Source organism: Sarcophilus harrisii, chromosome 3 (genome assembly GCF_902635505.1).
Source record: "Sarcophilus harrisii chromosome 3, mSarHar1.11, whole genome shotgun sequence".
Lineage (NCBI taxonomy): Eukaryota > Metazoa > Chordata > Mammalia > Dasyuromorphia > Dasyuridae > Sarcophilus > Sarcophilus harrisii.
The window spans coordinates 15,389,227-15,677,584 of record NC_045428.1 but is presented as its reverse complement, the minus strand read 5'-3'; the positions used below and the strand labels follow the sequence as shown (position 1 = coordinate 15,677,584).

At 43.2% G+C, this 288,358-nt stretch overlaps 2 protein-coding genes, 1 long non-coding RNA gene and 1 other non-coding gene across 6 annotated transcripts in view; 2 read left to right on the top strand and 2 right to left on the bottom strand.

Moving 5' to 3' along the window:
- The window catches only part of CCNL1 (cyclin L1), a 13,417-nt gene extending 5,829 nt beyond the window's left edge, over positions 1-7,588 (top strand). The window contains exons 4-11 of one of the 3 annotated variants that reach the window (XM_031957561.1): positions 2,617-2,737; positions 3,096-3,160; positions 5,014-5,113; positions 5,219-5,323; positions 5,410-5,551; positions 5,749-5,860; positions 5,948-6,046; positions 6,743-7,588. In XM_031957561.1, the coding sequence (XP_031813421.1) occupies positions 2,617-2,737; positions 3,096-3,160; positions 5,014-5,113; positions 5,219-5,323; positions 5,410-5,551; positions 5,749-5,860; positions 5,948-6,046; positions 6,743-7,091 (1,093 nt within the window). In that variant the 3' untranslated portion in view covers positions 7,092-7,588. Of the gene's footprint in view, positions 1-2,616; positions 2,738-3,095; positions 3,161-3,403; positions 4,753-5,013; positions 5,114-5,218; positions 5,324-5,409; positions 5,552-5,748; positions 5,861-5,947; positions 6,047-6,742 lie in introns of those variants that run through there. The other 2 variants (XM_031957563.1, XM_031957562.1) reach the window with 2 other exon arrangements.
- Positions 7,589-89,981: 82,393 nt separating this feature from the next.
- LOC116422188 lies at positions 89,982-94,596 on the bottom strand. The gene is made up of 2 exons (XR_004232738.1): positions 91,358-94,596; positions 89,982-90,283 (listed from the first exon to the last, which is right to left on the bottom strand). It is a non-coding gene; the product is annotated as an uncharacterized LOC116422188 (long non-coding RNA).
- A 21,996-nt stretch (positions 94,597-116,592) lies between these two features.
- Positions 116,593-281,057, bottom strand: LEKR1 (leucine, glutamate and lysine rich 1). The gene is made up of 13 exons (XM_003766208.4): positions 280,548-281,057; positions 274,065-274,154; positions 259,413-259,627; positions 202,826-202,945; positions 194,240-194,418; positions 173,666-173,851; positions 151,659-151,740; positions 144,763-144,840; positions 144,331-144,534; positions 137,200-137,293; positions 132,784-132,948; positions 131,100-131,399; positions 116,593-117,247 (listed from the first exon to the last, which is right to left on the bottom strand). The coding sequence occupies exons 2-13, from the start codon at positions 274,110-274,112 to the stop codon at positions 116,834-116,836; spliced, it is 2,085 nt and encodes a 694-aa protein (XP_003766256.1). The 5' UTR covers positions 274,113-274,154; positions 280,548-281,057; the 3' UTR covers positions 116,593-116,833.
- On the top strand, positions 230,239-230,348 carry LOC111720096. Its single transcript, XR_002769951.1, has one exon. It is a non-coding gene; the product is annotated as a U6 spliceosomal RNA (small nuclear RNA).
- Positions 281,058-288,358: the final 7,301 nt, after the last annotated feature.

Sequence of the window (288,358 nt, the reverse complement as noted above, 5' to 3'; positions counted from 1 at the left end):
ATAAATTGAAAAAGGTTAAAAAAAATAGCATTCAGCGCAAATTTGTGATCAAATTAGGGGTGGGCCCAAATTGAACCAGGACCCTGGGAGGTTTGGACAAACTTCAGAAGCTGGTTATTATTAAATAACCAGCTAGTTGGTTAAATAGAAACAGTACTTCCTGTTAAAGCATGAATATATAATGCATCTAATGAGCAATATATCCATCATTTTACTAGAAGTAAGATATTAGTCATTCATTACAACAGACTCCTATTTTGAAATGGCTTATTTTTTTACTTTAGGGTGTGCTTAAATCTTTTCTAGAAACTTTATCTCAAAAGAGGAAATTTTATATTCTCCAGTACCAATCTTATGGGGGAGATATTTTAATAGTGTTGTATAAGAATATGAGACTGAATTTCTTAGCATGAGTACTTGCTAACCAAAAAGAAAAAAAATATTAGCATTAGAAAATGTTTTTACCATATGGCTTTGTTTGGAGCTTTAAATGTCTGGGAATATTTAGCGTATGCATACGTGCATATATGTGTATGTATAATATATATATATGACCATGATGAGTTCATATTGCTTTTCTAAAAGAAATGGTTAACTTTATTTTCTTTAACTTGACTAAAAGAATTCGGTACGACTGAGATCTTTCTCATCTGTAAGCTGGTTTTCCTATTTATACCAAGTTATTAAATTTAATCTTCAGCATATAGGCTGGAGAGAATTTGGGTGAGCTTTTTGACAATATTAAAATAAGAATTAATGTCTACATTATCAACTTCTGTTTTGACAAATGTATTTACTAGTGAAATTTCTTAACATGTTATGACTAATAACTTAGGATGTTGAGCAAATTCCTTCACTCCACTGAGCCCAAGTTACTTAATCTGTCAAATGAAGGGTTGCACTGAATCCTCCTAAGGTTCCTTCACATTTGAATCTGTGAAGGAGAGGAGGGGGTGTTTGAAAGAAGACTGGATTTAGAGTCAAAGAAACTGGTGGTTGAATTCTTCCTCACCTGCTCCATGTGGTGGGACTTTGTTAACCTCCATTGAAGGTCTCTTGTAATTGTAAATCTGTGATCTATGATAGGTAAGAGGTATGTGGGCATTTTTAAGAGCACAAGTTAGTAAAACACTTTCCTTTCAGGAATTGTGATTGTCCCCATCCTCTTGATGAAGGAGGAATCCTCCCCAGTAAAAAAAGGGAGACCAACAGATGGCTCATTGGCTTGCAGCTGGCCCACATACTTATTGCAACAGAATGATTCACACCATAGCAGACCAAGAAAAGTTTTTTTCCCCTTTATATCTGCTAGAAATAGATGTTCTATACTTGACCTTTGTACCGAAAGCTAAACATGATGTTTACCACGATAGAAAACATTCATGTTTTAATTGTGAAAATCATTTGCCTAATATGGGGAAATTATTATTATGTCCATGTCTTTAAGAAAGATAAATTGTGGTACTTCATTTACATGGTATGTATTTATAGAGGGTATTCAGGTTAACAGCTTTTCCTTCATCTTATGTCAACAGAAGCTGTTACAACATCAATATTTCTGTAGTAAAGAAAATTCAATCTTGAATATGTAGTGATGGAAAAAAATACTTGATTCCCACAGTTCATGGTGTGTCCTTTAAAAAAAAAAAAGCAAGTATGTGTAAAATAGGGCGGAGTATCTGTTTTGCCAATGTAGCTTTACTCACAGTGGAGAACTTTGTGTTCTCTGCTCTTAATTTATGCCAAGTAACATTGTATCCAGGTTCTAAAAATTGATTAGATGCTGCCTCTTGACTAGTTTCTGACAAATTTCCCAACAGATGATTGAATGTAGTGGTTTACTCTTCTGTATGAACGTAGTCATTTACTCTTACTCAGATCCTTAGCTTTTATGAGAGGTGTAAGAGCTTTCTGAAATTGGTTCATTAAGTAGATCATCGAGATCATCTGGGCACCTCAAGGCTACTTAAGTGGTTGAACTAATTGTTAACTTGCTAACAGTTCTTTTATCTGTTTCTTCTTAAGATCAGCCATGTTAGGTGAAGTTGGAATTAATACAGATCATCTGTTTATATTATTACGTGTTTGTGCTTTTCAATTTACAAATCACATTGATGGGTACTTGTTTATGCTTTAAAGGTAAATCCTTTGTCTTAAATTAAACTACTGCAATTAACTACTTGTATTTCATAAGGAAGTTTATGAAGAGGAAACTTTAAAAGTAACGATAACTTATATCACAAATATTTTTAAGCTTTTATAGAGTCTGAGAATGAATTTTTTACTTTTGACACTGAGAAGCATGAAGTTTTTTTAGACATAAACAACCAGGATGCATTTGTAAGTAGATATTAAGTTTCTTTTCACGTTAGTAGATATTAGAACATAAAGGAGTAAGTGATTTAAACAAAGTCACTTTTGGAATGAATGTAAAGTCGGTCTGTATGTTTGATTAGCTTAACTTGGACAGCACAAGATCAATGCTTTAACTTGTTTGCAGGAGTTTAAAAAGCTGGTTTCTGTTGCCAATAGTTGGTTGGAAGGGAAAATGGAGATGCCACAAATAAACTTGTTTGAATGTGCAAAACAGTTGTGATTTTATTTCTTACAAACTAGGACACCAAGCCCCCTGATCCTTGATCAGAACTACATAAACACCAAAAATCAAGTAATCAAGGCAGAGAGAAGGGTATTGAAGGAATTGGGATTTTGTGTACATGTCAAGCATCCACACAAGGTGAGTTACGGGAATGCATGTGTTAAGTTTTCTGTTGGTTTGATAGTAAATATTTTTTTAATCATTAATATGTAGGTGTTGAGATCTGTTGATCACATTGAGCCGTCAATGCTTGTTTAGAAGTGACGGGGATGCGGTTTTGGAGTAAATTGCTGTGTTGTCTGCAGATAGTTATAAAAGTTATTTTACAGTCATTCTTTTTTACTGTGCCTATGAAGATAAATTATTTGGTTCTTAAAATGTTAACTTAAAGGCTTTTAAATTTTTGGTTTGGTGCATCTGTCCCGTTTGACAGAATTAACTGGTGGAACAGGAAACGCCATGTGTAATCATTCTGTGTCTCTTCCTTTTCCCCTAGATCATTGTTATGTATTTACAAGTCTTAGAATGTGAACGGAATCAAACCCTGGTTCAGACAGCCTGGTAAGTCATCCTTTGCACACTATTTCCTAGCCAGGAAAACAGTAGCAGAAATAACGTAAGTTTTATTTTCTATTTTCAAAACAATGAAATGTAAGCTACTTTCAAAATGAGCTATTTTGGGCAAAAAAAAAAAAAAAAAGGTAAATAATGCTTATTTCTGCTTACTGTTTTCTTGGTTTGACTAATTACTTTTTACGGAGAACTCAATTTAACTTTGTTCTTTTTTCTACTCTTTAATTAAAGGGTAGTCCATGATGGTAAGTCATAGAACTCTGCCCTCTGCACCTCAGCCCATGACCTCAGGATGGCCTGATTGGCTGCCCTTCTCTCCAGCCAATCCAGTGCAAGCTCTCATCCGAGATTCACTGAAGTGGTCCATATCCATCTGGCAGCATCTTCTAGTTCTGTCGGGGTGTCAAAAGGATTTGTATATTTGTTTCTAGAAGTAACTATTCAACCTGCATATGTATTTAATGTATACCTGTTACTATCAAAATGATCGGCTCATTTTTGATAGACTTGTTGTTCCGGCCATTATGAATTGATTTTATTAGTAGTTTGACTAAATTCGGATCATTAGTATGTACAGCATGCTAACCCTGCAAAGGAAACGACAGTGGGCACCATTTTATATCCTACAACTCCTAGCAGTTGGGCTATTGGATTTCAGATTTGCATTTCAGGCAATATAAAATTTAGAGAATTTGTCAGGCCTTCCCTTGTTTAAAGGGAAGTCTTAATATTGCTTGGAGACTTTAAGCAACACTTTTGAGATGCTGATTTTCTGCGAGGAGTGCTGGCTTATTTAAAGGTAAAATGAGTATTATTTTGGTGAATTGTTATAATTGTTACTCTGCTGTCCTTTATTCTAAAAGTTAATTATGTATAGGAAATTATTGGCAGTAACAAGTCCTTTGCCAAGTAACGAGCATAAATGACTTAAATTTCCTCATTATGTCCCATGCACCTGTTGGGCTTTCATTAAAGAATAATATCGTGTACTGGTCTTATTAAAATCTATATAAGTTAATGTTTGTTTTCATGTATGTTTCATGAAATCAGATTTCATGGATCAGTTTTCTTAGCTAAATGTTAAGGACACTGATTCCATTTTTCATTTATGATAACTTGAAGTAATTGACGTATTGTATATTTATAACCATTTTGTATGGAAGAATACAAATGTCCAACATATATTAAGTAATTGGAATATATTCAGTCTGTTTAACTGCTGCATAAACATTAAAGATGTGTTTGCTTTCAATCTAATCAATTACCTTTACAAGGTTTGAAGTTGTTTTCCCAAGCAGCAAATTTAGTTTCCTTACTATTTGAACTAATTGTCAATCAGCAGCCACTTTGAAGAGTATAAATATTTTTTCCCTACCATTTTTTCCCCCTGAAAAGTCTTGTGAGGTTGTTTTGTACACAGAACAGACCTGCAGTTCTGAGACATAATTCTGAGACACATTCTGAGACATAAAGTATGAAGAATTGTGGAAAGCAACGTTGTAAGGCATTACTTTTTAAGAATGAAACTGTTATCGCTTTAAAAACTTTTCTCCAAAAATAGCAAATATGTTTTTTTCTCCTTTGTTGGGCAGAGAAGGGGGGGGGTGGGAGGCTTTTGGTTTCTTATTGCTTTTTTTTTTTTTTTTTTTTAAGCAGAGGGACAGATTTAAAATGTTAAAATTCTTATCGCTAGAATTTTAAGATAAGAATGCTACATCTTATAAGACAAATATAACTAAAGAGAAGGAAAAAGAATAAAGTAGATTGAGTCTCCAATTAAGTTTAAACTCCGGAAGAAACATTTGTTCATCTATAAAACTTAGAGTTATAATGTTTTCCAGGAATTACATGAATGACAGCCTTCGAACCAATGTTTTTGTTCGATTTCAACCAGAGACAATAGCATGTGCTTGTATCTACCTTGCAGCTAGAGCGCTTCAGGTGAGCATGTCATCTGGGAACTCCCCATGACACCAAGTAGACCAAAACCCAAAAAGAATAAAATGCCCCGATTTCGTCTAAACTCAACTATTGCTTCTTGTTTAGATTCCACTGCCAACTCGTCCTCATTGGTTTCTGCTCTTTGGTACCACAGAAGAAGACATTCAGGATATCTGCATAGAAACACTTAGGCTTTATACCAGGAAAAAGGTAAGACGTCCTTGCTCGCCTGCCTGTGACTGACTTGTTATGGGACATCAGACTAGAAATGTTCATTTCCTTTTCCTTTTCAATAGCCAAACTATGAATTGCTGGAAAAAGAAGTAGAAAAGAGGAAAGTAGCTCTCCAAGAAGCTAAATTAAAAGCGAAAGGATTGAATCCTGATGGAACTCCAGCCCTGTCGACACTGGGTGGCTTTTCTCCAGCTTCTAAACCATGTAAGATTTATTTCATATTTCCATAACCAGGAGAGAGGAAAGTTTTGATTATAAGCTTAATTCCTTTGTCTGCTAATATTTAAAAGTGTCTGAACAAATATTGTCAGTTAAAAACAAATTTAGAACCACATGGCCATAGTCATTCCTTAGGAGAGCAGCCTTAGGCTTTTTTTTAAACATGATCTTTCTTTTTTAAGCATCACCAAGAGAAGTAAAGCCAGAAGAGAAAACGCCGATATCGACCAGTATGAAGACCATCAAAAAAGAACCGGAAGATAGACCGCAGGCATCCAAGAGCCCTTATAACGGGTGAGTATTATGGGCAGGAGACAACTGTCCAGTTCACAGACTTGTGAGAGAGAGAATCTGACCTTTCCCCTCCCCTCTTTATTTCAGTGTTAGGAAGGACAGCAAGAGAAGTAGAAACAGTAGAAGCGCCAGTCGGTCGAGATCACGAACAAGATCACGATCTCGATCTCATACGCCAAGAAGACAGTAAGTAATTATTTCTGGGGACCCATGAGAAATATAGATTTTTCTTAGTTTAAAGTTGCTGTAGTTTATAGCCAGAAACTTGGAAATAATGGATTAGACATTGGAATGTGTGGCCATCCTTCTAAAGTCCTTTGTTCCCACACTTCCTCCCCCACTCCCACCCTCCGGGCAGTTGGGGTTAAGTGACTTGCTCAGGGTCCCATAGCTAGGAAGGATTAAGTGTCTTGAGACCAGATTTTGAACTTGAGTCCTCCTGACTTCAGGGCTGGTGCTCTGTCCATTATTCCAAGTAACTGGCTTCCCCTTTCTTCGAGTTTAAGAACAAAAGAAGCAGAGGTCAAATTGATACAGCTGAATAATTAGTAACTAAGGAAGAAGAATTAGAAAACAATTTCATTGTCCTTTTAGAAAAACTTTTTAGCTAGACCTCATGAAGGCTCTGTAACTAGATTGTAATGGCAAAACCCTCCCTTGCCTTCTGCAACTTGATTCAGTTGGCGTGGCCCTCTGACCGTGGGGGACCCCTAAGGTGACTGGCAAGACCCTTGCCGGCCCTTTGCTGCTTGGAACTTAGTCTAGTAGGAGTAGTGGAGCGAGGAAATGCCAGAGTCTGGGTGGGTTTGTACCGCTGGGGGGGGTAGTCGCTTGTTGTGTGGAAAAAGCCAAACCTAAGACCGCAATTCCTCCTTTTTTAAGTTATAACAACAGACGGAGTCGATCGGGAACATACAGCTCAAGATCAAGGAGTCGCTCCCGCAGTCACAGCGAGAGTCCCCGGAGGCACCACAACCACGGCTCTCCACACCTCAAAGCCAAGCACACCAGGGAGGATTTGAAAAGCTCAAACAGACACGGCCACAAGAGGAAAAAATCCCGCTCCCGCTCTCAGAGCAAATCTCGGGATCATTCCGACGCTGCCAAGAAGCACAGGCACGAACGGGGACACCACCGGGAGAGGCGCGAGCGCTCTCGGTCCTTCGAGCGGGCCCACAAAGGCAAGCACCACGGCGGGAACCGCTCTGGACACGGCAGGCACAGGCGCTGATCCTCGGCTCGGAGCCTGCATCATTCCTTAGTAGTTACGCCTGTCTACATTATGGTGTATGGACTCTTAATTGAAATATTAGAAACAAACTGATTAGGAATTGATTTATTAAAAGCCCTCTAGGTTTTTAGAAACATTGAGGACATTTTCTTTTGGAAGAACTATGTTAATTTTTTGCACATTAAAATGCCCTAGCAGTATCTAATTGAAAACCATGGTCAAGTTCAATTGTACCTATTATAGTTGTGTATTGTTTATCAATATAAGAACTGGAGAGTGGTCTTCTGTAAAAATGTATCTTATTTTTATACGGATAAATTGCAGACATTATACTATTTAAGTATGGTTATTTGTTTAAATGATGGTGGACACTTTCTTACACTGGTTTGTCTGCATGTGTAAAGATTTTTACAAGGAAATAAAAATATAAATCTTGGGTTTTTTTTAAAACTGCCTCTTCAAATATCTTATTTAAATAAATTATTAAACTGAAATTTGAATGTTGAATAGTTACTAGTTGGACTGATTTCTCATTCTTTGTTTCTGCTACTTGAAAATGGCACCATCCCATAAGTGACATACAAATTGTACCTCAATTTAATAATGCCGTCTTTCTAGGCTTTTTCTGACAATTTGGAGCTGGCTTTTTAATTGTTCTACTCTTAAGGTTAGAGAGTGCTCAGAGACCTAAAGATACTGGCCATTAAGACCACCAGAACCAAGTTTCTTGCTCATCCAGTGACATGTAGAGTTGGTGCTAGATTAGGAGACTAGGAATTGGGATGTGTCTGAGGAAGGCTGCAGAGATGGAATTTTATGTCCCCCTTTAGCTAAGGCATCACATCAGCCCAGACAAAAAGGCCAGGAACTCTCATGCGAGAGGGCTAGGGCCGGAACCCTGGATCCTGAAGTCACTCCCTTTCTTTGCCTTAATTTTCTCATGTAAAATGCCCATCTCAGACTAAATTGGTCTTAAAGGTCCTTTGGGAAAGCAGACTGGTCATGAAACCCCCGGGTTGCACCATTTTCTTTCACCTTCAGGCAGCCGGCCCCTCGTTTCCTAGAGTTTGGAAGGAGGCTTCAGAGGGTAACTTGCGCCAGCAACGGAAATGGGGTTTTAACGCAGATCTGGCCCCTCGGTGACAGGACCATGCTGGAAGTAAATGGGGCAGATTTTTTCCCCTATTGAACTGGAACAGAAGGTAAGGATTCTGGTTCCGAGCATGATCTGGTCCAATCCCTTCATTTAGAGGTGAGGGAAAGAGCCCAGAAAGCACCAGTGCCAGACTTGCCTCAGTTCCTTTAATTACCACAGTCTAGACCATTTTGGTCCCTCGGTCTTCCCATTGTAACCCAGCGGGTTCCCAGCTTGTTGTTTCACTTGCCACTCTTAACAGCTCTCTTGACATTGGGGGTTCTTGCCCTGCAGCACTGATTCTGGGCCCACCTTATTTTCTGTGACGCTGTGGGCTCTGCTGTATTGATTCCTCATTGCTAAAAGTGGGGCTACTCTAGACCCATTCCTTCATGTCCCATTAACTCCCCAACTCCCGTGGCCTTAGGGATCACTGTCGGGGGTCTTAAACCCTTCCCCCATCGTAGCTACCTGCTGCAGCTCCAGCTCAGTAAGTCCACGATAACTCCCATGTTCCTCCAGTACTGTTTGTGTGGAGAATGTTCTTCAGCTGGGAGGTTTGGGTTGAGCCCATCTCATTTGGTTTACTTAAGTGAATTATGTGGCCGCTTATTTCTCCGGAGCAGGCTAAACAATGTCAGACTGGGACTTGAAGTCAAGATTACTTGGCTAAACCTCTACTTTATGAATCCAGTTCGGCCCAACAAGTTTCTGCAGTGTGTAAATCACTGAACAGAAATTTTGGGGCCCATGAGGGGAAAACCCCAAACCTTTTTAAATTTAGGGCAGGAGAATGTGTCATAGAAGTAAATAAAATCCAAGGTGAATCATCTGGGACCATCAGGGAGGTCTTAAGTAAGAAAGATGTTACTGGGTAGGGGGATTGTGAGAGGAAATGAGTGGGGGAAGTTGAGAAAATGGGTATTTTGTCCAGAAAGTCATGGGTGCTTCTGAGGATCTGGGTAGTTGGCAGTCCTGGACAGGGGGCTGGAGCTGGGACATATGGGATGGGGCTGGAGGGGTAATGAGCCATTGGATACATAAAGCAATGAGGAAGAGCAAGGAAAGGGAAGGATGGATGAGGCGACAAAGATGGCCAATCAGTATCTGGAAGCAGGGAGTCTGGGCATTTAGGTTCCAGGGACTGTGGCCCTGGGAAGATTTGGCTGGAGGTCTAGATTGGCTTAGAGATGACAGTAACGTTCATGGGAACCAGTGATGTCAATGGTGAGACAGAGGAGGGGACAGTGGAGGGCAGGGGGTCGGAGCCTGGGCTCTGGGTTTTAAAAATATTTTCCCCTTTGAATTTTGTTCATTAAATGGGATTCTCTGAAGGGATATGTGGCCTTCATCCCATTGCTGTCTCTAGTGCTGTCCGTATAGATGGGTGTATTAGCTGGACGTGTAGTGTGTACACACGCAGGCCCATGTAATACCACGTGAGGGGCTTTTTCAAGGATACAGGGGCCCGGGTCAAGGTCAGGTGGCAGTGAAAGGTCACGGAGCAGGCTCCTGGCTTGTCTGAGAGAGTCTCTTGGGGAGTTCCAGGACGTGGCTTAGCTTGAGCTCAGGAAAAGGCCCAGAGCAAAGGAGGAAGGTAAAGCTGCAGAAAAAGCAAAATAAGTTTCCCCAGCTGCTGAGGTCACAGATGTGCTGGTGTGTAGAGCATCCTGGAGTCGGGGCCAGAAAGGGCCTTAGAATTCTTCTCATCTGGGGTTTCTTAATCCTTTGTGGGCCCTGGCTCCCTGTAGTAATCAGTCCGGCAAAGCCCCTGGACCCTTCTCAGAATCAGGATTTTAAATGTCTAAAATAAAATACTTAGGACTACAAAGGAGACCAATTATATTGAAATCACAATGATCAGAAAAACAATTTTGTTTTTTGTTTTTGTTTTTTCTATTCACAGTCCTCGGGGAAAGAAGCCCTGATTTCTGGGCCATCCCCCTCTTCACGTCACAGATGAGGAAGCAGAGGTCGTCCAGAAAGTGAAGCAGTTCGCTCATGGTTCCTCGGGTAGAGTGTGACCAAGCTGGGACACGAAGGGGGAACTGGCCGGGCCGCTCTCTGCCCCGGAACAACTGGCCCCCAGGGCTGGGACGGAGGATCTTTGAGGACAGGGACTAGTGGGTGCTTGTCAGGGCTTGGTCCCCAGTAGGTGGCTGATGCAGGATTGTGGGTGGGCCGATTGGACAAGTGTGGGCAGAAGTGAGCGTGAGGAGCACTGGGCAGTCCCGGGCCTGGCTGGGATTTGCAGGATTCACAATCTATGAATTCCAGGATTTCTCTTAGAACGACTTCTGACTGGTTTTGAAAATGAAATCCAGCCTCCGAGCTTAAGAAATCATTCTGCCCGAGCTCTGAGCCAGGGACACAGAAATACGTGAGGGGCTGACGTTTCTGCTGGGTTTGCTATTTGTGTGGCTTGGCGTCCCAATTTCCCAGGCAGTTAGTCCCTCTTACGTGAGGTAGCCAAGCTGGACTTGGGTTTCCCCACCTAGAAAATGGGGAGTCTGAGCTAGGTCGCCTCGATGAGTCCTTTCCAACCTGATGGGCTCAACCGTCCCGAAGAGAACGCATGGGCTTGTGAAAACTGCTCGGGGAACATCAGGGAAGTCCTCAGGGAGGAAGGGGGCACGGGCACTAAGCGAAGTGAGACTGGGCGGCAGGCAGGTGGGAGCCAGGACCCAGAGGGCCGCGCTCGCCAAGCCCGGGTGATGTTTGTTTGTTTCTACCTTAGAGGCCAGTGGGAGCCACAGAAGACTTCAGAGCAGGCGAGTGACCTGGGCCTTATTGTGGCAGCTGAGTGAGGAAGCAGGAGCCACTGGAGGCAGGAACTCAAGCTGGAAGCTATTGCCACAGTCTAGGTGAGAAGTATGGGAGGTCTGAACCAGGGTGGGGGCCAGGCGCGTGAGGAGGAGAGGACAGAAGGGAGACTATGGAGGGAAAAATGTCTGCGATTATGGACCCTCTGGGTTTTGTTTTTATTTTTTTCAAATTTTAGTAGATATTTTTATATCAATTAGTTTTGGAATCCATCTCTATCAAATCTCTCTGTCTCTGTTGTTTCTTTTGTCTCTGTCTCTGTCTCTGCCTTGCTGTTTCTATTTCTCTGTCTGCATTTCTGTCTCTGCTCTGTCTTCTCGTTCTTTGTCTTTTTCTTTTTCTCTCTGTCTGTTCTCTCAGCCTGTCTCTGTTCCTCTGTCTCTGTGTGTCTCTGTGTCTGCTGTTTTTCTGTTTCTCTCTCTCGGCATCTCTGTCTCTGTCTGTCTCTCTGCTCTGTCTTCTCTTTCTCTTTTTCCTTTCTCTGTCTCTCTGTTTCTCTCTCTGTGTCTGTGTCTCTGCTCTGTTTCTCTGTTTCTGTCTCTCTCTCTCCTGCCTCAACACGACACCCTCATATAAAGAAGAAAGGGGGGAAAGCCGTTTAATAGCGATGCTGCCTCGATGACGGAGCCTCCGGTTCTCCCCAGGGGTCCCTCCCTCTCCTCCATGGCCACACGGGGCCATCCTTCTAATCCAGAATCTCTCCTTTTCCTCACCAACATTTCCATTGAACGTCACACCTGTTAGCGGCAGTGGGAGGGAGAGGGACGTGTCAGGCTCCTTCCTGAAGCAGCCCCGTCCCCTGTGGGTGGCTTTCCCAGCCTGGCTGGGGCAGGGGAGGCCTTTCCCGGTAGGGAGAGCTTGCCTGGGTTCTGTCAGAACGTCCACCAGCCACGTTTCCTGTGTAACCAAGATGCAACTAGAGGCACCTGCACAGGCTTTTGGTAAGATGGCATCGGAGGGGCCCCCAAAAAGGCGTCCAAGGTGAGCGATCCCTAAGTGAACCAAGGGATTGGCTCTTTGTTATGTAACTTTATTATTATTATTATTATTGTTATTGTCATTGTTTTTTTTGGCTGAGGCAAATTGGGGTTAAGTGACTTGCCCAGGGTCACACAGCCGGGAAATGTTAAGTGTCTGAAGCCAGATTTGAACTTGGGTCCTCCCGACTTCAGGGCTGGGGTTCTCTCCACTGCGCCCCCCGGCTGCCCCTATGTTATGTAACTTAAAAATCAGCAAAGGTGCAGAAACCCTAAGTGTCAAATCTGGATTTGCTCCCTGTGTGAGCAGTGCGATATGGCAGCTGAACCACTAATGAGCCAGAACCTCAGGGGGAGCTCCGAGGGAGCCCCTGGCCTCCTCTGCCCTCGCCTGGCCTTCTGGGAGCCGTTCCGGGACAACGGGGGCTCTGAGGAAGGGGAGTTCTGTGTCCGGCTTTCTCGGGGTGGGGGTGGGTGGGGGTATTTAACCTGATCAAGGGGACTGAACGTTGCAAGGAGGGCAGCTGCCGCCCCCCCTTTCAGGATGCACTTCTTCTTGCAGAGCCAGAACCTGCGCTGGACTTCCTACTCCCCGGCAATTGTGTCGTGCCCAAGAACAAGGCGAAACCCTCCTGTTCCTCTAAGAGCTGAAGGCGGCCGGACCCTCTCCTCCCGTGGGCTCTCTCACTCCTCCAGGCTGGCCCGGCCGGGCTCCTGGGCCTGCTCCTGGGCCTGCTCCTGGGCCCGCTCCTGAGCCCGCTCCTGGGCCTGCTCCTGGCTGCTCCTTTCTGGGCACCCCTGCTTGGCAAAGTTCCCCCAACGGCCAGGCCGGGGCAGAGGAGGGGCCAGTATGGGGCTGCTCAGCCTCGGTGGATCCCCTGTTTCATCCTTATTCTGAGCAGGATTTGCTCTGCTGTCAGTCTTATCAACGAGTGATTATTGAGGTCTCTCCTATGGACCCGGGGCTGAGCGTGGGAAGGAGCCATTCCCAAGCCTGGCCCTCTGGAGTTTGCCTCGTCTCAGGGAGAATAACCCAAACACAGAGAGGCAGATACACAGTAGGTACAAAATAACTGCATGCTTCTCTTCCCTAACCCCTTCCCCCATCTTCCTCTCTCTGTCTCTGTCTCTGTCTCTCTGTCTCTATCTCTCTCTGTCTCTCTCTCTCTCTGCCTCTCTCTGTCTGTCTCTCTGTCTCTGTCTCTCTGTCTGTCTCTGTCTCTGTCTCTCTGTTCTCTGTCTCTGTCTCTCTCTCTGTTTCTCTGTGTGTGTGTGTGTGTGTGTCTCTCTCTCTCTCTCTCTCTCTCTCTCTCTCTCTCTCTCTCTCTCTCTCTCTCTCTCTCTCTCTCTCTCTCTCTCTCACACACACACACACCCTGAGGGCACCTTCCTCTTCTCATTTCCTCTTTGAAAGCAAAGGCCCCAATGCCACATTCTTCCCACAACCCCCCGGGCTCTCATCATGTCCTGACGGCTTCCAGCCCATCTCTGGGCCCAGTTCTGCAGCCCCTTCGGAGGAGTCTCTTTCAGAGCTGGAGGCTCCCGCCTCCCCTTTTCCTGCCAGGCCCCTGGTAACTGACAAATCAGTGGATACACGAGCATTCCCCAAATGCTCACCGGGTGCCAGGCACAAGCTGGGGTCCAAGGCCCCGATGGGGCCCTCGCGAGACTCAGCCTGGAACAGAAGCTATTAAGGAGAAGAAGGGAGGGGACCTTGTAGGTGGGACCCCGACGTCGTCTGCATCTCTCTCCCCTTCTCCGCCCGGAAGCTGCCCAGACTCTGCCTTTCCCTTCCCCAGGAACCTTCAAGGCTCAGGAACCTTCCCATCACCCCCACCGCTAACTTGGAGATTCTGCGGCCCCAACTCTCCTCCTGCCCCGGATCTGACAAGCTGATTGGAGAGAAAGTGCGAAGGGCTGAATGACAACACGTGTTTGTGTTTCAACTTTGCTCTTCAGTTCTTTCTCTGTGCCATGGGGAGAACTCCCGGCCCCAGTCGGTGGGGTAGGAGGGGTATGGGCTGGGGGGGAGGGGCAGAACTACCCCCTGGGGCCCCGGCTTCAGCGGCCCCCACCATGGGAGGCCTTCCTTGGGGGACAAGGCCCTTGTCTCCCGGCCGGCTCCGAGAGGCCCTAATTTTAAATAAATTCTCATCCCCACATGTAATAAGCAGAAGAAGCCACTGGGGGTCACTCTTGTAACACTGGAGGTGCCAGAAAGTAACTCTACGGTCACTGCCTCCCACCCTGGGACCAACGCGGTGCCCGGATGTCTCGGGTCTGTCCCCGGAAAGAAACAAGTGGGAGCAGGTCTGGTTTTGGTCAGAGACACTCACACTCACACGCAGAAAGACACATACATATAGAGATAGATGTGTGTGTGTGTGTGAATGTGTGTGTGTGTGAATGTGTGAGAGTGAGTGTGTGTGAGTATGTGTGTGTATGAGAGTGTGAGTGTGAGTGTGTGTGTGTGTTCTGACTGGCCTGCATACACACACAATCCCTGTGAGTTTGTGCACTAAGGTCAGATTTTTGTATTGGAAAACAAACTTAGATGTCAGAATGCACAGACGTGTCCACTTAAGCATGTGTTGATATCAATTAATTAACCACATCTAGGAGCATTTATTAAGTCTTCCCTGGGGAACGCTAGGGATTATTGTGGGTAACGGAACCGGCATTGGGGGAGGGGGTTTCCACACTGGGAGGGGCACGAGCTGATGGAATCGGGCCCAGAGATAAATGCAGTAAGAACTGACTAGTCACGGGACTCACAGCACCCGACTCCCCCCTGGCAGCACTGGGGCGTTGACCAATCACTTCTCCAGGGCTTTGGGACGCGGCTGGGCCACGGTTCCCTCTGTTTTGTGGATAGCGGGGGTTTGTTCAGGCCGAGCGGGCAGCAGGTTCCGGGCTTTTTGCCCCCCATTCCCCTGGGCGGGCTCCTGCCCACCCAGGAGCGGAGGGAGGAAGGGATCACGGGAGTCAGTGCTCGGGGTCATTCTCCAAAGAACTTCTCATCTTTCCCCTGCACAAGGAGGTGTCCGGGTTCGTGGTGTCTGGGACAGACGGGAACGCCACAACCGATGCCCTGGCTCCGAACCCCCCAGAGAGAACACGGCATTCGGCCTCGGGCCTCGGTGAAGCATGACAAGCGTCACAGGCCGCTCCAGGTCGGTCATTAGTGCAGAGTTTATGTTTTCCCTTCTTGGAAGCAGGAGCCCTGATGGGGAAGGGGGGGCTTTAAAGGCTTGCTAACCACGAGGGGACACTGCTAACCAGAGAATCTCCCAGCAGGATTCCTAGAGAATCCCCCTCAGTGCGGGGAGTCGGCCCCCGGAGGCTGCCTGGGTCCAAGAGCCAGAGAGGGGAAAGGTGCTGACCCCAGGGCCAGGAGGGGCCCGGGCTGAATCTTGATCCTTCCCTGTGACCAAGAGGAAGCCACCGGCTCCAGCCTCAGGAACGTTCTCTATTAATACAGAAGCAGAAAGCGGATGGCATCAGCTGTCCGGGGCCGTCATGAGGATGGAACGCAGCAGTCGCGCAGCTAAACCGCCTGACTCGGCAGCTCCGGTCAGAGAGGCTCCCCGGGCTCCTGGGCTGGGGGATTTAAAAATAACTCTCTGCTGTGCCTGCATTTTCCCGTTAGATCCTCATTTTTACAGCTGGAGAAACCGAGGCACAGAGATCACCTATGCCAAATGTTGCTCCCGTTATCATTTACTCGCTGAGCCCGAACCGTGAGTCAGGCCCCGGCCATGGCCTAAAGCAGCCTTTCTGAGGAGGGGGAGTGGGTTAGCAGGTATATTAAGGCATGATTTGTATTCAGGCCAGTCCCGACTCTGAGAACAGGGTTCTGTCTACCAGCCACAACTGGATGAGCGCTTACTCTTAAGTGAAGGAGTCGAGAGAGCTGGATATAAACTAAAAACCACTTGTTAAAGTCATAATTGCCCCGAGTCATGGATTCCTCCACCTCTCAGACCCACTGGTTGAGGGCAGTGAACCGGGTAATGGGAACATCCTCTGAAAGCCTGTGGACCAGTGACAGAAAGGCGAGACCTCGGCGAAGCCTTTGCCCCCTGGTCTGGGCAGGGAAGAGCTGACTTAGATTTGCTGAAGCTGGAAGAAAAGCCAAGGCCTCTCCCCTGTGCATGAGATGGCCTTCGGGCCTGACTCTAGGGGGGCCGCCATCTTTACTCTTGGGGTGACAAGGACTGCCCCAAAGGAGCCCAAGCTCCCCGAACTCTCCCTTGGAAATCCCGTGGTTGCTCCTGGAAGGCAAAGCCTGGGTTGGTTCCTGGCACCTTTGTAATGCCTGGCTCACAGTAGGACTCTTTACAAATCCTTGTAGAATGGAAGCGACAGCCTTGGCAGGAGAAGGACAGCGCGAGTCCATCCAGCTGGAACGGAGCCGTGGAAACCACGGTGAGACGGTCCTCGGCCTTCCTGGCTCAGGAGAGGAGCCTCTTTCGGGCTGGCCCCAATATGGCTCCAACCAGCCAGGAGAGGAGCCAGCCTTTTGGGGGCTTGCCCCAGCCCGCTCTGTTTGGGGGCCTCTGCTCATCATGGCCTCCTTTGTAGAATGAAATCTGCTCCCTGCCTCCCTCTCCCATCGCCATCTATTGAGATGCTTCCCTTATCTCAAGGTCCAACTTTGTCATGGCCAAAGGGCCCCAGGGATTGTGAGTAGCTCTGCCTGATTGTTCCGACCGGTGTAGACAAGAAAGGGCCCTGGGGATTGTGGGTAGCTCAGTCTGATTGTTCTGACTGGTGTAGACAAGACCTTGGCCTGTGTGGTCTTGATAACCAGGAACAAAGGGAGCTCTGTAAGCGAGTGATCCATTCGCAGCCATGTGTGAATTGAGTGGCTGATGGAGCAGAAGTCTTGGAGACCTTCCATCTCTGGCCTGTGCGGGCTCTGAGGCGACAAAGAGAACTTTCTGTTTTCTAAAGAAAACTTTCCATTTGCCAGCGGGGAACTCGGCCCAGGGTTTTGGGGCAGGGCCAAGCTGAATGGGGATGGGGGGGGGTGAGGAAAGTTAAGTTACGTATCCCCGTCCCCGCTCACAGACTGCACAGCCGTGGCATTTTTAGGTCACATATGAAGCCTCGCTGAGAGGGGCATCAGGGAAAGCTTTAAGGGGGAAAGGGGAGGATGGTGATGTCACCAAAACCCCGGCTGTGGCCGGCAGGGAATTCTGGGAAATCAACATGGCCCCAGGGATGGCCGTATTGTAGACTTGGAGCCGAAAAGGACTGCGGAGGACCTCTGGTCTGACCTGATTTCCTTTGACATAAAAGGAAACTGAGGCACAGAGAGGCTAAAATGACCAATACAGGGTCTCATGGTAGAAAGTGGTTGAATCAGAACTTGAACCCAGGGCCAAGACTCCAAATTTGTCCCTCCTTCTATTGTAATATTTTAAGGGATTCACCTAACTCTTATTTAGAGAGCTGATTTATGCAGGTGAAACGCATCTGTTTTATCACTATTCTTTTCTCCCTCCCTTTGGTTTGAGGTCTGTCTTCCAAAGTCCAGAGCCCTGAACAATTCCCACAGTGGGCCTCCAAGAAGTTTGGGGAAGGACTCCAGTAAGCTCTCAGAAGAAGGGCCGTAGAACTATGGATTTGAAGTAGCCCTCGAGATCAGTCAGTCCCGAGTTTTACAGATAGGGAAACCAAGGCTGGTGATCATCTTTTGCCTTGTCACCTTGCTTGCCTGACCCCTGCCATGGTGAAGACAGAGACAAGGAAGATTCCTGTTATTCTCCAGCTTTTCTTTTTTCTCTGCAGCCCCAGCTTCCCACAAGAGGCTTTTGGGGGGCTTTGGGGGCAATGTCTCCTTGCATCCCTCGAGTGAATGACTCTTTCCAACCTCTCCAGAGAGAAAGTGACTCATTACTATCTGTCTGCTCTCTCTGCAGGATCTGGTAATGTGGCTTCTACTCAGGTCAGCACTTCTTGAAAGGAATTGAAAGAGTCAAAAGGCAGGCAGAGGGACACAGAGAGAAATAGGAGAATAAAAGCACAGAGATACAGAGAAACAGAAAGAGAGGTGAGTAATCAGTGCCATGAAAAGAAATGATTGTCTCCTGAGGGCTCCGAGAAGAAATACTATGGCTAACATCTCCTCCCTTCTGGTGCTCCTCACCCTCACTTCAGAAAATGAATGGTTTCCTTCCTTTGTTTTTTAATTATAACTTTTTATTGACAGTACATATGTCTGGGTAATTTTTTACAACATTATCCCTTGCACTCACTTCTGTTCCGATTTTCCCCCTCCCTCTCTCCACCCTCTCTCCCAGATGGCAAGCAGTCCTATACATGTTGAATATGTCACAGCATATCCTAGATACAATATCTGTGTGCAGAACTGAAGTTCTCTTGTTGCACAGGGAGAATTGGATTCAGAAGGTAGAAATAACCCAGGAAGAAAAACAAAAATGCAGTTTACATTCATTTCCCAGTGTTTTTTCTTTGGGTGTAGCTGCTTCTGTCCATCATTGATCAATTGAAACTGAGTTAGATCCTCTCTTTGTCCAAGAAATCCACTTCTATCAGAATACATCCTCATAAGTATCATTGTTGAAGTATATAATGATCACCTGGTTCTGCCCTGATTTCACTCAGCATCAGTTCATATAAGTCTCTCCAAGCCTCTCTATATTCATCCTGCTGGTCATTTCTTACAGAACAATAATATTCTATAACATTCACAACTTACTCAACCATTCTTCAATTGATGGGCATCCAAAATGAATGGTTTCCACTGGAAAAATCCCAGAGTGAGTTCAGGTTGTTTCATGAACTCCACCGGAAGCACTCTCCCTGATCTGTCTAATTTATTTCTTCTTTGAGGGCAAATCTAGGGGAAAATACCCCTAGGTATGTGATCCATGTTTACTTCAGCAAAACCTTTCCAGACTAGGTAAGAGTGCACATTAACTCTTGTTTCTCTGCCAAATAAACAGAAAGATATAATAATTTGACTCTGTTTATTATGTGTGGATGAGCACCGAACAAAGAGTGGAAGCCTTGAGTTCATATGGCACCTTTGCTAGGTAGGCACTAACTCTACTAAATAAAGGACCTTAGGCAAGTAAGAACTTCTTTTGGCTTTATCTGTTTAGTGAGAATTACAAAAGACCCTTCCCCCGCGGGTGCAAGCCTAAGTACTTGTTTAAGGAGGAAGAAAAGGGAATGAACCTATTCCTTTCTCTCTTAAGAGAGAATTTTTTGAGAAGTAGCTGAGAATGAATGATGAGGAGAGCACAGGTTATAGCAGTTCTACTAAAAAGACAAAGAACAGGGAATCCAAGAGGTCAGTGAAAGAGTCAGCAAGAACCTTTAATGGAGAGTCAGAATAGCTGGAGGGCAACATGGTGAGGGTCCAATGGGTGGCCAGAGCATCTTCATGGAAAGTTGCTCCTGGTGTGCCTTGAAAAGGAGCATACGGGTCCCTTGGGGAGGCTGGAGATAGATCCAAGAAAATGGGACAAGAGCTCCCTTCATTTTCTATGGACTTGGACTGGAATTCTTTTTTGTGTTTTTAATGGAAAAATTAAACTTCATCTATGTTTTGAAGCCTTAAGAACCTGAGTGCTTGTAAGAGGAACCTAGTGACTACCCTTTGTGAAGGATAGATGATGAAGTAAGTTCCTAGGTTTTATGTGATTAGGAGCAATAAGCCAAGGAAGGAAGGAAATAGGCACATTATAAGCACCTACTGTGTGCCAGGCACTGAGCTAAGCACTTTACAAATATCATCTCATTTAATCCTCACAATTTTGTATGTCATTATCCCTATTATACAAAGGAAGAACCGAGTCAGACAGCAGTTCAGTGATTTGCCCAGCTAGTGAGTATCTAAACCTTCCTGATTCCTGGTCTGATGCTTTTTACACTATGGCACCCACTAATTGCACAGACTATATTTGAGCTGCTTGTGTCTAGAGTCAGCCTCTTGATGCTGGACTGCCTCCAGCTCCTGCCTCTATCCCTCCTAGCCCTGATCACGAAAACCAGGTAAGAACTATGGGATTTCTGTGACTTTCTTTGTGTGTTTGGTCCAGCTGTCTGTGCAGTTATTGGGTAACTAGGCGAGATAATAAAGCATCGATCGCTTAGATAAGGTTGTCTGGCTATGCTTAACCTGTGAGAACGAGCTAGCTGTGTTATCATTTCACTCAGGTCCCCAGATGACATCAGGAACCAGAAGAAGCAGTTCTGGCCACTTTCTTGATAAAGGAGTTTGCTTTATTTAATTGTTCAGGGACATATGAGAATGGCACAGAGGCAAGGGGTGGGAGTGAGGGGTGTGAATTTGGAAGCAGGAGGCACGAGTTCAAATTTCACTTTTAGCTGTGTGACTTTGGATAAATCATTTCAAAACTCTCCAGGTCTCATTTTCTCTCCTCTAAGTAAGATAAGGGAGCACTGATGGACCTTGCTGTTTTCCATCAGCTTCTGAGCTGTAATCCTATGAGGAAACCTTCTCAGTTGGGAAACTCGGGACACAAAAAAGCAGTTTTAGGTTGATGTGTTAGGGTTCTGTGACCACCTAGCTTGCCCTTGCCACAGTTCAGATCATGCCAGTCTCACTTCAGCATCATTCACACTCATTTCATCAAAGCAGAGGCAGCACATGACAACCAATAGAAGTTACCATTCCCCCAGACAGTGGAAAGACCAGATCGACGAAATCTCTGTCTGCTGATTATTGTACCAGTCCTAGGAGGGTGAGAGGAGACCAAGAAACAAGGTAGAGAAGAAGTGAAAATGGAAGAAAAGACTCAGGAGAGGAGCAGCTGTGGCTCCTGATATGTTCAACCTCAAGAAGGGAGGGAAGTGGGTAGGGTAGAATTGCTGCATAATAATTCATCATAATCTGGAAACTCCTGAAGCAGATGGGAAATGTCCCTTGATCAGATGATGTTCTTTTTGTTTGTTTAGCATTTTGTTTTCCCCCAATTACACGTAAAAACAAATTTTTAAGCTTTTTATTTTCAAAATATATGCATGGATGGTTTTCAGTATTCGCCCTTGCAAAACCTTGTGTTTCAAATTTTTTTCTCCTCCCTTCCTCCTACCCTCTCCCCTAGACAACAAGTAATCCATATATGTTTGACATGAGTAATTCTTCTAAACATATCTCCACAATGATCATGCCACACAAGAAAAATCAGATGAAAAAGGAAAAAAAAAATGAGAAAGAAAACAAAAAGCAAACAAACATCAAAAACGTGAAAATACCATGTTGTGATCCACATTCAGTCCCAAAAGTCTTCTCTCTGGATGCAGATGGCTCCCTCCATCACAAGATCATTGGAACTGGCCTGAATCACTTCACTGTGGAAAAGAGCCACATCTATGACAGTTGATTATAATATAATCATCTTGTTGCTGTGTATAATGTTCTCTTGGTTCTACTCACTTCACTCAGCATCAGTTCCTGTAAGTCTCTCCAGGCCTCTCTGAAATCATCCTGCTGATCATTTCTTATGCAACAATAATATTCCGTAATATTCATGTACCACAATTTATTCAGCCATTCTCCAGCTGATGGGCATCCACTCAGTTTCCATTTCCTTGCCACTACAAAAAGGGCCGTTACAAACAGTAAAAACAAATTTTAATACTTGTTTTTACAGCTTTGAGTTCCAAATTCATTCCCTCTCTCTCTTCTCACCCCCCTCACAGAGAAGGCAAGCAATTTGATTTAGGGTATATGTGTGTAGGCATGCAAAACATATTTGAATATTAGTCATGTTGTAAAAGAGAAAATGGGCAAAAAAGCCTCAAGAAGAATAAAGTTTAAAAACGATACTTCAATTTACTTCTCTGGAGATGGATAGCATTTTTCATCATAAATCCTTCAAAATTGTCTAGATGGTTGAGAATAGCTAAATTATTCTTCATAGATGATCCTTTTACAATATCATTGTTACTATTGTTAACTGTATTTCCCTCAACCCCATTTCCTTCCTGTTTATTCTATTCTCTCTCTCTCCCCTTTCATCTTGTTCTTGCTCAAAAGTATTTTATTTATGACTACCACTTTCCTCAATCTGCCCTCCTTAACCTGGGAATTGAAATTTGGCTGTAATATTACTGGGAATTTTCATTTGTGGATCTCTTTCAGAATGTGATTAGTAGATTCTTACAAATTATATTTTACTTTCTGGTTCTAGACTCTTGGGGAATAATTTTCCTTGATAATTCCTTGAAAGATGGTGTCCAGACTTTTTTTTATTATTATGGCTTCCAGGTAATAAAATAATTAAATTATCTCTTCTGTACCTATTTTCCAGGTCAATTGTTTTTCCAAGGAGATATTTCACATTGTCTTCTATTTTTTCATTCTTTTAGTTTTGTTTTATTGTATCTTGATTTCTCACAAAGTAATTAGTTTCCATTTGCTAAATTCTATTTTTTTTTTGGAGGGGATGAGGTAACTGGGGTTAAGTGATTTGCCCAGAGTCATACAGCCAGGAAGTGTTAAGTGTCTAAGGCCAGATTTGAACTCAGGTTTTCCTGACTTCAGGGTTGGTAGTCTATCCACTACCTACTAGCTACTCTTAAATTCTAATTTTTAAAGAATTATTTTCTTCAGTGAATTTTTGTAACTCCTTTTCCAGTTCTACTTTTCAAGGCATTTTTTTTTCCTTCAGTGAACTGTGCCTCTTTTTTCCATCTTGGCAATTTTGCTTTTCAAAGCATTCTTCTTATTGGCTTCATGCTCCTCTTTGTCCATTTAGTCTATTCTATTTTGTAAGGTGTTATTTTCTTCAATACCCTTTGCGTTTCCTTTACTAAGCTGTTGATGATTTTTTCATTACTTTCTTTCATTGCTTTCATTTCTCTTCCCAATTTTTCTTTTCTTCCTCATATTCAATTTTCAAAATTCTTTTTAAGCTCTTCCATGGCCTGAAACCAATTCATTTTTTTCTTGGAAGCTTTGGATGTTAGAGCTTTGAATTTGTTGTCTTTTGAGTGTGTGTTTTGATCTTCTTGTCACCCTAATAATTTTCTGTTGCCAGAATCTTTTTCTGTTGTTTTCTCACCGCCCCTCTCCCCAGTCTATTTCTTGACTTTTAACCTTTTTTTTAAGGGGCTCTAATTCCAGAGTAGAGGGAGTACTGTCCCAGGCTTCAAGGTTTTGTGCAGCGTTTTTCATAGATACTTCTAGAGACCTGTAAGTGTTCAGTTCTTCCAAGGTGGTATGTCCTAATGAGAGGTGTGTTCACTACTCTCCTCACCTGTGCTCTGGTCTGTGAGAGACCACACTCTTCTGCCCTGGAGTTGTGAGGAGGGTCCCTGTCTAATATGGCCACAAGCTTTGGTGTACAAGTGCTCTTCCTTGCCTTGGGACTGCCGTCCAAGACTGTGACTCGCATTAGAGTATGGGCAAAACAACAGGTTCCTGCCTTGGTGTTAGCAAAGAGACCCTGTCATCTCTTCCTTACTAGTTGTTCCTGACTGTCTGTGGGCTGGGAGTGCTGAAAGCAGAGGCTCCCAAGGCAGGCTCCTGGTTTGCTGGGGCTTGATCTACACTGGCACAGCCTGCCCTGCACTGTGCTCTACTCTTACCCCAGGGTGACAGATCTTTCCTGCTGATTTTCTAAATTGTCTTTGGCTGGAAAATTATTTGGCCCCATCCTTGTGTGGGGTCTGTTGCTCCAGGAATTGTTTTATGCCATTATTTAAAGGTATTGGAGGATTTAGGGGAGACGTCTCAGCCTTTTCTCCGCCATCTTGGTTCCATCCTCCCAGATGCTGTTCTTTATGCTGCTGCTGTTGCGGTTTGTGGTTATTCAGAAACAATAAGATACAAGCATAGAAGAGCGGTCCTTAAAGAAGTCAGGAAGAACTGGCTTAAAATCCTGCCCTGACACATCCTGTCTGCCTGATCCTGGGCAAATCATCTCACCTTCTAGTTCCCTCATCCACTTTCTAAAATGATCAACTGTAGAATTGCATTAGTAGGGGTTTTCTCATCAGATGTTCCCTACACTGAAGAAAACCTGGGTTTATACCACCACGTACACACACGTAATAGCCAATATCCCATTTCCAATCTGTTGTCAGGGCCTGCCAATTTCCCTTCTGCAACATTTCCTTTAGATTTCACCTGTGTAACATCTCTTGTCGATTTCCCTTCAGTTACATTTCTTGTAGCTTTCACCTTGTGAGCTCTCTGGTCAATTTCATCTCTCTAACATCTGTTGTAGATTCCATCTTTGCACCACGTCTCGTAGATTTCACTTTTGCAGAATCTCTTGTCAATTTCACCTTTGTGCCTTCTCTTGGCAGTTTCACTTTTGCAGCCTCTGACACGGCCTCTGGCTGCTGTGGATCTTCATAATCTCCTGTCTGGACTGTTTCAAGGGGCGGGGGGAGGGGAGAAGCTCCCTGCCTCATGTTTCTCTCCACGTCATTCCATCCTCCATTCAGCCACTAAAATGATTTTCCTTAAAGCTGAAATCTGACCCTGTCACTCACCTACTTAATGAACTCATGTAGCTTCCTATGGCCTCCAGGATCAAAGGAAAAATCCTTTCCTTGGCATTCAAAGCCCTTTACAACCTTTCTGGTCTTTTTATATCTTACTCCCCTTTGTATTTTTGGTCCAATGACACTGGGCTCCTGGATGTTTCATAGGGAAAACATTTCATTTCTTAGCTCCAGGCATTCTCTCTGACTGTTCCTGGTGCCTGGAATGCTCTCCTTCCTCATTTCCATTCCCATTTATTTGCTTCCGTAGCTGACTTCAAATCCCTAAAATTTAACCTTTTACAAGAAGTCTTTCCCAACCCTTCTTAACCCCAGTGCTTTCCTTCTTTTAATCTCTTAATTATTCTATACTTGTTGTCTGCACATGTTGTTGGTGTGTTGTCTCCCCCTCTAGATTGTAAATTTCCTTCTCCCTCTTTTTATATCCCCAGGATATAGCACAATGTTAGCAAATAATAAACCCTTAATAAATGACTGATTATATACATATTTACATAATACATGCATATATGTTTATATGTGTGTATCTAGAATTGCATTTATATAGTACTTCAAGGTTTACAAAATCCTTTACAAATGTCTCATCTCTCCCTGCCCAACAGTGGAAGTCAAGTGCTCTTATAATCTCCATTTTACAATTTAGAAAACTGAGGCAGACAGAAATTAAATGATTTGCCCAGGGTCACACAGGCAGTCAATATATATATATATATATATATATATATATATATATATATATATATATATATTTATGGTTGAGAGAGCCCTTTTCCTTTAGGAAAGCTGGAGAAGCCAACCAAAATATTATCTATTAATAGTCAGGAGGCTCAATTTACTTCTTTGGAAGAATTATGTCAGTTATTTTCCAAAGTGAGTTGTAATCACAAAAAAGTGTGTGTGTGTGTGTGTGTGTGTGTGTGTGAAACTTTTGAGGCTTTTCAGAGTTTCCTGCACACAGAAAGGACTTGTACAGGGTTCTATGTATTAAACTGGATGTCATCCCAACCACAAAGAAGCTGGCTTGAGATAGTCTCTGTAGTGAGAGGTGGGCCTAAGGATCTGGCAGAGTAAAGATATTCACCTCCCCTTCACCCCGGCTCATGAGGGGGTACTTGGGGACCCCCAAAGTCCTCGTATGAGGGCATTGTAGTGAAGATGAATCCACAACCAACCGCAGTCTCATTGGAGGGAATATGGCAAAAGACAGTTAAGTAAGTTAAGGAAGCACCTAGTGCCAGATACAGTGTTTAGCACCAGGAAATCAGAGGCAAAAACCACGTTTTTGCCCTGGAGAAGCTCCCATTTCAGTGAGGGAGGTAGCACACAAGTAGGTACCTACAAGACACATATGGAGGAAATGAAAGGTAATCTGAGCGGGGAAGGGCCCAGCAGCTGAGGGAGAGAAGGACAAGCAGAGGCCTCTGCAGGAAGGTTTTTAAGAGAAGTATGGAAGGAAGCCTGGGAAACAAAGAGGCAGAGGCAAGGACTTCAGGAATTCCACCCTTGATGTTGCTCTCCAGACATATCGCTCATTCCTTCCTACCACCAGGAAACCCAGAAGTCCCAAATCAGCAGCAGTAGTTGCTCCCCACTGTTGCTCTCTTATAGGTCAGAAAGTCCATCCCAAGGTCAATGGAACATGCAGATCTTGTCCTTTCTCTTCTATCATGTGACTTTTTTCTTTTCACTTGTACCTTCTCCAAAATATCTCCAGAGATAGAGGGGGGATATCCACTCTCCTATGGGAGATAAGCCCAACTCATCATCATCAGAAGCCACCCTACTGGTCCCTTTTCCCCTCTAAATCATTATCACCTCAGGCCTGGAGGAAAAGAAGAATTCAAAGAGACAAAGGTAAAGTATATATGTAAAGTCCTCTGTCTCCTTTGCCCACGGCATGGGTATATATTACATGTAAAATGACTTCAGGCTCTTCCAAGGCTAAATCTCTAATACTTTTGATTATATATGTGAATATATATATGATATGTATATAATGTATATGTATATATTATTATACATATATATATAATATATACATATTATATATTATTATACACACATATATAATAGATATGTGTGCATATATAGGGATATATATGTATGTATGTATGTTATATATTTTTAAGACCAGAAAGTTGCAGAATCTTGAGACTTGAGCAGGGAAGAACTATTAGCCATCACTCACCCTCTCACTGAAACCTGAGAAAAAGGTTTCTCATTTCCCGAGATGGTAGCAGAAAGGTCAAAGGCTCCCAGGAGGCATTTCACTGGGAACCCTAAGTAGTACAGGGAGAACCTAGAGCCGAGTGCTTCAAGTTTTCGGGCCAGAAAGGACAACAAAGCAATGGGGACACAGAACAAACCAAGACAAGACAAATTAGGGAATGGACTGATCTCTGTAAAGAGGATTTTCTAGCTTTTCAAAGGAACACAGAGATTTGCTGCCCTTAGCAAAGTGTACCAGGAACATTAGGCTGAAGAGGCCTCCCTGGCCTGGAGAACTGAAGGACACAGAAGTTAAACTTTAAGAGGAAAAGATTTGTCTTTTTAATGAGACTGAGCTAGAACTGCAGGGAGAAAATGAGGGGAGGGAAGGCAGTCAGTCCCACGCCTCCCAAAATGCTCGTGCAATGAGCAGGCAGGTGGAAGGGGCCCAGGGCAGCAAAATGGCACAGTGGATAAGGGGGCCAGTTCTGAAGTCACACTCGTCTTTGTGAGTTCAAATCTGGCTTCAGACACTGAATAGCTGGGGGACCCTGGGCGAGTCACTTAGCCCTCTTTGCCTCAGTTTCCTCATCTATAAAATGAGCTGGAGAAGAAAATGACCAATCACTTCGGTATCTTTGCCAAGAATAATCCAAATGAGTTCAGAATAGACAGACATGACTCATGTTTAAGTCTAAAGAAGGTAATGAAGCTATAATAGAAAAATGGGGGGAGAAAATCAGGAGACCTGAATTCAAAGCCTGGATCTTATACCTAATTATTGTGTGATGCTGAGAAAGTTTACTTCTCTCAGTTTAATTTCAGCTATAAAATGGAATTAATAAGAAAGAGAGGAGCTAAAATATCTTATTTTTTTAATCATTGAATGTAAACTCTTGGAGAAAAGGATTTGGTTTTTTGATTTTCTTTTTTGATTCCCAGCATCAAGTTCCATGCCTGGCATTCAGTAGGTGCTTATTAAACACTTTTGTGGTTGCTTGATTGGGGAATCAATGGGTCAAGGGGTCAGAACCAAGAGACCCAGAATGTTTTCCATGTTGTCAGACAAAGTCTCCATCTTGGTAGGATCCATTAGCTGGTCTTTGTTGGAGACAGAGCAGGAAATAATCATGGTTTAAAAAACAAGACACCCACACAACTTTTTTAAAATGTAAAGGACCATGAAATAAAACCCAGCTCCTAAGATTTACCCTCTGGTCCCCCTGGAACTGTTGGGAGGAAAAGCCCTTAAAGAAATAGACTTTAATGAAGGAAAAAACCAGCCTCACAAACAAGCTCTATTCTCCTTTATTAGATAGCTGAGAATCAATGAATCCTGTTTTCTCAGAGGATTTTGAAAGATTCAAAATCACGAAACCGGCACATTCCCCAGCATGGTGTGGAGTCAGGCGAATCCCAGAATACCTCATTGGGGGGTGGAAGTGCCTTGAGTTCTCTGTCAAAGCAAAAGCCTGACCATCTCCTATCAAGCTGAAAAGAGGTCTCCAAGTCACGGCCCAGTGGCTGACCCTGTGCCCGTCATACGCGAAATAGCTGCTCAGGCTCCCAGGTTCATAATCTCAGCATGACTCGCCCTCCAAGCCGGGTCATTGGACCTTTCTACCCTTAAACATCTCTGAGAGCTTGTTACTGCTCAGTCAGCTAGTGCCCTAGTGCAGACCCTTGGTACCTCTTGACTGGACTCTTGAAACAGCCTCCTAATGGATTTTCCTGCCTGTCTGACTCCTCACAGCTGCCAATGATTTGAGCATGTCACTCCCTCACCCTATCCCTCTGTTCATTAAGATCCAGAGGTTCTCCATTGCTCATAGGATTCCATGGAGATGCCTCTTTACAAAGGCCTTCCTAGCTTGTCTCCCACCTCATCTATTGCTCCCTTCCTCCTACTCTGGTCCAACTAAACTGACTTTCTTGCTGTTGCTCACACATGATGCTCCATCCTGCTCCTTTGGATTTTTGCTAACAGTCCCCCACACTTGCCTTGTTCTTCCTCAACTGAACCTTGTAGAATTCTTTATTTCCCTCAAGAAAATCCAGATACCACCTTTTGCATCAGGGTTTCTTAACCTACAGCTTATGAATTTGTTTTTAAAATTTTTGATAACTATTTCAATATAATTGATTTCCTTTTAAATTTTATTTTATATTTGTTGAAAAAATATTTTGAGAAGAGACTCATAAGCTCCTCAGGCTATGAAAGGGGGAAAAGGTTAAGAACTTCTGTTGAACATGAAGCCTTTCCTGATTCCTCCCACCCCAGCTACTAGCGCTCTCCTTCCCCAAATGACCTTTTGAATTTTGTATTTATTTGTTCTGTATTTATATCTGTACATGTTATTTTAACCTAAACTGGTCCAGGCAAGCTTCCTTTTTGTCTGTATTTCCAACGCTGTTTCTAACCCAAGTTAGGGTTTGAATTTTGCATTTATTTTTTATGTATTTATATTTGTACATGTTGTTTTTACCCTAAAATGGTCCGGGCAAGCTTCCTTTTTGTCTGCATTTTCAATGCTGTTTCTAACCCTAATTTGGCACATAATTGCTGATTGAGAGATGCTTGTTAAATGACCCACTGAGGGTCTTCTTTTCAGAGAAACTTAGAAGACCTGGACTCGGCTTCAGGAGGGAGTACCCAGGGACAAAACCAGCGAGCTTGGGAGCTTGGAGCCGTTCCCAAGCCCATCCCTGGCGGGGAAAGAAAAGAACACGAGGGCCTTTGAGTTTCACAGCATCTCCCAGATGGAGGCCGGGCCATCCATCTGAGTGACAAGGACACTCAGGCCCGAGAAGAATTGTCTTGCCCCTGGTCACATGTGTCAGACCTTGGACTGGAACCTGATGTGCCGTTTTCTGCTGGCACAACTTCCTCCCTCACAGAAGGATGCAAAGGTGAACTGAAGGCCCATCCTGGACTGCTGGCCAGCTCCCAGCTCGCTGAGCGGAGCAAAATGTGCTCAGCTTTTGGCCCTGCTCAGACCCCTCCCGACTTTTTTGTGACCTTTTCTACAGAAGTGCTTCCAAGCCTCCCTTGGCACATTCTCAGACCCAAGGCTTAACTTGTGCCCTCGGCTTCACAGACGGACGGACTCTTTGTCTGTGGCTCTTCACCCCCTCTCCTCCCCAGTTTTGCCTGCTACTAACTGGTTAGTAGACCCCCAGCTCTTGACCTTTTTTAAATGAGTTGCCATCGAGAAGTAAAGAGCAGAGGCTTTGGATGACCTTGGAACTGGTCACTTAATTTCCCCAAGCCTCAGTTTACTCATCTGTAAACTGAAGGAGTTTGAAATGATCTCTCAGGGGCTGGACTGGGATTAGGTCTGGAGAAGATGGCGATTCCAAGACTACCCATTCTAAGTCCTTAATCCTAAGGCCTTTGGTTGGACTCATTGGTCATGGTGCTGGCCACAGGACAAAGCCATTCTCCTCTAGGGCCTCTTGACCCAGGCTGCCCTGCTTCCCCCCAGCCTGGTTTGTTCTTCCCCAGCCCAGCCTTTCAGCCCTGACTCAGAAGTGGGAAAACAGGAGCATGTTTTTAGTAGAATCAAAGGAAGCACAGAGGTTGGACTGTTTGCCCAAAGTCAATGTTAACAGGCTCTTGGGACAAGTCAAAGTAAGGGAATAACTGGATAGTTCAGAAAAATAGAAAAGCGCTTCATGGAGAAAGCAGAGGATCACCAATGAATGAATGAATTAGGGGTTTAAGTGCCCAGGATCATACAGCTAGTGTATGGTTCTAGGCCCAGTGCCCTCTCCACCAATGGAGAAGCTCAATTTGTAGTTTAAAAAAACAAAACCAAAAAATCTTAAATTTACTTAACAGTTCTGTTTACTAACTGAATTACCCAAATCACTTTGCATTTCTGAGCCTCGGTTTCCTGATCTATGAAATAAAAGAATTAGATTAGATGATTTTATATATATATATATGAATTAGATTAGATGATTTTATTTATATATATATATATAAAATCATCTAATCTAATTCATCTAAATATATATATATATATATATATATATATGACTCTGAGAACTATGGGTTAGGATGGTCTTTACCAGCAGCAAGTTGCAGTGGGAAAGATATAGATTAAAAGTCTGGAGAGATCTAAGATCAGTCACATCCTGCTTGGGGGGAAGAGTCAGATTCCTCCTCTGTAAAATGAAGGCCCTTGGTCTTGATGACCTCTGGTTTCCTGCAGATTTAAACCTATGATCCCACACTATCTACTCAGCTACTAGGAAGAGAGGATGGAGATGAGAATCACAAGGGGAAAAAGCTAGAAAAGCTTCATCCAGGTCTTTGTTCTATGTATAAATGAAAGGAAACCATGTAAATTTCATCATATAACAATCCTAGAGCTAGAGGGGACCTCAAAAATCCCGAAGCCCACCCCCTTCGTCTTACAGATGGGGAAACTGAGCTCCAGGGATGTCAGGTACTTTGCCTGTGGTCATATAGAGTAAATATCAATTGCCCCCTTCTTCTTTGATCAGTTTGAAAGTGGGAGCAAAGGAAAAAAATAGCGAGAATGTAATTTCTTTTGTCTTGTTGGCCCCAGTGGGTGGCCCAGAGTTCAGTAAATGCCTTTTGATTCCTAGCTTTTGAATGTCCACATGCCAGATTCGTGTGTGCCCAGGATCAAAAGGGTGTTTCAAGACTCAGAGTTTCTCTGTTGGTCTTGGGATGGTTCAAGCAAATACTCGTCCGGAAAGTTCAGGTGAACCTTTTTTTGCCCCCATTAATCTCGGGTTTTAGCTTGAAAGCCCTGTCAGTCCTAGAAAGGGAGTTTTAGGTCATGAGTTTCTTCCTTTCTCTTTCATATCCTTCTGCAAACATGTATAAAACTGAACTGGATCAGGGCGAAGAGATGAGGAGTGCAAAGGTGGGGGATTGTGGGTTTGGAACACTGCATATACTGGCAGATGTGCTTGATTTATTGCTTAGAACCGTGGAATAACCCTTCCCACCCCCTACTTCATCCCCCTCACTTTTCTTCTCCTTTTTTTGTTACTCTGGGCAGGGTACAGGGTAGAACCCTATTTTTAAATAAAAGTGACACCAGAATCAAATATATTGCTTTAAAAAAGCCGTGATCTAGAGTCAGGCTGGGCTAGTAGCCTCAATCCCATCTCCAAGTTCTCAGAGCCTAGAGAAATTCCTGGATTCTTTTTGGCTTTGGCGGGTGGGGGGAGAGGGGATGGAAGGGGGGGGGGGGAGGGACGGGGAAGAGCTTGCAGTCTGTTGGACCTCGGGGCTCAGTTTGTAAAACAGATGAAAAATCATTCAAAAAGGCAGGAGAGCCCAAAGCGGGGCGTGCTGGGATTCACATACCCAGTGTGGCAGCTGAGGGAAAAAGTCAGGAAGATTACAGCATCCTTAGAACCAAACCAAACAGGCTCTCCTCTAGCCATTCAGTTTGTGAATGAGACAGCACACCATGCTTGCTCTCTTCCAGCTGCATGCATAGAACTTCAGATCAGAGGGAGGGAAAAGCATAATTCCCTGACACAACCGGGTTCTCTGCCCATCACTAGCCTTTCTGGTCAGAGACACAGAGAGACAGAGACAGACATGTATAAAGAGATATGTGGAGAGACACACATAGAAAGAAAGAGACAAAGGCGGACACATACCCACACAAAGAGAGACAGAGACAGATGTAGAAAGAGACAGAGAGACACAGAATGAAAGAGAGACACAAGCGTAAAGCTCCTCCTGTCAAATAAGTATTTATTCAACAGTCCTCAAAGACAAGCAGCTTTTTTCAAATAGGGAGATGAGGGCCAGTGTGTCGCCCCTCCCCTGCCCTCCAGAGGTCCATGGGAAGGGGTCTAGGCTGGCTCTGTGAGGGCTGGAGCTGTCGGGGATGAGATGCAGGAGATGAAAGGACTTTGGGAGCCACTCAGAGATGGAGAGGAGCACAGAGTGAACGAGATGGAAGTGAACGGGGACAGATGGCGAGCAGCCACAGAGAGCCACTTAGCCTCTGGGATTGAGCCAGAGCAAGTCCAAGTGGGCTTCCCTCCCACCCCCACAGCTACAGGTGAGAGGCAGACGGTGTGGTCGTCCCCCCCACCCCAGTCCTTCCCTCTGCAGAAGGAGAAGCTCCCCTAGAGCTTTCTGCCCTCATGCCTGGGGTCTCTCTGGACAGCAGTGGGTTTTGTTGCTGATCTCTGCTCATCAACATGGAGCTCGTCCTTGTGTAGTTTTATTGAGTTTGATGGCGAATGTCACCTGCCTGGGCCACAGAGGGCGGGTGAGACTCTCCATCTTTTACAAAATATATAAGCTGCCAGGACCTCACTGCAGGCTTGATGCTCCAAGAGCCTCCCGGGGACAGACCTGAGCCATTTTGTCCTGTGGATTTCATAGAACTCCAAAGAGCAGGAGTTGAAGGACCCCAAGGTGGGCTGCTCTCTCATCTGTATAAGTTGCAGTGACCTGCTCTGGCTCCCATGTCCTCCACTCCCTGAGGTCCCCTCCTCTACCCACAGTCTCTAGAAAAAGCTGGGGGGTGGGGGGAGAGTAGGGGCTGGGAGGGCCTGGGGGAGACAGTCTCCCCCAGGCAGCCCAGAGGTAGAAATGGAAAAGCTGGATGTTTTTGACTTTGCCTTTTTCTAGTTTGGAAGGGGACAGATGGAGAGATTCCAGCCACCCTTGGAGACTAAAAAGCATATACAGCGAATAAAAGCCGTTACAGAGTAGATAAGGATGAGGTAATTTGGGAAGAGCCCTGACTGTTGGGGGATTTATAACGAGCTGACATTTATACAGTGCTTGCCGTGTCCCAGGCACTGTACCCAAGGATTTGTGATCACTTTGTCATTTGATCCCCACAGTCCAGGAAAGTAGGTTACACTATTATCCCCATTTTTTACAGAAGGGGAAACTGAGGCAAACAGTGACTAGCTCAGGAATTATAGCCAATAAGTATCCGAGAATGGATTTGAGCTCAGGTTTTCCTGACTTGGCTCTATCCACCCAGGAACGGCTTCATGAAGCCTCTGAGCTGCATCTTAAAAGACAAGGAGGTGAAAGGGAGGAAGGAGGCCATTTTAAGTAGGGGGGACAGGAAATGGAGGCTCCCACTTGAGGAACAAAGGGGAGGCCATTGGCTGGATCCCAGAGGTTGGGAAGGGAAAATCATACCAATGAGGCGGGAAAGGGAGGTTGGGGCCAGGCTGTGGAGGAATTTAAAAGCTAAAGGGGGAGGTTTTTTTCCCTGTGGTTTCTAGAACTAACAGGAGGGCACTTCCAGAGTTACTAGGACAAATCTTGGAAAGCCCCTTCATTCCTCTGGCCCTCACTTTCCTTATCTGTAAGAATAAAATGACTGGATAATGAGACCTCTCCCTTGCAGCTCTAAATCTTTGCTCCTGTGAACCCTATAAGGTACTAGTTGGGGTGGAATTATCCCCACTTTATAGAAGATGAAACTGAGGTTAAGCTGGGCTATATCTGAGGAAGCCCGGGCTTTGCTGACTCCAAGTCCCCGGGCCCTTCCTGCTAGACCGCGCTGCCGGATGTCCCGGCGTCCTGCATTCCCCGGCTGGCCGGGCACTGCCCGGTGTCTGCCACGCTCCTGGTGCTGTGCTGAGGCACAGAATGGTCAGCAACAAGGACCCCCCTCGGGTGGCTGGCGGTCCCCTTGGAGAGACGGGATATACGTGGGAGACGTGGGAGGATGATTCCTGGCAGTGTCAGGGCCGTGGGAGCTCGGTTTTTGGGGCCAGTGACTCATGCCAGGATCGCCGAGGAGCATCTGGGAGGGGAGAAGGCCCTGAGCCGGGGACTTTCTAAACCATTCCCCATTCTGCTCCCTCTCTTTGCTGGCAGGTTGTCACCCTGACCCCGGATACCAAACAGTGAAGTAAAGGACATAGTAAAGGACAGCAAAGAACAACTTCCTGGTGTGTGTGCTCAGTCGCCAGGGCCCGGCCCGGGTTCCTGCAGCCTTTATAAGGGCATGTACCGGCTCATCGTCTCCTTTGGGCAACGAGGTCCTGGGGAAGCTGGCATCCGGAACCCAGAGAGATCTCTGCCCCCCACGGGGCCACAGAGGAAGGGTGGTCGAGGTGGCTCCAGGAGCTGGGCCGGCCCCTGTGAACCCAGAGTCGCTGCCCTTGGTCCCCAGCCCAGCTTCTGGGCTCCAGGCCAGCTCCTCCCATGCACAAAGCTGCCGCTTTCCCCTTTTTGGGCGCATCACTTTCTTCTCTTCTTTTCTTTGGCAATTGGAGTTAAGTGACTTGCCCAGGGTCCCACAGCCAGGAAGTGTTAAGTGTCTGAGGCCATATCTGAACTCAGGTCCTCCTGACTTCAGGGCTGGGGCTCTATCCACTGCACTACCAGCTGCCCCCAAGGACTCTTTCAACATCATGTCAACCCGTCCTTGCTCTCCTGGGTCAGTTGTTGGGCCAGTCACTCGAGTGCTCTGGTCTCAGTTTCTTCATCTGAAAAATGGGGATCTAATGACCTCTCACAGCTATTCCCCTCCTACATCTGTGAACTAGGAACCAGCCTCTGGACTTAGCAGCCTAGCGGGTCCTGCGAAAGATGGAGACCCACAAGCCTGTGACTTAACTGCTGCCTTCATGGAGCCCTCAGAAGTCTACCTGTGCACAGGTAGCCTGTGGCTAAGCTACGATTAGACAAGCAAGAGCCCAGGAAGGAAGGCACTGCTGAGGGTGAGCCAGGCTCCCCAGTGAGCTGGCAGCAGTTGCTGGGGATTCGCATCCTCGGCCTCATGAATGGGCCCTGCTCTCATCAAACCTCCCAAGGAGGATTTACAGCGTGTCCTCCCTGCACCCTCCCCGCACCCTCCCCCCCGCCGCTGGCCGGCAGGGCCAGGAGAGCCAAACGCCCAGTTGTGCAGCAGCATCTCCCAGGGCCAGACCAGGTGACCAGGAGGGCAGAGAAAAGAGAAGCCCGTCTGAAAGGTGTTTGTGTTCCCCATTGAGTGATCCCCAGGGCGTTTATGGCACCAATCTTCTCTCTTGCGGCTCCGGGAGGCCCGTCCCTGGCCGGACAGATGCCCAGTGTGTGTCTGAGACAGGGTTTCACCTCACCCTCCCCAGCCTCCCCTGTCCGGGCCCACAGACTCTGTGGGGCCCACCCTGGAAGCCCGGGCCTGAGGCCACTTTCCTCACAGCCTTTCTGGTCTCTTACCGCATCAGAGAATCCCTGGCCGCTCTGAGGGTAGCCCCGCCACCAGGAGACCGAGGGACGGAGGTCAGGCTCCTAGAGAGGCTGGGCCCAGAAGAGCCACCCAGGGCCCGGAGGCACCGGATCCAAGTCTGTGTCCCTTTGTTTGTCAACCGGAGTTGCCTCCCTGAAGGCGGGGACTGTGGTTCTTAGAGTGAACCTCAATGTTCTCATCCCTTGAACAGATTCTCTCTCAGGGTCACTGCCAGTCACAGCGTTTTATGACCGATTCTTTCTTAATGCACTTACTTGTTCCCGGTGCCTGGTACAGCGCTTTATACTGTTTTAACAGAACCTGGTTTCATTGCTATGGGAATTTCCAGCAGGGATCCTCCCCCTACTAAGATGAATTCTCGACCAATGGGAGTCTCAGTGAGTGGTTTTGGGTATCAACAGGCCCTTCCGACTTTCTCACGAAGCTCACCCAACCGGGATCCGAGACAGGGCTGCAAGAGAAATCTCCCCAGTTACGAGCTGTGTCTGTGTCCTCCCCACTGGACTCTCTCCCCAATGGGGGACACATGCTTACTAATACTCCCTGACTCGAGATCTGCCCTTGCTGTCCAGCAGGGAAACAACATGGTGGCCCCACGGACCAAAGCGAGCAAAGCGGCTGGTAGTCCTGCCGCCCTCCACCCTGTCGGACACTTCTAAAGACCTGGGCCCGGTTGTTCCCCAGTGAAGGAAGGAAATGGTCCCACTGAGGAAAGAGAGAGTCAGGGTTTTCATAAGGAGCAGGGGATGGAGAGACTGGAGAAGAGAAGGACTGAGCAGGAGCCTCCCGGCAGCCACTGGGCGTTTGCAGAGCTGTCCCGGGGAGGAGGGCTAGACCCCAAAGGTGGAAGCTGCAGAGACAAAGTTAGTCCCTCCATCAGAAATAGCTCCCTAATGTTATTGTTCTGTAAGAAATGATCAGTTGGAGAAGCTTGGAGAGACTGACAGGAACTGAAGCTGAGGGAAGGGAGAAGAACCAGGAGATCATTGTACGCGGCAACAACAAGCCTGTGCGAGGATCAATTCTGATGGACGTGGCTCTTTTCAACAATGAGATGATTCAGGCCGATCCAATGATCTTGTGATGGAGAGAGCCAGCTGCACCCAAAGAGAGACTGCGGGGACTGAGTGTGGAGCACAACATAGTATTTTTACTCTTTTTGTTGTTTGTTGCTTGCATTTTGTTTTATTTCTCTCTCTTTTTTTGATCTGATTTGTCTTGTGCAGGAAGATAATTGTGGGAATATGTGAAGAAAAACTGCATGTTTACCATATATTGGATTACCTGCCATCTAGGGGAGGAGGTGGGGCAAGAAGGAAAGAAAACTGGGAACACAAGTTTTTGCAATATCCACATATGGACACTGCATCCATACACAGGTATAAACATACCAATCTATACCTAAGCCATCCAGACATTTGGAAAATAAAAAGCTTTGATTAAAAAAGGAAGTCACTTTGTAGTAATTAGAACCATCTGAGTGGGATGGCCTTTCTCCCTGGATAAAGAGCTAATTCTCACGAGAGTAAACAGCCACGGCTCCCTCTCATTTAGGCTGGATACACTGAACATAAATCTCCGTTTGCAGGATGGGGGATGTTTTTCTTTCATTCTATCCCTTGGGCTCACACATAATGAGCCCTTCATAGATGCTCATTGGGTTCCAGATGGACACACACCTAGTAGAAGAAAGTGCAGAACCAGGGATTTGAAATTCAAAGGAAACCTTCCTCCCCCTCCTCCAGTGCTCCCCCCGCTTTGATCCCAGAGGGAGAATGAAACCTTTACCCTCAGGGAATGGCTTGGGCGGATGCATTTGTTGGGTTGGGATTCTGACACCTCAGTTTTTCATTTTCTAGCTCCTTCTTTGCAGGAGACTGTGGCTTGTACCACAGCAGCTACGGGGAGGAACTGAGGAGAAGGACTCTGGGCTCTGCCCATAGGTCTCACTCCCACCCCCTCCAGGTAGTGGGGCCGAAGAAAGAGCAGGTTTGCTCAGGGGGCTGATGGTAGAGAGTGTGTGTGAGTGTGTTTGAGTGTGAGTGAGTAGAAGAAAGTGCAGAACCAGGGATTTGAAATTCAAAGGAAACCTTCCTCCCCCTCCTCCAGTGCTCCCCCCGCTTTGATCCCAGAGGGAGAATGAAACCTTTACCCTCAGGGAATGGCTTGGGCGGATGCATTTGTTGGGTTGGGATTCTGACACCTCAGTTTTTCATTTTCTAGCTCCTTCTTTGCAGGAGACTGTGGCTTGTACCACAGCAGCTACGGGGAGGAACTGAGGAGAAGGACTCTGGGCTCTGCCCATAGGTCTCACTCCCACCCCCTCCAGGTAGTGGGGCCGAAGAAAGAGCAGGTTTGCTCAGGGGGCTGATGGTAGAGAGTGTGTGTGAGTGTGTTTGAGTGTGAGTGAGTGTGTGTGAGTGTGAGTGTGTGAGTGTGTGTGTCTGTGTGAGTGTGAGAGAGTGTGAGTGTGTGTGTTTGTGTGTGTGTGTCTGTGTGCGTGAGTGTGAGAGTGTGAGTGTCTGTGAGTATGTGAGTGAGTGTGTGTGAGTGTGTGTGTGTGTGTGTGTGTGTGTGTGTGCTCACACTGGAGCAGGGACGGTGATTGGGAACCTGGGCCACTTACTGAGATCTGCTTGGAGAGGGCAGGGTCCCAAGCCCACCCACAGCCCCTTCGGCTTTGTCCCCAAGGAAAGATTTGTCCAAAAAAAATCAACCAGGTTAACAACTCAATGGACAGGCTGTGTGAGCTCTTGGGCAAGTGTTTCTGGGTTCAGCTCCTTGATCTGTAAAATCTGGGGGATGGACTGGAAGCCCCCTGAAATCTGCTCCCACTCTCAAAGTCTTTGTTAGCTATTCCACAAGGTTCCAGGTGACTCTTGTCCCGTGACCAGGAACTCCTTTCCCTGTGTCTCCATGGCAGATACTCAGCCATCACTTCTGGGGCCACAGAGTCAGACCACCAGGAACATGTCCCCTGCTCTTCTCCCCTTCCTCCCCCCTCTATTTCCATATTCCTGGCACACCCCTACGTTATTCAGGTGGAATCTGGGCCGGGACTGTGGACAGAAGAGAGTCAGGAAAACCTCAATTTAAATCCTGCTTCAGAATCTTACAAGTTGTGGGATGTTTCAGCCTCAGTTTTTCCATCTGTAAAACAAGAAGAGTAACAACCTATAGGAAGCATAATAGTACTTATCGTAAAGGCTTGTTGTAAGGATCAAATGAATAACATGGAAAGTGCTTTGCAAACATTAATTGCTGTTAAACATTCATTGTTGTTGAGTTTATTCTAATTACCTCGCCAAGTTATTCCCCATGTAGACATCACTCTCCATGATTACCTAACCCAATTTGTAGTAAGGGAAAAAATGTGGCTTATTTTTCAATCCCTACCTCTCGTTTTATTCTTTCTAATAAATCGCACTTTGGGGCCAGTGGGCAGGAAAGGGCAGGATCGAGTTCCGAGTCGGGGCTTTAGAAGCAGGATCTTGCTCAGAAGATGCTCCAGGAGTGTCTCGTGATTGATCTCAGAACGTTTTACTGTAGGTTTGGAGTCATTTCTCTGAAGAAAGGCCCGGGGCTGGGGAGTTTGGGGGCGTGAGGGAAGGCGGCCCAGGGAAAAGCCCTCACCACAAAAGGTCATTGTTTTTCCAAGGAACAAAACAGCTCAGCCCCAAGGCTTTGTTATTGAGGGGCCCTCTCCAGTAAAAGGATGTGATCCCAGAAAGGGCCAAGGTTGTAGAGAGGGAAGGGCTCCCCTCTCTTGCCACCCCCACCTCCGCACGGAGTCCTTTGTTGCTGAGAAAGAACCTAAATTGGGATTAGTGAGCACAGGCCATTTCTGGGAAATGCATTGATTTGCTGTCCGTGGACAGATCCCCAGGGCAGCGAGGTGCTCAATGAAGAAGCATCTGCATGTGTCGGACCCAGCCAAGGAAACATCCTTGCTTTTAGGGGCCCGGATGCAGGACGTGCCCTGAACCTTCCTGCAGGGGCCAGGGCCACAGCCCAGAGGCTGAAGGCAATATTTTGGCCTCTCCCCTCCTTCTCTCCTTTTTTCCTTTCTTCTCTCCCCCCCTTTCTTATTTCCTTATTTCCTTCCTCCCCCATCCCTCCCTCCCTTTCTCCCTTCTTTCTTTCCTTCTTTCCCTCCTCCTTCCTTCCTCCTTTTCTTTCTTTCCTTCCTTCCTTCCTCCCATACTTACCCCTTTTCTTTCTTTCCTTCCTTCCTTCCTTTCCTCCCTTCCTTCTTCCTTCCTTCTCCCTTTTCTTTCCTTCCTTCCCTCCCTTCCTTCTTTCCTTCTGTCTTCCCTTTCTCTCAACTTCCCTTCACCCATCCCCCCTCTCCCTTTCTTTTTTCCTTTCACAACATCATTTCTGAGTGCGATTCCTATCACGGGAAGCTTCTAAAAGAAGCTTATGTGATCATTTGTCAGGGCTATTGATCCATGCTTCAGCTTGGGGTTGGATTAGATGCCCTCTGAATTTCCTTCCAACTCTGTGATTCTCTGATTCAACCCAGAGATTCGGTCATTAAATCCAGAGTTGAGTTCAGAATTTTTCTTTTTTTTCCCCAGGTTCTAAGACTTTGACATGTAACCATCTTTCTTAGGAAAGAGATACCCTTTATTCTTTTAAATTTCTTCATCCTCAATCAGATCCCATAGGGAAAATGCACCACATTTCATAATCGCCTTCCCCCATCTCACCTTTGTATTGGACGAGTGGCCCGTCCATTTCAAATATACAGCAAGAGGGATGCTCTTCTGAGATAACAGGAAAAATGAATATTTCACCAAGACCCCAAGGACAGGGAAGAATTACCTGCACATTCATTCATTAGGTTCCCAGATACACTCGCTCTGAAACCGGAGAGTATGCGTTTGTTACCTTGAATTAAGCCCTCGGAGGCCACGCGGCACAGCGGGCACCGTGTGGACTGGGCGTTTTTATTGTTGTTATTCAGTTATTTCAGTCGTGTTCGGCTCTTCTGGACCCATTTGGGATTTTCTCGGCAAAGGTACTGGAGTGGTTCGCCGTTGCTTTCTCCAAGACTTGACATGAGGAAGACCTAGATGTGAATCCCACCCAAGAGACTTAGGACAATCGTCATTTACCCATTCTCAAACTTGGTTTTCTCATCTGTAAAATGGGGCTTATTATGATAACTAATGCTTCACAACTCAAACTATAAGCAATTGTCTATTATTATTATAATTTTACTTCTAGTGTGACCTTGAACAAAGACTTGTCCTTTTCTGGATCTCAGTAAAAGAAAGAGTTGGACTAGATACTTGTCTCTTCTGGGCAGTTTGAACACTTTGTGAGACAGAATTTATACCTTTAAGTGTTAGGATGAGGAAACAGGGATCCCTGAGCCTAGTCAGAAATGCAAGGGAGAGATCTGGGGGTGGGGGAGGCAGCCAGGCCAGACTCCTTATTCCTTTTAGCTCGACAGACATTTCTGAATAAGCACCTTGTATGTCCCAGGCTGGGCACGGGATTCGGAGACCAAACAAAAGGGGTTTTGCCCTCAGGGAGCTTATTAAGACAAGCTCATGGTGTCACAGGCTCCCGGAACTAGAACTAGAAGGGAGGATGGAGGCCGGTGGCTCAGTCTCCTCGTTTCACAGATGAGGAAACAGGGAAAGGGAAGCCCATGTTCAGTGCCTTGGACATGTTGGTGTTGGAGGAAGGGTGGCTGCTCCCCGAGCTGCTGATCTCTCCCTGGCTGCCTTCTAGTCCATTCATCTTTGTTCAGGAACCGCAGAAACTCCAGAGGTGGGTGTGGGGACGGGCCTGATTTGTCCTGAGGTGGCCAATCTAATCACAGAGTGGGAGCGGGCAGCAGCCGCCCACAAGACCCACATGGTGGAAGGCGGGCGTCCCTAAGCAAAGGCAGGGATAGAAATCATCTGGCTGCTGCTTTCCAGTCCCTCCCTCCTTAGCAAAGCAGCCCACCCCAAGTCCAGATCCCAGGGAAAGAAGTCTCACGCCGGTAACTGAGCTACCTGAAGAGAAGCAGCTGGAAAATTATGCAAATGTCACCTGGCGGGGCACAGAGTGGGGGCCAGAGTGTCTCCCACCCTCCCCAGGACCCCATCTGCCCTTTCCACTTCTCCTCAGCCCCCTTCTCCAGCCCCGGCCTCTCTTGTCCCAGCCCGTTGTTTCCAGTTCTGACAGCCGGGTTCTGGACCACATCCTGGCAGTAGCCGGTGCCCTCCTTCCCGGGCAGAGTGGGGAGAGCCGCCAGGAGGCAATCTCCCAACACCTGATAAAGGTGGCGCCAGAAGGTGGGCGCCCAGACCGGGGCAGCCCGTGGAGGGGGCAAGGTGCTGGAGCAGCCTCTGAGACAGATAACTCCGAGGCCGGCCTCTGACCCGAGCTGACATGAAAGAAAATATTTGCTTGATTTAAAGAAGCAAACCCTTTAGTGGGGAGGGGGTTGGGGGCTGGAGGCAGGGAGGGAGGAAACCTGCTGAGACATTCAAACACGTCAGGGAGAAAGCCGGATCCAGAGGAGATAGCCAGAGAAATGGTGGGCGGAGGAGGGGCCGGGGAGACCTCCCCATCTCTCCCCCAGCCTCCTTTCTTCCTAAGGATCCCAGAATTGAACCTCTGGCTTGCCCAGCTCTGGATATTCTGAGTCTGAAATGAGAAGCTGGTAAGTATTTCAAGGGAGCAGACAATTGTCAGGCTCCCCATAGGGTTATAATGAATTCCCTCATTTTATGGATGAGAAAACTGAGACCCGGGGATGTGGCGTCATTTACCCCCGTGTCATGTGGGGTAAAAACCTCCAAGCTTGGGTTCGAGCTGGGTCTGCCTGTCGCTGCTGTGGATAAATAAGGCGGGATACTCCCTTCCCACATCCTACAGACGAGCCGGGATCCACAAGACAGGGGCTCAGCAAATCATTGTGGGAGAAACTGAGTCAGCATTTGGGCAGAAACTCCCCTCCACTGGGAGACTCTCCTGACCCTGACAGGATCATTTCCCCCGAAATTATCTCGTCAGTCAGCCTGGGACTCCATCAAGCCACATTTGTCAATGCTCCGAGCCAAGCCCTGCGCTAAGCTGTTAATTCAATGTCTGTTTTGTATTTATTTTTATATGGACAACGGTCTCCCCCTTTGGAATATACGCTCCCCGAGGGCAGGAAATGTGTCGTTCATGTCCCAGTTTCCCCAGAAGCTGACGTATTGTAGACACCTACTAAGCGCTTGGGAAAGCTTGCCATAGGGTGGAAGCCACATTGGAGGGGAGCTCTTGGTACCCTGGTTTGGGAGGAGTGTTCCTGGCAGGCCATAATTCCGAGCCTCTCATTTGTAGGATGGTTCTAACTCCCCTCTTTCCCATTTATTCCTCTCCCCTCCTGGGAAGGGACAAGGGAAGGGAGACAGATCCCCTATTCATTTCCCTCCATGTCTATGGCACCCTAGGAGCATCATGGGAATGATAATCCCCAAAACATCCTCGGCCACCCCGGGAGGAAAGCAGGGGGTAACGGGACTCCCAGGGGCTTCCCCAAGGATGGCCGGGGACCTTTTCTGGTCAGCTCGAGCATTAAAGGAAGGGACCGCCGTCCTTCTGCCAGGGCTTTGTCCCAGTGTCTTAGTGTCTGGGGCCCCTGGACCAGAGCCCGCCCCTTAACACAAACAGGAGGTGATGTGTTTATGGCCACGGGGCTTGGAGGGAGGAAGGAAGGGAGAGAGGCAGGGTCGGTGAAGAGATAAAAGGAAGGTTTACGGAAGAGGGATCCTCTGGAACGGGCTTTGAAGGTAGGGTTTCAGCTGGGTCAGGGAAAAGGGCAGAGCTTCCAGGGAAACAGTCAGGAGGGTGTTTCTGGTGACATCGTTTTGCCCACTGGATGGATGATGGATCAGAGGAGGGAGAACAGGGGACCAAATGGTCAGAGGCTGTTATAATGTCGGAGGAAAGGAACTGATGGGGATCTGCCGGGAGGAGAGCAATCACCGGATCTCAGAATGTGCTTTATGCTCCATCTCTGCATAGAAGGCCCACGGGAAGTAAAGTAAATACACCCAGAAGCCTTTTCTACTTGCTTAACATGTGTGGAATGGCCACATCCCGGACAGAAGCCGGTCCTGAGGGTGGTGGGTGCGCAGTGGATAGTGGCCAAATAAGTGATGATGTCATCATTCCCAAGACCTCCCTCGGATGGCAACAAGCAAAGAGACCACGTGTTTTTTCATCTCCCCAGCTGTAGCCTTGTACCATAAGTCCTAGAAACTTTAAGAGATTCCTGGTTAGTGTAACCTTTCTCAGAAAAGGGGCTTTCTTAGACCCAAAGCATGTCAGCAATAGGCATGACCTCAGAGGAAGGGACCAAGCATTTAATAAAGACCTACTGTGTGCCAGGCTCGGTGCTAAGCTCTTTACAGAGATGACCTTATTTGGTTTTCCCTATAACCACGAGAGGCGGGTGCTATGTCTTTGTGTCATCGACCCCTTTGGCAGCGGGTGAAGCATTTGGCTAAGATGGATGGGGTGGTTTTTTGCATTTCTTTATTAAAGCTTTTTATTTTTCAAACATAAGCGTGGATAATTCTTCGACATTCACCCTTGCAAAACCTTGTGTTCCAATTTCCCCCTCCCTTCCCCCACCTCCTCCCTCAGATGGCAGGTAGTCCAATATATGTTAAACATGGCAGAAATATATGTTGAATCCAATATATGCATATATATTTATCTTGGTGTATAAGAAAAATCAAATCAAACCAGAAAAAATGATGAAGAAAACAAAATGAAAGCAAAGAACAACAAAAAGAGTGAGATGCTGTGGTGTGAACCACCCTCAGTCCCCACAGTCCCCTTTCTGGGCGCAGATGCTCTCTCCATCACAAGACCATTGGAACTGGCATCAATCATCTCACTGTTGGAAAGAGTCACATCCCTCAGAACTGATCCTTGCATAATCTTGCTGTTGCCGCATACCGTGATCTCCTGGTCCTGCTCATTTCACTCAGCATTAGTTCATGTAAATCTCTCCAGGCCTTTCTATTTTTTTCCTTTATTTCTTTTTTAAATTAAAGCTTTTTATTGACAAAGCATCTGCCTGGGTAATTTTCCCAGCATTGACCCTCACAAAACCTTCTGTTCCAAATTTCTTCTCCTTCCCCCCACCCAGTTCAATACATGTTAAATATGTTCAAATATACATTAAATCCAACATATGTGCACATATTTATACAGTGATTTTGTTGCACCAGAAAAATCAGATCAAGAAGGAAGAAAAACCTGAGAAAGAAAATGCAAGCAAAGGACAACGAGCGCGAGATGCTGCAGCCCACCCTCAGTGCCCACAGGCCTCTCTGGGTCTCAGGCCTCTCTGAAATCCTCCTGCTGATCATTTCTTACAGACACTAATAATAACATGCATACGCCCTCACTTATTCAGCCAATCCCCCCCCACTGAGGGGCAGCCGCTCAGCTTCCAGTTTAGAAGAATATTTTTAGATGCACAAAATAAGACCCACAGCTTTACAAGGAAAACAATCATATTGAAATATGGTGATCAAAATGTTTATCAAAAGTTAATGAGGGAGCAGCTAGGGAGTGATAGAACCCCAGCCCTGGAGTCAGGAGGACCCAAGTTCAAATCCAGCCTCAGACACTTAGCACGTCCTGGCTGTGGGACCCTGGGCCAGTCACTTAACCCCAATTACCTCAGGGAAAGAAAGAAGAGTTTGTTGATCCACCCACAACAGGAGCCCCTCCAGCCTCAGAAGCCGGGATTCCTGGTGTCCCGAGCTTTTGATGTGATTTGGCAGTAGTTTGACCCTGAGTCCCCTGGAGCAAATGAATCCTGGGTTTGTCTTCCTTGAATTTCTAGGGGGAAACTGTCCCGCAAGAACGATCTCGCTCTCCCCACCCTGGGCTCCTTTGTGGCAGTTCTGGGGGGTTCCCTGTCCTCTGGGCTGCTGTTCCATCACCCACCCTGGGATGTGAGAAGTGTGGAGGGCGTCCCTGGGGGGCGGAGCTGGAGGGGAGGGGGCCCGGCGGGTATTAAGAAAAGAAACTAAGAGTCCAGTTCTGTGGAGACCTCCCGGGGAGGAGAGAACCTGGTCCCAGCTCCCTTTTCTGACCAAGCTCAACGGCCGGCTCCACCTGGGAGGTGATGTCAGGGGCGATTCGCTGGTGGCTCCCAGATGGTGACAATGACCAGAAGCGGTCCTGGAGCACAAAAAGCTCAGCGGGAACAGTGACCTGCTGGCTCAGCCACCGGCCCTCTCCTGAGTCAGTCACCTGAAGGTAACAAAGGCCTTACCTCCATCAGGACCCGTTCTCTCCGCTTGGGTGCTCCTGCGCCCGCTCCCCTGGGAGTCCCTAGAGGATGTGCGGGGACTCCAGCCCTTTCTTGCCCCTTTAAGGGTCTCAACTCCCTGTGTCACCTTTGCCTCCTGGGCATCCTACCCCAACAAGCGCTTTCTCTGGCTCCAGACAAGCCCACAAGGGCACATGTTCTGGGGATTAGCCACTTTTGCAATGAGCCCCGGGATTAGATTTACAAGGGCTCCAGCCGAGCTCCCATTCACTCCCTGCCGTGCCCTTCCCTGGGTAAACAGCCTAATCTCGGTGAGCCGGAGTTTGCCTCGTTTGTGCAAAGGCTTCTGGGAGTTTGTGGACAATGTCTCCTTTCCCGTCACTCCCAGAACCGCCGTTGGATCTGCCCCCACCCACGGCAAACCTTTGCTTCCTCTTAGATTCAGGGGTTAACAAGTCACTTAATCTTCACGTAGTCAGTGTAAAGGGCAAGAACATTTTGCTTAAAATAGCAAGAAACTAGATCCTCCCAAATCCTCAAGACGGGGGTTGGAATGCCCCGTCTTATCTTCTCTGAGGCCTTCCGGAAATGTAGGCTGTGAACTCAGCCCAGCCCCAGACCCACACCCGGGGGCCAGACCCTGCCCTGGACCTTATTGCCTTGCTCTGGCTCAGACCTTACCCCGAGGCCCAGGCCTGAGGCCACACCTTAGACCTGGTCCCACATCTCAGCCTTGGAGAGAGAGACAGAGACAGAGACAGAGACAGAGAGAGACAGAGAGACATATACACAGAGACCTAGAGAGATATGCACAGAGATAACGAGACAGAGACAGAGACATAGAGACACAGAGCTTCTTCCTAGATGTAAAGCTTTCAGAGACGCCGTCCCTTCCATTTTAGGGTGGAGAAACGAGCCCTGTTTCACAGAACCGTGACAATCAGTGGCCTCCGGTGTTTGTGTCCCACCCACTGGAAGGTGTTCTCTCAGTGGGAGCTGCTCACACGCTCCTGGCTCCCCTTTCTTCCCCTTCCTCAGGGTCCAGTTCCTCCACTGGAGCATCTTGTTCCTCTCCTGCTGTTTCCTTCCTGATTTCTCCGGCCATGGCTCTGGTCAGGCTTGTGCTATGGCCACTTTCCTTCCGGTTTCTGGGGTCCATCCAGCACTGGCTCGCCCTCTTCTTTGGCCATCCCAGGGATGCTGCCCCAGAGGCCCCGTCCACATCCGGGCAGCGGGTGATCACACTCGCCTCAGTCCTCACTGAGGAGGAACTCATTCTTCCTATTTTGTCTCTTTCTCTTTCCCTGATTCTGTCTCTCCATCTCTGTTTAGTATTTGTCTCTTTTTCTCTTCCTCTGACTCTGTCTCTCCTATCTCTCCATCTCTATCTAGCTGTCTCTGTGTCTTTCTCTCTTTCCCTGACTCTGTCTTCCTGTCTCTCCTTCTATCTCTCTATCTCTGTCTAGTTGTCTCTGTCTCTTTCTCTCCTTTGACTTTAGTCTGTCTCTGTCTCTTCATCTCTGTCTCTTTCTCTGTCTCTCTTTCCCTGACTCTGTCTTCCTGTCTTTCCTTCTATCTCTTCATCTCTGTCTAGTTGTCTCTGTCGCTTTCTCTTTCCCTGACTATCTTTCTCTGTCTCTTTCTCTCCTTTGACTTTAGTCTCTCTCTGTCTCTCCATCTCTGTCTCTTCCTCTCTCTCTCTTTCCCTGCCTTTTCCTGTTTTCTCTCCCTTCCTTCCTACCTCACCTTCCCTGCGCTCCGGCTTCTGCTTCAGATCCGCCAGTGACACCTGCGGACGTGAGGAGACCTCTCTGATAGCAGTTAACAGCTGGTTCCCGTCTGACTCCATTTTCCCTCCTCACTTCCCAACGCCCAAGCACGGCACCTTGGGCCGAAGGGCGGCCGGACCTTGGGACAGTACTCCTCCATCATGCCCCCTGCCCTGCCAGTCACTGAATACTCCCTGGTGGGGGATGTGTCACCTTAGCCACAGTGTGATAGGGAGGGAGAGATGGAAGATCCTTCATTCACTTTGCCTTCTCCTGGTCAGCTGCCTGTGATCTCAGGAGCTTCAGATCTGAGATTTCCTCCGAAATCTCCCTGCTCCCACTGCTTCCCTTGGGGGGCTCAGGCAGCCCCCTCCCTGGCTCAGCAGCCCATTTCCCTGTTAGGCTTATCAGGAAACATCAAATCTAAAAGTTCCTTGTTGCACCCCTGGCCCCACTTGTGCCGTCCGGGGCCACACCAACGGGTCTGAGCTCGCCTCTCCTGTCAGCAGCGGCCTTTCAGACGCTTGGCGACAGTAAGCGGGGCCCCCTGAGCCTTATCTTCTCCCGGCTGACCGTTCTTGCTTCCCTGAAGGGATCCTCTCAGGCCAGGAGCCAGTCCGAGACCGGCCTGTTCTTTGTCTCTCCAAATGTAAAACAAACATCTCCAAGGCCCCGCTCACCAGACATCCCGGGAAAACAAAGGTTAATAATGGAATCCTTGTCCCGGGGAGGCTCGGGGAACCTCAGTGTGGACCAGGAAATGCTGGACGCTTACGGGAAATACACATTTCGTCACAGGCCTGAGCCTGCAGGAGGCACACAATCAAACAGGGCCAGTGAGGCTGTCCGATCGTGGTTGCTGGGCCAGACGTCTTTCCAAGAAAGTCAGGGACACATGTGTCATGGCTTCTATTTATATGAAGAAATTCCCACCAGGAGATTAGGAAATAGAGTGTCAAGGCCCTGTGGAAAATCCCTCTTTACTCAGGGGTCTCCCTTCAATCCGCCAAGTCCTTTCCAAGATGTGACACGAGGTCCTGAAGTGGATTTATTCTTCCAGTAAAACAGAAGGCAGAGAAGCTTTGTCAGCATCCCGAGTATCTGGCACATAATATATGTTTAATAAATGTTTGTTGAATGAGGGACTGAATCCAGGGGTTTTCTCTCAAAGGAAATTAGCGTTACCCTAAATCTAGCAGTCAGTCTCAGTCAGACACAGTGTCTGTGAGGCCGCTGAAGCCAGATTAAAGTTATCCCTCCCAGATCTTGGGGGGTTCGGGTGGGACACCCACAATCTGGAAAATCCACAGAAAAGTTTTGAGCCTTCCCTTTGCACCAGAGAAAAAGTCAGAACTATTATGGTAATAAAAGATAAAATATATTGAAATTCAGTATTTCTGACTTTAGAAACTCCTTCTCCGTCATCTACTGGCTGCAGCACAACTCCCCCCAAGTTTTCCCATCTAATTTCCAATAGTGACACACAAATTGTTGCCACCATGATGGAGGAAGTTGTAATACAGGAGGGACGACTGTACTTTGGAAGCTTTGGAAGCCTGAGCAAGTTGCTTGTGTGCCAGGATGCCTCCCCGGAGAAGGGGGGAGCCCCAGTAGGAAGGAATAGAGCTCACCCATCCATGGTTTTCCAGAGAATTCATTGGACACTGGTGAGAAGAGGAAAGGAATAACTGGAAGTTATCCCCATGGGCTCTGAGGAAAATGGCCCCGGTTTCTGAGACAGCCCGAGTCTGACAATCCCCCCATGGTTCTGCCATAGATGAGGAAGGATGTCAGTGTCGGTGACCTTGATGTGGCTGGGAGCGGTGCAGTGGGCACTGAGCCTGCGGCCCGGAGGGTTTAAGTTCAAATCCCGCCTCCTACACTTGCTACCTGGGTGATGCTGCCCAGATCACTTACCCCTTTCTGCCTCAGTTTCCACATTTGCAAAGCCGAGAATGGAGAGTCAGACAGGAATGAAGTGACCCCACCCTAACACTGGTCACGCCGGGTCCTCCCAAAGTCGAGACATTACTGTACAAAAGCCAAGTCCATCAGACTGGAAGCGAGCCCACCAGGGTCTCTTAGCAAAATGAGAGACCAGTCACCCAAAGGAGACCCCACATGGGAAGGCAGAGAAAGGGCTGTTGCTCTTGTGGTGCCCTCCAGCTGTCCATATGTTACGTGCTACTCTAATTAGACTATTATGCTCATTTGCCATTGATGGTAGTGTGATTGATTTAACCAGTTCCCTTACACTCCAATCCCTGAAGTGTGTGTTGTGTTATACACGTCCGTGTGTGTGTGCTAAGTATGAAACTTGTGATGCACCACTGCCCATGAGTCACAGACGCCTTGCCATGACATGGTACCTGATCCCGGTTCTGTGCTCATAAGACAACCAAAGCTGATGGTCAGAATAAGCATGGGGGTATGTAGTAGAGAGGGGACAACGGAGCCCGAGCCCACAGGCTTTTTCTAAATTTAAAGTCCTGACAATTTGTCTCTGCAATAATGGTGATGAAAATGATAAAAGCTGCTCGCACTGGAAAGTTTGTAAAACAATACACACGTATAATCTCATTTGGTTCTCCAAACAACACTGTGAGGTAGGTACTGTTTTTTTAAGCTTTTTATTTTCAAAACATGTGCATAGATAGTTTTCAACATTCACTCTTACAAAGCCTTGTTTTCCAATTTTTCCCTTCCTTCTCCCCCCCTCCTCCCCTAGATGGCAAATAATCCAATACAGGGTAAACATGTGCAATTCTTCTATACGTATTTCTATAGTTATCAGGCTATACAAGAAAAATCAGATCAAAAAAGAAAGAAGTGAGAAAAAAATGAAATAAAAGTAAACAACAACAAAAAAATGAAAATGTTACGTTGTGATCCACACTCAGTCCCCATAGTCTCTCTCTCTCTGGGTCCACACAGCTCTCTCCATCACAAATCCACTGAAACTGCCTGAATCACCTTGTTGTTGAAAAGAGCCACATCCAACAGAATTGTAAAATCTTCCTGTTGCTGTGTATATGATCTCCTGGTCCTGCTCCTTTCACTCGGTATCAGTTCCTGTAAGTCTCTCCAGGCCTCTCTGAAATCATCCTGCTGATCATTTCTTAACGAACAATAATATTCCATCACTTATTCAGTCATTCTCCAACTGACGGGAAGCCACTCAGTTTCCAGTTTCTTGCCATTACAAAAAGGGCTGCACGTGGGTTGTAGGTACTATTTTTACCCCACTTTACAGATGAGAAAACTGAGCCTGAGAAAGTGACTTCTCCAGATTTCATAGTTAATAAATGTTTGAGGCAGAATTTGAGCTGGTCTTCCTGGAGCTTGTTACTTGTTACCTGTTCATATTGAGGAAAGGGGCTTGAAAGAGACCTTGAGATCTCTGTGTTTCTGTCTCTGCCTCTCTCTGTTTCTCTTTCTCTCTCATTTGTGAGCATATGCACACAAACGGAGGAATATTTGTTCTTCAGCCAATTCCCCCTACACTAAATTGCGTGAGAAATAACACAGGATAATTTGAATAATCTTACCCAATTGATCCCAGAAGGACTCTGGAAGCCTGAAGGATGGCCCTGAGGTGAGCAGAGGGGGATGGGTGGGGCTTCCTGGACTAGGCAGACTGGAGGGGGTACCTTCATAAGCAGGAGGAGGCTGCCGGAGCACGAGTGGGGGTGGAAGAGATAAAGAGCCCTGAATTCACTCGCCTCCAACGGGGATTGAGGCCAGAAATTTTTCTCTAAGACAAAAGGGGAAGTGTGCTCCTTCTGCTGAGCTGGAGGTCACCAGACCACTATGCAATGGAGAAATCCAGAGCAGGGTTCCTAAAAATGTCCTGGGCGAGTTTCTTCGGCAAAACATGAGCCAGCTTTGGAATCCCTCCATTGTGAGAGCCAGGTCTCTGACCGGGGCACAGCTGGCCAAGTGTGGAATAATAATAGGTTGGGTGCCTTGGTCCAACTCCCTGCAATGGCATTGGATACAACCAGTTGGAAGTGGTGGAAGTCACTTTGCTTCAGAACTCTATCTGTATTGCTCCCCTATCCCCAAAATGGATAAAAATACAACGATGGAGGACCTAGATGGAGATCCACAATTACTGCCACCTGCCGGGCTTACGTGGCATTTCAGCAGAGTGAAGTTCTAGGTTGTTTCTAGGTGAAACTGTGGTGGGGGATACTGATAAAGACTGAATCCGGGGGGTCCTGTAGAGAAGCTTGCTGATAAGGAGGCCTAACGGAAGGAAGCCCCGTAAGTCCTGCCCAGAACATGTCCTGAGACTCTACAGGTCCCCTGGGGTGAGCTAGTGAAAGGTCAATGTCAATAATTTCAATATGTTCCTGATTCCTTGGCCAATAAATCATTTTTTTGGAGCCTTATCAGCACTGTGCTTGTAGGGAAAGCTCTGCTACCCGAGGGGTGAGAGATCAAAAGTCCAGGGAACTAGGAGAGGATAATCATTTGTTCAGCAGCGTTTATTACTCCTAAGTACCAGAAAGTCTCTGCCCATCTCAAGCACACGCTTCCCTGGGAGAACACCACATATGCGCACCCGGGTAATATGAGGCACAAGCGGGGAGTGGGGAGAGAATGTGCAAAGGCTTCACAAAGGAGCTGCATGTTTAAGGAATCAATAATTTGGAGAGGTAGAGATGAGGCGGGAGGGGGGAAGTTTGGCTGAATGCTCAGAGGTGGGAGAGGGAATATTTACTTCAGGGAATACTTTGTTTAGTATCTAGAATAAATAAAAGAGAATTATGTTAAATAAGGCTGGGAAGGTAGATTGAAGGCAGATTATAGTTCTTTATAATCTATAAGGCATATCCTCAGACTAATAGGAAAGTCAGCTTCATTAAATAATTCAATTCAACATATATTGGTTAATTTAAAGAAAAAATTAACCTTTCAGGCAAATTTTCTCAGAACTTGGGGATGGAAAGTAGGGTCTGCCTGTAAGGGAAGAAGAACCCAGAGTGCTCATGAGATGGATGGGACCAAAGACTACAGACCCCTATAATCCGGTTCTCTCATTTTACTGATGATAGTACTCAGACCCAGAGCTCGCCCATGATTTGCCTGCAGTCGTACAAGGGGTTCATTGTAGACCTGGGATTAGAACCCTGCTGAACAGGCTCCTTCTCTAGGATCCTCTCCACTGGATTTCTCTGTTACACATAAAGTCTAAAGCCACATTCCCATTCCCTTTCCCTAATGTCTCTCCTTGGGACTATCCTTCCAGAGTAGTGTGGTAATAATAGCTATCACAGGGCTCGACAGTTTCCCTTCCAAGAATCCCGAGATGGAGATAAATAAGCGTTGTTTCCCCCAGCTGGTGCCATAAGTTGCCTGGCTACCCTGGTGGACACAGTAGGACTCAAGGGATGGCTTTTTATTTTATGGTCACTCAGTTGCCATAGCAACAGCTTCTGTCCCAGAATACAAAGGCAAAACAAAACAGAGCACACAGACCCACTCCATAGTGACTCAGTGAGTCGGAGCCCCAGAATCTCCTCCTTGTTCTGCTGCTGTGTGACCTTTGACAAGCCACAACCTCTCTGAGCCTATTTCCTCCTCGGTTAAAAAGAGGGGGGTGGATTGGATGCCCCCTCGTGCTCCCTCCATCTCTGGCAGGCTACGATCCTAATTAGGAACTCTGACTTCAGAGCGAGAAGGCACAGGTGCCTCCACAATGGCTGCTTTTATTCCTTGGAATCTGGAAGTGAGTCAGGGAGACGCAGAGCTCCTTTTATAGTCATTCTGTAGCTTTTAGGGACACGGTACAAAATAATAGAAGGAGCGGCAGAACTGGAGTCACCCAGGACCTAGGTGTAAAACCAGGCAGTGACGAGGCTTGGGACCAAGAGTCAGGAATTAAGCCGTTGAGTTGTTTCAGTCTCATCCAGCCCCTCACGACTCCACAGACACGGGAAGTTTGCCATTTTGTTTCTCTGGTTTGTTTTGGGGATGAGAAAAGGAGTCAGATGGGGCTAAGCCCCCAGTAGCTGCCCTCGTCCCCACTCTGGTCAACACTGATTAACCTGCTCCTGTTTAATCACCTGGCATTGATTAGTTTTTCAGAGATATTTACTTTGAATATATAGTGAGAAGAAAAGTACATGGCTTCCTCTCCAGAGCCGCTGGGAGAGCTCTTTCTGTAGCATCTCAGTCTCTGTGAAGAGCGGACACAGGATAATTTCTGTGCAACATCAGTCCCGTCAAGTTCATGTCCAAGGAGAGCATTCCTGCCGGTTCCCACCCCCTGCCCTTGGTCCCCAAGCCCATGCCCAGGTCTTCATGTGGCCAGCACCACTGCCTGGCACCAAGACGCAGCCCGAGCACTTGATCCTAAACTCACAAGATCTGTCTTTAAGGACCGGAGAATCCCCTCACTTAACACATGTAGAGAGAGGGGGCCAAGGCCCATTTTATAGGGTCGCATGGCAGCCTCCGAAAGGAGAAGGTCCAGGGACCTTTAAAGCTTTGGTTTTGAGCGGACATTATTGAGAAAACTCAAACTGAGAAAGGTCCACCAAAAAGGATGGGGTCTGGTCACCAGAGCCTGCCCAAGGCTCCCCCAGTTGTAGCTCTCCCGGCAATGGACAGGAGATAGTGGATGCAGTCATGGATAGTGTGCAGAACCAACTGCAAGATGCCCGTTTGTACATATCAAGGATCTCTAGAGATCTTCCATTCCATGTCGTCCCAGCTCTGGCTCTCCAGCCTTTGGGGAGAGGCTGTCAGAAGCTTTCTGGGCCTGTGCCTGTCCCTGTTGTAAAACCGTTTGTGAAAAATAGGTTTCATGATGTGAAGAAGAGGTTCCATGACCATCCTAAAGAATGTGGTCAAATTTCAGAGCCAGGCTCTGTTCAGAAGCATCTAACAAGGGCACCTCTTCTCGGAGCAGGAAGTTGTTCCCAGGCACTCTGCAGGTTGGGTTTAGACCCTGGAGTTGCCTCCTAATGAATGACATTGCGAGCGGGTCGTTTCTTGGGCCTCTTCAGAGCTTTATCTTTGCTCTTTTCTTTCTTCTTTGGGGGAAGGTGGGTAATGGGGAAAGACATCTCCCTCATCCCTGCTAGAGAGTGGTAGAATTGAAAGGAGCACATGAGAGCCTGAGGAATGGTCTTTCCAAGTTGTTTCTTCTTCTTCTTCTTCTTCTTCTTCTTCTTCTTCTTCTTCTTCTTCTTCTTCTTCTTCTTCTTCTTCTTCTTCCTTCTTCTTCTTCTTCTTCTTCCTTCTTCTTCCTTCTTCTTCTTCTTCTTCTTCTCCTTCTTCTTCTTCTTCTTCTTCTTCTTCTTCTTTCTTCCTTCTTCTTCTTCTTCTTCTTCTTCTTTCTTCTTTCTTCTTCTTCTTCTTCCTTCTTCTCCTTCTTCTTCTTCTTCTTCTTCTTCTTCTTCTTCTCCTTCTTCTTCTTCTTCTTCTCCTTCTCCTTCTTCTTCTCCTTCTCCTTCTCCTCCTCCTCTTCCTCCTCCTCCTCCTCCTCCTCTTCCTCCTTCTCCTCCTCCTCCTCCTCCTCCTTCTCCTCCTTCTTCCTTCTTCTTCTTCTTCTTCTTCTTCTTCTTCTTCTTCTTCTTCTTCTTCTTCTTCTTCTTCTTCTTCTTCTTCTTCTTCTTCTTCTTCTTCTTCTTCCTCCTCCTCCTCTCCTTCCTCCCTTCCTTCTCCTTCTCCTCCTCTTCCCCCTCCTCTTCCTTCATCATCATCATCCCAATAGCTGACATTTATGTAGTACATTAAGGTTAACAAAAGCACTTTACAAATATTATCTCCTTGCATCCTTATAACTCTGGGAGGTAGATGCTATTATTATTTCCATTTTACAGATGAGGAAAATGAGGCAAACAGAGCCTAAACACCTTGTCCAAGGGCAAAGGAAAATCCGAGGCAGACTTTGAACTTGTATCTTCTCTATCCTAACCTCTGAAGGCTTTTCACTTTAGTGCTTCCTGCAGAAACACGTCCAAGAAGCCGATCGGGTGCTTCCGCAGCCTGAGTCGGGAGCCCCACTTTGTGAGTTACCTTGTGGATAACCCCAAGGATGAGAGTTCCTGAATTCAGGGTTTGGGCCCCAAACCTTTCAGACTGGGGTTTTCTGGATGCAATAAGCTCCTGGTCCTGCAGGAAAGGAAATTGATCTAGACATGTCTCCACCACAGGGTGACGTTCTGATCCTTAGGGGCCTCTATGACTGGGAGAAATTTCACAGAAATGTTGTGTTGCCCCAAAGCCAGCCCAAGTTCTGTTCTTTTCCAAGTGGGGAAGCTTTTTTTTTTAATTGGTAAAGAGCACTTTAGTACTCCACTGGAATTTAAGCTCCTGGAGCTTAGGGATGGACTTTTTTTCAATAAAGTTTTATTGATTTCTTTGTTTACTTTACCTAAATTTCTTCCTGTATCCAAAAAAAAAAAATAAACAAAAAAGTAAACATTAAACATAAACATATTTAAATATATTAAACATAAACATGTTTTTCATGCTATACAAGAAAAATCAGACCAAAAGGGGGGAAAATCATAAGAAAGAAAAAGCAAACAAAAAATGAAAAAGATGAAAATCCTATGCTTTGATCCACATTCAGCCTCCATAATTTTCTCTCTGGATGCAGATGGCATTTTCCATCCCAAGTCTATTGGAACAATCCTGAATCACCCCATTGCTGAGAAGAGCCAAGTCCCGGTACCTTTTTAGCTCAGTCTTCCATCACATGACTTTAGGGGATCAGTGATACTGCTACCAGCTTTACCATTAAATGTGGCGGTACTTTAATCAATTAATCTGCAAGTGTGGACTATGAATCCACACCGGGATAGGGATGCCCCGTGTTAGTTGTAGAGATAAAAGCCCAGAACAAGATAGAAGCTGCCCTCAAAAAGGGCACAAAGCTGAGTAAGAATGGCAATGGATCTCTGAATCAGAGCTTCTATCACCATATTGCTGAATATCTCTGAGCCTCGGCTTCTACCCAATGACCTCTTTCTATCTGTTGGTATGAAGACAGTGCTCCAGTGCTCGGGATTTTATCTTTCCAAATATATGTAAAGATAGTTTTCAACGTTCATTTTTTGCAAGATTTTATGTTCCAAATTTCTCTCTCTCCTTTTCTTATCTCCTCACAAGTGCAAAAAATAAAGTATAGAACACAATAAAGGAAATCAATTTATTCAAATGTAATCTCCATTTCTATATTGATTGGCAAGAAGGGCTTCCACATGGTTGTTGAGCGAATGAATGAATGGTGGCCGTCTCAAGCTGGAAGATGAGTCATGGATACCTTGGCTTGGGGTATCACTACAGGGAACGAGCAGGGAAGGTTGAAGCAGATTAGGTCTAAGAAGGAGAATATTGTTATCTACCGGAGGGAAAAGAATTGCTAAGTCTCCGAGCCCACAGCGGCTCCCAGATTCGTGCCTGTGCATCGTTGCACACGTGTGTACGGATTCATATATTGTCTTCCCTGAGCATACGCCTGCATCCAGTGTCTCCTAAAATGGACTGTCAGCACACTGAGGGCCTCACTCTGGTCTCCAGCATTCAGTTCGATGTCTGGGGTACTTGGGTCACTTAACGACTTTCTATGGTTGGGGATTCTCGAATCTCATTATTATTACTTGTTATACCCACATTGGGAAGTGGCTAGTTTCCCCACACTCTGTCTGGTCTTTTGGGATCAACCAGGACTTTTGTCCCTCCCACAGCCCCGCTCCCTTCTAACCCAAACAAGGAGAAACTTGCTTACTTTGGAAAGCGGCCATCCCCTTGACAGCAAGATACCTACTTATGTCTCTTTTATTTTTGGCGATGGCTTTCACATACATGTACATGCACAATATCCCAAAGATCTTGTGAAAAGCAGTTTATTAGAGTTTTAGGAGCTTATTAGAATATTAGAGTATAGAGTATATTTATTAGTATATATAGAGAGTATATAGAGAGAGTACATATAGTGTATAGATATATAGAGTAAACATAGATTATATTTATTAGTATATATAGAAAGTATATATATAGTACATATAAAGTATATAGTTATATAGAGTAAATATAGAGTATATTTATTAGTATATACATAGAGTATATTAGTATATACATAGAGAGAGTATATATAGAGTATAAAGATATGTAGAGTAAATATGGAGTATATTTATTAGTATATATAGAGAATATATAGATATATAGAGTAAATATGGAGTATATTTATTAGTATATATAGAGAGAGTATATAGATATATAGAATAAATATGGAGTATATTTATTAGAGTATTGGAAGATCTGGATTCAGGTGACGCTTATTGCCCTAACTCTCAGTATCCCAGGCAGGTCCTGTAGAAAGAGAAGGAAAGGAGATAAAACAAAAAAACCCCAAACCTTTGGGCCACGGCCCATTGACCCAAAGAGCCCATTTCTGACACGGTCGTGTTGCCCTGAGGGCAGAACAGGGACTCCTGGCCCCCAGCCACCCTCTGCCCATCTACCGAGACTCCTCTGGCCACACGTGGAAACCCCATGTCTGCCTACAGGAAGAGGGACTGACTCAGTCCCCGGGCCCGGCCTTCTGCGGTCCCTCTGACCTGACAGCGAGGAGAAAAATGAACAAATGGAAGCTCAGGGAGCCTTCCGGGCCTAACCGCGGTGCTAGTTACTCAGGTTTCTCCAAATCCCTGAGAATAATCCTTGGCTCGGATTTCTGCTTCCTCTGCTGGATTTGCAGCCCAAACGAAACAGCGCGGGAGCCCAGCTGGCCAGGAGATTCAATCAGAAGCAGCAGCCGGGCCATCCGGGGCCTGGGGGACCCAGGAGTCCAGAGTGGGAGCCCCAAGAAAGCGGACGAGGCCCCAAAACGGTTCCTCTTTTAGTGGGCAAGGACCAGGCGGGCCATGGAAACGAGGGGAGGGCTTGATTTTTTACAGAAAGTTTCCAACCCATCTGTATCAGCTATTCTTGCCCATGCTCAGAGACTCATCCTAATTGCCTTGGGAACGAGTTTGAATCTGACTGCACTGAGGACTCCTAACTGGGGTCCCAGAAAGGCAGCGGGGGCACCATAATAAATAAGAGTACTGGGCCTGGAGCCTGGAAGACCTGAGTTCACATTCAGCCACTGTCACTAGCAAATCACTTGCCTTCTGTCTGCCTCAGTTTCTTCATCTGGAAATGGGTATAATAATAGCATCTATTCCCGCAACCTCCACCCCTCCCAACCCTGGTTATTGTGAGGATCAAATGAGAATAATCATAAGGGCCTAACTCAGTGCCTGGTAGTAGGTACTATCTAAATAGTAGCTTTTATTAAACAAAGCTTTATTCATTCAGCACCTAGGAAAGACCTTTTCTCTTGAAATAAAAAAGATCCATTTCTCTAAGTCTGGAAAATCTGCAAGGAGCTTTATTGCATTCTCTCTGTCATGTCCTGAATAATAATTGACATTTATAGGAAAAAAGGGTTAATTGGGGGTAAGTGACTTGCCCAGGGTCACATAGCTAGGAAGTGTTAAGTGTCTGAGGCCGGATTTGAACTCATGTCCTCCTGGCTTCAGGGGTGGGGCTCTAGCCACTGCACCACCCATCTGCCCCTCCCCCTTTTTTAAGCCTTTTGCAAAGCCTTTTTACAAAAATGATTTTGTTTGATCCTAATAATAATGTTATGAGGGAGATGCCTGTTTTACAGATAAGGAAGCCTGAGTTCAGAGAGGGGACATGTCTTCCCCAAAGCCACATATCAAATGTCTGAGATGAAAATAGAACTCAGGTCCTGCCTATCTCTTTACTCTATATCCCTGTGGGCCTAGTGTCTTCCCAAGTGAGTGCCTTTCCTTAATATTGATCTTTTCAGCTGATCAGACCATACCTTTTAGCTTGTGAACTGGGAGAGACATCCTCTCCTTGAGAAGCAACGCCCCTTTGGATCTAGGAAACTTTTGTTTTTTAATTAAGAGCTGTACATCTATTTTAAAAAATATATATTTCTATATGAGTCATGTCGGGAGGGAAAAAACAGAACAAAAGGGAAAACCAGAAGAAAGAAAAGAAAACAGAAAAAACATGCTGTGATCGGTGTTCAGTCTCTGTAGTTCTCTCTCTGGATGCAGATGGCATCTTCCAGCCAAGGTTCATTGGGATTGCCTTGGATCACTGAATGCTGAGACTGCATACAACCTTCTCCTGGTCCTGCTCCTCGACCTTCTCCTGGTCCTGCTCACAGCGTTCCCCCTGGTCCTGCTCACGACGCTCCCCTGGTCCTGCTCACGACGCTCCCCTGGTCCTGCTCACGACGCTCCCCTGGTCCTGCTCACGACGCTCCCCTGGTCCTGCTCACGACGCTCCCCTGGTCCTGCTCACGACGCTCCCCTGGTCCTGCTCACGACGCTCCCCTGGTCCTGCTCACGACGCTCCCCTGGTCCTGCTCACGACGCTCCCCTGGTCCTGCTCACGACGCTCCCCTGGTCCTGCTCACGACGCTCCCCTGGTCCTGCTCACGACGCTCCCCTGGTCCTGCTCACGACGCTCCCCTGGTCCTGCTCACGACGCTCCCCTGGTCCTGCTCACGACGCTCCCCTGGTCCTGCTCACGACGCTCCCCTGGTCCTGCTCACGACGCTCCCCTGGTCCTGCTCACGACGCTCCCCTGGTCCTGCTCACGACGCTCCCCTGGTCCTGCTCACGACGCTCCCCTGGTCCTGCTCACGACGCTCCCCTGGTCCTGCTCACGACGCTCCCCTGGTCCTGCTCACGACGCTCCCCTGGTCCTGCTCACGACGCTCCCCTGGTCCTGCTCACGACGCTCCCCTGGTCCTGCTCACGACGCTCCCCTGGTCCTGCTCACGACGCTCCCCTGGTCCTGCTCACGACGCTCCCCTGGTCCTGCTCACGACGCTCCCCTGGTCCTGCTCACGACGCTCCCCTGGTCCTGCTCACGACGCTCCCCTGGTCCTGCTCACGACGCTCCCCTGGTCCTGCTCACGACGCTCCCCTGGTCCTGCTCAGGCTCCGCTCAGTCCCTGGGTCCTGCTCAGCGTTCCCCCTGGTCCTGCTCACAGGCTCCCTAGTCCCTGCTCACGCGCTCCCTGGTCCTGCTCAGCGCTCCCCTGGTGTCACCTGTCGGCGCTTCCCCTGGTCCTGCTCCGACGCTCCCTGGTCCTGCTCACGCTCCCCTGGTCCTGCTCCGACTGTCCCTGGTCCTGCTCCACGGCGCTTCCCTGGTCCTGCTCACGGCTCCCTGGTCCTGCTCACGGACCTTCCCTCGGCTCCCTGCTCCTGACGCTCCCCTGGTCCCTGCTCACAGCTTCCCTGGTCCTGCTCGGCTCCTGGTCCTGCTCGCCTTCCTGGTCCTGCTCACGGCCTCCCCTGGTCCAGCTCCCTGGTCCCTCCCCCTGTCCTCTCACGCTCCCCTGGTCACTCCACAGCTCCCTGGTCCATGCCTCCACGCTCCCTGGTCCTCTCACTCCCTGGTCCCTCCGGCTCCCTGGTCCTGCTCACGACCTTCCCTGGTCCTCTGTCCACGGCGCTCCCTGGTCCTGCTCACGGCCTCCCTGGTCCTAGCTCACGGCGCTCCCTGGTATGCTCCCTGGTCTACTCACGGCCGTATCTGCTCCCCTGGTCCTGCTCACGACGCTCCCCTGGTCCTGCTCACGACGCTCCCCTGGTCCTGCTCAGTTGGCTCCTGGTAGCTCCCTGCTCCACCGGCCTCCCCTGGTCCTACTCAGGCTCTCCCTGGTCCTGCTCAGCCTTCCTGGTCCTGCTCGGCTCAGTCCTGCTCAGGTCCTGTCCTGCTCACGACGCTCCCTGGTTCCTGCTCACCTCCCTAGGTCCTGCCACGTCCCTGCTCCCTGGTGCCTGCTCAGGCGCTCCCTGGTCCTGCTCACGCCTCCCTGGTCCTGCTCACGGCTCCCTGGTCTGTCAGCCTCTCTGAGTCCTGCTCACGGCGCTCCCTGGTCCTGCTTCCAGCGCCTTCCCTGGTCCTGCTTCACTAGCATGCCGGTCTGCTCCCTGGTCCTGCTCACGGCTTCCCCTGGTCTGCTGTCCCTGTTTCTCCTCCCTGGGTCCTGCTCACGGCTTGCCTGCCTGGTCCTGCTCACGGCGGCTCCCTGGTCATCCGCCCTTCATGTCCTGCTCAGCCCTGGTCTCCTGTCTCTGGCGCCTGGTCTGTCAGCCTCTCTGGTCCCTGGCTCAGCGGCTCCCCTAGGTCCTGTATCGGTCTCAGCCTGGTCCTGCTCACTCCCTGGTCCTCTCCGTGGTCCCTGGCTCCACGGCGTCCCTGGTCCTAGCTCCACGGCCTCCCCTGGTCCTGCTCAGGGCTCCTGGTCTGCCAGGCGTCTGGTCCTGCTCAGCTTCTCTGCCCTGGGTCCCTGTACTCACGTGTGTTGGCCTTCCCTGGTCACTGCTCACGAGCGGCTCCGTCCTGGTCACCTGTTCTGCTCAGGGCTCCCCTGGTCCTTGCTCGCGAGCCCTGGTCTGCCAGGCTCCCTGGTCCTGCTCGGCGGCTCCCCTGGTCCTGCTCACGACGCTCCCCTGGTCCTGCTCACGACGCTCCCCTGGTCCTGCTCACTTCCCTCCGCATCAGCCTCTTTCCAGGCTTCTCTGAAATCAGCTCCTCATTCCTGAAGCTGTTTTGAAGAATACTCTGACGACTCTTCATTGGAACTGGTTCCTTCTGTAATCCTACAGCGTTGTTTTAGGCCCCTAACAACGCGGCTCTGGGAGCAGAGACTTGCCCGGGGCTTGCAGATACCGAGCCAGCCAAGACCCCGGTCGGAGCCGCTCCCTCTGTCCCACAGGCGCGATACCCAGGAGAAGAGACCGATGCGAGGCCTCGCAGGCAGGACACGACAAAAGCCAGCTTCGGAGCCAGGGCTTCTGACCGAAGGCCGCGATCCGGGGCTCGCTCCTCCCTGGCAATGGCTGGCTGGGGGCCGGGGAGGCGGCCCGCCGAGTGACGGAGCCGGAAGGGCCCGGGCCGGGGCTGCGCCAGCTTGAGCCCGGAGAGTCCCTGGCTGTTCCCTCCCACGATAGGTGCGGGTCAGAGACACGACCCCTCCGCGCTCTCCCCCTTCTCCCCCTGGCTGGGCCTTTGGAGCCTCGGACTTCCCTGGAAAGCGCCAGGGGGCGGCTTGGGGCCCTTTAAGCAAATTCATGCAGGGACAGAACGTCCTTCTGGAAAGAAGCCCCCCCTTCCCCCCCCAGTGATGGGACCAACGCATTTGTGTGTCCCTGGTTTCCACGGGCAGGCTCCAGACGCGGGGGGGGGGGGGCAGCCGCAGAAAGCCAGGCAGGAACACCCCCCACCCCCCCACCCCCCGCCGGGACGGCGCTTCTGGGGGAGGAAGGGACCGGGGCCGATGGCCCCGCACGGGAGCCCCGCCGCCGTCCCCGGGGCTCTGCGGGCTTCCCTGGGGAGGGGGAGGGCGGGGGAGCTCTCCCAGGCGCCCGCAGTGACCCCGGAGGCAGGCCCGGCTCGGCTCCGTTGTATGGCGGGACCCGGCGGGGGGCGAGGAGGGACGGGGCCCGGGCTCACTTGGCGGGCGCGGGGGGAGACCCTGGGAATCTGCGGACGCCGCGGACAGTGTTCGGCCAATAAGGGACAATGCGGGTGATTCCTGCCTCCGTGAGAGAGGCCCTGCTGAGGGTCTCGCTGCGGCTCCTGGGCTTCCGCACTCCCGGGCGGGGCGGAGGAGGCAGGGAGGGAGGCCCAGGAGGCTCAGCGCCTGCCCCCTCCCAGAACGCCCGCCGGCTCCCGGGGACAAGGACGCCCGGGGACAAGCCCTAACTCCCGGCTGCCCCCGCCGTGGGCCCGGAGGGGGGGAAGGGGGCGTCTGCTGCGCGCTTGCGCGGGAGGGGGGCCCAAAGCGAGGTTCCCGGCGCCATGGCAACAGGACGCGTCCCTGCCGGCCCCTCCCGCTCCTCCCCAGGATCAGAGTGACCCCCACCCTCGGCCCGAAGCGGAGGGGAGCCAGCGGGGGGGGGGGGGTCCAAGGTTTCCCTCATGGCAGGTTTCCTGTGAGGGAGACACTCTGATTTCCTAGTTTTGGCAGAACAAGCTGGGATGTAAAGGCTGAGAACCAGATCTGGGTGTGCACGTGAGAAATCCCCGAGAAACCGCCCAGAATTTTCTTTTTCTTCCCCTTCCTTCCCTCCCTTCCTTTCCCCTTCCCTCCCTTCCTTTCCCCTTCCCTCCCTTCTTTTTCCCCTTCCCTCCCTTCCTTTCCCCTCCCTTCCTTTCCCCCTCCCTTCCTTTCCCCCTCCCTTCCTTTCCCCTCTCTTCCCCTCCTTCCTTTCCCTCCTTCTTTCCCTCCCTCCCTTCCCCTCCTTCTTTCCCTCCTTCCTTTCCCTTTCTCCTTTCCCTCCCTTCCTTTCCCCTCCCTTCCTTTCCCCCTCCCTTCTTTTTCCCCTTCCCTCCCTTCTTTTTCCCCTTCCCTCCCTTCTCTTTTCTCTCCCCTCCCCTCCTTCTCTTTCCTCCTCTCCCTTCCTCTTTCCTTCCTTCCTCTTTCCTCTTTCCCCCTCTTCCCCTTCCTTTCCTCATGAGAAGCTTCACTTCATAGGAGGCTCCATTTGGTTCTCTGCAAAGACGGGGTCTGGAGATCACAGATCTGGGGCTGGGCAGGACCTCGAGGTTACCTGCTTTAGTTCTGGCCCGTTCTACGGCTGTTTCACAAATGAGAAGGTGAAGACATTTGTCCCAGATCACAAGGATGGTCAGGAGGAGGATCTAGATTTGAACACAGGTCTCCAGACCCCTAATAGTATCTTTCCACTGAACCGTCATTTCTTCCCAGGGAAAAACCGCAGGCCCTGGGTCAGACTGGGTGCGGTGGATTGGTAGGACCCCCTGAAATCTGTGCATCATGGGGAGGCAAGAACGAGGGGCTGACTGCACCCCTGGAGGGATTGTCTATTTGGATGGATTGGAGATTCACCAGGTACCAGAGCGCTGCTCAAAGCAAAATGCCAAGCCTAGAACGGTGGGCAATCTCTGTAGTCTAGAGTCCTCCTCTGTACCATTTCCAGGTATTCTTTCTTTCTTCCTCCTTTCTTTCTTTCTTTCCTCCTTTATTTCTCTTTCTCTTTCTCTTTCTTTCTTTCTTTCTTTCTTTCTTTCTTTGTTTCTTTCTTTCTTCCTTTCTTCCTTCCTTCCTTCCTTCCTTTCCTTTCTTTCTTTCTTTCTTTCTTTCTTTCTTTCTTTCTTTCTTTCTTTCTTTCTTTCTTTCTTTCTTTCTTTCTTTTTTTGCTGAGGCAATTGGGGTTAAGTGACTTGCTCAAGGTCACACAGCCAGGACTCTCCTGGAGTAGTTTATAATCTAATTGGGAAACAAACCCAGTCTGCAGGTAATAATGAGAGAACCTCATCATTTAGGATCTAAAATCCCAGGGGCCTCCAGTCACCCAGATTTCTCGTTCCCTATTTTATGGCTATGGAAGGTGAAGGGCAGAGAGACAACTTGGGCAGAACTGCACGGCTAGTAATTGGCAAAGTTGACACCAGAACCCCAGCATTCTGACCTTCTCATGGAGGAGCCAGCTAGGGGAGCCCACAGTGACATAGCTTGGAAATGGCTGGACCTAGGATAAGGCAAGGACTCGCCTCTTAAAATCCAGGGCAGGCGGGGCAGCTAGTGGATACAGCACCAGCCCTGGAGTCAGGAGGTCCTGAGTTCAAATCTGGCCTCAGACACTTGACACTTCCTAGCTGTGTGACCCTGGGCAAGTTATTTAACCCTAATTGCTTCAGAAAAAAAAAAAAAAAAAAAGCACGGATCATTCCAGTTCTGGGACACAGCCTTTGCAAAAGCCTGGAGGTGGGAGATCGGACGCTGTATATGAGAAACACTGTATCACAGTGGGAAAAGTGATGGACTTTAGGGTCAAAAGACCTCAAGTCAACATCTTTCCCTTTACCATTTGCATGGCCTTGCTCCATAAATAAGTCAATACACATACGCCAGAGTTGCAAGTCACTGTTCCTCTCCTGGATCCCAGAAAACAGAAAACGAGAGATTTAGATTCAAGGACCCAGGAGGTTCCTTCTGCCTCTAAAGCAGTGACCTTCCCATCCCTAAGGAGGTCACTTTAGTTGGAGAATAGAATAAAGGAAAGGAAATGAGAGGAGAAGAACGAAATCCCCCTGGAGTCAGATTGTGAAGAGTTCTAAGCAGCAAGTAGAGAACTTGGAGTGTATTCAAGCCAAACTAGGGAGCCCTAGAGGTTCCTTGAGCAGGAGAGTGACAGCGTTTTACACCCATGTGTTTGGACTACAGTTTGGCCGCTAAGTAAGGGAGGAACTGGAGAGAAGAGAAACTTCCTCTCTCCTTTGTTTGCCATACAAAAAGTCCTGTTTGCTGATGGGTCCATCATCGCTGCCCAGAAATGCTGCTCTGCGTGTTTGGAGAGGGATCTGCACTGGGGCAGGGCCCAAAGTGGGCCAGCTTCCCCTTGCCTCTGGTCCCCTCTCTGCCGAGGAGAATAAGCTACTGCTGTTGTTCCCCGGGAGCTCCCATCCGACCGGGGGATGCGGCATCCCAGGGGAGGAGCGCATGTGTGACACCTGGAGGAGGAGGTCACATTTATGCTGAGGAGGACTTGCAGGAGGAGAGAGCACAGGAGCCCTGGAGGAAGGTATTGATTCCAAGAGGTGCAGGTGAGGAAGCTGAATGGAGAGAAGCAAATCATCCAGCACGTAGGGGACTCATGACTAATGTGGTTAAAAGGAGCCAGCTTATAAAAGGCTCTAAATACCAAAAGTTTGTATTTTGTCCTATGGAAATAGGGAGCCACAGAGAGTTGGGTGGGGGGAGCAACAGAGTGACATGGAAGATTTGTGTTTGAGAAAACTTAGATGGAAAATGGCTTATGATCAGTCCTTAGCATTGTAAAATCCTTGGCAGACCTTAAAGCACAAGGGAAATGCTAGTTGTTTTCTTCCTCATCGTTATTATTTTCCCTGGATGAAACAATTTGGTTATTGACATTCCCCAAAGAGCTCCTCCATTTTAAGATTCTGAATATTCTCATTTACTATATTAAATAAAATTGTATAGGAGTGAAATCCTACTCCCCCAAACATAAATAAATTCAAGATTCATATTGCCACTATTCTTTTCTCTTTCCTGATCCTTAAATAGCTCGCTTTACTTGGGGCTGTTGGGAGGAAGATTCGTGTGGGAGGGAGTGCACTATGCCAGTGTATAAAGATGGCACTGCCTTTACTTACTACTGCATCAGACCTGGCATCAGCTCAACACCTTCTGTTTGCTGAAGAAAACCCCTCTCTTTCCTTTCTTTTTTCCTTCCTTCCTTCTTTCTCTTTCTTTCTTTCCTTCCTTCCTTCCTTCCTTCCTCTCTCTCTCTTTCTTTCTTTCTTTCTCTCTCTTTCATTCTCTCCTTCCCTCTTTCTTTTTCTTTCTTTCTTTCTTTCTTTTTCTTTCTTTCTTTCTTTCTTTCTTTCTTTCTTTCTTTCTTTCTTTCTTTCTTTCTTTCTTTCTTTCTTTCTTTTTCTCTCTCTCTCTCTCCCATCCTCCCTCCCTCCCTCCCTCCTTCCTTCCTCCTTCCTCCTTCCCCCTCCCTCCCTCCCTCCTTCCCTTCCCCCCTTCCTCCCTTCCCCCCTTCCTCCCTTCCTCCTTCTCTCCCTCCCTCTCTCCTTCCCTTCTTCCCTTCCCCCCTTCCTCCCTTCCCCCCTTCCTCCCTCCTCCCTTCCTTCCTTCCTTCCTTCCCTTCCTTCCTTCCTTCCTTCCTTCCTTCCTTCCTTCCTTCCTTCCTTCCTTCCTTCTTTCCTTCCTTCCTCTATGCGACCCCTCTCCCCTCCCTCTCCAACACACTGCCTAATTAAAGCAGAGCTCCCCTCTGGAGAGGAGAGGGCGAGCTATTTAAAGGCAGGGAACAACAGACTGAAGAATTAAGGCCTCAGTTCTGTGTAAAAGCAGCCAAACCCAGGTCTGTCCATTGTTCAGTTCATTTCATCATTGTCATGGGGTAATTTCGGCTAAAAATAAACCCACTCTGGGACCAGCTTTCTCTGGGCTGCTTGTTTACGTGGATCAGATTAATGGAGTCCATCCTTGTTCCCTGAGCCCCTTGAAGGTGACCGTCAGCCCTGTTTATTCCCAGTAGTCCCAGAACATCTCACTCCTACTTAATAAAAACATCTGGGCATCAAGATGGTCACGATTCTGGAGCTTTCTGAGTCCTCTAGTATCCGAGCACTGTCTCAGACACCTCTCACCTTCTCCCCTCAAAGCCAGCCCCGAACCCTCCCTTAATGGGAAAAGGCAAGAGGGAGGCTGCGGGAGCAGTGGGCTCCCAGATGGGCCCCTAACTAACTGGTGGCCCGAGTCCCTCAGGTGGAAAACGAGAGGTTTGGACTAAATGGTCTCGAGGGTCCTGGAAGGATTTCTAGGAATTCTCTGTGTGTTTCATTCCCCTCCCTGGGCCTTGGTTTACCCGTCTGTAACATGGAAGGGCTGGACCCGATAATCTCTAAGTCCTGTGACCTCTGATTCCAAACCTGTCTGTCCTCTCCAGACCCCCCCCCCCCATCACCCGCCCAGGCCCATTCCTGCCTAGAGCCAGGGGGGTTGCCTCGGAGACCAGGGGCACCCGACACTCTGTGTGCAAAAGTGCCCTTCAGTTTGACCCAAGGGCCCTGACTCATCTGTGGCCAGGATGATTCATTTTAATAAAGTGGTGGGAGGTGGAGGGGAAAGAGGAACAAGTGGAGGCGAGATACAAGGGTGGGCTGACTTCCCCCTGCCCCTCGAAGCAGGAACACACGCCCCTCACGGGAGCCACTATCCACCACCCCGAATATTGTTTCCAGTGTTGCCCTGGGTTGGCACATGGTCATAGGGTCACAGGGAAGGAGGGCAAGCACAAAGAGCTGCACGGGGCCCCCTCCCTCTTCCGGAGCTTCCTATGCCTTATGCTTTTGGGGTGATCTCCCTCTGCCCATTGAGGTCCTTGTGGTCTTGGGTGCTTCCATTTGGAAGATGGGGGATGAATTTTCATGAGTGTTGAAAAAAATCTGTCCAGAACATGGAAGGAGTTTAATAACTGCTTGTTGATTAATTGATAGATGCATATTTATGTACTTATTTGAGAAGAAATATTCAATACAATTTTTATTATGCAGATAAAAGTGACTTTTTTAATGGAGGGATTTAGGTTATGCAGTGAATATTGTTTTGGGCCTTGAGTCAGGAAGATCTATCCATTGCAGCCTCAGATACTTGTTAGCTGTGTGGCCTCGGACACCTTTGTGTGCCTCAGTTTCCTCATCTGTAAAATGGGGACAATAAGAGCGCCTTCCTCCCAGGGCTGTTATCGATGAGAGAAGGTTTGTAAGGAGGCTGGCATGGTGATAGTTATTGTTATTTTGGTGGCCCCAGGCCCGGTGCCTGTTCCCAGCTATGGGCTGAAAGGGACTGCAGGCTCCATCTAGTCCAACCCTTCCCGGCCCCTGTTACAGAGGAAGGAGCAGTGGCCCAGGTTGTTGAGTGACAGGGAGTCAGTGTGAGAGGAGGATTTGTATGTCTTCCTGTTCCAGAGCCAACCTTCTTTCCAATTGAACCCAACGACTTTATGTTGGATCAGGGGTGTGTTAGTAAATGTTTAACTATCAGACTTCTGAAAATGCATCAAGTTTTATACCTTAAAAATTCCCTGCACCAACAGGGCCTTCCCCAAAGCCATCCCACTTAACCCCCAGAGTTACAGGTGGGGTTTGGCAGGGCCCAATCATGAGAGGAGCGGGGCACGCAGTCCCCCTGCCTCACCCTAGGTTATGGCAGCATATTGATTCTCCACTGCTTCCTTATCCAAGAATAACGGGTTGGAAGGCAGGAGGAGTATCTGAGAGATGGCTGCAGCCCGTCTGGAGCCGGATCTTGGCTCTGCACCGGGACCTCCCCTTCCTGGTCCTCGGTTTCCTCGGGCCCCCAAGCTGGGCTCCCATTTAGGAAGCTCTATGAAGGGTGTGGTCTATGGGAGGCTCTCAGTTTCCCCCCCATGTAAAACGGGGCCGGGAGGTGGGCTGCAGAGCTCCAAGGTCCCTCCCAGGTCTGTAATTCTTTCTCTGAGCTGAGGGAGATTTCAGCTGCCTGTGAATCCTGGAAACATTAAAACGATGAAGAAGCTCTAAGAAGGGCATAGTCCCGTGGAAACACTGAGTCCATGTGTGTTCTCCTTCAGTTGAGAGGGTGTGACTTCGCCTGCAAGAACCCAAACCCACCAATCTGCTTATTCAGACAGATCTTGTCCCACCCTATAGAGCCCCCAAGATGTGGAAGTTGTCCCAGAGGAGCCTCATCTTCATCTCTTTGTCATTCCTGGATCAGCCAACACCTGAATATGAGTTTTCCCTTTCAGGATCTGGCCCTAAATCGACTTTCCTAAATAGCTTTGGGAAAGTGGCCAAATCTTTATAACAGGAAAGGACTTCAGAGCTCATCCTGGGTCAAGATTTTAGACCCATTTTCCAAGTCATACAAGTAGAATTAGAGGCAAGATTGGGATCCAAATCCTTTGATTTCAAATCTAGTCAACTTTTCAGGGTGGAGCTATAATGGCTTCAGAGCTGGAATCAATATTCAAAATTTTCTAATGAATCCCTTTATTTTATGAGGAAATCGAGGGCTAAAGAGAAGAAAAAATAAGCCTTGTAAGTGAGTTTCATTCCATGGATAATTTAATTGCCCTCTGGGAAAGCCCTGGTAGGAAGGAGTCATCTTCTCTTTCTCAGGCTGGAAAAGGGATCACAAATAGAATGTTTAAAAATGAACTGGATATGGAATCATGGGCAAAATAAGACGGAGAAGAGTTGGAGGAATTTGGCGTCTCGCTTGAGGGCCCGGATGCCTGGTTTCTGTCGCCTGGTGCTTTTTCTCCGTAAACAGCAGAAACGGAAAAAAGACGGGCTTTCTACAAAGAGGAAAAGGTCACCTGAGAGGAACGTTATTTAAGGGAAGTGAACTGAACCAGAAGGAAGAGGGCCATTTTCTTTTAATGGATGGCACATGTGACATTTCCCTAGCAGTGAACCTCTTTTTTTCTTTTTGCCAGATGCAGTGAGATGGAAGAACAGCCCCACCTTCAAAGCACCTCCTCCGCCATCTTCTGCCCTTAGGGAAAGGCGGAGTTTTTTTCCTATAGAGGCTGGATTATGAGGACCTGGATTCAAATCCCAGCTTTACCATTTAGGACCTCTAGTCTCTTGGACATGTCCTTGCTCTGTCCATTCAACTGTAAAATATAAGCTATATGAGAGGGCTTGGAAGAAATAGTCATTGAAACCCCTTTCTTTTCTATTTTTTTTCTTTTTCCTTTATTTTTATTCTGGGGCAGCTAGAGGGAGTGGTAGATAGAGCACCGTGAAACCCCTTTCAATTCTATATTTATAATCTTATGATACAGGCCGAAAAAATTGCCTTTCCCTGGGTAAAAATTCACAGAATTACAGACTCTTTGGGTTAGGAGGGAGCTCAGAAGTCATCTCATCCAACACCTCCCTGACCAAGAATCCCTTCTGGGATAACTTCAAACTTCCCTGAAGCTCTGTGCTGGGAGACTAATGGCTGGTCTTTGAGTCAGGAAGTTGTGGGTTCAAATCTCACCTCTAACTGATCCTGGTTATTTGTGGTCCTGAGCAAGTCACAACCTCTTAGCAGCTCTTTAATTAGACACCAATGTGCCCCAAGAGAGGGAGTTTCTTCACCTTGAAGTTCTTTCAACCAAATAAAATCATAGGAAGTCCCCAGCTTCTTCCCTCCGTTGCCTTTGACAACTCCCATCCATCTTGGTTTATCCCTCTTGGGCCAAGCAGAACATATTCATCCTAAGCATCCATAACAGCCTCTCAAATACTTGAAAGCAGCTCTCTTTTTCTTCCCAAGTCTCATCTCTAGGAAAGCCACTTCCAGTTTCTTTCACTGGTGATCATCTCATATCCCAAAGTTCTTCAGCACTCTTGTGGGCTTTCTCTGGAACTCTCCAGCTTATCAGTGAAATTGCCGATTTAGCAACTGCTCTGGGCTGGCTTCCTCAGCCCATACAGGTCATCTGTCCCCCCAGAAGATGCCTGATTACTTGTCTCTTTCAGGAGTTGGGATTGTCTAGCACTCAGGTAACAAGCCCCCATTCATCTGTTTTACATTGATAAGCCTATTGGTATCAATTAAACAGTCTGCAAGGCAGCTAGGTGGTCAAGTGGGTAGAATGCCTGTACTGAAGTCAGAGAGAGTCCTCTTCCTTAGAGGAAATCTGGCTTCAGACATTTCCCAGCGGTGAAACCCTAGATAAGTCACTTAACCCTGTTTGCCTCAGTTTACTCATTTAAAAAATGATCTGGCAAATCGTTCTAGTGTCTTGCCAAGAAAACCCCAAATGGGATCGTGAAGAGTTGGACACAAATGAAACCACCGAACAACAAGCTAGCTAATTTCAATTAGTGTTTAATTAGGATAAAGGTGATGTAGATAAGAATAATTGGTTCAAAAATTTCCTCTCAAAATCTGACATTTTAGCCCATGCAAATATGCAGGATCTAGGGGAAATTGGGTTCAAGTTGAGTGAGCACATGGGGTAAGGGGGTGCCATAGTCCTTGTCCAGCTGGATGAGAGTCCTTTCTCCCTTTGTGGATCCCTCATGAAGTTCCTGTGAAGACCGAGTGATGTTTTCCTCTTGGGCTCTTGTAGACTCCTAAAGCAAAGAGCCCATGATCCTTGAATCTACATTTCCTCATTTTCCTACTTTATTCTTCTTCAGTTCCTGCCTTAGTGAATTACTTATTATGTCCATTCTTGACAATGACAAAATCCATGATGGTGCCGGAGGGGAGAAGTGATGTAACACTGTCCTGGCTCATTCCATTCCCTACCTTCTCCCCAGTCCCCCCCCACCCCACCCAGCCCAAGTCCTTCGACTCCATTTGGAGCAGAGTTAAATTATTTGCCTCCTCAAAGTGTCATAAAAAGTGACCTTCCAAGTAATTGCTAGATTTTCCTTCTCCGATACACACCCATAATGCAGAAGTCTGTCTCATTCTTTCAGCCACTCTCCACACATGACGGCAAACCACTCCATCCGAAACCATCTGATTGCATCCAACTGGAAACACTTCATTCTTTCCCAAGCTGAAAGACACCTAATTGATGCTTTTGGCTGATAGCTTGATTCTATCTGGGAATTATTCACACCGATCATATCCCATTGATTCTGTTTCTCCATCAAAGAGATATTCTCATCTGATAAAAGGCGCAAGTAGGTAGTGAAGTGAATAGAGCACTAACCTTGGAGTGGAAAGTCCTGAATCCTGCCTCGGATGCTTACTAGCTGTGTGACTCTGAATAAGTTGTTAATCTCCCCGTGCTTCAGTTTTTTCATCTGTAAAATACTGACAATAATAGCATCTGTTTCACTGAGTTTGAGGATTAAAGGTGATAACATATAAAACGTCTTGTAAACTTTAAAATCCAATGTTTGTTCAGTCCTTTTTCAGTCATGTCCAACTCTTCGTGACTCCATTTGGGGTTTTCTTGACAAAGACACTGGAGGGGTTTGCCATTTCTTTCTCCAGCTCATTTCATAGATAGGGAAACTGAGGTAAATAGGGTGAAGTGACTGTCCCAGAGTCACACAACATCTGGGGTCAGATTTGAACACAGGGAGACAAGTGTTGCTGACACCAAGCCGGGCGCCCCATCTACTGCAGCATCACCTACTTGCCCTCTGGAGAAAGATTAGGATCCTAGAATATGACAGAATTGGAAGAGATCCTGGAAAGGATCAAATCTTCCCATCTTATACATGAAGAAACGAAGATGCGGAGAAAGGATACGATTTGCCAGTCATATCGAAAGCAGGTGGCAAAGCTGGCACGAAGAACCATTGTCTCAGACTCTCAGGCTTGTTAAAGCTCTACCCCCGTGGGAATTTAACTCGAAAATACCCCTTGCCAATCAGTCATCAGTGAAGGCTTCTTAAGTGCAGGAACTGTGAATAACTTCTGAAACCCGGCACAAACTTGCACTTCCATAATGACGTAGGGACCACAGAGAAGAATTAGTAAGGTTCTGAAGGTTCTTTCACATGTTAAGAGACAAGACAAACAAAACTAAGGATCATGATCGTGTCTGCTTTGTTCCTGATGTCTTCTGTGCCCAAACATTTTCTAAAATAAGTACCTCTCCTTGGGCTGGGCCCAAGGCATTTGAGTAGTATATGGGCACATCGGAGGCCATATATATTAGCATAACCGTCAGTTTAGAAATCTGAATTTCACCAATGGAATCAGAATCCTGGTGAGGATGCTACTGTTGCTGATTTAGCAATGGTGGGTCATTTGGGTCAACACTATCGTTGGCTGTTTTCTTGTAAGATAACTGTATAATTCATAACGAAACTCTGCAAAGGTACATCTTGACTGAATCAAATAGGTGGTTTCCATGGCTCAGGACTCCTGTCGTGATATATCAGTATTCACAAAGTTACATCCCACAACATTTTTGTCATATGGCCCATTGTTAAAGGTCCTTGTATAGTCTCTGAGATTCCCATGATGCCCCTGTTAATATCTCAAGATGCTGTTTTTAGACTGCACATCGTGGTTTGTTCACAGAGATGCTTCCCATTCTAATAGCCATCTCCTCCTGGAAGATGACTCCCTCCCTGTGGCCCTCCCTTCCCCCTCCTATAATTAGTGAGTTTTTCCCTGGAACTGGGCCCAATTTGAGGAAGTGTTCAAGTCAGTCGTCTTATTCTTCCTTTGGCTCCACTCTTGACTTGTCTACCCTCGAGTACCTCCCTAATCCTTTTTCAGTTCCCTTTTATGAATTGACTTCCCTTACTAGAATATACCCTCCTAGAAGGAAGGGACTGTTTTTTACTTGTATTATTATTCTCTGTCTTATCACAATACCTGGCACATAAGTAAGTGCTTTTAATCTAATCTATTTGAATCCAAATACCTCCACAAGGGGATACCATAAAACCTTTGGAACAGACACCCCCAAAATTGTCAACACATACTCCAAAGGACTGCAAATTCATATAATAGATAGCCCAGAATCTAGTCATCTGACCAGTTTCCTTTGGAAATCTCCCTTCTATTTGGAGGGGAAGAAATAAAGAATCTGAGCAGCTGTTCAAATAAATTATCCTCAATTCAGTTGCAGTTGCTCGGTGAACTAGACCAACTGAAGCTATGTAGCCTCCACAAGCATTCTGAATTAAACACCCAAGCAGGAACCCTTCCCAAGTGTTGCTGGAGGGAAATTATCTGAGCCTTAACCTCTTTTCATTGATAATGTTAAGACCACAATGGTTCTACGTCTGCCTCCTGCTCAGCAGAAGTCAATGTTTACAAGAAAGACAAAGGAAGGATGGGGAGGAAGGAGTTGCCTGAGGAGAAACAGATGTGAAAGCAGCTGTTGCCTCTGCCCCCACGGGAACAGACCTCCCCAAAAGTTCTGGGGAGATGGCAGAAGAGGTATCAGACAGGCACTGGGAGCCAGAGAGTAGCCCAACAACAGTTACCTATAGACATGGGCTCTGGGTTGAAAACCTTCACTAATTTTAAATCTGCCTCCCCCACCTCAGAATTTCTTAGAACTTCATGGGATACAAACATGCTACAAGAGAAGGAAGTCAGAATGGGAGTGGGAAGAGGGAGACTCAAATCCCTTCTATCACTTTCTACTAACACGACCTTCAATAAAGCTCTTTGAGGCAAAAAGCCTCAGCCTCAATTTCCTTACCTTTAAAACAAAGGGCCCAGATTAGGGGTTCCCCAAGATCCCTCCCAACTCTAAAATCCTATGCCTTTGCATTGGAGGTTTCGTAAGAAATTGCCTCAGGAACAAAAAGAGCTCTCAAGCTGCAGGCCAAATTATCTACCTTTGAAGACTGATTTTATGGGGAAAATGTTGGGTTCTAGGGTCATATTAGTGTCTGAACTTGAGGCAGCCCCACACCCAGGAGCCTTTCTCACAAAAACATTGGCTCCAAGCTCCATCCCGGCGATCGATCTTTTCATCGACAAGATTGTAAAAGGTCGAGTCTGGGGCAGGCCGCTTGTCACCAACTTTCCCCCAGGAAACAGCCCCAAATCCGGGGCCAGGAATCTCGATGGTTTTGCAGGACCAAGCCAGAGGCGGAGAATTTTTTTTCATGTGAAATATTTCTCAAGTTACCTCGAAATGCTCTGACTCCAGTCCCAACGAAACAATCCCAGCTGTGCTCCGTCCATCTGTCACACACAGGCTGCTGGGGCTAAGTTACATGACTTAAGGTTAAGGAATTTGCGGGCAACGACCTCATCTGAGCTACTTGTACCGTGTCCCAACAGGCTCTAGCCCGTGGCCAACCTAAAAAGATGGACGCCCTGATGATGGGCAGAGAGATGATCTCAAAGTCTTCCAGGAGTCTGATTGCGCCACGTCCGGAGCTGACACGTACCCAGTTATGAACATGCTGGTCCTCTCGCCTCCCTGCTATAACGGGAACTTTCCGAGGATGTCGGACATTGGGATTTATCTTCGTATTCCTCACACTTAGCCCCGCGCTCGGACATGGGGGATGCTTACTGTTGTCCAAGTCAGCCGCATCGACTCTCCACGGGTCCATTTGGGGTTTCCTCGGCTGACCTGTGCCGTGGTTTGTTATTTCTTTCTCCAGATAATTGAGGGAATCAGGGCAAACAGAGCTAAGTCACACAGCTGGTGTCTGAGGCAGAATTAGAACTCGAGTCTTCCTGACTCCAGAGCTGGACTTCTATCTCGTCGTGCTACCTAGACTAGGAAGTGCTTAAGAAATGCTTTTTGGTTGTCTGGATAATGGGAATAGATCTTGTAGGACATTCTCAAGGGGCAAAGGCCTTAGTCTTCTCCATCCAGATCATAGAAAGGTGAAGGAGACCCTCTGGATGATTTCTCTGTCTGCATTTCCTCTTTGCTCACTCACTTCTGCCAAGAACATTATCCTTTGCTAGGAACTATGAACATGGACTGAAGTCAATTTGTAGACTAAGTCATTGATTGTGAAAGTTGACAGAGACCTCAGAGGGCATCCAACACACCCATTTCACAGATGAAAAAACTGAAGCCAGAAGAGTTTAATTGAATTTACCCAAGGTCACATAGTATGGTATCCGCAGAGCTGGTGTTCTTGGCATCCAGTATAGAATCCTATATTCATTAGTTCAATTAGCCCGATTTTGCAGAGGAAGAAAGTGAAACTCAAAGAGTAAGTAGCTTGCCAAACATTAATAATAGCTAGTATTTACATAGCATTTTCAGGTTTGCAAAGTACTTTACAAATATTATCCTCTTTTATAACCCTGGGAGGCAGGTGCTATAACTGTCACCATTTTACAGATGAGGAAATTGAGGCAAACTTGTCTGGAGTCACAGTTAATAAGAATCTGAGACTGAATTTGAATTTTTTTTTTTGCTGAGGCCATTGGAGTTAAGTGACTTGCCCAGGGTCACAGAGACAGAAAATTTTAAGTGTCTGAAGTTGGACTTGAGCTCAGTTCCTCCTGACTTCAGGGCCGGTGTTCTAACCACCACACCACCCAGCTGCTCCCTATTGCGTATCTTCTTAACTCCAGAACCAGCCCCCATTGCAGATAAGTGTTGGATCTGAGACTGTGGTTCTTACCACAATACAAAGTGCATACATGTGGTGTCTATACACAGATGTGTAGACAGGAAGCTATGTTGATGCCTTTTGTTTCGAATGATCGCTTCTAGATCCCCTTCTACAAGTCAGTTCTCCTCCATAGCCAAGAAATGTTAAATAAAGTCACCAACACAATGACCATTTCCAATCCAACATGGTGGGAACCATTGTGTGCCCGCAGGCCTCCACCTCACCAGGGGAAGTACGAGATGACCTCCCCCCTTTCCCAATAACATCTTTCAAATTGAGCAAATTGAGGTCATGTCATCCAAGCTTTAAGCACAGACTGAGCCAAGAAATCTTGGCAAAGTCAACAAGCTGGCCCCAGGGGGGAGAAGATTTGGATTCAAATCTGACTTCTGCTTAAGCCATAGTGGGAACTCCAGAAATTAAGTAACTTCAAAAAACTTTCCTTATCTATAAAATGGGAACAATAACACCTCCCCAACTTAATTTACCACACAAGCGATCAAATGCAAGTAAGAGAACTGGTAAAATGCTTTTAAAATCATAGTTTAAATCTCTATGTTATTTCTCCAAGGTGACTAGAACCACAGAAATGGACTCTTCAGGCAGGAGGTTCTTGGCTTTCTTTGTGTCCTGGACCCCTCGGGCGGTCAGTCTGGGAGTTAGGTTTTTCAGTGCATAAAACAGCATAGAGGGCTCGACAAAGGGAACCGATTCCGCTGAAACGCAGTTGTCCAAATATTTTTTCTAGATGTTCGTGGACCCCACATTAAGGACCCCTGCTTTAGAGCCATCTGGCTGAGGTCTCTCAACTCTATCATCTAAAGATTCACACGGGCCACAAGTCAAGGGAGCAAACATGTCTGTAGTTAGTAAGAAAACTAACCCAACTAGTGTTTTCTAAAGGGTCCTCCTTTTGCAAGGTAAAATATTATTTCGGCAAAGGAGTGAGAAGACAAGCACCAGGGTCGATGTTTTTATTAATTGGGAATTCCGGTAACTGAGGGCTTCACACTGTCCAGAGTGGAGCTGGACCTTCTGCCAGCTTGTGGAAAACCAGCTCATGCTTTCCTGTTTTCTAACAATGCAACGGAAAGATCAAAAAAATATTCATTTTTTTCATATTGACCACTTTTAGCCCCCAAACGGTGGTAACTATAAATATTGTTCTCAGTTTCCTTTTTAAAAGACATTTCACAGAATGATAGAATCGTAGGGCTAGGAGGCACCATGGAGATTGTGGATCCAATGCTTTCATTTCAGAGATGAGGAAAATGAAGGGCCAGAGAGTTTAAAACGCGTGTCCAACCTCACAGCCAGCTCATGATTGAGCTGAGTCTAGAACCTCCATTTTCTGGCTTCAAGTCCACACCTTTTCTCACACAAACAGATGAGTTTTGCCCTGTGGACAACTTTTAGGACATCAGAGGGAAGTGCTAGAGAAAGGAGCTGGAGGCTACCAGAGTCGTGTAGAATGGATGGCCTCCTCCATCACATGAAGATGCCCGTGATCTCTGAGGATTCACTGGAGAAACTGGGAATGTTTTGTCTAGAGAAAAACAGGTTGGAGGAGACCTGAATAGGCTTCACTTATTTGAATGGCTGTCTTGGGAGAGAGCGACTCAATCTGCCTTGTTTGGTCTGACTCAGAGACAGAACAAGGAGAAGTTGGGAGACAGAGTGGGGAGAGTCCTGGACCAGGAGTCAAACAGGCCTGGTTTGGTTCTTCCTTCCTTCTTTCTTTTCTTCCTTCCAGAAATGTAATCACAGAAAACTTCCTAACCATGAGAGCCACCCCAAGTAGAATGGGTTCCAGTGCATTTCCCCTTATTGGAAGTCATCAGCCAGAGTTGGCTGATTCTTGGGATGTTGGAGAAGGCGTTATTTTCTAGCTCTGAGTTGCACTGGACAGCCCCTGAGGCTCCTCACAACTCTACAATTCTGATTCTTACTGTTCCTCATCCTCTAAACAGACTCCATGTCTGAGGCAAGGATGCTCTTGAATCCAGAAGCCCAAATGCTCTTCCTCTTTCCCAAGATGTTCTTCATCAGCTTATGATCATTCTCTCTCCAAACTGAAAAAACAAAACTTTAAAAAACCAGCCTCTTGAAATGATTAGGTCATAAAGCAATAATCAGTCCTTTGTGAATGTTCTATTAGAAATCATGGGCTAAAATAAATCGAAGTGGCAAGAACACCCCCAGCACCCTTTTTTTCCTGATGTCGTCCAGGAGGAGAAAGGGTTCCGGAAGTGCCCGCGTAATTTGTATCTAATTTCGGCAAAATAATTATAGGCTGCCTCCAAATGAATGAGCAGCTAGGTATGGCTCCCAGTGGCTGCTTATTATAGCCGTGCCCCCTCAAGACAAATGCTTGCTATTTTTGGTCCTGTGTAGGAAATCTTGAGGGCTCTGCCAAGCAGAGAAAGTCGGCAGCGTTGGGGTGAGCCACTGGCTGGGAGCACGGCTCTGTTGCCATTCATTTGGAAGGTGCCGTTGTCATGGGTCCTTCTCCGAACATTTTGGGAGCTGATTTCTTCCTTTCTTTTCTTTCTGGTGACCCCCCCCCCCAATCACAGAAGTGATATAGTGTCAAGAAAAGGGGGCTGCACTGGGAGCCATCGGGGTCTGCCTTCAAACCCCCTCTTTAATCATTCTAATAATAGTTTATAGAACTCCTTAGGGTTTGTACATGTGTATATTGTTGGCACTTAAATGACATGGTGAGTTTTGAAAAGCACTTTACAGATATTTTCTCTTTTGATCCTGACAACCTGACAAGACAAGGGCTAGTATTGTCTCTATTTTACAGGTGAGGAAACTGAGGCTACTAAAGGTTAAATGATTTTCCCAGGGTCTCATTGCTATTATCTGAGTCAGGATTGGAACTCAAGTCTTTCTTTCTTTCTTTCTTTCTTTCTTTCTTTCTTTCTTTCTTTCTTTCTTTCTTTCTTTCTTTCTTTCTTTCTTTCTCTCTTTCAAAATTATGATTTATTATCAGTAAATGATTAGTATATCTATTTTATATACCTATATACTTACAATTATGTAAAAATTTCTCAGGCAAAATGGGGTAGTGAGTGGAAAATCTTTAAGAAGCCTTGTTATAGATAATTAATAGGCGTTTATAATATGATATAGATGTATGCATGTGTATAGCAGTATATATAATAACTCTATTAGCTATTATTTATTCACACTATATATGTGTGTATCTATGTCTATATGTCGAAGCAGATGGGCAATACAATGGGCTGAACCTGGAGAGAGCAAGACCTGGGTTCAAATTCAACCTCAGACATTTAATAGCTGTATGACCTGGAGAAATCACTAATCTCTGTTTCCTCAACTGTAAAATGAGGATCATGGCTTTGAATTCTACCTGCCCCATAGTGTTGTTGTGAGACTCAAATAAAAAATGTGTGAGATGCTTTGCAAACCTTAAAGTGTCATGTAAATGCCAGCTAGAATTATTACTAATAATCACTGAAGTTATTGGGTTGGAGACGAGGAAATCCAGGTTTTAATTCCAGATCTGCTGTAAATGATGGGTGACTGAAGAAGCATGTATTAAACACTTATTGTATACTATGCCCTCTATGTGGGTATAGATGTAAAAGGAAAGACAGGTCTGGCTCTCAAGAAACTTACATTCTCTTAGAGGAAAACTGCTCTGGGAGGTGCCGGGGATGGTGAGTGGAGCCAGAGGGTAAGTCACACACTTTCTAGAAGTAATAAAGGCACTGATTTGATTTTGGGGGATGAAGATTAGAGGGGAAAGGATTTCCCAGAAGAATCCAGCCCATCATCTCCTCCTTCTCCCGCTTCTCTTCCCCCTCTTCCTTCTCTTCTTCTTTCTCCTCCTCCTCCTCTTCCTCAATCTGTCTGTACTGAATAGACTGGAAAGCTTCTAGCTACATGAAATGAAGGATGTATGCCAAGGGACCAGGGCAAAGAGATGGTGCATGAAAAGTGCCATAGGGAGGTCAGGAGTACACAGGGAAGAAAGAGCCCCTTCTTCCACTGGGAATCTTTTCCCTCTTTTCCAGCCTCCCCTCCTCCTCATGCTTGCTTCTAGGTATTGTCATGTAAATGAGCACAAAATCTTTTGTAGGTGCTCTCTCCTCTCCTCCCCTCCATTATAATGGCAGAACAGGGAGGTTTCTATGAACTTTTTTTTTAAATAATAGCTTTTTATTTTGAAAATATATGCAAAGATAGTTTTCAACATTCACCCTTTCAAAACGGTTTCAATTTTTTTACCCTCCCTTCCTCCATCCCCTCTCCTAGACAGCAAGTAATCCTATATATATGTGGAACATATGCAATTCTTCTGTATATATTTGCACAATTATTATACTGCACAAGAAAAATTAAATCAAAAAGAAAAAACATGACAAAGAAAAAAAAGCGAGCAAACAACAACAAAAAAGGTGGAAAAACAATATTGTGATCCACACTCAGTCCCCACAATTTCTGTCTGGGTGTAGAGTTCTCGCCATCACAAACTCATTGGAATTGCCCCGAATCATCTCATTGTTGAAAAGAGCCACGTTCATTAAAGTTGGTCATCACATAATTTTGTTATTGCTCCGTACCACGTTCTCCTGGTTCTACTCACTTTCCTTAGCATCAGTTCCTGTAAGTCTCTCCAGGCCTCTCTGAAATCATCCCGTTGATCATTTCTTATAGAACAATAATATTCTATAACATTCCTATACCACAATTTATTCAGCCATTCTCCAACTGATGGGCAGCCACTCAGTTTCCAGTTCCTCACCAATACAAAAAGGGACACTGCAAACATTTTTGCACGTGTGGTTCCCTTTTCCTTTTCTATGATCTTTTTGGGATACAGGCCTAGTAGAGACATTGCTAGATGCCCTTTGGGTATAATTGCAAATTGCTCTCCAGAATTGTTGGATCAGTTCACAACCACCAAGAATGACTGTGTTCCAATTTGCCCACATCCCCTCCAACATTTATCATTATCTTTAAATCTGAGAGGTATACAGTAGTACTTCAGAGGTGTCTTAATTTGCATTTATCTGATTAATAATCATTTAGTGCATTTTTTCACATGACTAGAAATGGTTTTAATTTCTTCATCTGAAAATTGCCTGTTCAAATCCTTTGACCATTTATCAATTGGAGAATGGCTTATATTGTTATAAATTTGAGTCAATTCTTTATATATTTTAGAAATAAGGGTTCCCTTTTTCAAAATATTTATCAAAATATTTAGATGTAAAAATATTTTCCCAGTTTTCTGCTTGCTTTTTAATCTTGACTGCATTGCTTTTGTTTGTACAAAAACTTTTTAATTTAATATAATCAATGAAAGGTGTTTGGGTGTCTACTGAGAAATGCCAGGCTGTCTTTCCATAAAATATGTCAATTAAAAGAGAGAGACAAACAGAGACAGTCACAGAGAAAGAGACAAAGTCAGAGACAGAGAGAGAGAAAGGAGACAAATATCAAATTTATTCATGCCCTGAGCAAAGATATAAAATAAAACCCAAATGGCTGGCCCCTAATCATTAGTTGTGGTGTTTTTTTTCCTGAGAAAAGCATTGTGAGCAGGAAGGAATCTGACTTTAGGTGCCCATTAACAAGATCAGAAACATTCTGGTGAATACTCCTCCAACGTTCAGCACAGTGCATGGCACACAATAGACATTAAGCCCATGTTTATCGACGAATTTACTGACTTCAGAGTCTCAGGAAGGTCCCAGAAGAACCAGGAGATCTTAGAGACCAGCCAGTCCAATTCCGTCATATGACAGATGAGGAAAGAGAGGTTGTGACTTTACCCACAGTCAGTCACCCAGGAAGTTAATCAGATGGCTGGGCCTATGACCCACATTTATAACTTCATATACCATGGAGCATTTTCCACTGGACTCCAATCCCTTTCAAAGAGAACTCGTAGCTAACTCACACTTTAAAGGGCATCTGGTTTAATCCATTTCTTCCACAAAATCTCCCCTACAGCATCTCTGGAAAGAAATTTATTCTGCCTTGGCTTGGCGGTATTCGGAGATAAGGAACTCATTTCCTCCAAAATTAGCCCGTTCCTCTTTGGAGGTCTAAGTATTGAGATTTCTCGGATTGTTTGGCAAAGATCAGGTTGAAATAGCAATGGCCTTGGATATGCTTCGGAATGAGGCGGGTGGGGGTGGACTAGACACACTCGATAGTTTCACTGAGATCACCCTGGACTCCACAGATCTGGGAGCAGGGAGCTAGTGGGTGGGATGCATGAGGGGAGGCTCCAGGTCATGGGAGGAAGGTCATGCAGGGCAGGTGATGGGGCAGCAGTGACCTTAGTTCATAGGACTGTCAGCTTTTTAGCTGGAGGGCCAAAAGATCATAGAACATCACTCCTGAAAGGAATTTCATAAATCTCTGAATTTCTCCTTTTACAAATAAACTGAAGTTCCAAAGGGGAAAGTGCTTGTGCAAATCACCCCACCAAGCAGTAGCAGAGCTCTGATTAGACTCCACCCAGGCTCCCAGGCCTCTGGCAGAATGGATGTTTTTTCTGGGTGGCCTCCCCCGACTTGGAGGGATCCGTCACTCAGGATGCTTGCCTCTCCCTGCCAGGATACACAGGGAAAATGGCCAGTGGTGGGTCTGGGTGACCTTGCTCCTGCCTAATCCGAGATCCAGAGGCAGGCGTTTGCCCCAGAAGCTGCAAGTCCAGGATTTCCAGCTCCCATCTCCCCTCCCTCTGCCCTCGTCACTGGTCAGGCGTCTGGAAAAGCAGAGCTGGATTTTCTCTTCAAGCTTTTCCTCTGACAAATGCCTGTGTCACTGCCCTCGGGCTCCAGATGAAACTTTGTGCAAAGATCTCTGAGTCACCGGCCAGAGATCCTGAGTCAGGTCACAGATAATTACCTTCTCTGTTCCCTGTTTCATCTGTAAACTAGAGATAAGAAAGGCAGACCTCCCAGAGATAGCATGAGGTGTTCAGGTCCTGCAAGCTTTGGGGAAAACGGGAGTGAGAGAAAGCACAGAGAGAGGTGAAGAGCTTCTCACAAAAGCCCAGAAACACAGAGAATGGCTAACTAACAGATAATGAGAGCACGGATTTCTATGGCCCCTGGCTCAGAAGATCATAGATTGGACCTTAGAGGCCGTTCAACCCCCACCCCTCATTTTATGGATAAGGAAGATGAAGCTCAAGGAAATAAATGAGAAGGAGTATGACAGATGGGATTTTGACTCCTCCATAACACACAATAAACATTTGGGGAAAAACTCCTGTGTGACTGGAGACACATTGACAAGCACAAAACCAGTCCCTGTCATCCAAGTTTAGTCTCAAGGAAATAGATTTTCTTTCTTTCTTCCTTCCTTCCTTCCTTCCTTCCTTCCTTCCTTCCTTCCTTCCTTCCTTCCTTCCTTCCTTCCTTTCTTCCTTTCTTCCTTTCTTTCTTTCTTCCTTTCTTTCTTTCTTTCTTTCTTTCTTTCTTTCTTTCTTTCTTTCTTTCTTCCTTTCTTTCTTTCAGGCAATTGGGGTTAAGTGACTTGCTCAGGATCACCAGCTAGGAAGTGTTAAGTATCTGAGGTCAGGTCCTCCTGACTTCAGGGCTGGGACTCTATTCTCTACACCAACTAGCCACCCCCAGGGAAATAGGTTTTGACTATCCCTTGTCTTCTAGAAGCCCTGTGAGTTAGGGAGGGCCAGTTTTAATCGGCCTAATTTGAAGATGAGAAAACTGAGCTTCAGAGAAACTGAGACTTTCCCATAGATCCCTGGCCAAACATCAAGAGACTCAGTTGAACAGAAGTTTCTTGAGGCCAGAGAAAATTTCATTTTTGTCTTTGGAACTCCAGTACCTTGGACAGTGAATTGGAGACACCATTGTAGGTAGTGGATCAAGGGTTGTGACTTGAGGCAGAATTGGGATTTGAATGCAGGTCTTCTGACTTTATATCCAGTGTATTTTCTACTGTATCTCCTTCCTGTATGAATAGAAGAAAAATCGGTAGAAAGATTCTCAGGCTCTGAATCAGGAATTCTAATCTTGGCCCTCGTGTTTATGAGCTATGTGACTGGGCTTCTCGAGCTCCCTGGATCTCACTTTCCTACTTTGTAAAATGAAAGAATCAATCTAAATGCTCTCTCAGGTTCTTTTAGCTTGAATTCTATGATTCTAGGATCATTTTAGGTGGGTTAACAACGGCCTCTTAGCAACCGTCATGTTTTGGAGCTCTGACTGGGCTAGGATTAAAATACTCCAGATAACGATCTTCTGTGATCATAGTCCCAGTGCAGGCTTCCAATAGATGAGTTCAGGTTTGCGACTGTCTCATCTCCCATGAGTCACCTCTAAGCAGCTGCCCTTCCCGGGCCAAACTGGCCACCTCCAATCCCCAGGAGAGTAAAAGCACGAGGTCCCCGGGTGACTCAGGCCACTTCTGTGCCAGCGGCCAACTAGGGCCTTGTTTGGTACCTACAACAAACGTGCTTTTTCTGGGGGCTTGTGGTGAGAGATTGGCGGGGGATGACAGATACTCCCATAATAACATCAGACATAGGATGGGCCACTCAGGAGGGCTTAAAGAAAACCAGCAAAGTCCCCTCTCTCCTCCCCTGCATCTCATGGAATCCTGGAGTTAAGTTAATGTTAAAATTCAGTTCCAACGAGACCTGAGGCATTTCCTGATGCTCCCAGATGATTGATGCCCTCCCTCAAAAGACAGGATGTTTCCTCTGTACCTTAGTGTGTACTTTTAAGTGCACATATTGTCTCTTGCAATAGAATGTCAACCTCATGAATTTTTGTCTCAGTGTCCTCAGCCCCTTGCCCAGTGCTTGGCGCAAAGTTGGTGCTGGTGCTTGTTGAGTGAATGAATGATAAAGAAGGCATTTGGGGAAGTTATTGGCCAGAGGATCTCAAATGTCATTAAATGCAACTCTCTCAGAAGATATGAGTTCAAATCTAGTCTCAGATGCTAGCTGTATGAACCCAGTCATTTAATCTGTATTTGTCTTTATCTATCTATCTATTTTTCGCTGAGGTAATTGGGGTTAAGTGACTTGCCCAGGGTCACACAGCCAGGAAGTGTTAAGAGTCTGAGATCAGATTTGAACTCAGGTCCTCCTGACTTCAGGGCTGGTGCTTTATTCACTGCACTACCGAGCTGCCCCTGTATTTATCTTTTAGCATTTAATCTCACAAGACAGCTGTAAAGATCAAATCAGAGAGGATAAGTAAAAGACTTAAAAACTTAAAAGCTTGCTATAAGCTGCTAGCAATTGTCATCATCATTACTACCACCGTCACCAACATCATCATTATCATTCATGTACAGATAAGAAAACCAAGCCTCCTTTAAGAGGCTGAACGACTTGCCCACAAGGTCCCACATATAATGAAAGCTGAAGGATCTGGAGCCAGAGTCTCTGACTCTGAACTCAGGATTCTTGTCATGGGAAGAGTGCTAGATTTGCCAGTGGGCAAACATGGTTTGGATGTGGCAGCTGAAAGGAACACTTGGGACTCCAGTTTCTTCATCCATAAGATGAGGTTCTTGGTCTACATGATCTCTAGGAATCCTTCAGTTCTGAATCAGGTGAATTGCATTTTACAGATGGGAACACTGAGGCTCAAAGATGTATTTGGTGATCAGAACTGGTCATCAGTGCTAGGACCAGGAAATGGCCTGGGCAGATCTTAGATTCACAGGATCTCAAGTTCAAATCCCTCATTTTACAAAAGAGGAAACTGAGGCACAGAAAAGTTGAGTGACAACCTTAACACAGTAAAAAAAAATTTCAGAGCATGATTTGAACATGGTCTTCTGACTCCAGCATCCAGCTCTTTCCAGTATATTCTGCCAATTAGCAGAACCTTTGAGACTGAGAGAATAGGTTACTCTGAATAGACTTCTTTATTAAAGTGAGTTTTTAATAATTTTTTGTATTATCATAGTTTCCCCTAGTATTTCCTTTCCCAGAGTCATTCTATAAAACAAATCACATTTTTTAAAGGAAAAAATGGAAGGAGAGAAAAGTGAAAGAGAGAAAAAGAAAGACAAAGAAAGAAAGGAAAGGAAAGGAAGGAATGAAGGGAGGGAGGAATGGGGGAAGAAGAAAGGAAGATAGGAAGGAAGGGCAGATGGAAGGAAGAAAGAAGGAAAAGAAGGAAAAATAAAGAAGAAAAGAAAGGAAAGAAGGAAGGAAAAAAGAGAATGAGAGGAAGAAAGAGGAGAAAGGGGAGAAAGAAAAGAAAGTAAGAAACAAAAGAAAAGAAACAAAAGAAGGGAGGGAGGGAAAAAAGGAAGAAAGGAGAGAAAGAAGGGAAGAACAGAAAAAATAATGAATGAAAAAGGAAATAAGGAGAAAGGGAAGGAAGGAAGGAAAAAAAGAAGGAAGGAAGGAAAATATCAACATAAATAGTCTGAGCAGCTTTAAACTTGAGCAGCTCCTTCATCCTCAGGTAGATCGCCCAGCCCAGTCCCCCCCTCTCTGTCTCCTTTAACCCCCTTCCATCCCTCCCACCCCTTTTAAAGCAGTGCCATTTTCAGGCCAGTTTCCACTAGAGGGCAGGCAGAGGAAGGGAGAGACATGGGCATTCCTGCTCATGGGGAGCCTCTCCCTGCCATGCCCAAGTACAGAAGTGATTCATGCCCCTCTGATAACCAGGCCCAGCCCCCAGGCCTGTCTTTGTCACCAGAGGGATGCTGTGGGCCTGGCTCTGTGAGAGCTTGCCGCACATGCCCTAGGTATGCAGCCCGGAGGCGAGGGCAAAAGGCACCATTTACAGCTGCAAGGAAATGTCTGATTTTCCTCAAATATTGACTATTTGTGGTTTTACTCACCCTAGCCAAGTTCAGCCTCAATGACCTTGAATAGCTCAGCTAACTACATACTATTTTTTGGTGCTGTTTTAACGAGGGAGGGGAAGTGAATGTACCAATCAGATATTGGGATCATGGGTTTGTAGTTGGAAGGAGCCTGGTGGGTGCCTCATGTTTTACAGATAAGGAAACTGAGGTCCAAGAAGTAGAAGTGAAGGCTTGAATTTTTAATGCTAAATCCTCACTTAGAACTCTTTCACTGGGGCTTCGTGAGCGGGAAGGGACGCCTTTGACCAGTGGCGAAAGCACTTGTTTCTGTTTTGGGCCAGAGGAGCCGTTCTTCCTAAGTAAAACCCCCCATCCACCAGTTAATCTCCCCAGCAACAGACCTTGGACAGCGTATGTATAGTCCGTCATGGGTTCCTTCTTACTGTATACAGATGACTCTAAGATCCATTGGATACCACCCCTGCTCTCCACTCACACAGAGATTATGGTTCCCTATTTCCTGGTTTCCTTCAAGATTTGACTCAATGTTCCTTGAACTCCAAGCCCGGGCCCTCCCTCCTGCTAATCCCTTCTTTCTGAGATTACTATCCAGTTATAAAGTATATCTCTTGTATATACAGTTTTTAAATGTTGTCTCACTTGAATGAAAGCCCCTTGAAGGTAGGGACCCTATTTTTGTCTTTCTTAGCAGGTCGAATGTTTAGGATGTTTAGAACATTGTGATTATTCAGTTATTTTCATGACCCCACTGGAAATTTTCTTGGCAGAGAAACTGGAGTGGTTTGTTATTTCTTTCTCAGCTCATTTTACAGATGAGGAAACTGAGGCGAACACAATTAAGTGACTTGTCCAGAGTTACAGAGCGAGTCCTCCTCCCTCCACCCCTCTCTCCCCAGCCTCTTAGGTCAAACTCAGTAGAAAAGTTCTGGGTTTTTCTAGCTCTCGGTTTCCCTTTTTGTAAATTGAGGGAATGGGACCAGATGTCCAGCTCTCAATCTAGGCTTTTAGATTTGTGCCCAGCTTGTTCTAGTGGAGACACCTGGACCAAAGAGTCAGTCATCAATAAGTATTTGTTAAATGCCCCCCAGTCACTCTGCTAAGGAGGACCTGGTTCCAAATCTTCAGGCATATGCTACAGGGCAATTTGCTTAACCTCTCTCAAATTCAGATTATTCATCTGTAAATGGAAATAATAATAGTACTTACCTCCCACACAGGTGATTGTGAAGATCAAATCAGATAATATGTGTAAGATGCTTCACAAACCTTAAATGATGATATAAATGTGACCTATTATTATTATTATTATTATTGCCCAAAGTTCACAGAAGTAGTATTTGGCATATCTTGGGATTTCACCCAAAGGACTCTGATTCCAGATCTGCAACTTTTCCCATCTAGGATATTAGAAGTCTGGCCAGGGATAAGGGAACTGGGTTCATGAGACGCAGAAGGTTCTTTTGGTCCACTTCTCCACCCAGAAAGTTCAGGGAAAGAAAAATGATCTCAGCAACTATTTTTAATGGACTTAAATGAATCCTTGGTAGCTCAAATCGAAGTGATTAGAATGGGAACAAACCCAATCCAACAGTGGTCAATACCGAATGCTCCAAGCTTTCAGAAATTCATCAGTTAGCAAGATAAGAGTTTATTCAAAGAAGCCAGAGTTCCTCTGTGAGCCTTACTCATTCAGCAGACTTTTTTGAATGCTTCTGGTGATTTCATTCAATGGCCATTGTGCCAGAGAAATGGCAGTCCCCTCTCCCGACACGATCTCCAGTCACCCTAACGTTGACAATTGCCCTGTTGAGAAGGATATAAAAGTAAGCGTTTCCAAAGATGGCACAGAGCTATTCATCTACAATCAGATGATTGTTAGCTGTAAACATAAACAGGCTTGAATATATTTGGCCACAGATGTGGTTAGAGTTTCCAGATGCCGTTGTCTGAAGGTACTCTTATCGGTCTCACAGAACGTTGAGAAAAAGAGACCATCTGATTGGCTATTCAGGCTCACAAAGAAATCCAGTAGAGAGCCTTGCACTTGAGAAGTAGCCTCATATACCAGAACTCTCTTTCACATTTCAATGTCTCCTGACCTTGATTTTTCAAATATAAAAAAAGAGGGAGGTATTGATTTAATTCAACTAAACTCATTTTTAGATAGCCTGCAAGTTTGGAATCGAAACGACCCACTCGAAGGGGCAGGAGCTTTCTTTCAATCAGCTCTTAAGTAATCATTGCTTTTCTTTATTAAAAAAAATGCCCAATTTCTTATCTGTGATTTAGCTTTTTGATGAGCTAACTTCTCTTTTTTATACTGAAGCAAATGCATTCTCCAGTATGAAAACTGCCTGGTCATTTCTGTGCCCTTTGGAAAATGTCTAAATGATAAGTTTCAGTGTATTCTCTTTCCCTTCCTCCCTTCCTTCCTCCCTTTCTCTCTCCCTTTCTGTCTGTCTGTGTCTCTGTCTGTCTGTGTCTCTGTCTGTCTGTCTGTCTGTCTCTTTTTCTTGTCTTTCTCTATTTTCCTTCTCCTTTTGGCTCTTAATCCTTCAGTATAAAAAGTATAGAACAAAACACACAGGATTACAAAGAAAACAATTATATTGGAATAAAAATGTAAATATATTCCATCTAAGTTCACAGACTCCCTGAAATTGATCCATGGACCCTTCAGAGGTGATTCCAGGTTAGGAACCCCCCCCCCCGGATGTACAACCTCCATTCCCAAATCCTCCGCCTTTCTGCCAGAACAAGGATGGCTTATGCTCCAAAATCTTCTGAAGCTTTAAACTTCCTTTTCTGGAGCATACAACTCTCCCTTCACAATTCCTCACCTTAAAGCCCGTGAATCTGGAAGTGATATCGACTTACCCCATTGCCCCCAATTTCCCCCAGATACATCCAATCCAATCAATGACTCTGGTTCTGCCGGTGCAGACGCAAGGTACTCTGGGCAAATCTCACCGTCAGCATCCTCATCTATTAAATAAACAGTTTGATCCAGACGTTACAGGGCCCCTTTTATGCTGCTTTCAAATTATAGGATGTTCTTGGGGCCCCAAGCTTAGGATGGGCCTTTGGGTAGCAGCCTCTGCCCATGTCAGGGCCCTGGTTTCAGATATACTTCTAGGACCAGAAGGTGCTAACATCATTAGGAAGAGAGAGCCTGTAAATGAGTTGGCGAAACCCTGGCTGTGCTTATGAGACAGGAGGAGGAAAAAGGGGGAGGGAAAAAGGGAAAAAAGAACTATTGAAGATTTTTTTTCTCTTTATACCAGTTCTCTTAAGAAGGAGCCCCATGCTGGACAAGTGGACCCAATGGAGGCAGTGGGGAAGGGTTTGCGGGTATTGGAGAAGGGGCGCAGAAAAGGAAAATTGTTCTTTTCTAACTGGGAGAGAGAAAAGAGGAAGAAACCCTGCATTTTCCCCATGTCTGGCTGACCCCATTCACTTCAATGTTGTCAACCAAGTCGGGCACACAAGTGAGCCTGGCTGACGGGCTCACATGGACAGTGAATGGCTCTTGACTATTGCTAGGGCCTTTGTCAATGTGACTTTTGTCCCAGGAAATGTGATTTCTTCTCCAATAAAAGAACTGTATGGACAGGCCCAGGGCCGCTGGTGAGCTCTGTTACTCAAATTACTCCGGCAGTAATGGAAAAACATGAATCCGAACAGCGGGAGTGCAATGGACTTGGCGCCAAAGAGACCCACAATCAGAATCTTTGTCCCCAAACTCCGGGACATCTTGGCTTCCATAGCTCTGCTCTTCAACAACCATTATGGGAGGGAAAGCAGCTGAACTGGATTGAAAGGACATCGGCTTTTTTCAACAAAGGCCAGGGAATTAGAATAGGGATTCTTCATTTTCTCCTTCCCAGGGTCATCTCCTAGTCCTGATATGTTCTCATTGGGATCACAGTCACCCACAGGGTTTCATCTCTACAATGAGAAATTATTATAAATTAATCTGGGCTCAAATCCTATCTTTGATACTTAATAACCGGATTAGGGTCCTTATCTTAAAACAGAAATCATAACACTTAAATCATCTCTGTCATATCTCTATTGTGGGACTTTGAAAAAGCTAAGTCCCTATTCTTGTCCCTAAAATTGCGGTCCTTGTGGTAACTTCCTCTCCTTTTATCTTAGAAGCACGTTGCCTGCAAGCCCCCGATTCCGATTCTGGGAGAAGTTGGGGCTTTCATCCACGGCAGAGAGCCTTCAGATACCCCTATCCCCCTCTGAGAAGCTGCACTAAGTGCTGGGCCCAAAGGGAACCCGGAGCAGTTGACCAAAGCTCCCCAGGCAGGGACGAACACAAGACATGGACACAAGGGGAGGGTCCAGAAACCCCCTGGCTTGAGGGGCTGAGTTTGAAGGTCGGCGCCAGACTTGGAGTCAGAAACTGGGGTTTTAAGCCGGTCTCTAACTTCCTGCTCAGATTCCTTGAGCAAACTCCTTGGTCTCTGATCTGTAAAAGGAAGGGCTTGAGCTGGAGCCTGTGTGGGAGCTCGCTGTTCCTCTCCATTGGTCACCCCCTTGATTCTCTGAATTCAGCTCTTCCACATTAGTCACTCGGTCTAGATGGGACAATCCTGGATTCCAACTCCTCGGCCAGCCTGGCACGAGGCCGCAAGAAAAAACCAACAAATGTCCTTTGGGGAAGCCTGTCCCTTCTTCCTTCTCTTTTTCTACATTTCACTCTCTCTTCTCCACGATCCATGAGTCACAGTTTCTGTTTTTGTTTTTGTTTTTGCCGGTTTCTTAGCCCCTATTCTTCCATTTCCATTTTCTTGGGGACTTTTTCATTTGGACCACACCTGATAGTTTTTTCCTCTAGTTCATCCAGCGATGTGGAATGGGAAAAGAAAGCTGTACATGGAATCCTAAGGTCCATGTTCAAATTCTGGCTCTCCCACATCCCCAACCTCCATATGACCTTGGAAAGGGGCCCTTACCAGCCCTCTGGGCTCCAGGGCTCTCCATAAAATGAGAGCTCTTGTTTACTTCCAAAATCTGTTCCAGGTCCGCCCCTGACTGGTTCCGTCCACTAGCCACGGGCATATATTCCCAAGAGGCAGCTGGTGATATACTCTCAGGAGCTCTGGCCATGGAGAAGACCCGTGTTCAGATGTGATCTCAGACACAAGCTGGGTGACCTTGAATAAGTCACTAAATGTTGTTAGAAGACTCAGTTGTTCACATGTAAAATGGGTTGGGTAGGTGTTGGACTTGATGATCCCTAAGGTCCAATCCAGTTTGAAATCCATGATAGTACTCTCCTTTCCCCTAGTTAGAGACATCAAAATAGGGACTAGATCTGCTGCCTCTCCCCCGGGTAAGCGCAATGTGGTTATTATCTGCTACCAAAGGATGGTGTTTCCCCTCTGCTGGCCTTCTGGGGCCCGGAGGAGATGGATGGCCATCCTCGGCCCTGTTCCCAGGGCTTGGGGGACGGGGGTGTCAGAAGCACACATCCCGAGCCTGCTTTCCCACCTCTGTCTCTTTCCACAATCATCCCCAATTTTACCATTAGACCAGATGGGCCAGTTTTTAACCTCATCCACCTGGGATTGCGTAGACATTGCCCGGTTCAAATTGGAATATTCCAGTCTTGCCTTTCTGGATATGTTCGCTTCCCTCAGACTTGCCAAGTCAAGCAGAAACTTAACATCTTCCTGAATGCCGAGCAATCTGTGAAGGAACTCTGCAACTGAATCACAGAACCGATGGCCTAGAGCCGGAGGGAACCTCTTCCAGTCCCCTCGCCCGACACCTCTTCCTGACTCCAGATGCTTAGAGACCAGTATTTGTGTTCAGTGTTTGTGCTGGGAGCTCTCCTGGGAAAGTCTGCCCTGCCTGGGCGGGATCTGGCCCGTGGTAGGGTGACCTGCGGTTCATCTGCGTGTCAAGGAGCGGAGCCGTCCCGGAGCCGGTGCCAGGGGCTGTTCCTCCCAGGACCTCCCCGTCGCTGATGGTCCCCAGGAACCCCACCGGGAAGCTCTGGGGCTGAGTCCCACCTAGCATTCCAAAGGTGTGGCCCGTGCTCCGGGCAGAGGCGGCGGCTTTGGGCGGCCAGGAAGGGATGAGTGAATTATTTTGATGGTTACAGGGAACAGTGGAAAGACAGAATGAAGCATTTAGGTCACCACACACACACACACACACACACACACACACGCCATAAAAGATGGGTGCGGTGACACATTTGGTTCTGATCCCAGGGGCCCCGGGGAGAGCAGAGCTCATGCGAGTAACCAGGCCAGAGCCACTGCGCAGAAAGGACTTTCCCACACTCTCCCTGACACTGTCTCCCGGACAGAGGGCAGGGATTCTGAGTCACGGACCCAGGAACTTCCAGGGCAATGACTCCCCGCTCATGTGCTGGCCGAAGTCTGGGCCGTCCCGCTGGAAGAGGGACCCGGCTCTTGGCAAAGGCTGCTGGGCAGCTCCATGCCGGGAAGTAGCCGGGGCACCTCCTCGCCAGCTTGGCCAGGAAACAGCCCTTTGGCCAGGATCCTGCCAGAGTCGGGCGGCATCTGCACTCCCAGAGGTCTCCCTCCCAGCACTGGCCAGATCTGCCTCTCCTTGGTTTCCACTCGGGGCCCCTGGAGGAATGCCCCTCCAGGAAAAAGAGCTCAGGTTCTGCAGTAAAAGGACCCCAGAATCTCCCTGTGGCACACTGTAGCTTTGGCCATTCTCTCTCTGTTTCCCACTTTCCCTCTCTCCTTCCTCCTCCTCTTCTTCCTCTGTCTCTTTGTGTGTTTTTCTCCGTCTACCCCTCCATCTTTCCCTTTCTCCCTCTTTCTCTCTCTCCCTTTCTTTCTCACCCCCTCTGTCTCTCCCTTCCTCTTTCTCTTCCTCCACCTGCTCTTTTCTCTTTCTCTCTCCCCCTATTCCTCCCCCCCTGCCCCTCTCCCTCTCTTTCTGTCTCTCTTTCCCCCTCTCCCTCCCTCCTTCCTTCCTCTCTCTCTGTCCTCTGTCTCTCTTTCTATTTGTTTCTCTGTCTCCTACTGTCCCTCTCTCTTCTTCTTCTTCTCTGTCTCTATCTGTCCTGTCTCTATCTTTGTCTGTCTCCCACTCTCCCTCTCCCTTCCTCCTCTCTTTCTACTCCTTCTCCTTTTCCTTCTCTCTTTCCTCCTTTTCCTCTTTGTTTCTGTCTCTATCTCTCTGTCTCCCTCTCTCCCTCTCCCCTCCTCTTCCTCAATCATTTGTCTGTCTCTTTCTCTCTTTCTGTTTCTCTCTCTCTGTCTCTCTCTCTGTCTCTCTCTTTCTCTCTCTGTTTCTCTCTCTCTCTGTCAGGGAAGGGTTGCTAGAATAAATTAATAAAATTCACTCTACCTAAAGTAATGAAAACCACAATGTCCTGGTGCTTCTTTTATAAGCTCAGTGATTGGCACACAGTAAGTGCTTAATAAGTGCTGATCAACTGACTGACTAACTAATCTGCACATCTGTAATAAAATTTTAAGTCCCTAAATTCAGGGACTTTCATTTTTTGCCTTTATCCACAGCACGAAGCCATTTGTTGACTCTAGAACATGATAGGAGCCTAATAAATGCCTCCTGAATTTCGGTGAGGAGATGACCTCCGCCCAAGGTGTCTCTGGTTAAGCTGGAAGTGACCATGGAGCTCCTCCGAGCCAAACCTTCCTTCATTCTCGGGGTGACTGAGATCCAGGGAGAGCCGAGCCCGGGGTCTCATGGCGGCAGTCTCCAAACTCAGCTCCTGGGACCGTCCAGTCTATCGTTTTTGCCTCCCCCACTGTCCAATAGAGAACGTGCTTCTCCAGGGGTGCTCCCCAGCCCTCCTCCCCCAGGTTCTTGTTCCCAGCCTCTGGTTCTGACATTTCCCAACAAGGAGGAACCTCTAGGACCTCGGACCCCTGTGGGGTGGATGGAGCTGGGGGTGGGGCAGCAGCTACAGCGGTTGGCAAATGCTGGAAGCATTAGGTGAAAAAAGCTTGCCTTTCCCCTTGCAGAACAACAAGGGTGAGAGACCTCAGGCAATTCAATTAACCTCTCAGTATCAGTTTCCTCATCTGTAAAATGGGTTTACAGCAGCCCCTGCCTTACAGAGGGTTATTACCTTATATAAGCTTACACATAAATGGTACTTAGACGCTTTATAAGCCTTAAGGCCCCGTGTAAACCCGACTTCTTGTTATTGTTGTTATTATTATCATTTTCTTCTGATCTTTCATTGAAAAGAAGATGTTATTATCCTTCCTGCCTAAGAACAGGCTTCTGGAGCAGATCAGCCTGGGGGTACCACAGAGCACAAGCCCTGGAGTCTGGAGGACCTGAGTTCAAAGAAAGCCTCAGACACTTAGGAGCTGCCTGACAGGGCAGGTCTCTCTCTGACCCCTGTTTGCCTCAGTTTCTCCTTCTGAAAAACAGGGATAATAATAGCACCTACCTCCAAGGGTTATCATGAGGGTCAAATGAGATGATGCTTGAGCACAGAACCCAGCACACAGCAGATGTTTAATATATGCTTATTTCCTGTCCTTTTGCGGTCCCTCCAACTGTAGGATGCAGAAATTCTGGTCAATTTACTCATTTTGCGATTGCATTTCCCAACATTCTCTCCCCAGCAGCAATGCCATGAATGAAACAGGGATTTTATGTATTCCCTGCCCGAGCAGGTCTTTCTAATTCATTTCGCAAATGAAAAGAAGATTTGCTTCCAAGTCCATTAGCTTTTACTCATTAAATCGGTCTCATTGCCTCGAGTCTCTTCTCCTTCTGAGTCACCCTCTGAACATCTACCAAAACCATCTTTCTAAAGCCCACCTGACCCTGTCACTCTCCTGCTCAGTCCACATCGGTGGCTCGCCAGAGTCACATCCATACGGCTTTGTCTGATATAGAAGGAAACGTACATTTTTTGGATAGGGCCATTGTGGGGATTTGCTTTGTGTGATTGTTGCATGGGTTTGGTTTGGTTTTTCCACCATTTTGGAGAGAATGCTGGGAAGCACAAAATAGATTTTATTATCTGAAAATACTAAATGAAGTGAAAATAAATAAGATACATTGTGTGTGTGTGTGTGTGTGTGTGTGTGTGTGTGTGTGCAGGTAGAAAGCGACCCGTCCCTTCTGAACCTAGAATTATACCCAAACTTGGACATAAGCTTTGAGCACTGTGAGAAGGACATTTCTAACTTACCTTGAATATACTTTTCACCAGACATAAGCTTTGAGATTCTGAAGTAAACTCTACCATTTAAATCTAAAAAAGAAATAAATAAATGTATCTGGCATGTCATCATTCCTTCAGGGTCAAAGGTGTCATTTGGTAAATTGATGCGTGCTGGAGGGTGCGTTCCATCTGGAGCTAACCCCAGCAGTTTTAAAATCAAGATACCCAGGGAGCTCAGGATCTGTAGGTAAGACCTGAGTTTGAATGCTCCTGGCTGTATGATCTCAGGTAATCTAAGAAAATTCTTTAAAAATTCTGAGTTTTCTCATCTCTAATATGGGAATAATTACACTTTCTCTACCCATTTTGCAGAATTGTGAGGAAAGCATTTTGTAAAGTTTTTAGCATTATTGAAATATGAAGTGTTATTATTTTGATGCTCAACAAATGGTAGCAATTTCAGGTAAGTTAAAAGGAAAAAGCAGCAGGTCCCTTGAGATTTCTAACCAGGAGTGAGTGATTTGTGGGACTTCATGACATTTTGCTCTTATCTTTGAATTTTCTGGAAGATAAGTTCTCAATCTGAGATGCGGAGAAATCTTTTTCCATCCTGGAAACATGGTGCCCTTTACTTCAGAAAGTTAAAAAGGAAGCTTTGGGGACAGGGTGGCGTGTGTGTGTGTGTGTGTGTGTGTGTGTGTGTGTGTGTGTGTGTAAGAGAGAGAGAGACAGAGACAGAGACAGATAGAGAAACACAGAGAGAGAGAGACAGAGAGAGACAGACAAAGAGACAGACAGAGAGAAACAGAGAGACAGAGAGAGACACAGAGAGAGAGAGACACACACAGAGAGAGAGAAGAGAGATAGAGAGACAGAGAGAGAGAGAAGAGAGAGAGAGAGAGAAGAGAGAGAGAGAGAGAGAGAGAGAGAGAGAATGTTGTATTTACTTTGCATTTTTTCCCCTTCTGGACTTCTTCAGCTTGCCTAATTCCAGGGTAAATTTTAATCCATCCTGGCTCGAGCTCCAGACAAAAGAGTGAAGTCCAAAAAGAAGGGAGGGCTTGTCATTAAACTTCCACAGACTCTGATAGGTTAAGAGGGTTGGCATCCATCCACCCAAGGGGTTATTTACATTTGCAAGAAAATAGAGGAAGAGAGGGGATAAATGTTTCTTTCCGGTGGCTACAAAGACACCATGTCATGGTTGAGCGATGGATGATCAGCAGCAGCACTTCATATTGGGCTTGTGGGCACATAGAGCTGGGATCCTGCTATTTCAGCCTGTGAAATATTATTACTTCTCAAAATTCAGTTGTTCTTCATTAGCAAAAACATATTTCATAGTCTTTCGTCTGCCTTGTTCCCTGACCCATTTCCACATACTCCATAGCAACTGTGTACATATGAATATATGGGTGTGTGTGTGTGTGTGTATGTCCTGCCCAGTAATGGGCTAAAATGCTCCAAGGATGTGGACACTAAAGCTTTCCTCATTCGTAGCTGTAACTTTTTAGTTACTTTTTGTTGTTTAAGTATAGTCCCACACCAAAAAACCAAAACAAAACAAAACAAAAACAAATAAATATGGTGGTTTGCTTTGATTTGACCTGTGCTTTCATCATACAGGGAACTCCTGGCATAGAAAACCCCTCCATCGATGCAGATGAACAACTGCTTTGCCAGTTTACCATCCTGGAGAGTTGTCTGAAAAGTTCAGTGGTTTGTGCGTGGCTGGGTAACTAGCTCAAGTGGGATGCTGAAGTTGGAGTCGGGTCATTTGGACTCCCAAGCCAGCAGCTCTTCCTTTCCTACATCATCTTGTATCTTGAAAAAATTTGATGTTTCCTTGGTTAAAAAAAGGGGGGGAGCTTTGGAGATTTTGTCTGCATAATGCAGATCTTAATCATTTCTCCCAAGCTATAAGGCTGTAAAAAAGGGACCAAATGAAAGGCAGAGTGGATGGACTGATCCAAACTTAGTAGAAGGTTGAGATGCAGTAATCTGGAGAGAGAGAAGGCTAACAGCAAGATAATAAATTGTGTTGAGGAATATCAAGTTTGAAGGGTTTATGGGCCATCAGAGAGGTGGTTTTGGAGCCCAGAGTTTGGGGAGTCTGTCATCCATGGGGGAAGAGTAAGTTTAGAGGCCATGGAAGAATATGACAGAACTAGAATGAAAGATAAGAAGCTCTGGACAAAAAAGGCTTTAAAAATTCAAGTATTGGTGGCAACCTGATTGTACTGTGGATATGGAATGGAGGAAGGGAGGGGAAGTGAAGAGATTGTGCATCCTCTTGTCAAGGTTCTCCCGTTTTGTTTGTTTGTTTGTTTGTTTGCTTGTTTACCACGTTCACCCTTGAAAGTGAGACCTGGGATTTCTTGTCGTGATTCAGGCAACCTTAACCAATTCATCTTCATTTTTATTCCACATCCAATGCATGGAATGGTCACCCTGGTAGCTAGTGTACATCTGCACCTCTTATCTCACAAAGCTCCTTTTCAAAGTGATCCAAAGGCTTGTAAATCAACCACACTTAATCAACGGATATTTGTTCAGAACTTACTAAGTTCTGGGTGCTGGGCATTCAAAGCCAAGAGTCAGAGAGCTTGGGGGGGGGGCTCACAGAAAGGCAATATCAACATATTATCAAAATATCACCAAGCCCCCCATATAGCCTTTACATTTTGCAAAAGCACTTTACAAATATTATCTCATTCACTCTCACAATAGCCTGGTGAGACAGGAGGCATTATCTCAGCCAGGTTGCAGATAAGGAAACTGAGGCAATGATTTGGCGAGGATCACGCGGCTGATACGCATTTGAGGCAATATCTGAACCGAGATCTGCCCATCTCTGCTGCAGATGCAGGAGCCGCAGCCTCGGGTTCCTTTGAAGCGCCTTCTCCCATTGGTGCTTCAGGCATTAGGTGTAGCATTCAATCGCTGGAGAGGATTCAATAGTCCTTGAATGTAGCATTGATGCAAAGATTAAAGAATCATTTGAAATAAATAGGACTTGATTAAGTAACATAAAAAGTCATCCAGCTGTGGCGTACTGGGAGGGAAGGTCTTGGGGAGACTCAGTTAAATATTGGCTAAGGGGTATGGAGAAACACACATGGGTCCTTGTGCTGTTCGATGGAGGACAAGGGTGTGAGGACGGGCCAGCCCACAGTAGGGCCCTTTTACTTTGCCTTGCTCACCCGATGCCTGATCCGGGTGCTGGGCTGGCAGGGTAGGGGGTGGATGGGGGAGTTCCAGACACATGGCAGAGAAAGCAGCGCTTGAGCTGATGGAGCCCTGAATTCTAATCCAGCTTTGGCCCCTTACTAGCTGGACATTACTGACCTCTGTTTCCTCATCTATAAAACAGGACTCATAATTGCACCTCCTTTCCAAGACTGTTGTGAGGGGCAAATGAGATAGTAATTGTAAAGCACTTAGCACAGTCCCTGACACATAGCAGGCAGGTTATAAATATTGTTGTTGTTGCTGTTGTTGTTGTTATTATTAAAAGGGCTCTCCAGCAGGCCAGCCTCTGAGCTGTCCGGCCTACTTCTCAGCATCCAGCGATGCTGGTTTTTTCACAGGTGTGTAAGAAATACATCGAATGATTAAACAGAGGAGAAATGTGTACTTTACTGATAAGAGTCACCCTAAGGATAAATGACCCGGCAATCCAATGCTATTCAATTAAATAAACAAGTAGGCTCCTACTATGCTTTTAGGCAGAGCGCAGTAAGGAATCTGGGCTTTATAAGATACCCAGGTTGAACGCGACTCCAATGATTTCAGGCTCCTTCCGACTGGGAATGCTGGTGATGAGGGGCAAACAGACAGGGTAAGTGGGCCTTACCTTAGACCTGTGAAATAAAGGCAGAAGCATGAAAGGGTAGATAACAAAAGCAGGACAGCAGCTGCTTTTTGGATTAAAAATAATTCAAACTTCTCTTTTCCCAAATTCTTTTTAAATGGGTGTTGGTTATTGAATGGATTGTGGGAATAAGGCCATTAACCCTTTCTGAATCCAAATGATTCCCTATTCAGTGGTGCCTAATGTTCCATTTCTTTCATCAAGAAGTTCTCTCTACTCATCATCTTTGGGTAAAATTTGAAAAATGAGCAAGACTTTCAGGAATCCATGGTAATTAGAATTTTGAGCCCATAAAATGATTAGATCTATAAGGAGATTTCAGAATTCATTCATTCTGATCATTTCATAGATGGGGAAACTGAGGCCCAGAGTACATATTCAATGACATGAATACAGTAAGTTATAGAGTCGAGAGATGAATTCAGGCCCTCAGATTTCAAATGCAAGAGAGAAAAAAGAGAGAGAAAGAGAGAGAGGGACACACACACACACACACACACACACACACACATACAGAGAGAGAGAGAGAGAGAGAGAGAGAGAGAGAGAGAGAGAGAGAGAAAGAGAGGTACACACTATGCCTAGTTTTAAGATTGAATATTTTAGAAAAAAATTGGTTCTTTAGAATTAAAACATCTGTAGCCTGTTGGATGTAGGAAGGAAGGAAGAAAAATATAGGCCTGTTGTCTTCATTATCCAAGGATCAGCTTGATTTCAAAACACAAATCCCAGGAGGCTTTCTCAAAGAAAGTCAAGTAGTGTTAAGGACATTGCAAAATGCACAAGGTACGAGGCAAAATAAAACTGCTTTTTTTCTATCAAGAAGAGGACAAAATGAGATCAGTGATTTAGAGCTGAAAGTGACCCAAAGAGGTTACAGAGCCCAAATCCTTCATTTTACAGATGGGGAAACAGCTTTAAAAAAGTTCAGTGCTTTGCTAAATCCATCGGGCTCTTAAGGATTTGAACTCTGAATATTCCCGCTCCGGTGCTAGATCTATATTTACTCTACCCTGTTGTCAACAATGCACAAGCACAAGACAGAAATGAACAGTCTTTAATTTCAAGCTTACTTTCACCTGAAAAGACTGGGGTTTAGTTTTGCCATTTTGATATTTTTTTTATTTTATTATTTTTTGTTATTTTTGTTATTATTTACTTTAGCATTTAATAAAAAGGTACTTTATTGAATTGGTGATTTCTTTTTAGAGGTTCAAGGCACAGAATTTGCATTAGCCTCAGTTTCCATTATTCTTTTCCCCCCTATTCTTATAGGTCCATGAATCACTGTCCCAAAGAGTTCTCCTTCCCCTAATCTCTTTCCATTAAACTTTCTGAGTTTCACTTGGATAGAATTTGAGTTTCATACAAATCTTCCTCCACTTCCCCTCCCGAGGCAATTGGGATTAAGTGACTTGCCCAGGGTCACACAGCCAGGAAGTATTAAGTGTCAGAGACCAGATTTGAACTTAGGTCCTCCTGACTTCAGGGCTGGGGCTCTATCCACTATACCAACTGGCCCTAAATCATACAAATCTTTTAAAAAGTTTATCACTTATTTTGTTTCTGCCTCCATGACATCTTCCTCTAGTCACATGGCTGCCTTCACCTTAGTTCACGCCCTCATCCCTTCTAGTTTGGATTGTTCCAGGAGCCTCCTAAATGGCCTCCCTTTCTCAAGTTTCCCTGCACTGCAACCCATCCCCTCCACACAGTTGCCCAGTATCTCACGTGTCACTTGTTAAACTCTAAGTGGCTCCCTAGTGCCTTGTGAGAAAATAGAACCTTTCTCATTTGGCATTTAAAGATCTTCACCACCTGGCCCCAATCTACTTTTTCCAGTCTTGTTGTATATTCATCCCCTCTCTGCACCTTTCGATCCAGCCAAACTGGCTGGTTCTCATTTCCAACTTCTGTCCTCCATGCTTTCTCCTCCTTCCTGTCTCCCTTGCAGAAACTTCTGTCTCCTTCAAGCCTCTACTGAAGCCCCCAAGGACCTCTAGGCTCAAATGATCTCATCTTCATTTTGTGTAGAAACTGTCCTCACTTATTAATTAGCACATGTGGTCTCCCCACTTTGGACGCCTTCCTTGAAGGCAGGGATTGTTTAACCTCTGTTACTGCTTCCTCAGTGCCCAAGACAGTCCCTGTCATACTGCCTGTACTTACTGCATGCTAGTTGAGTGATTGATGGAGTATTCACTATATAGAAGAAAAGGTATAAACTGAATATTTACCCATTATTGTATCCATGATATAAATACTGTGGAAAAGCTATAAATATATTTGATTAAATGTCAATAAATTTTTACATACATAAAAACTCTACATATTATTATAGCTTGATATATTAATATACAATATCATTAACGAATATAATAAAGTATAATATGTGTAAATTGTGAATTTTAAAAATCACAAATTAAAGAGAGAAGAGACAGCGACAGTCATACAAAACTATACCTTTGCAACTCCAACAAACACTTTTAAGTGTCTACTGTGGGCCTTTCTATCTGGCATGGGGACAGAATCATACTGAATTGTCAAGCACACGAAGCCACCTTTCTTCTGTCCCCACCCCATCCTGTGCTAATTGCCCAAGACCCAGGGAAGGAAAGATTAGGAGGAAGACACTTGATGAAAATTATATGGAAATCCAGAAAAGAGTCTGAGCCTGGTATAGATAAGCAGGAGTTGACTTAAGCAGTTTAATTAGGGTAGGAAAATGCAGTGGTGAAATGAAATAAAGAACGCTTCTAAGCAATCCTTATAGACGCTATGGTTGTTTCGGTTATTGTTGATTTGTTGTGGGGCTTTTTGGCTGATGTTCGCTCATTTAGTTGTGTTTAACTCTTTATGACTATAGTCCCTTAGGATTTCCTTACATCACCATAATTTACTCCAGTATTCTTCCCCTGACCCCTCCCAGAAAGTCATCCCATATATTAAATATCATTTTTAATGGCAAAGGGAGGAGAAGAAGGAGAAGGAGGAGAAGGAAGAGGAGGAGGAGGAGGAGGAAGAGGAGGCGGATGACAAGAAAATGTGTGTAATCAATCAATCCTTTGGAAAAAGTCTGAAAATATGTGCCATGCCCACCACCTGCTTCTCCCCTCTGCAAAGAGGTAAGCTAGGGGTGCCTCCCTCCCTCCTTCCCTCTCTCTCTCTCTCTCTCTCTCTCTCTCTCTCTCTCTCTCTGTCTCATGCAAGCTGTTTTTTTATACTTTTGCACTATGAACTTTTGCTGTCCTTTGGAGTTGTTCTTTCCATTTACGCTGCCGTAATTCCTGAAGTCTATCATTCTTGTTGCCCTGCTTACTCCACTCTGAATTAGTTTACGTCTGTTTTTCCAGGCGTTTCTGTCTTCATCACATTTGTCATTTCTTCATTATGACACAGTAATCCTTCATTACATTCATGTACCACAATTTGTTTAGCCATTCCCCTATCAATGGGCATACAGATGCTCTTGTAGTGTATGTTGACTAATTTCTGAGTAATTACAAATGAAAAAAAAAACTGGCAACTGGCTTCAAAGTGGAACTCGGAGATAATTCCAACAAGAGCTTTAGGATTTGATCAATGGCAAAACACATGACAAAGGCCTATTTTGGTCCAAACGAGATGAAGACTTATTTTTCCAGGAATATTCTGGCTGAGGTTTAAAGAACCTAAAGTCAGAGGTGTCCCTTTCCTTAAGCATCGGCTCAAATCCATTTCTCATTTTCTTCACCCTGCTCTCCCCATCCCCACCCAGAATAAAGGCACCCATTTTGAGATGTGACAAGATTCTAATTTTAGTCCTAATGGCATCATCTGAGTGTGTAGTTATATATCATGGAAGCAGCTGCCCTGGGCTTTAAAAATGAAAATAAAAATCCTCCTTTAAATCAGTGGAAAGTAATAGTCACTTGAATACTGGCAATGACCTTAATTCTGTAGTAATTTAAGGTTCAGGCTGGAAAATTACAACTGTAGAACTCATTCATTGTGAGAGGACAGAGGAAGTCTCTCTGGAGGCAGACAAGATGAATGTGCTGGGGCTGACCCAGCCCATGTGGGTGATGGATGTGTTTATATAGGTACGCCTCCTAATGGGACCCAATGTAATGCCAGATGTTGATACTTTCCAGAAAGTACTGAAAATCTTTCACATGAATGTGTCTCATGCCAAGTTCCTGTTCAAAAGTTTTTTTTTTGAATTTCAAATAATATCTCTGTTCGATTCCTGGATTTGCATTATGCATAATGGAACATAAAATAAATTATTATTTTTCAATGGCTAAAAATGAGAGAAATAAGTAACTATAAGAGACTAAACCCAAACCTTCTACTTTACAAAGGGAAATGCTTGCAAAATCGACCTTTTTGTGGATGTCATTGATGCCATTTACAACTTTACAGGTGACCCAAAACTCTATCTTGACACTAGGGAAAATCCAAGATGAAATGAAATCACGATAAATGCAAAGTCCTCCCTGTGGGTTCAAAACAGGCCTGCCCACAATTTATCAGAAAAGGTCGGTGGCTTGTAGTCCAAGGAACCAAGGATGGGCATGGCAACCAAAGAGTTAATGGGATTTGGGGCTACATTTGTAGAAATGAGTCTAGGGGGAGAAAAGGTGAGGATCCTGCTCGGGTCAAACCCCATCTGGAGCGCTGTTTATGATTCTGGGTGTATTTTAAGGAGGACATTGATGAACTGTATCGGGGCGGGATGGTTAAGGGGATTGGAAATCACATCCCTCACGGATTATCCGAAGGAAATGGGGAGCCTGGGAGCAGAGAACTCAGGGTGGGAAGATGCATAGGAGGCTTCCTTCCTCCTATTCTGGAATAGGATATCAGACTTTCTGTACAGTGGAAGAAGAGCGGAGGGCAGATGGATGCAAAGAAAAACTTCTAACAATTAGAACTGTCCCAAAACAAAATGGTGATTTATTTTTTGGTAGAGGTGGGAGTTCTCCTCCTAGAAGATATTCCCAGCAGCCGTTAGATGACCGAGGTCCTATGGAGGGATGTCTGGTCCACTCAGAGATGCTCCCCTCTAAAACATTCGGGCTGCACCTTCTGCTACCAGGATGGGATTTGGACAAGGGCCTACTTAAATATTTGTCCTCCTGGGCTAATTGGTACACAATAAGCAAAATCACTTATTATGCCAAATACAGACATGAGAGCTGCCAATCCCATTTGGCGATTAATTCTCTGGCTTTTCCTTTCCCCTGCCCTTGCCTCCTTTCTCCTTGGAAGTTCCTAACACTCATGAAATCCCAGGTCAAAGAAGCCAAAACAAAACATTTCGAGATTTGCAGAAGATTGAAACCAGGGATCTGTCACGGGTCCAACAGAACTCAACACATGATGCTGGCCAGAGGATTTGTTTTCAATTCACCGGGTTTGCTGGAGATTTATAGCATGACAGTGGACGGACATAAATATGCTATACAAGAGGGCAGGAAGCAGGATTTTGAGTTTGGGTCACGTCGAGGGTCCCAGCCATTCACGGCCATCACTAGCTTCTATTCTGCTGCTAAATTTATATTCCTGAAGCCCAGGTCTGACTGGATCATTCCCTCTCCACTCAAAAGTGCTTCCTTATTACTTCCAAAATCAAATGGAAATTACTTCCAAATCCTTGCATTTGACTTTCAAAGCCCTTTGTAACCTAACTTTGTGACCTTCTGGGAATGATCTGAAATCCAGGGGCTCTGGCTTAAACCAGACACCGCACCTGCTGACTTGGTGTATGGCTGTGCCTTCTATCTTCCCAGATTCAGATTTCTCTCCACCCTCCTCTCTGCTTTCTTCCTAGCTTCCTTCAGCTCCTGGCTAAAGTCTTCCCTTCTGCAAGAAGCCTTTTCCAACCCCACTTAGTGCTTCTTCCTTCCGAGAGCACCCCAAGTCTGACCCTGCTACGGCGTGTTTGGACGTAGTTTGCAACTGGTCTTCCCCATGAGGCTGTGAATTCCTCGAGAGCTGGCACTTCTGTCTTTCTTGGTGTCCCTATCTGTGCTTTGAATGGTATCAGGCCCATAGTAGATACTTCTGGGTGACTGCCTAACTCCTCACTGGCCCTTCAGCAGGTTAAGCAGGGCCTTTGATAGCTATTCACACCCAGAGGTTGTGGGGAGGACCAGGTCACATCCACACTCTGTAGAACCAATGTTAACATTTCCAATCTGTTGAATGTTGGAGGGGATGCAGGAAAACAGGGACACTGATGCATTGTTGGTGGAGTTGTGAACGAATCCAACCATTCTGGAGAACAATCTGGAACTCTGCCCAAAAAGTTATCAAACTGTGCCTATGCTTTGACCCAGCAGTGCTACTACTGGGCTTATACCCCAAAGAGATACTAAAGAAGGGAAAGGAACTTGCATGTGCCAAAATGTTTGTGGCAGCCCTGTTTGTAGTGGCCAGAAACTGGAAACTGAATGGATGCCCATCAATTGGAGAATGGTTGGGTAAATTGTGGTATATAAATGTTATGGAATATTATTGTTCTGTAAGAAATGACCAGCAGGACGAATACGGAGAGGATTGGCAAGACTTATATGAACTGATGCTGAGTGAAATGAGCAGAACCAGGAGATCATTATACACTTCAACAACGATACTGTATGAGGATGTATTCTGATGGAAGTGGATTTCTTTGACAAAGAGAAGATCTAACTCAGTTTCAATTGATCAAGGATGGACACAAGCAGCTACACCCAGAGAAGGAACACTGGGAAATGAATGTGAATTATTTGCATTTTTGTTTTTCTTCCCGGGTTATTTCTACCTTCTGAATCCAATTCTTCCTGTGCAACAAGAGAACTTTGGTTCTGCATACATATAATGTATCCAGGATATACCATGACCTATTTAACATGTATAGGACTGCTTGCCATCTGGGGGAGGGAGGTGGAGGGAGAGAGGGGAAAAGTCAGAACAGAAGTGAGTGCAAGGGATAATGTTATAAAAAATTACCCAGGCATGGACTCTGTCAATAAAAAGTTATAATTATTTAAAAAAAATAAGAAAAAAAAACATTTCCAATCTGTGATCTGACATTCGGCCCCCATCAATGGAAGTAGGGGCTAGAATAATCAGAGTGCTCCCTTGGACCTGCCACTGCTTGGGAATATGAGGTAATGATGTAACGGGTGGGCACTCCCTCTCTCTCCAGGACTTAGTTTCCTCCCCTGAAAAATGAAAGGGCCAGAGGAGATCCTAGGTTTAGGGCTGAGAGGTACCTTCAAGGTCACCCAATCCAACTCTTGTCATTTTACAGGGGAGAAAACCGAGGTCCAACAAGATCTCACACAAGTCAAAAATAGAGTTTCCACCTCAGATCCTCCGACTCTCCCCACTATGTCTGGTTGCACCCCGGGAACATCCAAGCCCCTCTAGGGTTGTCTGTCTGTGCTTCTAAACCAACCTCCGTTTTTGTTGCAATGTGATAATACGGAAAGAACCCTGGATTTAGTCTAAGGTGATTTATGTCTGCTTTTCCCATTACCAGCCATTCACCTCAACACCTCCCCTGATCTGGGTCTAATCTATTAAATGGGAACAATAATAGTTGCACCCCTTTCCTCATGGGGTTGTTATGTAAATGGTGAGTGACTGTATAGAAGGTGAATGGTTATAATTTTTAGGATTTTCTTGATAAAAAGTAACATGAGCCATAGAGTATCACCAGTGTTTCCTCTTTAGATTTGCTTATCATTCCACTCATTGGTACGAGCACTTTGCTTTTTTTTTTTTCTAGCACAAGGACCATGTATCGTATCTTATAGCTGTGTTTTATTCTGCTTTAAGACTGCAGACTCTATGAGGGCAGGGAGCTCATTTAAGGTAGGAATGATTTCATTTCTGTTTTTGTGCCTGGCACCTAGTAGGTGCTTAATAAATGCACACCAATAGATTATCAAAATGTGAAATGCCCTCAATAGAGTATTTTCTAATCTCTAGGGGATTCATGCATGGTTGGTCAATTGAACTGTGCTCAAGATGATATTTTACTGATCAGAGAAATGCAAATTAAGACAACTCTGAGATACTACCTCATACTTCTCAGATTGGCTAAGATGACAGGAAAAGATAATGATGAATGTTGGAGGGGATGCGGGCGAACTGGGACACTGATGCGTTGTTGGTCGAGTTGTGAAATGATCCAGCCATTCTGGAGAGCAATCTGGAACTATACCCAACGGGCTATAAAACAATGCGTGCCCTTTTACCTAGCAGTGCCATTGCTGGGTCTGGATCCCAAGGAGATCATAAAGGAGGGAAAAGGACCCACCTGTGCAAAAATGTTGTAGCAGCTCTTTTTGTGGTGGCAAAGAACTGGAAAAGGAGCGGATGCTCATCAATTGGGGAATGGCTGGACAAGCTGTGGTACATGAAGGAAATGGAATATTATTGTTCTAGAAAAATGATGAACAAGCTTAGAAGGGCCTAGAATGATTTACATGAATGGATGCTGAGAGAAACAAGCAGAACCAGGAACACATCATACATAATAACAGCAAGAATGTGCGATGATCTACTATGAAAGGTTTGGTTCTTCTCAGTGGCTCAGTGATCCAAAGCAAGCCCAGTCCCAATCCAACTAGATATTGGACAGAAAATGTCATTTGGATCCAGAAAAAGAACTATGGAGACTGAATATAAATCAACAAATACGTTTACTTATTTTTTCTGTTTTTTTTAAATCTCTCCCATAGTTTTTCCCTTTTGCTGATTTTTCTCTTCCAACGTGATTCATAAAGCAATGTGTGCTAAAAATAAATTTTTAAAAAAGGAAAAAAAGATGATCATAGTTACATGTTGCTTCATGGGGTTTCGGTCTGTTTCTATTTTCCATCTTATTTCTCCAAGATAATAGAACTCTCCCTTGGGCGGATTTTTGCTTTCTAGTGTCTTCCAGGTAGGGGCCCTTTTTGTGACTTGCTGCTGTTGGACCATGAGGATCAAGACTAAGGGCATTGATTAAGGCCATTAAGGCAGGGTGACACAGCTGTAACACACAGCACACATCTGTGGCAATGGGCAGCTCCTTGAATGGATCAGATTTCCCAAGGGCACAGAGTGATGGAATCAGGAAGGCCTGGATTCAGACCCCGCCTTTGACATAGAGAAGCTGTGTGAGCCTGATTAAGTCACTTCTCTCCGTGCTCTAGACACTGAGACTAAATTTCAGGGAAAATGCGAGTTCTTCATCCAGGAATTCCCTGTCTTAGTGAAACTAGAGATTCCTGCGTATCCCCTAAGCTTTATCCCCTTGGGTCATCAAGTCTTAATTTGATACCCTTCCTAGAGAACCTGCCTGCCTTTCACAGGAGACATCAATCACTGGCCAAGTCCTTTTGATCTTCCTCTTCAATATCAATGGGTCATCCATTCTCACCCCGACTGTGGCCCTCATTACCAGTAATCAGCCCCTCTAACTCTGATCTTCTCCTCAGCTACTTCAAAGGGTTTCTGCTTGTCTTCATTCTGTGGTCATCCCCTGGGCTGCCTATGCCTGAAGCTACCTATGAAGCTTAATTCTTGGCAGAAAGTCAGAGTTAGAGCTGGCTGCTGGGAGGAGGAGAAGGGAAGAGAAACTTGCCCACTCACCTTCCGTAGGCTGCAGAGGCGGCTTCCCAGGGGCTGGTTATCATCTCTAGTTAATTTGTATTAATGTGACAATTTGGCAACTTGACATACAATTGTCTGGAAGGATCAAAGGCTTTATGGGATGCTCTTCCTGTAACTTTGGGTGATAGAAAATATTGGAACTACCTTGAGAGGGGATGAGTTCTACCTACTTGGTGGGCCATCAATTATCAAGTATTATAGTGGGGATTCCCTCTGCATAAGGATTGGACCAGATGATCACTCAGGTCTCTGGGATTCTGTGTTTCTGTGACATGTCTCTCCTCTCCTTAGTGGGTATGTTTTATGTGTCCTGCCCAAGATCAGATTTGGGGCTCAGTTTATAATAATAGTCTTGTCTCTGTTTCATGGAGAATGGGATCCTATTGGTCTTTTGTTGATTGGTTCTTGGAGAGTCATTTTGAGTGAATGGAGTCAGTACAGTGAGAGAAGAGTCTTTGAAAGCCTTCTGAGATTCCATCCTCATTCAATACTAGGCAGTAGTAGTGGAACAGGAGCCAACCAAATCTGACAATAGTCCAGTCTAATCCATTCCTCTTTCTCTGCTTCCAGTCTCTCACTCTGAACTGTCCTACACACTATTGCCTAATGTATATTTAAAACCAAGTCATTTCCCTGTTCTCTGGCCTTTAATACTTCCCCACTGGATACCTTGTAAAATTGGATCACTTCTCAATTTTTTTTCTTTTTTTCAGCCCATCAAAAAACTTCTCCCCTGCTACCTCAGTAACCACCTCGCTTTTGCAATCCCTCCACTCTTTTAATTTCCTCTTTTGGTATTAACTCCTCCTCCATCTTCCATTTGAGGAATTATCCACACAAGTCACATTTACTCCAAACCTCAGGCAAGTTAGTTCATCTTGGAGCCCTCAGCTTTCATTTTGATAAGATTTTTGTAATAAAGAGTATCTAATGAAATATTGTAATTTCTTAGTGGGTACAAAGTTCTATCATATATAAATACTAAGTATATGGAAATTCAGGAATTACTCTATGCAAGATAATTGTATAAATATGCATATGTTGGATTTAATATATATTTCTACCATGTTTAACATACATTGGATTACTTGCTATCTAGGGCGGGGGTGGATGAAGGGGGGAAATTGGAACACAAGGTTTTGCAAAGGTTCATGTTGAACAATTATCCAATGTTTTGAAAAATAAAAAGTTTTAATAATATAAAAAGGAATTCTGCAATTACGACAGTGCCACAAATGCTATAATATCTGTTTTTCTGAGGATGACCACCATGACACTGTCAAGGAAACCATTAAATGAAAATCAGAATTCCCAAATACATAAATATACATATAGGAATTTCTAAAGAATGCAACACATTAGCAACATCTTAAAATATTTCTTTTTACACAGGCCGAACTTCTTCAGACACTGTAGAAATAACTTTGGGGATGCTTTGCATCTATGGTGCTGTACATCATTCATCATTAACGGGTCCATGTGCACATCAGGGAGCCTTGGTCCAAGCTATCGGTTCAATGGATTCCCGTGTTTTGACTAAGGTAGCCTAGTTTTAGTTAATTTGTATGTATTGCCTTGACACCTAGAAGAGCAAGGGGCTCTAGATTTGGAAGCAGAGAACCTGGGTTTAAATCCCGATTCCGTCCTTCATTAGCTGCATGACCTTAGGCAAATCACTTCATACTATATACAGTATCCTATTTTCTCATTGGTAAGATGAGAAAAATGGACTGATGTTCGATTAAATATATGACATTACGATTTAACAGTGCACAGAGAGGGAAGAGAGTTACCAGGAACCCCTGAAAGACAAGTGCTCCCCAAGATCCTTTGAATCCTAAGAATGCACTAGGCAGCACTGGAACAATCAATCCACCCTTTTTAGCACTCGAGTTGGGACTTACAGTTTGAACAGGGCCTCTAAGCAAAGAATGCATGTAGAGGGTAACTGGCTCAAACACGAGGGATACCATCCTCCTGGGATCAAGTACCGAGCATGTTCCCAGGCAGGCCCAGGGAGCCTTTAATGGATGCTTCGCTCCTTCAGAAATGGTGTGGAAGGGAAAGAGATCACACACACCCCTAAATAGCAGGGCTTGAAAGCTTCAACACAAAATCAACCAGGTTCTTGGAATACATAAAGACTGAGTGATCTTCAATTTGCTGCTTTCAGCTGCTGGGCATTAACTGTTTCGGGAGATTAGGGGGACATATCAATTCTGTGCTTTAAAAATCACATGAACCTGAGAGGTTGCTGATGCACTTATGTGATAAAGTTTGATAACATTTACACCATAGTCAGAGAACTTTGCTATCACTATAATTGATTGATAATGACTTCGAAAGGCTACAAAGACTTTTAAAGCCTAATGGAACATCAGCTTCTTAATCTTCCATAATTTAAAATATTAATGTGATTTCCAGTCAATTCTATCACCAGAAAATACAGAGTTTAAGTAGTTCTGAGCAAAATATTTAGTGTTCTTATTCAGGAAATTAAAAATTACTTAAAAGAATCCATTAATTTTCATTTAAAAAAGGAAAAAATAACCCTAATGTGGAGGAAAAATAAAATAGTGTTTCTTTTAGAATTTCAACAGTGAATGAACAAGGTTAAATTTCCAAAGTGATGCTCTATCCTCCACACGTCCATAAATCTTCCATTGAGGTCACTGGAAAGTCTAGGTATTTAGGGAGTATGGGGTTAGAGGATGACCTTCTATATTCACTGGAGAGCTGGGTCTGACTAGGAGATTTCCTGTCAGGAATATGTGTATTTTGTGTCAGTGTTTGGTATTAGCAGGTTCACTGACTGGGGGAGAAAGCAAGAGATGCCATTAAAATTGTTTTTCCTTACTGTCTGTTATCCCTATTTACTTACTCGATTTTTAGGTTGTCTTTTTGCTCTCCCTTAAAACGTTTTCTTCAAATGATGTATTTATACAGCTCAGATTATAGCGTTCAAAGGTTTAGAATGAAAAAGAAATCTCTTGCCAACTGTGCATTCTCCAGAATTGCTTCTGTGGACATTTGATGAATGTGATAATCTAGCAGGAACTCAGGAGCTTGTTTGTAGGCTGATTTGTGTATAAGTAAACCTGACTTGCTAAAAGTTACTCATTGTGAAGCAAGTGGTTAGCAGTAATTCCAGGAGAATGCAAGCTCCCGAGGGTGGGACTGATTCATTTTTATCTTTGTGACTCCTTTGCCTGGCACAGTGCCTTGTATATATAGAAAGCACTTAATACTCGGTGAGTTAGGTTGTTATTGAATTGGTATATAGAAGCCAAGATTTGTTGATAATTTCCTTAAATAATAATAATAATCTGTGAACCTTTAAGAGATTTTGTTCTCTCCTTTGCGATCCTAGGAGCAGAGTCATAATTTAGGGGGTAAAGACAAGATAAAAACAAACAAAAAACATAACAAAGCCTAACTGAACATGGGAGAAAGTAGCCCTTGTTTATTTTCACAGGATAATGAGATAATCATATATTTTCTTCTGAAATGGGACTAGATGCCTCCACTATCAACAAGCTCACCGTCATCCCTTCCCCTCTTTCAATAAACAAATTTGATTTTTGTACAGAAGCTCTATTATCTCCTGAATGGAAAGAATAGTATGAAAGGGAACCATGTTGACCAGAAGATGGAGAACTAGGGAATTGGCTCCTCAGCCTAGTTCTGTCCCCTAGCTATATGAGCCATGTCCCTGTTCCCAAACCTTGTAGACTTCAGTTTTCTCATCTGTAGAAGGAGAACTACATTTAGAGAATCAGAGGACCTGGGTTCAAATCTCAATTCTGTTACTTGTGACTTTGGACAATTTGCCCAGCCTGTTTGCGCCCCAGGATCTTTCTCTGTTAAACGAGGGATCTCTAAGTCCCTTCTAAATTATCTGCTTCTAAGTCTTTCTGCCCAAAGCAGAGTAGATTAGAAAATCAGTTAAGGTTTGTCAGCTCTAAAATCCCACAACTCTATGAGTTATAATGAAAATCACTCTCTGTAAAACAAAGCAAGATTTCTAAGCCCTGGCCAATGGCCAGCATTTCAAATCATGTCCCCTTTCCTCAAAGCAAATTCTGCTATGACAAATTTGGACAGTTCCTTGGAATCCGTTGCAATCAAGCCCCATTGTATGATTTTGTTCTTACCATTTCTTCTTGGAATGGCCACATGAGGTGTGAGGCAGGATATGGAAGCATTTGGTATCACTATTTGTCATACTCGAGGACAAAAGAATAAATCTGCTCTCAGGGGGGCTCCACATACTCATGTGGAAATTATTGAAAGTTCTAGGGCTCTAGGACTCTGTGACAGCCCCTAAGATTCTGAGACACTGAAAATGGGCTACATTTGAGCAATTTCTTCATTTTTGCACATGGATAGGATTTAAGGCACTTTTACTCATCAATAAGAATGTGACATATCAAAGGCAAATATTAGAACAGCATACAAGCGATTTATTACACATCTGTTAATATCATCCCAGTCTAGGGCCTCGAAGGCTAGAACTTCCTGATGTAGTAACTAACGAAAGAATTAAGGAGAAATTTTCTTTAAGAAGATATTTTGTTTAATCTAAGGAGCAAAGATGAGAAAAGAATAACGGGGAGGAGGTAGAATCTTGAAGCATATATAGAATTCTAGCAGACCTCAAATGCTTGGCTTTGTCTTCTGTTTATACTAATCCAGTCTGGGAATAGAAAATATGAAGTGTCCAAAGACAAAGGCCCCAACTGCCTTCTTCTAAGTCCCTCTGACTATCTTGGTCTGATCTTCTCTCACCATCGTTTGAAAATTTAAGTTTAAATCTAAACAATTTTAAGTACAAAATCGCATTTACTGAAAAATACCTTAAATATGTTTTGGTTAAGAAAATCAAAGTCATTATTTTCTAATGTTAGAACTTTAGCCCCTTTTTGTCCAGACTGTCAACCTGTCTTACACAGGTGCCTGGCTCCCTAGCTGTTACTTACCTTTATTGCTTAACTTGAATACAAAAAGGTCAACAACAATAAAGGCCACGGTGATTTTCAATGTTCCAAAGGGTTTAAGGCACAGATATGAGACATCCTTGTGACAGTGAGGTCACGAGCTCTGAAAACAATTTAAGTTAAGATTCCTGGGAATTATTTATCCCAGGATAAAGTGCTTTCCTTCTCTCCATGAATGATCATTCGATGAATATGATTCATTTCACTTAAAAAAAAGTCCAAAGCACTGCCTTCTTTAGAAGACGAGATCCATCTCTGTGCATTACAGGAAAAAGAAAAGAGTCTCCAGCTTGACAATTTCTGCTGTGATCTCTAAAAAACTATACGTTTGGGTCAGACCTACATATGACAAGTAGCCTGCTGGGCTACCCACGACTTGATTTCCTGAGCAACTTTTGAGTTCAGTTCTTGGCTTCTTGGAAAATGAGACTACAAAATCGATCCACTGATTTGCTTTTTTTTTTTTTTTTTTTTAAATCGAGCTCCCAAATCTTAATCTCTGAAAATCTGGTCCTTTATAAAAAAAAGATCCCAACTGCCCTCTCTCCATTTCTCTCCATGTCCCTTTGACTCTCTGGGGCTGATCTTCTCTCACGATTGTTGGAGAATTCAAGTTAAACCTAAAGCCCTCTAGCTCCTTAACACCCTCAGCTGGGGAGCCCCGGGGTGCCGCATGTGGAACCTTGCTGGGCCGCTCATCGGGGCTGGTTACTCAGCCTCTTCTGCAGGATCACAGCTATTCGTCTCCTCGTTTCGTTGACTGAGGACGCCTTTCCCCTGGGAGGCCTGGGGATGGGGAAGCTCGCGACAACATTGCTCCCTCCCGGGGACTTGTTCTGGCTCCGGGACTTAGGGGCCTTGGAGACGCAATGCAGGATGGGGATTTTGATTCCTCTCCCAGGAAGTGGGCAGGAGTGGCTTTTGTCTCCATTGCTGACCATCGAAGTGGGGGAGGTTAGGTTGCCCTGACTGAGAGAAGAGCGGGATAAAGGGAAGCTCCCATTGAGCTTCTGGAGCTCCAGCAGCTGCTCACGGGCTTGGCTCAGAGCTTCAGTCAGTTGGAAGCGTTCTTCACACTCTCTCCTCACTGTTTCCTGCAGAAAAGTGGTCTGAAAATGGGAAAGAGAGAGCCCGTCTTAAGTGGGGGCGCCCGAAGCTGGCTGGGGGGCAACACATCTAGACAAGCAACTGGGAGCCAGAGCTTGGACTTCTCACTCCCTCTGCCATCCAGAAGGACCCGAGAGGCTCCTGAGAGAGGGGGCTTCAGAGACCCTCCAGTCCAGCCTCCTCCCTTCACTAAGGGTTAAGTCCCCTAAGTCCCCCAAGTCCCCCGAGCCTGACTTTGCACTAAGTTCTGGAAGAGGCTTAATTGGGGTCATCCAGCTACTCCCGGAGAAAAGCAGGACTAGAACCCACATGTTCTTGATCAGCCCCAGACACTGTATTTTACTTTGAGGGAAATGACCAAGCAATCTACTTTTAGGAAAGCTTATTGTGTCCAGTGAATTGAAAGCCACAGAGGAAAAGTTGGTGTTTCTATCTCTCCACCCATCTCATGCTATCTAGCCCATCTAGTTTTTTATGGATACACCCATCTCATACTATCGCACCCATTTTATCTATCCACCTATCTATCTAGATTTGCAGTCTAGGAAAAAAAAAGGTTCAGATCAACATCTCAACGTCTCATCTTAAAAGACAAGAGAGACACAATTTGTGTCTATATTATTTGTGTATATGTATGAACCCTATATATCACACACCACACACATACATACATATATAAATTTTTAAACTATTCCGAGACAATGCTGTCTCCTGGAATTAGTTCAAGGTCATTATAAGAAATGGTATTTATATAAAAAAGAGTTTTTATTATATAAAACTGAAAAGATTTTGTTTTACGCTACACACCCACCAGCCTGGTAAAGATGGCCAAAAAGGGGATAATGACAGTTGTTGGAGGGGCTGTGGGAAACAGGCACACCGGGAAGCTCGGGGATAGACATGGAGTCCCAAAGACCAGAGTTCATATTATGCCTCAGACAGCTGCTTGACCCCAAGTATCACTTAACCTCTCTGTACCACGATTTTTTCATCTGTAAAACGAGGCCATCTGTGGTTCCTTACAGCTTCCCATCAGGGACCCCATGACCCCATACTGCCCTGCTCTTGCACTGTAAATTGCTTGAAGCACTCTTGAAAGTAATTTGGAATTGTACTCCACATGCCAGATGAGTTATCTATGCATACCATATAGCCCAAATAGATCAAAGAGAGAAAGCACTTGTATGAACAACAATATTTATCATAGCACTTTTGAACAAAAAAAAAAAATAGACTGGAAAAACAGATGAACAAATGGTGGCGCACAAAAACGATGAACTATTATTCTCCCTAAGAAACTACAAAAGGAGCAGATTCAGAAAAATCTGGGAGAACTTTTATGAAATGACTCGAGCAGAAATGTTTCAGGTAAACAGAACTGGAAAAACAATTTATACAACACCATTAAAAAACAACAGTGGAATTTGTGAATTAGGATCAATACAGTAACTATTGTGAAAAATGGTATATATTCTTTAGAAATAAGCTGTCCATAATAGAGACTCATGATATCATATATAATAGTTCATACATAGCTATTAAAATTTAAAATTGCAAACTTTTGGAACACCTTGTATAAAGAAACCTATATGCTTGTCTCTGTTCCAAATGAACAAAGCCATTCATTCATTCATTCATTCAAGGTAAGATATCTGAAAGCAAAGAGGCAAATTTGACCTTATTGAGGTCACAATGATAGTGAATAAAATAAAAAAAAATTGGAAAAATATGTATATTTGTACAAACATATACACATATAAATACAGACATATCTATGCATACATATGTATATCTACCTATGGCACTGGAAGGCGACTTCCATTTTCTCCATTTCAAAGAAATAAAGTTAATAAAATTGAATGAGGGTAAAGTAATGTTGACTATTAAGGGAACAGACTTCTGTGAGGTAACTCAGGGATCAGAGACAGGGAGTGGGCAGACAACATGGTAGAAACACCTGAGCTAAAATAAAGGGGGGAAAGAAAAGTGATATCATCAGAATATACCAAAGACAAGGAGGAGAGGAGGGAATGGATGAGGAATCACAAGTCTGTCATGGAGGATGGATAGTGGGACATTTTCCATTATATAGACATCTTCCAGAATAGAGATTCTTAACTGTTTTTGGGTCATGGACTTCTTGGGTGGTGTGGAGAAGTCTGGAGACCCCTGCTCAGGAATCTCAGAAGGGTTCTCAGAAGAATGCCTTTAAATGGTCTTAAACAAAATATGTATGGTTACCAAGGAAACCGCTTACACCAAAATAGTTTTGAATATTAAAAAATAAACATAGACCTCAGGTTAAAAATTTATGTTGGATATTTAGAAAGATCTCTCTCTCTCTCTCTCTCTCTCTCTCTCTCTCTCTCTCTCTCTCTCTCCCCCCCCAGTCTCTCCCTCCCTTCCTCTCTTTCCCTTCCTTCCTCCCTTTCTCCCTCCCTCCCCCCTCTCTATCCTCAAACACAAAGTAGGCAACTATTTTGTGTTTTCCTTAAGAATAATTTTAATCTTCTAAAGGTACAGGAGACAACATTAGGAACTTCAATTCTGGATAATCAATCATGCATTTAGAATGTAAGAATTGTAAGACACCTTAGGAGTAATCTGGTCCAAGCCCCTAATTCAATAGATGGGGAAACTGAGCTTTGAAAAATAGAAATATCTCATCAAAAGCCACAGCCATAGTGAGTGGAAGAGCTAGAATTTGAACCTAGGTCCTCTGATCCCAAATCCAAAGTTCTTACTATCACAGCAATGCCTCCCACAGATTCTCACCAAGAAAGAGGAACTTGTTTGGGAATGGAAATGATAGAAGCCTTGGGAAGAAGTTATGATTGATGAGAGGAAAACCATAGGGTGACATGAACCTCAAATTCGGGGAGAGCAGATTTCAAAGGGTTCAAAAAAGAGTCAAGTAAGATCCAATAGCCTAAAATTATACAGGGAAAGTCAGCCTAAGGGGGTTGGGAAACATCAATAAATAAAATTCTGAAGACAGAAAGAAAAACAATTAGGAAAAGGAACAGTATTGTTTTTGTTTTTAAGAAAGAAGCTATTGGATCTGGCCATCCTCAGCAATGAGATGAACCAAATCCGTTCCAAGGGAGCAGTAATGAACTGAACCAGCTACGTCCAGAGAAAGCACTCTGGGAGATGACTAAAAACCATTACATTGAATTCCCAATCCCTATATTTTGCCCACCTGCATTTTAGATTTCCTTCACAAGCTAATTGTACAATATTTCAGAGTCCGATTCTTTTTGTACAGCAAAATAGCTGTTTGGTCATGTATACTTATTGTGTATCTAATTTATATTTTAATACATTTAACATCTACTGGTCATCCTGCCATCTTAGGGAGGAGGTGGGGGGAAGGAGGGGAAAAATTGGAACAAGAGGTTTGGCAATTGTCAATGCTGTAAAGTTACCCATACATATAACCTGTAAATAAAAGGCTATTAAAATAAAAATTAAAAAAAGAAAAAGAAAAAGAAAAAGCTACTATTATAAAAACAAACAAAAAAAGAAAGAAGCTATGTAGATGCAAAAGAGATTCAATGGCCAATTTCGTTTGGAAGGAAAAGACAGATAAGGAAGATGGAGGGCAAGGGCAAGTCATAAAGTGTCATTTTTGTCCTTTAACCCACAACCCTGCACCCAGGACAAAGCACGATGCCTACAATTTGGTTGGTATTTAATAAATATATAATATATAAATATATTTAAATAAATAATAGTCTAATAATAAAAGTGAATTGAGAGATTGTCACAGCTCTGTAAGAAGAGTCCAGAGGACTCATGTTCAGAATTTGTGGGGGTTTCCAAGGAAAACCAAGGATAATGAAAAGGCTTTTTTCTCTAACTATACCAGTAGAAAGATGCATCTCTTGGGGTGACTGGGACAATGGGAAACACTTGTTCTAATTTTGCTCTTGTTTTCTTTTCCAAGGAGAAAGATCTGTGGACTGAAGAGAACAGAATAAAGATAGCCCATCGGGAGTTGATCCCAAAGATAGGGTGATAGTAAGGGAACAATTAGCCGCCCTTGAGTTCAATCAGATGGATGACATCCAATGAGGCTAAAAGGACTGGAAGATGTGATTGCTGAACCAGTGTTATTAATTTTTTAAAGGTTTTGAGTTATAGAAGAAGAATTACAAGCCTGGAAAGGCGCTAATGGTGCTTGATTGTCAAAAAGTGAAAAGAAGAGATTCTTCAAACTAAATACCAGTGAGACTGACTTTAATTCCTGGCAAAAATTCTAGAAGAAATTCTTAAAGGGATGGTTAAATGTCTAGAAAAGAAATGATCACAGATATCCATAATGGTTTTTATCAAGAAGACATGATAAACTAAGCTTATTTCCTTCCCCTTCCCCATTAATAGAATTACTAGATTGGTCTCTAAGGGGAATATTGTGGAACAAGCTTATCTACATGTTATTAGAGCAATTCATAATGTCTTTCATGAAATTCTAGTTGACGAGATGGAGACATACACTAGAAAAGTAACATTAGGTGGAGTTGGAAATGGTTGGATGACTGAACTCAGAAAGCAGCTATTAATGGGTCACTGTCATCTTGGAAGGAAGTTTCTGGAGGAGTGTCTTGGGGATCTATTGTTGGCTTTGTGCTGTTTGACATTTTTATACATGACTTAAATGAAGGCATTGATGTAATTCTCATGCTTTCATCAACTGCCTTAAGTCTCTCTCCACTCTGATCCATCTTCCACTCCTCTGGCAAATTCTTTTTCTAAAAACAGGTCAGTCAGTATCATTCCCCTATTAATAAACTCCAGTGATTTCCCATTATCTCCAGGTTCAAATATAAAATCCCATGGTTTTTAAAGTCCTTTATAACTTGGTCCCTTCCTACCTCTCTAGTCGTCTCAAACATGTACTCTGTAATTCAGTGACACCGGCCTCCTAGCTGCTTTCTCTCCACTTGGAGAATTCTCGCTGGCTGTCCTCCAGGGCCACAATGTTCTCCTCTCATCACCATCTCTTGGCTTCCTGGTTTCCTTCAAGTTCCAGCTAAAATTCCATCTTACACAAGGAACCTTTCTAAATCCCCTTAACTTAGCACTGCCTTTCCTCTGATTGTTTCTATTTTCTCCTGTACACCATGCATATGATGAGACTATGAGCTCTTGGTGATAGCAGAGAGTCTTTTGTCTTCCTCTTTATTCCTAGCACTTAGTACCACCTCTGACACACAGACAACTCTTAAATAAATGTTTGTTGACTTGGTTTGACAAATTTACAGATGATGCACTCAGTGCCAGGAGGGAGAGCCAATACTTTGGATGACAAAGTCAAGCTCTAAAAGAACTTAGCAAGCAGGAGGAGACTAATGATAGCTTTTAAAAGGGAGAATTGTGATCTCTTACACTTGCTACAAAAATTCAATTATACTTATCACACGGGGCAGAGTATGGCTAAACAGTTTACATGAAAAAGACCTTGGGCTTTTAGCAAGTTAAATTCACTGTGAATTAACTGAGTAGTAAGGCAGCTAAGAATGGATTCTACCTTCAGTGACAGAAGTAGAGTCCAGACAGAGAGGGCAGGGAGAAATCTGTATTACTCTGCTCTGGTCAGACTACACTGAGAACACTATATTCCTTCCTAGGTATCATCTTTTAAGAAGGATGTTAATAAAATCTGGAGGAAGGCTGTTAGTGCTGTAAAAATGCCAGCAGTGGCGATTAGTCATCCCAATGCCAATTTAAAGGATCCTAAAAGTTGAGGTTATCTGGGTCTTACTTTCCTCCTCTGTAAAAGAAGAAGATCGACATAAATGGTGCAAAAGGGCCCTTTTAACGCTAGACATAGTATTCCGCCATCAATCCAATCCACCGGGCTCCTCTTGTGTGGGAACCTCCTGGATGTTCCCAACACGGGAGGCTTCAGAATCATGAGAAAAGGATGATCATGAGTGGGACCAAAGACTGTGTCATATGGCGACAATAAGTTGGAAGACCTTGGAGAGATCAAATGTGGATGATGTGACTGGTATCTTCAGATAAGAGGACTGAAGGGCTGTCATGTGATTAGTTCAGGTTGCTTCCAGTGGTGACCATCTTTGGAGGTCTTGGAGGAAAGACTGGATGGCCACCTTTCAGCAGGGTGGATAGAAGGATTTGTTTGGGACTTGGACTATGTGGTCCCTGAAAAATCTGAACTTTATCAGCTGGCTCTCTCCTTTCTTACTCAGTCCCTGAAAACCTTGTGGAAAATGACTGAATTTAATATTTTATTAACAGATAAGAATGCGAGATAACATTTGCTTGGCTTTCTATCACACTACAGCGATCAGAAACATTCTAAAATGCCCAAATGGTCCCGCCCAAGTTTTCTCAAATATAACAGTACCAAGCTACCTATGAAAGAAGTCTCTCATTTTGTTCTTTATCTACCATTTAAATCCATTGGTAAAGTCTGATCATAATATTTATGAAGTGTTGGCTCAAACATGATCAGACTTAAGTGACTAAATAGAACTGAGATAAAAAGTCCCTTAGTTGAGACTGCAAAGAAAACTGATAGTTGCTAACAGTGGGGTCAATGGATCAATGACAAAAAGAGTAAGTGGGATGATCTTGTCAAATGAAGTGAAGGATAATGAGCTCTCATTAAAGGAAAAGTCAAATCTCTCAACTGACAAAAATTTGTCTCAAAAGGAAATAATAGAACTATACAGAAACTTGTTCAGGACAAAGCACTGGAGCAACTTCCAGACTAAGAAATTAAAGCTAAATATAGTCTTGCAAAAAAAAAAATGCTTTAAGCTAATATTGATTAAAGAAATGCAAGTTTAAAAAGTCTGAGGAACCACCCCATCCCTATTAGATTGACCGGAAAAGAATGATGGATGTGGGAAAACAGATATTAATGCATTATTGGTGGAATTGTGCACTGATCCCCGACCATTCATTCTTAAGAGCAATTTGGAACTCTGCCCAAAGAGTTACAAAACTGTGTGTGCCCTTTGATTCATCAGGGCCATTTACTAGCTCTTGTCTCTCCAAGAAATCATAAAAAAGGGAAAAGGGCCCACACGTGCAAAAACATTTGTGGCAGCCCTTTTTGTGGTGGCAAGAAACTGGGTGGATGCCCATCAGTTGGGGAATGGCTGAATAAGTCATGGCAGATGAAGTAATGGAATACTATTGTTCTATAAGAAACGATCAGCAGGCTGATGTCAGAAAGCTTGGAAAGACTTACATGACCTGATACAAAACCAGAAGAACATTGTATATAGTAACAATAATATTGGGCGATGATCAACTATGATAGACTGAGCTCTTCTCACCAATACACTGATCTAAGACAATTCCAATGGCTTGGAATGGAAAATGCCATCTGCAAGCAGAGAACTATGGAGACTGAATGCAGATTGAAACACACTTTTTTCACTTTTTCTTTCTTGTGTTTTTCCCTTTGGTTCTAATTTTTCTTTTTTTTTCTTTTTTTTTTTTTAGGAGATTAGCATAAGGTACTCTATTAAGAAGGGGGTGGGGGGTGTGCGCCAGAGTGTGATCAGAAGATCAATAGAATATATGCTAAAATTTTAGTTGGAATTTCTATGTGGTATTACCTATCTTTTTGCTTTGGTCACACATAAACACACAATGCTTCAGTTCTGAAAATTAATGTGGGGCAATATTAGTTTAGCTAGCATCTGCATCAAACTAATATTCAACACTATTAATATAAGAACTGTTTTAATATCAAATTTTTCTGCACTCTACTACAAACTGCTGTCTTCTGGCTTAAATACTATCCGTGAATAGGAAAAGAAAATTCTGTTACTAAGTATTTCTATTTCATTTTGTAGTATTCATGAGAAAAATACTGAATGGCCATAATGAAGACAGTTTTGGGGGTTCCCACAAGTTATACCAAAAATTCTGGGAAGCTGGGCTTAGGCCGTGCATAGTATGGCAACAGAAATCATCATGAATAAATATATTTGTACACTGTAATCAAGTCTTCACTGCAAGCCATACTTGTAGTGGTTTTTCTTTTCCAAACTTTTTGGCTATTCTCCTTTCCAAAAAGAGAATGATGCTTGAGGTCCAGCACCTTGATAATGTTATGCTTTAGTAATAAGCAGTGTGCTTTTTGTGGATGAAAACCTGAGGGAGGAGGGGCCGGGACTGGGCGGCTGGACCGTCCTGGCCAAGAGCGAATTCGTCCCTAATCCCTACTCAAGTCGCGTCAGGAGATCCTAAGCGGCATCCATGACCCTGGAGCTCGCTCCTGGTTCTAATTTTTCTTTCACAATATGCTTAACATGGAAATATGTTTAAAATGATTGCACACATTTAATCTATATCAGATTATTTGTTGTCTCGAGGAGGGAAGAAGGAAGAAGAAAAGGGAAAAAATGGATTCAAAATCTCACAAAAATGAATGTTGAAGATTATCTTTACATATAATCGGAAAAAAATGAAATATTATTAAGTGGGGAAAATTAAAAGGAAAAAACCAAACCCCGGGGTCATTCTAGGCAATGACATTCCAGTCTAGGTTAAGCTGAAAAGTTTCTAAAAATCTCTCTGCAGAGTCTAGAGAACAAACTGGGTCTTTGCTGCCAATATTTCTCAGAATTCACTTGAATGGTAGGGGCTAACTGTCCTCAGATGAAGGCCCCCTGCTCTGCAACTTATTCTTCAAGGTTATTAGTTTCCAGGGCAAAAAAATTAGTTCTACTTCTCCTATTCTTTCTTGGAACCAGGAGGTCTCTCTGAACTGAAGATTGAAGGGCTGAGAAAGCTAGTTATGCCCATTTCTATTCCTGTCTCTTACTGCTGGGGTGAAAGCAGCTAAACAGCCCTTTGGAAACTGTCGTCTTCTACAAACTGGAGACCGTAACTCAGTTGTGCCCTACAGGAAGGATCTAGGATTACAGTTCATCTTGTCTTGAAAAGCAATGAGAAAGGGGATATTTTAGGCTCATACTTAGGGATGGGGTGATGGGATATGAGTAGGAGACTTGATGGCTGCAGCTTCTAGATACTTCAGTGGGATCATTCATGACAAGAAGGAGAAAATTAGCTTCTCCTCACACTAAATTGCGTATCTTCCTGGGCAAGGAGATAATCTAGTCTTCAAAATTGCCCAGAGTCATTTTTTAAAGGTCATGTTTTCATTTGGAAGACATGGACAGCACAGACCAAGCCAGAATATGCTCAGTTTGACTTATGAAATTAACAGCTTAAATTCCAGTAGACTTGGGATGGAAAATGCAAATCACATCCAGGGAGAGAACTATGGAGACTGAATGTGGATCCAAGCGTAACATCTTCACCTTTTAATTGTTTTTTTCTTTGTTTTTTTTCTCCTCTTGATCTGATTTTTCTTGCACAACATGACAAACATGGAAATATGTTTAAAAGGATAGCACATTTTTAACCTGTATCAGATTGCTTGCTGTCTTGGGGAGGGAGAAAAATTTGGAACAAAGCTTTGAAAAAATGAATATTGAAAACTATCTTTACTTTTTTGTTTTTTCACTTTTTTACTTTACTATTTTGGAAAAAATACTATTGAGGAGGAAAAATTAACAGCTTAAAAAAGTGAGAAGAATAGGATCCAAATTCTTTAATGCACTTAAGATCTTAAAAAAGCCTTTAGTGAATTTAGTTTGGTAAAAGACAATAAGCAGATCTCATCTAAATTGGAAATCAAAACCATTCAATTCATTTCTGAGTAAACGGGTAATTTGAAAACATGGATGCTTAAAATGACTAGATAGTTTTTATTCTTCAAAGAATTAAAAGGTATTTATATGTATCATATCTGGTTTTTTTTTTTTTTGCTATTGTTATACATTTCTGTGATTTTATTGTTAGAGGGAAATCTCCTCATTAATGATGATCAGGCAGCAATTCTGCAACTTGTAATAGTATATAGCCTGAGACAGTGACAGATTAAATGACCTGACTTTGGTCATTCTGCTAGAATGACCTGAACTCAGGGCTTCCTGACCAGAATTCAGGGCTTCTTGACTGCCAAGCCAGCTCATGACCCATCATGCTGTTCTGCTTCTCAAAATACATCTCTATCTGGTCCTGGGCCTCTGAACCCCAGGTCCATGAAAAAAAGATTAGGAACACATTTGATGATTGCATTTCAGAATAATTGGTTTCTTCTGTAATCCTCCTATAAATGTATAGGATTTATAAACATTTATACATTTTTAAACATGATTCTGAAAAAAGGGTTTATAGATGTTACCAAAATGCCCAAGGATTCCAAAATGTAAAAAAACAAAAGTTAAAAACACTGGGAAATGTTAATAACTAGTAAATTGAATTCAATCCCTAGGCTACTAAGTAATTTTCTCCCCAAGGGATTCCTTGTAATCTGATAACCTGAGCATCATATTTAACCCATAAACCCAGGGCAAGGGTCCTTACTTTTGAAAATCTTCCAATGCCTCAAGGCTGCTTTGGAAAGAACTAGGTCTGTGTCATATCTAAAATGAGGTCCATGTTGGATGTGTTTTAAGCATAATTTAATTTTACTCCAACCAGAAAGGTTATAAAAATTATATAGAAGAAAAATTATAGATAAATGTCAAAAGGAAAAGAGGATTTTTCCATCTGTCTAAGATTTTTTATATTAAAAAATGGCCAACTTTCCATACTTGCTGTAGATGGTTTTTTTTTTTAGAGTTTTCTCATTTTTTCCTGTAGAAAACGGAGTTATTTTCAATTCTGAAAGAAAAAATGAGGTGAGAAAAGAGAAATAGCTTGCTGAGCAACTTGATCATTCTGAAGGTGAGAATCTCATTTGTGGTGGAAAAGCATCTGTGGTGAGTGTAATGGAAGACTAAGGCAAGAAAGAAAGCCTTCAGTGTCGTAGCCTTCAAGGAAAGGAATTAGTTCTATCTTAATCCATTCTTGGCCCTCTGAACTCACGGCAGGACCGTGAGTAGGGAGCTCCCAGTTCTAGTTTTGTCTCCGTCACTGACCAAGACAATCTCTGAAATCCTTCCAATAGCCACGTCTGTTTTTCTTCTTCTCCAAATGGGGATCATAAAAACTTAGCTTTGCCAAACAAAAAGGTTTTGCGGTGATAATTCATCAGAAACTTGCTGATCAAAAAAATTATGAAATGGTGGACTTGGAGAACCCAGAACCATACGTATTCACTGTCCCACTGGCTCGGATTGGCCCTTGGGGGAAGCACCTCCACGCTGACGGCCAGTAGCCACCCAGGTGGAAGAAGTGGCCCCCGGGAGCCACAATGACTTAAAGTGACATTTCCAGGTAACTGGACAGTTGCAGGATGGACAGTTAGAAGGCACTAGAAAACAGCCTGGACAGAGCTGATCCTCCAGAGGGGACGGAAGCTGCGTGTGGAAAAGGGCTTTTTTACAAGAGGCCCTGACAATTGAGCCCTCAGATGCTCAAGTACAGTGACTTACGCCAGTTTAAAGGAACCTCATGGGATATTAAAGTCACATGGGCCCTTAGAGGCCATCCAGACTCTGTCCTCATTTTATAGATGAGGAAACTGAGATCCAGAGAGATGGGATTACTTTTCCAAGGTCATCCAAGGGGTGAGGGAGAGCTCCAGCATTTGAACCCAGGCCCTCTGACTCCCATGGCACCCAACCTCATACCCCCTTGCAGACACAGAGGAAAAGCAACAAAAACTGGAAAAAAACTCCAGGACTGGAGTTCTGACTCCAGAAGTCTCATCCTCATTCCCACTGACTTTTCCCTTGATTCATTTCTCCTGTTTATCCCCTGCTTCCCTCTGCCAAGTTATTTCACTAGAGTCCATCTCCTCTCCTCTCTGCGTTGCTCTCATCTACTTCGTGTTGCCTCTTCCCCTGTGCCATTCCCCTGTCATCATCAGTATTCCCCTCGGACCTCCCCCATTTCTTCCTGGAGCTTCCCCCTCTGGACCGGTACCAGTGGGCGGAACGTTGGAACCCTGCCCTTTTCCTGTGACCTGTTCTATCTCCTCGAGGTCACAGGCAGCCTCCTCTGGCAGGAGGGAGCCCAGTGTCCTCCACATTTGAAATGCATTTCCTGCTTACAGATCATCATCCTGAGATGACTTCCTGAGGCACCTCTAGAGCTTAGTTGTTCCTGAAAGCAGCCAGAAACTTTCACTACCTTATAATGAAAAGCAGCTGGAGCAGAGTCAGCCCACCCTCCCCTTGGCCCAGTTCTATGTCTCTTCCTCCAGGCCAAACCCCAGTCCAGGGGGCTGCACAAAACCCAGCCCACCTCTCCTAAGTCTATTGCTCCATCTCTCCCCCCCCCCCATTATTGATGTCTAAGTGGAATCCCCATCCAGTTACATGGACTCCATCGATATATATCCCCAGCTGATTGGAGGGATGTGCAAAGATGTCCCTTAAATTCACACTCACAAAGAACCCTTGCTGGCAGGGGACTCTGGGTGGCTCTCCTTCCCCAGCCAGTCCAGGCCAGCCTCCGCCTTCTCGGGTAACCCTCATGACAGACAAAACCAGACCCAGCCCCTCCTGCCTGCTTTTTACCCAGTCCTGCCTGGAGGCCGCTCTCGGGTCCCCCTTCTCGCTCTTTGCCCCCTGGTCACAGCCAGTTACCCACCCTCGTCTAAGGGCAGATGAGCAGGATTCCCAGAGCCCAGCTGCCACGACCGCCCTTGGGGGTCCTTCTTTGGCCCAGCTGGCCAGCTGATGCCTTCTCCTGGCCTTCATCTCCTGGGCTCCACTGATTCTCTCCTCCTCCCTTCCCACGGGCGAAGCTCGCCGCTAGTGCCCCAGTGAGAGACGTAGGGCAGGAGTCATGGTCCCACTTTCCAGATGAGCAAAAGAAGTGACTCATGAGGAGTAGGGTTGGAAGCAGAAAGCAGGGCTTCTGCCTCTCGGCCCGGTGTTCTCTCTGCCACAACAGCTGCCTTCTGCTCCTTTCTCCAGTGTAGATCACTAGATTATTTTAGATCATTTTTAGGTGTCCTTCCATGCTGTGGCCACTTTTCATACGCTTTGCTTAACAATCAGACGACAGTAGCTTTTTCTTTCCTTTTTGTCTATTTTTCACCACCCAGTGCCACAATTAGAGTCTCTCCCCTACCTGCATTCATGACCATTAACTGTCCAATGTGCTTGAGGAAATAGACAACTAACACCCAACTGATGCTCGTATTCTTCTTCCCTCCTCTGTCCTTGCTTCGCAGCTCACAAAGTTCTTCCAACAGGATCAAATTTTCCAAATGCAAGAGTTTTCAGGATTAAAGTGCTTCCTTAGTGACCAATATTTCTGAACATCTTAGAAATCACGAGCAGTTTTTATTGTGAAAAGAACTAGACCTTTTCATAATCAAAGAATCCAGCTAGTCACATAGAAATGTAAACATGGCCAAAATGATTAAAAAAGGCAAAAAACCCACCGGAAAAGTGAACTCCTAATAATTCAGGTGGACAGAAAGGGTCGGTACTAAAGGAAAATTACGTAAAGTGCCCCCGCAAGGATTTCTGAAAGGAAAGGACCGTCATCGTCCCAAAAGATCCCCTGGCAGAAGTTCCATTACCCACAGACACCTGAGTAAAAAATGCAAAACGGGGCGTCTCGGCGTTGTAGCTCACCAGATTCGGTTCAGCAGCAGTCGGGAGGCAGAACATTTCAGAGACGGGAGGCAGTTCGGAAATTCTCTTTTGTCTGTAAGGCCAGATTTGAGCTCGGGGCCTCCTGACTCCGGGGCTGACGCTCCCCGCACTGCGCCACCGACCGGCCCAAACCTCCCCCTTTGGAAGAGGTGTCCTGGCTGGGGCTCGCGCTGGGCCCCTCCCCCCACCTCTGCCCCCCCCCCGCCCCTCCCCCCGGCACACTCCCTCTCACCTCCTCCTGGGCCTGCGTGAGCTGCCGCACCAGCTGGGCGTGCTCCTGCGTCACCTTTTCTAGCTCCTCTGACTTCTGCCTCATCTCCTTCCTCAGATCCCCTAAAGCAGAGTCATAGTTGTCCATCTCCCTCCTCAGGCGGGACTCAAACTCTGCCACCAGAGCCTTAAGGCTCTCAATCTCCTCTTCTCTGCACGCGGCTTTTTCCGCGAGGCGCTTCTGGGCTTCCTGCAGCTGCTTCTCGAGCGCGGCAACTTCCGTCCTGAGGTCGTCGGTAGCGCTGGCGATTAAGTCGGCCATCTAGAAGGGAAAGCAACGCTTATTCGGGCTCCCTCACGGCCATTAACGATAGCAGACAGTGCTGTATTTGTCCAGACAAACGGACTGCCGGAAAAACCCCGAACCCTCGGACTCTAGCGTCTTTCTATGCACTTTGACTTTGCCCCTCAAATGCTGCCCAGCTCGGTCTCGAAGAAGCTTCAGGAACGAGCGCGCTCGCCCTCGTGCAGGCTTCGCCGGGGGCGGCCGGGCCTGGTCCAGGAGGCCGCGGCGCCAGGCTTCCGGCGTCCGCGGCTTGTCGGTGGCGCTTGGCCAGGACCGCGGGACGGAAGCGTTCGGGGCTACCTCCCGGAGCCTCGCTCTTCCCCGAGTGAGGCCGCCCCGCCCGGGGCCGGGTTCCGCGTCCGGCCACAGCAGCTCCCGGAGCTACCCGTGCCGAGGACGCCGCCAGGCCTCACGCCCTGCCCGGGAACCTGGGGCCGCCGCGCTTCCCTCACCGGCGCTGCCGGATGCGCGCGGCGCGCAAACTTGGGGGCTAGTCTGGTCTCAGCTCAAAATCTCCCTAATCGGAACGCAGATTGTCGCTTTCCCAACCCGCGGCCCACTGACGCGGAGGGAAGGCGCACCTTCTGTTGCACGAGGGCAAAGTCGGGGAGCCGCGGACTCGGCGCTCCTGGCGAAGCGACACCGAGGGCGCCACACCCGTTATAGAACGGGACCGCCGCGGGCGCAGACAGCGCCCCCTACGGGCGCCGGCTAACGGGGGCGCGGACTCGGCTGCCCGGGCGGCGGCTCCGCCAAATGTCTTCCGCACGTGAAGCGCCCGCGAGAAGGCCGTCGGCCACGGCCACTGTCGGGCAGCTTCCGGCGGCGCGCGCCGCTGCCGACGGGTCTCTGGCGAAGGGGGCGGCGGCTAGTTCCGGCCGTCACCCGGGCCTATGGCCCCGGTGTCCGTCACGGGAACCGCGGGATACGCAACGCGCTGGTTGGGGCCCAGGCCGGCCTTCTGCCCTCGGCCTCTCAGGGCCCCGCCCCCGCTGGTTCTTACACTTGGGACCGCCCTGATTCAGAGCGGCCCTGGGGTCACGCCGGGCGCCCGCCCCTGCCCCCTCCTACCCTGCGGGCGCCAAACTCAGAACCCATCCGCAGGAGAGAGGCAGTTTGCCCTCTGCCCTCTGCCCTCTGCCACCTCCTACCCTGAGGGCGCCAAACCCAGAACCCACCGGCAGGAGGCAGCCTGCCCTCTGCCCTCTGCCACCTCCTGCCCTGCGGGTGCCAAACCCAGAACCCACAGGCAGGAGAGAGGCAGCCTGCCCTCCGCCCTCCGCCCTCCGCCCTCGCCCTCGCCCTCCGCCCTCCGCCCTCGCCCTCCCCCCGCCGCCCTCGCCCTCCCCCCGCTACAAACCTTCTTCTGGAGCCTCTCCTGCTCCTTCTGGCACTGTCTGACAACTTCCTGGTGCTTCTCCCTTTCGATGGCGAGCTCCAGGTTGGCCTCCTCCTTCAGCCGCAGAGCTTGCTCCCGGTACTCGGCGCTGTGCCGGGCCCGCTCCTTGCTCAGCTCCGCTTCAAGCTGCAAAGGGCGCACAGACAGACGCTCGTTTTCTCGGCCGCGCGGGGCATCACCTATTTGTGCAAACTTCGCTTCCCGGTGAAAAGGGAATGGTCAGAGGTCAGGGGGTGGCCGAGGGCTTCCGGCCGGGTGACCCCAAAGGGCCCCGGGGCGGGGCGGACCTCGCGGGCTGCGCCCGAGGCCCCGGAATAACGGAACCCCCGGCCCATCCAGAAGGGGCAGAGCCAGGCCCCGGGACGCGTCCACGGGCAAAGGCTGGGAGGAGGAGCAGACCCCAAAGGGACGCCCGGGGTGCCCAGGGGACAGTCAGGACGAGAAGGCCCCCGGCCTCCGGGACGCAAACGCCTGCCCAGCGCCGCCGGAAGAGGGAGCGAGAAGTAGCGATAAGCGGACTGGACGCCCGGGGAAAAACCAGAAGGGAAACAGGAGCTCGGGGGGATCTGGGAGGGAATCAGCCGCTTGACAGAAACTTCACAAGTAACAAGTTCCCTGAAACGCTGAATGGAGGAGCCAGTAGCGTCACAAGGCAACAAGAAATGCTAGAACTAAGTCAAAAGGCTGGAAAACAGAAGAAAGCGTGAGCTTGTCTCAGGGAAAGAACCCGCCCATCGGAAAAAACAGGTCGAGGAGAAGAAATCTGAATTATTCTTGGACTCGTAGATGCCGTAACTACATTCAAGAAATCTCGAGAAAAGAAACCGCCCAAGAGGGTAAAGAGGGAAGAGGAAGAATGCCCGAGTCTCTTCCCGGAAGAACCCCCGATGGACATTCTCAGGGACACTGTAGCCAAACCCCAGAGCTTCTAGGTCAAAGAACGAATGGTGCAAGCTCGAGGGCAGAGGAGCCGCTTCTCCAGCGCTCCCACAAGGGAAGGGTCACGCACCATGCTAGCAGCGCTCCCGCAAGGGAGCAGAGAATCTGGAATAGAATGCTCTAGAAGGCAAAAACACGGCCCTAAAGCCAAAAACAACTGACTCGGCAAACGGAGTCTAACGATAAGGGAAGAAATGATGGAGTTTTAATGAAGTAGAGAACCTCTAAGGATTCCTGAAGAAAAAAGCAACTTTGAAGTACAAATATGGAGAGAAACATCAAACCATGTGAATGAGCAGTGATAAAGGACTAAAAGAGGATTAAGTATTTATATTTAAATATGGAGGGATAGACCGTCATCTTTAGGCTCCACAGAAGATGCTTGCAAATAACAAAATAACGACTTTAATCATTCCAGTCAGTGGGAGCCACACGGAAAAAGAATTAGAATGGAAAGAAAGTTTCCCCCAGAAATGTTCTATCGGGCCATTTTAACGGGGAGGGAAAAAACATTAAATGCTGAAAGATAGAGCCTATATCATTTGCTTTATTGCTATGCAAGGCACAGCAACCTGAGAAACAGATGGCAATAGTATATTAACAACTACTTCTCTGTCTTAGGAAAGATTTCAGAATCATTAGAGTCATATTTCCATGGATAGCTTCCAGTTAGTGATCTAGGTTTTAGATCATCTAAATGATGATCAACCTATCAAGAGCCACGGCCCACAGTAAAGCTATTTTCCATCTTTCATCTAGAAAGTCAGGTTTGTTTAACTGCCAGTGCACCTTCGTTCGCAGCGTGAATGAAATATTGGACAGTCTTGAGCGTTGATGGGAATGTTAGCCAAATTCAATTTTCCGTGTATCTTTTGCTGTTACCAATTGATCTAGTCACCCTCACTTAGCACACACATTACATAATGCCTATGGATGGATAACACTAGACCAAGTGGGAAGCTCGGGGGCAAGATGACCAGCATTTCCAAAAGCATCTGGAAACACTCTGCTGACCAACTGGAAATGTAGACAACCATACTTCTTGACCACACCAGCCAGCCAGCTCTGCTGTTAAACATTCTGATTATCACCTACTATTAACTAAGAGTTAAACAGAGAAGAGGAACGAGAAGAATAAAAAGCTGATGGTTCTTGGAAGAATCACCTTCTTCCTGCTGTCCACTCACCTTGGTCCAGTCTACTGGGTAGTAGATAGTTGGATGGCTCAGGGTAGTGGTAGGAGGAGAGCAATTTCTAGGTCAAATAGTAGGAATGTAAATGGCAACTAGGAAGAATTTTATTGAGAAAGAAAGACAGGCGGAGCGTAGAGGATCAAAGCCGCATTTGGAAGGGCTAGATTTTTCTAGGTATAAATATAGTTGTGGAAGCCAGAAAGCAATAAGGACTATGATAGTTGCTAGAGCAGAGTTGATTAGGAGGGTTAATGTTAAGTTAATTATTTTTCTCTGGTTTTACCCAGAACTTAATGATTGGAAATCAGTAGTACTAATTATACTAGAAAAATAGGAGCCTCATCAGTAGATAGAGACATACAGAAATAGTTATACAACATCTATGAAATGTCAATATCAAGCTGCAGCTTCAAATCCAAAGTGGTGTGTAGATGTGAAATGGTAGAAAAGTTGTCGAAGGAGGCAGACGATTAAGAATAAGGAGCCAATGATTACGTGTAAGCCATGGAAGCCGGTTGCTACAAAGAATATAGAGCCGTAAAGACCATCAGAGATAGTAAAAGGGGCTTCATAGTATTCTGTGGCTTGTAGGATTGTGAAGTATAAGCCTAAGGCAATAGTAGTTGTTAAGGCTTGGATTATTTGTTTGTGGTCACCTTCTATTAGGCTATGGTGTGCTCAGGTGATAGAGCCGCCTGAGGCTAGAAGAATGGCTGTGTTTAATAGTGGGACTTCTAGTGGGTTAAGGGGGGTGGATTCCTACAGGAGGTCAACAGCCTCCTAGTTCTAGGGCTGGAGATAGGCTTGAGTGGTAAAAAGCTCAGAAAAAGCCTAGGAAAAAGAAAACTTCTGATATAATGAAAAGGACTATGCCGTAGCGTAGGCCTTTTTGAACTACGGGGGTGTGATGTCCTTGATAGGTTCCTTCTCGTACAATATCTCATCATCATTGGAATATTGTTAGGAGTATTGTTGTTCAGACTTGGACTGGTAAAGATCTGGGGAGGGGAATGAGCAGAGAAGATTCATTCTAAGCAGCCTGAGAGTAGTTAAGAGTTTAGGGAATAAGAGGAGGTATGGGGTTATAGAAGTAGCACTAGGAAACCCTATGCATAAACAAAATCATCCTCACAAAATTCTTCTTCTCAAAGTTCAATTCAATAAACTTTGATTAAGCATTTCTCAATTTGAAGTTCAGAGAAGTCAGGGGCTTGCTCTCCAATTTCTTATCTATGTAAGGGTGCTAATAGGACTACTTTGAGTGAAGCATCATTCACCTTAGCTTGTCTTTTCACTATAAAGAGTTAAACCAATTGTCAATGTAGAAAAACCCAATTTTATTTATTGGCAGTAGAAGAAAGAATAAGTGTTTGTGTAGATTAACTTAGTGAAATTACTAATATATTCCTAATAGGAGTTTTTTTGGTTTTCTCATTTCTTTATGCAAAGTTTAAGTTCAATAATATATATATATATATGTATAGTTGGTACCAAAAAGATCTAATATTGTGAGTGAAAAGATAATGAGGGCAAATATGTAAAATTTAAAAGGCAAAATAAAATTAATAATGATGACTTGTATATAAATTATTAGAAGTAAAAGTTATTGAAGTATTTTATAAATATGATTAAGAAAATTTTCTGTTTAAGAATCTGAAAGTTAATCTTTAACAACTTTTATTGTACTAGAGTAAATGTTTAACATGCACCAATGAGATTTTTTAAAACCCAAGTGATTTTTCAATTTATCATAAGCTTCTTTCAAAGGTACTCTTTGTATTGTTCTCTCTTCTTTTCAGATTCTGAGCTATTTTTAAATCAAAAGTACTTAAATTTTTTTTCATTTTTAATATAAACTTTTGGTCACAGGATATAGCCCATGGTTGAGTCTAATTTCCATTTTATGAGACTCAAAATGCTTTTTATTTTATAATAACAAAAACTATTGGGCTTTTTTTTTGACAGAAAATCAAACATACTTTTGATTTTCATATTCACTAAATAATGATTTAGAGATTTTGCTGTTTTCCCATTACGTTTCCTAAAATTGTAGAAAAGATAAATATTATAAGCAAATTTGGACTAGTGAATTTCAGGAAGGTATCCAAAAAAGTTAGTAGGTATAAGACAATTTGGCAGTGGATACAACTTTCTAGCAAATGAACAGAAGTCAGGAAAGTAAATAAATCACGAGCCGCCGAGAAGTGTTATTGTTGTTTTGTTGTTATATTATTATTATTACTACCTTCTCTCTCCAGTTATCATCACTCAGCATCTTCTGTCTGAAGTTTTCCTGCAGCTGCTCAAGTCTATTCTGATGTGAAATCAGCAATAACTCCCTGAAAACCCCAAACCAACAAAGTACAAATTTAACATGAAACAATCCTAAATGACAGTTTCAAGCTTATACAATGACATTATTTTGAAATTTGTCTGCTCTTCAGCCTAACAATACGGTTATAATGCAACCAGGTGCCATTTTAGCAATGTAACAGAAATTTACAAATACTAAAAATGATTGACTTTTTTTTCCCATGCCCGTTTTTGCTTATGGCTTACCATATGTAACTGTTGTCTCATTAAAAAGAACAAAACAAAAATAATAGAGGCAAAGCAAGTACGAAAAAAGTTTTGATCTGAAACTCGGTGAAGTCATAAAATTTCCAGAGCATTCATAGATGCACCTGGAAGGAAGACAACAAAAATGGAGAAAAGAGAACAGATTTGACAAGGTTTCTATGATACTCAGTTTCCACAATAACTGGCAATTATTACCAGCAATCTCACATCTTGGGCCCAGATACAGTCTTATTGTATCAGGATATAGAATGAACCTGAAAAGGTCGGGTCAAGGAAAGTACTGAACCAAAGCAAACACAAGGGCACATGGAGCAATTCTGGGCTCACAGCCAGCCCGAGACCTTTTTTACTGGACTGCATCATGATCATGCTCCCAGTGAACCTTAGCATCAGGAAACGCATCACACTATGTGACTGACCTAGCTCTGGAACTCAAAGGGTGATTGGAGGAGAGAGCAAAGAATTTCTCCTAAAACCTGCATTTAAAGAGAGCTCCCAGCTAATTCTTCATTTCTTTGAGATGGACTCCATTAGGGCCATTCTCATTTTTTCCTTCTGTGTCTTGATTTCTACCACCAGATTATAAACTTCTGGAGGGCAGAGATTGCCTTTCTTTTTTATATTTGTATCCCCAATGCTTACTTAGCACAATGTCTGGCACATAATAGGCATTTTATGTTTATTATTGTTTTTATGTTTCCTTCCTCTCCCCAATTAATCATATATATATATAACAAAGAAAATTATATTATATATATATATATATATATATATATATATATATATATACACACATATATAGCCAAAGAATAAAAAAAAGGGTTGGGCAGGAGATTGAGTGGGATAAGAAAACAGTTCATTAAAACTAATCAATACATAGAGAATGACAATACAAACATCATTCCACACTGCAAAGTTCCCTTCTTTGAAGAACTTACAGACTATGGATATTTCCCTTTCCCATGTCATTGTTGCAGACAAATCTGGTCATTATAATTTCACAACATTTAGTGTTTTTGAGAGTGGATCTCTATCACTCCCAGACTAATAGTCTAGGGCCCACTCGAGGACCCAAGGCTGCTGCTGCTGCTTTGATCTGCTACATTTCCAATCTGGGCTGGATCATTTCTCCTTGGACAGCCTGGTGGCTCCCCATTGTTAGGGCCCACAAAACTGGTGTCAGACTTAGTGTGGATACCTAGTCAGCTAATTCAGCCTTCATGCTTCTCAAAACTCCTGAGCTCAACAAGTTCCCTAGCTTCAGCTTCTCCCCCACCCCAAAAATTAGGAATGAGACCCTCACCACCATGAGAGCAATTTGTTTCTATTGTTTTGTTGTTTTCATATACATGGTTATATTCATTGGACATATTGTTCTCCTGGTTCTGCTTACCTCCCCTTGCATTTTTAATGTAAATCTTCCTATTCCATGAGTTTTCCATTGTCATTATTTCTTCCAGTGCAGCTAACATTCTAATACATTTGCATATCATAATTAATTCAAAGCTCACCTTTTAAACACCATAATCCCTGTAGAATTCAAGGTAGCCAAAAAGGCCACATCTACGTGAGCACAAGTAGGTGACAGCTCTTTTTCAATGATGATTACGCCAAGTCATGTTTTCTCTCCTTTCAATCTCTTCTTAACCCCTTACAATCTGGCTTCCAACTTGGTCAGTCCAACAGAACTACTCTCTCCAAAGAGCTCTTAGTTCCCAAATCCAATGTGCTGATTGTGCAATGGAAAACAGGGTTCGAGAAAGAGGAATCCTGCATGCACCATCTTTATCCAGGCAGGAGCAAAGCAGAGGATGCTCCTAAGTGGGAGTCCCCATTTTGTGCTTCCAATCAGCCGTGGAGCTCATCAGACTCTGCTTCTTGGCTATAGCACTGAGTGATGGGCTCCTCGAGGTGAAGAGAGACAGGGCTTTTGATCTGATGGCTTCCAGAAGACAAAAAGAATGGCTCTCACTGATTCAGTGAGTTCCAAAGTATTTTACTCATTTGGTCCTCACATCACTAATTCTGTGAGGGAGCTGCCCCTTTTAGCCTTATTTTACAGACTAGGAACCTGATGCAGATAGTGAGGGGAAGTGACTCGCAGTAGCTGATGGAGGCCTGCAAACTCCTGGCTCCAGGTCTACCAGTCCCTTCTTATGATTCTGGCTCTTCTGGCTCCAGGTCTACCAGTCCCTTCCTGTGATTCTGGCTCTCCATTCTAGCTGCCAACAGTCTAAATTCTTGTTCCATCTGAAAATAACCTAGTCTAGCTATGGAAAAGGCAGATCGCTGGGAGGAAAGCTTTCCATGCTAAGGTCAGGTCAGGTGGAGGAAGAAGTTCTGGGAGTGGGGGCGGCAGAGAAGAAAACAGCCCACTTACACTTTCCATAACGGTTGCATCTTTACAGATTCTGGTGGGAAAAAAAGGTCTTGTGGACAAATCCAAATGAAAGAGAAATGAACAAAAAGAAAAACCACCTCTTCTTCCAAACTAAAAGGTTTCTCAATGAGGAACAAAGTGATCTTTTGAGTGAGTCCTGGAGTATTTGATAGTTAAAGATTCCCCATTTCTGAGGCACCAGAATATTGATTCACCCAAATCATCACTGTGTGGGTAGGGCTGAACTTTCGAAACTCCCTACCCACTAATCCATCAGCTGTCAGGTCAAGAAGCACTCGGAAACATCTACCGGGTCACGGGCAGGCCCTGTGCTACAGGGATACAAAGGAAGATTAAAAAATAGAATCCCTGCCCTCAAGGAGGCAAAGTGAATGGGAGGGATGCTATTCAACAACTAGGACAAACCATCTAGACACAGCATACACGAACCCAACCTCAGGAGGACCATCGAGGGGATATTAAAGGTCATCCAGTCCAATCCCCTCATTTTATGGAGAAGGGAGGAGATGAGCACATAAAGTCACCCGACAGCCAGGACTCAGATCCGAGTCATCCGCCTCCCGGCCCGGCACACCCCACTGCTGGCCCAGACTGCACAGCTTCCCACATACTTAACTTCCTTTGGGATCTTAGACTCGGGCCCAGACATCCTGGGGGTTCACAACCGGTTCTCTCTTTTAGATCAGACGCTGGCTCTGAGATCCCTTTGGGACTGATACTAGTGGCCTGAGTGATGGACAGGGGCTTATGACAGTGCCATAGCAGCCTAGGCCATCACCCATCACCTATGACAAGCATGTTGTTCTCCTGTCTCATTCATCAGATTCAAATGATGCCGACTCTTCCTGTTCTGTAACCTCTGTGAAATCCAAAGGGGAAGAATCTGTGCCTTCCTGGCACCCAGAAACTGCAAGGACAGCATCCCCTTTGATCAAGTCCTTTGAAGAAGGCCCCTCAAATCATTTAGATTCTCCAGTGGCTTTTGGGACCATCTTGTTTTTTTCAGAGAACAGAGGAAGAGCTGGAACTCTAGTCCTTCTCTCACCTCAAATATTCCCCACCAAAGGGGGACAGTGGTACAGTAGTGAGAACAGTGAGCCTGGAGTCAGGAAAATCTGCCTTCAAATCTCGCCTCAAACACCTCCTGGCCATGGGATTCTGGATAAATCATTTAGCTTTTGTCTGCCTCAGTTTCCCCAACTATAAAGTAAGGGTCATAATAGTGCCTCCCTCCCAGGCTTATTGTGAGGATCAAACAAAATAATAACGGTAAAGGACTTACAGACTGTCTCTCTATAGTAGGGGCTTAATAAATCTTTCCTTGCCCTTCCTTTGATTCTTTCCACCACAATAAGCTAAGACTCCATTCTCGGTCCTCTCCTCAGGTCACCTTTTAGACGTCATAAGCAAACATTTTAAATGGAAAAGGTTGAGAAAACACAAATGACAGACATGACATTAGGAAAATGCTTCTTGCTTCCATCTCTTGTTACATTCTGAGATATAAGAGGGACTCAGTCAGTCCCAACCAAGCCGGTCTGGGGTAGCTGCCTTACCCTGGGGAGGGATGAATTAATATAGCCGTAGTCACTGCCCTCCAAGGCAGTGGGAAGAGTGCTGGGTCTGAGGTTAGGAAGACTAAGTTCATGTGTAGTTTCAGATAATTCTTAGTTGTGTGACCCTGGATGAGGCATTTAACCTTTGCCTGCCTCCATTTTCTCAACTGTAAAAGTGGGGATAGTAGCATCCACCTACCCAGATGACTGGGAAGATCAGTGAGATATTATTTTGTAAAGTACTTACACAGCACCTGGTATATAGTGGGTGCCCAATAGATGCTTACTGCCTCTTTTCCCCTCCCTCCCCCACTTCTCTTAGTATCTAAAGATGCCCCAAGCTTCTGTTGGCTGAGTCTGACCAATCTCTAGGAGACCTTTATGTCAAAGAGGTTCAGGCTTAATCGGTGATGTTTATCTCCTTTTTCCCCAAATATTATATTTCCTGAGTCCTGAAGACCATTAGGATGGGACTCTCTCCTCCTGGTGGATACCAGTGCCCACAGCTGGGGGAAGGGTGGGTTAGGGTTGTCAAGATCAAGGGAGAAAAGAGAGCTCTTTCCTTCGGACTCGCTTTGAGGCCCTTCAGGAGCTTCTGGCTTCCAGCTTCAAGAAAGCAGCCAACCCCACGTCAGGTCATTAAAGGGAGACGGCGACTCTGGGAAGAAGCTGACATAAGAGGAGCTAGCAGTTCCTGTTTGTCCCATGCCCAACTCACTACCTTAGAGACTTCAGTAAATTCCCCTTGGGAAAGAACTTGGACGTTCTCTTGGTCACGTTATCTGGTTCCCAGTGGGAAGGGTCCTTTCCTCTGTATTGTCTGCTATATATTCTACATATACCTTGTCTGGTTTGTTTGTTTGCTATGATCTGGATAAATGATTTCTTAGTTACCCACCATGGACGCTTATTATGGAACTGATATTTGGTGGTAGAGGGGTCAAGCTTTAGATATAGAGCTTGGGGTCCTCATTCCCCCCCCAGTCACTAAGACAGTGATCAAAAGCGAAACACATGCCCTAATACTGAAGAGAGGAATAATTCTAACTCTGTATCTCCTCTCTCAAAGGAGAGCAGACTGTCCAAGCTTTGGGCCCCAACTGCCTGCTTCCCCTACTGGCAGGACTTAAAGTCTCCTTTGGAAAAGAGATGGGGAGAAGAGAAATATCTAAAATTATCTATTCCATCTCTCTCTTTGAACCACACAATGACACTCCCATGCCACATATTGTGGGACAATTCTCTCTATATTTACATCTATTTACTCAATACTTCTTTTCCCCCTCAAAATATTCTTTCACCCAGATTCTGAGAAAAAAACACCCATGTTTTCTTCTCTATTGTTTCCACTTTTTTTGATGCTTCAGAAATGACTCAGAAAATCTGCTCACAAAAGGTGGAAGGAGAATCTTAACTATATTGTTTACTGAAGGTAAAAAGGAGTACCCAGAGTTTAGCCTGGTATCTTATACTGTGAACTGCTTATCTATGGCACCTTCCCTACAGCATTCAACATCCTATCAACTAGGGAGCTTCCTACCAAGCACATTAGACTTGCATCTAGAATAAGGATGGGCTGAATGAGGGCTAAAAGGCCCCCAATGGAAAAAAAATGGATGTTTCATATCTGTTTAGACTACTCTTGGGGGCTTTCCTCACTGACCTCCTTCTAGATCCTCAGTCTTCACTTCACTTGGTGAATATATAAATCCCATGGATTTATTACCATCTCTAGGCTGATCATTCTCAAATCTCCTTATCGGGCCCCAATCTCTCTGCTGACCACTAGTCTCCTATCTCCAACCGTTACTGAGCCGCCTTGAATTGCATGTCCAGTGGACTGAATTTGTCCAAAATTAAACTGGTTATTGCCCCCTCCCCCATCAATCTTCTCCCACCTTCCCTATTACTAGTGAAGGTATCATCTCCTCCCAGTCCTTCAGCTTCCAACCTAGGAATTATCCTTGACCGCTCACTGTCTCCCACATCCCAGAGCACTGCCAAAGCCTATTGATTTCCTCCTCCTCCTCCTCCAAACTCTCTCCAATAAGCCCCTTCTCTCCTCTGACACTGTCCTACCCTGGTGCTTTCACCTCACATTTTAGACTATTGAAATCTCTCTTAATCCCAGTCCCTTCCATCTGTAGCTTTCCCCATCACAGTTTTGGGAACGGGAATGGGAAACTTTGGGGAATTTGGCAGAAGCACAGACATCACTCAAAAGCCAGCAGATGACACAGAAAAAGTTTGTAAGGGAGGGGGGAGAGGTGTTGAATAAATAGCAATGTAGAATATAGAGAGAATTGTCCCACAACCCATAGCATGGGAGTGTCATTGTGTGGTTGAAAGAGAGAGGAAGAAGAGAAATACATGAAATTGAATAATGCAAATATTTTATCTTTAAATACTGTAGTAATTCAGACTTCTCCTCTGGTAAGTGGGGAGGGACAAACAATTTTACATAGATCTTCCAGATCACAAGAGAGCTACGCTCCTAATACCTGTGATGTGGAAGAAAGAGCTGGATTTATCCCGTCCATACTTTGCTTTGGATATTTCTTTGCATGTTGTCTCCCCCATTAGACTGGAAGCTCCTTGTGGGTACACATAGTGTTTTGTCTCTTTTTGTATGTCTAAAGCTCTCCCCGATGCCTGGCATGTAGTAGGCACTTAATAAATGCAGCCCCTGCTCTTCTATGCACTAACAGCCTAAAAAGAGCATGTTGGATCAGAGGGCTCTTGGAGCCCTCCAGAGTTACCCCCCCTGATCCTATGACACCCCAGTGAAGGCCCCAACCATGAAAGCTCGATAGGAGAAGTCCCGTTTGCTCATCTTTACCTTTCGTTTTTCAGCGACATAATCTCTTCCTTTGCCTGATTCAGAAGGATTTTTGTCATTTCCAATTCATTCTCTGAGAGGCTGGCTCTCCTCTTCAAGTTTTCTTCTAGCCTCTCTTTCGCAGCCACTTCTTCCTGTAAATGTTTGCACATTTGTTGACAAGCCAGCAGAGAGTCTTCCTTCTCTTTTAGCTCTCTAGCATGTCTAAAAAAGAATAGAAATATAGCCACTAACGTGCCCGGGACGCGCTCGCTGTTTCTGCTAAAACTTCGCAGGAACGAGGAGGTGGGCGCCGGAGTGGGGAACAGTCACACACAAATGCCAGGGGAGGCCCTGGGAGCCGGGCCAAGGCCGGTCACATGGAGCACACACAGAGCGCCACAGACACAGCAAATCCAACACCGAGAGTGAAAGAAGTATCGGGATGTGTACCGTGTTTCAGAAATTTTGCTTTCAAACTTCAGCGTTCTAAATTTTCTCTGATACTCATCAGCTTCATCTGATTTAGTCCTAAGTAAGACAAATGACAAAGATAAAAACAAAGTTCATTAAAATACACTTTCTCCAAGAAATCAAAAGCTCCACATTTGTTTTCATCTCACCATTTGATATCGTTATGAAAAACAAGCCTTTTTTCTTAGCGGGGTTGTTTATAGTCATAGACATCTTCCCACTAACTTGAGAGATAATTAAGGCTTTGTAACGAGACCAAAAAATGAAACCTACAAAGAGACTACAATTTTTTACTTAGGGGTATCAGTCAATAAATTCGGTGGCAATAATTATAGTTTAGAGACGTCTTCAATGAGTCTGATCATCTGCAAGGAATGAAACATTTCAAGGAATCTACAACATAAACAACTCTCCCTTTTTTTCCTTCCCTCCCATTTCTTCTGTTTTTTAAAAATGTCCTTAATGCTCAAGATACCACTTGGCTGTTGGGAACTAGAGAAGCTTTTCATTCATAACCCAAATATGAAAGACTATTTTATAGAGCTACCCTGAACTCTCTTATGTAAGTTCTTTTCAGTTTGGTCCGTCCATATAATCATTGGTTACAGTCGAAACTGAAAAATTGAAAAGCAAACAATGGCAGGTTTAATCCATCTAAGTGCACTGTTTATTAGTCAGGTCACCACCACTAACAAAAAATCCCTGCCCTCAAGGAAGTCGACACTCAGAAAGATCACTGGTGAGCTCCAGTGTTGGGTCTGGCATTTATCCCTTTGCTGGGTGGATGGGATTCTCAGAACCCATGGGCCATTGACCATGCACATTGTAGACTGCTAAGGGCTGAAGAGGACCTGGGAGATCATCTCTTGGGTGACCAAATGAATATCTTGGGTGAGCCCTGTGTGTACAGTACCAGGCTACAGGGGAAGAGAAGGCCTGGAGTTATTGCTATCCTTCTTTCATAAAAGCTCCATTCCAGTACATCATTGAGGCATTAAAGGGGGTATCAACAGGCCCCAAGTTCTGGGAGGCCTTTCCAAGAGAAAAAGACATAGCAACAAACTGTGAATCTGTCAGCCGGGAGGCTTAATCCGAATCGGCTCAGAGCCTTTCATCAGCAGATTGGTGATAAAGAGATTATTATTATTCTGCAATGGTAACTCATGAATGCTACTAAACCAAGGAGGGATTGCCATCTGTGTACACACAGGGAGTCGCTATAACAAGGACTCGGAGGATCTTCTAAAGTTTGAGTGTTTTGCAATTTTAAGAAAATAAAGATTTAGGTCAAAAAGCCTATTTCTGTGAATAACCTGGGATCCCATCTCACAGAGACTGTCTCATTGATATTTCTTTCATGGGATAAAGCTAGATTGTGGGGATTTCTCAAGAACTTGTTGGCTATGCAATTTTATGAAATCTATTCATGGGATGTTTTCTAAGGTATTTTTAAGTCCTTAAAAGCAAAGACTTTCATTTTAGCTAAAGCGGGTCCATGATGATAAAAAGGAAAGGTTCATTTTATTTAAATAATATTTCAATCGGTTCAATCCAATAATTATTCACTAAATGCCTGCCTGCCTGCCTGCCTGCCATGGGTAAGACTCTGGCCTAGAGGCCTACAGCTGATATACCTGTTTACAAGTAAGTGTGACATGACATGTGATTGAATGTGATGGGGGCAAAGGGGACTCTGCTGGTCCCTGGGCTGTAAGCCATTTTTATCAATGACTTGGATGATAAAGGCTTAGTTGCTGATTGGATGTGCAAGCGAGACAAAGCCGGGAGAGCTGGCAAACACTGGGTGATAAGAGAAAGGATCCAAAAAAGATTGTGACGGGCAACAAAGAGAACAGAACCCTCAGCATAATTTATACAACAACAACATTGGGAAGATGTTTGTGTTTTGACAAATGCAGTAATCAGTCATGACTCCAGAGGAGACATGATGAAGCCCACTCCTACTGTCTGACAGAGGTGTTGGTTACAGAGTGCAGAGTGAGAGCCAGGCTTTCTGGACATGGCCAGTGTGGCCCTTTTGCCTGACTGTGCATATTTAATACAAGGATTTGGTTTTACTTTTTTCTCAGGTGGAGGGAAGAGGTAAAGTCAAAGGGGTTGCCAAAGAAGAAAAGGAAGGAAAGAAGAAAGGAAAGGAAGGAAGGAAGAAAAGAAGAAAGGAAAGGGAAGGGAAGGAAGGAAGAAAAGAAGAAAAGGAGGAAGGGAGGAAGAAAGAAAGGAAAGAAGGAAGAGAGGGAGGGAGGAAGAAAGTAGTGAAGGAACAGAGGAAGGAAGGAAGGAAGGAAAGATGTTTAAAAGATAGATAAAAAAAGAAAGGAAAGAGAACAATTAAAGATTTTTTTTAATGCAACAAAAAAGAAGAGAAAGAAGGTCAGAGAAGCAGGACAGATTTAAAAATTAAAAATAAAATTATTACATACTTTAAAAAAAGCAAGCTACATATAAGAGACTTAGGATTTCATATATAATCCTGTTGTCTTCTGCTGCACATTCATTCTGGTTAGTGTTTGTTAACATCAGAATTTTTAAAAAATGTTTTCAAGATCATGACCAGCTAGATCATTGGCCCAAATCTACTGAAATGAAAATTAAGAGAGATAAATGTGGTCTTACACTGGAGTTCAGAGAATCACCACAACAAACACAAAGGAAGAGAGACATGTTTACAGAGCTGTTTGAGAAGCCTGTGAGGGTTTTCTCAATCTGAACCAAAGATTCAAAGTTCAAATGATTATCTCCAGTATCAAATCAAAAAACCTTGACTGAGGGTCTTCAAGCAGAATCTGGCTGATTTCTTGTCAGATATGTTATAGTTAAGCTCCTTTATAAAGTGTGAGCTGGACCACCATGGTCTGTTCTAATCCTATTTAACAGATATTTTGTTTGGTTTGAACTTGGTGAAATGCCAGGAGAAATTTGAGGAGAAACAGATTCGTTTCGTCTAGAAGGGTCAGGAAGGTCTCGTGGGTCAGGCGACAACTGATTTAGGCCTTAAACAAAAGGCTGGACTTCAAGGGGATGAGTAAGAGAAGCTATTTCAAGGATTAAAAATGGGGTGAAGAATGAAGGTAGAGGGAAAGGTCAGGGTATGTAAGAGCAGGAAACAGGATGGGCCAATTTGGCTTGGAACATGCATGCAACAGTGTATAGCATGGAACAGCAGCAAGACAATTCTTTCTATGTAAGTTGAACCAACACTATGGGAAGGAACCTTGAGTGTCAAGATCAGAAATTAAAATTCCATTTGCTAGATAATGGGAAGACTGTAGAGGAATGCTAATCTCATTCCGTAGCAATATGGTGGATGGTTCAGAGAAAGGAGGGTCCGAGGCAGGAAGCACAATTGTGAGGCTCTTATAATTGTCTACATGACAAAAGAAGAGGGCCAGTCCAGAGGGCTTCATTGGACTGGATGCAAGAGACAGTTCAAAGGAAGATTCAATAGGCCTTGAAAACTGATGGAGTGTGTGGGATAAAGGAGCCAAAGGTGACTTCAATGAATATGGCGGATATGGATAAAGCAATGATGGCAACAGTCAGATTTAGGGGAAAGATGATGAGTTCTGTTGGATACCTGTTGGGGTTGAGATGCTGGAGAGCCATCTGGATATAGCCCACAGTCAAAAACGAAAGGGTTTGGGGAGAGAAGATGGATTTGAGATTTCACATAGGTTAAGGGGTTTATTCCAAATGGAATGACTGAAGTCAAATAGGTTACTGAGATCACCAGGGAAGACCAGTTAGATCAGCAAGGGGGCTTAGTTAGAGAATACCTAGGCTGAAAAAACTAGTATAATTATACCTGTGAAATATAGTTAATATTTCTGTTACACTCCTCGTGTCTCCTTACTCAACAAAGTAATCAAAATAATTGCTTCTGGAAGAATGTGTCAATTGGCTAACCTGTGGACCTACTCACAATCACTGTGATTCTCCAGATCAAAGCTCCTCTAAACGTGTGGTTTCACCTTCAAGAATATAAACAAAACGCTTCACTTTGGCACTTGCATTTTTAGCAGTTAGTACAATTCCTGACACCTAGAAAAGACCTCATTATTGCTTTATTATTCATTCATTCATTTATTCAAGTTTGATGTTCCTAAATCACCACATGGATAAATTTAAATGACGAAAATCCTCAACTTCACTTTTTGATTATATTTTCGGAAAAAGTATGGATGTCAACCTTTTAAAAGCAATCATGTCAACCAAAGAAATAACTAAAACCTCGTTGTTTATTAATAATTTGAGATGGTTTAGACTGAGCACTGAAATTTATCTTTGCTATAACCAGGAAAAAAGGCTTCGCCATACAAATAAACAAGTTAATCAGATAAGAGAATAAATTGTTTGTGGTCACCCTAAAAACACATTTGTAAACAGTTGAACAGCTAATTATAAATCATTTACTATTTATTCTTTAGGAGTTGCCCTTGCCAAACTGGTACTTTGTTAAGCTACTATATGTAGTATATGGAAAAGAACAAAAACTACATCATCTTAAGGAACTTTTCTGATTTGACTTTCACAGTCAGTTTTAGCCTCCTAACCACTTAATCCCAATCAATATGTGTGTGTGTGGGGGGGGGGTGGATTTTAATCTACTCTGATACTGTGACTCCATTGAAATCCATCACCTTGACATGGAAAAGGGAAGTAGGAAAACCAAATCTCACTAAGTGGCATAAACATTCAGCAGCATCATGGATCATCAGCTCATTTGTTAGAAGCCATTACGTTTAATCCCCTCATTTTTTTACAAAAGAGGAAACTGAGTCACAGAGATGCTATTCCTAGGATCAAGGGCTTTGTATCTGAGGCAGGATTTGAATCTAGGTCTCGCTTTCTCCAAGGCCAGCATCCTACCTACCACATCACATGTCCTCTTAATATCTTTGTGGCTACTGGTTCATCTGGCTTTTCTTGCTCAAAGTTCCTGTCCCTTCATGTTTGCTTATTGGAGGGAGGGAATAAGCTCTGAATTTGTGGTTTTGTGGGCACAGGGAATTCCCAGGTGAGGAAAGTCCAGCTAGGAATAAAGGTCAGTATCTCTTCTACAACAGGGAGTCTCAGAGGATTGCCCAGGGCAGGGAGAGGTTAGAGGCAGGAGAATTAATCCCCAGATCTCCCACGACCAAGCAGGACTGTGGCAGAGGGACGCTCCTCCATCACCACCAAAGAGGAAAGAATAAAGGAAAAAAGCCAAGGCGAAGCCTACAAATGTGAGGAACCGGCTGCCATCTATCTTCCAACTTCTGAAAGTTCAGTGGAGACTTTGGTTTCCCCAAAGTAGAGTGAAAAGGAACCAAGATCCCAACTCCCTGTTTGTTGTTGACTGAGAAACCTCAGAGAAACCAGGGGAAGGACCACAAGCCTCCACTGGCATGGGAGACCTCCGGGAGACCATGCTCACTGGCTGAGCCTGCAGGACCAAAAGAACTGGCCGGAGGGCGGGGGGCCCTCGGCTGGAGGCGCCCTCACACCCGATCCCTACTCCCGAGTAGGCCGTTCCCTGTATGGTCGCCAGCCAGGACCAGCCACGGAGACCCCTCCGGGCTAGGTCAGCTTGGCTTCCGCAGCCCAGTGGCGAGTCGTTACTAAGGGATCCGCTCGACATCAGTTCGGTTCATGTGTCTCATGTATTTTAAGAAAGCTTATCTCGCTAAAAATAACCTAGCTGTACTTAGCTATTTCTAGAATTTGCCTTGCATTATTAAGTAATTTATTAGGTGTAGCCTCCTTTTAGGTAACAATCTTATTTTCAGGACCAAAACAAACGGTTTGTTGCTAAGCGTTCTAAATATTTGCAACTTGTTATGATCCTTCTCTTGGAATACAGGAACTGAAAATCACAGCTACCAAACAGACCAGAAAGTAAACCTTGTTTCTTGTCAAAGACTCAATAGAAATCCTTGTTGAGTAGCAGAAAATTGTGGATGTGATGAAGGCTTATTGAAAACTAAGATTGCCAAAATAAATCTAGAGTTCATGATAAGATGTAAGAGGATTGGGCAATGGGGTAAGGTTTTTTTTCTTCCTGTATGATTTGCCTTTTAAAAAAAATCTGTGTGTGGAGAGAGAGAGAGAGAGAGAGAGAGAGAGAGAGAGAGAGAAGGAAAGTTCCCCAAGTAGAGCATAAGACTCAGAGTAAGGAAGGTCTGAGCTCAAAGCCTAACTGAGATACTCCCTAGCTACATGACTAGTCCTTAATCTCTTTGTGTCTCAATTGTCTCATCTGTAAAATGGGGATAATGTTTGCACCTACCTCCCAGGGCATTTTGCACATTTTAAAGCGCTGGGTAAAAGCCATCTCTTATTATTATGAAGACTTCTTGCATTTGTAATGATTGTACTAATTTAACCATGTGACCTGTTCTCTAAGATCAGACCAGAGATTGAGATCCCAACAATATCACGGGAAATAGGCCATTTCATTAAGGATGTCTTTGAGCAACTGGTTCACTATGTGAGGGAGAAAAAAAGACTTTGCCTCAGGAAAGTGCCAGCTCTGACATGTTCTGGCTGGGAGACTGACCAAGTCCCTGACCTTCCCAGAGCCCCGACTGGTCTCTGAGCGGGGTGCGGAGCTGCTGGGGACCCTCGGGGGCAGAGGGGCTTGCTTCAGCATGAGCTTCCTAGAAACAATGAGATGGCAGCCTGGTCTCCCTGTGGCTAGCAGGGGGCTGTGATCTCTAACTTGGCTGGAAACCTGGCCCTCCTCCCCGGTCTGCAGCTGGAATCCTGCCCGAAGCCGCCAGCTTGCCCTGCCTGGGAGCCCACGTGGGCTGGCCGGCCAGCCTCTGACGGGTGGCCCTCTGGGAAACGGGGTCATTGTAAAATGGGAAAGTACTTGCATGAACATTTCTTTGTACCGCTCAGCTTCATCGGTTGCCTTCTGAAACTTCAGTCCCATGGCCTCTATTTGACTTTGTAAATCTGAAATGACAAAATAGATCCAGGGCACTTGGGTTTTCCATTTGCATCCAGAGAGCTGTAGCCACTGCCAGTCTGCCCTCAGATCAGTCAGGTCCTCGCTGAGTTCTTTTCCCCCCAGGCCTTTATCACGTCTGGCCTGGGGGGCTGCATCAGCCTCTCTGCCTCCCTCCCCGTCCTCTGGACAGCTGTCAGACTGACACTCCTAATACAAAGTTCCAGCCTCACTTCAGGGCTTCCTGGAAGTGCCGGGATAATCTAGAAAGGCTCTGAGTCAGCGAGGGCAGGCCAGCCTCCCTCCCGGCTCCCAGAATCCCAGCCAGACTGGCTGACTTGCTCTTCCTCACGTAGGACACTGCTTACCCAATCCTTGCCTTCGCAGAGGCTGGCCCCCACGCCAGGAATACACAAACCCACCCGCTCCTCTCTAAAGCTTTAGCTATGTTCACGTTTGTCTCAGATTCTCTCCCTCATGCGGGTCCTCCTGTTGCTAGGACCCTCTCTGACTCACAGAAATTAGAGGGACGGGAAGGGAAAAGCATTTATTAAATACCTACTGTGTGTCATGACAGTGCTCAGCCCCTACAGACATGATCTCATCTGATTCTCACAAAACCCCTGGGAGATCAGTGCCGTTATCCACATTTGACAGTTAAGGAAACAGAGACAGAATTAAATGACTTCCCCAGGGTGAAACAGCTCAAGAATATCTGGACTCAAATTTGAACTCAATTCATCCCAACTCCATATTCAGTGCTCTGTCCATTGAGCCATCCAGCTTCCCCCCGACCCCTCGTATTTGTGTATTTGTCCAAGTAGGCTCCACCTTACAGAGGGCAGAGACCGCCTTGCTTTGGTCCAGCCCGGCGCCTGCCACAGAGCAGAGGTTTGACAAACTCTTGCTGAAGATGTGAGTGCCTACAATTATTTGTCCCCTTTTGTTCCCCATCACCAGGCCCTGTGTCAGGTACCCACGTTATCAGGCAGTCTGGCCTTCTGACTTGGGCATTCAACAAATTCATTTAACACATATCTGGGGAGCTCCTACTAGACACATCACCAGACCCTCTCTCCTCCCCCCAGAAATCACTCCTGTTAAGAAATAATTTCATTAACTTCAATTTTCACAGAAAGACACTGTAGAGATGTGCAGGCCACGGGTCCTGTCCCCTGTTTGCCCAGAGATCACATGCTATTGGGCCTTACGGTTCAGGAAAGGTGGCGGCCCTCGTGCCGCGATGATTTTGCCTTATTCCTTCTGAGATCCCTCACAACGCTTGCTCTGCTGGCTTGTGTACCATAGCACTGCAGTAAATATTCATTTAACAAATATTCAGAGAGCCTCAAAGTTTAATTGGGATTTCTTCCAGGCTCATGGCTGATATGTAAGTTAAGAGTCATTCAGAATGTTTACAAGATAGATACCTGTAAAATACTACAACTGACTGAAGGAAATGGGATCCGGGGTCCTGCTGTCCAACTGGCTGTGGGCAAACAGACACACACGATGCAAAGATCCAAAAGCAACACATCAGCAAATGCTAAGTGTCTTACCTAACCAACAGGCCCTCCCCCCAGCTGTAGAACAAAACATACTTGGGACTATCTCAGTCAAAATATTTCAGAATGATTTTACTCACAATAGCAGGGGCAGTTAGGTAACCCAGGCCTGGAGTCAGGAGACTCATCTCCCTGAATTCAAATCCAGCCTCAGACACTTTCTAGCTGTGTGACCCTGCACAAGTCACTTTACTCTATTTGCCTCAGTTTCCTCATTTGTAAAATGAGCTGGAGAAAGAAATGGCAAACCAATCCAGTATCTCTGCCAAGAAAACCCTAAGTGGGGGAAGAGTCGGATGTGTCTGAAATGACTGAACAAAAGCATCAATAATAAAAAGCTCATTTAAAAAAATAGACTGTAATAGGAGAGCTCCTTTGGCCTGCTCATAAGAAACAAAAGAATAAAATTGCCTCTTTTTTTCTTTCAGCCATGCTGAGAACACCATGGAAGGACAAACTCTGAAAATCCTGGCTGTTTTCCTTCTAATCCAGACCGTTTCATGGGACCAGGAACATAACTGCCGGGGTTTCTCGAGAGTTTCAGAAATGACAGACATCATCGCATCGGAGCCTTACCACAAGCCCCGAGATGAACAGCACAGGGACAATTACCCGCAGTTTAGAGAGGAGGCAATAATCCATCAGTCCTTGACAGGCTCAGCGCTCTATCCACTATGTCCAGCTTCCTTCTCCGAGATACATAGTTAGATTCAATGTTCACCTTAATTCAGTTCAACAAAATAATCAGATACTTATTATGAGCAACTGGCAGTAGTCCTGTTCTGGGTAATGGGGATATAAATATAAAACACGGAACAAGCCCTGGCTTCAGGAATCTTACATTGTGCTGGGCTGGGAGACAATTGGTGCATAAATAAAGACACATGCACTGCCACGTCTTAGAAAATTGCCTGGAAGGCACTGAGAGTCTAAGTTATTTCCCCAGGGACCCACAACAACTGGCGGGTGTTAGGACCTGAAAACAGATCCCTCTGTTTTCTGAGGCTCCCAAAATGCACGTACAAAGAAAACCCAAACTGAGAATTATGAGAAGTCCCGTGTACTGGTGAATACCATTTAACGCCAATGTGAGGAGTGAGCAATTGAGGCAACGCCTGAGGGTTAAAAGGCCATTTGGTTCTTGAGCAGGACATATGGCATTTAACCATTACTCAGGACAGACTATTCTTGGGAATTTGATGCAATAAGCAAGGTCTGAGAAGATGAAGGGCATCCGGGTGATATGGCAGACTGGTCTCAGGCATTTAGTTGACTTAGCTTCACCCTGTTTGCCTCAGTTTCCTTATCTGTAAAATGAGCTAGAGAAGGAAAAATAAACCACTTCAAGGATCTCTGCCAAGAAAACCCCAAATAGGGTCATAGAAAACTGAGTGTGACTGAAATGACTGAACAACAAACACGGAGCCAAATGTACCAGTCAACAAGAGCTTAACCCCAAGTACAAAACAGACACTATGTAAGGCCTCTAGGATACAATGACCAAAAGGAAGTTATCCCTGCCTGCAGGGAGTTTACATTCCCTTAGGGAATGTAAATCACATGCATATCTAAGTATATAAACAGTACACATAAGAGGATACAAGGTACATTGGGAAGAAGGAAGAATCAAGAAAGGTTTCATGTAGAATGTTTGGTGCTTGAGCCAAGCTTTACAGGAAAGAGGGAATTCAGGAGGCAAAGTAGGGAAGGGAGTGAATTCCAGACACGGTGGGAGCATGGCCAGAGCATGGAGCACTGTGGATGCAGGACGGTGAGCGGGTCAGTTTGTCTGGAACATCAAGGATGGCAAAGGGAGGAATGTCTGCTGAGGTGGGAAAAGGCCAGGTGGGAGAGGGCTTGAAGAAGGAGTTCTGATTTGGGTCTATGGGCCAGAGGGGAACACTTAGGTGCACTGAGTGGAGCTGTGATTTAGGAAAATCCCTTTGCGAACTTTGCAAAGGGAAAATGGACTGAAAAAATGGGTGGGGAGGCCCTGAATGAGGGTGGCATCTATCAGGAGACAGAATGAGGAGGTAGGAGACATGCTGGATAAGTATGAAGAACAAGATTTAGCGCCTGGTGGGCTGTCGGGGTAAGGGAAAGAGTGATCTGTGAACCGAGGCACCTGGAACGTTGGACGTTGGTGACACCTTGGCCAGAAATAATGGCATGGGGGGGGGGGACAGGGAGGGGAGAGGCAATACAGTAAGTTCTGTTTTGGACATATCAGGTTTGAGATGCCAGTGGCTTGTCCAGGTGCTATCCCATAGGAAACTGTATGTGTACAACCAGAACTCAAGTGAGAGACAGAAATGAGATAGGAAAATCTGCAGAGAGGTGATAATTAATGTCACAGAAGCTAAAGAGGCAGCTAAATGACAATTACAGGGAGAGAAAAGAAGGATGCCCAGGATAGGCTCTTGGAGGATATTATCCCTAAGGTCAGGAGATAGATATTAATGATGGAGATCCAAGGAGGAGTACTCAGAGACAAAGGAGGGAAACACAAAGCTCAGTAAAGAAAGAGACCACAGTAAGAAAAAAAAAGGGTGGACAAAAGGGAGCCAGATACAATAGGAAGATCACAAAGGAGGAAGTTTGAGAAAAGCCCATCAGATTTGCTCATTTAAAAGCTTTGTATGATATAACCTTTCCAGGTCTAAAACACTGTGGTGCTGGATTATGGTCTGCCTAGGAATGGAAGCCAAAGTAATTTAGAATTTTTAAAATAACTACAGCATTTGGTGATCTCGGAATTAACATTATTTCAAACAAAATCATGAAAACAACTATGTCCTGAAGTTGCCCATCCCTTCATCCTGCTCAACTCCATGCTCTCTTAAGTCACAAGAGTTATAGATGTGAACGGGAGGAATACAAGTTTGTGGATTAATCTGGCTTATTTTTGCCCTGGACCTGGATGAGGAGCGACAAAGGGGACAAAGGGAATTGAGTGTTTTAGTTTAAAAGGAAGGAAGGGATCCTGAAAAGATGGAATCTGAAGCAAAAGTGCATGGAAATTACAATAACGCCAGCAAAGGAATCAATGTAAGTAACAGAAGAGCTGATACAAGGACTTTGAAATATTTGCCATAGATAAATCCTGGAAATGGAAAAATGCGCTAGTGGAGAGACGGTCCCATTCTTTCACAGTGTCATATTCTTTGGTTCTATTTTTCCATCACAATGATAGCTTTACAGTTATCAAAAATCAGGCGGTGTTGCCTCCTGCAAATAGGTACATATTAGCAATTATTGTGTATTCTTGTAATAAAGCAATGAGTTCCCCTCCTTCAGTCCTATCTCTTGATAAAGGCACGTGGGCAGACTGTGCATAGAAGATTAAACCACCTGCATAAGGCAGCTCCTTCAATTTTTGCTCTTAGCAATCTTTAAACAAGTGTATTGTTCTAGGGTGTCCTTCTCCAAAGCTAAACAAATTCAACTTTAATTTCCCATCATTCAGCATGACATTGGATTATGAGGCAAATGGCCCTGAATGCCTCCAGAAAGAAAGGAAACGTTGGCTTTAAACACCAAGCAGATGCAAGGCGGAACACATGGAAACAATCCAAAACTTACAACAGCAAATTCTACTATACTGTGACTGCTTTCTTTGCAGATATTAAATAAGAAGCAAATGATTTAAAATGAAAAAAGACAAAAAAAGAGCTCTTAGCCTCTCTTCACACGAAAACAGCTGCGAGCTGGAGAGCATTTCATCGTCATCTGATTTTTGGTAATTAGTCATTTAAAAGAATCTTGTGATTCTGAACAGTTTCTAGAAACTACAAATACAAAAGGTACTCATCTGGAAAATTATTCTATAGCAAATATAAAACTTAATTTTCATTTTGGGGGAAGATATACTTGAGGATGTGCATAATGAAACTTTTAAGGTGAGAGGGAAATTTAAGCTGAAAACTTCCTGGGTAAAGAAAACCGTGTAAAAATAAATGAAAATCTGTAATATATAGAAGAGAATAATTCCAGATTCATTAAGTGTCTTTGAAGATTTGGAGGAAATGTAAAAAACAAGGCAACTGGAGAGAAGAAAGGTAGGTTTAAAACTTGTATAAACAATGATGAATAAATGGAGTGATGCAATCACTCTATGAGACTAAAGGGCAATTAAGGGCATGAAGTTCTTGGTTAGAAAAGTCATACAGAGGACCCCTGTGCAACAGAGAACTGGTTACAGGATGGGGTGCCATTTGGAAGCCCATTACCAGTACTGATAGTTATAGGGCTGAAAGGACCAGTTTTTATCATTTGTGATCATGGGAGAGCAGAAGCTTTACCTGTGTTAAGGACCAAAAAGCAGACCAGGAGGATGATGACCAGGAGGAAGATGACCAGAACTCTCTCTGGAACCTACCACCTTGGAAGCACCAAAAACCTACATGCCACAATAGCCACAGAAGTTTGGGCTTCTTCTTCTCCCTTACCAGAAGAGTGCAGAGCCCAACTCTTAATATAAAGTCCAAAGTCAAGAAATAAGCTGGAAAAATGAGCAAATAAGCAACCCAGCCCCACCCACCTGAAAAAACCTGATGACAAAAAGCTACTAGAGAGACAAATGCAGAAGGAGGCAATGAGTTGAAAACATCTACAAGCAATGCTCAAAGATAGGATGAAAGGCCACACATATATTCCTAGAAGAGCTAAAGAGATATTTTTAAATGAGCAAAAAAAAAAAAGTTAAAAAAGATTTTAATAATCAAAAAAAGAGATATAGAGGAAAAATTGGGGGTTGTGATGGAATAAAAGCAATTCAAGGAATTCCAAAAAATAGAATCAACAGGAAAAGAGATAGAGATGTTCACTGAAGAAAAAAACTGTAAGAATTAGAATTGGTCAAGTAGAAATTACTGACTCCATAAGGCATCAAGAAACAATTAAACGAAGCCAAAAGCTTGAAAAAATACAAAGAAATATGAAATATCTCATCAGAAAAACAAGTGATCAAGGAGAAATGATTTAAGAATTTATGGAATCCCTGAAACTCATGATGAAAAAGAGCACAATATCATATTTCACGAAATTATAAAACAAAACTGTCTATTTGTTATAGAATCAGGGAGTCACATAGAAATTGGTAGAATTTATCAATAACCTCTTAAAAGAGATCCTAAAATGAAATATTTACAAGAATATCACAGCCAAATTCCAGAGCTCCTGGGTCAGAGAGAAAATATTGTTAGCAGCCAGAAAGGAATGATTCAAATATTGTGGCGTCACAGTCAGAGCAGTAATAGGCTAAAAATGCATTGTTGGTGGAACTGTGCTCAAGGGGCCATGAAGCCCTTTGGTCTCATTACTGGATCTGTATTCCAAATAGATCATAACAGGGAGAAAAGGATTTACATATGGTGGGGGGGAGTTGTAACAGCTCTATTTATGGTGGCAAGGAACTGGAAACTGAGTAGATATCCTTCAGTTGGGGAATAAGTTATGGGATATGAATATTATGGAATATTATTATTCTGTAAGAAAAGACCACCAGGATGATTTCAGAAAGGGCTGGAAAGTCTTACATGAACTGATGCTGAGTGAAATGAACAGCAGGAGAACGTTGTACACAGTAACAACATTGTGTGAGGATCAACTGTGATAGACTTAACTTTCCCCAGCCATGCAATGATCCAAGACAATTCTAATAATTTTGGGATAGAAAATGCCATCTACATCTAGAGAGAGAACGATGGCGACAGAATGTGTATCGAAGCATAGGATTTTCACCTTTCTTTGTTTGCTTTTGCTTTTTCATGTTTTCTTTTTCTCTCCTTTTGGTCTGTTTTTTTAAACAACATGACTAATATGAAAATATATTTAAAATATGCTTAAAAGAATTGCACATATGAAACCTGTATTAGATTGCTTGTTGTCTTGGGGGAAGGAGTTAAGGAAGGGAGGGAGAAAAATTTAGAATACAAAGTCTTACAAAAGATCAATGTTGAAATCTATCTTTACATATATTTGGAAAAATAAAATATTACAAAGGGGAAAAAAAGATAGTGGGTTTCCTAAAATATAGGTATGTTAGATTATTGTTGAGGTTTCTTTTAATGCTCAAATTTGGTGATTCAGTATTGGTCAGAAGTATAAATCAAGTAATACTATGGCACATGATGAGAAAAATCAGAAAAAGAAAGAAAATCTACAAGGAAAAGAAAATAATTCAAAAACTTCCAGCATGACTTTTCCCCCAGATAATGTTATAATGACAGATAGGTATCATTACAGACCAAAAGAGGAACAAAGGAAGAGAGGTCCTAACCTAATCTAACCATTAGGGGCCAGGCTCCCCAAGGACTGCACTTATAGGTGCCTCGGTCAATATCCTCGGGGTGGCTCCTGGAGAGAGGGGGAGTGAAATCCTCTCCCTTTCCCAGCAGCTCATTAATGCGAGGTATACAAAGCAACTTTGGGCTTAAGGGAAGGTGTTGACAAAATAGCCAGGAAAGGCTTAATGAGAATCATTCAAATTCAAAGAGAGAAGGAAACACATCTTGGCCTCCTCCTGACCCGGGGATCTACCACAGAATTGTGAGAGCCTCTTTGATCCCCCTTTTTTTTCTTCTTTGTAACTGTTTGTAATGAATCCTTCACCCTCACAAAAGGAATTCTCAGCCCTCTATAAAAGGATACCTTGCCTAAAATACAAAAGAAAAAAAATCAAAGGAGGAAACCAAGCACTTTGATGAGCCTTCAACAATCTCAATCTCAGATGAAGATACTTTCACAAACTTATCCTACAAAGCCCCGATGCTGAGACCGACAATCATCATTCTTTTCATTTTGGGGAATCATCTTAAAGGTCGAATCCATCTTCACTGAAATAAGTGTTCTTGGAGATTCACTTGACATTTTCTGTATAATGTCAGGGGAGACTGAAGAAAAAATGATAATTTCAGATGTGGGCGTAATAACACCAGGAAGCTATGGGAGAGTGAGTGGGGTCCAATTATGGAAAGAAATGTCTGAGAAATATCTGTATGTGTGTATAAGTTTGAGGGTGTATGTATGTATTTATATGTGTGTGCATGTATACACACATATAGAGAGAGCCTGTATCATTTCAGACTTTTACTTCAGAGATTTTTGCCATAAAATACTTTTAAATATCATGTTCTTGTTTTTCATCTTAACACTATTAACCTAATTCGACCTAACAATGTAATCACCAAAAAATACAAAGGAAGTTATATGATCTAATGCATTATGGAAAAGACAAGCAGTCTGGAGATCTGAATTCGCTTTCAGCTCTATCACTGATTTTCTATGATCCTAGATAAACCATTTTTATTTCCTTTGGCCTCATTTTCTCCAAGAGTAAAATGCTAATTTTTTTTCTATTAGAATTGTCCATCTCACAGGAACAATAGCCCCTGATTCTACTGTTGCTCTGAATACTTCAGGCTAGTATTTTATTCAATGAAGAAAGGACATATATATTTAATTTCTTTAAGATATAACTTCACACTTTCAGAATGGCTAAAATGACAGGAAAACATAATGATAAATGTTGGAGGGGATGTGAAAAAAACTGGGACATTAATACATTATTGGTGAAATTATGAACTGATTCAACCATTCTGGAGAGCAATTTAGAACTATGCCCAAAGGGCTATCAAACTGTGCATACCCTTTGCTCTAGTAGTGTCTCTACTGGCTTATATCCCAAAGAGATCATAAAAAATGGAAAAGGACTCAAATGTGCAAAAATGTTTGCAGCAGCCCTTTTTGTAGTGGCAAGGAAATGGAAACTGAGTGGATGCCCATTGGTTGGAGAATGGCTGAAATGAGCAGCAGAATGATTTTAGAAAGGCCTGGAGAGACTTACACAAACTGATGCTAAGTGAAGTGAATAGAACATGGTTCTTTTCAACAATGAGATGATCCAGGCCAGATCCAATGATCTTGTGATGGAAAGACCCATCTGCACCCAGAGAGAGGACTGTGGGGACTGTGTATGGATCACAATATAGTATTTTTCACTTTTTTTTGTGTGTGGTTTGCTTGCTTATTTTTTTCTTTTTTATCTGATTTTTCTTGAGCAGCATGATAAATGTGGAAATATGTTTAGAAGAATTGCATGTTTAACCTATATTGGATTACTAATTTCTGTGTAGAAAAGGGGGATGGGGAAAGGGAAGGAAAAAATTGGAATACAAGATTTTCAAGGATGAATGATGAAAATTATCTTTTCATGTATTTTAAAAATCAAAAAGCTATTCTTATTTTTAAAAATTGAAAAAATAGATATAGAGTTTTTTAGGATTAAAAAGATGATGATGATGAAAGAGCAATGGGGCGGGGTTGGGGGGAGCAGAGGAGGATAGAAAGGAGCAAAGAGAAAGTTAGTAAGTTTTTACAACAAAGAGAGAGGAAAAATACTTAGTAGGTAAATAAATGCCCAAGATGAAATCCAAGGGGAGGAAAACTTAGCTCTATACAAATTCTTACCCTAACCCTAATGGAGCTTTCTTTTCACAGCCAAGAAAACACAGGCTTTGTTTTATTGGGTGGTGGGTGTGGTAAATTCAGTTGCTGGCAGGGATGCTGGTGGGGTAAATGTCACTTAAGGAAAATGATCCAATACCAGTAAATTTGCTCTTTATCACTCCAGGGCAGAGATTCTTAACATGAGGTCTACGATTTTTTGAAAATAATTTTGTATAATTACATTTAGATTAAATACCATAACTCTATATATTTTATGCATTTTAGAACATTTTGTGGAGAAGGGATACACAAAGGCTGAGGGCCCAAGGGGCCAGCACGCACACACACACACATACACACACACACACACACACACACACACACACACACACAATCCCATACTGACAGGCTAATGTGCCACATGCATTTAGAAATCGCTTCATCCTTAGCTACAGATGGGGAGACCCTCACCCGCAGCCATCTTTGCAGCAGTTTTCTACTATAGCTCATTGCTAAAAACAGACTTGGGAAAGGCCCCCTCCAGTTCAGTTGGTGGGGTCACTGAGGCAATCAGAGAATGGAGATATTAATGTGCTAACAGGGTGTTACCTCCTGGTGATAACTTTACTCTGATGAAATTGGAGCCTGGCCCTGGTCCTCTCACATACCCTCCCTTCCTTCCTTCCTTTCCTCTCTTCCTTCCTTCTTCTCTCCCTCCCTTCTTTCCTTCCTCTCCTCCTCTCTTCCTTCCTTCCTTCCTTCCTTCCTTCAATCTTTCCTTCCTTCCTTCCCTCCTTCCTTCCTTCCCTTCCTTTCCCTCCCCAAAAAGAGATCAGCTTATCTTTGGAAAACTAACATTTACAAAATATGTCAAAAACCACGAAACAAAATACACGTTTACCTGGTTGTGATTGTAACTTAACTTGAAAAGTTTTTAAACCATCTGTGTGTCCTAAAAATCATGTATTTTACGACCACCATTTCAATTCCTACCCTGAACCTACCTTCGAAGCTACCATGAAAGGAGTGAATGAGGAGTGGACAAAAGAAAATGTGTCTGAGAGAAGCAGAAGGAATGCTTCAGAAGGAAATGAGGGAAAACAGATGTGCACAAAAAAGGCCTCTGCAGGCTATGTACAAAATAAATAGCAGGTGATGAAAATGGAGGGTGCCCAGGGTGGGAGGGTGCCCGACACAAAGAGCTTCATTCAGAAATCCAGTCCATTGGTCTCTATCTGACACAGGTCAGTTGAGAACCACAATTGCTGTCTGGTTCACACATGAAATTCCCCGGGGGAGAACCAGGCTTTGGTTTGGGGCCGACTCCCTTCTCCTCTTCCTGTACCTCGGATGGGGGCAGGGGATGGGGGTGGCTGAATGCAGCATAGCCCCTCCCTGATTCTAGCACCCTATTTTGAGAGCAGAGCTTTCTTCCCACTAAAGATAAGGAGAGAAGCCTGAAAGGAAGAGAAAATAATAGAGGACAATAATTATGGGGGAGGCTCATGGAGAGAGCTAGCACATGGTTCGTACACGCTCTGCTCTCTGAGCCTAAGGAATGATTGATCCTCGTTGAAATCCCAGTTTGCTTCATTCTAAGTATAATTGTGTGGTTTGGAAATGGTCTCCCCAGGAAATGCACAATAAAATGAACTATCGAACAGTCCCTCACATCCATGCGGCACGTTAACACCTTTGCAAAGTGCTGGGGAGTTGGGAGTGGGGAGAGGGATTGCTATTTCTATTTTTAAGTCGAAGAAACGGGCAAAGAAATATTAATTTCCTTCTCCAAGGAAGAGGCAGAACCAGGATCCAGGTGGCCCAAATCTTATTCGGTTCTTCTCTCTCCATCCCAGTCATATTGCCTATTGTGTCCTGGCCACTAGCCACAGTTTAAGAGAAGTGGCAAACTACCTCAAAAAAAAATTCTCTCCTATCTGTTCTAGCAAAAAGTTTCCTTGCAAGCCAAAATACAGAAAGGTTTTCTGTTCAGACCCAGGTTTAAAAGGCAGGTTTGAAAATTTGCCAAATGAATTTCAAGGAAAGATTTTAATACTGTGGTGATTTATCTGAACTCTGCCTCTTGTGATTTGTGAGTGCTGACAAAAAGAAACTAAAGGGCACTTCATCCTACCAGGTGGAAGGGAAATAAGTTAAGCTGACTGATTTGCTGGTCACGCTGACCTCTGAGAAGAGCATTGGCAATTGGGAAAAATTATGCATTTGGGGGCATTTATTTTGGAAGTTACATCAGTGTGAACCAAACATAAAATTATATAACCATCTGTAACTAAATCTAGACATGGAAAACGAAAAGTTTCATTCATTGGGAAATTTATTTCTGTTTCCACTCTTTTCTCTATAAATCAAGCTTAGATCATAGAATTAAGAGAAAAGCTACCATTTCCATTGCTTGGATGGGGTTAAAATGGAGGTTGAAATTGGGAAGAAGAAGAGAAGAAAAAAGAAGAAGGAGAAGAAGAAAGAAGGAAGAGGAAAAGGGGGAGGAGGAGGAGAAGGAGTGGAGAAGACAGAGGAAGAGATGAAGGAGGAGGAAGAGGAAATGGAGGAGGAGAAAGAGGAAGAAGAAAGGGGAGGAAGAAGAGGAGAAGGAGATGATGATGATAATGACAGCTCTCCAGTGAGGATGGCTCTGTGGTAAAAGCACTGGGCCAGATATCAGAAGACTTGGACTTTGCTGCTGCTCTTCTACCACTTAATCATAGGACTTTAACAAGTGACTCAATTTCTTGGGAACTAAGGACAAAATATGGGGATTGACTCAAACATCTAAGCCTGTGAGTTTCTTTTCTGAGAATAAGTCGTTAGATCTATTCAACAATGACTTAAAGGATGAAACAATGAACAAAGTCTATATAGAGGGGGGCAGCTGGGTGATGAGGGGGATAAAGTGCCAGGCCTGAAGTCAGGAGGACCTGAGTTCAAATCTGGCCTCAGACACTTAACACTTCCTGGCTGTGTGACCCTGGGTAAGTCACTTAACCCTAACTGCCTCAGCAAAAAAAAAAAAAAATAATCTATAGAGAGGTAAAAAAATCTGTTTAGCTTTGAAACTGAGAAAATATTATAATGTCCAGAGAGCTAATAACCACTGGGGGGGGGAGACATGTAGCCTAGACAAGATGTTATGTCAATAAAAAGGGAATTTTTTAGTGGGGTCATTAATAACACATGTGATCAGGTTAACAGAACGACTGACATGCCGAGACTTCCCAGAAGGCCTTTTTCCTCTTCCCAAACGGCTGGGATGTTCTTGGATTACAGATCCTACAGATGTTCATTACTAAGAGTCTAGAGAGTCTTTGAGGTTACAATTTGCTGGAGATCTTAGGAAATTAAGGATGGCTTCTTGCCTATGAGGCAGACTTTCAAGGGATGCTTTCTAGCAGTGATACAGCCAAAGTGTGAGGGAGCGGACAAGACAAAGGAGCTTGTGACAGGCGGGCTGGCCAGGGTGGGTCGGGCCTGGGATGGGAGCACCGTGCCCTGTGGGAAGCAAGTTTGTTCCCCAGTGTGCAGCATCACGGGCGGGATGGGGGCACTGTCCTCCCTGGGGAGCGCTGGCAGGTCCCCTCCAACGGCTTCCTGCGGGTCTCCTGCAGGGCAATGATAGATCTTTTCATTGGTTCCCAGGCTGGGCTGGGGAGTGCCTGCAAAAGGCTGAAGGTCCTTTTCACCCAGAAGTTGCTGTCAGCTTCTGGCTGGGAAGAGGAAGCGGCTCTGGCTGCTGGGTCCCCCACCTGTGCTGGGCCCGCAGAGGCTCCTCTGCTGCTCCGATTATTAGTCATCACTAGTTTCCTGGAGCCGTTGGCCATTTCCTCCTCAAGCCCATTTTACACATGAGGAAATTGAGGCAGAGAGAAATGACTTGCACAGGGCCCCATTAGCCAGGAAGCATCTGAGGCTGGGTTTGAACTCAGGTCCTCCTGACTCCCAGCCAGGTGTGCTATGCATTGCACCACCCAGTTGCCTCCTGTGCTTCTGAATCATCTGCATCACTGAGTTTTCACTGAGAGCCGAGCAGGTGAGCACAGAGAGGTTCTGACAAGCAGCCCGTCCGGCTTGGCCCGGAAAGGAGTCAGAACCACTTGGGCACCAGAGCGAGTCACCCACTCGTTAGCTCCTACTGAGGAGGGAGCTTGGCAGCCAAGAAAAGCCCCGGTCCCCGGTCAGATGGGGGGGATGCTTTTCAGTAACATTCTTCTCCCCAGGAGGACAGCAGGGGGCCCTGCAATGGACAGAGTGCAGGACCTGGAGTCAGGAGGACCAGAGTTCAAATCCAGCCTCAGATACTTGCTGTGACCCTGGCCAAGTCATTTCATCCTGTTTGCCTCGGTTTCCTCATCTGTAAAACGAGCTGGAACAGGACATGGCTAAGCACCCCAGCATCTCTGACAAGAAAACCCAGATGGGGTCACAGCTGAACACCAATAACTGACAACAACAACTCTCCCCACGGACCAGGTTATAGGGGAGGACGCATGGAGTTGCCGTATTTTGGTCCTTGACAAACCTTCCTGTAAATATGCCTTTGTAAGAACTGACAGATATTAGTTGGCTGGTTAATATTGGGGACATACTGACTAATAAAAGGATATTGGGAAGCACGCTGGTGGGGGCTCACTCATGAGTGAGTTAAGAGTGTTACTCCTCTGATCCTGAACCGAACAGTAGCCCCTGTCCCTCTGGAGACCCGATCTGCTCCACTTCTGAGAGTTCCGATAATAAGCTCAGACCCAGAGCTCTGAGATCAAAAGAAAAACAATTCAACTAACAACTTCATTAGTGCCAAAAAGATCTATAGGTTTTTGGCTTTGTTTTAAGTGCAGAAAACAGCCACTGTGGCCAGGACGGCTGAAGACAAAAAGACCAGCGGCCACAGTTAATAAAGAATGGCTCTGGGCTTAGGCTACATTGCTAACCCTAAAAAAACCCTACAAAATGATTACACAAAGTGTTCCTGACTAAAGGAGAGAAAATAGAATCAGGGCATGGCTGATGAAGAAATGCATGCTGGAGAGTGAGGGTGGCTCATTTCCCTCGGCTGGCACGGAAACACAAAACAGAGCAATATTTATTGGATCTTAAATCCCCCAAATATGCTATAACATTTTGCTACCCGGTGGAATTACGATGATGATAAATAGAATCCCATTTCATAGGCACGTCACTGGATAAGACAGAAAACACACATGGGATTCATTATTTTGTGAAGGAAACTTTCTTTTCTCAATTTCCCATCTATTTACTTCCACTTGTCTTTTCCCCCATACTGCTTTCTTGCTCCACTTTCACAAATGACAGAATTGTTCCTGCAAACTTCATAACCCTTTTTGCCTCTCCTATTAGTCCCCATCAGAAAGAACACTGATTTTTTTTTCCTTTTAAAACACAAGGTCTCTATTTCTATTCGTCTCTCCTATATCTCTCTTTTTCTTTCTTCTTTCCTTTCCTCTCTTTCATTAAGTTTTCCATCTAAAACAAACAGAAGCCATACATAAACACCAGATTATTATTTTTACTCAATTACTAGGTTTTCACAAAGTATCTTCTATGTGCTGGGCCTTGTGGTAGTGACTGGGGATATGAATACTATGAATGAAACCATCCCTACTTTCCTGAAGCTTAAAAAAATGGGCAAATATGACTTGGGAGAGGGTGAGGGAGGAGAGAAAAAAGAAAAAAATCAGAATACAGAGTTTTGTAGGGGAGAATGTGGAAAATTATCCATGGATATATTTGGAAAATAAAAAGCTTTAATTTTTTAAAAAATGGGCAAATAAAGCTGCAAACACCCAAAAAAATAATTAAAGAGAGAAGGCAAAGCAAGCAAAGGGCAGGATCTCCCCAGGAGAGGCCCCGTTTTGGGGGAATCGAGGAAGCCAGGATCGAAGCCCCAAAGGTGGGCCTGGTGATGAATGATGCATCTGCTGGCCCCAACAGGGAGTAAGTGCTACTGCCAGAGGGAGAAGAGCAGCCGGGAGGCATACAAGGGGACGAGTCCAAAGGCAGGGAAGGGCTCAGGGGACAGGTAGGAGGACATCAGTCCTGGAGGTCACTCTACAAGTCAGAAACGAGCAGGCTGTCAGGACAACCATGGGAAGTCCCACTGACACAAAGATTACCAGAGGGATCAGTTCCTGCCCCAAACAAAAGTTTCTTCTATTTACTTTACACACACGTGGGCAAAAGTCCCTCTCAGCGCCCGGTCTGGAAGCAGAAGGGGCCAAAGGGTAAGCGGATGCCGTGGCCGTAGCCGGAGGTTTGGGAGACGGGGACTCGGGTGTGGGAAGCCAGGCAGCAGGAGCACAAAGAGTCAGGAGGAGACAGTGGTGGGCCCGGCCCCATTCCCTGGCTGACTCAGCTACGGTCTCATTTCCAGAGCAGAAAACGCCGTCACAGAAGCATTCATGTAGTTAGAGATTCCCTGTAACTGAGCCAGCTCCCTGGCAGAAAGGGCCAGCCCTCGCCTCACGTCGTCCCTGACCTCGGAGGCAAGGAATCCAGGGCCTCTCCCACAAATCTGCGGGGCGGGCCTGGCCACAGACCCTTCGCTTCCCTGTGGTCGGTCTGTGCCGGCACCGAGGCCCTCGTAGAGACACCAACCGGCTTCTCTGGGAGCAGGGGGACCATCTTTGTTCTCTTCAGTGACCTGCGAGTTTTCTTGAATGTTCCGATTGTTTCAGCTCTGGGCACTGACAAAGAACCACAGGGGCCCGGGAGGCTGGCGGTGTCAGCAGAGGAAGTTCTACAGTCGATTCCTCCCTCGCCTTTCCCCAGGGCTCCTCCCTGCCATCGTCAATGGTCCTCACACAGAGCCGGCAGCAGGGGTCCCCGGCACGGTTTCTCCCACTCCTTTCAGACTGTGGGTCCCCTAGGTGGGGAATTCCTTAGCAAGGACCTGCTAGTGCAGCCGCCACACTCGTGCCGCCCGTGGGCCGCAGGGCTCTGTAATCAGGCCGCCATCCTGGGGAGCAGAAGCTGAGCCTCTAACGCCCCATAGGGACCCGCGTGGCGGGGCCCAGGCTCCTGCTGTCCTGGCCCCGAGAAGGCAGACCGTGCTTAGTGAAGGGGAAGCCCAGGAGGGCTTTAGAACGAGGGGCTCATCATAGCTGTTGTTTCAGGCTTTCTGAGGGGCCATAAAACCCACCGCTTTTAGTGACATTCAGGAGAGCGGGAAGACCAAGTCGGGGAGCACTCTAAGTACCGCCCAAAGGGACGGGGAACACACAAAGTGCCTCCCATGCACTCTCCGTTTGGGCCCCATTACCCGGAGGGCAGGAGCCACAGGTGCTACCATCCACATGACAGAGGCGGCCCCGAGGCTCACACAGCTGAGCATCCGCTTGTGCTTCGTTCTCCATTGTCGAAGGGAGCCTGTGACCTCACAGGTCGTGGCTGGACTTGCTTGTGAATTAGTCTGAGGTGAGTCAGACTTGCAGAGTCCTCGGCCTCCCTCTTCCAGGTGCCCAAGAGGCGAAGGCAGGATGCAGGGACTGACCCCGATGCTTGCTTTGGGGGGGTCCCACCACAGCTTCATCTGCCTTCAAGGCCTTTATGATCAACAGTTCTCCTCCACTGGGGGAAGCAGCCCCCGTCTGGGGAAGCCACCCTCCTAACTCACTGATGGCTGTCAGGCTACTCAGCTGAGACAGGTCTGGTCACTACTAGGGACCCCAGCTGCGAACCGGGCGACGGGGGAGCACCAGAGCGGGATGAGCAGCCCCGAAAAGCCTTAGTCCTCCTGAACAGCCCCAGACCCACAGCTAAGTAAGCGACAAGGGGCAGGACTTCCTCTATTACGGCCACTGTCCTCCTGATGAGGGAAGCAAATGGATTTCAGTAATCTGTTAAAGGGAATACTCTTGAACCCCATCTCTCTGCCTGCTCCCACTTCTCTATGTCAGAATCCTCACGTTCCCCCACATCAGTCTGTCTATCTTCGCAGTGATATCATCACCTAAACTGCGAAGGGGTTTGGCTGTTCTTCCCGACAGCGGCCTGGAAAGGTCAGGGCTGTCCTCTGAAACTTCTTCCTCTGAATCATGGGCTACTATCCCACTGAGCCCATTTTTGCCAGTGTCATCGCTTGGAAAAACAACCCCCAAGGAGTGACTTTCCCCAGATTTCTTTTAATCTGGACGAAATGGATGCCTTCGAGCCTGAGCACCTTCCCCTTAGCTAGCTCCAAGATGAGAGGCGTATCCATCCGGGCTCCGGAAAGCTGATGAAGAGAAGGGCTCTCCCTCTGGGAGACGGAGACTTGGGTAAATGACTCGATCACACTAAGGTCCACTAAGCCCTCCTGCCGGCTCCCTACTCACTTTCAGCGTCCTCTGAAGGGTGAATGAAGGGCTTGAGGTGAAAGTCTTCATGAAATTTTGGTTTCTGAAATCTAAAATTTAAACGGCATCTTCATGTTTCCAGTCTCCTGGCATCTTGGGTGCAATTTGTCCAGGCCTAGAAACTTAAAATCCTTTGAAGATTTCTAATATCTAAGAGACTTTCTTTCATCTTGTATGTATCTGGATTAGGGTTCAATTTAATTCTCCCTTCATGAATCTTTGTATCTCCTTTGTATCGTCTATGGCAGAGCCTTGCAGTGGTTCTAAGAGGTTAAGGAACATGGGCCCAGTCATTGTCAAAAGGGAACTAGAGATCCTGCCTGATCACAACTCTCCTACCCTCAATCCAGCCTCCTTTCCTCTACTCTCATCTGTCCATCCACTCATTTGTCTGTCTATCCATCTATCAATTGCTCGATCTGTCTGGATTGATTAATCTGTGTCTGCTTTGATCAATCTACCTCTAGTGTGGACTAGTCTACTCAGGAGAGGAAAGAGAGACTCATTTGGTATCAGGAGGGGGAATAAAAATGAACCATATCAAAACATTGACCAAAATTCTGACTATAAGTAGGAAGAAGAAATAATTCTTCTTTTTCTTTCTTTCTTTTTTTTTTTGTTAAGACAATTGGAGTTGACTTGCCCAGGATCACACAGCTAGGCAGTGTTAAGTGTCTGAGGCCACATTTGAACGCGGGTCTTCCTGACTTCAGGGCTGGTGCTCTGTCCACTGCCCCAAATAGCTGCCCCTAATAATTTATATTTAATATATTATTTATATTTAATAAATTATTATTTTTTAAATTTGCATATGAATTAAGAGACTTGCTGCTTATTCCAGCAATATGGTTTTTAGCTTTAGTGGGTCCATCCCTATCCTATGAGCCTCTGTCACCCACAATGCTGGAAAATGTGGATACAGAAGTTGTTTCATTTTACATAATGTAATGTGTAAAGTTGATCATATGTGGCTATGGTAGCAAAGGGGACAACACCTCCCTGCAGTTTCATAAAATCCTAGGGAAAGCAGACCCTATATTCACTCCCTTCTCAAAATCTGATCCTACTTTGTATTTATTTAAACAAATACACATACATGGCTCCCATTAAGGTCACAAGAAGCTGTGGGTTCCCTTTTACAATTGGCTCCAGTCCTTATGAAATGGTGCTGACTTTAGAACCTTTGATGCCTAATTTTAGGTGAAGATGAAAAAGATTCGATTTCCTTCAAGCAATGTATAAAACTGAAAGGCCGAGGGTGAGGATTTTTTATTACATGAACTCCTTTAAAATAGAAGTGGCAAAAAATGAATGGAGTGACAGGATAAAAAAATAACTCACTCTGTTCTCTTTGCCCAAGTGTCCAAATATAGATCTGGGAAATATTCGTATCTCGCCAGAAGTTATTTTTATAAAAAACACAGAGACTTTGGGATTGCTCTTTCTTGATATGCTGAGGAAGCTACCCAAAATAGAGCTCAACATTTCTCTCAAAGGCCATTTTTTGGGAATACGGTCACACGTGCGTCTTGCTGAATGTTCCTAAAACGTGCTCATGTGCAATGGGAATTTTACCTGGAGTTATTTTTCAGGAATCCAGGTAGATCCAAAGGAAAAGTTCAGGTCTCTAGACAGCTTGTGTCTTTTATTAGTCTTGATTCACACGTGAACTGAATTGGTGTTTATTTGAAAATATCAATACCAGCATTTATACAACTGTGAGGTTTCATGCTAAATAGCTGAGCTGGGGCCAATCCCAAGGCTTTTGGCTAAAACTCTTTCAGGTCAAGGAGGGAGAAGAGGGCATTTGAGGTGGGGAAATAGTGTATCTGGCTCAATTAATTTATGTCAAAAGCTTTTCCATGAAAATGATTCAAAGGCGATTTTCTTTTTAAAGCTGGGAAGGTTCAAATAGTGATTAAATGTTTCAAGTGTGCTTTCTTTGGTGAATGTTCTCATGTGCCACCAAGAAGCACCAGTATCAATGATATTCATATGTCAGTTTATTTTATTTTCAAGTAATCATTTTATAAATAGACTTTCTGCCTCAATTTAACCTGTCAGTACCTCAGAAGTATGGCCACCCTTCCAACTAGCAGTTGAACTAATACTACTTAGAAACAACCTAAAAACTGCATGCTTGGCTCCCTTTCATCACTGCAGATGTAGAAGAGGTCATCCAGACCTCAAAGTCACTTTTGGTTTCATTGTTTCATGGATTTTTGTAGCCAAACAAAACCCACTATCAATCCACAAGCCTCTTGGTGACCGTACTACTCTCCAGATTTATTCCAGCTAGACAGGTTCTCAGCAAGCAGTCCCATCTGATACCAGGACTGCAGAAGACATCAGGTAGAGGATGGGAAGTAATACAGGTCTTGACAGAAAATACTATGGATTCTTGCTATTTCCCCATTGATCTTCCGTCACTCATTCCCATCACACTTGGCTCTTTTCAACAATGAGATAATTCAGGGCAATTCCAATAGATTTGTGACGGAGAGAGCCATCTGCACCCAGAGAGAGGACTATGGGGACTGAATGTGGATTACAATATGTTATGGGCCAGAACTTGCAACAAGGTGCTGAGTCAATGGACTTGATAGAGACCATGATTATTTAACAGTTCTCTAGTTCAGTACATGTACTTAGTACTTACAATAGTTCTACAAGATTCACACCTTTAAGAGAGCATATATAAGCTAGGAGCCTCAACCAGGATTCAGTCGGGGAGATTCAGAAGCAAGACTACAGAAGGCCTCTAAAGAAAACTAACCGGGCCTCAGGAAAGGAGATAAAACTTGGAAAGAGACAATAAAGGATTTGGACTTTAATCCCTGGCTGCCCTTGTGATTACTGAACTGAAACAAAGGCTGCTCCCAGAAGCCCCCCAAGAAACCTGCTCCCAGAGAACATTTTAGAGAAGAATATTACAACAATATAGTATTTTCACCCTTTTTTGTTGTTGCTTGCTCGTTTTTCCTTTCTCATTTTTCCTCCCTTTGATCTGATTTTTCTTGTGCAGCACAATAAATATGGAATTATGTTTAGAAGAATTGCACATGTTTAACCTATATTGAACTGGTTGCTGTCTAGAGGATGGGGGCGAAATTTAGAACACAAGGTTTTGTGAAGGTGAATGCTGAAAACTATCTTTGCATGTACTTTGAAAAATAAAAGAAACCTATTATTATTTAAAAATAGTTCCCATCACTTCTATGTGATATAATACATAGTTTCTTACTCTTTTCCTGATGGAATTGCCATAACCTTAGTTCCAGACTGTGCTCCCTCATTCTTTACATCAGTAGATGAAAGTACCTGCCCCTAGAAATACTACCTTGCTTTGTATGAATCCAACAGATAACACAACAAGGTGGGTCTCACATCCAAGGTTGTGGTTTGGAGTAGTCTGTTTTTGCGGCAAAATATTTTTCCTAATCTTGAGATATCCACTGGGTAGTTCTGATAATTACAAAGAAAGGCAAGTTCTAGAGGCCTTTACTATTTATGATATCTGCACGAGAACCCCCAGAGTGCTACTTCTTCCTTACCTAGTATTTCCTTTTGGAGGTCATGGCATCTGTTTAGCAAGCCTACTCCTTGATGGCATATCACCTCAATCTGCTGTGATTTTAACAAAGCTGCATCCGACATCATCTTGAGACTTTTCACTTCCTGTTCCAGGCGTTTCTTATCTCTCTGGACCACTGATAACGTTTTATTCAGATTGGCCATTTCTATGAAGAAAAATCAATTATTAAGAGGCATGTGTGGCTGAATGCTGAAACGTTTCTCTACAGACCCTGGTTGAGCATAAAATCAACTCATGACTTTGCTGAAGATATGATGACATCTATTGAAGAGCTATAGCTCAAGTGTCTAAATAAAATAAATAAATCCAATAAAGACAGGACAAAGGTCCCACTCCCAAAGCTGTATCCGCTATTGAAACAATTCTTATTAGCCCAAGTCATCATGGAGCATGCTTACTGGGTGTTTACTTTCTTGGAGACACAGAATGTCTATCATTTTCCAGGCTTTCTACAATTTACTTTTCTGGAAGCAGGGTTCATAAAGGTAAATAAATATAAAGAAATGGCCCTGTGATAGGTTAGATAAGGGATGATAATCTTACTAGTGGAATAGATGCATTAGAAAAATGGAGAGAAAAATATGAGTTCCTATCCACAGTAGTCCAAGTCCAAAGTGGCCAGGAAGAAGATTCCCAAGTGGCCGAAGGACATACTCCCAGAAATAAGTGATGCTCCTCTATTTTCTTTCCTTCTCTGAAGCCCCATGCTCCATTCTGGCCACCTCAGCTCAAGCTTAGGAACATCAAGGAATGGGCGACCAGAAAGTGAAAGACTATGGGTTTAAGGTCTGGGCGAAGAGCTTGAGCTAGAGATGTTATGGCTGGAGAAGAGAGGGAGATAAGGCTTGTTCTGAGGGACCCGGGACAGGGCCGGGAGCAACGAATGGAAGACACAGAGAGACACACTGAGACTCAAGCTCTGGAAAGTCCCTCTAGCAGTTAAGAGTGGGAATGGGGAAGGGTGACCCCATGAGAGCCCTTAGGCCTAGGTCAGAGGAGATGACCATTGGGGCTCCCTCCATCTCTGGGGCACTCTATTTGAGGGCTGATAGTATCGGATCAGAGGAACTCATTGTAACAAGGGCTAATCCTTTTTTCTGGAGCAAACTGGCAATGGAGCTCACTTCCACAGAACCACAATGGAAAGCACAGAGTTCCCAATGATAATGACATCACACTTTCCCAAAGCAACTTGACGGGTAAATTAGGCTCTCGCACAATTTGTAAAGACTGGTCGATTCTGGAAGCAAACTCAGCATAGATGACTCGGATTCTCTGCCAGACGTTCACCCAGCCCCGGGCTAAGTCTGCCCCGGTGACATGACAATTCACTGCCTCCACTGCGGCTGCATTGGCTGTAATATGGAGCAGGTCTCGGAGACTCAAGAGGCAGCCACATGAGACAAGCTACTGACCACAGAAGCAATAACACAGTAGGGTAGCAGTTGGGGTGAGGAGGGGCAGGGAGAGGGTGGGACCAGCATGTGGCTGTAGCAGCGGCAAGACGGGCTGAGAACAGGACCAGAGATTAAAAACCATCGACAGCTGGGGAACGAGTCCGGACATGGCCCAACATGATGGGGCACAAATGCCCGTGGGAGAAAAATGGGAAGAAATTAGAGAGCAATAAGTTGGGTCCACTATTTCCAACCTGTGTTCAAGACCTGGGGGTAGGAGCCAAAAAGTTAAAAGCAAATTTACGACCACTTTCTTTTACATTGAGAAATTATAGAAACCACTAATTATATCATGAAAGCCACTAATTTATCTTAGGCCACAGTTTTAAGAAGACTGTACTTTGTTTCTTAAAATAAATATTAAAGAAAAGAAATCTGGCATTTCTTTGTAACTAGTTTTTTTTTTTGTTTTGTTTTAAAAAAGCTGTAAATGCAGCTTTTCTTGGCTGAATAAACTGTACTGTACCCTAACAATTTCTATCTATGCATAAGTCAGAATGACACTGAAAAGGATAGAGGGCACACACTGATATGTATTTATCATTTGGTAAAATAACACTAGTGGGTTTGCATGCTGACTCTGGAAGTGTACAGTGCTATCAGTCACGAAAATAACTTTTAATGTCAATGTGACTTTCTATCTGACATTAAAAGGAAAGGAATTTGTAACACAAATTTATGTCGATTTGATTCTCACCCATGGAAAACTACTGTAAGATCTCATTGCTGATAGGTAGGTGTAAGTGGTGGTGTTTCCATCACTTGATCAAGATTACGGTGGCAAGGTGAATTTGCCTCCCCCCCATCAGAGTTATCCTTGAGCTTGGGGGTTTGTTCACAGGTAAAGATGGATCCATTCACGAGATTGCTTGGATCTAGCTGCTTGGATCTAATGCTTTTCTAATAGAAACATGTACTCCCTTATTATCTTTACATCACGGAAGATGGTCGTTCTCTGTGTAATGTCTCCTGTCTCCTAGTACCTCTCTCTCCTTGCTCTCAGAGGGCCAATCGCCACTCGGCTATTCCTTCTCATCCCGAATGACCTTTGACTGTGTCCCCAGAAATCCTCCCTAGAGGATTTTTCCAATGGGCTGGAAGTCTTCCTCTAGAATTTGTAGCCTTCCTTGGATGATACTAGGATGGCCTCTTGCTGGCTCGTGCTCACACTATGTGACTCCTTTTCTCTTCCAAGAGAGCGGCTGCCATTGATTATTATGCAATAGCTTTGGAACTTTGAGCCTCAGTCAATCACCTGCATGCATTTATTAATAGCTTGTTATGTGTCAGGCGCTGTGCTAAGTGCAGGGGTTACAAAGAGAGGCAAGAAACAGTCCTTGTGCTCAAGGAGCTTATGATCTAATAAGGGAGGCAACATGCAAATATATACAAAGCAAAATATACACAAGATGAATAGGAATCAGAGGGAAGGCCCTGGAATTAAAGGGCATTGAGAAAGGCTTCCTGGGGAAGACAGAATTTTAGGAAGGGCTTAAGGAAAGCAGGCATGTCAGGAGGGGGAGTGGAGGAAGAGAGCATTCCAGACATGGAAGAGAGCCAGAGAAAATGCCAGGAGGCCAGAGATGGCGGGTCCTGTTCATGGAACCACCAGGAGGCCATTGTCACTAGACTGAGGACTGCATGTCATGGAGGAGGTATAAGAGGCCCAAAAAGACAAAAGAGAGTTCGATGACCAAGAGCTCTGAATGCTAAACAGAGCACTTTGTATTTGATGCTGGAGGCAATAAGAAGCCACTGGGGTCTTTTGATTAGGAAGTGACATGACCGGATCTACATGTAGGAAAATAACTTGGGTGGAATGGAGTAGGATTGGAAGGGGGAGAGACTTGGGGCAAGCAGGCCCAGCAGCAGCTCCTGCTGACACTGAGACGATGAGGGTCAGCTGCAACAGAGGGAAAAAGCCATACGGTGGATGGATGTTGCCAAAGTGGAATCCATAGACCTTAGCAACAGAATGGATGTTGGGGAGTGGTGGGGAGCCTGAAGAATCTAGGATAATTCTTAGCCCTTGAACCCAAGAGACTGGAAGGATGCTGTTATCTCCTGGTGGTAGGGAGGGGAGAAGGTAAGGAAGGGTTTAGAGGGAAAGATAATGAGCTTTATTCTGGAGTGCTGAGTCTGAGATCTCCACAGGACTTCCTGTCTGGGATGTCTGAAAGTCAGTTTGAGATACAAGATTGGAGATCAGCACAGAGCCCGGGGCAGGAGAGGTAGATGTGAACAGCATTAGTATGGCCACAGTAAGTAAATGCATGGGAGCTGATGAGATCACCCATGAAGCAGTAGAAATACAGAACCCTGGAGGGACAGGTACGGTTAGAGGGTATGATGTAGAAGAGAATCCACCAAAGAAAACTGAGAAGGAGCAGTCAAATAGGTAGGAGGAGAACCGGGACAGAGGGCGTGCTGAGATTTTAAAGAGAAAAGGGATGGGAGAGAGATGATCCACAGGGTCAAAGGCTGTAGAGAGGCCAGGGAATGTGAGGGCTGAGAGGGGGACTTTGTGTCTGGCAACTAAGAGGTCACTGGTAGCTTTGGAGAGAGTAGTTCTGGTGGAATGAAAAGGTCAGAAGCCAGGCTGTAAGGGGTTAAGAAAAGAGCAAGAGGAGATAAATTTCCTAGTACAGTCATCATGGACTTGTGCCCACCACAGATATAGCCTTTGGGGTCCCCTTGTATTCTATAGGAATTATTTTATTGAATTGAGAATTGAATTTCGAATTTATTGAATTAAGAATTGAAAACTGTCAGTGGGGTTAAAAAGCTGAGCTTTGAATTGTGGTGCATGAATATAAAGGAATATTAGCTGCATTGTAAGAAACGATGACTAAGAAGAACTCATCAAAGAATAGGAGGAGTTAGCAAGGGAAGTAAACAGAACTAGGAGAATAAGATACCCAGTGAATCCAACCAATCTGTAATAAGGGGCTGATATTAAATATATATACTCACAAACATATATATGTATATGTAAATATATGCAATTAATACAAATATTTAAGACTAAGAGCTATTCCTCAAAGGGTAAGTTATTAAAAGAGAGGAATAAACTGTCCTCAAAAGGAAAATTGCAAACTGTTAACAAATGTATAGAAGATTGCTTTAAATCACTAATAATAAGAGGAATGCAAATCAAATGACATTAAGATTTCACTTTATCTCATTGGCAAAGATGGAGAGATGGTGAAAATGTGATATGGTCCAACCATTCTGAAAGACAATTTGGAATTAGGTTTTAAAAAGCAGCCTCCTTTTAGACTCCACTAAAAGATATATAACACAAGGGACACAAAGAGAGAAAGAAATGTTCCATAGACATCCAGAATCTGAATCTTTATGGTAATCCTTTAAATAGCAAATAATGGAAACAAAGCTCGTAGCCAGTGATTTAAAAATGGTAAAAACAAGTGGCAATAAATAAAATAGAATCACTGTGCTGTAAGAAATCATGAATGAACCAATATAGAATGAAATAAGTAGAACAAGGAAAACAACATATAAAAGGATCACAGCATTATAAAAATAAAGTTAAAATTGAATGCTATAATTAGAATGACCATCCTTTTCCCCCAGAGAAGAATTGAGATAATATATTTCTTTCCCCTTTTTACAAAGGTGAGGGACTATGGCTACTGAAAACTCAAAACACTGCCAGACACAGATGATGTATTGGTTGACAGAGCTGCTATTTCTTCCTTTTTTATTTCTTACAAATGGTGATACTGGACTGGAGAGGAAGGAAAGATATTTGAAGGCGATGCAAAAACAAGATATCCATTTAAAAAAGATGTTTTAAGTCATTTAAAAACATCATTGATGTGATTCCCTGTGTACTAAGCCTTAGGTGACCGCTTCTCCTATGTCTAGTCCAGGCTCTGCCTGCATCCACTCTGTCTCACAACAGTTGTCTGCTCTTTCACAGAATCAAAGAACTTCCTGGATTCTGCTCCCATATCTGGGTTTCTCTTTGTTTTGTGTCTATATCCAAAATCCATTGCTAGAAATGTCAGGCTCTTTACTTTGTTCCATCTTTTAACAGTATCAGACTAAGCACAGCTGTCTTTAAACAGATATACGGTTCTTCCCAAAAGCAAATGAAAAAAATGCTCTTAAAACAAATTACGCCTTTAATTGGCTTATTTCTAAATTGTTCACTTTGCCCTCCGCCACTTCCAGTTTTCCCCGGGTGCCACTTTCATTCATTCTTTACGTTGGCACCAAATTCTTGGTGTCACTCCCCTGGCTCAGGTGGCGTCAGGGGGTCCCCAAGGCCTCTTCAGAAAGCCCACACTCCTTCGACTGGCCTTGAACACCTGCCAGGCTGGGCCTCCAACCTACTTTTCTAGCCTCATTTTTGCCTACTTCTCTACATCAAAGCCATTCTTCTGCATCTCTGTCCTTGCTCAGGAATATTCTTTTTTCTTCTGCAATCTTTCTCCAAAGCTGGTTTGTCAAATGTGGTTCTTCCATCAGCTCTGATCCCCTCAGACAGAAATCACCTCTCCCTTTGTCTCTATTGCTGTCTCTCTCTGTGTTTTCTCTCCCATCTCTCCCTTACACCTCACTTTAAGGACTCTGCAATATTGCCCTAAATGAGAGTTACTGATTTGAGTGTGGACCTTTCCATCCTATTAGAAGGTAAACTCCTTGAACACCGGGATTCTTCCTTATCCATCACTGTGTCTCCCCCAGTGCAAAGTATAGGACTTTCCAAAGAATGAGTTAATATTTATTAAATGAATAAATGAATTTTCACCAAAACATTTAAATGATTTCCCAGAAGAATATTAATCTAGGCTCCTAAAGCTCTTCCAATCAGGTAGATATTAATTTTTGAAGTATCCTAAGGCCCATTATCTGAGATGTTTAGTCTAGAAACCACTCAAAACTTAAACCAAAGAATTACTGTGACGGCACTAAACAAATCTCTCTGGTCCACACTTGAGAGGCAGGATTTAGTGAAAAATAATCTGCCTTTGTGATGTTTACCCGGGAGTTCTCTGTTCCTGAGTATCGGTTTAGACTTTGATTGTAAAAACATAAGTCAACCATCAATTTGGCATGGAGAAGGGGAGAGAGTAAATACTGATCGCACATTTTAAAAAGTATAGCTTAATGTAAATATATAATATCTTCTATATTAATTTTGGAAAAAGGTGTTCCATATTTTTAAATTCACCTGTGAACATTTAAACTTTAAGGTAAAATTATTATAATTAATGAAAGTAGTTCATTTTATAAAATAATTTACCACAAAATATCTCCGAAGAGTGTTTGCCTGGTACATTAATCTAATTAGATTTAGAGACATTCGGTGTGTATAAAGCTGTTTTTGTAAACATCTACTGCATGAAATGAAGAATACTCATAACAAATGAGTCACATCTTTTACTCACTGCTAATTAATTATTGCACTCCCCTCAAATGATGATGTTCTACATATTCTCTCTCTTCAAGTCTTCATCTTTCCCCTCTCCTTCAATCTCAGCATAGGTCCTCATTCCTTTTTTTCCCCCCAAGATTTGTTTTTTTTTTCAAGATTTAGAGTTCACATTTTTCCTCCTCCCTCCCCAAGATAACAAGTAATCTGATATGTTATACATATACAGTCATCTTAAACATATTTTCTTATTAGTCATGTTGTGAAAAGAAAGTCAGAACAAAAAGGTAAACCACAAGAAAGAAAAAAACGAAAAGTGAAAACAGTATGCTTTGATCTACATTTTCCCCATAGTTCTTTCTCTGGATGCAGATGGCATTTTTCATCTGAAGTCTTTTGGGACCATCTTGGAGCACTCTCATTGTTGACAAGAACTAGTTTATCACAGCTGATCATTACACAATCTTGTTGCTACTGAGTAAATATTCTCCTGGATTGCTTACTTCATTCAGTATCAGGTCATATCTTTCCAGGCTTTTCTGAAATCAGCCTGCTCATCATTTCTTATAGAACAATAGATTCCCATTACATTCATAAACTATTTAACTTATTTAGCCATTCCTCAACTGATGAGTATCCACTCAATTTCCAATTCTTTGCCACCATAAAAAGAGCTGCTATGGATGAAGAAATTGAAACTATTTCTAGTCATATGAAAAGATGCTCCAAGTCATTATTAATCAGAGAAATGCAAATTAAGACAACTCTAAGATACCACTACATACCTGTCAGATTGGCTAAGATGACAGGAAAAAATAATGATGATTGTTGGAGGGGATGCGGGAAAACTGGGACATTGATGCATTGTTGGTGGAGTTGTGAACGAATCCAACCATTTTGGAGAATAGTTTGGAACTATGCTCAAAAAGTTATCAAACTGTGCATACCCTTTGATCCAGCAGTGTTACTACTGGGCTTATATCCCAAAGAGATCATAAAGAAAAGAAAGGGACCTCTATGTGCACGAATGTTTGTGGCAGCCCTTTTTGTAGTGGCTAGAACCTGGAAACTGAATGGATGTCCATCAGTTGGAGAATGGCTGAATAAATTGTGGTATATGAATATTATGGAATATTACTGTTCTGTAAGAAATGACCAACAGGATGATTTCAGAAAGGCCTGGAGAGACTTACACGAACTGATGCTGAGTGAAATGAGCAGGACCAGGAGATCATTATATACTTCACAACAATACTATATGATGACTAGTTCTGACAGACCTGGCCATCCTCAGCAACGAGATCAACCAAATTATTTCCAATGGAGCAGTAATGAACTGAACCAGCTCTGCCCAGAAAAAGAACTCTGGGAGATGACTAAAAACCATTACATTGAATTCCCAATCCCTATATTTATGCCCACCTGCATTTTTGATTTCCTTCACAAGCTAATTGTACAATATTTCAGAGTCCGATTCTTTTTATACAGCAAAATAACGTTTTGGTCATGTATACTTATTGTGTATCTAATTTATATTTTAATGTATTTAACATCTACTGGTCATCCTGCCATCTAGGGGAGGGGGGGGGTAAGAGGTGAAAAATTGGAACAAGAAGTTTGGCAATTGTTAATGCTGTAAAGTTACCCATGCATATATCCTGTAAATAAAAGGCTATTAAATTAAAAAAAAAAAAAAGAGCTGCTATGAACAATTTTGCACATGTGAGCTCTTTTCCCTTTTTCATGATTTCTTTATAGGCCTTTGGGCATAGTTCCAAATTCCTCTCCAGAATGGCTAGATCAGTGAACTGATCTAGTTCACAACTCCACCAACAATGCATTAGTGATCCCATTTTCCCACGTCTCCTTCAACATTTATCATTATCTTTTCTTGTCATCTTAGCCTGATAGGTATCAGGTGGTGAATCAGGGTTGTTTTAATGTGCATTTATCTAATCAATAGTAAGTTAGAGCATTTTTTCATGAATTGAAATAGCTTTAGTTTCTTCATCTGAAAATTATCTGTTCATAGCCTTTGATAATTTATCAACTGAGGAATGACTTGTATTCTTATAAATTTGACTCAGTTTTTAAATATATTTTAGAAATGACCCTTTGGCAGAGACATTGGCTATAAAAATTGTTTCCCAGCTTTCTGTTTCCCTTCTAATCTTGGCTACATTGGTTTTGTTTCCGCAAAACTTTTAAAATTTAAAGCAATCAAAATTATCCATTTTGAATTTCATAATATTCTCTGTGTCTTGGCCACAAATTCCTCTTTTCTCCCAAGATCTGACAGGTGAACTATGCCTTGTTTTCCCAAATTAGAGTATTACCCTTTATGTCTAAATTATGAACCCATTTCAACCTTATCAAGATAAATGCTACACGTAAATAAATGGTGTGAGATGTTGGTTTATGCCTAATTTCTGTCATATTATTTTCCAGTTTTCTCAGTAATTGTTGTCAAATAGTGAGTTCTCATCCTGAAGCTGGAGTTTTGGGGTTTACCCAAACAGTAGATTGTTATCACTGACTATCATGTCTTGTCTACCTAACCTGATGCACTGATTCACCTCTCTGTTTTTTAGTACCAAATAGTTTTGATGATTGCTACTTTATAATAGTTTTAGGTCTCATATGGTTCAACTACCTTCCTTTGCATTTTTTCCATTAATCTCCTTGATATTCTTGATCTTTTGTTCTTCCAGATGAATTTTGTTATTATTTTTCTAGGTCTATAAAATAATTTTTTGGCAGTTTGGTTCTAAGTAGATTAATTTAGGTAGAATTGTCATTTTTATTATATTAGCCCAGCTTCCCCCCTAGCAGTTGATATTTTTCCAATTGCTTAGATCTGACTTTTTGTGAAAAGTGTTTTGTAATAGTGTTCATATAGTTCCTGGGTTTATCTTGGCAAGTAGACTCCCAAATATTTTATATTGGAATTTATTTTAATTTTTAAAATTATAATTATATATTCATAATTTAAATTTAAATAATATAAATTATAATTTAATATTTTAATTATATTGGAATTATTTTAAATGGATTTTCTCTATCTCTCGCTGCTGGGCTTTGTTGGTAATATATAAAAATACTGCTGGTTTATAGGGGGTTTATTTTATATCCTTCTATTTTGTTAATTTATTGTCAATTGTTTCAAGTAATTTTTTAGTTGATTCTCTAAGTATACCATTATGCCAACTTCAAAGAATGATAGTTTTGTTTTCTCATTATTTACTCTAACTCCTTCCATTTCTTTTTCTTCTCTTATTCCTAAAGCTAACATTTCTAGTATAATTATTGGGCATGCTTCTAGTTTATCTCCATTACATATAATGCTTGCTGATGGTTTTAGATAGATGCTGCTTATTATTTTAAAGAAAACTAAGCTTATTCCTATGCTCTGCTGTGCTTTTAATAGGAATAAGTGCTGTTTTTTTTTGTCAAAACTTTTTCTGCATCTATTGAGAGAACAATATAATTTCTGTTAGTTTTGTTGTTGTTATGGTCAATCATGTTGGTAGCTTTCCTAATATTGAGCCAGCTCTGCATTCCTGATATAAATCCCAATTGGTCATAATGTATTATTGGCGATAAACTGTTGTAATCTTTTTGCTAATATTTCATTTAAAATTTTTTAATCAATATTCATTAGAGAAATTGGTGTATAATTTTTTTTTTCTCTGTTTTGGCTCTTCCTGATTTAAGTGTCAGTACCGTATTTACAGAGATTATTAAGAGTCAGTAAGAACCTCCTCAACTATCCTGCCATCGTCTAAAATCTTCAATAAATTTCAATATATTTTCAATATCTTTCCATATATTCTCCTTTTTGGCCTTGGAAGAATTGGTGGCTCTCTAGAAACACTGATACCCTGCCCGATGCTTTCTCCCATGCTCCATCAATCAATCCATTTCTCACGCATCTTCAGTTTTGTCTTCTATATTGTCTTTTTTCTTTCCTGTTCCCTATTACACATATAAACATATATATGTGTATATAGGCATATACATGTGTATGTACACACAATATGAGTCTATGAAGAGATTGTCACGTCTGCTTCTCATACCCTCACTGCCAACCTTCTAGAAGATGTTATCTGATTTCTGTCCCTTCCACTCTAAAGAAAACACTCTCCACAAGACCACAAATGACCTCAGCATTGAACCCAGTGACTTTTAAAAATCTATTTTAATCCTCTTTGACCTCCCTGGGGCCCCTGACACTATCGACTACTTTTTGACCTCATCTTTCAAAAAGAATAAGAAAAGAGAGAAAAGAGAGGGAGGGAATAAAAAAAGAAAGTGAAGATTATCATAAAAATTCATAGGGGACACAGGAGGGGAAAGAAGAGATTATTCTTGTCATCAACAAAAATGCATGGAAACACTAGCAATTTTTTGGTTTTAAGAGTTAATACCAATAGAAATGTTTGATCCTTCTGAGAATATAAAAACTGATCATTTAAATTTTTTGCAAAAACAGCAACAGTACAACCCAGAATTATGGTTTAATCTAGTTATAAAGGACAAGTGCAGTAGAACACTGAATAATACTGGCTTGTGTTCTATGTTGTTTTGTATACACATATATGTTTATATATGAATATCTGTTTATATACATATATATTATATATGTGGGTGTATTTATATGAAAAAATATAAAATCTCATTTGGTTCTTACCCTAGTCTAGTGAAATTGTTATTGTTTAACATTATTCCCATTTTAACAATTAGGAAAATGAGACTGAAGAATGAAAGTCTTGCCTAAGGTCCCTTAACCAGGATTAGTGGAGGAAACCATGAGGAGGTCTGCACTTCCGAAACTGATTTTGAACAACATGGCAGCACGATTTTCTGAATTAAAAAAGAATAGAGACCCGGCAAGGGAAGTGACTCTATTTTGGAGTTCCTAAGACAGGAAGACAGGAAATCTAGTTGTATCTCAAGCATAATAGAGTCTGGCACATAGTAGGTGCTTGAAATGCTTTTTTGGCTGATTAAGTCAGAATCCAAAAAGATCTTGATAGACTGGAAGCAAGGGTACTGTGAAGCAAAAATGGATGTAAAGAAAGTGCATCGCAAATCTTAAAAGCATCATCTATATAAGTGCCGGTGGGGGTAGTGGTGGTGATGGTGGTGGTGGTGATGGAGGGAGTAGTAGTGGTAGTATAGTAGTAGTAATAGTAATAGTGGTAGTAGAGGAGGAGGAGGAAAAGGAGGAAGAGGAGGAGGAGGAGGAAGAAGAGGAAGAGGAGGAGGAGGAGAAGAAGGAGGAGGAGGAGAAGGAGGAGGAAAAAGAGGAAGAGGAGAAGGAGGAGAAGAAGAGTAATGATGGTGGTGGTACAGATGGTAGTACTGTGGTAGAATTATAACACTTTTAGCTTTCAGTCCCTAGGCCTCCAGTCTGGGGCTACTTTCATTCTTTGACCCTTCAGACGCCTTCCCGCTGAGTTTAGGCAGTGTGGGCAGAGCAATATTGAAGTATGTTTGGAAATGTTTAACAGCTGGGTTCTGGAGGAAAAAAATACACTTTTAAGTTTAATCTGCATAATTAACACTTTGAAAAAGTCTAGACAGTCAACAATAAATTGAGTCCTGATTTGTAGTGACTGACAGTTTCTGAGGTTTAAATGCTCACAAGATGGTTAGAGCTGACTCCAACATATCCCTGGCTAGAATCTCGGAATAAATCGGATAAAATTTACTAGGAATGAATATAGTTCACACAGAATTTTAAACCTATCCAAAGTCACAAGTAGATGACAGGAGACACATCATCACCCAGAAGATAAGGGGGTTTTCCTTGACTGCGGGTCACAGACATAGCACCCCAAAACTAATATGCTCTTGAGCCCCGTTAAAATTTCCAGGAGTCAGGATTTGATAGTCCTGCTCCGCTCTGCCTCAGTCAGCCTGCATGTGGAAAATCATGTGGCGTATTAAAGGGGCCAGCACATTTTTATTGGAGTGTCCTCATTGTGGCTACAACCCGCAGCCCCTCCAGTCAGGTTCACATTCCCTGGTTAGGTCCTCCTAAGGAGGCAGCCTTCACCCTGGGTACAAGTGTAGCCTGGAGATTCACACTCCTCAAAGTAAAAGGTTCGAGTCCCCATCAGTAAGCTGATATTTAAAAGCCAACCGACAGACCCACTTTGCTCAAAGCAAAGATATTTACCAAGATGATACAAACATTCACAGCCTCTATGGGAAGAATAAAAATACGCTTAGAGCCAAAACAGGGTCCAAACATGCCCCGGGGTCTTTTTCCTTCCTGTGACAGACTCATGCTGACCCCCTTCACCGTCTCCCAGGGTAGGTCAGCTCTCAACTGCCAAAGCTGGTTTTCTCTTGGCTCTGCTGCTCTACGTCTCTTGCCCTAGGTCGGCTCCATTTTTTCTGGACGCTTTCTCTGCTTCCTGCTAGTGTGGATGGGTAGCTCTCGTTAACAACGGGAGGGAAGAGCATGGCCCTCTGGTGAAGGAGCAGCATTCGGAGGTCCCAGAAGTGCTTCCTGCCTCAAATGACACTGACTGCTCCAGGGCTTCCAGGCTTGTCTCCATCCATCGGGGTCATGGTCAATCTTTGGTCGTCCAATGGCCAGCTGCCTTTCCCACTTAACCAGGAGAAAATGTTCATGTTTTTAAAAGCGGTGACAGGAGGTAGGCACGTTTTTGCACTTGGTTTAGTGTAACTTTGTTTCCTGCCATCTTCCCCGTGCCATGATTACGTCAGCTGAAGGGGGGCTTCCCCCTTAAGTCAGAAAGTCCACAGAGGGACAAGCAGAATGATAAAAGGCCTGACTTCATGCCGGGGCCTCACGAGGGGAGATGAAGGAACCGGAGCTGTTCATTCTGGTAAAGGCACATGATCGTTACCTTCAAGTATCTGGAGTGACCACGTGCAGGAGGGATACCACGTGATATATTTGGGTCCAGAAAGAGAAACAGGCGAAAGTGGCAAAGAGGAAAATGTCAGCTTCTTGCCAACAAGGGAAATGACCATTCAGGAGATGGTGAGCTCACCCTCCCCGGACCAAGGCTGGAGGACCACTTGTTGGATACGTTGGAGGGAGAAGCCTTTGCCAGGTGGGAGCTGGACCGAGTGCCAGCGGAGGTCCCTTTGGACTCTGGCACTCTCTGCCAGGACAGAACAAAGCCGACTAACGGGCAGCTGACGAAATAGGGCAGGGATAAAAGCCTGCCCAGCTGTCCAGGCCTTCCAGGTGCCCACCCTGGAAAAGCTGGATCTAAGGTAACTGAAAGGGCCGAAAGACAGGATCACTCAGCCACAGTGATTGTTGTGAAGGCTGAATGATCCTTGAGAGTGGGAGAGGCGCTGGCGGGACTGAGGGGGACCCAACATGGTCCTGATTCTCATATAATAATGGGAGGGGGAGAGGGAGGAACCAGAGGGAGGCGAGTTTGACTCTGATTCTGGGAAAAGTATTAACTCTTTGTAAAGGGATGGTTTATGATGAGTAGAGGGCCATGATCCCCAAGAACTAGCATGGCTTCTTTAAGAACAGGTCATGCTCGACTAAGTTCATTTCCTTAACGACAGGGCAATTAGATGGGTATAACTGGGGATGGCTAGAAATAGAGGTCACCTAAAAGGTCAACAGGAAATTTCACCAAGTATCTCATGCTTTCTCGTGGGACATGATGGTGAGATGACCTCGATGAAAGTACAGATTAGGGGGAGTGTGAACTAGCTGAACAACCAGACCCCAAAGCTCATCATTCCAGAAGGGAAATAAATCTCCAGGAGTCCAACCAGAAATCTGTCCTGGGCTCTGGTCTGTTTAAAAGCACATTTGATATCTATCCCCCCATTATCTAATTTGCAGGGGACACCTGGCGTGGCTAAAACACTGAGTTACGGTCAGAATCCAAATTTTTAAAAAAAAGACTTAACAGGTAAGAAAACGACTGAATCTACTAAATCATAATATAACAGGGAGAAAACACTAGTACGTGGGTGACTCAAGCTTACCAAGTGTAAGATGGAAGACATGTGGCTAGATGAAAGTCCTTGTGACAAAGATCCGGAATTTTAAATAAGGCTTTCTGGCATTTGCCCAGTTCTTTACCATCTGCAATGGCTTTCCCATTCTCCAATGTATTTAAACCTCACTACAAACCTATGAGATAGATTCTACATATGTTATTATTCCCATTTGATAGATTAAGAAGTTGAGGTTCAGCGGCAAAATGACTTGCCAAAGATCACACAGCCAGACCCAAGTCTCCTGAAGCTCAATGCCAACTCTTGAAACAGGCTGCCTTGCTGGGCAGGAAGCTCAGTAACATGAGAGACCACGCGTGGTCTTGGGTGTGAAGGACGTGCAGTCCAGAGCGGCTGAGGGAATGGACCGTACTGTTGTGCTCTTTGCTCCGACTACATCCTAAATAAACTGCGGGGAGGGCACTGGGTGTTGGAGAGGGTCTGGAAAGCAGACAGCACCAGAGGGTGAAAGAGCACCAGGTCAGGTCCAAGGGGAGAGGGATGCTGATCCTGGCGAAGGAGATGCAGGGGGATGAGTGTCCGACCGGCCGAAGCTGGAAGCAGGGTCAAGCTCGTGCTTCTTGGCGCGTGAAGAGCTTTAAGAATTCTCCGAGGTGATGTCAGGGGGTTCCCCTAACTGCAGGTCTTGACACTTGGGTTGGATGACAGTTGGATCCTGTAAGGGATGGGCAGGATTCGGTGGCTCCCAAGGTCCCTTCCATTCTTGAGTGAGAGGAGGAGGATGCGAGCCTGGTTATGTGACTCACAGCCATTCCATGCGGGCAGGAGCCCGCTTCCCAAACCCACTCGGGCCTCCTCGGGTGAAGTCGGTCTGCCTTCCTCCTGTTTACCGGCTGCTCCTCCTGTTGCTGGAGTCTGAGCCCGGCTCACTTATTCACACTTAGGAGGTAGGGATTCCCCTCGTCAGAGAAACAAGCCAGGGCTAAGAAGCAGGTGGACTTAATCCAACAGTAAAAATGTTACATTCTAATTCAAATAGTCTTTAGTTTTAAATCCTGTGAAGTTCCTGCAGCACATTTCCTGCACACAGGCCTTTAAACAGCCAACTATAAATATTTCCTTAAAAGTTTCTACAAGTAAGCAGAATTTCAATCACTTTATTTCCCCGTCACTCATTTGTCACTTAAGTAATGTCTGGTGCTGCTGAGGATCTTTTCATGGGTGTCTTAGCTCCCTAACAAGAGATATACATACACACACAAACATACACACACATACATACACATATATATTTATATATAATATATCATATATAAATATAAATATGTATTATTCATATTTATGTATTATATTATATATAAATATATGTATTATACATATTTATGTATTATATATAAATATATAAATTTATTTTTTATTTATACATATTTTTATTATTTTATATATTTTGTTTTTATTTTATATATTTATACATATGTTTTTCTGAGGCCATTGGGGTTAGATAACTTGCCCAGGGTCACAGAACTAGGAAGTGTTAAGTGTCTGAGGCTAGATTTGAACTTAGGCCCTCCTGACTGCAGGCTGATACTCTACCCACTGAACCACCCAGCTGCCCCAAGATCATTAACTTCTTTAGGGATGAAGCCTATTGGGTTTTGAGGGATTTGTGTTGTATCCTTCACTGGCCTAGCACAGCGCCTGGAAAATAGGAAGATTCAATATCTATTTGTTCCACAAGTTTTCCATTTCTAAAAGAAACTTGGCTAATACTCTAAAACAGAGGCATTATTGCCACCGGTAATATACCTAAGGGCGCTCAGAAGCAGATTAAAATATAATTGAGAAGATGTAACCAAGTAAATCCAAACACGATAGAACACAGACAATGTCGTCTTGCGGTTTTCCATGTCCCTCCGTAGCTGACAGGGATCCTCAAAGGCCATGGCAGCCAATGCTCTGACACGCAGGTGAAGCCCCCGATGGTTTGATGGGAGCGGACATCACAGGGATGATTTTGTCCAGAGAGGTTGGAGAACTAACTTCTCCACAGTCATGGCGCTGCGTGGGCTGCCAAGGCCCCTCTCCTGAACTCCAGGTCCAGACACTCCCTATGCTAGCGCCTCCCTCCAGGACGACGCCAAAGATTCAAAGACAGAGCTTTCCACTTTTGTTCTGTTACCACAAAACTGTATTTAAGATACACAAATGACATATTCGCTTGAATTCTGCTGAACAAAGTCCAGCTTACTCAGTGCTTAAAAGTAGCTTACTGGGGGCAGCTGGGGGCGCAGTGGAGAGAGCCCCAGCCCTGAAGTGAGGAGGACCTGATCTTAAATCTGGCCTCAGACATTTAAACCTTCCCAACTGTGTGACTCTGGGCAAGTCACTTAACCCCAATTGCCTCAGAAAAAAGAAAAAAAAAAACCACTTACTCCAGCCACCATTCTCTTGCATTTCTTACGAGCTTCACACTGATGGTTCATAAGAAATGCAAGAGAATGGGGACTTTCCCCATTTGTTCCCCAAAATCAAAAGGGATTTTCCTCAGCTGTATATCTGATCATGTCAGTCTCCTTCCTATTCAAGGAACTGCAAAGGCCCTCTTAGCTTGAGCTTCAGTTTATGTACACGTAGTCTCTCCTGTTGGAGCGTCTGCCCTCTCTCTGCTGCACATGGGAAGATACATGGCTCCCTGGAGAACCACTGGGACAGAGGACATCCCAGGGATGGGAAAGGGAAAGGCTTAAGAATCGTGGCCATGTGGAGGAACCTGGTTTTTCCGCATGTCCCCGATTCCCAGCTTGTCTCCATATAAACTGAGGCGAGAATGGACTTTTTTTTTCTGGCTTGAGCCTGTTCTGGTTAAAGCGCTCATTCATTCTGCTCAGTATGTGCTAAGTACATATGTGTATCTATCTATAAATACAGATAAGAGATAGATCTAACTCTTCTGACTTCTGCTTGCTGGGACAAGTGAGTTCGCTCCATAGTCACTGTTTGGGATGGTCCTTTGGGTAACCAGCAATTGATGAGAAAGAACGGAGTTGATGCGTTGAAGATACAGCCCCCCGCCTGCCATTTCAGAGTGCCCAGGGATCGGGCTCTTTGTCCTAGACTCTGTGCCCCTAGCATAGATAGATGTTTGAGTTATGGCGCCCAGGTATAACGCCAGTCTATTAATTTTTTTTGGAAACTAGAGAAACAAACACTCAGCCCTTGAAGTACCTCTGGGCCTGCCTGCCTCCTCACCCAGCTCATTCTCCTGAATTACTCCATTTAACAGAATTCTAGCGCTTCTAAGGTGACGCCCAGAAAAACTACCCATACTCAAGCTATTCTGTGACCGCATGCTTACTCAGGAGCTTGGTTCAAGCGCCCCACGGGTATTTGCTGTTTTTTTTTAACTAGCCAACCAACCAAAAATGTGATAAAGCAGAATGATAGCAAATAGTGATAGAGGGTTTCCCTCATACAAACACCATCACATTTAGGACTGTGTGGCAGGACACCGTAGAGAACATGATGGCCAGAGCTCGGGCTTAGCGAGCAGCTAGGGCCAGGAAACCATCCATGCCTTCAAGCCGAGTGGTCCAACAGCACGGCTCCTGGCGGTGAGCTTTCAGCCTGCTCCTGCCCTGGGTCTCTTGTGGAAGCTGGTTTCTGCCAGGTGTTGCCCTACTCTGTCCTTTGTAATGAATCCTCCCTTTCTTACGTTTATAGTTATATGAAAAAAATGCTCTAAATCATTATTGATTAGAGAGATGCTATCTCACACCTTTCAGATTGGCTAAGATGACAGGAAAAGATAATGACAAGTGTTAGAGGGGATGTAGGAAAACTGGGAACATTAATGCATTGTTAGTGGAGTTGGGAACTGGAAATGTGATTTGGAACTCTGCCCAAAGGGCTCTCAAAGTGCGCATACTCTTTGATCCAGCAATGTCTCTACTGGGCCTGTATCCCAAAGAGATCTTAAAGGAGGGAAAAAGACCCTCATGTGCAAAAGTGTTTGTGGCAGCCCTTTTTGCAGTGGCTAGAACCTGGAAACTGAGTGGATGCCCGCCAGTGGGAGAATGGCTGAACAAGTTATGGTCTATGAATGTTACGGAAGATTATTGTTCTATAAGAAACAATCAGCAGGATGGTTTCACAAAAGCCTGAAAAGACTTATATAACCTGATGCTGAGTGAAGTGAGCAGAACCAAGAGAACACCGTACAAAGCAACAAGATTATGTGATAATCCACTGTGATGGACTTGACTCTTCTCAACAATGCAATGATTCAAGACAATTCCAATAGACTTAGGATGGAAAATGCCATCTGCATCCAGAGAGACAAATATGGAGACTGAATGTGGATCAAAGTATACTCTCTTTGCCTTTTTTATTTTTCTTTCTCATGCCTTTTTCCTTTTTGATCTGATTTTTTTCTCAACATGATAATTATGGAAATATGTTTTAAATGATTATACATCTATAGTCTATATCTGCTTGCTGTCTTGGGGAGGGGAAGATAAGGATGGAAAGGAAAAAATTGAAACTCAAAAATCTTACAAAAAAGAATGTTGAAAACTATCTTTACATGTAACTGGAAAAATTAAAAGAAAATTTCTAGCTTCAAGTGCAGTTTTCTAAAACATGTTTCCTTCTCAGAAGACAAAAAAACTAGATTCTTCCATTTCTATTTAGCTTAGAATCCCAAAATTTAGTGTGATTCTTAGAGTGATGGAGACCCTTCTACAACCAGTCTTTAGACTAGAGGAAAATACAGCATTGCTTTTTTTTCCCTCAAGGAAAGGAATATTTCATTTCCCAGAGTGTCAGCTATATGTAGCTTTTTTTTTTCCCTCCAGAAGAGTCATCACCCCAGACCAAGCTCTTTAGAGCTTGGCTTCTTAAACTGTAGGTTACAACCCTATGTGGGGCCTCATAAGTGAATGTGGGGATTGTGAAATTATGATTTATCATTATACCTGGGGTCACATAAAAATTTCTCAGGGAAAAGGGGTCATGGCTGGAAAAAGTTTAAGAAGCCCTGCTCTAGAGTACAATACAGGGAGCCAGCTAAGCAGAGCCTACAAGATTTTGTCTATCTTTGAAACTATTTCATCTTGCTCATCTGGATCAAAAGACCTGGAACGGGGAGGATCTGAGTTCAAATTCAGTCTCAGAGACTTGACACTAATTGTGTGACTCTGAGCAAATCACTTAACCCCAATTGCCTTGCAAAAAGAAAAGGGAAGGAAGAAAGGAGGGAAAGGAGAGAAGGAAGGAAGGAAGGAGAGGAGGGAGGGAAGGAGGGGGAGAAGGAGGGAGAGAAGGAAAGAAGGAAGAAGGAAGAAAGATAGAGAGGGAGGAAGAGAAAGAAGGGATGGAAGGAAAGAAGAAAAGGGAGGAGAAGCAGGAAGAGGAGGAGGAGGAGGAAAAGAACTTCATAGAGCCCTTCTGCCTCAATTCTCTTCAAGATGAAGCTCATGAGAAAATATAATTCATACATAACTCAAGCATAAAACATAACTATATAAATAAAGGTGTCAGGTGGTATGGCAGGATTATACTGAATAAAAAAGGAGTAGAGACCAAGAATAATAACAGGGAAGAAATCCTTATTTTTGGTTCCCATATTGAAAAAAAAAACTCATTAACTTGTGTTCCACCACTCAAAAAGAGCCCATTATATCCCGAAAGGAATGTGACAAACCTGTCAAAACTGTTTCTTTACTGATGTGTTTAATTTGTAGCGACATTTCCTCACTCAGGAAAACCCAATTCTGGAGCGTGTAAGTGACTTCATTTTTAATGCTTGCTAGTTCTCTCTTAGAAAACTTGAGTAACATAAGTGTCTTCTTGTGCATCACATGGTGCTGCTCCAGCTTCTTACTGTAAGGGGAAAAATGTGATCAGTAGGAAGTTTTCAGATATGAAAAGTGGAAAGAATTGATTGTTAGAAAATAATTTAATATTCTAGTTTCTTTTTTTATTATTAATATTGGAAATCTAAGAAGGGATTGTTAATGATCTCAATAGACAATTGGGTATCTTAATTTGCAATTTCCTCAACAACAAAGGATTTTTTCCCTTCTGTATTCTGGACACTCACAATTTTCAAGATGGTTTAGAATACATTTGTTGTTTAAATATATTCCATGGCTGTGGCTGCATAAGAATGGCCAGTACTTTGGCAAGGAAAAATATGAGGGAAAGTAGCCTGGTGCAGGTGAAAGGGCCTTGGATTGGGAGCTGGGAAACCTGAGTTTGAATCTTAAGTCTCTGGCTCATTATCTCCCTACTTTGAAGCAAGATGTTTCCCTTTCTGAACCCCCATCTTCTCATCTCTAAAATGAAGGGATGGACTAGAGCCAGGGGTCCTCAAACTACGGCCCGTGGGCCAGATGCGGCAGCTGAGGACGTTTATCCCCCTCACCGAAGGCTATGAAGTTTATTTAATGGCCCACAAAACAAAGTTTTTGTTTTTACTATAGTCCGGCCCTCCAACAGTCTGAGGGACAGTGAACTGGCCCCCTATTTAAAAAGTTTGAGGACCCGTGGACTAGACAATCTTTAAGGCCCCTGAAGCCTGCTTTATGGGTTCTAGATTCTAAGAAGCCTTTGTATGTGGATATAAGTAGTTGGCACATAATGTGGTAATCATTCCCCTCTTGGGGTAAAATTTGCTTCTGACTTTTGAAGGCCCATTTTCCAGTAAAAAGGCCTCTGAGCTCACCTCAGCCTTTCAGATGTTTTCAGACTTCCTTCAGATCAACAAACTGAGCCAGGCAGTAAGTGGTTGCTTTGAGTATCTGTCTTTCCATGTTTCTCTAAAGTCTTCATACTCATAATATTATAGGACTCAATAATATTCTCTAACACTAACCTACTACTCCTATTCCCCAACAACTAGGCCGACTATGACAGTTTTGTGCTATTATAAACTTTCTAAATATATGGCTGTGAGTAAAACATTTAAAGATTTCTATTCTTGATGCTGCCTTCTTAACTTGCATATTGTTCTAACTATTTCTAATCTACTTCACTATTTCCAAAGGCAAGCAGACTGCAACCTCTCTCTACATTCATTAGTTGCTATGGACAATATTAAATTCATCACCTGGTTGTCAGAATTTTGGCGAGGGCAGACTTTACCTTTGGCGGGTTAGTCTTCAAGGAACAGAGGGACAGCTGCTTGTCAAAGCGTATAAGCGAAGATTTCCCAGCTTGGTAGGATCTACCACAGCTGGGCTCTGTTTATAGACTCCCACCCTTCCCCTTTTTGATATGTCTTTTTATTCCTCTGCAGTTCTCCCTATGAAGGGAGAACAAGTAACAAGGGAAATTAAACTAATGCGTAAACAAACATTCGGAAACACCACTATACCTAATTTATAAAAACCACACTTAAATAAAGGTATCCAACACTTACAATAAGACTTTTCCATCCCTTTACCATGTAGCTACAGGAAAATTCTCTGAAATTGAAAAAACGAGTCTTGCCACAAATCTCCCCATTCCCACCACATGGGATGACTTGATATCTAAACATCTAAGAATTATTACAATGATATAATGCAATACCGACCTGGTGAAATAGTCTTTATGTGGTGTGTTAACAGTTTTAAAGCTACTAAAATATGCAGGCCTCAGATAAAATGTAATCAGGTAAAACATTTTCTTATCTACCCAGTTTATAGATATTAGATGCATAATCTTTCCTTGCAATTTTTTTCTGTGTAATTAATTTATAACAAATTGGCAATATAAATAGAAATATACATTCAGAGTATATGGAAAAGTGCATTACTACATGAAATTTGCATGTATTGATCCATTCCTCCTCCCAGTTATAGACTTCTAAGTGTTCAGGATCATTACATTCCACAAAGAGCCATGAAAAAGAATTTTTGACTCAGTTTCTAAATTTGTCTGAAATCTCATGAAAATATTTACTATAACAAAAAAACCTGCCTATTCCTGTATCTTTTAATGCTTTTTTTTTTTAAATACACATCCTATTTTTAGCATTAGAACTTTTCTGTACCTATTGACATGATTATATAAAATGTATGGTCTTCCTTGTTCATATACTTTACTACATAGTTTTTTTCAATTAAAAATTAATTCAAGTTAAGCAGAGCATTCTATGCTTAAAACGCAGGTACCTCTGGGAAAATCAGAGGCTATCAGTCCGTCACATCTTTGTGTGAATTGTCAGAGCAGGAGAGAGAGGCAGCCCTGTGAGATGGGGTCGGAGCTCTCGGGTTTACATCCCACCTTTAGCCAGACTGCCATGGGGCACTGGGGCCACCAACAATAACTGCCTTGGCAGCGCGTCCCCCCTCCACAGGGCTACCTTGATGAGATCCGCCAGTTGCCCATTCTCCAGCAGAGCATCCGGGGAGGCTGGGGTTCCCTGTCTTTAGGCAGCCCACTGACAGGAAGCAGCTCGGCAGCTTCATCTAGGGCCTGGGCCCATGGGAAGCCTTCCCCGTTGGATAGAGGTTCTATCAGTCCACTGGCACATCTCTGAGGACCTCCGGGTCCTTCCATAACACAGTGAAGTTTCCAGGACAGAGGCTGATCTTTTCCTGCTCCATTCTGCCTCTGGCCTTCCCAGATTATGGCAAGTTTCAGCTAAAGTAACGTTTATTCTAAATCCTGTGAGAATTAATGAGGCAATGGGAAGAGGAGAATGGTTGATAGGCTGCGATCTGCACCTTGGAGAGAAGCCCACGTGCAGGAGCTCTGGGAACCACTGAAGCAGACTCTGGAATCTCTCGGAGATCATCCACCCTCAGCAAGAAGGGGGCCGGCTTTTTTGGGGGGCGGGTGGATGGCCAAAAGAAGGGAAACTTATACTTCCGGGCCTGTGGTTCCTATGCCTCTGGGCTGTAGTGGGAGCAGAAGCCCACGGAGGCCTGAGCCAAGGGCACCTTCTCTGACCAACAGGACCAAGCCTGTCTTTGCCCGTCCAGTTCTCAGGGGGCCACAGTGCGCTGGCAAACGCCTGGTGACCGATGGTCCGCCATGGCCTGACTGCGCGTGTGGTGGGGTGCTGTGGTGATGGAGACGCGGTATCACTGTAAACTGTCATCCCTGTTCCTGGCTGAGACTCTGACTCTTATGGGGAAAGGCCCCCTGAGTTCCAAATGACTGAATCTTTGGGGCAGAAGCCCCATTCAGAGAAAGGCGACTCTAGTAAGGAAGCACGGGTACAAAGGGCCAACTTCACACCACAAATGGGCCCCAGCTTGGCCACCACCTTGTTCAGAGACTCTCGGCAGGCCCCAGATGTTCCACCGTGGCCCCCTTGAAGCCTCCAGGTCCTGAAGAAGGGTGGGCCTAAGGGCTACAATTCTGACCATTCAGGGTTCTGGTCTCAGGGTCTCTGGCTGCCCGTATTCTATGATGCCTGCCCAGATAAATCATGGGGGGGTTCCTAAGTTTTTCCTCTTCTAGAGGATACTCTGAGTCACCTCTACCGGCATCCACCTGGTTACTCTTGCTTCTTTCCCAGAGGCTGATTGGAAATAACATCAGGGGAAATGCTGGGCAGGAACAAAGCCTTGCTGGAGGCGAGGTGATCAGGTATGATTGCAATTACGCCATTAAGAGAAAATCTGAAAGAGCAAAGTGACCTAAAGCTTCGCGTTGGTCATAGTTCGGTGGCCCCCTGAAAGACGGCGCTCACGGTTTCCAGAAACAAAGACTGTAATACGAGCGAAGGGGCCTGGTCCGTCTCCCTCAGATGCCCAAACCAGGCTCCAGAATAATTCTCCTCCACCTCATTATAAGGGATACAATCCATCTCCCCAGGCCATTCTATTTTACAGTAAGTTTACAGCAAACTTCCAATCATTCACACTTTTATTTGGGTTCTTTTGCCCACATCGTTTCCTCTGTGGCTCTCTTGGTGCTCAAGTAAATGAATCGGAAGTGTTTCCTCTCCATCATCCTCTGGGGTCATTCCTCTCAAGCTTCAGAAGATGATTTCATGTAGCTTTCCAAGAAGATTAAGTAATCAGGTCATTCTGTCCCATGCATCAGAATGCAAACTGCTCTTAGGTAACCTGGGAGATTTTTTTAGCCTCATCTGAAGAAACCTGGGACAGGCCATGACACAGTGGAAAGGGCCCCGGGCCTGGAGGAAGACTCCTCTTCATGAGTTCAAATCCCACCTGAGACACTCACTAGCTGTGTGACCTTGGCCAAGTGACTTTACCCTGTTTGCCTCAGTTCCTCATCAGCAAAAAGAAGTGGAGAAGGAAATGGCAAACCATTAAATCTTTGCCAAGAAAACTCCACATGGAAACTGGGCAGCAGGACTGGCTGGTAGATATAAGAGAAGCGCCAACACTGCAAGGTGGCACTTCTTCAAGCGCTTGAGAATGGGTTTGGATCAGTGAGAAACCTTCTCCAACTGGTACACGGCTCCATTCCCCTCGCATCGGGAAGGAAGAGGCTCTTGAGATGCCAGAAGAGAATTCGCCATTAGCAAACACTCTGAGGGGAAAGGGAGAAGAATTTGTTTTTGGTCAAAAGACCTGAGTTTGCCCGATAGACCCTACTAGGGCTGGTGCCTTCTTGGTGGAGTCTTTGTGATCCCGAGTCACCCTCCACCAGGGGGAGGGACCTGTGCCAGGCATCCATAGTCTGACATTCATAACCAATTAGGAAATAAAGCGCAAGTCCATAGGGTGTATTCCTTCAGGTGGGGAGAGTTTCGTTCTTGTTCCTGTAGCTGTTTCCATGTTGGATACTTAATGTCTGTGAGTTTCTGGAGATTTGAATGCAACTTGTTTTATATCCCACCATTTGATATTAGGATCCCTTTTTTGCTCCGTCTCCAACTCTGCTGTAAGGTCACTGCATGGCTTATGTTCTGAGGTGTGAATGGCCTTCGATGTTGCTCTCACTCCTTTCACTCTTCCACCCCTTTCTCCAAACCCCCAGGAACCGGCTCATCAAGCTTGAAGGTTCCTGAAGGAATCACTATCGAGGTTCTGTGACTGACTGGACTCGATGGATGGCGGCATCCCACCGCCGCCGGCCTCCCAAGTAGGGAGGAGTCAGAGCCAGAGCCGGGGCTGGCGGCAGCTCGGTGCTCACCGACCTGCGCCCTTGGCAGGTCTTCATCTCTCTGGACTCAGTTTCCTCAACTGGCGCATAATGGGACTGGGTCCTCTGTACCCCTCCTTCCGGCTGTGTATCTCTAGCCTTGCACAGGGCCGGCCATGGCGCCCCTTCCTTAGAACCTGGTTCTAACGCAGCTTTTCTAGGCAGGCTGAGACTTCTGAATTAGCCCCATCCGCTGATGGTGTCCGTGAGCCTCCAAACCAGCCTGTTCTCTTTTAGAAAGAACTCTGGAAGCTCCTGCTTCTTCGCGTGCCCAGAATTCCCAGACACAGGCAGGGATCCTAAAATCTGCGGGACAGACAGGAAGAATATCTGTAAACCATCGATGATGGCTCCCAGCTGGCAGCTGTCTGACAAATCCGGGCGTGTACAGCCCTCCTGTCAGGGACCGGGTCGGTCACTCAACAAAGGCTTCATTCGTCTACAATGTGCTCATGGCACTGAATCAGAGACGGAGTCGCCCCCCCTCAGAAAGCCACAGGTGAGCGAGACAGGTGACTTCCGTGGGAAAGCATGGGACATGGTCGGACAACATGGAGTGGGGGTTTTGTCCGTACCTGGAACATCAGCTTCATCAATGTTGGGAAGTCACTTCTGTGGAAGCGGGCCATCAAACAGTCCCTGAGAGCGCCCGTCAGACACCCCCCGTCCCCCGTCACGGCTGCCTCTCCCGGGTCTCTGGGGCCAGGGCCCACCCTCCGCCCCTGCCCCCGCCGAGCCAGGCCCTGCGTACGTGATGTGCCCTGAGCGTGTCATGGCATCATTTTGATGGGCACAGCTAGTTCTGGACTGGTTCTGTTCTCGCCTCCTTCCCCTTCGGGATCCTCTAGTTATCCACACAGAGTCCCATAAGCTCTCTCCCCTGCACTTGCCTGCTCAGACAAGTGGCAAGGAGCACCTCCCAAGTCTCTGGGAGGCGGGCAGGGGGCAGGGGCTGCTTTAGGCAAGATTTTCGAAACACGGGATGGGCTCGGTTCCTCCTCAGGGCTCTCTCTCTCTCAGACTCTCTCTGAGCTGCCGCTCTTTCTAATAAGCCCTGGCCCCGACCTCCAGGACTTGGGTGTGACTCCCCCCCACCCCACAGCTGCTCAACACAACACAACCCTCTGTACACATCACACACACACACACACACACACACACACACACACACACGCCCCTACTTCATAGATCAAACAGGCTTAATGGGACTTTCTGTATACGGCTCATACTCCCAAAGCATTACAAACAGCCGTGGAGGCCCAGGGAGGGATGAGAGAGCAGAGGCCTTTGTGCAGCACCGACAAGGCCTTCGATCCTGGTGTGGGAGCGGCCTCCGCCTGGGAGGCCTCCCCTGCAGCACTGGCAGGGCCCCTTCCCTTCCCCAGCCAGGGAGAGGTGGCCTGGGAGGAAAGGCAACCACTCTGTTTCCGGAAATGGCCCTCGAGTCTCCTGCTCTCTAGTTAATGGGCATTAAATATGGAAAACAACTTATTTATGCAAAAAATACAGAATAGTTGATTAACAATCACTCTGCTTCCCACAGGACCTACGTGGGTCTTCCCACTCATTGTCTCCAGGGGTCTCTCGTAGTCATCTTTCTTACCCTTTGCCCTCTGTTCCTCTGGTACTAGATGCTTCTTTCCACTCTCCCAGCTGACATGACTTTCTCTCCTCCAAGGATGATGGCAAATGAAGTCCAGGCTTCTCTCTAGGGCCCCCGGGGCCGCCGTCTCCCTTCTCTCTAGGGCCTCTGGGGCCTGCTGTCTCCCTTCTCTCCAGCCTCAGCTTTTTCCTCTTGGGTCCTCACAGACATCCCTCTCTGATGGCCACTGCCTGCTGGACCAGTTTCAGCCTGTATCTTCCCTCTCTCTTCATCCCCTTCCCAAACCTAGGCTCCTGTGGTTTGCACGTGGATACCAAGGGATCAGAGGCTTAGCCATCTCCTCCCGGGGATCAGTTCTTCACTTTGAAAATACACTCAGTCATTTCTTATCTTAATGACAATGAAGCAAGACAGAATAAAAAGGAGCTCCCAGCTCCTGATGAAGTTAGGTGGTGGTGATGGGGGGAGAGGGAGAGCTCCGAAGGGCCTTTGCCTAGTGTCCAGGGGTCGCATCGCCAGCTGGCACAATAATGTAACCGGGGAAGGTGATGAGCAGGGCCTTCAATGCCCAACAGCCCTGAAGCTAGAGAACTTCTCTCAACCTGGGAGTAAGAAACATGAAAATTATCACCAGAAATTGCATCAGAGCACTCCGTAGTGTCTTAATGTGGGTTCTCCCTTCCCTGATGCAAATGGCCATCTTCCCACGCCTCCTGGCAGTCAGTTTTCTTGAATCGCTGTGACTGACAAAAAAGAATTCATCACCTAGGACCAATCTCCTGGTAATGAATCTTTTCTATTGCCAAGGCTGGCCTCTGGAAAACAGACATCTGAGATGTTGCCAAGCCTAGGTCTGGATGACTTTCCAGTTGAAATCTCTGCCAAATCTCGCCCTCCTTGGGCATCAGCCTTTGGGAGTTCGGGTCACCTCCACATCATGGTAAGGCAACAGAGCCAGATTCTAACAGGGAGTTGGGGGGAGGGTCTATTTCAAAACAAAAACAGAACAATCCAAGATTTTTTTTCCCTGAGCATTTTCCCCAAAGATATAAAAATAAAATGAGCATTTTTCCTATTTACTCATGTTTCATCTTTTAAGAACAAAAATGGATTGAAGTTTGCAGAGCAGCCACTCTTTAGGCAAGAATCTGCCCAATTTATTCAGCTCTCCTTAGAAAAGTAAATATTCAACCTGTTGAGAACCTTCTTCACTTTTGGGTGTGATGAACTCCAGCCTGCATGTTTGGGAGGGACAATAATAATCCTGCTTTGAAGTGGTGAAACTGAAAAATACAGAGCATTATCTCTGCAATTTGTCTTGTTCTATTTGTTTTCTATCAATTGATCCATCATGCTGAATGTGATTGAGATAATAAATCAGTGTTCATGCACAATTATTTTTAATTATAAAAAATAAAACTAACACAACACCTATATTTTTCTAATTCCTAGTATGAGCTAAAGTCTTTGAAGAAAAGACACTATTTTTTTCAATCACTATGGTCCTAGCTTTATAACCATTTCATGAAATATTTTAATTAGCTATTTTTCCCTTAGGGGCCTACATCTTACCTGTACTGTTGTGATTGTCTGTGTGCGACTTTTAGCTCCTCTTGATAATGTCTCAGTTCTTCATTCACGCTCTGAAATTGTTTTTGTTGCTTTTCTAACTGCATGCTTAGATCTTTAATTCTAAAAATATGAAGAAAAAATATATTCAATAAATTTTAAAATATTTAGAAATTACCATTGTTTGTTAAACCATTGTAGATGACAATAACTCACATGTCTATGGCACTTTATGGGTTACAAAACACACTCCTGTGAAGAAGACTGGGCGCTTCCTACAGAATGTCTCTCCTGGGGTGATCTCAGAGAACCCTGGAGAGACTTACAGGAACTGATGCTGAGTGAAGTGAGTAGAAGCAGGAGAACGTTGTGCACAACAACAGCAAGAATATGTGGTGATCAACTGGGATGGGCGGGGCTCTTTTCAACAGAGATATGATTCAGACCTGTTCCAAAGTCTTGTGATAGAGACATCTGCACCTAGAGAGGACTGGGGGGACTGAGTATGGATCACAATATAGTATTTTCATCTTTTTTGTTGTTTGCTTAATTTTTGTTTTCTTTCCCATTTTTTTTCCCTTTTTGATCTAATTTTTTCTTGTGCAGCAAGATAATTGTGGAAATATGTACACTCTGCTCCCCAAGGCCATCCACCTCAGTTGGGGGCAGCTTTTGCTGACTCCATAAAGGCCACCCTCGACTGCTGCTCTACGCTCTGATCCAGAGAGAATCAAAGAAAAATCTCTTCTTATAACAGTTCTTTAAATACTTGAAGATCACCCTCGTGCTTGCCCTGCATCTTCTCCACACTAAACAGTCTCACTCACAGAATCAAATATGGCAGACTTCCTAATAGGAAAGAGATTTGTTCTCAACAACTACCTAGTCATGATGATAAGTGACAATCCAGCCTCTATTCCAAGACCCCCAAGGAAGAAGAAACTAATCCCTTCCCGCCCCCAGTGCAGCCCATTCCCCTGAGGATAGCGCAAATTATGATATGAAGGCATTTTCCTCCCCCAGAGCCAGGGTCTGTCCCTCCACAACTTCTTCCCACCAGCTCTTCTTACTATCCCAGGGGGTCAAACAAAATAAATCTAATCCTTCTCAACAAGAAAGCTTTTCTAGCTCTGGAATCCTCCCTGATCTTTCTAGTCCCCCAGGCTAAATATCTTCAACTCCTTCAACCCATTATCATAGGAAATGAACTCGAGGCTCATCATAGTGCTTGCCTTTCTCTGGATTCTTTCCAGCTTATCAGGGGCCTTTCTAAAATATGGCATCCAGAACTGAACACGATACTTCAGATGTTGTCCGATAAGAAAAGAAAGGAGGATTATTGCTGCTCCATGACTGGAAGCTACATCTCCCGTAGTGCAGTCCAAGATTGCATCAGCTTTTTGGACCTCCGTCTTATACCGCTGGTTTATCTGGAAGTTGTGATCCATTCAAACACTTAGGTCCTTTTCAAGAAAGCTGCTGGATAGGGAGGCCTCCCTGTTCTTATTATAAAGTTGATTCTTTGAACTCAAATATGACTTTATATTTAACCCTAATAACTTTGATTTAATTTAATTAATTTGAACCCAATGTCTTAGAGCTGTAAGCCCACTCAGCCTACAACACCCTCAAATGACAACCAAACCAGATTAAAACTAGTCCCTCTCTGATTTTAATGTGTTGATGTATAACAATAAAAAGAGGTACATAAAGACAAGTGGTTTTCTAGACCAATATGCAGCCTATGGGGATCCTTATGTTTGGTTTAGTTGCCCCATTTCTATTTCAGTTTGACACTTCTGCTGTCTTAGACTATTAAAGTTATGGATCCTGATTCTATCACAGTTTGTTGCCTATATTGAACTCAACAAGATGCCCCCTTGCTGAAACATCGATGAAAACGTTAAATTGCGCAGGAACAGGACTGGGACACTCCCTGAAGACTTTCCAAGTCACCCAAGCCAAGAATGGTCACTTACTGCGTCCGGTCATTCAGCCAGTTCAAGAATACTGTCATCTAGGCTATATTTGTCTTATCTTTAAAAAGAATCATAGATCTAGGTCTCAAAGGGATATCATATATAGAGTTGAAGTCTCTCTCTGAGAGGTAAAGGAACTAAGGCTCAGATAAGTGACTTGACCAAGGTCATATAGACAGTAACAGAACTAACTCTCCAAGTCTGATCCTCCGACACCGGCTCCAGGACTCTTGCTATTACGACACATTGCCCTCACACAAGAGTACCAGAAAGACTTTGTCAAACATTCTGAAAACACTTGGTTTGTGAGATCTGTGGCGATCCCTGCCGTATTCTCAAAAGAAGAAACTGAGCCAGAGGGTGGACGCTGCTCTTCCAGAAGCCACGTGGATACTTTTTCTCCTGGATGGTCGATCACCAACCACAAATTATCGATCAGGATTCAGATACAATTCACTGAGCTGAATCCTCTTCCCTTTTTGAGAAGCTCCTTGATGTTTTCTCTTCCCACAATGGAGAACTGCTCAGGGATCATCAGCAGTGGCTCAGGCATCACCTCGGCAGTCAGTTATTCTTTTACTATTTCCCCGTCAATCCTGGCTATTAGCTGGGCTAATCCAAAGACCATGCTCCTTTACAGAGAAAGCAGAATCAAAAATGGGGCAACTCTGCCTTCTTTCTGCTGCCCACCAGTATCCTCTCACCTAGCAAAGCACTAGTATGAACCATCTTTTGATCCTCCCTTATTCCTCTCCAACACAAAAGCCTTCTTTCTTTCACCTGAAATCATCAAACTAACAAGAATATCCTCTTGTTTTCCCTAATCTAGCCCATCCACACGGTCCAGGTTCTGGGGCTATTTGCCCTTTCCCATGATGTACTAGGCCCCTTCACAGCTCTAGGGGCTAAGGTTTTCTAGTGCTACAGATCATGAAGTATCCTCCCCCTTTATTAGCTGCTCCCTATTATCCAATTAAACTTAATTACTTTTTATAACTAGAGATTTGCTCAGGTAGCATGTTGAACAAAACTTTGAGACGGCTCCCCTGAAACATCTATAGAGTAAAGAAAACAGAGACTCAAGGTGAGAGCGCAAGGGCCTTTTAAGAGAAATTTATCTTCTTTATTAACATTATATGTGTGCACACAAACATGAAGATTTTGCATTTGGTCTGTTAGCATAATAATAAATTCAATAAAGATAATTTATAAAAGCAAATGTTTCTCAGTCCACAGATGGAAAATATATGCATATTATCAAAGAACCTAATGAATGCCAAGCACTCAGCTAATATTAACTGATTTGATTATTCTCTAATACAATCAGTGGGTAATGTCTATAGTACTTTTACCAAGAAAACTCCAAACTAGGAATCACAAAGAGCCAGTCACATGTGAAATGACTCAACAGCAATAACAGAAATTCTATACAGCTGTTAAACTAATAGACATTTACACAAATTAGTTCTATAGAAAATAAATGCTTTCAACATTGTTACTCAGTATACTAAGCTGACACGCTAAGCTCCTAATTATAGAAAAGTACCAAAAAGAAAATATTTACATTTTAATTAACTCTAATATTTTTGTGCTTTTAGTTCCACAAATTATAGCAATGCACTTTACGAAGCCCCGGAGATGAAAAAAATTTCTCTTTTTTTCCTCAGGGTTCTCTGCTCTAAAGGTAATTTGTATTAATTTGCAGCAAACAAAAGGTTCCTATTCCATGAGGCAAGGTAAGTGCCAATGTAGATGGCAGATAAATGTCTAGGAATCATGGGAAAAGTAAACAGTAGGTTATAAACTGTGAACAAGTAAACAGTAGCTTATAAACTGTGAACAACACAGTGATCAAATCTGTATACCTTAAATAATTCTGGAGCACACATACAGTGTACATAGCCGAGAGGAACACATAAAAGAGTTGTTATTCTGTGCTATTTTGCTATACCAAATTGTGAGAAGGTTCATGATATTCTCTTTTTTGACCTCTGCCCTTTGCAATGTTTTCTTTACTAAATTAGCCTAATGGGGAAAATTCATATTTCTTAAAGAAGGTCAGTATCCTTCTCCATATTTGCTGTCTTTTTATAGTGACAGTGCAAAAATATATATAACAAACTTTGGTTTCTAATTTTGTTGTTGTTGAGTTGTTTTAGTCATGGGATTTTCTTGCAGAAATATTCTCTAGCACATTTTACATATGAGAAAATTGAGGCAAACAAGTAAAGAGACTTGTTCAGGATCATACAGCTAGTGTCTGAGGGTATCTTTGAATTCAAGTCCCCCCGACTCCAAGCTCATTTAGCTGCTAAAATTCTACTAAAAATGAAAATCAGAGACGTAATTCAATATCATTATCATCATCATGAATAATTAACACACTCATGGAAAAAGGAAAAAGAGAATTAAATGATAGAGAGGTTAAAAATTACAGAATTACTTTTGGAAAAAAAAATTCCCCAGTCGTAAAGACTTTCAACAGGAATAAACCACTGAGTTTGTAGAATGGAGTCAAAAGTGAGTTGCCTAAGAAAGACAGTGAAACTATCTAAATCCATGTTGGGCAACACAGCCATGATTTTATCCAACATCAGGTCATTTAAAAAGCATCAAACATATGTCTGAGGCATGCAGATTTGTTTATAGAAAAGGAAGGACTTATTTTATTGACAACGTCAGGTCACCACCCCCAAAAATTACCGAAGGGTAAAGACAACAGGCTTATTAATACGGATTATAAAAGGAAATGGTAGCACTTGTGCAAAAAGTCTCTGCAGAATATAAGTAATTATTAGAAAATACATTGATTTCTCCACCTGTGCAAGTATTTGGAATATTAAATATAAAAGAATTGTGGGACAGTAACTTATCACAGGCCCATATTTACATGAATATCATTGAGATGAATGAGAAAAATGAGATGCATACAATACTAATAAAAGCATCTTAAACATGTAAAATGTTGTAGTTGCCATATAAGTTTGTAAACTGATATAAAGTTTATAAGAAAAACCCCAAATGCTGAAAACTGTTCTTTTAGATAATAAGTAAATGACCATAGAAATCTAGTACATGATAAACCCAAAGATCCAAGCCTTTGGGACAAAAACTCATTTTTTGACAAAAACTGTTGGGAGAACAATATAACAGAAACATGGTGTAGACCAATATTTTACACCATATACCAAGATAAGATCAAAATAAATGCAGGACTTACATGTACCAGGTGGTACTATAAGCAAATTAAGAAAGCATGGAATATTTTACCTGTCGGAAGTATGGAGAAGAAAAGAATTTAGAACCAAGTAAGATATAGAGAGTATTATGAAATGTAAAATTGATAATGTTGATAATGTAAAATTAAAATTTTACCCCCAAAAAACACAATACAATTAAAATTAGAAGGAAAGCAGAAAACCAGGGAAAATTTTTTGCAGCAAGTATCTCTAACAAAGCTTACTTCCCAAATAAGTTAGAGAACTGAGTCAAATTTATAAATATACAAGTCATTCCCCACTTGCTAAATGCTTAAAGGTTAAAAACAGACAGTTTTCAGACAAAGAAATCAAAGTGTCTATAGTCATATGAAAAAATATTCCAAATCACTAGTGATTAGAGAAACACAAATTAAAACAGCTCTGAGACAATACGTCCTATCAGACTGACTATTATGACAAAAACGATAAGTGTTGGAGGTGGTGTCAGAAAACTAGGACATTAATGCAAGAGTTGTGAACTGATCCAACCATTCTGGAGAGAATTGTGGACTTTTTTTTTATAACCCAAAGATTATAAACTATGTACCTTTGACCAAACAATACCACTCCTAGGTCTGTATCCCAAAGCGATTTTTTTTAAAAAGGGGGAAAGGACCTATTTGTAAATTTTATATATATGTATATATATATATATATATATATACATACATAAATATGCATAATATGTGTGTGTACCAACTCTTTCTCTGGTAACAAAAAATTAGAAATCAGGAAAGTATCTGTCAATTGGCGAATAGCTGAATAAATTGTGGCAAATGAGTGTGATGGTATACTACTATGCTGTAAGAAATGACAAGCAGGATGATTTCAGAAAAAAGCTGGATTTATGTGAATTCATGCAAAGTGGAATGAGTAGAACCAGGAGAACACCGTACACTGTAACAGCCATATTGTATGATGAACAACTGTGAATGACGTAGCGATTCTCAACCCTGCAATGATTTAAGACTATCCCAAAGGACTTAGGATGAAACATACTGTATGTCCCCAGAGAAAGAACTGATATTGTCTGAATACGGACTGAAGCATACTATTTTTCACTCTTTTTTTTTGTTGTTGTTGTTCTTTGAGTCTTCTTGTATAAATGACTAACATGGAAATGTTTTACATGATTATAAATGTATAACCTATATTGTATTTCTTACCATCTCAGGGAGGGAGGGAGGAAAGAAGAAAGGGAGAAAAGGATAAAATTTAGAACTCAAAACTTTAAAAAGTGTTTAGAATGGTTTTTAATATGTAATTGGGGAAAAGTAAAATAATAGTTAATAATAATAAAAAAAACTAAAATGTAATTTCTTTTTTGGGGGTCATAATTGTGATTTCATGGGGGCAAAGAACTTAAGAGTGAGGAAAACCCCTATATCTATGAATACTAGTGGCTGTTCTGCAATTCACATGCATTTAGCGTCGCCTGGAACATTGGAAAACCAAGTGACTTGCCCCACAGACTCAGTATGTGTCAGAGGCTAGAGTTTTTGATACCCAAACCTTCCTCATTCAGAAGTTAGCTCTTTAGCCATTATACCATCCTGCTTTTCAGTGAATAAATCAAAGTATAAGTGATATATTAAGCATTGCTATGTGCAAGGCACTGTGCTAAATGTTGGAGACAGATTTACAGAGGTTACACAGCCCCTGCTCTAATGAGGAGACAACACGTGGAAGATTCAGCTTTAAGAAAGATGCTGAGATTCCAGAGTCCTTAGGATGCAGCAACAAAGCATCTTCCTGATGTCATTTTCATAAAATCGCATCAGAGTCCTAGATTGTCTCTATCAGTCTTTGCAGTCAAGAAGGCGGTGGTGGTTCAACTTGCCTGGCATCATATTCCTAACCCAAAGAACACTCCAATGATCAGTAACCTAATTAGGAAAAAGTATTTCTAACATTGTTTTTCCAATGACATTTTTCCTCTTTTCCAAAAAAATAAAATCAATTAAAAAATCCTCTCAAGAACACCTGGGAGAGGACAACTCTTCGCTTAATTTATTCCCCTAATGAATGTTTCATATACAGCAATTCAGGCTCTGGAACAACACTCTCTGGGTATGTCACATTAGTTCAACCTGAGCCTATTATACGGTCCACTGTGATCCTTTTAAATGGAAATTATCATAATGAATATGTTCACTTTTCCTGTATATGTTAGATCATCTTGGTAAAGTTAATCATACACTATTAGAAGACAGTATGTACTGTTCAAGCACAGACTTTTCCCTTATAGTCCTGACCCTGCCCAGAATGTGAGCACTCCTGGTATGAGCACAGGCTGCTGTGGGGTCAGAGACTGTTCCTGAAGAGGCCGTACTGACAGAATGTTCTGTGTCCTATAAGCTCGATGACCAGAACAAGAATCCCCCTGCCAGCATCACAATGCCTGCCTGAACAGCTTCTTTCTGTTTTGTTCCCAGGAGCCTGGGTGGAGATCTTTGAGTTAACAGAGGAAGGCCTCAAGAGTCCACACTCTACATTAACAATGGCTAATCTGGCCATTACTTTTGTTTAGAATGAATTTGGGGAAGCAATATTTGCAAAATTCCAATTTTCCACTTCCTACTTCAACCAACGCTTTCAGATTTATTTTGTTAAAAAAAAAAACAAGAAAAAAAGAAAAACAGAAAAGAAATACAAAATAAAACACAACAGAGGAGAATATTGTCATGTGCCCAGCAGATCATCAGGGAGGATTCGAGATATATAGAACAATAAATTGGGGCATCAAGAAAGTATCTATTGCAACATCCCTTCATCCCTCCAGTAGGCTGTAGTTAAGAAAGGTATGTATACATATGTAGAAATGCACATATACATACACACACACACCTGCCCCTCCTACCTTTCCTATGTCTATTAATTTTTTTTGCTTTAATTCTGCTCTTTGTCTGGCTAATTACTTAACCTCCCCCCAACCACGGATCCCCTCCCTTCTCTTTTGCTTCCTCATCTGTCCATCCCTTCCCCCTTCTTTCTTTCTTTCTTTCTTTCCTTTTTAAAAATATATTTCCATTTTTTGCTGGGGCAGCTAGAGTTAAGTGACTTGCCCAGGGTCCCACAGCCAGGAAGTATTAAGTGTCTGAGGTTAGGTTTGAACTCAGGTCCTCCTGGTCTCAAGGCTGGTGCTCTGCCCACTGCACCACCTCGCTGCCTACCCCCCATTTCTCTATACATTTTGGAGCATGCTCATCCCTTCATGGTGTAGATGTAGTGCTGCCTATTTGACCCATTCTTCATGGGAGTAGGTTTTCAAAACTGCTAGTCCTCCTCAGCCTTCTAATGCCTCTGGGTCTGTCTTCCATTCGTAAAATATGATCACTTTTTTCACCTTAACTCTGCTCCAATCTTTCTTTTGTGTTACCCCATTGCTGATGTCAATCTTAAACATTTGGGATGCATTTCCTATGTAAAAAAAGCAAAAAACCAAAAAACAAATAATTTGTCCACGTTGAGTTTCTTATGGTGGCTCTTATATGTTAAAGTTTCGATTAAGTTCGGCTTTGGTTGATAGAAAATCCTGGAGATCTGCAAGTTCATTGAAAGTCCATTTTTTGGATTCAAAAGTAAACTTTTGCTGGGTGTGACATTTTGGCATGTTTCTTGTGATTGCCCTTAGACATGACCCCAGGACCTGCGGTCTTTTATGAATACTTCCAGATTTAAACCAGCAATGTAGTTTTGGAATTGATAGACGTATATAATGTCTATTCATCGGTGCTGAGAAGTAGGTCATCCGATTTTTGTGTTTTCTCTACTACATTCCTCTAATGCAACACTGAGAGGAAGACGCTGAATTCAGAGCCACAAGACCTGAGGCTGGACTCCGCCTAGATCAGCTGTATGACCTCACACAATTCAACTGCTCCCAGGCTCAGTCTTCTCCTCTGTACAATGGGGATAATAATATTCACAGTACTCACCCCATAGAGTTGCTCTAAGGGAAAGTTAAATAACGTATTTAAAGAACTTTGTAACTGTAAGACACTGTAAATATAAGATGTCATGATGGACATTGATAGTGACAATCATTAGGAGATGAGGGGCAACTTCAGGGTTTGAAAATGTTAAAAAAAAATAATCTGAGCATTTGCAAACACAAAGGAGGTACGTGAAGGTTACAGCCACCCTAAGGATTCCAAGGGAAGAAACTAATCTGCACGAGTTCAAATCCAGCCTTAGATCCTTACTAGCTGTGTGACCCTGGGCATGACACTCAACCCTGTTTGCCTCAGACTGTAAATTGACCTGGAGAAGGGAATGGCCGACCATTTGCCAGGAAAATCCCAAAATGGGATCAAAAAGAAGAATCAGACGTGGCTTAAATGACTCCACAACCACCACAAAATCCATGGGGTATTGCTCCAAGAGAAGAGAAATTTTTGGACAACATTGCCTGTGGAAATGACCAGTGCTAGCTCAGTTCTTTACAAACAACAGGCACTTAATAAAAATTTGTAGACATCTAATACTTTATACCAAGATAAGGTTGAAATGGGTCTGAGATTTAGACATAAAGGGTGCTGTTATAAGCAGATTAGGAGACCAATTGATAATCTACCTCGGATCTGTGGAGAAGGAAAGAATTTATGGCCAATAAAGAACTAGAGAATATTATGAAATGAAAGGTGGATAATTTTACATCACGAATATATAATGGATAATTACATCATGTAAATATATATATAAAATAAATAATTATGTCAAAATAAGTTTTTGCACAAACAAAACCAATGAAAACCAGGATTAGAAAGGAAGAAGACAGCTGGGGAAAAAATTTTTATAGCCAGTGTTTCTGATAAAGGCCGCATTTCTAAAATATGCAGATAATTGACTCATTTATAAGAATACAAGCCATCCCCCAATTGATAGTCAAAGTATATGAAGAAATTAAAGCCATTTCTAGTCATACGAAAAAATGCTCAAAATCACTATTGATTAGAGAAACATAAGTTAAGACAATTCTGAGACGTCATTTCATGCCTTTCAGGTTGGCTAAGATGACAAGAAAAAATAATGGTAAATATTGGAGAGGATGTGGGAAAACTGGAATACTAATACAATGTTGGTGGAGTTGTAAACTGCTCCAACCATTCTGGAGAGCATTCTGGAACTATGCCCTTTTATAACTGCATAATCTTTGGTCCAGCCGTGTCTCTACTGGGTTTGTGTCCCAATGAAATCACAAGAGGGAAAAGAACCCATAAGTACAAAAATGTTTGTAGCAGCCTTTTCTGTAGGCAATAAAGTGGAAACAGAGTGCATGGCCATCAGGTAGGGAGTAGTTGAATTAATTATAGTATAGGAATATAATGGACTGTTATTATATAGTATAGGAATATAATGGACTATTATTGTTTTCTAAGAAATGATGAACAGGCTGATTTCAGAAAAACGTGGAAAGATTTAAGTGAACTGATGCTGAATGAAGTGAGCAGAATCAAGAGAACATTGTGCAGAGTAACAACAAAATTATGGGATGATCAACTGTGATGGACTTGGTTCTTTTCAACAATGAGGTGATTCAAGGAAATTCCAATAGACTTGTAGTGGAAAGTACTATTCATATCCAGAGAGAGAAGTATGGAGACTGAATATGGATCAAAGCATAGTATTTTCACCTTTTTTGGGTGTTTTTTTCTCATTTTTTGCCTTTTGAGCTGATTTTTCTTAAGCAGCATGATGAATATGGAAATATGTTTAGAAGAAATGCATATGTTTAACCTATATTAATCACTGATTGCTGTCTTGAGGAGGAGGGAGAGAGGAGAAAGGGAGAAAAATTTGGAGCACAAGGTTTTGCAATGGTGAATGTTAAAAACTATCTTTGAATGTATTTGGAAAAATAAAGACTGTAATAAAAATAAAATGAAATAAAACAAAAAACTCATTGGATCGAATTGGCCATGTGATTCCTGCATCTGCCTCCAAACAGGATCTCTTGGTAAAAAACAGGGAGGACCCCTGTGACCCAGTACACTGCTTAATGGAGGTTCTAAGAGATCAAAAGTGCCACTGTAGAAAAAGGTTCATGATTTCTTTGTAAGATCCAAAGGCAGCCACAAGGTTGTAAACAATAAGTGGGAGCCTCAAATCCCATTAGGAAATGCTACTAAAGAAAAGTCTGGTACACTCCCAGTATTAGAGACAGAGACGCATATGGAACAGAAGAAAGACTGAGTCCTGGGTCACTGCAAACAAAGCAATCCTTCTGCTTAATGGACTGCTCTGAATTCTGTGCATGGTCCTAAGATTTAGGCCTTTGTCAAGGACAGTTTTGTTTCATGCAAAAAGGTTATTGTTCTACTTGATAATAAAAATGCATAGTATCGGTTTCTCTGAGCAAAAAGGATGTTTGCTATGTTGAGCTGAGGGCTGGGGATATTTGCTCTTGATAATTGCTAGGGCTCTCCTGAGTCTAACAATAACAAGTACTTCTCTGCAGGCTTTGATGTCTACTAGTCACAACATTTTCCCCCAGCAGAGTAGCAGTGAATGGTACTGCAATGGTTTGAGTCAATATTGCTTCTTAATTAAAATCTCATTTGTGTTCTTTTCAAGCATTTGATTGCTCAATATATTTTTTCCAAGTCCCTTTTGACATACAGAAATGTGCTCTCTAAGCAACACACACTTTTTTCCTTCCTCCATCACAAGCTAAATAAGTTGCTCTAGAACACTCCCAGTCTTTGTTGACCCAGAGAGCAAGAAGTTGAAATCGCAAACATGAAAAAGAAGCAAATTCACTTTGCAGGAGAAAATATTAATGTCAGTTCCCTTGAGAAAGAAAATTTCCAGTTAATGTTGATAAATCTTTTATCCCTCCCTGCCCGCTATACCTCCCATCTATCCCCCCACCAACAGAATTCAGTGCTACAGCTGGGATAATAAACTACTATTTTTCTTCATCCAAGGCCCAATCTTTCGTGGTTGGTCACCATTAGATTGGGGGATTAGGAAGGCATTAGTGATACTTAAGACAGCCATTCATACATTCTATTGAGACAGAAAGGATTTCATGTATTCATCCAATGAACTTTTTAAAAGTATCTGCTGCGCACAGAGTTGGGCACAAGCTTCTTTATGACTTGATTCTTGCTCCATGGACTTTACAGCCTAGTAAAGATCAACACATATGGATATAACAATAAAAGTGCATTAGATCAATAAAAATAAAAAAATAGGAGAGGTCCTAGGAGAAGGTGCTTAATTACTAGTTCAATTGTTGAATGAAATTGAATTAAACTGAAATGAATTAGAGAATCAGGAAAAAGGAAGAATTTTAAAGAGCAGATGGAGTTTTAACAGGTGAAGAGGAGAAATTATGACATTTCAAGCATACAAAGAGCACAGAATGCAGCCAAGTACAGAGTGTGTTCATGGGAACTGAGCCAAAGCCCAGAGTGCACAAAAGGGAGTCACACAACATGATAAGGGACAAGTTTTTGAGCCACTTTACATCAAACTTAGGTCCCCCCAGGTTTTTGAAAACCATCCCCTTCATCATTTCTTACCTCACAACAGTATTCCATCACATTCATATGCTATAACTTGTTCAGGCATTCCCCAATTGCTAGGCAATTATTTGCCTCCACAAAAAAGAGATGCTATAAATATTTTTATCCTTTTCCTTTTTTCTATGATTTCCTTGGGGTATAAATCTAGAATGAGCAGTGTTAGGTCAAAGGTATTGCATAGTTTTATAGTCCTTTGGGCTATAAAAAGTTTTTTCCTACATCCCCTCCAGTATTTGCCATTTTCATGTCTTAAAATTTATACAATCTGATGAAGATGGTACCTTAGAGTTGTGCTGATTTGCATTTCTCTAATTATTAGATACTTAGAGCAATTTTCTCATATGATTATTGATAATTTTGATTACTTCCTCTGAAAACTAACTAATCATATCTTTTGACCACTTATCAATTGGGGAATGGCATATATTTTTTATAAGTTTGGCTCAGTTCCCTCAATATTTGAGAAATGAGACCTTTTAAAAAGAAACTTTGTTATATTTTCTCCCATATTCTTGCTGTTCTCATTTTGACTGTACAAATCCTTTTTAGGGGCAGCCAGATGGCACAGTGGATAGAGTATCAAGCCTAAAGCCAGGAAGACTCATCTCCTTGAGTCCAAACCCGGCCTCGGACACTTATTATGTGATCCTGGGCGACTCATATAACCTCGATTGCCTCTGTTTCCTCATCTGTAAAATGAGCTGGAGGAAATGGTAAACTACTCTAGTACCTTTCCAAAGACAGTCCCAAAGGGGGTCATGAAGAGTGGATATAAGTGAAAATAACTAAGAACAATAACAAACCTTTTAAAATTTTAAGTAATTAAAATGATCCATTTTACCTCCCATGAATCTCTCTCTCTTATTTGGTCATAAATTCTTCCCTTATCCATAAATCTAGCAAGTAATTTTTTCTATGCTCTCTTATTAATTTTATATCACTTTTTATGTCTACATCATATGCCCATTTTGAGCTTATATAATGTGAGATGGTAGTCTATGCCCAGTTTCTGCCAGATTTCTTTCCAGTTTTCTCAGCAGTTTTTTGTTCAGAGTTTTTATTTTTTTTTTCTGCATGACATGATGAATATGGAAATATGTTTAGAAGAATTGCACCTGTTTAATCTATTTTGAATTGTTTAATGTCTTGGGGAAGGAGGAGGAAAGGAAGAAAAAAATTGGAACACAAGGTTTTATAAAGGTGAATGTTGAAAACTATCTTTGTACATATTTGCAAAAATATTATTAAAACAAAAAAGAAAAGAAGAAAAAAGTAAGTTCTCACCACAACAGTTAGGATCTTGGGAGTTTATCAAATGCTATGTTGCTGTGCTCATTTGCTTCTGTATATTGTGTACATAATTTATTTCACTGACCAACCATTTTATTTCTTACCCAATACTAGATTATTTTGATGTACTATTGTTTGAGATCTGGTACTGCTAGGACCCCTGAGATGGATCACCTCTGAAAGAGATTTTAGAGGTCCCTTACTACACACAGCTCCCTCGTTTTACTTATGAGGAGGCTGGAGTCCACAGTGCTTCAGTGACTCATTTGAAGTTACCTCAACAGAACCTACATTAGCATGAGGGTTCTCAGGCTCCAGATGCAATGGACAGATTAAATAGCATGAGTACTACAAGAGAACATTGTGTCACTGAGAAAGAAGCTAAACTGAAGCAATAAGGCATTTCTCAAATTTATAAAGCTGGCAGATCCATTTATAAATTTGTGCTTATGTTTTGAATAAACTAGATTTCAAAATTTAATATACCAAGCATGATTTTTAATGAGAAAATGAAATTATACATAATATAGTTAGATGTTCTTAACATAACAAAATGATGAAGAAAGGTTTTGATGACAAAAAAAACTATTTCAAATGATCAACTTTTTCCATTTGGGTATTTTGTTCATCACACAGATCCCAGTCTCTTTTCCTCATTAAGGATGATTTATGTACCTGACTTCTTTGATCCATTTCCTTCCTCTTTCTCCAGGATATGTGGTCATTCTTTCTACTTATGCATCTTTTTTTTTTATTTAATAGCCTTTTATTTACAGGATATATGCATGGGTAACTTTACAGCATTAACAATTGCCAAACCTCTTGTTCCAATTTTTCACCACTTACCCCCCACCCTCTCCTCTAGATGGCAGGATAACCAGTAGATGTTAAATATATTAAAATATAAATTTTACTTATGCATCTTAATTTCACTCCCTCCACTCCACTCCTTCCACAGACTCTTTGAGTCTGCCTACAACCTGGTCAGACTTTATCAGATGGACAGCTACTTCTCCATCTTTATTGTTCAGTTCACTGAAATTTCTGTGAAAACCTCTCTACAGTCATTGCTGTGAACTTGAATGAGAGTACCAAGAGACAAAGTATAGAGAAGGTTAAAAAAACACTCATCAAGATGGTGAAGAGGACAAGGAAATAATTTTTGTTTTTTAGTTTTCTTTTTTATCTTTTTCTTTTTTTTAATAGTATTTTATTTTTTCCAATTACATGTGAAGATAGTTTTCATCATTTATTTTTGTGAGATTTTGAATTCCAATTTTCCCCCTCCCTCCCTTACCTCCCCCTTCCCAAGAAAGCAAGCGATCCAATGTAGGTTATACATGTACAATCATTTTTAAACATATTTCCATATGAATTGTGTTGGGAAAGAAGAATCAGGACAAAAGGGGAAAACTACAAGAAAGAAAAAAAAAACCAAAAAAGTGAAAATAATTAAGTTTCCATCCTCATTCCAGATCCATAGTTCTTTCTTTGGATGCACATGACATTTTCCATCTAAAGTCTATTAGAATTGTCTTGGATCATTGTATTGCAGAGAAAAGCTAACACTCAAAATGATTATCACACAATCTTGCCGTTACCGCTTATGTGTTCTGCTAGTTCTTCTCACTTTGCTCACCATCACTTCATGCAAGTCTTTTCAGGCTCTTCTGAAATCAGCCTGCTCATCATTTCTTAAAGAACAATGAGACATTCATGTACCATAACTTATTCAGCCATTCCCCAACTAATGGGCATGCCCTCAATTTTTAATTCCTTGCCACTATAAAAAGACCTGCTACAATCATCTTTGCACATGGCTCTTTTTCTATCTTTTATGATCTCTTTGGGATACAGATCAAAGAGTATGCCCTTGGGCATAGATCCAAGTGACTCTCCAGAATGGCTGGATCATTTCACAACTCCTTCAACAAAGCATTAATGTCCCAATTTTCCCACATACCCTCCAGTGTTTATCATTTTCTTTTTCTGTCATCTTAGCCAATCTCATGATAGGTGTGAAGTGGTACCTCAGAATTGTTTTAATTTACATTTATCTAATTAACTGAGTTTTGATAAGGAAACAGTTAACAAAGAGAGACAGGAGAATTAGATGGTGTAATGTGCCTTTAAGGGAGAAGAGAATATCCATTGGTTGGGTTGATCAACCATTAAATATAGAAGACTGAAGAGAATGAATACTACAAAGTTCCATTGGATTGGGTGATTGGGAGGGCATTAGTAATTTTTAACAGGGTAATACCAACAGAAGGCTTGCTGTGGGAACCAGAATACAAAAAGCTGAGGGAATGGATAGTGAGTAAGTAGAAGTAATATGGCAGCTTCATTGTCATTTATGGAGAAACTAGTGACATTTTTCTATTTATCTGCTTACTATCCTTCTAATTTCATTTTTAAATGTTCTCTGGATAATGTGTCTAACTAAATGTTTGTCTAACCAGATGTCTCTAACCAAATATTTAGTAAATTCCTTTCTTTCTCCCATATTTCTTGCTATTTTACCTCAAACCATCCTTCCCTATAAGTTTTATAAAAAATTTATAATCCAAATCAGAGCTGCCCTTGGTTGCCATATTTCTATGTTTTGCAAGAAGTAAGTGTTGCTGGATGAAGCAGTTCCTGGGTTCTTTTGGTCTCTTCCATCTGTAGACTCCTTTACATTAACTATTTCCTTAGAGAACCATGATTATCTGAATTTTTATTATTCATTTGCTACTTTTAGTTTCAACCCAAAATCCATATAGATGACATAGCAGTTACCTAGATAGCAAGCATATCTTCTCAATTTTCTTTTGTCTAAATTTTTTTAAAAAATCTTTCTCTAACCACTCAATGATCTACATGCAGAAATGACTGTTTACTGTCTATTAGACTGTCAGCGATGTTATTCAGTGACCAGAATCTCCCAATTCCCTTCATGAAGGAAGTCTTCATGCCTATTAGGGACAGAGCTTCTATAGTGAGCAATTCTGTGGCCCTCTCATTTATTCTTTCCAAGTTGGCGTCTAACAGTTAACGATTGCTCTTTATGTCTGACCATTCATCCATTTCTAAATCTACCAAAAGGTACTATCATATAGTTCACATTTCTTCATCTTTTCCCCCCCAAGAACAAATTTTAACAGATAAAAAAATTATTAGCCACAATGTAAAGGATGAAATGTTTAGCTACTCCTAACTTGATCCCCACGCTCCCAGAAAATTTACCATCTCCCTGTCCAGAGGTATGGCAATCAAGTAATCTATGAGCCAATGACAGTAAAATGGTGGACACAAGGCCAGAGACTGGAGATACAGAGACCAAAGTTAACATCCTTGCCATCAGGCTCTTCCAATCTACTAGAGAATTACTGATAGGTGAGAAAAGGGAATGGACCCCCTCTACAGATGTGGTGAGAGCCTTCTCTTCAGCTCGTAGCCTGGGAGAGCTTTTTAGATCATTAAGAGGCCAGCTGGCCACCAGCTCATTTACCCAGGCTGATGTAGAAAAGGTTGTGCCAGAGGAAAGATAAAAACTCAGCTCTTCCTGGCTCCAAGGCTGATACTCTGCCCACTGACCTCTTATTGCCTTGTGGTACATCTAAAAATATATTCTGTGGGTGTGTGTGTGTGTCTGTCTGTCTCTCCATCTCTGTCTCTTGTCTCTCTCTCTCATATATATATATATATATATATATATATATATACACATTTGTCCATCTCTCTCTGTCTCAGTCTCTATCTTAGATTGGGAACCAGAGAGTGCCATAATCTCCAAGGAAGAATAGTTGTAGATCATCCATAGAAAGATGGAGAGACCTGTGGCCAAATTGAATAGGTTCCAGCATAAAATCAAAGATGAATTAAATTGCTAAAAATATAGATTATAGTATGTGATTATATAGGGCTGAAACTCTGAATAGGTGCATTGGAATCAGACAACCTAGAACTTAAGGCTAATTACCCATTGGACAATACTCTGCTAACATCTGCTTGGAAAATGGCCCTTCCCACTATCCTGTGCTGGCTCAATCTTTTGGTGTATACTGAGAATTGTAGAAAGAATGAGGGGGTGGAGTAAGACTAGCCAGAGTCACTTTGGATATGGATGGGGAGAAGGGAGGTCGTGAAGAGCTTGTGTCCATTCCCTTCACTTCTACCCCTAAAGACCAAGAACAAAGACCAAGGACTTTTGCTTATCCTGACTCCGGCTGATTCTAAGGCATCCAGGGGGCTAACCCGGACTTCACATGTGATTACATGTTAGATATGATACGAATATAATATCAACTATTATGTGATATGATCACAGATGTGTCTGTGTGCATATAGACATAATCAAAGGGATGTATGACCAGAAAGAGATGGCCTCTTAGTAAATATGAAGGACCACATATGGACAAAGATGAGCTACATATGGGTACTCTTGGAATGTTCTGAGACTTACACAAGGGTCGCAAACATATTGGATGGACTTCCATGTACAAGAGCATGTAAACCAGCCACAGAAGATGAAAAGGGTAGATGTTTGGAGATCTATTCAAGTATTGAAAGCAAAAAGTTGAAAGGGGGGAGGGAGGTTATTCTATGTTCTCATCTTTTTGTGTCTTGGGGAAGAATGGAGAAAGAAAAGAGTGTCATCTCTTGACTAACATTCCCATAAAGTCTACAAGCTCCATCATGTTCCCTCTGACTTAAATGTAGATAATTTTGTAAAGCTCTAGGTGAGGAGGAATCCTTTACTGCTTAGCTTCTTTTTCACAGAACAACTGATAGGGATTTGGTTGCGATTTATACATTTCAGTACTCGAGAAGCCTACAATTGTGCCAGTGTTTGTATACAAACTCTCAGATGCCTGGAGACAGATGATCTCCAGGAACTGCCATGGCCAAAAAAATCTTCGGTCGATGATGCTTCCCAAAGTGAACCAGCCAGCCCACAGATGACAGCAGACAGACAGATGGCCACCAGGGCTGTACCTGGAAGCTGTTGTAGCTCGGAGAACCTGCCCAAGCTGAGCTCCACCAGGGTAGTTTTTGACAGCTCAGTGTCACCTCATCATATTGGAATATGACTTCATGGGTAATGAGTAATTGGAACCCTATGTAATTTGGAGCCCAATTTACATAAGTAACAAAATAGTACTGAACATTCTGAATGAAAATTAACCGTAAACGTCGTACATGCCAATGAAAAGGTCTCTTTGTTGGCCCAAATATAGGCCATTGTGAAGCAGAGACTTTATCCCTAAATGGCCTGGGTGTGAGAGACCGCACGCCAGGAGCAGTGATGGCCACCATTCAAGGCCTGCCTTTCATGTATCCTGGCTGGGTGAGCCTGGGAAAGTCAATCTCAAAAAGGCAGGAAAAGGCAGGTTCTAACATCTCTCCAATGATAAAAACGGTAGATTCGGAACCAGAGTTGGAAGAGATATCCGAGATCGTCCAAGAGAAGTAAAAGGAAGCCCCTCAAAGTGGACAGATTGCCTCATGATCACACCGACAGTGGCAGAGACAGTAAGTACGCATACCCAAGGGTCTTAGCGACACACATCTCTCAGTGGAACAAACTCCTCTGGGCCCCAATCTGATGTCCCCCAGAAGAAATGGACACCCCGGCCTCCAAGGTCTCACCAGGAGCAAAGAGGCACATCCACATCCTGGTAGTTGAAAATGGATTGATTAACTCATGGGGAGACAGTGCTTGGAGAAATTACAATTTTTCCCTGTAGATGACATGCATTTTATACTACCTGACATCATAATAAGGATTTATAATAAGGAATTGTATATCTTCTGGTACTATAAAATCTTACATAAAATGATTCTGTGCATGGTTTTTAGAAATTATCCAGGGGTATATAAAGTCTAAGAAGCAACACATGGACACCTTATGTCAAAGATTTAATTCAAAATTCCTATTAAAAATTTCAGGGTCCATGTGTGTTGGAAAATGCTGATTACATCCAGTGAAAAGTTATGGAAAAGCATATTGTTTTCACTTTTTTGTTGTTTTTTTCCTTTCTCATTATTTTTGTTGTTGTAAGTCTTCTACATGATTAATGTAGAAATATGTTTAACATGATTGCAAATGTTTAACATATATCAAATTGTTTGCTGTCTTGGGAAGGGGGAAGGGAGAAAAATCTGGAGCTCAAAATCTTACAAAGAAGAATGTTGAACACTATCATTATCTGTAATTGGAAAAAAATTAAATATTATTAAGTAAAAAGAAAAATTGCGAGTCCAAAATTGAAAAATATTTTTTGGGAAAAGGCTGGTTTGTTTTCAGTTTTTTTTTTTGTTTGTTTTAACTGATGGCTGGATCTTCCCTCCCTCCCGTTCAACTGAACTCTAGGTGAATTGACCCTAGGGAATATTTACAAGAGAAACTCATTTGTGACACTGTCCTCCAAAACTCATCTATGAATTCATGAAATATTTGGCTTTGAACAGAAAGGATCAGACCCTTCTAAAAAGAATTCCCAAGACTCTTGAAATTTCAAAGAGTGACTTCCTGGTATGCTAGAGTTTGTAGCTTTTTGTGGACCTTCCCAGCAGAAACTATTTTAAAAATAAATCTGTCAGAGAGTAAACTGTTTTCTAAGTAAATGCTTGAGAAAACTAGAAATTTAATTATACTAAGAATGAGTGGGGAGCGTGCTCATTAAATTTGTGTCAGATCTCATGCTAGGAAGGATGGAATGTAATTTGGAAAACAGGGGTGGAATTTAACATGACTCTAACAAGATAAAGCAAATGGCTGTAAAATGAACAGCACAGCATTTCAGTGGTTAGTAGCTAAACAAAATGCAAAGATATACAGTAGGGCTGGGTATCAGTCCTTCAGGAGTGAATTATAACTCAAGAAATTACATATAATGAGAAATGTTAATTTTACAAGCACATAGAAAAAGAAAAAAAATGGGGCTTTATGTAATCATTGCAAGAGAATTCATTATTCTCAATACTGCTTTGTACCTCATAGAGTAATGGTTCCAGTCTTGATGTCCACAAAGTAGAAATCTTGAGACTACTTAATGAAATGTGACTATAAAGTGACAATTGATTTTTAAAAAATCAAATAAAAAGAAATGTTTAAATTCAAATATTAAACACCTCAATAAGTGTTGTCATCAGGGCTTTATCTCTTGTAAAAATTGGGGCGTTTTAACATTCCCATTGATCAAACCATTTTTCATGTTCCCCTTTAAAAATTGTCTTCAGAGACTGTAGCACAATCTTTTGAAAATCTTCAATAGGAGATAGTCTTCCTCCTTTAAAGATGGATTTGATTTTTCTTTTTTTAAGATTCAGAAATCATTCAGAGCAAAGTCAGTGAGTGATCGAGCTGGGCAAAGGTGAGCACTTTGTTCAGAGGAATAACTCAAATATTTGCTGAGATCAATTAAAAAATGAAGAGTGTAATTAAAAGAGTCTGATTTTTCTCATGTGGGGTGTGTAGAACGGTGTTAAGGGTGATTTTAGAATAGTAGCTCTGGTGGAGGGGAGAAGGATTGACTGAGGCACAAAGCCTTTGAAGGCTAATGCAAGCAAAAACAGATAAATGCTTCTCTGTGTGTTTGGTCAGTTTATTCAAGTTTATTGCTTTTCAGGTCCTACTCAGAACTTTTATCAAGGACTTGGGGCTCTCCAAAGCTCTTCCAGAAAAACAAAACCTCTGACAGGGTCTACACTAAACTAAAAGACAAACAGGAGCTCAGCTACAGCCCAGCTGGCAGACGAGCCTTATGGGACTTGAGCACAGCTCGCCTTCCTCCATCCCTGTGCCATCTCCTTACTTATTTCAGCCTCCTTTAATCCCTTTCTTTTCTTCCAGATGCATCTCCACAAAGTCCTTCCCCATCCCTTTGCCAGTGCCTTCCTGCCCTCCATACCACCTCACATGTATTTGCACATGCTTAAACACATGCAAGGAGGCGCAGAACTAAGAGAAGGAGTAATTTCATCTTTTTTCTCTGAACCTCAGTGCCTAACACATTACCTGGCACATAGTAGGAGCTTAAAAAATGCTTGTTGATTGACTGATAGCGAAGTTCAGAGAGAGTCATTGCCACAAAGTGGGCAGTGAAGGGACGAGTCGTTTTGTAGCTGTGATTGTGGCTGCTGTGGCTGGAGCAATTCCGCCACCTGCTAAGGGACAACGATGGCCTGTTCCTCTGGTCAGGAAGGGAGGACGCGAGCTGGGTGGCAGAGAGCCAGAAGCTGGTGTCGTTCACCCTGGAAGGGGTCATTAACCTGCCTCCCCCCACAAAGTTCTAGGACTGTAGCTAATCCTTTTCCAGTTGCTTTAGGATCACAGAATGGTAGGACTTCTAACTCGGAAGGGGCTGCAGTGATCTAGCCCACACCTCAAGGAGGGACACATGCACATGGCAAAACCCCAGACAAGTGGCAGGAAATCTCAGCCTGAGTTCCTCCCCTGAAAGGGAGCCCACTGCACCCCGGGACATCTCTGAGAGCGATGGCTCTCCTTTTGACATCTGGTTGATTTTTTTCCTCTCGGCTCTGGAAGTAAACAGAACACTCTAATGCCCCTTCCATGGGACAACTCTTGAAATGCTTGAAAACAACCATTTTTTTCTGCGGAGGCTTGTGCAGGCCATCTATATAGCCCTGGTGCTTAACATCCTTCACGGATTTAATACACTTCACTTTCTCCGATTTATCAGCATCTTTCCCAAACTGTGTGGCCATAAATACTGATACAATATTCTAGATGGGGGAGAAGAACCATCCCCTTGTTCCTTCACGTTCTGCCTCCTGACGGGGCACACATCACCTCAGAACTGGTCGTCCTTAAAGAACAGAGGGGCGGCCGAGATCTCTGCGAAGAGGGGCAATGGAGCTAAGAGAGCCCGAGGCTCCTGAACGGCCCCCGTCACGTTGCCTAAGTCTGTCCCCTTGTATTGCGTCTCTCTCTGATGGACTCTGCTGCTGAAATCTGAGGCCTTGGCCTGAGAAACAAACCGTTTGGCAGGAATGACTCTGTCCTAAGGTCAGGGACAGTTCTGCCAGATAGTACCTTCTGAGCCCTTTCCCACTCTGGCCAGCATGGCCGTGTCGGAGGTCAAAGAACCGGAGGGGTTCCTGACAACGGGAGAAAATGCTCGTGTCAGCGAGTCCTACAACACAGGGGTCGGGTCCCCAGCGGGGAAGAAGCTTTGTGGCTGCAGAGTCACATCTCATGACATGAAGACTGGGAACAAAATTAAACCATGTCCTTGGCTCTGGGGACTGCCGGTCCCAGAATGCCTCCCTGGGGGTTACAGTCTGCCCCCTGCCCAGACCCCACGGCTTCTCAGACCTAGACGATGTTGTCTGGAGGGGAGAGTCAGAAATTCGGGTACATTTGCATGTGAATGTGAGTGTGTGTGTGAGTGTGAGAGTATGTGTGTGTGTGAGAGAGTGTGAGTGTGAGAGTGTGTGTATGTGTGTGTATGAGTGTGTCTGAGTGTGAGAGTATGTGTGTGTGAGAGAGTATGAGTGTGTGAGTGAGTGTGTATGTGTGTGTGTGAGTGTGAGAGTATGTGTGTGTGAGAGTGTGAGTGTGAGAGTGTGTGTATGTGTGTGTGTGTGAGTGTGTGTGAGTATGAGTGAGTGAGTGTGTGTGTGAGTGAGTGTCATCACCACCTTCTCATTTCCTCTCTGTCAGGACTTCATCTCCCTGTTCTCTTGACAGCTACACCCAAGGGGACCTGGGGCCCAGTCAGACAAACTGCCCTGAGTGATAGGGGAAAAGCCCATGACAAAACGAGGAATTCATATAGGCAAGAATTTGACTTCCTCAAGGGAGTGTCACAGCTCATTATGGACCCCAAGAACACCAAACAAGTCTCTTTAAGCCAAGTGTGTGGTGGGGGGTAAAGGAGACTTTTACCCCAGTACAGGGAATTTCACACTTGGAAGTAGAATGAAGGCAAGCAGACTCAATACAGAAGAACTATTATATAACAACTGGAAGAATAACCAACTATGGCATTTCTAACGAGAACAAAAAAGTGAAATTGCCAGTTAAGAGACTGAACAAAAATCACTTCCCCAGAATCTTTAAAAGAGAAAAGAGGTCTAGGCCAGGGGCCCTTTCCAGGTTCTGTCCTGGGTACTACTACTCCTCTTCTACAACTTTCTCATTTGGCAATCCCAGCATTTCCCATCATTTCAACAATCACCTCTCTGAAGATGACTCTTGGATTTTTACATCTGAGCTGAGATTTTCCTCTCATTTCCAGTCTTGTCTATTAGATATTTCTAATAGATAGTAATGATTTTCTTAACCTTAACTGCACCTTCTTTAAACTTTAAAGATGTCCTTGGCAACAACTGTGAGAAAAGAAACAAAATCTGAAAAGTGACCCAAATTTAACCATTTTAAGAAACTGAATGTCAAATAAGTTTTAACATAAACCACAAAAGTAAAAATATCACAAACACATAGTGTCTTGAAGTTGTCAATCAGTTAACTGGAAAGTAATTTTGCCCAAACTCTTGCCCAATATAGGAATTTTTGTATTGCTAATATATGTTACAGCAGATTTCAAAACATTAGATGTATTGAAAATTTTGTAACAATTTAAGTTTTATTTTTCTTTTTAATAAGCTAAAGTACAACTCTAAAGTACATTCTTTAAAACAACTCTAAAACAAAATTTGATAACATTCAAAAGAGATGGTACAACTTTAGAGAAGAGGTATCCTTTTAAAAAATGTTTGTTAAGGACATTGTTGATAACTTTCACAAACTACAAATCATTTGGAGAAGGGAAGAATTTATGGCCAAAAAAGTCCTAGACAATATTATGAAATGCAAAATGGATAATTTTGATTACATTAAATATTTTTTTTTGCACAAACAAAAACAATGCAGCCAAGATTACAAGAGAAGCAGAAAGCTGGAAAACAAATTTTACAATAGCATTTCTGATAAAGACTAAATTCTAAATTTCTAAAATATATAAAAAACTTAGTCAAGTTTATAAAAATATAAGCCATCCAATTGTTAATGCTGTAAAGTTACCCATGCATATATCCTGTAAATAAAAGGCTATTAAATAAATAAATAAATAAATATAAGCCATCTTCCAATTGGTATATGGTCAGGGGATATAAATATACAATTTTCAAATGAAGAAATTAAAGCCATCTATAGTTATATGAAAAAATGCTCTAAATCACTATTGATTAGAGAAATATAAATTAAGACAGCTCTGAGGTACCACTTCCTACCTATTTGATTAGCTAAGATGACAGGAAAGGATAAGATAAATATTGGGGGGGATGAGAGAAAATTGAGACACTAATGAATTGTTGGTGGAGTTATAAACTGATTCAACGATTCTGGAGAGCAATTTGGGGAAGCAGCCTCACTTCTAGATCTGTATCCCAAAAATATTATAAAACAGGTGAAAAGACCCACATGTGCAAAAATGTTTTTAGCAGCTCTTTTTCTAGTGTCAAGAACTTGGAAATTGAGTGGATGCCCATCAATTGGAGAATGACTGAATATGGTATATGAATATAATGGAATATTATTGCTTTTTAAGAAATGATGAGCAGACAGATTTTAGAAAATCCTGGAAAGACTTACATGAACTGATGCTGAGTGAAGTGAGTAGAACCAGGAACAAAGTGTACATAGTGACAGCAAGATTATGTGAGGATCAACTATGATGGACTTGGCTCTTTTCAACAATGGGGTAATTTAAGGCAATTCCAATAATCTTGAGATGGAAAATGTCATCTGCATCCAGAGGGAGAATTATGGGGACTAAATGTGGATTGAAGCATAGTATTTTCACCTTTTTTGTTTATTTGTTTACTTGATTTTTCTCTCTAGTATTTTTTTTTCTTTTGGTCTTTTCTTTCATAAAATTTCTTTCATAACATATGAAATTTAAAAGTATTGTAAATGTATAACCTCTATCAAATTACTTGCTGTCTTGAGGAGGGGGAAATAAGGGAGAGAGGGAGAAACAATTGGGAACACAAAATCTTATAAAAAAATCAATGCTGAAAACTATCTTTACATTTATTTGGAAAAATTAAATATATTATTGAAAAAAAAAACCTGCAGATCATCCAGGCCACTGCAGACATTCTTTTAAAAGATAATAATGACTTTTTATTTTTCAAAATACATGCAAAGATAGTTTTAAATAGTTATCCTTGCAAAATCTTGTTTTCTAAATATTTCTTCCTCCCTTCTTCTCCCCTCCCCTACACAGCAAGTAATCCAATATAGGATTTCTATGTGCAATTCTACTAAACATTTGCACATTTTAATCATGTTGCACAAGAAAAATCAGTTCAAAAAGGAAAAAAAAATATGAGAATAATAAAAAAAGCAAGCAAACAACAACAAAAAGAAGCGAAAATACTATGCTGTGGTCCACTTTTAGTCTCCATAGTCCTCTCTCTGGATGCAGATGACTCTTTCCATTCCAAGACTATTAGAATTACCTTGAATAACTTCATTGTTGAAAAGAGCCAAGTCCATCACAGTTGATCATCACATAATCTTATTGTTACTATATACATTATTCTCTTAGTTCTATTCACTTCACTTAACATCAATTCACATAAATCTTTCCAGGTTTTTTCTGAAAGCAGTCTGCTCATCATTTCTTATAGAACAATAATATTCCATTACCTTCATATACTATAATCTATAATTCAGCTATTCCCCAATTGATGGGCATCCACTTGGTTTCCAGTTATTCGACACTACAAAAAGTGTTGCTATAAACATTTTTGTACATGTGGGATCTTTCCCCTTTTTAATGATCTCTTTGAGAAAAAGACCCAAAAGACATACCCATTGCAAACATTCTTGATACAGCCATCTTATGACAATTTAGTCTGGTTGGCCTTCAAAACAATTTTCCCCAAATCTTAAATCTGCCCAGGTTTCAACTACGTGACATATTTCTGATTTTGTACCAATAATATGCTTTCTTTTAAATCTTCAAATTAGATCAGGAATGATATTTATAAATTTGCTTTTCAAAACCTGAAAATGTGACTATCTTTAAAACAAAAAGCATAAATCTTGTTAAATAACTTTTAAAAAAGCACTATTAGTCATATATTTCAATAGAGCAAAGAGCAGAAGCTTGAGGTCACCCAAGATGAAAAGGAAAGAAAAATGTGGAGAATCTTTGAGAATATTCATATGACTGTAGGATGAGACCCTAGATGTGTCATTAAGCTATGGAGGATAAAAAATAGACTGTTTCCCTAGAGCCTGAATCTCAGAGGTCCATAAATGAAGAACTTGAGTGAATGATTGGCGATTCAGAAATAGATGAAAATGGTTGAAATAGAAGATTGGAAGGATGCTTACTTTATAGCATATATACTAAAATTGTAATATATGGAGAAGATTAGCATGAACTGATCTCTGCACAAGGATAACATGCAAATTTGTGAAGCATTTCATATTTTAAAACTATTTAAATACACAAATATTACTATATTGTGTCAATTTTATTTAATTTATAATGAATATATAAATGAATATAAAATACAAAAAAGTATAAGGTTGGTGGAGTTAGGAAAGATGAAAAGATGGACTCAGAGAAATAGAAATGGAAAGACATGGACTCAAAGAAATAGAAAATAAAAACGAAGAGTAGTTTTACATCAATGCATATGAATGTATACATGTATATATGTGTATGACATAAATATATCTATGTATATATCTATGTCTGTAGGCATGCATGTATATGTGTGTATGTATATGTATATATGTATACATGTGTCTACATACAAATATATATACTTAATTGTAGCCTTGGAGTTGAAAGGGGGAGAGAAAGAATAAAGTAAAAAGTGTACAGCAGAAACAAAAGAAAACCTACAAGGAGACTAAACCTAATTGTAGTAATTATTACATAGGTTCCCTTAAAATGGATATTCTTTCATATTTTGAATCCTCTCTTTATGGTCTACTATGCAAATAGCATTGCTACTTTCTCCTCCATATTGTATTTAAGTTAAGAAAGAAACAAAGAAAGAAAAAGGAAAAGAGCAGAAAAGAAGCAACACTAAAATGGTAAAAAATAAAATAAAATAAAATGATATGGAAGGGGAAGGAAACAAGCTTTTAAGTATCTGCGATGCACTAGGCACTATGCTAACTGCTTTATAAACACGATTTCATTTGATAACAATACTTCTATGACTTCTGTAGTTTGTTACGTATGCATTTGTATTACTGAGTGATATAAAGGAATAAATAAATGAAGGAGTTTTCTTAGTTAGATTTCAAAGATTACTCTCTTAAAGTTGATAAGTAAAACTTTTTTCTTATTAATACAGATGGCAATTCTTGAAATATGAAAAGTATGTACAGAAACAAAAGAAATACTGGTTATGTGTATGTTTCTTAGATAAAGAAACAGAAAGAATGCAAGTGACCCAAAGTGACATTCACATTTAAATTCCCTGACAAGTTTCAGGTTCAGGCTCAAGCATCTTTGATCTAGAGCAATATACACTAATCACTTGAGGCCTCCTATACTCCTTCCAGAGTTGAGATAAAAAGGGAGAGGCAGGTTGGCAGAAGAAAAAGAGTTACTCTGACATGAGTTTTCTTCTCTCCACCCTCGCCAGTGGGAAATGATTACCATACTAAGTCAGTCAAGTGCATATTCATTAATCTCTTTTGATATCACAGATAATGTTCAGAATATGATTCTAAGTGGGCGTTCCTTACTCAAAAGAAAAAAGGAGAGGTTGGGGATAGCTATATATTAGGAAGGTGTGGTCATGTGAAGAAACAGAAATGTGCAGGGAGAAGCATAGAATATTAATAGAAACAATTTTGCTATTGAAGTATAAGGACCATCTAGATAGAAAAAAGAAGTAGATGATAGTTGAGGAAATACAAAGGAAACCAGGCAGAGAAGCATAAGAAAGGATTTCAATTAACCAGACATCTACTAAAGCACTGTCTCTTTATCTTTGTCTCTTGTAATTCTGTCTCCCTGTCTCTATCTCTGTCTCTGTATATGTCTCTGTTTTCCTTTCTCACTTAAACACACACACACACACACACACACACACACACATACACACCCCTTCACTCACTTTAATGATAATTTTTATCTTTTAAAAGATTGAGAAACCAACAAGGGGAAATTCTCTTCTTATTCTCACTAATGAAGAAGAACTGGTTACGGAATATAAGTGATGGGAATCAAAGGAGGATGTGACCACAGCTCCTTAGGATTAGTAAGAAAGGAGAAAATAAGGTATTTATAATCTGATGCATCCCTTGGGTTTGGGGAAGGCCAATTTCAAAAGGTGCCACCAAAAAATGATAGGTAAGATACCATTGAGGAAAAATCTACAAAAGAAATTAGAACAAGGAGGATGGGAAACTCTCAAGAATGAAAATTTGAAGACATAAAGGGAGACAATTCCAAAGAAGAGGAAAAAGAGTTGACCAAAGGACAAATGATTCACTTTTACCATGATGGATTCACGAAAAACTCAATATCTCAATAAAGTTTTTAAAGACAGTCACAGAAGATGGAGGATGGGGGTTAAAGGGCAAAAATGAGCTAAACCTGGCAAGAAAGGTTAAGATTGACCAAAAGAGGCTTCTTGTTGGTTTGATATTTTAAGAGGTGGTGTGCTGGAGATTCAGAGAAAAGATAGGGTGAAATTTGGGGTGAAGGGAACATGTCATAACTTATAGCTGATAAAAGGCAAAATGCTCTATTCTTCTATTTTTCTGCCAAGAAGAAAGTATTTGGAACAAGAAATCCTGGAACAAAAAATGGCTAGTAGGGAGTTGGCACACAAGCTAAGTCAGTCAATATTAAAAAAAATACTTAGCTGTCCTCCCACAATGCAGAGTGAGCATGCACCCAGCCTATCTCAGTGCTTCTATTTGTCCCAGCCATTATTTTCTAAACCCTATTCTTCAACTTCTATTCCCAACCCTTCAATACCCCATTCCAATCTACCTATTCCTCCTTCTTTCTACTCCTCTCTGGAATGTCTGTCTGCTCTACAATTAATAAATTTGTTTTCATCTTAAACCTTTCCTTTCTCAACTCTATTTTTTTCTACTCACTGAGAGCTGGATCCTCCTAATGATACAACATACTGGACCAGATTCATTGGTCATGGGAAAGGGGATATGATACTCTTTATGGGAGTATTACTATTTTTGCTACTTTCAGGATTTTCCCCTCCCACTGTCATTCAGTATCCTCTTTTCTTTGATGTTCATTAAATTTATATTTATCATCTAATCAAAATTGTGATCATTACCCATCAACCTCTGGGACTATTCCCTTTCTTCATCAACGAATTCAGCGCCCACCTTACAATCTCTCTCTTCCCCAACTCCTGCTCTCCTGCATGGGGATGTTCACATTTTTGACACCTTATGAAACTCCCGATTCTTTAATTTACTCATTTTCCCCAATCTAATTTTCTATCTCCCCCAACTACATAGAGATGGTCATACCCTGGATGCTGCCATGACCAAGAGAAGTTCTACTTCTATGATCATGAATTCTGAGATTCCTGATCATCATCTTTTATCATTCCATCATCCCCCTCTGTCTTGCAGCTCCAAATTCTGCTTCTTTATCCTAAGACTTTCAAGCTCTCTACCCCTTAGTTCTTTTCTAGGGGTGGGAGGAAGGGAATAACCATTTACTTAAATGCCTATTAGGTACTGTGCCATGTTTTATGATTATTTTCTCATTTTTTCCCAGGTCATCACCTCTACACTGGCTACTACCTCCTCCATTTCCTATCTCAGTCACTATCTTCTATACTTCAGACTCTTGCTTCTTCTTATCAACTGTAACTTGCTGATCCCCAACCTTGGATTACTCCCACCATTTCCTGCCTTTACTCTTCCTGTTCTCATGCTACTGGATGGAACTAGAAAATAACTGAGCTGACAACGCCCACTGCAAATTTGCTATATAATCTCCCCGGGGACCTCACTGTAGCAATACAAACTTTGTTAGCCTCTCTAATCAATCCATGATTTTCCCAAACTTTTGTGTTCCCTCTTCAGGCTTCCCAGGACACGTACTCTCTCTCCCCCACCCCCTCTGAAAGCATCATATTTGACCTAAACATTTTATGGTCATTCATTGAGAGCTCCTTTTCTCCTTCTTTTACAATGCCCACCTGTACTAATCCTCCTTCACCCCATCTCATGAAAAGATGGCCTTTTTCCTTGCCTTTCTCCATTCTTTTCTACATGCATGCTTGAAGACATTCCAGTTTCTCTAGCAGAGTTCCCCTTCTACCATCTCTACTAACCTCTAAGGTCCAGTTTCTCCTTTTGTACTTGCTGCTTCCCCGATTCCTACAATACAGTTATGTCTCCCCATCCTTAAAAAAAAAAAAAAACTTTCTCAGGGGCAGCTAGGTGGCTCAGCGGATAGAGCACCAGACCTGAAATCAAGAGGACCTGAGTCCAAATCTGACCTCAGACATTTAACACTCCTTAACTGTGTGACCTTGGGCGAGTCACTTAACCCCAATTGCCTCAGCAAAAACCAACCTTCTCTTGATCTATCTACCCTATTCTCTCCATCTCCTCTCACTGTCTCCTATACTCTCTGTAGGCTGGTTTCTGGCAGCATCATTCAATGAAATTTCTCTCAATGATTTCTGAATTACCCGATGAAGTGGCCTTTCCTCAGCTCTCATCCTTCCTGATTTCTCTGCAGTTTTTGGTACTGTCATCATCCTATTCTCCTTAATGCTATTTTCATGCCATTGATCTCTCATTATTCCCCTTACCAGTGTGTCTTCTTTGCTAAATCATATCTGCTAACTATATCCTTGTCCTTTTCTCCCTCTATATTATTTACTCATGAACACCCAAGGTTTAAATTAACATCTCTATGAAAATGATTCTCAGATCTATTTATCCAATATACCTCTCTCTTGACCTGTAGTCTTACATCTCTAACCATTTGTACCCCACAGACATAACCTCAACATGTCCCAAAATGAACTCATTGTTTTTGTGCACAATCTGCCCTCTTCCTAATTTTTCTATCACTAACAAGGGCACCACAGTCCTCCAGATCATCCAGTCTCAAATCCTAGGCGTCATCCTCAACTCCTTATTTTCCCTCACTCCATATATCCAACTTGTCATCAAATCCCATTGGTTCTTATCTCTTCTACACCCCTTTCTCTTCTCTGACATGGCTACTCCCCTGAGTTGGGCCCTCGTTCAACGTGCTACAATAATCTGGCTAATGTCCCTGCTTCAAGTCTCTCCCCACTCCAATCTACCCTCTACTCAGACACCACCCTGATCTTCCTAAAGAACAAATCTGACCAACATCCTACTTAATAGCTTCTTTCACCTCCAGGATCAAATAGCAAATCTCATTTGGCTTCTAAAGTTCTTCCCATCCTGCTCTTTTCCTATCTTTCCAGGCTTACACTTACTCTTTTCCACATACTCTCCAATCCAGCAGCCCTGGTCTTCTCACTGTTCTTCATATATAACACTCCTGGTTATGCCTTTTCACTGATAGTCATCCGTGCCTCAAATGCTCTCCCCTCCTTATCTCTGCCTTCTGGATTCATTGGCTTTCCTCAAATGCCAACTCCAATTGCACCTTGTGCTGGAGTTTATTCCCTATCCTTTTCAATGCTAGTGCCTTCCCTTGGATGACTCCTAATTTATCTACATAGCTCATAGAATTGTTTGGATATGGCTTTCTCCATTAGATTGCGAGCCCCTTAAAGGAATTGTTTTTGTTCTTTTCTGTGTCTTCAGAGCTTAGCCCAGTGCCTGGCACATAGTAGGTATTTAAGAAATGTTGGTGGACTTGTAGACTCAGGTATGAATGAACTGGCAGATCTGATTGCTTAGTTCAATGATATTTGGGGGGAAAACTCAGAGAATGGAAGAGTTACTAAAGGAATGGTGGACAAATAATTCTATTTTCCAAAAAGGAAAGAGAATCTGTAGACCCATAATAACCTCAACTTTAAATCTTGACAAAATCCTAGAACATATGATTTCATGAGACAGTTGGTGAACATTTAGAAAAGGAAGTGCAGGCCACAAAGAGCTTTGTGTCAATCTGGCCCACTTGCCAAATTGGTAGATCAAAAAAGTGATGTGGATATAGTTTATCTCAAAAAACAAAACACCATCCCATGCTATTCTCATGGAAAAGATAAAAGAGATATGTGTTAGGAGACAGAACAATTATTTGAAGTCAGAATTCAATGAATAGTTGGACTCAGGGAGGAGTTGCATTCATGGTTTGATGTCAACTTTGGACAAGGTTTCTGAGGATCAAATACCCTGAAGGGCCCTGGGTTGCTTAACTTTTGTGTCAAAGATTTGGATGAGGCACAGATAGTGTGCTTATGAAATTGGCAAAAGATGCAAAAATGGAAGGAACAGTTAATGAACTGGGTGATAAAGTCGAGAGCTAAAACTATCTTGACAGGCTAGAACACTGGGCTGAATCTAATGAGATAAAATTCAATAAGGAGGAATAGCAAGTCATTCTTGGATTTAAACATCAGTTTCCTAGGGATGATAGAAAGGATGGTTAGATAGCAGCTTATCACAAAAGGATGTGAAGTTTTAGAGATTTCAGGATCCATGCATGTCACCAATGGGATGGGGCAGCCAAAAAGGGCCAAGGCTGCCTTGGATCATTCCAGAGAGGCATTTCCCAGGAACAAGAACGTGACAGCCCCATCACCCTCTGTCCAGGTCAGATCACATTTGCATGCAGTAATAAGGAAAGAGACATAATTTATAAAAGACACTGGGAGAATGTCAAGAATATGGCGACAGGGACGGCAAAGGCTCTCAGGTACAGGCCATGTGCTGGTCATTCTTCACTTTCAAAGATAATCAGTGACATTCCAGGGGGTGTCTCGACTTGTACATGAGTTGGATTGAAGCGAGGCAGAAGAGCCCAGTTCTCGGCCTTACTCTCTCTTCCAGAACCATCAGAGTTCATTCAGTGCTAGGACAGGGTCAGAATGAGTGTGATGGCCGGGATTCAGGGGAATGACCTTGGGGTTTTTGATGTCTGACCAAGCTCTAAGTACTCTACAACATCTGCTTAATCTATGCTTGTTTCCCTCTCCACACTTTGCACAAAGGCTGAATAAAACAGTTGTTCTGCGAGTTATTCTGGGGACTGTTTATCAAGTATGGGAAGGAATAGATGGTTCTTCCCACACTGAAATTCTGTAATTGCGTTGGGGGATAGAGATGAAAAAGTAATTATGTTTTAAAATTTTTTGTGAATTTTGTTTCAAACTACTTGTTGAACTTTGTTGCTGTTGAATCATTTTCAGTCCCATCTAACTCTTTGTGACCCCATTTGAGATTTTCTTGGCAGAGACCAGAATGGTTTTCATTTCCCTTTCTAGCTCATTTTACAGATGAAGAAAAGGAAGCAAACAAGATTAAATGCCTTGCCCAGGCTCACACAGCTAGGAAGTATCTGAGGCCAGATTGGAACGCAGGAAAATGAGGCTTTCCAATTCCAGAGGATTCACTGAGCCACCTAGCTGCCCAATCTGGCAATATACATTGAGGGAAAAAATGTAAGCCTTAATATAACTTCCTGAGAAGGCCACTTTATGTAACTTTATTTTCACTGTCTCTCTCTGACTCTCTCTCTCTGACTCTCTCTCTCTGACTCTCATATATATATATATATATATTTTTTTTTTTCTTCCAAAAAGATCCATTCCTGACAAGACCAACCTTGTGTGTTGGGATAAAATATGTCCCCAAAGTCTTAATTTTAGGCTTTAATAACTTTAAAATTTAAGATAGCACTAAGAATTTTGAGTCAATTTGTAAATAATAAGATTTGAGGGAACTGTTGAAAAGCATTAAGACATTTTTATGTCTTTTTTTTTTAAATCTTCAGAAGTCATGCCCAAATTAACTTATGTTCCATATCCTGACTAAAGTAATTAAATGTTTGTTACCTGAAATTTTTCAATGCAATTTACATAAAATGTAAGTCACATATTAGTATTACAAAATAACCTAAATTTTATATTTGGTCAGCTGCCAACTTTCGCTGGAACTCTTTCTAGTGCAATTCAAATATCTGCACTGCAGGTGAGTTCAATCCTGCTGATTGCACCATGTTTAAATGAAAATCTCATTAACTAAAGAGAAAATAGATTACCTTTTCTCTTTTTTGGTGAATAATCTTTTTCTAGGTACTCTATTGAGTATTTCTAGTGCTTTTGGAGAGAGAGAAAGAAAGAGAGAGAGATCGCAGATAGTAGTCTCATCTAGTACTCTATGGATGAACATTTAAGTCTGAAAATGCCTTTTTTGATGGGTAGGTTGGACAGATTATACTAGCTTCATTGTTATCAATTATAATGATTTTTAAAAGACTTTTAGCTATGGAAATTTATAATATTTAGTAATATGCTAAAAGTTGATTAATTCAGACTCCACTAATTGGGAAGTTGTGATGATTGCAACATGGAGCTTAGCCAAAGTTTATCTTTTAGTATTTTTACTGCTATTTTTTTTCAGAGTTTCTTGATAAGAACATATTTGAAAAAGTGTTAAATTCTTTTTGCTCTTCCTCTTTGCTCCTTCCTTCCTTTCTTCTTTCTTTCCTTTCTGGCACTTAGCATTAAATGACTTGCCTCAAAGTCACACTGCTAGTAAGTATCAGAAGTCTGACTTGAACTTAAGTCCTCGATGGTGCTTTATCCACTGTACCACCCAACAGTTTCAAAGTATTTGCATTATTTCCAAAGAAAAACTATTTTAATCATTCTTGTCGATTTGAAAACACTCAAAACAATTTATTATAAATTCAATCATTAAGTACTCTAATCACTCCCTATTTCCTCCTGGATCAAATATAAAATTCACTGTATATAATCAGATCCCCTTTCGGTCTTCTTCCCCTACCCTCCAAAACCCACTCTCCAGTGGAGCATCTGATCTTCAGGCTGTTCCTCACCAAGATACTCCACATTCTCCAGTCCCCAGAATTCTCTTGTTCCTTGCCTGTTTCCTTCAAGTCTTAGCTCCAGTGCCCCTCCCCACTTTTCAGTAGGCTTCTTTCAGTATCCCAGTGTCTTCTCTCTGAAATTGCCTACCATTTACCTTGTTTGCATCTTGCCCACATGGTATCTCCCATGAGGATGTGAGCCCTCTGAGGAACAGTTTGGGCACTTTTAATATCTCTAGGGCTTAGGAGAGTCAGTAATTAATGCTTGTTGACTTGATCTATTCATCAAAGCAACCTTCCTAAGAGTGGTGCTAGAAAATAATTTGTGATCATTTCGTTTGAATTGGAGGAAGATGGATAGAGTGGAAAGCTCATTGGCTTTCAGAGGAGATCCTGGGTTTGCAATCTAGCTCTGCCAGTTACAAGTGGGAGCACCTTAGACAAACTGATTCCCTTCTGGATCTTCAATTTCCTTATGTATAAAATGAGGCATTTGGACTAAGTCAGCGGGAAAGTTCCTTTCCATTTTAAATCTATAATTCTAAATGCATCATCATCAATACATATATATACACATATATACATAAACTGTGTGTGTAAAATTAAGACTTTCCATTAACTTGGATTGGTCTTCTCAATTGTTTTTACCATGCTAATGATACGCTCCCAACCCATTGCCATTTGTTTCTTTTTTTGCATTTAGCTTTTCTGAAAGCCAGACCCATGATGTCATCAGCGTAGAGATGCCCATCAGACACTTCCTGAACCAAAGCAAATCAGCAGCTGCCCAACAATTTCTAGTTGCCTGAGGCAGGGAAAGGCTAAATGCGGGAGTTATATAAAACCTAGATCCTTTTGAATCAATCAAGTAATAATTATTAAACACTTACAATGTGCCAGATACTGTGTGAGGATACAAAGGAAAGTCCCCACTCTCAAAAAGCTCATAATCTAATGGGGAAGACAATATGCCAGCAATGTCAAAGCTAGGATCAATAGGAAATAATTGAGAGGGTTAAGGATTAAGAAGGATTGTGGAAGGCTACCTGTAGAAGGTGGGATTTCCAACAGGATTTAAAGGAAGCCTGGGAAATCATCAGCTTTAAGGAGGTAGAGCAAGTGAAGCTTGGGGACAATCAGAGAAGCCATCCAAAGTGGAGAAATGAGAGCATCTTGTGTTTATAGAACAGCCAAGGGGTCTGTGTCACTGAATCAAAGAGAGGTAGGGCAAGGAGTATGGAAAATACAAGATGACTAAAAAGGTGGGAAGGCTAATGTTTGCTAATGTTGCTTTGCACTGCCATGGAAGTTGAATTGAAATATCTAGAGATGGTGAGACCTTCAAGACATTTCTGTTTGAGGATAACATGATGACTGCATTCAGCCCTAAATCTTTCTCTGAACACCTCCTAAGAGAGATCCAGAATTACTCAAAAGGGTTCAGTCTAACTATCCACACAGGAAAAACCAACAGGGTGAATAATTCCCATTCACCAGAGAATGACATGCAGTTGAATGGACAACTTATGCTTATGTGTATGTGCTAACATAGGAGTGGCTAGGTGGGACAGTAGAGTGAGCACCAGCTCTGAAGTCAGGAGAACCTGAGTTCGAATGCATTCTCACTTGAGACTTGACTGTGTCACAATTCACACCTGATTGTGTGACTCAAGTCATTTAACCCCCAACCGCCTTGTAAACAAAAATGAAACATTTAGTGTAAATAATAATAATAATAATAAACACCACAGCATAGGTAGAATTCAAGCTAAAGATTTACCAAAGGAGAACAGAAAGGCTGCAGATGCCTACATAGGGCAAAATGGTTGGTACAAATGGGAAAACCTCAACTACTCTGACTTTTTTCTGCTTTCTAAGCATAGTTTAATTTAAATAAAACGTAGAAACTAAAAAATATTCACTAACTTAGAATATGGAAAGGAAGGTCAGGTTGAATTAAGCATCTAAATTGAAAAATGTTAAAGAAATATGAGTAAGCTTTGCTTTTCTTTCTTCCAGATATACACAATAATTCAAGCATGACTAATGGAGATAATTAGGAAACCTGCTTTTAAAAAGTGAACATTTCAGAGCATCACTTGTATAAACACATATATACACATATAAAATGCTTAAAGGTGATTAAGTAATCCCTTTGTAACCTTATTTATAATATGGATTTGCTTACCACACCTTTATGGCTAATATATAAAAACTTCAAACAATTCACTGTATAAATTAACAAAAATTCTGAATAATTAGAGTCTGTCTTAGAAAAGTTGAATTGCTTAATTTAGTCCAACAGAGTAAAGAAGTCTTTATAAAGAGCTTATATGTATGAAGTATAGAAAATAAGGTATATAGGTGAGATCTATTTAAATAAATTACCTATTTTTCCATACAAGAAGTAATCTTTTCTGTCTCTGTCTCCCTTCCTCCCTTCCTCCCTTTCTCTCTTTCCCTACAAAAGGAAGCAGTTTTTACATCTACTTTTAGATTTTCCTTCAGGAAACTTAGGAAAATAATAATTATAGCCTATTTTTCATCATATTCTCTATAAGGAGGAGACATTCCCTAATCTAGCATTTGATTTACCTTCATCTAAATTTAATCAGTACACAAAAGTATCAATTATATTAATTACTCTTATATAATATAACATGTTATATAAAAGTAAGGTTACTTTTTATATAATATATTATATGGAAGGTTTATTACTTTTAATAATCATATAAACTTAATTATGTAGAAATTTAAATCCTACATAAATAGCTATAAAATATTACAGAAAACTTGTATTTATTACTTTGGTATATTTCTATTATACTATTGTGCATTTCACAAATGGGGGGGGGAACCACCTGTAATTTTCTAGTGATCCTGATTCCACTCAACTAGACACAAAAATGAAGTGTGCACTCGACTTTTCTCTTGCCTCACATGAGGTTGTCTATATCCACTGAAGAGAAAACACTCTTTCCATAGTCATTTATTAACAATGAAAAAAATCTCATCTATAAAATTACTGATGATACATAAAACATTCATAATTAACCATAAGGGAAAAAAAAATGTTATTTCTGCCTCACCAAAGATCCATTAACTAACTGCTAATACAGCTCTCCTATTTACTTTCAAATTCCCCTTCCTCCTCCACTTCAGGAAAGAAAATAAATTAAACATTATTTCCCATCATAATTTTCTCCTCCACATTTTTTTTTTCTGTAATTGCCTCCCTGGTAATTCTTGCCAGAGAAATTCACGCACTGGAATCTCAGAGGGGACCTGCTAACTGGCACCAGGTGCCATGACCCTGCTCCCTTTTCATGGCAGGCAAGGAGAAAATGCAGATAAAAATCATAAATGACTAAGAGAAAATCAAATACAAAAATGCATACCCATTAATAAAAAGCATGGCATTGTGTTAGAATGACATTTCATGTAATGTTTTCCATGATTCCTATCTTAGCACGTCTTTGAAATCATGAAAGGCTTGCCACGGTCTCAGCTCTGCCTCCGGCACAAACCAGCTGCACACCCAAGGCAGGTCACGCCAGCTCTCAGCCCTCTAGGGAACCCTCCAAGGCTGTAAGCACAGGGGAGGTGCCAACCCCCACTGGTGGAGGGAGTTTCCTTAACGGGAAGTTCCGGATTCCAAGGAAATCACAGGAGCCATTCCTGTTCCTGACCGTGCAACAAAGAAACAACAAATATATGTTACACTTATCAATAGGTACAACTATCAAAGGACAGAAACAAGCTTCCTGGGGATACGTTCTAAGTAAATAACAATGATACACTATTTATTACTAATGGAAAACAGAGGAGGATACAATCAAAGACACCCTATTTCTATTGCTCCCTGTCCTGAGAAAATCTCTTATCAACAATCCACACATTCAACCACTGGTAATATTTAGGGGAGAAGCAGAATAAAAATGTTCCTTTTTAAAACCACTTTATACTTTTTTTCCCAATTAAATTACAAATTCCCTGAGCACCTACTAGATGCTCCATACTTGCAAGGCTTTGGGAGGATAGGGGAAAGTCAGAGCAGGTACAGCATTGAGCACTCCTTGACCTCAGAGAGCTACTGGGGATTGGAATGGCTGATGGATAGCCAAAGACTTGTGTTGGTTCATGAAAGAGATAATTTCCTGAGGTAGAGACCGGTGGGAAGGATATCCCAACCAGAGGAAACCATATGAGACAAAGCAAAGCATTAAGTTCCTCGGTAATTTGCAGGCTGTCCAACTGATACGATCGTAACTGTCCACTTGTATTGACCCATAAGAATATTTTACTGTTATATAAAGTTATCTCAACATAGCATTCTATTAGTTAATAAAGACACTGACAGTTTGGGCAAAATTTAAAAGCAAGAAATCTTTATGTGGTATGGGCTGCCCAGAATACATTACACATATTCTCCATGGACCATATGGGAGTTCTGGAGGCTAGCCTCCAGCCATGTATTACTCATTCCAGAGTTACCTAATTGGTTCTGGAGCCTGAGGAAACCTTTTCAATTAGTTTCTGGCTTGAGTAGCTTGGCTTCAGCTCTCCAGGTGACAAGATAGGACTCCCATGAGGGGGGAAAAAAGAGGTTCCTTCTTTATCCCAATATAACAATCTACCCCCTTATGGAGCACGGACTAAGGTGGATGCTTTCTGGAGACCCTGGCTACCTTTGCCTCTTCTTTGTGTTTCATTTCCCTTGTGGATTTGAAAGGTCTGGAGATCTTCCAGTGGTGAAGGAATGCCTACTGGAAAGGTTGGGATTATTCCAGAGTATGGCAGTGCCTACTGGAAAGGACCCTTCTAAATTTGAAATGTCTGGAGATCTTCCAGCTACGGGGGTAGTGCCTATTGGAAAGCATCCTTGTAAATTGGGAAGGTCTGGAGATCTTCCAGTTTTGGGAACAGTGCCTACTGGAAAAGTTCGGACATCTTGCAGAAGGGCTTAGCAGTGGCTACTAGATAGGACCCTTGTAAATTTGAAATGTCTTGAGATCTTCCAGCTTTGGAAGAAGTGCCTACTGGAAAGGACCCTTGTAAAATGGGAAGGTCTGGAGATCTTTCAGCTGTGGGGTCAGTGACTACTGGAAAGTTTGGGACATCTTCCAGAAAGCATGGCAGTACCTACTGGAAAGTTGGAGTTGCAGTAGTGGCAAAAGAACTATCAACAAAGGACTAGAGTACTCTTTACCGAGAGAGGAACTAAGTCTCTCCCTTTTCACCAGAAGGCTTGGCCAGTGGATGGAACAATGAACATGATTAATTAGCAGCCTTGGAAAAAATTGCTTCATGGCTCAATAAAGCTTAACCACATGCTCTAATCAGATTATTAAATTATTAAATTCTGATTTAATCCCTCTGTGGATTCCCACTATGATTCTCTTACACATATCCTTGTTTTTCTGTAAAGGAATGAATACATGGCCTGTCCTATACCATTCACAGAGTTCACCAGATATCTCTTTGACTTGATCCTTGGGAGAGAGCCAGAGAGACGGTCTGGAGCTAAGAAATGGGGTGTCTTGTTCTTGGAACAGCCAAGAGGTCAGTACTACTGAATCTCAGCTCATATGGTAGAGTGCAAGGTGTAAGGACTGAAAGGATAGGAGGGGAGCAGCGGGTCATAAAAGGCTTTGGATATCAGACAGAGGGTTTTCTAGTTGTCCCTGTAGATAACAGAGAACCACTGGATTCTACTGAGTAAGAGGATGGCATGGTCAGACTTGCACTTTAGAAAGATCACTTTGACAACAAAGTAGAATGGACCAGAGATATGAGACAGATAGAGAGAGATAGAGACAGCTAATAGGACAGTCCAAGTGTGAGGTGATGAGGGCCTGCACCAGCTGAATGGTAGCATCAGAGGAGAGGAATGGGACATAGCAAGGAGGTGAGGGTCACATCTGGACTTTGAGTCTGATGACAGAGCATGCTGGTGCCCTCCACAATTCAAGGAAATCTGGAAGAAGGGACTCTTTTTTTGTTGAAGATGTTAAAGATGGACATCCAGATGAACAGGACATCTAATCCAAACATCCAATAGCCAGTTGGAGATGGGAAAATAGAGATCAGGAGAAAGGTCAGAGATGGATAACTACATTTAAAAATAGTGAGAAATCAGATATAAGAAATAGTACCCTTTGAACCAGAGATTCCATCACTGGCTCAAGAATGTCGTCACTAAGTCCCATAGTCTCCAAATACGTCAATGTGGGACGCAGCTAAATCAATGAGGAGCAGCTAAACAAACTGTGGTTCACGGACATGACGGAATATGACCAAGATATAAAAAAATGGCATATGCAATCAATTCAGAAAAATGTGGAAAGATTTATATGAACTGAAGCAGAGTGAAGTAAGTAGAGACAAAAAAAATTGATGTGGTAAGTACAGCAATATGGGCAGAAGAACAGCAATACACCCCCCTAAAAAATCAAAAGTAAACATAACAAAATTATAAAGACCAAACGGGACTCAAATGGATTAAGCTGAGAGGCCTACACTGGTGGAGATGGGAGGTCCACAGGCGTTACACAATGAAAATGTTTTCAGACTTTTTTTTTAATACATCAATCAGTTAAACTAACTTTTTTTTTTCTTTCCTCTGAAAGGAAATGTTATTTGTTACAGTTCTCTGAGAAGCAGAAGAAGAGTGACTTATGGGATAACTGATGATCTGGGAAATGGAAAATATCAATAAAATTTATTTTTTTAAAGGTGGGGAATGGCTATCATTTCAGATTATTTCCATTTTTGAGCAATGAATAGGTTGCCATTTGTATCCATGAAAGGAACTTCTATAAGACTGTCTCTCTTTTTCCCTCCTTCCTCTCTCTCCTCTCTATCTCTGTCTCTTTTTCTCTTTCACACACACACACACACACACACACACACACACGAGTTCTGGAGAATACACAAAACAATACTAGAAATACAGAGACAGGAACAAACCAATCCTTGTCTATACAAAGTTCACATTCACCTGAAAGATTACAACACATGAATAGCTAAGCCAATCCAAACTACATATATGAAAAGGAAGAGAACACAAAGGCGGGATGGGGGCATTCATTAAGGAGGACCAGAAAAAGCCCCATGTAGGAAGTCGAAGAAAAGGAGGAATCCTATGAGGCAGAAGTAGGGAGGGGCTAATTGTACAGGGGCACAAAGTCAGGGGATAGTATGTATTGTTCAGAGAAAAGCTATCAGGTAAGTCTGCCCAGAAGGAAGAATTGTGATGGGGAATGATGGGAAATATGATTCTGAGTCAGAAGTTCTCAATTTTTGTGTGTCATGGACCTCTTTGGCAATCAGTCTGCTGAAGTCTGTGGATCACAACTCAGAATGATGTTTTTAAATGTATAAAACAAAAAATATAGAATTATAATATTCTATCAAATATTTTTCAAACAAGTTCACAGAGCCCAAGTTGAGAACCCCTGCTTTGCATCCCATGGCTCTATCTACTATACCTGATAGCTTCTCATTTAGCTTGAATGGAAAGAGGAAAACCAATTAAGAGGCTATTGTAATAATCCACTTTGTGAGAGGCACAAAGGCCTGAGCTAGAATAAAAACAGGTGAATGGAGAGGAGAGAGGAGAGAAGTGTTATGGAGATGGAGTCCACAGGACTTTGCCATAGTTTCTTCATCACAATGAGATACAAATTAAAGACTAATTTTTACCAAATATACCAATGGTGGTATTTTGTATTTGTTCAACTATTCCAGAAAGCATGGCTATTAATTTAAGTAAGTGACTGACATGCTCAAACCTTTTGATCCATCAATCCCACATTTATCCCGAGGGAGTAAAAGGGCAGAAAGAAAAGTTCTCTCTGTGTATCAAAATGTTCAGAGAAGGTTTTTTTGGTGTGGTAGCTAAGAAAAACAAAAGTCCCAACATGGATAAAAATAAACAAAATAGGGTATACTGTTTTTAGTATCATTTTAATTAATTAATTAATATGTTACTCTACTATAATGAATGACAAATATGAATAATTTGGAGATGCATGGAAAGACTTATACTAAATAAAATAAGCAGGAAAGAAATGACTACAATGATCATAATAAGGTAAATAGAAAGAAGAGGAAAGAATAAGGAGTGAGAAAAGCCAAGTCATTCATTCACAGTTGTTCATCATATACTATTGCTGTTTCTGTGTACAAGGTACCCTTGGTTCTACTCATTTCACTGTGCTCAATTCACGTAAGAGGAGACATATATCTTTGTACTTGACCAACAAAATGAATTTGTTTTTTTTTCCCTATTATGCAATGCTATTATACATGGGATAAAGAGAACATAAATGCCTGTTAATTTAAAAAATTAAGCATTTTTTAAAATGTCCTATAGTTATATATTTATTAAATTTATAGAGGGACAAGTAAAAGAATGATTTGGGGGTCCCACGTATTACCTTGTTCTAATCTTTTTTATGGAATTCACACTGCAAGATGAAAATTAGTCATTAGCTTGATGGTAATCTTTTATTAAAAAAAAAAAAAAGCTAATGTTTATATAGTGCTTGCTATGTGCCAGACACTGTGCCGGGCACTTTACAAATATGAACTCATTTGATCCTCATAACCACTCTGGAAGATGGGTACTATTTTTATGCCTATTTTACAAACTGAAGCAAACAGAGGTTAAGTGATTTGTCATGCAATGAATAAGTGTCTGTGGTTAAATTTGAGGTAAGGGCTTCCTGACTGCAAGCCTGGTGCTCTAGCCACTGCACCACCCAGCTACCATAATTCTATTATTTGGGGATGAGTAAAATGTTCGCTTTTGTAATTGAATAAAAGAATTGGGTCATAAAAGTATAAACCTCATCCTATGTAGAAATACTCAAAGCATCTGCAGGATGGCTGCAGTAGGAAACAGGACAATAAAATGCCAAGCATTTGGTCCTGTTCCCATGATTCTAGTTTCTTTCACTAGATTTCTATATTTTGAAAGCTTTTCATATCATGGGTGAAGTTGTTTGAATTTAATTAGCTTTAAGCATGATCATATCTATTTTTAAAAGTTGTTCATAAGATTTTTATGACTCAATGTTATGTTTAGGCGATTATAATACAATAAACATTTATTAAGCATCTACAATGTGCCAGGCACTGTGTCATACCTTGGGAATAGAAGAAACTCAAGAAGTTTACAATCTAATGGGGAAAAACAGCACAGAAAAGAAAGATAAAAAGAGGTTGGGAGGGGTGGCCAGCATAACAATGGTGGGGACCTGCTGATGGTTGAGTCAGATCAAAGAGTGCAGCTGGAAAGAAAGAAAGAGTTGGCTGAGCTTCTGAGTCCTTGGGGAGGAATATTTTGTTCTGTTCCCCAATGAGAGGGGGCTGACTGAGGGTACCGCTTAGGTGTGAGTAGCAAATCTAATGCAGTCTCCCTGAGAGAACAGCTGGTAGAAAATGAATTGTTGGCAACAGTTCAGTCTACATTGAAGTTCCAATGCTTTGAAGAATTTTTTGCTCAATTCCTTGGAATATTTGGCAGTTTCCATTTGTATAATGGGAATCTGCATCTGTTTATAAGGTATAGTAAGCTTCTACTGTATGAGTATAATTACCTGATTATGTATTTCCAGGTATCCAGGAACTGCAAACAATTTTGAGGCTTGCAGTGATCTGTTGCAAAGTTCCCACCATTTCATTACATAATCTTCATTGATCAGAAAGTTCTTGCTCCCTAAGAATGTTTCTTTCATAATTTTTAGTAGCAAGGACCCGATCCTGAAGCAGTGTCATAATATCAGCTCTGTTTCCCAAAAGGAATTCACATAACTGAGTCACTTGCTCTCATCTGGATGGCCTTTGGATGCCATTCTGGGATCCAGCAATAGTACAGATTCCATCCAGAGATGTTGTCATTGTTGCTCAGTAGTTTCAAGTTCTGTTTGAGTTTCATGACCCCATGTGGAGTCTTCTTGGCAAAGAAACTGGAACTGTTTATCATTTCCTTCTCCAGCTTATTTTACAGCCGAAGAAACTGAGGCAAGCAGAGTTGAGTAACTTTCACAGGGTCATATGGCTAGAAAGTATCTGAGGCCACATTTGAACTCAGATCTTCCTAACTCTAGGTCTGGTTCTTATACCTCCTGTCAGCCTTCACTATTATCTACGAAAATGGGCACTGTTTGCTTCCAAAGTATTTCTGTACTTTTAAAACTATTTATAAGGTGTTTTGAGGACTATCAAAGCTGTCCCTCCTCTTAAACAAAAACAATCTTCCTATAAGTGCCTCGAGGAGATGAATCCTATTTCATTAACACTATGCGAGTGTTCATTCTAGACCAATTGCCACACATTTTACCATGACAAAAGTATATTTTAAGACAAGTGTGTTATAGATAATAATTCTCTAAATATATTTCTCTCATTAAGCTTTTATTTTAGGATGCCCTGTTAATCTCCTAACATAATTCAATAATAATTCATACAAATTCACTCTCCTCCTGATAGCCTTATATTTAATATGTTCTGCTGGGAGAAAACATATATTGTCTTAATTCAGTAATTTGATTTAATTTTTAAATACAATTTCAAAGCCTGTGCTCTCTATTCTTTCTTAGCATATCATGAGAATTTTATACTTGTCAAATCCAAAGATTTTGAACTGCTTAATGTGTTTTCCAATGGACCCAAACAACTTGATGTCATCCATGAATGTTAAATGATTGGTATCATGTTTTGGCACGAGTCTATGACTTGAAAAATTATAAATTCTCATTAGGAGTAATGCTAGTGCGAAACAATAGTGTACATAAGCTATTTTCCTGGAAGATATTGTGTTTTATATTAATTATTCTTCAAATTCATTATTTAAAGAATATGGTACATTCTTAAAATTATTATGCTGATGTTGTGTTTTAAAGAGAGAAAAGCTTTCCACTTGGATGTCAAATATTTTATCGTTTTCACCAGGCTTGGAACAATTCTATATATTTGTAGTAGATGACTAAGCTATTAGTGAAATTGAGTCAAAGGCTTTGCAGTGCTCTAGCTTATTTGTTCAATAATAACCAAATAAATAATAACTATTGACACCTCTGAATTTTTAGTTCCTTTTTTCTCCTCAGCTGAAAGATGGTTTTCTTGTAAATGTTTATAGATTTTTATACAATACAACCTATGAATGTTTCACATAAAGTACATAAAAACATAATTACCTTGTATCTGAAAAGTACTATTATTTGCTTCTAGGAATATAAGATACCTTTTGTTAAGAAATATAGGATCAGGTTTGCATCAAAGAGGAAGTTAATAAGATTCTCTCCTGATAATTCACGTGCCACTGTGTCACATATGAACCAGTAATTATGGAACTTATTCAGACCCACAACTTTCCAGTTTCACAGAGAAGCTGGCTCTTTAGTCACTTCCTTTTACTTCATTGTTCTGTCATTTATAAATCAATAGTGAACAAGTTTTCTGTGTATTGTTTCTTCTAACATATTTTTATTGTGCTGCCTTTATTCCAAACATATAAATGATCAGAAAATGTCTACATCTCCTTTGAAAGTACCCTCTCCTCTAAATTTCTTTGCTTCTCAAACCTTAGACTACATTGCCTGGTTCATGTTGAATTTATTTGATTTGGAGTGCTCTAATTTGTGGTGTTACCTTAACACTTTGGCCTTCATTTTTCATCTTTTGATTAAGGATATTTAAGAATTTCGGAACTATCTTGTCTTCCAAATTCCCTGTAAGATATTTCTTTTTGGTGGGCAACAGAATTCAAATTTCTTACTATGCTTCCTAGCTGGATATTGATGAAATCTTTCCTACATGGAAGAGTCTTCAATAATTTTTTAAGCTGCTTCTGCTATGGTGGTATTTGATGTCTCTCTTTAGGTACGTCCTGAGATATCATCTTTCCTCTTAGGGTCCTTATTATGCAATGGTCTCAGAATATACCACTGTATATATGTCTTCAAATAGTTTTAAACTGTTAAATGTTGTCGGATATTGTGATGGACATAATAAATATCAGCTTTACAATGTTCTGTTCTGATACAGTTAATCCCAACTGTTAGAACCCAAACTTCTAGTTGGATTTATGCCACTGAAGTCAAAAGAGCTTTTCATCATTCCATTTTAAGTATACCTATCTCCTTTTCCCAAATCATTTAAAATAGTGATATTATCTTTGCTACCCAGTTCTATATTTTGTGGCCTTTGGGGAGTTTGTGTTAAGTGCAGATTTTATTACGTTCAGGTTTCTCAGTTTTTCCCTTCTTGTTGTTTAGCCATTTTTCCAGTCATAGTTGGCTCTTTATGACCCCATTTTGGGGTTTTCTTGGCAAAGATCCTGTATTAGTCATTTCCTTCTCCAGATCATTTCACAGATGAGGAAACTAAGGTAACTAGGGTTAACTTGCCCAGGGTCACACTGCTAGTATATGTCTGAGAGCAGATTTGAACTTGTGAAAACAAGTCTTCCTGACTCCATGACTAGTACTCCTAGCTGCTTTTTTTGCTTCCTAATTTAAGTAACTTCTCAGTTTTTAACGATTTCATCCTATCTGAGCTTAGAAAAGAAATTATTTCTTATGGTTGCCTTGCCCTGATTTACATACATATGTTGTAGAATTTGGAGCTAAGGCTATCAATGACCCATGCATTATGAAATCCTTGTCTATAACCATTTCTAATTTTGTGGTGGTGTAATGTTGGTACAAGATGAAGGCCTTTGTATCATCGGTCCATTTCATGGGCACGGATGGCTTGCCTGTTGAAGTCATCAACTTCATCTTCCCTACAGCAGCTCTTACAGGTGGAGCATGACTGCTCACTTCCAATTTGCTCCTGCATCCCTTGTCTTCTTGTGGTACCAGAAAGAAACACCAGTCACTGGGGTGACCTTACTGTTTCCCAGCACTGGATGGGTGCTGTTCCCTTATTCTGTTACTGTCTCCTTCCCTCCCTCCCCTTTCCAAATAAGAAAGAAAGGTTGGATTTTGAGGCAGTTGTACTTGTAAAATTACAGATTTTTAAAAGGCAACTTGAACTAGGGGGTGGGATGGAATAACTAGATTTTGAAATCCTGTGTGTGTGTGTGACACTGACTAGCTGTGTAATCATGGAAAAGTCTCTTAAACTGTCTAAGCCTCAGTTTCCTAATCTGTAAAAGGGGCCAAGGGCCATTTGGATATTTTAACATCATTCACAGTCCATTCAAAATTATCAACTTAAAGAATTCCTGCAGTGGGAGGTTGTACAGCTTTCAGTGTTCAGCTCACTATCACCTGTGCTTTCCTTAACAGGACCAGACCAAATGATTCCATGGGCCCATGGGCCACATGTTCCCTACTTTGGACCGAGTGATTTCTAAGGTTCTGTCCAGTGTCTTAAAACTCCTAAAGTTCTAACAGTACACAATGCTCATTCACATCCAAAATGAAGCTTCTTCATCAATAAAGATGATAACAGCAGACATTCACAGACTGGGACATTACTATCACCCCCATCTTACAGAGAAGGAACTCTTGACAAATTTGCCTTGTAAACACTTTTTTGGGCAAGCCCCACTTTTAACTGAAGGCAGATACTATTCCTTTCTTTGTCTTTATATTCCTGGGGCTGAGCCAGGTGCCCTAATACTTAAGGGATGAATGAGTTTTGAATTGAATGGGAGTTGGGTGATTGTACCTTATGAGCCAGAACTCATGTCTTGACTCCAGGCCCAGCACTTTCCCACTATGCAGAGTTTGCCAACAAAGGATGTTTTTGAAAGGGAGTGGAATAAACCTGTTATTTACATATATGTGGGAAGAAGTCCTGCCAGCCATTCCTCGTCCCCAGTGTAAATAGTTCCCATGTAAGTTATGGAGTTAGAGAGTTGTCTAAAACATTGAGAACTTCGCTAAGCCACGCCAAGCATCTCCTGTCAGAGGTTTTGCCCTTTTCTTCCTAACTTCAAGGCCAATCCTCTACAAGAACAACCCTAGATTTTGTGAAGAGCTTTCCATGTGATTTCATTTGATCTTTACAACAACACTCACTATCCTTTCATAGATGAGTGAACTGAGGCATGCAGAGGTGAAGAGACTTGTTCAGATCCCACACCTAGTAAATATTAGAGGCTGGATCTGAATTCAGGTCTTTCTGCCTCAAGATCTAGCATCCTATATCACTAAGCTATCTATATCACACATCCATTCAGAGTCAAGACAGGAAAATGGACGGATCCATTTCAAAATCGTTCCATAATTAAGGTTGGAATAGTCTCAAAGGTAGTATTTCTAATAATAATGATTGACATTTACAAAGTGTTTATTCTCTTAATATTTTGGTTAACCAAGATTTCAGCACACGATCAAACATTAATCATTTTCAACTTAAAAAAGTAAAAGGGCTTTTTCAAAGAATTAAACATTTCTAACTCAATTCCCAAACACAACAAAACTTCAATAATAGGTATGTGCCACTAATGCCCTGTGTTTATCAAAATTTCTGGTTAACTTAGCAGAAAATATTCTGCTTTCAACTCCTGTTACTGGGAGCATTCTACAGAGCATTCTCATGCTTTCCTGTGAACACAATGGGAGTTTTTCCCTTCTATCGCCAAAATTGTGATCCCAAAACTTTGATGAGTGAGATCATGATCTCACATCCCACAGGGGTATGTGCCAAATACCAAAGTTCCCTCATCACAGAGGGCCAAGGAAATGAGGTAGATCTTTGCTGAATGTACAATGAATTTCAGGATAATACCTGACATTTCCTTAAGAAATCTCAACGGGGGACTTGTGAAGGAAAATGCTATCCATCTCCAGAAAAAGAAGTGATAAATAGAAATATGCATAATATGACTTTTATTTATGAATATGTATGCATATATACATATTCTGTGTGTGTGAGAAAGAGAGAGAGAGAGAGAGAGAGAGAGAGAGAGAGAGAGAGAGAGAGAGAGAGAGAGAGAGAGAGAGAGAGAGAGAGAGAGAGAGAAAGAAAGGATGGCCTTCCCTAATGCCAAGGAATGAGAGATATAGTTTGGATATAAAAAAGCAAAGAAATTTAAAAAAAGAAATCTCAGCAGAGAACAGGCAGGTCTGGAAAAGTAGAGACCTGAGGACTAGTTTCTCTTTTGTCATTTATCCTGTGTGTGTGACCTTGGAAAAATTACTGATTGGGTCTCATTCAATGCCTTATCATGGCTTGGAAGTGACTCTGGGCTTTTCCAATGGAATATAAGCTCTAGATGGTCAAACTGAGCTGGAAAGATTTTGTGTACGAGTCTAGCCAGAAGATGAACCCATTTATCATCCAGAAAGTTGGACACTGGTATTTGTGACCACAGCAACTCATATCATCAGTAGACTAAGGAAATGATCTGAGCCTCAAAGAAAATCCCCCATCCTGATCCAGTCACAGATGCTTGAAGTATTTTCAGGGCATGCTCAGATACTGCCTAAATAAAGACAATGTGGTCCTGAAAAAGCTGGCAAATCTGATGGATTCTGAATATCTCCCGGGGCCTCAGTTTCTCTCAGCTATCAAGTGAAGAGATTGGGATAAATGGGTGGAAGACTCTCCTGACTCTGAAATGTTATGACTCTACATAGGCTTGTTTTCATTTTATTCTTCCTCCCCAAAATAGAGCTTTCAACATTTTAATCTTTCGATGCACTCATAATTGTCTGTCATAATCCAACCGTTGTCCTCCATACTGGCACTCCCACGGCCAGCCCGTGCCCTCTTCTCAACATACGTTTCAGAAAGGCTACTTCTTGACCATCTCCATGATATCCATGGAAGCCAAATGAAAGAATTCCAGGTAACTGAATGTTTCCAACAGCTGAGTTATGGCCAATACAGGTATCACTATCTACAGTTGGCTCAGGTCTTACAGGATGCCCAGTGCCTCAGCTTCCCAGGTGGCTAGGTCTTCCTGCCTCCAACGGCCCTCCAAGGGCCACCTCAGTTCCACCATCCCTTTCTCTTTATGGGTGACAATGTTCCCACATACATTCTAGGACAACTTCACCTCCAGGCTGAACCTCTAGAGTCAACATTAACCAATGTGACTAATCCTTAATGATTGAGATCCTCACTTGTTCACTCCCTCCCTAACCCAATGAAACTATTGTTCAGATACTTTCCTCCATCCTCTACTGACTCCTCCCTTGTTCCTATCCTTCTCAACACTCTAAAGCCACCCCACTCTTCCCAATGAGCTCTCTGGAATACACAAACTTGCACCATATCTTCTCCCACTCACCCCATCTTTTCTTTTCCTCTCTCCTGGTGACCCAGTTTCTTCACCTACCTTCTTCAACATTGCCTTCAGTTTTACACATACAGCAGTACTGGTGAGGAAGTTGGAGTACTCCTTCCACCCGATACCCTTTCAAGAAGATCCCTCTACTCCCAGAATTTAATAACTTCTTTCAGGTTCATTCAATCTAGATTTATCTCCCAATCAGGATTGTGGCAGCTGCTGTCTTATCAATATCCTGGTCACTCTCCTTCCTTCCCCACTGAATTCACTCCCTAGTTCTCAATCTCTCTCTCTTCCCCACATCTGTCTTCATGCAAGGAGATTTGATTTCTTTTTTTTTTTTCCTTTCTGTTTTTTTTTAAATAGCCTTTTATTTACAGGATATATACATGGGTAACTTTACAGCATTAACAATTGCCAAACCTCTTGTTCCAATTTTTCACCTCTTACCCCCCCACCCCCTCCCCTAGATGGCAGGATGACCAGTAGATGTTAAATATATCAAAATATAAATTAGATACACAATAAGTATACCTGACCAAAACGTTATTTTGCTGTACAAAAAGAATCAGACTCTGAAATATTGTACAATTAGCTTGTGAAGGAAATCAAAAATGCAGGTGTGCATAAATATAGGGATTGGGAATTCAGTGTAATGGTTTTTAGTCATCTCCCAGAGTTCTTTCTCTGGGCGTAGCTGGTTCAGTTCATTCCTGCTCCATTAGAAATGATTTGGTTGATCTCGTTGCTGAGGATGGCCTGGTCCATCAGAACTGGTCATCATACAGTATTATTGTTGAAGTATATAATGATCTCCTGGTCCTGCTCATTTCATTCAGCATCAGTTCGTGTAAGTCTCTCCAGGCCTTTCTGAAATTATCCTGTTGGTCATTTCTTACAGAACAGTAATATTCCATAATATTCATATACCACAGTTTATTCAGCCATTCTCCAACTGATGGACATCCATTCAGTTTCCAGTTTTTAACCACTACAAAAAGGGCTGCCACAAACATTCGTGCACATACAGGTCCCTTTCCCTTCTTTATAATCTCTTTGGGATATAATCCCAGTAGTAACACTGCTGGATCAAAGGGTATGCACAGTCATGCAAGGAGATTTGAACATTTGCACTGACACTCCCTCACATAAGTTCGTTTCTCATTTCTCATCTTTCTCATTTTCAAAAACTCCTCCTTCACCACATTTCAGTGACAGAAATGGGCACAGCCTCAATCTTGCCATCACCTCGAGGTGTTCCATTTTCACATCCATCAGTTCTGAAATTCCTTTTATCAGATCACAATGTGCTGTTATTGCACCTCCAGAAACAGTTTTTCCTCCAAGCTGTGATGTCCAATCCCTCCACCCTCAAGTTCTCCATCATCCCTGAACTGCCTACACTCTCCTCCCTTCCCCATCTTGAGCTCTCGGTGAACTGGTTTATTTCTATATTATCTTCTCCAAAATCCCTTAGCCACTTAACCTATCATCCACCTTGCCAAGCCAAGGCTCAGCCCTAAATGATTCCCATCCCACTGTCTGTTCCTACGCATGTGCCGCTCTATGAAGACTGAGAAAAGTCCCAAAACCACGCTGATGGATTCACCAAAAATCTATGAGCCCCTCTGTAGGGGGCTGTCCTTTTACACCCGCCTAACCAGTTCATTATAGGACAGCTGGATGGTACAGTGGACAGAATGGATAAAGTGCCAGGCCTGGAGTCAGCAAGACTCATTTTCTGGAATTCAAATCCAGCCTCATCTACTTAAAAGCTGCATGACTTTAACCAAGTCGCTTAACCATGTTTCCCTCAGTTTCCTCATCTGTCAAATGAGCTGGAGAAGGAACTGGTACATCACTCCAATATCTTTGCCAAGAAAACCCCAAAATAGGGCCACAAAGAATCAAACTGGAATGAAACAACTAAAGAATAACAATAACAAATGATTCACTATCACCTTCACCCCATTCCTCATGTCCCATCATTCCCTCACCCCCACTTCTCCGCTGAAGACCTCCACAAGTAATTCACTGAAAGAACTGAGGTCATTCACCCTGCATTCACTCTTCCCCTTCCCTCCTCATTTCAAATCACCGAGATGCCTTCGTCCCAGACAGAAGCTGGATCTGGGGAGATGACAATAATAGCTGATCCTGAAGCTTCACCACTTGCACGACATTTCACATACAGTATTTTTTTTAAATCTCCCAACCCTGTGTGGGAGTTATTATAGGTTTCAATATCCTGATTTTACAAAAGAGGAAACTGAAGTTCAGTGAGCATAAGCCATCTGGCCATGGTTCCTCAGCAGGGTGCCCGAGGTATCAGACTGCCAACCAAGTTCCTCTAGCAAGACCAGACATCTTTATATTTCCACACTGAGGTCACTTTGTTTTCTTACTTTTCTCAACCCCTCTAGGCCCAAAGAGGTTCCTCTCTCTAATTATGGGCTGGAATCTTACTTTTCCTATGTGAATTAGAGGCCCCTCCTGTGAGGGTTCAAGGAATTCAAGCTCCATGAGGGCAGCTGGCATCCTGTACAACTCCTTTTCGTGGACCCTAATTTCTGATCTGGATCTTTGCCGACTCTGCAGATTCTGAACTCTGCTCCCTGAACCCAAGGGACTCTACCTGCTTTCCTTTTTCTTAGCCAGGTCACAGTATTTGGATCTGAACCCTGCTCCTTTTGATGAATGGTACCCCAGTCTTGATCCTGTCTAAGTTCTGGCATTAGCATCTCTTGCTCGGCTCTGCTGAATCCTGCCCAAGCCTCAGGGAAGCACTGAGTCTAAGGCACAAAGTTTGTCTGAGGCACAAAGCCTTCATTGAGAAGTTCACATGGAAATATCCAGGAGACACATGGAGATTAATTTGCGTAACAGTAGCTCTGACATTCATACAAACTCAATGTCTGCGAAACCATGCTTTCTGTTTTCTCTAAGTGATTCAAAGAAACAGTCATCTGACTTTGATGAAATATTCCCCCGCCCTTACAAACCCCCCTGGTGAATGAGCCGCTAATCTAATTCTCTGGTTTTTTGAAGCAGATACAATATTTAGTTGTGGTCATTAATGATAAACATACGGACACGACCGTGATGGTCACAGTGAAACGTGAAGCCCGTCTTCGACAAGAGAATTTCCTGGAATTTCTCTAAGGGTCTTTCCTAGGGGTCCCCTCTGAAACAACTGACCCAAGGGACCCAGAAAGAGCTGCGTCAGCCTGGGGACACGAGAAGCCCCAAAGATCTTAACTTAACTTACTACCTGCCATTTCATAAGCATGGAAAGTGGGACCGAGAAATTACATGATTTGTTCATGTCACACACATAGAGGCTCAGGCCTGGCATAGACTTCACAAATCCAAGCCCAGCCCTTTACTGCTACATCTGGCTGCTGCCCAAGGTCACATACGACATTATGTATGCACGTGATTAGATATGTAACACGTACAAAAACCTCGCAGAGTTGTTGGGAAGTACAAGTGAATAAATAAAGCAATAAAACACTTTGCAACCTTTAAAGCAGGATAAAATATCTGCTACTGTTATTGTTTTGCTGTTATTATTATTTAAAATTAAAAAGAAAAAGAAGAGTTCTCCATTTAAAAATATTTGGCTAAAATTAAATTGATGACATTTAATAATAACTTTCATTCATAAGGGAGAGGGAAGTATTAGAAAGCAAACATATCAATAAGACCCAATTCTGTAGTGAACTTTGGGAGTAAAGGAAGGTCTAATGCCCACTTTGACTGTCCCCCCAGATCCCTACAGGTAGGACTGAATGCTGGGCAAGAGCCTACCTATCACCTGAGCAACTCATTCTCTTATCTCATTTAACTTCACAACAGTTTCAAGGCTTTTGAATACTTTGAAAATGTCCAGTTTTCTTTCCCAAATTCATAATATTCTAAAATTATTTTCAGCAGTTTTACATATTTAGATTAGCTAATTTTACAAAGACAAATTTTGTCAGCAATAAATGACGGAAAAAAGATAGACATGTGTTTAAAAAAAACCCACTTTTTTATTTATATATATTGGTTGGTTCCAAATTATCCTGGTAGAAAAGACATACCTGGGTCCTGGATTATAATTATGATCCAGATATGGATTTATAATTTGTAAATTGATTAACAAATCAAATGTTGCCATTATCAGATCTCCATGATACAGAATCATGCTAACAAAGAATTCAAAGCCTTGTTTTCTAAACTTGCCTCTGTTTATATGAAAAATAAAAATTGATTAACAGATTCCTACCTTTCTGTTTGGGCTTCACCATTAGCCTTGTACTGTTGAAAATCTCGTTTAAGAGACTGCAGCTTTTCTTGGAGTGACTTTTCCCGGTCAACACTTCCTTGATAAAATTTCATGTCTGCTTCCATAGCTTTAATCTTCTCTTCCATAAGCTTAAATTCATGAAGGATCAGATAACTGACTCCACAATATTTACAGACTGTCTCATCATGGGACATCTAGAAAATAAAATTTAAACTGGTTGAATTCAGAAAAGAAAAATTGAATTAAGGATGTTGTTACAAGGAGCATTAAGTGAATGGGATAAAAACATTTTGCATTACAGTCTGGAATTGTCATCATTATTATATTTTCTACATCTGAAATAAAGCAAAATGGACAGAATATTAAATACCTATGGAAAATAAACCTCAAATTATGAAAATAACTGCAGGGTTTTTTTTTTTTACTGGATCTGTAAGAAAGATTCATTCTTGGAATATTTTTCATGAAGAAAAGAAAAAAATGAAAATATGGTAGAATTTAAAATATATTTATAAATGTTAAAGTTGATTTTATATTATCAGAAATTTCTTTTAAATCCTATAAAATATATTATAAAACTCTATCTGTGGACCAGAGATTTTGAGTCCTCTATTCACTGAATAGAAGACCTTTGATCGGAACAGAACATTTCCTGGAACAAAATTCTCTCTTCAACACAAATACTGTCTTGATATGTAAACCAGGCAGAGTCTAAATGGTAAAAAACAAAAAACAAACCCTAATGAACATGAATGCAAAATTTTAAATAAATAGTATCAAAGAGGCTGAAACAACACATCGTTAAGACCACTGTGGAATTTTACCAAGTATGCAGAATTGATAATACATTAATAAAAAGCATGTGATTATGTCATACAATTATATCCTGCACTTGACAGAACACAATTCCCATTTCTGTAAAACAAACAAACAAACAAAACCAAAACAAAACTCACCTAAGAAAATTTGAAACAAATGGACTTTTCCTTAAAGTGATAAGTAGTATAGTTCTAAAACGAAGCTACCATTATATGTAATAGAGATAATTAGAATCATTACAATAAAAACAAAGATGTTGTTTGTCTGACATAATACTAGAAATGCTGGTTATAAAATGAACAAAGAAAAAAAAATTAAGAGAGTAACCATAGGTAAAGAAGAAAGAAATTTATCAAATTTTGCAGATAAAATAATATATACTCAGAGAATGCTAAAAAGTCAATTAAAAAATTAACCAAAATAATAACTTCAGCAAACTTTGATATAAAATAAACCACACAAATCATCAGCCTGTTTGTGTCATACTGACAAAATACCCAGCAGGAAAATTTCCATTTAAAATTAATGCAAAATTTAGTATAAAATACTTGGAAGTCTTCCTACCAAGGTATACACAAGACTTACAGAAATCAAACTACTGTTTACAGAAATAAAGATGGGTCTAATTAATGATTAAAATTATGATTCATTCATGAATTGGATGAGTAAACATAATAAAGATGACAACAGTATCTAATTTATTTATTCAGTGTTGTACCAATCAAACTACAAAGGCATTTATTTTACAAAAGTAGGGGGGAAATATATTTAAAGTTTTCAAAAGGTCAAGAATCTCATGGGAAATTATAAAAACAAGTGGGAAATAAAGGGGGTCTGGAAGTGTCCAATCTCAAACTATATTATAAAATAGTAATTCTCAAAATAATTTGAGGTTGATTTAAAAAAACGAAGAGAGTTTCAGTAACAGACCAGTTACATACCATACAGAAGGAAACAAATCTAATAAGTCCACTAATTGATCAATATAAAGACCCCAGTTACTGCCATAAGGACTTGCTAGTTGACAAACTCTAGTGAGGGGCTATAAAACTGTGTGTATCTTTTGACCTAGTGATAATACTATTAGGTCTATATCCCAAAAAGAAATGTTGCCTCCCCATTAAAATGTAAGCTCCCTGGGGGTAAGGACTGGCATTCTGTCTGCTTGCATATGTATTCTAACACATAACATAGGCCTGGCACAAAATAAAAGCTTCATAAATGTTTGTTGACTAGACTTATCTTGACTTAATGGCTTATTGTAGGAACCAAATGGAAAGTCATGCAGAGTTTCATTTACAAAGTTATTTCTTCACAGTGGTCAAGTCAATGCTAAATGTGGTGTTGCCCAAAGTAGCAAATGTCTCAGGGTCACCAGTCCTCATTGAAATCATACACAAGTCAAGGCAGCTTAGGTCAACATCATCATCATCATCACCACCACCACCATCATCATGAAATCCAGTGGCAAGGAAAGGATAGAGATAGAAACCTTCACCTAAAGAGCTGAGGAAGAGAGTAGAAAGTCTATAGAGACGTAGCAAAGATCTAGGAACAAGTAAGGCAGCAATGTTCTTTGGAGTCTAGGATTGGAGCAGTCAATGGAGTAGCTGCTCTGACACTGGCTGGTGTTTCTCTTATCCTTCATACTGGGACAGTTCAAGACGTCATCATCAGCCAGCCCTGCCTGAACAGCTCTCTTGAATGTTTTAATTCAAGATTTTTAAATCACTGATTGGTTTCTGACCAAGTCTGTTAATTAGGAACAACAAACAGAAGAGCCAAAATGGACATTAAAAAACCCTAGTGAGGGCCCAGTTTCCTCCTTGTAATTTGTTCTGGACTTTCAAGGATTGGTTATGTGGCTTCAAACACAATCTGACATTATACCCTACTTAAGAGTTTTGCTGAGGGGGGACTACTTAGCATTGCTAACGTGTGGACACTATTAGATAGCTTGACCCAGATGAAGTATATGGACCTCACTGATAGGTTGTTGTTAGGTATTGTCTTTAGGTCAATTTTTTATGAATCAGTTCCTGAAAGCACAAGTAATATATATGGAAGTACTGGATTTTTTTAAATTTTCAATTAATTTTATGAGGTATATCATAATTGGTAACAGAAGATGGAGTAAAAAAGTGTTATTTTACCTCTTTGTCTAATTCTACAGAATACAGAAGGAAGAGGAGAAAAGTGTGGTAAGCTTTCACGAAAGTCAAAAACATTAGTTAAAACACTACTGAATTAATAATGTAGCTAATATTTAACATTTCCAATTTTTTTTTTTTAAGTTCACTCCACTTAAAATTAAAGTTAGAGAGTAATTGTAACAGGCCACCCACCTACAAAGATTTGACTGTCCTTCATCCCTGAGGATGGTAGGCAAGCCTATTTCATCTGGCAGACCATGCCTTGTGAAGGTTGGTTTGGATGGTTCTGTAAGATCATGATTTATGGCTAATAAATACTTCAAAAATAGCAAGGGTGGGTAAATTAATCATGTCTCTCACAATACAAGTACTCATTAAATGTTTGTGGAATTGAGTCAAACCTATAATTCATATATAAAGGTATTTACAAAGTAAAATCATAGACATTCCTGCTGTAAACAAGCCTTGCTATATCCAGGGAGGTCGTCTATCTTGATGGTAGATACAATAACCACAGAGATATGGTTCAAGCATTTTGGTCCATTACATTTGTCCCTCCTTGTTTGCGATTAGAATCAGGATGAGAAGTTGATATTTACTCAAAGGCCTTTAGGAGAGCCTGCCAAAACTAAGACATGTACTAAAAGCCCTGATCTTCTAACCGAGTCTACAGAAGCACAAAGTTCCTTGCAAAAACAAGAAATCTGGATGAAAGGTAGTGGGGATTCTATGACAAAGGAGGAAATGGATAGCCTTGGTAAGGTTATCTACAACTACCAGGAGTATAATGTACTTCTTGGATTAAGATAAATCTGTGACGAGATACAAGGTCAAAGTGTCCCTACTCCTAAGAGTAAATAAAGGCCCCAGAAATCCTTTGGGCTGGTCAAACCTAGCTCTGGACACAACACAGAGATTACAGATAGATACAGAGTGATAAACATTTTCCTATACCTAGGTCACTATAACTAAATGTAATAACTTATAAATCTTCAGTGCCCAGAGGTACTTGGGCTGGAACTAGAGATCTCGTGTTCCTCCAGAAAATATAATTAACCAAGACACAACATGACCATGAAAGAATGTACCTTTATATGTATAAGGAAAGACATCCCTTTAAAATTTTTCTCCAATTTTTGATGCTATTTAGTGCATATATGACAAATACTGATGTTACTTTCATTGTACCTTTATTGGTACCTTTCAACCTGATGTGGTCTTCTTGTTATGTCTTTAAATTAAGTCATTTTTTTCTTTGCCCTACCCGAGATTATAATTGCTACCTTTACCTTTTCTATTTCCATTAAATTTTAACAGATTTTGCTCCAGCCTCTTATTTTAATTCTGTATGAGTTTTTCTGTTTCAACTCTGTTTCTTATAAGCAACATAATTGTTGTACTCTACTTTCTAATCCATTCAACTCTCCCATTTAATGGGTAGGTTCATCCCCTACATAATCATTAACTGTGTTTTTCCTTCCATTCTACTGTCTTGTATTTTCCTCTCTATAGTTACTACCCCTCTGTGGAAAAAAAAAAAAAAAAAAAAGAGGGTGAATGAGCAGGCGCAGATAGTGGAGGGGAGACAGTCAGACTTTGTCCTGGATCATACCATACTGAGACCTTAAAGGTCACCAGCCTGAGCTGTACTTGAGATAATAAAATAAGACAACACTTGATATCCCAAGAAACAACAAACAGACCAACCCAACCCCCTTTCGGAAGTATGCAGACTCCAGCCCTAAAATCAAGTCTGAAGTTAGGAAAAAGCTTAGAAGAAAGAGCAAACAAAAAGAAAGGAATAATTCTATAACATCTACAAGCAAAGCCTCAAAGAAAAATACAGCTTTTTCTGCATGGAATCTGCACACAGATTTAACTAGAATACCTGGAAGAGATGACGCAAGAATTTAATTGTTTGAATAATCAGTCAATAAATATTTATTAAATGTCTTCTATATGACAGGCTCTGTGCTAAGCACTGAAATGAGAGTGCCAGAGGAATGAATTGGGAAAAAATGTTATGGAAGAAAGGACTTGAAAGGGAAGTAACAGCTTGACACAAGAGGTACAAAAGTTTGTCCAAGCAAGAAACCTCCTGAAAACGAGAGTGGACTGATCAGAAGCCAACCACCTCAGGAGACAATAAGAAATATGAAAACAAAGTCAAAAGGTGGCATTGCAGCAGGAGAAAATTGAAGAAAATGTAAGATACTTTATAACAAAAACAACTGAGCTGGAAAATAAATTGAAAAAAAATTAAGAATCATTGGACTAACTGAAAATCAGCAACAGAAAAATGAGACTAGATATTGTATTTCAAGACATCTTTTAAAAAATTGCCCAATATATCCTATAACCAGAGAGCAAAGTATAACTAGAAAGAATCCACCAGTCACCTCTTGAAAGAAACCCCCAAGTTAAAACTTCCAGGAACATTATAGTTCAAATCCAGAGCTTCCAGGGCAAAGAAAAGATACTATAAGCAACCAGAAAGAAGGAATTCAAATATTAAGAAGCCATAGTCAGAATCATATACAATTCAGCAATCCCCATCATAAAGAAACAGAGTTTGAAATATTATTTCATATTCTAATCTATATAATAACATGTTATTCATCATATGAATACATAATCATGTCATAGTTACATAATAAAAAGAAAAGAGGCAGCAAAGCACATAGGCTTACAACCAAGAATAACTTACCCTGAAAAAAAATGAATATAAATCTACATGGAAAAAATGGCTCTTTGGTGAAATAGAGTACTTGCAAGAATTCCTGATGAAAAGACTAGAGTTGCTTAGAAACTGTGAGTTTTGAAGAAACACAAAAGATAAACATGAAGAAACTAATTTAAGGGACAGCACAAGGATGAATTGCTTCTATTCAAATATGGAGATGTGATCCATATGTTCCTCTCTGAACCCTATCATCATCCTGGGTCATAGAGGGAGTCTACTTAGTCAAGACCAGAGAGTGGTTATTATGTCTTTATGATAGCAAGAGAAGAGTGGAAAGAGAGGAGAAGGGAAAGGAGGTCTAGGAAAACCATCTCACCCAGAGTGTGCAAGTAGACATCTGTACAAACAAGAAGGGAATTGGGGCATATAATATACATACAGAGTTGGGTTTGTAGTTTTCACTCAGTAGGGAATCAAAAAGAAAGGAGAAGAAGAAATGGAGGGAAGAAAGTTCCGGGAAGGGATATTTCCTGAGCAAAACAAACTCTAAGCATGTACAAAAATAGCCATGGCTTTTAAAAAATAATCATAGTCTTTTATTTTTTCCAAACACAGGCAAAGATGGTTTTTAACATTCACCTTTGCAAAACCTTGTGCAACAAATTTTTCTTCCTCTCTTCCCCACTCCCCCTTGCCCAAGACAGCGAGCAATCTGATTTGGTTAAGCATGTACAATTCTTTTAAACATATCTCCATATTCATCATGCTGTGTAAGAAAAATCAGATCAAAAGTGAAAAATCACAAGAAAGAAAAAAAAAAACCAAGCAAGCAAACAATAAAAAGGTGAAAATACTATGTTTTGATCCACATAAAGTCTTCATAGTTCTCTCTCTGGATGATGTTCCATCACAAGTTTTTTTGGAATTGCATGGCTTTCTTGATGTAGCAAACAAAGGGAATTTGAGAGAGCCTAGAACTAAGCAATGGTTAAGCCAGTTTGGTCTATAGCATCCTACACATCTACACTGCTCTTTTGAGTTCTTTGGCCCTCTCCATCACACCTTCCTTCCCCTGGAAACTCTTCATCTTTTGGATTTCTCTGGAATCCTCCAGCATGCAACTAGAGATACCACATGCTATCCCCTCTTCTGTTGGAATCTTTACAAACTGTTAAGCCATTAGAGTTGATAGAGACAATAATTATCTAATTTAGCATGGTTCAATATGATTGATCTTGATCTTACAAGGAGATATTTTGGGCCAGAACTTGAAACAAGCTACTAAGTACAACTGATAGAAATGATGCTTGTGTTCACACCTTTAGAGAGCTCATAGAAGCAAGAAGTATTTAAGTACTCATTGGAGTTCACATGTTTGGGAGATTTCAGGGTTTAGAAAGAGATATAGGAATTCACACCTCCCTTGAAGTTCTTAGGGCCAGAGAGCACTCTGGGAGATAACCCAGAATCCCTCTCTCTCAGAGGAGGAGTTAACCTTTGGGAGATCATATATATAGAGGAAGCTCTTAGAGCTTGAAAGAATTTCTCGGGAACATTGACTGGGGTCAGAGAGGAGCACTCTGGGAGGAAGCCCACAAGCCCTCTCTTCGAGGCAAGAGAGATTCATTGCATCTTCCACCTTGGTGCTGGCTGGAGGCTGAAGAAAGCAGAGGCAGAAGCCAAGGACAAAGCTGCAAGAGCTCTTGGAACCAAGCAGAGAGATAGGGCTCTGAGCTAACCGGGCTATACTGAAGGACACAATAAAAGATCTGAACTTTTATCAGCTGGCTGCGATTTTGGGTGATTATTTTATTGTAACCGAAACTAAGACTGCCTACAGAAAACCTCCCCGAGAAAACCCTCTCCCCCAGAGAGAACTCTTATTATATTTTAAAGAAGAAAAAACACAACACTCTCCCTTTTTAGTTTCTTTTTTTGGCAACTTGTCTTCCCCCATCAGAGCGTAAGGTCCTTGAGGGCAAGGACTAGTTTTGTTTTTATTTGTATTTGTGTCCTCAGTGCTTGGCACAATAGTGGCCCTTCGTAAATACATTTGTGGACTGGTTGACTGACTGAAATAATTACTGTGTTGTAAGAAATGGTGAAGGGGATCATTTCAGAGAACCCTAGTAAGATTTATAGAGTGAAATAGACAGAACCAGGAGAACAATATACAATAACAACAACATAGTGAAAACAAACAACTTTGAAAGAATCAGGAGCTTTGATTAGCGTAATGACAAACCACAATTCCAAAAGACTGATGATGAAACACATTTTCAATCTCCTAAAAAGGTAAATTAGAAAATTCTACTGCCATGCTAGGGAAAGAATTGTAACAGAGCACAGAAGATAATTATAATATAGTCTGAAGAAAGCAAAAAGTAGAGAGCTAAGGCAATGAAAGTCACTCCCTACTCAATAATCTCCAGGGGTTCACCATTGCCTTCCAGGAATAAGTGCACAGTCCCTTCTCATCTTTCCAGTTTCTTACAATTAGCTGCCCTCCCCAGCCCCTTTCCATCTTAACTCTACTATTTTCTGCTTCTCCACAAGCCAGGTACCTCCTGCTCCCCGTCTTTTCCTGGGCAGCCACCCCACAAGGCCTAGAAACATTTTCCCCTCACTTTGGCCTCACTGCTTCCTGCCTGCCTCATATTCCCCTTTCTTCAGGCCTTTCACATCCTTTCTCTCCATATCTTTTTCCCACTCCCAACTTTTCCTTTCCATTTATTGTCTCTATAACTTATATGTCTATGGTTGTTTGCACATTATCTTCACCATTAGAATGTGAGCTCCTTGAAAGCAAGGGAAAAGTCTTATTTGACTTTGCACCTATCTCCCACAGAATCTAAGAGATTGGTTGTTCATAGGACAAATTTTTAAAAAGTTTGAGTTCAAAATAATTGAATGATATTATGATCAAAATGATCATAAAGTAATCATCCTGGAAGGGCTCTTGACTTAGACTCACAGGGTTACAGAATAGTAGAGCTGGAAGGAACCATGAAGAACTAAATAAACCCTTTTCATTTGACAAATAAAGAGCCCGAGGTCCAAGTAGATCAAGTGATTTTCCTATACAAGTCAGAACTAGGTCCAAGTCTATCCTAAATTTCTTAGGGATAACATATTACTGGTGCTAAATAAATGACAGATTCCTACCCCGCCACATACTCTGCATAATTTTCTGTCAGTAAAACTGCAAACACATGTAAAGATTATCATGCTTTCTAACTCACTCAATAGTCACCTTATCAGCTAATATACTCGATGTTTCTTTGAGACTGAAAAGACATGATAGACTATAATTATTTTATTCAATATGTTAAGTTGGAAAGTCAAGTTGTCAGGAGTCTTTGGAAACATATTTTTGGCTTTTCTCTCCAACAAGTGTTAGCACAGCTCCAGATTCTGTAAGCAAAGAATGGGGGCTGTGCTAACAAGAGGATGATTGCAAGCCGACCCGATGTTATGGTTTTTCTGTGAAGTCCTTTGTAGGAGGTAGGATTCCCCAATAAATGAGTTGTTTGGAAACAGAATCCTGGATATGCCATTTTAATGCTTTATTTGTACTTGGGAGAATTCAGCCATGCAATATATGTTTCCTTTTCAGATCCAAATCCCATAACACTGAAAGCAAATGAAAGTTATCTGATAATCTCTCACTTCTGTTTTCTGAACCCAACCATTCTGGGTAGCCAGTGTCTGTTCACTGTCTCACTGAGGTCCCAAGACATGTCCCATGGTCCAGAAATATATATCTCTCCTCCTTCAGCCTGCTCAATCAAAAAGCCCTCACCCTCTTCTCAGATATCTAATTAACTAAATGATACTTTGCAGGGAATGATTGCTAGTTGCAGATTCATCTATTGATCCTTCTAGGAGTATCTGCATTTTTTAACAGACTATATTTGGAAAAAAATGTTAAATGGCAGGAAACCCCATGAAACTAATCTGCTCCTTATTAATAATACTAGGGTGATTTGATTTAAAAATCAATTGTGTCCCCAGTCCATTGGATTGTAGTTACCCTCTGAAGGTTAAGCCACTAGAGGAGCTCATTGTCAAGTACTTTCAACCACTTAAAGTTTGTAGAAATGAAAAAATGCCACATGGTTGACCTATGCTGTTTTATCCATAGATTCACTAGAGTAGGAAGCTTCCATATATATTCACCTCACCTATAAAATGTATATTCACAAACTTGTCCTAAACTAAGTATCTACCCCAAGTATATTCCTATCACATATCACATGTAAGAGTATTTGTAAGAGTACTTAAGGGCACTCTTTGACCCATTCACAAAAGTATTTTTGAATCCACAATGTAAGCATATAACAAATTGATACATTCAGAACTATAGAAGTTTAGGAGAACAGGGTTTCCTCTTGTACCATCTTCCATTACAATATTAAGAGACTGAATCATTTCTTTGATTTAAATATATTCATTTTATTTGTTGGAAGGGAAAGATTAGGGATGGGATCTGTGATCTCTTTGGAAAAAGAGATCCCTTTGAGAAACTACTTCTGCCCATACAAATCAGAAAGTTCTCTGCAACTGGATTCTGGGATTTATTTTTTTCAACATTTTGATAAATATATTTCAACATAATAAGTCATCCTATTTATTTTATTTTAAACATTATTCTAAGCAGTCTATTGGCTTCCTCAGACTACAAATGGAACTAAACAATAATTTATTATGTACTTATAAATTTCCTATTAATTTCATTACATTAGAGGTTCTTACCCTGAGTCCTGTGAATTTGATTCTTGAAATATTTTGGTAATTGTATTTCTTTTTTTTAAAATAAGTTTTTTTTTAAATTTTATTGTTCTTGTACAACACCAGTTTCACCCAGAATCTTTCCTCCTTCCTCCCAAAATCACCCCATATAACAAATAACATTTTTTAAAAACAAAAACAGGGGACAAACTGATCAATACATCCAAAAGTCTGAGACTCTGAGTAACAGGCTTTGTTTATGGATTTCCTGTCTCTGCAGAGGGGTGGGTTGTGTGCTATATTCACTTTGGATTTTGGAGGGAAGCATCATTTCCACTTATATTGCTGTAGTCACTTTGTATGTGGCTTTCTTCACCCTGCCGACTTGCTTCTCACTGCATCGGATCACAGAGCTCTTTGCATGCTTCTCTATATTCAATACATTCATCCTTTCTTCTGGTATGGTCATATTCCATTATGCTCATGTCCCTTAACTCCTTTAACTATTCCTCATTCAAGGGGCATCTATTTTATTTCTACTTCTTTGCTATCAGAAAAAAAATGCTGCTATAAATATTTTGGTATGTATGGTGACTTTTTTCTTATTGATGGCTTCTTTGGAGTCACTGGTCAAAAGGTGTGAAAATATAAATCACTTTTATTTGTATAATTCCAAATTCCTTGCCAAAAGGGCTGTACTGATTCACAGCTCCTCCAACAATGTGCTAGAGTACTTATTTCCTTAAACCTTTCCAGCATTTGTTATCCCTAGCTTTTGTCATCCTTTCCACTTTGTAGAACATAAGGTGAAGCCTTGGGGTTGTTTTGATTTTTATTTCTCTTGTTTTTAGTACTTTGGAGCAGATATTTATTTGTATTTCAATAGAAGTGGCTTCCTTTGAAAGCTTATGTATTTTTATTTTCTACATTTTAAAACATTCCTCAGAAAAGGCTGGAAAGATTTACCGAACTGATGCTGAGTGAAGTGAGCAGAACCAGGAAAACATTGTACACAGTAACAGCAACTTTGTATGATGATTAACTTAGCACTTCTTAGCAATATGATGATCCAAGACAACTCTCATGATGAAAAATACTATATGTTTCCAGAGAAAGAACTAGAGTCTAGATGCAAATTAAATATTCACTTATTATATTATTATTTACATTATCACACAATTATCTATTCTATAATTATATAATTAATATTAATTACTATTAACATTAATATTATATTATTATAAACGCATAAATATTCATGCTTTTCCAAGCATATCAAGAAATTAGGATTTACCGATTTCAATAAACATATCTTAAGTTCTAAGTCATTGTTAGTACAATGAATTAATGGATGCAGCTGACCCTATGGGCATTCAGGAGCCTCTTCAGGAATTTATGCAACTATAAGCTCTCTAGTGAGATGTTCCTTCCATTAGAAGACACAAAAGGAAAAATAGTTCAAAGACAGAAAAATAATAAATCTACAGAAACCAAAATAACCAGTTGTGGAAAATTGTGCAATTGTGCAGGAACAGCTTGCTTTTTCTCTTTTTTTTTTCTGATAAATTTCTATTTTAAATGATCTGTCAAAAATAAGACCAAAGAAGAAAACATCACATCTTCCTTTCCAGGATACCCAAGCCAGGGTTCTAACAATCATCTTTATTTTCTTTTCTCTCTTTTTTGATTCAACACAAAATCTGATCCTCATTACAGTGGCCTCCAACAACCTGGAAAATTAAGTTTATTTCTTCTGGAAGTCACAATCTGTACTCAGAAATATAAAACTGTTATTCTGAATAAATTTCAAAGTTCCAAAGGACTAAGCTTACTTTCATGAAAGAGGACAAAGTGAGCTGTTGCAAAGAGGGAAAGGGATTGTTATCCCCAAAGAACAGGCTGCTCTCCAGTTCTCGCACCACCTCTTCTGTTTGGCAAAATAAACAACTTGAGACACTTTATTTTACTTTGTGTACCAGGCTAATAAAGAACTCCTGGGGCAAAAATCCTATGACAAACATTCATTTTGTCACCAGCTTTAAAGTGAAGAGCCTGTTTCAATTTTGCCAAATGAGCAGCACATGTTTTTCAAAGTTTTTTTTTAATTTACATATAAATATGTACCTTGGTTAAAAAACAAACTACAGAAAACCAGTTTATTGCTTTTTGCTAATAAGAATAATATTCTTGTGGTTACGTTTTATTTCTCGAGGGATTTTAAAATTGCTACTTTGCTGAGAGAGAAGAGAGTTTTATTTTAGTTGTCAATATACTAAAACCTAAACAGCATTATCAGATCACAATAAAACCATTCTACTTTTATGACTCTGGGTGCAATTCTGATCCCCAGGGCTGGGTTTGCAGCTGCTGCTGTTAGGAGCTCTCAAGGAAAGCAGAGACAGGTGGAAGACCCAATATCTTTGGAAAGATCACGAAACTGGACAACTCTGTTGGGACGTAGAGGTAAACACTGAAGTCCAGCCAGGGAAGCAGACAGAAAGTCCTCTTGCTTAACAGACAAAGGCCTTCACATAAGAAACATCCCATTAATGGATAGGAGATACAGGCCTCTTAGAGAAGGGGCCCATGAGATCAGCCTGCAGGTCTCCCTTCTCCCTATAGAGGAAAGCAGGCCTGGTAGAGGTGGATTTCACTGCCTTTTATTTCCAAACAGGAATTGAAGTCTTAAGGTCTGCTTAATACAATCCAAACTGATGTTTTGCTACTCTTACATTTCCCCGGTTTCCCGCTGCCTACAGAACAGACCCAAAGCTGTCCCACTGGAACTCTTCAAGCTTATCTCCTTCCCCAAATGGCCCCATCTTGTGACTCCTCCCAATTCAGAACCTTGCAATGTATTCCCCCTACCCTCCTGCTGCCTGAATCCCACCTTTAACATGCTTCAACATTCAGCTCTACCTCTATCCCTTTCAGGAAGCAATCCACACAATTCTTGGCGCCTTCCAAATTCAGACACATTTCTTACCAGGTTCCACTCAAATCACGTACTTTCTGCATCATTTATTTTTGTCTGTTTTTCTCTGTAACTAGATTACAAACCATTTGATCTAGGACCCTTGTTGTACATCTTTGCATCCCTACTATACCTAGAACAGGGAACCGGATATGTAGCATACCCCCTTATCCACTGGAGGAAAAGCTTGTCTGTAAAGCCCATCATTGCCCCTCTTCTTCAGGCTTATCCAGTTCCTCCCCATCTACCTTAAATGGATGCCTAAATGGTCTATCCCCTGCTTCTGCACTTGGCTCTTGTCCTCCACTTAAACAAAAAAGGAAAAGCAAATTAAGTGCTTTGGTTTAAATGTCCTGTTCTGAGTTGAGAATGGAGTCTTGGATTTGCTGGGCTTCTCGCACCAACAAGGTTGCTGGTTGGGTGACACTTTGGGAAGCAGAAATAGAAGGTCAGCAACCAAGATGTCATCAAAGGAAGGGGCTGTGAAAAGACAAAGGGCTGGAACACAAAACTGGCAGTCTAGAACCCATGGCAATATGTGACGAGGTCAAGAATGGAGTCTTGGATTTGTTGGGCCTCTGGAACCAACAAGGTTGTTGGTCTTGTGACACTCTGGGAAGCAGAAACACAATGTCATTAGCCAAGATGTCATCAAAGGAAGGGACTGAGAAAAGACAAAAGTGGTGGTCTAGATGCCATGACAGTATGTGAAGAGGTCAAGAATGGAGTCGTGGATTTGCTGGGCCTCTGGCACCAACAAGGTTGTTGGCCATGTGACACTTTGGGAAGCAGAAATAGAAGGTCAGCAACCAAGATGTCATCAAAAGAAGGGACCGTGAAAAGACAAGGGCTAGAACACAAAACTGGCAATCTAGAACCCATGACAGTATGTGGAGAGGTTCATTATAGTTTTTAACAAAATTATGAAGCTGCCATACAATAGCCTAAAAAGACAGAACAACCTTTTGGCCTGCAGCTGAATCCAAGGACTGAGGCCTGCCTGAGAGGTCAAAGCTAATCTAGGAACACCAAAGGGGGCAAGCAAATCAATTCCTGTAGCAGGCCTCTCTTACAAAGCTGCCAAAAATAACCTGACAGAAATGGGGCTCATAGAGTCATACTATGCTAGATATTCCAGTATTATATGTATAAAGGAAATAATTAAATGCCACATCCATACTCCTTATTATAAACCCTTCTGAGACTCAGAGGTGCCCCCCCCCAAAAAAAAAAACCTGTCCAGTAGATAGATAAAAACTCCAATATCATACCTTTTGGATTTCTTCAGGCAATGCATGCATGGGAATATGCCGGTCCATACTTTCCCAAGACGCACTTCCCAAAATGCAGAAGACAAATACCTAGAAAATCAGAGGGAGTCAGAAGTTGATAATTGAGGAGAAAGTTAAGCAGCAAATATAAATTTATGGGAACTTCTCAGGATGTATTTATATATAATCACTATTTCAATGTTAAATTTCATCGACATTGAGTCTAGAGATGCTGTATGTTTTTCTCACAATAACTAATTATGCCTAAGTGATAGGAAAAATCATGTTACTGGTTGCTCTGCCAAGTAAACAATGTGCTGTCATTAACTCCCCTCTTCAAAAAAACATTGCTAATCCCTTCCTTAAGGCTCTTACAACCCAAAATATTTTCTTTAATAATTTCTAACCACTATTTGGTTAGGAATAGAAATCAGAGTTCAGCATCTTCAACTTCAAACATATATGTATGTATATATATATACATATACATATATAGTTGTTTTATTTTGAAAATCTTGACTTCTGAAAAAATTACTAGTAAAAACAATGATTAAAAATAAAATTTTAACTCAGTGGATGATAGGGATGACAATTCCAGCACACTTTTTTAATGTAAAAGTCAAAATATTTATATTTCAGTTTTTTACATTAAAATTCATGCCAAAAATTTCAGAGAGAGTAGGCCAGAGGCTTTTTGTCAATACATCAGGGACCAATATTTTACTGTCAATGGAACTAGGACGATTTCTTAATGCAAACATTTTCCTTTAATGGAATGTTATTGGACAATTATTCCCTAATAAAGGTTTAAATTCTTTCTTAATCTTTCAAAAGGCCAGAATGTTCCCGAGACTAAGGAGGATGATTGCTGTGTTTTTTTAGTCTTTCCCTCTTCCTACCACTGGCCAAGGGAACAGAATGCCTTGCCCACATGCTCCACGGATCAATTATTCTTCAAAGACTGTTCTTGCAGTACTTTGGGTCTTTTTATATTATTAAGATGTTTGCTGTCACTGGGAGGGGGCAGGAGGGGGAGAAAGGGAGAGAATCCATTACTTCATTTGTTGATACAAATATCCTACCTAACTATTTAAGGTTATTGTTGGGGAGAAGAGAATTTTAGCATATTATTCTTCCATACAGACCAACAGCATCTGGCATCATTCCCTTTTTATATCTCATTACTGATATATACATACTCCATTCAACAAACTCAAACATACAGCACCCCACCAAAGCACAGACAATAATCTATGGTCAAGATAGAAGAGTGACAAGACAAATACTGTTGATATTTTTTTTTACTATTATACACTGGATTCATAATCCCAGGATATATAAGAGTGATAGATTATTAATCCCATAGTCTATAAAGCTGATTAATCCCATGGTATATAAAATTGGTACATTAGACTCTTTAATTTTTTACAAATATCAGTAGGAACTTCTTATAATTGTATTTGACCTCAGAAGTCATTCTATGGCATGGCATATTATATTTATATCTCAGATATGATATAAAGTTAGAGATATCCATTGGCCAACAATCTCTTGCTTGCGTGGAAATTGATGCTGTGTATTACTGTTATTGTGACTCCGCATATACAATTCACTGTAAGAATGCTTTCACAAATGGTGACACAAGCAGTATGGTCAAGATACCACAAGATAAAGTCATTCATTGATTCAATAAAAGTGATCAAGCAGCTACAATGAGCAAGACACAGTTCTAAGTGTCCAAGAGACTCACAGAGAAAAAGAATAAACAAGTGGCGTAAGCCGCTTAGCCTCCACAGGATGGGTTAGGATGGAAACAGTAATTATAACATGACAAGCCTGAATCCAAGTTTCACAAGAGAGATACAAAGCAAGTATAATGGAGGCTCCAGGGACCTAGAGGAAGCTTCCTAAGGAGGAAGGTTTGAGTTGGATCTTGGCCAATGGCCAGGACTCTGATGAGTCAGGAGATGGGGAAGGTTTTTCGAGGAGAGGAGATAGGATTAACAAAGTCCCTGAGGAGTGAACTGTGGGTCATGGTTAGGGGAGAGTGGACATTGTGGCCACAGAACAAAGTACACTTAAGGAAGATAAGATAAGGCAAAGGATGGTGGTGTGAGGCAAGGACACCGAAGGTACAGTTTGGCCCTCATCTGAGAGGCAACAGAGAATCAACAAAAGATTCTGAAAGCTTCAGCAGAATTGTTGGGGCCAGGTTGTTAAGGGGCTTCACAGACCCTCTCAACGCTATTGTGCCACTTCACCAAGAAGTAACAAGAATTCCCTCAATAGATAAATTCAGCTACAAGGGGCCAACTTCTTTTATTGTTCTTTCAAGGGAAAGGTCAATCTTGAGGGACAATTTGGATTTTCTTCCTCCCAGAAATGACTATGACATAATGACAAAGGCTATCAAGAAAACATTTTTTTTTTAAAGTAATGGGGTCTGGCCTTGTGTGGTATCTGTAAAGAGGGCAGGATAGACTTCAAAGAGCCAACTGTGATGGAAACAACAGAAGTCAGAGCCTTATTTGTGTGAAGGGTGAAGAAGAGAAAGGATTTACTTAATGCCTAGTTTCAAGTCTTGGGTGGGGGGCAGCTAGGTGGCACTGCAGGGATAGAAACCTGGGCCTAGGGTCAGGAAGATCCTAATTCAAATGTGGCTTTGGACATGAGCTGGGTGACTCTGGGCAAAGCCTTTGACCCTATTTGCCTCAGTTTCCTCTTCTGTAAAATGATCTGGAGAAAAAAAACGGCAAGTCATTCCAGGATCTTACAAAAACAAAATACAAAACTCCCCCAACAAAACAAACAAAAGCCCAGATTGGAAATGACCCAACAACAATAAAGAGAAGCCACTTATTGAAGGACGAAAAGAGTTCTGTTGGGGGCACAAAGACTGTGGTGAGATACTGGGGCTGGAGAGATATGGGAATGATCTGCCCAAAACTGACAAGGGCTGAAAGTTTGCTAGAAATGGCTGAGGTACTGGTAGTAATCCTCATCCCTACAGTACTTTTAGGTTAATAAAGCCTTTTCTTTAAAGTAATCCTCTGGGATGGGCTCTACAAGTATTCTAGTCCCCATTATTCAGAAAAGGACCCAGGGCTCTGAGATGGTAAATGCCTAGCAAAGACTGTCTTTGGACCTCAGGGTCAGCACTCTCTCCCCTACATCAGAGCCTCAAGGGAGACTGCAGAGAGAGAAAAAGGAAGCTTAAGACAGTCTTAATGTAAGCTTAGCAAAGAGCATTCAGAGGGATGGACAGACAGTGTCAGATGACTCAGAGATCAAGGACAAACACTTAAGAGCACGTGATCTGTAGATGAGAACGTCCATGGACAGTGTTTTTAAAGGTGGTAAGAACCAAGGTGGGGGGGGACCGCATTGCAGAGTGGGTGAGAGGGCCAGAGGAGTGGAGGCTTACTTCAGTCCCTCAGAGATCTCTTGTCTCGTAGCTGTGGGCACTTCTACCACAAGCACAGACCCGCACCAGTCCGATCCCTCTGCGACTCCAAAGAAGAGCTGCTTTGGTTGAAAATGTCATCACCTCACAATCAGACTGAATGATGGCACAATGGATAGAGCATAGATTGAGTCATCAGGAAAACCTGGATTCAAATTCTGCCCCAGATGTTTATTAGTTGTGGAACCTTGAATTAGTCTTAATTTGTCTGCCTCAGTTTCCTCATCCATAAAATGGGAATAATAATAGCTCCTACCTCATAGGGATATTGCAAAGGTCAAGAGAGATTACATATGGAGTTTAGCAAACCTTAAATGTTCCATAAATGTTAACTATTATCCTCTCAAACTTTAGTCCAGTTCTGGGGGAAACAGATATAATTCAAAACAGGCTTTACAGGATGTCTTCTCAGCTTGGTTAATGTGTGTGCGTGTATGTGTGTGTATATGTGAGAAAGAGGGAGAATATGGTTTTCAAGTTGCAGAGTGCTTTGCAAACATCACCTCACTGGAGGCTCACGAGAGGCCTGTAAGTCAGGTCCCACAGGCCACCATCATCAGACCCATTTTACAGATGAGGAAGTGGTAGCTCAGGCAGTTGACTTGCCTACTTGAGGTCACATAGTCAGAGCCACCTCAGGCTCACACTCTCTTTCTTGGCTCCACATCATGCAGCCTCTCCAGAGCTGCCAGGAGCCTCAAGCTTCTGACGCTGCCTTCAAGAACTTGGAACTGCCTCTGCATGAGGAGGCATCGGGGAAAAGTAATATTGCCTTTCCAATAGGTTTAGCAGAGAAAGACCGGGGGCCTGGGAAGGCTTTACTGATGCAGCATCCTGGGCCTAGGCCAGGAGGAGGAGGAGAACAGAGACTGCTACCAGGTCTCCTCTGCCCACTTCCTCCTCCTCCCCACACCTACACAAAAGAAATGAGGAGATCCTTCAAGGCAGAAACCAATTCTTTTGAGTATTTTTTGTCTACTTACTGAGTGCATCCAACATGACTCAGACAAGCCCTTGCCTACAGTAGTAGGTACCTAATGCATGCTTGGAAGTGAGTACCCTTGGCAAGAAGAAAGGGAATTCTATCCTCAGAGACTGAAGAAAAGGTTGAGTGAGATTGGAGAGGATTTATCGGGGAAAGGTGAATGAAAGACCTCTTGCCAGTGAGTTAAGGCAGCCAAGAGGAATAGGGCTAGTTGAGCCAGCAGCTTAGAGAGAACAGGTTGGGATATCTGCTAGAGGGAAAGTGAGAGGGGACCCAAAAAGGGTGATTTAAGGATCGCAGGTGAGCAGGAAAGGCCCACCAAAGAACTTCCCAAAGAACTGGGGGTGGTTTCTGCTTTCTCAAAATAAGGCAGTTATCGAGGGAGCCCAGAGTCTACTTGCCGGGCAACTTGTCCTATAATATGTCAAGGATGTAACTGTCTTATGGGCATCCTTCCATGCTTGGGGAGCTTCCTCTGGACTCACACACTGGTGAGGAGACCCAAAGAGTTGCGCAGAAGCTATGACTGAGCCCATCTCATTTCCAATACTCTTCTAACACCAGTGGAGAATACACGGCTACTGACTCATGCCTGTTGTTCCCATTGGCCCTTCTGTAGGCGGGAGCAATGCTCCTATTATAAAGCCTGCCTAAAGGTCTTCCTTGGGAGGACCAAGTGTTCACTCTCCAGGCCTGCCAGAAAATCGCAAGGCTTTCAAAATGGTGCTTGAGGCAACTGTGTAAACCTCCCAATCTCAGCCCTTTCCTGAAGGACCACTGACAGGAACGGAGCATGGAAGCAGGGAAAGGACCTAGGGTATGAAGAGAGTTCTCATGACTCTAGAGGGATCTTTTGGGGAAGGGACCCAGCTTTTAAGAGTAGAAAAAGGGAAAGAGGGAGAGGGGTAGAGTTTTAGGGTAGAGGAGAGAGAGAAAGAAATGACGGGAAGTAAAACAGGAGGGAAGAGGTGGGCATTTAAAGGGAGAGTTTTAGAAAAGGGAAGAAAGGGAATGGGAGATGAGGAAAATGGAAGGAAGAGTAAAAACAGAGAAAAGGGGAGAACAGAAAAGGGGGAGGATAAGGAAAGTAAGGGAATCTATGTAGCACCTACTATGTGCTCGGCACTGTGCTCAGTGCTTTTTTCATATTATCTCATTTGTTCCCCACAACAACCCAGCAAGATGGGTGCTATTGTCCCTATTTTATAATTGAGGGAACTGAGACAAATAGTGCTCAGATGACTTTCAAAAGTCATAAAAGTAGTAAGAATCTGGGGCCTTCTAGGCTACAATCCTGTGATGCAGGGCTGAACACCCTGTCGTCAGTTCTCTCAGGAAAAAGGGAGGGAAAGAAAGAGGAGGGTTGGAGAAGGGAGGATGAAGGGCAAAGGCAAGAGAACCTCAGGGATTTGGGGGGAGGGGGCGAGACAGAGATGAGAAAAAAAGGAAGGAGCTCTGAGGAGGTGGGAAAGGATGAAGGAGAAAAAGGAAAGAAGGAAGCGGAGTGGAAAGTGGAGAGGGAAACAAAAGAAAGGAACGGGGAGTAGTAGAGGAAGATGGAAGAGAAAGGGAGGGAGATGAACTCCTGAGAAGAAAAAAGGGTGATAGTAGGAAGGGGATGAAGGAGGAAGAGGAGGGAAGATGAAAGGGGGAGGGGAGGAGGAGGTGAAATAAGGGGAAAGGGAAGGAAGGGAGGAAAGAGGAGGAAGGAGGGATGGACAAAGGAGGAGGAGAAAAGGGGGACAAGAAGAGGGATCAGTGGGCTTGGGGAGAAAAGGAGGGAGGAGGGGTGAGGAGGACGGAGACTAATAGAGAAGTACAGGGAGGGGGGAGGGGCAGGGGAGGGGGGAGGGGCTGGGGAGGAGGAAGCAAGAGCAGGGGAGGATGGGCAGGGGGGGAGCGAGCCCCCCACGCTCGCGGCCCTTCCCTCTCAGAGCCTCAGCTGACGAGGCCCCTCGGGATCAAGGGCACGGCTGATCTCGGGGGAGGGCAGCGTCCCCCGGCCAGTCCCCGGGAAGCCAAGCCGGCGTCTCACCTCGACCTCGGCTCCGCTGGGTCGGAAACGGCTTTCCCGGTCACCCGGGCAACCGCGCTCCCCGGGGAGAGACGTCAGAACGCGGCGACGTCACACCCCGCACCGCCTACGCGGAAGCGCCGCCTCGGCCCGCCCCCACGCACTAGAATGTGCGCGCAGGGCCCTTGGGCCGGGAAACAATGGGCGTCATGATGGCGCGTGCGCTGAGGGGGGTCGCGGGGACAGGAGTCGAGGGGAAGTGGAGGGCGTTGGGTGGGACGCGGAGCCGGGGGCGCGGAAACGCGGCGGGGTCTAAGACTGGCAGGCCGCGCTCTCGCTCTCCCCCGCTTTCCGGTGCGTCACGGGGCTCACTTTCCCCCAGCCAGGGAAACTGAGGCCTGATGAGCTGCCCTGGCGGAGGCGCGGGGCCGGCCCCTTCCGCGGCGTCTCTACGTTAGCGTGGAGGGGGCTCCGAGCGCGCCACTGGGGCCCAGCGAGACCCCCGCCCCAGACTCCCTTTCCCCCCTTCTCAGCCCGCGGGGCCCCGAGCACTCGCGTGGGGGCATCCGGGCCGTCTCAGCCCGGGAGGGATCGTGACCCCCCCCCCCCCCCCAAATCACCCGCGGGGCCCCCGGGCGAGGACGTCCCTGGGACGCTCCGGGTCAGGGACGCCCCGACATGAGCCCTCCGGGAAAGGCCGCGGGAGGGCCGAGTCACGGCGCTGGCGGCCTCTTGGGTGTTGTTTTGGGGGCTATACCTGCATGCATATGACCCCCCCAGAGGAGGGAAGATGCACATATCTGTGTGTGTGTATCCATACATGTTAACATCTTCCCCCAATACATGCGTACAAATCCCCACCCCCACCTGTTTTTTTCTTAAAGAGGAGAAGAAATGTACAGAATACATAGCTCCCCTTGTGGTTTGTTTCCTCTTAAATAGGTGGAAGGAGGGGGAGGTAGAAATATACATAGAAACCTCTGGGCCCCCACCCTTTGTTTCTTCTTGGAGAAGCGGGATCTATATGTAACATGTCATTCCTCTTCCCCCACCTTTGTGGTTTCCTCTTGGAGAGGAGGGAAGTACATGTGAATATCACTCCCTTTTGTTTCTTTTTGGAGAGTGAGGAGGGATGTATACAATGTATCACTCTCCCCCCCCCCCATATGGTTTGTTTCCCCTTGGGGAGGAAGGGGGGGCGCTCTCTCTCTCTCTCTCTATATATATATATATGTAAAATCCCCCATAGGGAAGCAAGAGGAGCTGAGGAACAGCAGGAGGGGAACAGAGGGCAGCCAAGCCAGGACCCCGAGTACACCAGGCTTATCAGGGGCTCGGAGCACTTTTATAGCTATTCATTCTCACCAAGTCCTTTGGAGGGAAGGGGGGTGGGGGTGGTTCCATACGTGCAAGCCGGGGCAGGCCCAGGGCCTCCTTACCCGTGGGGGGCTGAATTCTTAGAGCAAAGGGAATTCAGACAAAAATGAGGCTGGGTTTGAGCAATACCTCAGACAAAAATGAGGCTGGGTTTGAGCAATACCTCAGACACAAATGGAAAAAAGCTAATCATGGCAGATAAAGGCAAGATTTCTTCAGTTTCTGGAGGTCAGTTTGGCCAACACAGGGATTCATACTTAATAGTGCATGAGAAGACAGCTTAGAGCAAAAGTAGGCAGCCCACAGCTGGAAGACTAGATCCAGCTTTCATTCAATTTTTAACAATCTTTGATTTGAGGAGCTGGAAGGCTCTTGCCCTGGCCTTAACCTCTTCTGGAACTAAATGTTCCCTTTAGGCTACTATTCTATTGAAATCTCTAAAAGATTAAAGCCATTTAAAAACTGGAGACAGTTTTTAAACTCTTCGAGGATGACTATCATTTTTAAATCTTTATAGCTCTTGCATCTATTAAGTGCCTAATACATTGATTGAATTTCTGAAAGAATATTTTCATAGAATAACCTAAGTGCTCTGCAGCCCAAATAATAATATACCAAATTGACATTGCAGACCTTACTATCTTCCTTTTTCAAGTTTATCTCCCCACCCCCACCCCCATTTCTGTGGTTGTCAATCCCTTCCTTAGCCCTCTCTCCATCTTGCCTTTCTTTCTTTGCCTTTCTTATCTCCCTGATTTCCCTATTTCTAATATGAAATTGGTGACAGAATCATTGATTCTCTGGTCCATTTAAGATCATCTGATCTAAATCCCTCATTTTAAAATTGAGAATCTGAAGCTCCAGGGGCTGAAAGTGACTTTGTGCAAGATTATTTTCATAATCCCATGCAGAGATCTTCACTCTCCCGATCTGGTCTTTTCATTTATATTTTTTGGTTCTTTTGGACCACAAAGGACAGCTCTAGGAACAACGAATGGAGTTAAAAAGAGGTAAAATTTGACCCAATATCAGGAAATTTCCTAGCAATCAGAGCTGCCCCAAAGTAGAACAGGCTACCTTTAAGATTGGGGTTCTCCCCTTACTGGAAGTGGCCAACCACTTTCACCAATCCTGGGTGACCATTTTCATAATATAGGTTGGACTATGTAACTCTAAGGAGATCTCTTCTACTTCTAGAATTCTGTGATGGACCCAACCTTACAATAACTAAATAAAAGAGTATTTTCCCAAAGATTGATATGGTAACTAGATGGAAAATTCATTTTAGTCTTTATATTTCTTTCATGGTTTCCCTTTTAGCCTTTATACTTCTTTTCATGATTTCCCCTTTTGCTTCTGCTACCTAGTGTCAAACAAAGCCCAAGGTAGCAGAGCCCTTCCAGCTTCAGGTCACTTTTTCTCTTGTCTCAGCAGACAGGCTTATTTATTGCAAATAGAAGGCTCGTGTTCTCTGTCTTGTTCCAGTTTTTAAAATCTGCTGTAGTGGCATTTAAACATTTTTCAGCACACTGGAGTTTCTTACTATAGAATTAACCCTAAATAGCTTTCTGCTGTGTGCTGGGTGTGCAATTTAAGATCTATACCTTTTTGTGTAAAAAATAAACTAATTGAAGGCAGGGGACAATACCTTTCTATCTTTGTGGTGCCCATCAGAGAAATGTTTAAGAAAGGCTTCTTTTATTGAATTGAAATGGCTTCCTCCAACATCCTCGAAGTATGTGTTAAACCGATTAAGATAGCTTTGACTAACCTATAAAAATAGTATACTAATATTATTCAAACAGCTCTTATTACTAAGAACTCAGGGCTTTAGGATCTATTCTGGAATAATTTGTAGTATGCAGATTCAGTTTAATTTTCTGAGGGTGTAATCATTAAGCAACTGGTGGTACATGTCAGGCTAGAGGAAAGGAAGCACCCAGAAAAGTTCAGAATAAACCCAGCTTCACAAAGAGTGGGTGTCTTAGATCCTAATGAGTTTATTTGTGATTGTGGGCTGTTCACACCTTTATTACCCAAACCCACAGATGTGCCAGATGCACACCAGTATTTCTTACATAAATCAATCGAGATGTTCAAACTGCCAGAGTGCCTTCTAATGTGGCTTTGCTGAACCAGATGCTTACAGAAATAGTGTACTTGAGAATTCCAGACCAACAAAATGAACTGGTTTACTTTCATGCTGTACTTCAGCTCTGCTGAAGGGGATCTTTTCAGAGCTGAAAAAAATAAACATTTAACTACTTTAGCACTTTCAAAAACAACTCACCCTCATAATTAACTGGCATAAAAATGATAGCTACTAAGCTCTGTTTGTAAAATGGTCTGACAATGCTCTGCCTTATTCTGGGTTTCACTAAAACTCGGATTCCCATAAAAGCATGTCAGACATTGGCAATTGCTTGGATGGATTTTGGAAGAGAATACTGTGTGTTAATGCAGTGTGCTCCATTCTGGGATTTTGAAATACTCAGACTGAGTTTACAGAAAGCCCCTTTTATCTTGTCGATGTGACATATTGCTACCAAAATTTTGTGTGCAGATTCTTTTTTGAAGTGGCCTGCAATGGGTCCCCAGAGCTGTCAAAAGAGAATGCTCAGAATTAGGAGCTATTGTGACTTTTTTGTACATACATCTATCTCTAAGTGCCTAGTTTTTTTTTTTTTTTTTTTTTTTCAGCCCAGCCCAGCAGAATGAAAGCAAGCTCCTTGAAGGCAGAATTTAAAGATTTTGTCTATCTCCAACACTGAGAACGTTGCCTTGCTTCCGGTAGCACTCAATAAGTGCTTTTTAACATTAAGTTAGATGGTGTATCCATGAATCAAAGAAAAATTCTCTTCCCCCGCCCCCTTACATCCAATCTCACAGGCTTGGGAGAATATTAAGGAAATGTCACTACCAACCGTACCTAAGACCATAGTGCTGCAAAATCTAAATTTAAATAATACAAATTTGGGGCCAAGTGTTCATTGTACTTTTAGCTGCCTTGCTTGGGGCGTTGAATTCCCCCCCCCCCCGTTCTCACCCCTGATTTACCTACATAGCTGCCAACATTTGAATTCTATAAATATTAAATTCTATAAATAAATCCCCAAAGACATTTGGGGAGGGATGTAACTTCTGTCTGGGGATTAAGCTGGAAAAGTTTTCAGCAGCTGGTACCTTTGAGGCTCACCACCTCTCGTTAGGGAAGCAGAAGGGTGTGATAGGGATTTGGGGGTGGGGGATGGATAGAGGATCCGATCTAAGCGAGTGGGGGATTTTTTTTTTTTTAAGTGGAAAGCTCCTTTTATCTCCCAAAGACTTGGAGAGGCCGAGGGAAGGGGGCGCCTTCCGTCTGAGATTACCCCCGACTTGTCCTGGCTATATCTTGTTTTTCCAGTTGTTTGCACGTCGCCTCCCCCGCTGGACCGTAAGCTCCTCTGGAGCCTGGGCTGGCGTGGCTTTCTCTGCAGCCCAACCCTTAGCACAGCGCCTGGCACTCGGTAGACGCCTGATAAAAGGGAGTTGATTGTTTAATTGTTGGCTTTTGCAGCTCTAGCACCAGGCACAGAGCCTAGCACTTAATCGGTGCTTACTGAATAATTAAGGAGACGGGAAGGGAAAGCGGGGGAAGGGGGGACGGAGGTCGAGCCCCGGGGTAAAGTCACCGAGGCGGGGCTCGGCCCCCGGATGAATCCGCGCTCTGGACGTCGCAAGGGCAGACTTGTGGCCACTTGACGCCGTCTGGCAATTTGATCCTCTCGCGGATTAGTTCGCTAAGTAACCGCAGGTGCCCCCAAGTGTCGGTCGGACCCAGAGCCTCGGGGCTTACGGCGTTCTTAGGGAACCGTCTCCGCGGGCGCCATCGATGGCCGGGCCCCGCGGTCAGCCCCTCCCCGCCAGCCGGGACGCGTCCCGTCCTTGCCCCGGGAACTCACTCCGGGCCTGACCCAGAGACGTAGCGTGCCGCGGGCTCCCGGGCGCCGGGCTTCGGAGCCAGGACTCCGCCCCCGCGGGCACCTGCACACGCGAGCTCGGCAGCCTTCGCCCCTCCCCCAGCGTCCCCCAAGCGGCAGCTGCAGGAAGAGCGCTCGGAGATCTCCAGGCCCGGAGCACGAAGTGCGTGCGGGCGCGTAGGCCTGGCCGGCCCGGGGATCACGCAAACACGGGAGTCATCCACAAGGAGAGGCGTGCGTGCCAGGCCCCCAGCCACGTGGGGGCTGCAGGCAGCCAGGCCGCACGGAAAGCCGGGCCCCTCCCGGCGCCGGGCCAAGGCCTCGCTACGCCGCCCCCGGCCCGCCCCCCTCCCCGCGGCAACTCGGCACGCTCAGGCTCGGCTCACGTTTCCCGGCCGCGGCGCGCGCGCCTCGCCGGCCCACAAAGCGAAGGGCCCCTCCTGGGCTGGGCGTCCCAGTGCCCGCTGTGGGGCCCCGACTCCGACTTTCGCTCCGGGCCTTCTCTCCCGTCCCTCCCCACCCCCGCAGGGTCCTACCCTGATCCCGGGGCTGAGACGCTGCCCTCCTTTCCAGCCCCCGCTAGCCCTTCCCTCCCCCAGCCTCCGCGCTCAGCCTGTCCTTGCCTGGCGAACTCACTCCCTGTCCGTGCAAGGGTAACCACGGGGGGACTCGTTTCTGAAGGGGAATAGCGGGCGGGGGCGGGCTCGGGGGCCGGCACCGGGGCAGGGGTCAGGAAGCGGTCCGAGTGCACTTGGCGGAGGCGCTGCGAGCAATTCCCGGCCCCGCTGCGCCCGGCTTCCTTCCTTCCTTCCTTCCCCTTGCCTTTCCGCCCCTGCGGCCCGGCCTCTTTCAGCTCACCCGGAGCCGCGGAAGGGTGGAAGGGCTCACTCGCTGACCAGCTGGGAGAAGGGAGGAGCCTGCCTCTTAGTGCTGGAACAGGAAACTGAGGCCTAGAGAGGGAAAAGTAGTTCTCCAGCTTACATTGGTCAGAGATCTAGGAAGGAACCTTAGGGGTTCCTCTAAGCCAATGAATCGTTTGACAGATGAGGGAACTGAGGACCACCCAAGTTAAATGACTCGGGGCATGGGATCATAGCTCCGGAGCAGGACTTTAGAGGTCACCGAGTCCGGCAAATCTAGTAGCCTAGAGAGGTTAAGTAATTTATCAGTGTCCTCGGCGAGCAGGGGTTGGAGGGGAGATTTGAACTCAGATCTGCCCCCAAGTCCAGCATCTTTCCACTGCCTCGTTTGGAGTCCTGTGGCGTAGTCTTCAGAGCCCGAAACCGTCCCCAGTGCAGAACCAGGCACGGACGGAGCGCCTAATAAGCATTTAGCTCGTCAATTGAATGGGTTCAAGTCCTGGCTTTGTGTGGACTCAGACCCCAGGTCCTTATTTCCTTATATCAAACGAATGGATGAGCTGTGTGCTTTAGAATGAATATTTCAAACCACTTTGTACACATCGACCCATATCCCCAGCCCAGCTAGCTGCCCGAGGAAAAGAGGAAGCTTAATTTAAAGGGTGTGAATCAGAAAATGGGCTCCGGGCTCCTCCAGAGATAAGCGAGCTCCGTGCGTCCCCACCCCACATCCCCAATCTACACACCGGCGTTTGCCGAGTGACTCAAAGCTCCCCAAGCAGAAGCACGTCCCAATTGTAGGGTGATTAATCGGAGTAATAGGAGGACAGCTTGACTCCTCCCCCTTTTCTCCGAGCTGGGACAGGGAAAACCTTTTGGTCGGTGGGTTTGCCGCTGGAGGGAAATTTGGGCCGCTCAGGTGACTGGAGAGAGGAAGAAGAGGCAGAAAGAGGGAGAACCCCAGAGACCGAGAAAGGGAGGGAGACAGAAAGGGAGGAAGGGGGAGAGACAAAACGCGGGAGAGCTTCGTCACCCGATATTAACGAGCTAGGCCGCTGTCGAATCCCCGCCGAGAGGCCGGGCCATCTGGGGCCAGATGTTTCGGAAGTGCGAGGTCTTTAATTACAAGTCATCATGAAAGAGAAACCCCCGGGGCCCTTTGATCCCGGCGAGGCTGCAGCCCTCGCCGCGCTCGGGAACATCTGCTCCTCCGCGAGGCCCCGAGCCTTCCGCCCCTGCCCCGGAGAGGAGGCCGGGGAGGGGGCGGGGCCCGGCGCGGCCTCGGTTACGAGCTCCTCTCACGCGATCGCCGGCTGAGTTTCTGGGGAAGCCAGTGTCGTGACGACGTGCGATGAGATCAGTTTAATAACCTCGGAGCTGGGGCTTGGGAAACGGGGCGAGTCACGCAGCAGGCGCGCGAACCAACAGCTGGAAGGAGGCCCGGGTGGCGGGAGCCCGGGGGGTCCCGTCGGCCGCTCCAGAGGCTGGCCGGGTTCGCCCCTCCCTCCGGGGCTGGGCTGGGGGGGGAGGGGGAGAGAGAGCGCCCGCTCTCCGGACCCCCCGGCGGAAACGTCCCGGGCAAAGCTGGGGGAGAAATAGCCCGAGGTCGGGAAAGCCTCGCACTGGCCGTGTGACC

Coding starts and splice junctions, on each gene's coding strand:
- LEKR1 (XM_003766208.4), bottom strand. CDS start 274,112: ATGGACCGGCATATTCCCATGCATGCATTGCCTGAAGAAATCCAAAAG. Junction 259,628..274,064: donor TGCCTGAAGAAATCCAAAAG/GTATGATATTGG, acceptor TTTATTTTCTAG/ATGTCCCATGATGAGACAGT. Junction 144,535..144,762: donor AGCAAAATTTCTGAAACACG/GTACACATCCCG, acceptor ATTCTTTTTTAG/ACATGCTAGAGAGCTAAAAG.